This window comes from Prunus mume, linkage group LG5 (assembly GCF_029339155.1).
Source record: "Prunus mume cultivar Tortuosa linkage group LG5, ASM2933915v1, whole genome shotgun sequence".
NCBI lineage: Eukaryota > Viridiplantae > Streptophyta > Magnoliopsida > Rosales > Rosaceae > Prunus > Prunus mume.
In genome coordinates this window covers 22,677,850-22,949,884 of record NC_142702.1, presented here as the reverse complement: position 1 = coordinate 22,949,884, position 272,035 = coordinate 22,677,850, and the positions used below count along the sequence as shown (strand labels likewise).

At 37.2% G+C, this 272,035-nt stretch overlaps 34 protein-coding genes, 3 long non-coding RNA genes, 1 other non-coding gene and 7 pseudogenes across 68 annotated transcripts; 23 read left to right on the top strand and 22 right to left on the bottom strand.

The window, feature by feature from the left end:
* Window positions 1–4,963: 4,963 nt before the first annotated feature.
* LOC103332161 (cytochrome b5) lies at window positions 4,964–7,561 on the bottom strand. 2 transcript variants are annotated; one of them, XM_008234863.3, is made up of 4 exons: window positions 7,277–7,561; window positions 6,998–7,098; window positions 5,636–5,702; window positions 4,964–5,520 (listed from the first exon to the last, which is right to left on the bottom strand). In XM_008234863.3, the coding sequence occupies exons 2-4, from the start codon at window positions 7,082–7,084 to the stop codon at window positions 5,270–5,272; spliced, it is 405 nt and encodes a 134-aa protein (XP_008233085.1). In that variant the 5' UTR covers window positions 7,085–7,098; window positions 7,277–7,561; the 3' UTR covers window positions 4,964–5,269. The 2 variants fall into 2 exon arrangements, with proteins under 2 accessions (XP_008233085.1, XP_008233086.1); XM_008234864.3 differs by having other exon boundaries at window positions 7,211–7,343.
* A 1,006-nt stretch (window positions 7,562–8,567) lies between these two features.
* On the bottom strand, window positions 8,568–11,563 carry LOC103332162 (NAD-dependent protein deacetylase HST1-like protein). Its single transcript, XM_008234865.3, has 5 exons — window positions 11,422–11,563; window positions 11,291–11,336; window positions 10,430–11,124; window positions 9,908–10,061; window positions 8,568–8,799 (listed from the first exon to the last, which is right to left on the bottom strand). The coding sequence occupies exons 1-5, from the start codon at window positions 11,425–11,427 to the stop codon at window positions 8,780–8,782; spliced, it is 921 nt and encodes a 306-aa protein (XP_008233087.2). The 5' UTR covers window positions 11,428–11,563; the 3' UTR covers window positions 8,568–8,779.
* A 5,506-nt stretch (window positions 11,564–17,069) lies between these two features.
* LOC103332163 (uncharacterized) lies at window positions 17,070–19,197 on the bottom strand. The gene is given in 2 exon segments (XM_008234867.3): window positions 17,070–18,572; window positions 18,575–19,197. Coding segments are annotated over 2 exon segments (1,641 nt in total). The 5' UTR covers window positions 19,039–19,197; the 3' UTR covers window positions 17,070–17,395.
* Window positions 19,198–20,815: 1,618 nt separating this feature from the next.
* Window positions 20,816–23,510, bottom strand: LOC103332164 (plant/protein). Of its 3 annotated transcripts, none has more exons than XM_089052649.1 (5): window positions 23,187–23,510; window positions 22,773–23,033; window positions 22,229–22,388; window positions 21,914–22,111; window positions 20,816–21,062 (listed from the first exon to the last, which is right to left on the bottom strand). In XM_089052649.1, the coding sequence occupies exons 1-4, from the start codon at window positions 23,400–23,402 to the stop codon at window positions 21,933–21,935; spliced, it is 816 nt and encodes a 271-aa protein (XP_088908775.1). In that variant the 5' UTR covers window positions 23,403–23,510; the 3' UTR covers window positions 20,816–21,062; window positions 21,914–21,932. The 3 variants fall into 3 exon arrangements, with proteins under 3 accessions (XP_088908775.1, XP_088908774.1, XP_008233090.2); XM_089052648.1 differs by lacking the exon at window positions 20,816–21,062 and adding an exon at window positions 21,693–21,824; XM_008234868.2 differs by lacking the exon at window positions 20,816–21,062 and having other exon boundaries at window positions 21,693–22,111.
* A 10,713-nt stretch (window positions 23,511–34,223) lies between these two features.
* On the top strand, window positions 34,224–35,209 carry LOC148917366 (putative F-box protein At5g60060; annotated as a pseudogene).
* A 4,007-nt stretch (window positions 35,210–39,216) lies between these two features.
* On the bottom strand, window positions 39,217–40,817 carry LOC148917365 (uncharacterized; annotated as a pseudogene).
* A 2-nt stretch (window positions 40,818–40,819) lies between these two features.
* On the top strand, window positions 40,820–41,467 carry LOC148917364 (putative F-box protein At5g60060; the record flags this gene model as incomplete). Its single annotated transcript, XM_089053467.1, has 1 exon — window positions 40,820–41,467. A coding segment is annotated over one exon (648 nt), but the record flags the coding sequence as incomplete, so codon positions are not given.
* A 4,930-nt stretch (window positions 41,468–46,397) lies between these two features.
* LOC103332165 (P-loop containing nucleoside triphosphate hydrolases superfamily protein) lies at window positions 46,398–48,557 on the top strand. The gene has a single exon (XM_008234869.3). It carries the CDS (start codon window positions 46,796–46,798, stop codon window positions 48,242–48,244), a length of 1,449 nt encoding a protein of 482 aa, XP_008233091.2. The 5' UTR covers window positions 46,398–46,795; the 3' UTR covers window positions 48,245–48,557.
* A 4,893-nt stretch (window positions 48,558–53,450) lies between these two features.
* Window positions 53,451–55,670, bottom strand: RABA3 (RAB GTPase homolog A3). The gene is made up of 2 exons (XM_008234870.2): window positions 55,156–55,670; window positions 53,451–54,183 (listed from the first exon to the last, which is right to left on the bottom strand). The coding sequence occupies exons 1-2, from the start codon at window positions 55,422–55,424 to the stop codon at window positions 53,736–53,738; spliced, it is 717 nt and encodes a 238-aa protein (XP_008233092.2). The 5' UTR covers window positions 55,425–55,670; the 3' UTR covers window positions 53,451–53,735.
* Window positions 55,671–59,434: 3,764 nt separating this feature from the next.
* Window positions 59,435–60,348, top strand: LOC103332167 (ATPase, F1 complex, OSCP/delta subunit protein). The gene has a single exon (XM_008234871.3). The coding sequence runs from the start codon at window positions 59,526–59,528 to the stop codon at window positions 60,162–60,164; it is 639 nt and encodes a 212-aa protein (XP_008233093.2). The 5' UTR covers window positions 59,435–59,525; the 3' UTR covers window positions 60,165–60,348.
* A 1,144-nt stretch (window positions 60,349–61,492) lies between these two features.
* Window positions 61,493–68,382, top strand: LOC103332168 (U-box domain-containing protein 44-like). 5 transcript variants are annotated; one of them, XM_089052645.1, is made up of 8 exons: window positions 61,493–61,683; window positions 61,817–61,961; window positions 62,068–62,127; window positions 62,623–62,682; window positions 62,994–64,376; window positions 64,636–64,939; window positions 65,498–65,985; window positions 66,715–68,382. In XM_089052645.1, the coding sequence occupies exons 5-8, from the start codon at window positions 63,141–63,143 to the stop codon at window positions 67,711–67,713; spliced, it is 3,027 nt and encodes a 1,008-aa protein (XP_088908771.1). In that variant the 5' UTR covers window positions 61,493–61,683; window positions 61,817–61,961; window positions 62,068–62,127; window positions 62,623–62,682; window positions 62,994–63,140; the 3' UTR covers window positions 67,714–68,382. The 5 variants fall into 5 exon arrangements, with proteins under 5 accessions (XP_088908771.1, XP_088908772.1, XP_008233094.2 ...); XM_089052646.1 differs by having other exon boundaries at window positions 61,493–61,961; window positions 62,623–62,662; XM_008234872.3 differs by having other exon boundaries at window positions 61,493–61,961.
* ECA2 (ER-type Ca2+-ATPase 2) lies at window positions 68,362–73,306 on the bottom strand. Of its 5 annotated transcripts, none has more exons than XM_089052643.1 (9): window positions 73,009–73,306; window positions 72,517–72,716; window positions 70,850–72,410; window positions 70,645–70,766; window positions 70,248–70,526; window positions 69,777–70,160; window positions 69,556–69,665; window positions 69,224–69,452; window positions 68,362–69,150 (listed from the first exon to the last, which is right to left on the bottom strand). In XM_089052643.1, exons 3-9 carry the CDS (start codon window positions 72,315–72,317, stop codon window positions 68,587–68,589), a joined length of 3,156 nt encoding a protein of 1,051 aa, XP_088908769.1. In that variant the 5' UTR covers window positions 72,318–72,410; window positions 72,517–72,716; window positions 73,009–73,306; the 3' UTR covers window positions 68,362–68,586. The 5 variants fall into 5 exon arrangements, with proteins under 5 accessions (XP_088908769.1, XP_088908768.1, XP_008233098.1 ...); XM_089052642.1 differs by having other exon boundaries at window positions 72,669–72,716; XM_008234876.3 differs by lacking the exon at window positions 72,517–72,716.
* A 2,150-nt stretch (window positions 73,307–75,456) lies between these two features.
* On the top strand, window positions 75,457–78,240 carry LOC103332171 (serine/arginine-rich splicing factor RS31). The gene is made up of 6 exons (XM_008234877.3): window positions 75,457–75,596; window positions 75,751–75,895; window positions 77,063–77,175; window positions 77,312–77,541; window positions 77,626–77,904; window positions 77,999–78,240. Exons 2-6 carry the CDS (start codon window positions 75,790–75,792, stop codon window positions 78,027–78,029), a joined length of 759 nt encoding a protein of 252 aa, XP_008233099.2. The 5' UTR covers window positions 75,457–75,596; window positions 75,751–75,789; the 3' UTR covers window positions 78,030–78,240.
* Window positions 78,241–78,821: 581 nt separating this feature from the next.
* LOC103332172 (calcium-binding protein KIC) lies at window positions 78,822–79,532 on the bottom strand. Its single transcript, XM_008234879.3, is given in 2 exon segments — window positions 78,822–79,278; window positions 79,281–79,532. Coding segments are annotated over 2 exon segments (378 nt in total). The 5' UTR covers window positions 79,417–79,532; the 3' UTR covers window positions 78,822–79,036.
* A 2,377-nt stretch (window positions 79,533–81,909) lies between these two features.
* LOC103332173 (protein yippee-like At4g27745) lies at window positions 81,910–82,864 on the bottom strand. Its single transcript, XM_008234880.3, has 2 exons — window positions 82,525–82,864; window positions 81,910–82,243 (listed from the first exon to the last, which is right to left on the bottom strand). Exons 1-2 carry the CDS (start codon window positions 82,615–82,617, stop codon window positions 82,016–82,018), a joined length of 321 nt encoding a protein of 106 aa, XP_008233102.2. The 5' UTR covers window positions 82,618–82,864; the 3' UTR covers window positions 81,910–82,015.
* Window positions 82,865–83,471: 607 nt separating this feature from the next.
* Window positions 83,472–85,861, top strand: LOC103332174 (uncharacterized). 4 transcript variants are annotated; one of them, XM_008234882.3, is made up of 4 exons: window positions 83,472–83,630; window positions 84,065–84,205; window positions 84,298–84,388; window positions 85,603–85,861. In XM_008234882.3, the coding sequence occupies exons 2-4, from the start codon at window positions 84,095–84,097 to the stop codon at window positions 85,734–85,736; spliced, it is 336 nt and encodes a 111-aa protein (XP_008233104.1). In that variant the 5' UTR covers window positions 83,472–83,630; window positions 84,065–84,094; the 3' UTR covers window positions 85,737–85,861. The 4 variants fall into 4 exon arrangements, with proteins under 4 accessions (XP_008233104.1, XP_008233103.1, XP_008233106.1 ...); XM_008234881.3 differs by having other exon boundaries at window positions 84,057–84,205; XM_008234884.3 differs by having other exon boundaries at window positions 83,475–83,630; window positions 84,092–84,205.
* A 195-nt stretch (window positions 85,862–86,056) lies between these two features.
* LOC103332175 (serine/threonine-protein kinase WNK8-like) lies at window positions 86,057–89,875 on the bottom strand. 2 transcript variants are annotated; one of them, XM_008234885.3, is made up of 7 exons: window positions 89,154–89,875; window positions 88,582–88,619; window positions 88,154–88,381; window positions 87,842–88,062; window positions 87,601–87,758; window positions 87,094–87,490; window positions 86,057–86,997 (listed from the first exon to the last, which is right to left on the bottom strand). In XM_008234885.3, exons 1-7 carry the CDS (start codon window positions 89,268–89,270, stop codon window positions 86,207–86,209), a joined length of 1,950 nt encoding a protein of 649 aa, XP_008233107.2. In that variant the 5' UTR covers window positions 89,271–89,875; the 3' UTR covers window positions 86,057–86,206. The 2 variants fall into 2 exon arrangements, with proteins under 2 accessions (XP_008233107.2, XP_088908766.1); XM_089052640.1 differs by lacking the exon at window positions 88,582–88,619.
* Window positions 89,876–90,396: 521 nt separating this feature from the next.
* TRNAV-AAC (transfer RNA valine (anticodon AAC)) lies at window positions 90,397–90,470 on the top strand. The gene has a single exon. It is a non-coding gene; the product is annotated as a tRNA-Val (tRNA).
* Window positions 90,471–90,690: 220 nt separating this feature from the next.
* Window positions 90,691–95,547, top strand: FKGP (L-fucokinase/GDP-L-fucose pyrophosphorylase). 2 transcript variants are annotated; one of them, XM_089052639.1, is made up of 8 exons: window positions 90,691–91,056; window positions 91,383–91,674; window positions 91,824–92,188; window positions 92,380–92,506; window positions 92,611–93,624; window positions 93,900–94,633; window positions 94,893–95,294; window positions 95,421–95,547. In XM_089052639.1, the coding sequence occupies exons 1-7, from the start codon at window positions 90,727–90,729 to the stop codon at window positions 95,289–95,291; spliced, it is 3,261 nt and encodes a 1,086-aa protein (XP_088908765.1). In that variant the 5' UTR covers window positions 90,691–90,726; the 3' UTR covers window positions 95,292–95,294; window positions 95,421–95,547. The 2 variants fall into 2 exon arrangements, with proteins under 2 accessions (XP_088908765.1, XP_088908764.1); XM_089052638.1 differs by having other exon boundaries at window positions 94,893–95,425.
* A 568-nt stretch (window positions 95,548–96,115) lies between these two features.
* LOC103332176 (protein LEAD-SENSITIVE 1) lies at window positions 96,116–98,852 on the top strand. Of its 2 annotated transcripts, none has more exons than XM_008234887.3 (3): window positions 96,116–96,336; window positions 96,516–96,664; window positions 97,902–98,852. In XM_008234887.3, the coding sequence occupies exons 2-3, from the start codon at window positions 96,571–96,573 to the stop codon at window positions 98,579–98,581; spliced, it is 774 nt and encodes a 257-aa protein (XP_008233109.2). In that variant the 5' UTR covers window positions 96,116–96,336; window positions 96,516–96,570; the 3' UTR covers window positions 98,582–98,852. The 2 variants fall into 2 exon arrangements, with proteins under 2 accessions (XP_008233109.2, XP_008233108.2); XM_008234886.3 differs by having other exon boundaries at window positions 96,477–96,664.
* A 531-nt stretch (window positions 98,853–99,383) lies between these two features.
* On the bottom strand, window positions 99,384–101,983 carry LOC103332229 (aluminum-activated malate transporter 10). Its single transcript, XM_089053061.1, is given in 6 exon segments — window positions 99,384–100,503; window positions 100,595–100,738; window positions 100,844–100,959; window positions 101,064–101,336; window positions 101,406–101,546; window positions 101,644–101,983. Coding segments are annotated over 6 exon segments (1,419 nt in total). The 3' UTR covers window positions 99,384–100,098.
* A 15,768-nt stretch (window positions 101,984–117,751) lies between these two features.
* LOC103332178 (ORMDL family protein) lies at window positions 117,752–121,207 on the top strand. The gene is made up of 3 exons (XM_008234888.3): window positions 117,752–118,124; window positions 119,309–119,457; window positions 120,810–121,207. Exons 1-3 carry the CDS (start codon window positions 117,939–117,941, stop codon window positions 120,946–120,948), a joined length of 474 nt encoding a protein of 157 aa, XP_008233110.1. The 5' UTR covers window positions 117,752–117,938; the 3' UTR covers window positions 120,949–121,207.
* Window positions 121,208–123,588: 2,381 nt separating this feature from the next.
* Window positions 123,589–125,715, bottom strand: LOC103332179 (dof zinc finger protein DOF2.5). 3 transcript variants are annotated; one of them, XM_008234891.3, is made up of 2 exons: window positions 125,561–125,715; window positions 123,589–124,854 (listed from the first exon to the last, which is right to left on the bottom strand). In XM_008234891.3, the coding sequence occupies exon 2, from the start codon at window positions 124,828–124,830 to the stop codon at window positions 124,042–124,044; it is 789 nt and encodes a 262-aa protein (XP_008233113.1). In that variant the 5' UTR covers window positions 124,831–124,854; window positions 125,561–125,715; the 3' UTR covers window positions 123,589–124,041. The 3 variants fall into 3 exon arrangements, with proteins under 3 accessions (XP_008233113.1, XP_008233111.1, XP_008233114.1); XM_008234889.3 differs by having other exon boundaries at window positions 125,433–125,567; XM_008234892.3 differs by lacking the exon at window positions 125,561–125,715 and adding an exon at window positions 125,205–125,399.
* Window positions 125,716–138,678: 12,963 nt separating this feature from the next.
* On the top strand, window positions 138,679–140,236 carry LOC103332180 (uncharacterized). The gene is made up of 2 exons (XM_008234893.2): window positions 138,679–139,036; window positions 139,202–140,236. Exons 1-2 carry the CDS (start codon window positions 138,904–138,906, stop codon window positions 139,942–139,944), a joined length of 876 nt encoding a protein of 291 aa, XP_008233115.1. The 5' UTR covers window positions 138,679–138,903; the 3' UTR covers window positions 139,945–140,236.
* A 2,773-nt stretch (window positions 140,237–143,009) lies between these two features.
* On the top strand, window positions 143,010–145,476 carry LOC103332181 (Pyridoxamine 5'-phosphate oxidase family protein). Of its 2 annotated transcripts, XM_008234894.3 has the most exons (7): window positions 143,029–143,371; window positions 143,452–143,501; window positions 143,583–143,640; window positions 143,749–143,781; window positions 143,940–144,035; window positions 144,962–145,129; window positions 145,219–145,476. In XM_008234894.3, the coding sequence occupies exons 1-7, from the start codon at window positions 143,276–143,278 to the stop codon at window positions 145,318–145,320; spliced, it is 603 nt and encodes a 200-aa protein (XP_008233116.2). In that variant the 5' UTR covers window positions 143,029–143,275; the 3' UTR covers window positions 145,321–145,476. The 2 variants fall into 2 exon arrangements, with proteins under 2 accessions (XP_088908763.1, XP_008233116.2); XM_089052637.1 differs by lacking the exon at window positions 143,940–144,035 and having other exon boundaries at window positions 143,010–143,371.
* A 287-nt stretch (window positions 145,477–145,763) lies between these two features.
* Window positions 145,764–148,565, bottom strand: LAC6 (laccase 6). The gene is made up of 6 exons (XM_008234895.3): window positions 148,291–148,565; window positions 148,042–148,193; window positions 147,709–147,953; window positions 147,405–147,533; window positions 146,282–147,223; window positions 145,764–146,099 (listed from the first exon to the last, which is right to left on the bottom strand). Exons 1-6 carry the CDS (start codon window positions 148,414–148,416, stop codon window positions 145,969–145,971), a joined length of 1,725 nt encoding a protein of 574 aa, XP_008233117.3. The 5' UTR covers window positions 148,417–148,565; the 3' UTR covers window positions 145,764–145,968.
* Window positions 148,566–149,880: 1,315 nt separating this feature from the next.
* On the bottom strand, window positions 149,881–153,318 carry LOC148917363 (uncharacterized). 3 transcript variants are annotated; one of them, XR_016127465.1, is made up of 3 exons: window positions 151,034–153,318; window positions 150,286–150,902; window positions 149,881–150,190 (listed from the first exon to the last, which is right to left on the bottom strand). It is a non-coding gene; the product is annotated as an uncharacterized LOC148917363 (long non-coding RNA). The 3 variants fall into 3 exon arrangements; XR_016127464.1 differs by lacking the exon at window positions 149,881–150,190 and having other exon boundaries at window positions 150,215–150,902; XR_016127466.1 differs by lacking the exon at window positions 149,881–150,190 and having other exon boundaries at window positions 150,215–150,847.
* Window positions 153,319–156,501: 3,183 nt separating this feature from the next.
* LOC148917362 (uncharacterized) lies at window positions 156,502–157,941 on the bottom strand. Its single transcript, XR_016127357.1, has 3 exons — window positions 157,875–157,941; window positions 157,199–157,268; window positions 156,502–157,106 (listed from the first exon to the last, which is right to left on the bottom strand). It is a non-coding gene; the product is annotated as an uncharacterized LOC148917362 (long non-coding RNA).
* Window positions 157,942–164,336: 6,395 nt separating this feature from the next.
* LOC148917361 (protein DJ-1 homolog D pseudogene) lies at window positions 164,337–164,645 on the top strand (annotated as a pseudogene).
* Window positions 164,646–165,556: 911 nt separating this feature from the next.
* LOC103332230 (putative alkaline/neutral invertase F) lies at window positions 165,557–171,106 on the bottom strand. Its single transcript, XM_008234951.3, is given in 7 exon segments — window positions 165,557–165,910; window positions 167,292–167,622; window positions 168,249–168,807; window positions 169,131–169,568; window positions 170,080–170,478; window positions 170,480–170,848; window positions 170,959–171,106. Coding segments are annotated over 5 exon segments (2,055 nt in total). The 5' UTR covers window positions 170,846–170,848; window positions 170,959–171,106; the 3' UTR covers window positions 165,557–165,910; window positions 167,292–167,329.
* Window positions 171,107–178,740: 7,634 nt separating this feature from the next.
* Window positions 178,741–181,918, top strand: LOC103332184 (protein KINESIN LIGHT CHAIN-RELATED 1-like; annotated as a pseudogene). Its single transcript, XR_016127054.1, has 3 exons — window positions 178,741–179,826; window positions 180,346–181,260; window positions 181,496–181,918. The product of XR_016127054.1 is annotated as a protein KINESIN LIGHT CHAIN-RELATED 1-like (transcript).
* Window positions 181,919–182,085: 167 nt separating this feature from the next.
* LOC103332185 (LOB domain-containing protein 1-like) lies at window positions 182,086–183,463 on the top strand (annotated as a pseudogene). Its single transcript, XR_016127055.1, has 2 exons — window positions 182,086–182,939; window positions 183,041–183,463. The product of XR_016127055.1 is annotated as an LOB domain-containing protein 1-like (transcript).
* Window positions 183,464–185,907: 2,444 nt separating this feature from the next.
* LOC148917360 (uncharacterized) lies at window positions 185,908–187,823 on the top strand. The gene is made up of 4 exons (XM_089052411.1): window positions 185,908–186,865; window positions 187,393–187,527; window positions 187,603–187,665; window positions 187,767–187,823. The coding sequence occupies exons 1-4, from the start codon at window positions 185,954–185,956 to the stop codon at window positions 187,821–187,823; spliced, it is 1,167 nt and encodes a 388-aa protein (XP_088908537.1). The 5' UTR covers window positions 185,908–185,953.
* A 348-nt stretch (window positions 187,824–188,171) lies between these two features.
* LOC148917359 (uncharacterized) lies at window positions 188,172–190,176 on the top strand. Its single transcript, XM_089052410.1, has 6 exons — window positions 188,172–188,807; window positions 188,959–189,191; window positions 189,285–189,372; window positions 189,481–189,567; window positions 189,665–189,895; window positions 190,057–190,176. The coding sequence occupies exons 1-6, from the start codon at window positions 188,187–188,189 to the stop codon at window positions 190,174–190,176; spliced, it is 1,380 nt and encodes a 459-aa protein (XP_088908536.1). The 5' UTR covers window positions 188,172–188,186.
* A 1,577-nt stretch (window positions 190,177–191,753) lies between these two features.
* On the bottom strand, window positions 191,754–193,431 carry LOC148917358 (uncharacterized; annotated as a pseudogene).
* Window positions 192,790–194,189, bottom strand: LOC148917357 (uncharacterized). The gene is made up of 3 exons (XM_089052409.1): window positions 194,047–194,189; window positions 193,078–193,813; window positions 192,790–192,804 (listed from the first exon to the last, which is right to left on the bottom strand). The coding sequence occupies exons 1-3, from the start codon at window positions 194,187–194,189 to the stop codon at window positions 192,790–192,792; spliced, it is 894 nt and encodes a 297-aa protein (XP_088908535.1).
* A 3,948-nt stretch (window positions 194,190–198,137) lies between these two features.
* Window positions 198,138–204,910, top strand: LOC148917356 (uncharacterized). Its single transcript, XR_016127521.1, has 6 exons — window positions 198,138–198,227; window positions 200,431–201,065; window positions 201,328–201,677; window positions 202,961–203,605; window positions 203,702–203,881; window positions 203,969–204,910. It is a non-coding gene; the product is annotated as an uncharacterized LOC148917356 (long non-coding RNA).
* A 5,427-nt stretch (window positions 204,911–210,337) lies between these two features.
* LOC107881158 (exportin-2 pseudogene) lies at window positions 210,338–212,074 on the top strand (annotated as a pseudogene).
* Window positions 212,075–212,787: 713 nt separating this feature from the next.
* Window positions 212,788–227,178, top strand: LOC103332187 (transducin family protein / WD-40 repeat family protein). Of its 6 annotated transcripts, none has more exons than XR_514143.2 (17): window positions 212,788–213,266; window positions 213,698–216,382; window positions 216,684–217,143; window positions 218,321–218,549; window positions 219,011–219,175; window positions 219,389–219,661; window positions 219,783–220,028; window positions 220,771–221,163; window positions 221,268–222,668; window positions 222,837–222,893; window positions 223,471–223,899; window positions 224,539–224,762; window positions 225,249–225,382; window positions 225,594–225,863; window positions 225,960–226,138; window positions 226,281–226,486; window positions 226,564–227,178. XR_514143.2 is itself a non-coding variant. In XM_008234899.2 (16 exons), the coding sequence occupies exons 1-16, from the start codon at window positions 212,882–212,884 to the stop codon at window positions 226,383–226,385; spliced, it is 7,635 nt and encodes a 2,544-aa protein (XP_008233121.2). In that variant the 5' UTR covers window positions 212,788–212,881; the 3' UTR covers window positions 226,386–227,178. The 6 variants fall into 6 exon arrangements, 4 of the variants coding, with proteins under 4 accessions (XP_008233121.2, XP_088907892.1, XP_088907894.1 ...); XR_514142.2 differs by having other exon boundaries at window positions 226,552–227,178; XM_008234899.2 differs by having other exon boundaries at window positions 226,281–227,178.
* Window positions 227,179–228,443: 1,265 nt separating this feature from the next.
* On the top strand, window positions 228,444–232,235 carry LOC103332188 (uncharacterized). 2 transcript variants are annotated; one of them, XM_089051769.1, is made up of 3 exons: window positions 228,444–228,684; window positions 230,350–231,246; window positions 231,520–232,235. In XM_089051769.1, exons 2-3 carry the CDS (start codon window positions 230,357–230,359, stop codon window positions 231,983–231,985), a joined length of 1,356 nt encoding a protein of 451 aa, XP_088907895.1. In that variant the 5' UTR covers window positions 228,444–228,684; window positions 230,350–230,356; the 3' UTR covers window positions 231,986–232,235. The 2 variants fall into 2 exon arrangements, with proteins under 2 accessions (XP_088907895.1, XP_008233124.2); XM_008234902.2 differs by having other exon boundaries at window positions 230,310–231,246.
* Window positions 232,236–233,036: 801 nt separating this feature from the next.
* LOC103332189 (fiber) lies at window positions 233,037–235,294 on the top strand. The gene is made up of 3 exons (XM_008234903.2): window positions 233,037–233,201; window positions 234,145–234,227; window positions 235,021–235,294. The coding sequence occupies exons 1-3, from the start codon at window positions 233,123–233,125 to the stop codon at window positions 235,048–235,050; spliced, it is 192 nt and encodes a 63-aa protein (XP_008233125.1). The 5' UTR covers window positions 233,037–233,122; the 3' UTR covers window positions 235,051–235,294.
* Window positions 235,295–235,690: 396 nt separating this feature from the next.
* LOC103332190 (uncharacterized protein At4g00950) lies at window positions 235,691–237,589 on the bottom strand. Its single transcript, XM_008234904.2, has 2 exons — window positions 236,596–237,589; window positions 235,691–235,975 (listed from the first exon to the last, which is right to left on the bottom strand). The coding sequence occupies exons 1-2, from the start codon at window positions 237,253–237,255 to the stop codon at window positions 235,898–235,900; spliced, it is 738 nt and encodes a 245-aa protein (XP_008233126.2). The 5' UTR covers window positions 237,256–237,589; the 3' UTR covers window positions 235,691–235,897.
* Window positions 237,590–241,053: 3,464 nt separating this feature from the next.
* Window positions 241,054–245,611, bottom strand: LOC103332191 (auxin response factor 18-like). The gene is made up of 15 exons (XM_089051877.1): window positions 245,469–245,611; window positions 245,278–245,390; window positions 244,795–244,910; window positions 244,586–244,681; window positions 244,413–244,469; window positions 243,925–244,077; window positions 243,737–243,821; window positions 243,448–243,538; window positions 243,188–243,352; window positions 242,976–243,089; window positions 242,822–242,894; window positions 242,590–242,737; window positions 241,865–242,487; window positions 241,583–241,770; window positions 241,054–241,490 (listed from the first exon to the last, which is right to left on the bottom strand). The coding sequence occupies exons 2-15, from the start codon at window positions 245,321–245,323 to the stop codon at window positions 241,349–241,351; spliced, it is 2,097 nt and encodes a 698-aa protein (XP_088908003.1). The 5' UTR covers window positions 245,324–245,390; window positions 245,469–245,611; the 3' UTR covers window positions 241,054–241,348.
* An 8,937-nt stretch (window positions 245,612–254,548) lies between these two features.
* Window positions 254,549–259,825, bottom strand: LOC103332192 (exportin-2). Its single transcript, XM_008234907.3, has 2 exons — window positions 256,672–259,825; window positions 254,549–254,987 (listed from the first exon to the last, which is right to left on the bottom strand). Exon 1 carries the CDS (start codon window positions 259,588–259,590, stop codon window positions 256,672–256,674), a length of 2,919 nt encoding a protein of 972 aa, XP_008233129.2. The 5' UTR covers window positions 259,591–259,825; the 3' UTR covers window positions 254,549–254,987.
* A 5,217-nt stretch (window positions 259,826–265,042) lies between these two features.
* On the bottom strand, window positions 265,043–265,809 carry LOC103332193 (Integrase-type DNA-binding superfamily protein). The gene is given in 2 exon segments (XM_008234908.2): window positions 265,043–265,757; window positions 265,759–265,809. Coding segments are annotated over 2 exon segments (612 nt in total). The 5' UTR covers window positions 265,798–265,809; the 3' UTR covers window positions 265,043–265,184.
* Window positions 265,810–272,035: the final 6,226 nt, after the last annotated feature.

Here is a 272,035-nt window from a genome sequence, read left to right as displayed (position 1 = left end):
ATAAGCTTATCAGAGGGACACTCTTGTAGGGCCTCCTCTAAATTGTATTTCACTAATCCAAACAATATATTTTGTAGATATTTATTCAAAGATCATCTCTACAAAAAATTACTTGAATCCGATATCATTTGATCACTTAATTAAATTATTGAATGTTAGTACTTTTTTAAAGAATTGTGTTCATTTATTTTATAAAACACAATTAGATGTCTAAACAATTTCTGATTTGTCTAATTTTTTGCAAGGATGATCTATGAATGAAGACCTAAAAAATAGATAGTTTGGATCACTGAAAAAAAAATAATCGTATAATACCCTAAATGGCGCATCTCAAATAAAATTATTTAAGAGATTCCCTTATATATATATATATATATATTAGTACATTTTGGTTTTCTTCCACATGCATGTGGAATTGTGACCTATTAATTAGTGTGACATGTTAGGACTCTCATGGGGTTAGAAATTAATCAGACCATATAGTCTATATAGACCAGATCGTACAGAGTACCAGACCTTGCTCTCTCTCTACCACAAGCAGCAAGCTTTACCTGTTATGAGCAAACAATTTCTCTCCCTGGCCTGAAATTATATGTGCCCCTTGAAAATTAATGCATTTCGTGTCGTCATGAACGAGATTTGCTTTCGATCATAAATACAATCTTCAGCCCTCTATTGGAAGGAGACAAGTTGATTGTTCGCCTTTGTCTATGTTCATCAAAATCGTGATGTGTGGACTAGGGCCCACCCATGGTTGCTACACTCACACAACACTCCAAACCCCCTTGAATCTAATTGTTCCCACTTATTTGGAAAAAAACCATCAACACTTATTGGACTAAGGATAGTGAATGATGATCTATTATTGTGGAGATAAATTCTTAAGTGAGACTGCCTTACGCTGCGACCGAAAGTGAGATTCAAATACGAATTCCAATGTCGATTATGGACAACCCTACACTATGATGGTGCCTGGTTTGAGCAAACAATGCGGGGAGGTTTTGGATAGGTGATTCGGGACTTTATAGGTTGGATGGTGCTAGAGGGTGGTCAAGGAGATATGCTTTATGGGTCGGCTCTCATGGTAGAGATGGATGCTATAAGGGTAATTTTGTTTGCTTGTCAACAAGGGAGTTTCTCTCGGATGGTGGTGGAGTCTGATTCCTAAGTTGCCATCAAGATGGTGAGGGGGAGAGGGCAGTGGCTGTGGAGGTAGATAGTATTCTCTTTGACATCTAGATTGCGATTCAAGAATTCCAGGAAGTAATTTTTATTTTTGCACCTCGCAGTTGCAACAAAGCTGCTCATGAGGTTGCAACTTTTACGTGTAGGGTAGGTGGCAGTTACTATTTGGATTTTGTACCTCCAGATTGATTGTTTAATACTTTAGCTGGAGATGCTAATGTTTGTGTTCGCCTTTAATAAAAGTATTCAATTCTTGAGAAAAAAAATAAGGACAGCTCTACACTAGACTCTCTCGAATTATGTAATAATTTAATGAATGCTTTAATAAGAATAAGTTGAATTGAATTCAACTACTGTAATTTGTCGGGCACATCGATGGTGAACAAATATCGCTCCCTTGAGTAATATCATACATGCATTTTCACACTTGACCTAGACCTTTAGACCTATCAATTTGGCATAATTTGAGCAACATAGTCCGGTTCATTACATATTAACATTTTTATATTAATAACAAGGTATTGACCTCGAGATTACTACCCTAATGTTATATTGAAATCAATCATGGACCGGGAGACTAATCAAAAGGCGTGGCCTAATGTGAAACGGACAAGTTTATTGATCACGTCAACTATGTGTCAAATTGATTTAATTAAGCCTGATTAATTAGTATTATTATTGAAAATGTGGCTAAACTAATACATTCTTTATTCATATAGAGCATCTGCTGCTGGACAGCCATAGGTTAAGCAAGCGTCACTAATAAATTGACTGCTAATTAATGTTGATAACTTATATGCAAAATGAAACTGGTCGCTTTCAGGTACTGTTACGCTGAAATTTCTTTGAAAATAGAATCTTAATAAAATAATTATTTTAATATAGCGGATTAATTGATTTTCCTGCGTCAAACCATTCTACGGTCTTCACACACACAATATGTTGCTTGATACTTAAAATATCCCCATTAAAAAAGTTTTTAAGTTAATTAATTCACACATATCATAACTGCTAGCACTCAACCACATGGCTAAAAAGTTATATGTGCTGACAAATTTTTGTACGTGCCGGTTATATATGATAAATTTTTCTCGTTAGGTGCATGTATATTCTACCGATTATATACGACTCATTATATAACGATGAGATCGTACATATTGTGATAGAGTGAGGATATATGATCGGAGCATAAAAAAGTTTTGAGTATTTGATTATATTAGGGAATTTTGAAGGATTCAAAAATGTTCAAATTATTACAGCATTGATCCAAAAAGTGGGCGTCATGATATATGCTAGGCAAATGGAGCGAGATCTACCCCATATATAAAAAGATATCAATCATGCAGCTGTATGCTTTGATGCCAAAGATATGCCATCAACAGTTTGAGAAGCAATTCGCCTTCGCCTAATCAACCTAAATTTTAAAGCTGGTCGGGGCCTTGAACCCAGGAAAATGTCGAGAGCAAAAGAAAATTAAACAGTGACACCTTACGTTTGCGATGATGTCGTTCATTTGGCTCATGCAATTAAGACAGTTGATGAGAACATATAGAGCCAACGACCATGATCTATCAAACAGTGTTTTGGAGCCTTTCTTTTCCACATAAATTGATAAGGACCACCCTATCCACTGCATTAACTAATTATAATCAACAGATAATTAGGCTAATTAATTGGTTTAAGCATAGCCGCAAGAATCTCCCACTAATGTTTGCTTTGAATTCCCAGACAGAGATATTGACTGGAAAAGAAAGATAAACATATGAAACAAAATGGCTTGGGTTGTGCGAAAACAAAAACACAAAACAACTTGGATGCCTTCTAAGTTTGGATGAGGAAGAACAATCGTATGTGCAAATTAAATAAAATGCGTGTGATGTGTTTTCTTGGCTTAATTCATGTTTTAATCCAATAACTGTTTTGGATGGGATGGGATGGAAGGATGCTTGTTTGACTTGTCACTTCTTCTGGGTACTTATAAATTACCATTCCTTAATCAAATAATTAATGCCCCACTTGCCAATAATTGAGAGATAAAACAGAAAAGAACGTAGGTTTATGTGCATATTATTATGTCGAAATTTTAATTTATAAGTTAAAGGTTGGGTTTAAATTAATCATCGTTGTTAATTAGTTTTGGATTTTTAGGGTGAGTATGGACCACCTTTAGGTATATGGGAATATGTGTGTTCCAATGATTGAGATGCTTGTGATATAATTTCGCAAGTGCTTTTTGGTGTGTCGCTTTATACCATACTCAAATAGAAAGTTTATATCAAAAGGAAGGACAAAACTTGTGTCACGAGGATTTTCCAAATAATTTAAACTTCGCTTTCTGTTAAAATCAAATCAACTCATAATGCACATGATTAGTTGCATGAGGTTCAAAACAATGGATAATAAATATGTGATGATCCTCCTCATGTGCTTTGCAAAGCAATGCGTAAGACAAATGTAAAGGGTAGTACTAGTACTAGCATGCATGTGATTAATTTGATCTATGAGCTGAATTATGATTAGGACTTGTGATCAGTACCTAAATCAATCGATAATCTGTACGAACTAATATAATTCTTGCGTAATTATTGAGTACGGCACCGGTTTGGATTTATGGTTGAGAGGCTTTAGTCACTAACCGCCATGCTAATTAGGATGCAGGACAATGTTAGACGCGGTGGCGAATAATTTGTTGGCTAATTGCTCAGTTGGTGAACTTGCTTATTCATGATATCAAATCCACCCTGATCATGAAGCATATCCAACAAATCTTGCATACAAATCATACGGAAAAGTGCTTGTAATTTTCCAGTGTTGGCATTGTACAATTTGAACAGAAAGATTCTACTCTTCTCCATTGATTTGATAATATATGGCTGGGCTGTCTTATTGCGATGGTGAAGGTTGATAGATAAGCATGGTTTTTAGTTTTACGAATATAATCATTCAATCATGCTTTAGATCGAGTCTTTTTTTTAAAACAGTGAGCACTAATTAAAATCTTTTCTGAGAAAAAGAAAAATCTTTGTTCTCTGTTACTATACACACAAAATATCCCTGGCATTGTTAAAGGCATGATATGCTAACCAACTAGCTCTGAGCTAGTGATTACTCTACTCTCAAGTTCGAATCCCTCTCCCACGACTCACGACTGATTAAAAATAAAAAGGCAGAATCTGTTAAAACTTATTTGAACAAGAACTTCCCATATAAGAGGCATCCAAGCCACCTATGCCATAAATCCCACTATGGTAAGACAAATGTGTAGCGAATTTGCTTTATGTAATCTTTCAACTTTGATAAGCCCTATTTTTGTTTTTAATTGGTACACAACCAAGGGCTGCTGAGGCCCAAAGCCCTAAAGAAAATTTAGGACTGGAAATTCCCTAACAGTCTGAAAGCCCATAAATGTTCAGTTCATCAGCAGTAGATAACACTATTTCTCTTTTCTTGGTAAGAAGCAAAACAATTCCAAGATCCAAGGCCCTTTTTCTTTTCTTGGTAAATTCCAAGATCCAATACTTTAGCGAATGAGAGGTTATACATTCCAGATATAACTCAAATCTTGAGTTCTGATTTTATGGTTGTTTCCATGTGGTTGCAAAGATCAGAGATGGAAGGCAAAAGGAGAGGTAAAATTAGAATTACCAAGGCCATTTAACATTTTTATTAGTACTTTGGCTATTTTACCATAGCCTTGCTATCTAAGAATAGCAAAAAAAAAAAAATTTGAGGGAAAAAACAGTACCAGAAATTTAAACTGTGGACACAAGAACAAGAATGAGGCAAATTATTCCATTAACCCAAATGACCACACCTAAGATCTATTTGTTTAATCAAAGTATAGGAAACAACAACTAAATTAAAGGTGAAGAGGTAAATGCTTTTACAAAGGTCACCGCAATAGGATGAAGCAATGCTTTGGCAAGTCGATAAATTCCAAGCACACACAAGAAATACAGATATGTAAAAAGGGCAGTACAACATATTCAAAAAAGAAAAGTAATAACTTAAATTCCATTATTACCACTTGAGTGATAGAATGTCTACGTCTCAGTTTAAAGTTCCATACGGATGGATGATTGAACTACTTCTTCTTCCCGTAGTATTGCAGAGCAAATGCAGCCCCCAAGATCAACAAGGGCAGCAGAAACTGTAAAAGCTTTACCACAAATCCAGAAGATTGCCCAGATGGAGGAGTTGTTTGAGCAGGAAGCTTGTAATTTGGCTGTTCTGGTATGGTGGATGTGTCAACCTTGCCTACATAAAAATTTTCCATCTGCTCCTTCGCAGAATCACTGTGGCCCACATCATTAAAATCATCTGTTGCATCTTTCTCTGCAAGATGTTCAACCAAAGTTCTATTCACCGCACATAATGTTCTCCTACTCTAGAACCAGTAACAATCACAAAGATAAAAGATAGATTGCTAAGCTGAAGTGCACAATCTTACCGACTGCTAATAGCAACACTTCATCGCCCCCAGGGTGATCCTCCAAAAAAGGGGTGACATCATAAACCTGTGGAAAATTGTTCAAGATACATTAGTCAGCAATGCTGCTAAATAAATGTGGTAGATGAACGGATCTGAGTAAAAAAGGAACCATTTAAGTTACCAGATAGAAGACTTTACTAAAATATCTGTCGAATTTGTGTAGGATCAACAGAGCAATAAAGAGAGGGACCTTCTAGGTGGGAAGCAAATTAATAGGCTTATATAACATAGGTCAGTAGATTCACTACCAGGAACAGGTTTTCTTATCCTTTTATAATCTTTTTTTGGTGTAAAACAAATTTAGGAAAGAGAGCAGAGAAATTCAACAGAAATCCCAACGACCTGCGTTACTGTTCTCTGAATACAATTGTGATGGCAGATACTATTTTATTTCATTGTTCTGCAGTCGTGAAAGTTGCTTTGTAGTGTAACAATTATTTATATACCGTTGGAGATTACAATTGTCTACTTTAATTAGTGAGTCAATGGTTATTTCAAATAGAAAAAAAACCTTCATAATTAAACGCCTTAAGTCCAACTACTTTCCCTAATGGCACATTGAGCACCATGCTAAAGTAAACAACATATTTCAACACTTGCTTAGTCTCCACTACCTTAGGACCAGCAGACATAGAGAGACCCCAATTAACAAACTTAAGCACTTTTCAAAATGTTTCGTGTTCATAAGTCGAAGAAACTAATTGATTCTGCATTTATCTGTGGTCATGCATTGAATATGTCTATCACACACAACACTTAATCGGTACAAATTAGTATTGTAGCCCTTCTCCTCCATTCCATCCTACTTATGTTGCCGATGATTAAATTATATTAACACCAAAAAACAGAGCAACAATCATACACACACAAACTGCACAGAAAACGCAAGGTGCAACTCAATCCTTCAAACAACATTACCATTTAACAACCTATGATTAAAGTTAAACCTATCAAACATAACAGCATATTGCAAGTGTTCAGCAGCAGGCATCCTTTGCACTGATATGTTAATTCACTATAGCTTTTAAAGATATGTGTTCCCTTTTCCTCCCTCCTTTTTGTTTCAATTCCCCTTTACACTTTCAATTAGATCTATAAACTCCTCTACTCAATGCTAAAGTAACTCTCACACATAGCAAAACGGGTGGCAGCAAAAGACTTTGCCTTTAACCAACAGATAAATCATAAATCATATATCACAAATCACAAATCAACCCAGAAACTGAATTAATTCAGATACATACACAGGTATTAATACATTTACAATAAAAGGAGAATCAAAGGGGAAAAGAAAACAAAGAAAAAGACTACAAATCTGACCTTTCCAGAGATTATGATCCAGCAATCTTTCTTGTGGTTGTGCTTGGCCACCTCATCGAAATGATAAACTTGAGAATCTGAAGCCATTCCTGCAGCTGCCTCTGTTCATCACAAAGTCAAACCCCATCAACACCAAACCAAAAAATGATGAAAACCCAACAAAAATAATTAAAAAGACAGAAACTTTAAAGCTAGATTTGATCCATAAGTTACCAAAGTAAAAAGCTTGATGAGGAAATCAACAAAAAAGTGATAGAGAAGTCATGCTTCTTTTCTTACATAGGAGAGAAGAAGAAGAAGATGTTGGGCTTGAAGCACAGCTCCTCTTTGAGTTGAGTAACTTGTCTTACTCTTGACCTGTCCTCAATATGCTGACCTTTTATTATATGAGTAGCTAGTTGAGTAACTATATATAATATTTTCTGTACCTAAAAAAAAACCATATATAATATTTTGCCTCAACCCAGATTTATACTTAGTATTAAATTGACCCACCAACCAAGTTCTTTAATTTACTCTCTAATTCCCTGTGTTGTTGTATTGCTACTGTCAAACTTTCACACCCCTCTCCCTCTGTCTCTCTCTTTGGTCCAAGTTGGCTCCTAATTTTAAAATGTTTTTTTTCCCAAACTTTTTCATATCATTCAATAAAATACACTCATGGAGTTATTTTCCTTGCAATATAGATTAATCAGCTGTTTGTCCACCACAGGCATAATTCTTTGATTTTAGCATAAATTTAGTGTGAGCCTGCCAATTTTTTTGCTTTTTTTTTTTTTGGGTCAAAGAGCCTGCCTTTATGATTGGGGGCTGCTATGCTATATATGCAGCTAAAATCAATTGATCAAAAGAGTAATTTTTTGGTTTTTTGTTTGTTTGAAAATTGGTGTATTAATTAGTCAATCTTTGGATGCACTTTAATTTAAACCCCCATATTCTTGGAGGAAAAAGAAGGCTCCCTCCCCTCATATTATTTTTGGATTCACTATTTTCTTAAAAGGATTGTCAGTTGAACAGAATCTAATGGTTACTTTTCTTCTAATTTAAACTGCCTGTTTTCTCAACCAAAGAAAATGATAGCTGATGGTGGGGTTTTTCTAAATTTTCTAGTACTATGGGCTTTCGGTGGAATTAATCCCTTGAGGATGGGCCAAAGTTGCCAAACTGGTCTGCCTCATCCTAGATCCAACTAGAGGGTGCTTAGAGTGAAAATTAATGCTGATTTTATAGGTAATCGAATATGAAAATTAATCCTTTCAATTATCCACATCAAAAGCGTTTGATGTGAAACAAAACCAAACCATTAATTCATGCCGCGAAAGGAGGAAAAAAAATTGGGAAAGTAGATAATCAGATATGATTGATGAGACAAGAAACCAAAAAAAAAGGAAAAAAAAAAAGAGAAAAAAACATAACATGATTATTAATAATTGTTACAAAAACAAGTGGTTTATTCTAAACAAATTGAGCCAAAGTTTGTTGTTGCAAAGTACGTGCTAATGTTGGGATAATTTTGGTAATTAAAATAGATAATGCATCAAAATGCCAAGACACAATCATAGCCTATATATCCGACAAAATAACTTTGCATCATGTTGATTAAAACTAAAGCCAAAAACAATTAACAAAATGACAGATGATCAAAGCCAGAATCACATGGTTCAACAACAGTTACATACACGTAAAAAAAACCCTAATTAATCAACATATTGTCCTTGAAATAGTTATTTTTATAGCAATCACAAAAACCCTTTAATTCCCAGGAGACCTCCAGGCCATGATTCAGTGCACACAAGGGGCACCTGCAAAAAGATGAGAGCAAACAAATACTTGTGAGGTTGTTTTCACATTCCCATACATGAGAAAACCCAAGACATATGGTTTTGACTTGATCGAACTACAACCGTCGGATGACCACCTTATGATAAAAAGTGATCGGGAACATGTGATGTAGAATGAACACTTTCCTAATTGGACTTATCCTTGATGTAATTTTGTACAAGAGGACCCATTACCAGTACGAAATGATTACATGGAAAGTGCATGACACTGGTATAGCTTGCTTGCTGTGTGCGAAACCTGACTGGACCATGCACATCACGGAGTAAAGTTCTCTTATGAGACCTATATTGTTTTTATATATATGTTTATATTATCAGACTGTGAATTCAGATTACGAATTTAAGCAATCTAATCAGTAGTTCATATTCATAATTTAGCAACGTATGATCTTGATAGAGTGTCCCTTTTTCTTTCTTGGACAATGAAGTTTTCAAAATGCAGAAATCCAAGTTTAGTAAGTGCATCTAGGAGTGTATATCTCTAAAATATATCTCATATGGCATTGCAGGTATGCACATAAAAAAAAAATAATAATAATAAAAAAAAAAAAACAGGTGGGGCACATGAAGAGAACTTGACATACTACTGTTAAGTGCATTATTTGGCCATCCACAGTTTGTTATGAGGTCGCACATCAAAGGACATGCAATATGTAGTGCTGGAAGATCAAAGTACTATTGGGTCCAAAATGTTAAAGCACTCTGAAACAATATTTTACATGCATGGTCATGCTGATGGGTTAGGATAATTGCCCAATGATTGGATCAAGATTTGACAAATTAGCTCCGCTATGGCATTTGAGCTTTATAATGAAAAAGATAATTAGACCCTTTTATATTATCCACTATTCCTTCTCTTTTCAATGTTCTGCTCTGTTAACGTCTCTCGTGCTTTTAGACTTTAATATTATGTCAAATTATAAGATGAAAGGTTAAAACATAAAATTTAACCCACAAAAAAGTATATATCTAGTCTAGTTTTAGTATTGAGGGTCATTATCTAATTAATGCTGGATTTTATTAGTGTGGAAACATATGCCGTCTTTGAATGATAGAGAGTGGTATGTACCTTGAATTGGAAGCAAAGAAACCGATTCATAAGCATCATTTTCGACATTGGAGATGAGCTCTACTGCACTGGGCTGCTTCTGGCCATCTGATTTGTGAATCTTGACTTCAAGCTCAGCTGGATGGATCTTCCTCTTCAACATCCTCCTCATCAGCTACGACATTACAGATTAGGTACTCATTCAGTGAACTATGAAAAACAAGACCATGACAGTGATATGACTCTCTCCACAGTAATTATACCTCGCAAAAACTACAAAAATGTACCGTTATTAAATTACTAGCTAATAAGTGCGTGCCCTTCCTAAATTAATTAGGAAAAGAAATGTGCATCACACGCGATATCAACCCTAATCACATATGATACTGTAAATTTAGATTGCTCATTTAGACAATGATTAGACTTCAAAGTGTTCATATGTTGCCAGTTTAATAACATAACATGTTCCGATATGATATGCTTATGGAGGAAGGTGACTTGGGGATGAATAAAAGATAGAAAATAAAGCATTTAACTACTCACTCGTTGCATATTTTTGATTGGACTTGAATCATCTTTGACGCGAGGGATGAGTTTCTTGGCAAATGCTAGGCCACTCCTTGTTCTGGCATTCATTTTTTTCTCCATTTCTGGCCGGACCTTGCCAGAGTCAAGCTTCAGTTGACCAACATCAGGAACATCAGCCTGGAACAAGTCAGCCAGTGTAATTCTCTGGCCTTTCTTATTCTTGTTCTGATCATTAGCACTCTGATCAGGTTTAGTACTGATTTCACTGGACCCCTCAAATGGAGTAAGAGGAACACCATCAACGGTCAGGATCACATCAGCTGGTTTCTCAACAATGGCATCAAAATTTGACCCAATATCCTCAAAGCTGTGTTCAAATGTTGTAAACATTAAAGGGTTCAGTTCTTCATCTTCAACACTATGATCATAATGTTCATCATCATCATCATCATCATCATCATCATCATCATTACCACTGTGTGAAAATCCATGGCTTTCCTGATCGTCTTCTTCGCTCTCCAGAACGAAATATTCGTTTTGGTGGGTAAAGGGTTTTAGGGGGTCGAAACCAAAGGTGCCTATAGTTAAAATGCCATCCCTCCAACCATCAAGCCCATCCACATTAACAAGGCCAACTTGTTTGAGAAATGCTTGTGTGTCCTTGTCATTGGTTTCCAGTTCACTCTTTTTCACATTCCCAGCAAACCCATCTGAGGAAACCAATAAAAAAATAAATTAAAGAAATTCATGAATAAAAAAGTGACAAATATTTGGTACATTCAACTTGGAATAAATAATCAAAATAATCTCAAATTAAAAGGTGAAAATTTTATAATTTGATGTATGAAGAGAGAGAGAGAGTTCAGAAAATAAGACCCTTGACGACCCTTTGATGAAGCCTCTTATGAACCCAGTTGAAGATCTATGTGGAGAATGAAATAAGATCAATTAGTGACTACAATATAAAATAAAATAAAAACCCTAAATATAATGTGCATGGTTCTAACCTTCATATTTTGTGAGCAATTGCGAATTATCAAAGAACTGGTGGTACAAGTAGAAAGCAATGAGGAATAGCAAAGCTAGCCCCAGTGAGTGAAACACTGAAACTCAAGGGGATGATTATGGAGTTGAAGACACTAAAAGGAGGGGGCCAAGTGGGTTGGAGAATCAGATCATGACATGTGTCCAGGGTAGGGCCCTAAGATATAGCTATTTTTTTGGGTGCATGGCGTGTTTGACGAGCCACGGTGTTGGGTCTTTGTGGCATGATCGATGTGCCGAAATTCTTGATATGATGTTTTTACCTTCCCAGCTCTACCAGCTCCCATGTTGCTTTAGGTAAAAACACAAAGATACTTGGGCCTCTTTGGTATCTTATTTGAATCCAATTTTATAAATTCGAAAATAAATTTTAAGTTCAAACCACAAAAACTCGTTTGGTAGACCTATTTTTAAAAACTCAAACCAAAAAATAACTCCAAAACACCCCATTTTTAAAAACAAAAAAAAAGTGAGATGTTATATTTCTCTCTCTCTCTCTCTCCCATCTCTTTCTCTCTCCTTCCACTATCATCTCGCCCTCCTCCCTCTCTCGTCTCTATCTCTCCTCACTCTCCCGTCTCTCTCTCTCTCTCTCTCTCTCTCTCTCTCTCTCTCTCTCTCTTCTGTTAATTTCAATTTGGGAATTTAGGTCTTCTAATTTTCTGATTTTAATTTCAATTTTTTTAGATCATAAAAATATAATACCAAACAAGTTTTTAGATATTAAAACACTATTTGAAAACTCATGTTTTAAAAATAAATCATAATTTGTGAATTTGCTTTTTTGAGTATGATACCAAATAGAGCCTTATTTGTCTTCTGATAATAAAAGGAAAAAAAAAATACAAATTTATAAATAAACCTCATGTATTTATAAAAACCAAATACTATTTAAACATAGAAATACACCCAAAATTAACCCCAAAATCAACAATTGTATATTTTGGGTGTGTTTATAAATAGGTTTTGAGTGTGTGTAATGATGTTTTGTGTGTTTATAAAGTGTTTTGGGTGTTGGTTTTTATAATTTCAGCTCCCATTTTGGGTGTTTTAGTGAAACTCCCAAAAAAAAACTTATGTATTTTCATCTATACTCTATTTATATCTATCTATAATATATATTTCGATGAGCTTCGATTATTAAATGGGTGATATGGGTTGCGTTGTTGTTATTAAAATGTCATGTTTGTGTTAGGATTTCAACACAATTAACTAAACGGGTCATATTTGTTTCGACCCACTTAATGTAATATCCATAACTCAACATCACACGATCCACCAATATAAATTAGCACTCCTATACATATAATACAAGTCATGAAAGATACTAGGAAAAGAGAAGGAGGAGATGTGGAAGAGCCAAAAGTGAAATTGTATAATTTTTTCTTCAAAGATATATGATAGACCAAAATGCTAGAGTGAATGAGATAACACCTGTAATTACCAATGATGTGTTAGTTGAATTGGCTCAGGTCTTTGGTGTGTTCTCAAGGGGTCATAAATTGGATGATGAGGAACTAGGATAAGGTGCTTGCTTGCATCACATAATTAGCAACCTATTCGTGTGTATTTTTGTCATACAAAAGTTTTCAATTTTGTTATTCATTACTTTAATTTAAAAACCTAAAGAACCATTTCACAGCATTAATGGTTCCATATAGCTACTATACATCTCATCTTTTCTCACATAATATTTTTCGGCTTCAATTTTGTCTGGTCTCGCCATGCATCAAGAGAAAAGAACCATTAATGCTATAAAAAAAAAAAAAAAAGAAAGAGAAAAGAACCACGACAGTTATGTGAAAATTCCATTAATATATTTATCAGAAGCTTTCCATTTAAACCAGAAACAATTAATTAAAGTTTCAATCAAATAATGTGATCAGATCGATTATAATCAAGTTCAAGGTACCAAACACTAGCCAGCACACATTGCTAGGAAAACGACCTATGCATGCATATGGCAGGATATACTAATACTAAAGCCATAAAATTTGGGCTTTGGTTGGGATAGAGGAACATTCATTAAGCTCTCAAAGATGAAAGACTTACGCCAAACCAAGCTTTTTTCTCTTTCTTCAGTCTCATGATCGATCATATCATCTCGTAGGAGACTTTTGTGGTATGGCATTGGCAACTAAAATTCCTATGGCCATGTGAGACTTCTATGATTGGTGGGGTGCTAGCTACCATTATTCGTTTTTTCTTTTTCTTTTTTCCTTTTCTTTTTTCTGACCTTTCTTTTTCTGACCAAATTTGTTGGAGAAAGTCACTTCCCTCCCATCTCACCTTGGACAAAGGAAGAAGGTGAATATATCCTCAGGTTGGTTCAGGTGTGTTGCTTTTGCCAATACAGGTTCCACCATGAGGCTAACTTTTCAGGTGGGTTACTTTCTGTACTGCTTGCATGCCTGCCTTCATGTTTGCCTTTGTGGCTTGAAAGTTCCCTTTGTTTTTGCATTTTAGTGGTCTCAAAAGTCTCCCTTTTGAGAACTCCAGTTGATGGGACTGCCTAGCCATTTTGGATTTGACCAACTGTGCCTTTTATTTGCTCTAACATCAAGTATAATCCCAGCCTTAATCAAAGTTAAATTAAGATTAGGTTTAAAGTTAACTTGTAAAAACTACCTCTGGATCATATAATTAATGAAACTCATGGTTATTATTGAATTGGTGGTATCTTGCTCATGTGGAAGGAAATGCATATGGAAATTTGCAAGTTGGCCAGCTAACTCATTCTCTGGACAAATCAGACATTCAAAATTGGAATGTTCTATGAGTGTGAAAGCTAATTAGCTGGAACATAACAGGCCTGGTCTGGTTGCACACCAAAAGGGTCTAGCCAAAGGGAAACAGAGACATAGAAGAATTAGATGAGTTCTACTGATAGCAGTCTTATTTGGGGCTTAGCAACTTGTCTGGTTGCACCAAAGGCTACAAGCCTAAAACCATTTTCGGATGGTAGCAAAGAGTAGCATTGGCTTTCTTGGTCGTTGAGTGCTCCTTAAAGCCACTTAAATTGCTTCGGATTCTTCCTCAAGCAAGCCCGTGATTTTATCTTTCAAATGCGGGGTTGGGACAGCTTTGGTCCTACTCTTTCTACCTGATTACAAAATGACATCTTTTCTCATAACAAAGGAAACTGAAAAAATGTGGCTCATCTTCAGATTGTATATACATCCATTAATGCATGACGAGGCACATCCATTAATCGCAGACATGGCCAAGTTGGCTCGAGCAGATATGCTCCTCACTCTGCACCCTAGTTCGAATCCCCCTCCCCATAGTTTAGATAAGTTTAAAGTAAAATATTGATGGTTGAAAAAAAAAAACATTTATGTTGCACTCAAAATCAATCTAACCTTTTCATTATAAGTCATCCTATTAAAAATATAATTGACTTACCAGCTCATAAATATTTAAGATGATACTGGGGGATGATTAGCCCCCAAGCTCTTCTGGTCACATGGTTAATTTGAACAACCATGTTAATCCATGCATGACTGGCCAAACCCATCACTACTTTAACTTATTTGGGACAACATGGGCATCCATTTTAGGTGTCCTATTTCTAGCCTCTAGTTGTGCCTCTTAGAAGGTCCCTTTCTGATCGATAGAACATTTAGACTAGGAAAAAGCCAGTGGGTGTTTACCTCAGTGGTTGAGGTCTTTGTTTGCAAACAGGGGCGGTCTGGTTGTTTTTGTTATATTTACTTGTTTGCAAACAGGGCCGGTCTGGTTGTTTTTGTTATATTTACTTGTATATATTGTTTTTCCTTCCAAGCTGGGTGTTAAAAAAGAGTAAAAATGTAAAAATACAACTATTGAATGACATAATCCATACTCAAACACAAGGTACTTAAATTGAGGTGCTGAAAACCAACTCAACTAAATACATTTTTGTGTTATTATTTTGCACTCTCAAGTATATATATATAATATACACGTTAAAAAATTTCAGAGTCTTTAAAAATTAGGGGCCCTGTGCGGTGACACCATTTGCGCACCCTTAGGGCTGCTCCTGTTTGCGAACCCCATGACACCAATTCAAATCCCCTTGTGGGTGCCCCCCTCCCCTTAGAATAGAATATCGGTCGAATACAAAAATTAAAAAAATAAATAAAAAGGAGTGAAAAATCTGCTTAATTTTAATACTTTTCTTTTTCATGGTGCTCTCTCAAAAGTGCTTTTCCATGATTAATATTTAAGTCGGACCATGAATGGTCAAAAAGATTGTCCATCATATTCTCATTATTGCAGTTCGGTGTTTGAGGTTACTTGGCAAATCCTGCCCCTGTTTATCTCCAAGATGATTTTTGCTTTACAGAAGAGGAATAGGACATGGCCACTAGCCCGGCCAGAACTGAATCAGAACCAGAAATTGTGGTTAGCTAGGCCCATCAAATTGATGCCTCGTATCTGTCATCCAATGCCACATGCAAGCATGCAAGGCTTTACACAGCACACAGACCCACTGAACTGAAAGAACTTTGGAGACTATAGTATAGTTTGCAGGCTAAGTACATGAATGTATAGAGCAAGTATACAAACATATTGGCTTATTTCTGTTGGCTTATCTATGCATGGAGAATTTAGTGGGATCCATGCAAGTATAAAATGAAAAAGGAAATATAGATTTGTAGGATCAATGTTCTGTACAATTATACTTTATACATGTAAGTGGTGCCTTCGTGGTCTCCTTATCACCTCATATGTACTCCCATCTCATTTTAATATGATAAAGTAAATTCAACAAATATCTACTTATTTGGACTGTGTTGAATGACAGAAAAATTTGTGTGAAATGTGGATAATAATAGTGCTATTCCCAGCAATCATGATATGTTATGTGGAAAAGTTATCACCCGTGACATAGTGTGATTGGTTAGAAATAGCAAAACAGTGTTATTTCCATTCCATACATTCTCGAGGACAAACATAAATATATGGCCCAAATCTTCACTTAGATTGATGGGAGCATTTATAATGAGGGTTAACAATCCACTAGCCCAATAAGAACTATACACTAGATCGGACGGCTGTTAAGGACCCCTCATTATAAGCCCTTACTTTTACCTATCATTCTAGCTTCCCTGTAGATTTGGAATACCTAACATAAACACAAGAAGATTGCCCAAGATGAAGCCCAACTATTTTGCTAACTGGGCTTTTTAAGTTACAATGCTAAGCTAGTCTTTGCAATGTCCAATCTCAGCTACAACTTTGGTTTGGGATGCAAGTCTTCAGCCTCTCAACCCTTGCTATCAAGAATCCAGTCTTTCCTTTCCTTTGGGATGATGTTGTAGGGTTCACTAGACCACTTTGCTTGTTGTGCCTGATTCTCTGTTTTGAGCCTTGGCCCCATCGGAGCCCAAAACAAAAAAGTAAATAACTTTTGAATTCTCAATCCACAGCCCACATTCATATGTTTTTTTTCCTTCTTCTGGGTTTCTTGTTCTCCTCCCTTGAACACCAAGATCAAATCAAGCAACTACATTGCCACTCAAAACATGTTCACAAAATTTCATTTACCTAAATAATACTGAAATCTCATCAAATAATCAATGACAGGAGATGGTCAAAATTTGTACTACTGCAATTAAAAAACTGATTGATAGGAAATGATAGAATGCATAGAAAGTGAATGTGGTAGGAAATTATACAAATTTCTTTTACACTGGTAGTAATAGGGCCACAGCCCCTTTTATTATCAAACAAAGGCATTAACAATCTTCAGTCACACCCCTACAAAGAGTGGAAGCTGACCATGAAGAATCAGAACCCAATGCCCTCTTTTCCAACACTCACATTCACCACTCCGATTTTATTTTTATGATCACAAATTATATAGTATGCCTAATATATTCAAAACACAACAAAAGTAATGTCTTGACACTTGAATTTTAGTTTCCTTTTTATCTCTGATCATTTCTCTGCCTAACTGTGGCGGCCATTGACAAGGCTCTTGGCCTCAAATCCATCCCCACTGGGCTTCCTAGAGAAAGCAAGGTGGACCCCAGGATCATGGTGAGTGAGGGAAGTGTTGTAGACAATGGAGTTGTTGATGCCTTGAACATTGCTGTTCATGAATGCCCTTGTAGGCTGTGCTGATGCTGAGTTCCCTGCAGCCTTCCCTGCTTTGAGACTTTTGTCCTTACTTTTGCTCTTGCCTTTGCCTTCCTCACCACTGCTGCTGCTGCTGCTGCTATTGTTCTGATCAGATTGACTCCCAGTCACCGTTTTTCCATTGCCTTTCTTGCAAAGATACTGAGATTGCTCCCCAAGTCCATGTTTCTGAGGAGATTGTTTGAGTTCCATGAAAGCTCCTCTGTTTTCCCCTGCAATGGTTATGACCCTCATGCCTCCTGCCTCATGATCAGAGGTGTCTGATGCAGGCTTCTTGCGAGCTATAGCTCTCTCTTTGGTTTCTCCTTCATGCTTTGAACTGTGGGCATTGATGCTTGGCTTGGGAGACTCGCGTAAGTCAGTGCCTTTCGAGTTGCCAAAGCCGAACCATGAACTGGGTTTTGGATGATCAATGGTCTTTTGTTGGACCAGCACTGTTTTCTGCTCTGCCTCCATGGGAATCCTGGCTTGCTCAGTTTGGTCTGAAGTGCTGGGCTTTAGCTGAGAGGGTGGGAGGGTGAAAGGAGAGGGTGGTGGGGCAATTGGCTTGATCTTTGGCGACTGAGGTGGGGTCTTATTGGCAGCTGGCCTAATGGTTCTGGGAGATGGGGCAATATAAGTAGGCTCCCTAGCAGTGGCTGAAATGGTGGTGGCTGTCGGTTTTGGTGGAGAATAAATTTGTGGTGGCTGTGGTTTAGATTCTGGAGGAGACTTTGCAGGGGCTGAAAAGATGGTGGGTTTTGGTGGAGAAGTAGTAGTAGTTTGTGGTTTATAGGCTGGAGAACTTGGCACTGAATCAGTAGTATAAGTTAAAGCATTAGTGACCTTGTTCCTATCAGGAGATGGTGCCACTGAAGAAGATGGGGCCATACCAACCTTGATTCCAGGAGATGATGGCACTGAAGAAGATGCTGCTTTTGGTGATGGTGGAACTGATGCAGTAGTACTAGTCGCAGGAGGAGGTGGTGCTGGAGTTACTGCAGGTGGTGGTGGCCGACGCATAAGAACGGCAGTAGGAGGCGGTGGAGCAGCAGCGGCAGTAGGAGGCGGTGGAGCAGCAGCGGCAAGAGGCGGTGGAGCAGCAGCGGCAGAGGCGGTGGAGCAGCAGCGGCAGGAGGCGGTGGAGCAGCAGCGGCAGGAGGTGGTGGTGGCTGAGCAGCGACGGCGGGACGTGGTGGTGGCGGAGCAGCGACAGCAGGAGGTGGTGGTGGCGGAGCAGCGACAGCAGGAGGTGGTGGTGGCGGAGCAGTGGCGGCAGGAGGTGGTGGCGGAGCTGTGGTGGTGGGTGGTGAAGTTGGGGTTGGAGCTGGTGGTGGAGTTGGGGTTGGTTCAGGAGTAGGAGTCAATGGCCTGAATGCAGGTCTAACCACGGGTGCCGGGGCAGGGGCAGGGGTGGTGGCCGGACGGACCATGGAGCCTAGCCGAAACCATGGACGGGCAGGTTGGGTTGCCATAGGTAATCACAAGGAGAATAAAGTTGGAGAGGGTTTTTAGCTCTAGTATGGTATGCGACACAACCAAAATTAGAACTAGAGGTAACGAAGAAACATAGAAATTGGACAATGAGAATGAGGTGAAGTGTGGATTGTTATTTATAGGTGTTTCAAATTTATGCAAAAGCAACTTAAGATTTGACAGAAATATTAGGGGGGGACATTAAAAAGAGAAAGAAAAACAATGAGAAACACGCTGAGAGAAGAAAGATGGAGAGAAGAAAGAAAGGCATCAGATGCAGCAGAGCACTTGAAGTTCAGCTCTTTAGAGAATGAAAAAAGCACACCAAAATTAATTTGACGATGCAAGATTGGTATCAAATGGAGTCATATTGAAGAGTCGTGTGTTGCTGAGCCTTTGATGGGATGACCTTGTTTTCTCATTTGGGGTGTTCTTTGAACCAAAGACAATATCTGCAACATGGGCATTTGCATGCAGTAACTTTCACTTTTTAGAGCACCAATCGTTTACAATATTTGAAAAATATTGGACAGCTAATTGGGAAGAATAGCATCCCTCTTTGCGGTGAATCATTATTTTTCAACCCACTGTAAAAATTGACAACTTTAACTCTTGCAAGGATACCATATCTATAGCAGTCTGTAAATTTGGAATTCCCAAATGGCTCGTGGACTACTCTAAGAGAGTGCAAATAGTATTGTCATGCGAAGTGCGTATGTGAAGTTAATGCGCTCCGATTTTTAATATTAAGCATTGCATATTGAAGTACTATACTCACTCCTCATTCGCGACTGAATATATCATTAGTAGCTTCCTAATTTGTATAACAAGGGTTTCACTAGAGACAGTCGCCGGGCGCCATTCGACTCCTCAGCTTTCCTCTTAACATCTAAACATCTAAGCTCTTGATGTCACGTTCACCTGTCATTTTCACAATTTTCTTAGATGCAGTTTGTCGAGTGTGCAAATGGCGGCTCTCTTGGAACATTTCACAGTGCCCATCAGAGTTGTTTACAACGTTAAATGGGCTGGCTAGCAATTCCAATAGATAAAGCATATGCGTACTCATGCTTTAAGGATCACAAAACAAACTACATGTAAACTAATTACTAGTCACTGTAATGGGATTCTTCAAATCTTCTAAGGAATTCAATCCCACTAATTAATGTCTGTCTGCGTCTTCCTCTTGACTTTGCTTGTGATACGCTAGCTGCTGCTGCTGCTGCTGCTTTCACTTTTCCCCTTTCATGTCACTCTGAGATTCTTACTTTGTTCTTCTGAGTTCATCAAGGGCCTTCCATCAACGTACGGATGGTCATTTTTGGATGATTTCCTAGAACCAAAAAGTAAGGGCGTCTTATTTTTCTCAATTATACGAACTGTGGAGTATGGAGGGCAGATGAAGAACCACACAGACTTCTTCTATTTGCTTGAAAAGCAAAAAATCAATGTACCGATGGCTGATTCCCAAGAGACCCATAAGCCACTATTGAAAAAGAAGGCAGGAAACAAAATCAAAAAAGAAAAGTTGAGATGGGGTCCTTAGAATATCTGCCTTTTTCTTTCCCTTTTCTTTTTAACGGTTTAAGGAGGAAGGTTGAGATTTTGTTCATCATTAATGCCACTTTGGCAGACAATTTTTTTCAAACTTGGCGGGACCCTTTGATAACATGAGAAAAACTCCTATGAGACTGTCACAATGCACCAGGCTTTCATAGAGATGGTGGCTAAAATTTGATCATATTTTGGCATTCTAAAGCCTTCACTATGGGCAGCTGCAGGATAAGTTATTTCTGAGGACTATATAGAAGTGGTAATAGAATTAGGCAAGTTATTAGAGACTTTTGAAGCGACATTCTTTACGAACTTCTCCCATACTACATTATTCAGGAATGAAACCTAATATCCTTGCCTTTGATCTGAAGGAAAGTACAAACAGCATCTGCATGCTAGGAATACCCTTAATACGTTATACCTCCGAGAACACATACCTTTAGCCTTCTCATTTGTGTATCCTGTAACCCTGCTTGAAGAAACGTCGTAGTTCAGATCTCATCATCCATCTCTCTAGCTAGTTGTTCTTACATTGCGAGATGATAAACTTTCATTTATAACATTTATGTACCACTATCATGTTATACGAACTGACAGTAAGGCTAGGAAAGAGCATTTGAAATTGAAAAAGATAACTTAAAGCAACAAAAGTGAAAATGAGTAGACTTTCAAAGCATGTGTCTATGTCTATGCTCTTGGTTATGACACTAGAGAATGATAGTGCACTCATTAGATAAGCAGATTCAATTGTACTAACTATTTGTGGCTCTTGTTTGATTGGCGTACATTGATATTTTCTTATGTGATTCAACTAAAACAAGAAGCGTGTCTGGACGGATGCAATGCAGTGAGGTGTGAACATCAAAACAGAAAAATTCATTGGTTCCGCAGTTTCTTTGGAGAAGGGAAACAAGGTAAGCAGTTGCAATTCAAAGATCAGAGTTTAAGCCTTGCCCAATGATGCAGTATCAGGGGAAACTGCACCTTTATTTGATTGTTGTTGATTTAGCATACGGGTTGAACATAAGGGTAATAGTAGGAAAGAAGAAAAATGTCATTATGGTAATCGATAAGGACTCTGCTGTCAAACATAAATTGCTACCTAGGGAAAGGAAATATATCTTATTATGTATGTTGTGGCTTTTTATTTTTATACAAAACATTCTGACTGGAATAGACAACAGCATCCAATGCTTAAAAGTAACTCTTAGCACCCTACTGAAGATTGTTTCTGGTACAAGGCAATGAAAATTAGCAGGGGAAAAGGGGGAAAGAACATAAGTTTGAAATTATAGATGGTAGCTGAACTGATGAACTCACCCTTTGGAATTCTTGTAATTCAAGGCCATTTAGTGAATTCAAACACTTTCAAAACTATCTCCCATCCAGTAGGTATTTGCCACATGAAAAGCAGAACATTTATCACATTCAACGTAATATGTAGGTTTCTGGCTGTCTCACTACCTTTTTGCATTGCAGGTGTAAGAGCTGCCGCCGCTGCCCATAGCACCGTGATAGCTGTTGACAAGAAGAAACACCAACTCAGTTCAATTAAGCTTTTACTACTCAGATTTGGCAAATGATTTCTTTTATGTTATTTTATTTTGATTTTCCTAACAGATATCCAAATTTTACCTGCTCCTGCAAACAAATGGGGACCTGGAAATAGTTTTCCTGTCCTAAACCATGTGTTAACTCCTCCACCAATGGACTCGAAAACTCCGAAAGCCAACAATATTGAACCAGCATTGAAGTGTCTATCCCGGTAAGACCCTTTCACCAACTCCTTCCTTTCCTGATAAGGAAATGCCAACACATCATACACTCTCATGAAGTAAACATTCAAGAGATAAAACACTAGTTTATGCAGAAATGCCAATTTTTGCTTAACAGCAGAAAAAAGCATTGCACAAAATTTAATGTCAAATACATAAATGAAACTAATTTACAATAATACTAAAGTTACTTTGGCCATCTATTTTTTCCAAATTTAGCACATCAAATTCATCCTATGAAGGGTTTATATATACATGACCAAAACATGAAGTGCATTGTTTCTCAACCCACCAGAAGGAAGTTAATTCCATGGAAATTAAAATGCATACTTGGCATTAAGCATGCATTTCAATTGTTATACATTGCATTCAGCATATAATAATCCTGACCGTCAAATGCCTACCTCACTGAGCTGCTGAATTTTGAGTGCAAAAGGAGATGGTGGTTCTTCCACTGGTGTCCCCTCTGGCGTAACTGGGGTAGGCTTAACTTGCTTCTTGAGCTCATTAATTTCATTCTGGATTGTCCTGACTCTCCTCCATTGCCAACCCAAGTACCCTGCCCACAATGTGAATACAAACAGACTACCCATCGCAATGGGGTGTATCAAAGCAAATGTCCTTCCCTCCAATATTCCAAACTCCCCACCAACAGCAAGTGCATCCTAATCCACACCGACAAATTGAAAAAATAAAAAAAATAAAAAACCCAAATTTGAAATGGAAGAAGAACATATAAACATGGGTAAAGTTCTGATTTTGAAATGCACGTAGAAACTAGAAAATGAGAGTGAAATGAATTACTAAATTGTACTTGCCTTCGTGTCCAGTAAAAATGGCAATGCGGCAGCTGTGAGTGGGAGAGAAGTTGACTTCAGGTGGTGAATGGTGGTTGTGATGAGCTTTTGAGTACTAGCTGAGTCCTTGGCAATACTGGGTTTTTTTGGGATCGAAGAATGTTGAAGTTTTGAGAGACATTGCTTGGGTTTTGGGGGAAGAATAGGGAGTTTGAGGAGGCTGAGTGTGGCTGACATGCTCTCTTCCTCTGTTCGCGGGGTAGAGAGGGAGACAGCAGATTTCTAAATGTACGGGGAAAAGATAAGGAAAGGGAGATTGAAAGATGAGATTTGTGTCCATTTGGTTTGCTGTGGTTTGTTGATGTTGGCATATAATCTTTCACTGTTATGGAAGGAACGAGGCTGATCCACAGCCTCAGGATTAAAAATTGAACTGGGATGTGTTCTTGGCTTCATTAACTCTCAAATTATGTTGTCGGTTTTTATTTTAGTAAATTTAGGTTTTAGCTATAAAAAAAAAAATTACTTTTGGATAAAAAAAGATAGAAAAACTTCTCAATTTTCAAATTAAATACATACAAATATAAAGGATTCCTTAGGAAATCCAAAAATAAATAAGGGTAATTTTGTCTAATTTTGCTTATTTTACAAAATTTCTCTCTCCTTTGTATTTTTCCAAAGTCTCATTTTTTATTTTTTACCTTGTGGTTAGAGTCTACTCTCACATTTATTTTGTCTTCTAACTAAAAAAAAACTTTGAATTTGATAGCGGGTAATTTAGTAAAAAAGAGTATTGACACTTATATTAGTGGTCTCCTGTTCAAACCGTAAGAACACATTGATTGTGCGTGTATGTGAGAAATTATATTTCCTTAATTTAAATTATTTCTTAAACAAAAAAATTGAAAATAAACTTTGAATTTCCCAATGTGGGTTAAATCCCACATCTATTATACATTGTAGTTTAATGATATAAACAAGGGAGTTTCACTAAAACACCCAAAATGGAGGTTGAAATTATAAAAAAACCCAACACCTAAAACACTTTATAAACACACCCAAAACCCATCATTACACACACTCAAAACCCATTTATAAACACACCCAAAAAGTTGACTTTGGGGTTGATTTTGGGTGTGTTTCTATGTTTAAATAGTGCTTGGGTTTTTTTATAAATACATGTCTAGGATTGGGTTTATTTATAAATTTGTATATAAGGAATCTAATTTTTAAGTCCTCAAAATTATGCCATGTTACAAAAACATTGATAAATCGAGAGTCATTTAACCGTTTTTAAAATCGTGATTATTTTAACCAAATGGAGAACACCAATAATATTTGTTTGTCTATTTGAAAACAATTAGATGTGTGAATTGTTAGAAAAATTTCTCAGCTAAAGTATATTTGTGCATAATAACAGTTTCTCAACATACATATGTTAGACTAATTAGCCTGTAAACTCAAATTCGAAAAGTTTCTCACTTAATGAGGTGCTTTCATTTTCGATTATGCAAGAATCAATACCAACAACACTTTTAACAAAAAGTTTATCAAACGCCAAACTGCTTTTTTACAATTGATTTCTCTCACAAAGAATCTGACAACGATAATTTTTACAACACAGTAATGCCAAACTAGCCCTACGTAGTTTAGACTATGAATTGTTTAAAAATTAAAATATATATACATAGAAATTGAAGACACATAGCTTTAGAGTGCTGCTAAATGAACCTTAAAATTAATTGGCTACACCTTACGATCTAAGTACACCCTAATGTTTAAATCAAAATGTAAAATTAACTAAGTACACCTTATTTAACTACCAAAAATACTCATAGTACACCCTCTTTAATTTTTAATCTTTTAAAGGATTTAAAATAATATTTTAACAACTCTCTCTCCCCCTTCTTCTTCTTCTTCTTCTTCATTTTTTTATCTCTCCCTGTGCAACCACCACCACCTGGTTTGTGTTATTGGTTGTTTAAGTTGTATGCATACAAAAATCAACTTGGATCAGTACACTTCTCCTGGATTCCGTGTTGTTTGTTAAAAATTAAGTCAATTTGTTTGAAGGCATGGATTCAAAAGCCCAAGCAGTGAAACAAAAATTTTAATTCTTAATTAAATATATTGTCTTTAATCTTTCGAGAGAAGATGTGGGTTTCAATCTAACATAGGGAGATTTGGTAGTTTGGGAATTTGGGGACAACATTTCTCAACTCGTCTCAGAGTGGGGTGGGTCGGGATTCGGGAAGGGGAGAGAGCTTTTTTTCTCTTTTTGAAATTTTATTTTATTTTTTGGTTTTAAATACTTTAAAAGATTAAAATTAAAGAGTTGACCACTCGTTATAATAATGGACATGTGTAAAGTCATAAGGAATGTGTATATATTGGGATAGATAATTTAATATATTATTTTTAATTAATATCAGTAAATTAGAATACATTTTAAAAAAATCAGGTATATATATATTATATATATATATCAATTCATAAAGTTAATGTTGAAAATGTCTCCGGCCCAATGAGATTTAGAAAGCTGAACTGGACAAGCCCGGGCATCTCCTTGATGGGTCAAAAGCCTCATGCAAAGTACCTTTTTTTTTGTTTTTGGTCGTACTTGGAAACCAAGAAAATCTACTGACCCAAAGAAACATCATGAATATCCAGAAAAAAGAAGGAAAACTTCTTACGACCGAAAAAAAGAAAGGAAAACTTCCAATGGTAAGATAATAAGTGCATATATAGCTATATCAAAACCGTGCATGCGAAGTAACGCCACAATTTTTTGTTACCAAATTTGTTTTAAAAAAGGAAATTTTTTTTGAAAAAGAGTTCAACGCCTTTGGATCAATGGAAGAATTTCAATTCAACTGCTTGGGACATGTTTCAATTTTTTAACGAATATTCATCTTAGGAAAGTTGTGAAATTACAATTCAACTGAAAAAAGATTTGTTTTCTGTTTAGTTTCCTTCGTGGTTTTAGATTCTTCTTGCAATTCCCACTTGGTTTAGGATTTTTTTTTTTATTTTAATCATATTTTCTACCCATGTAACCCTAGGTCGTATGCATTATCGTGGTTTTAGATTCCTATTCAATTCCTACTTGGTTTAGGATTTTTTTTTTTTTTTTAATCATATTTTCTACCCATGTAATCCTAGGTCATATGCATTATTGTGGTTTTAGATTCCTATTTTAATTCCTACTTGGTTTAGGATTTTTTTTTTTAAATCATATTTTCTACCCATGTAACCCCAGGTCATATGCATTATAAGGGAGTCATATTATTTGTTTGTGAGAGTGTGCTACAAGCCAAATTTCGAGTGAGTGTGAGAAAAACATATACTTACGATCTTCAATCTTCAATCTTCTTCTTCTGGGTTCTCACCAAAACAACAAAATCTTCTTCTTAAGTGTTTGAACGTATGGCTTCAGGTATGTTTTCTTAAAATCAAATTACTATTATGTTCATGTCAGTATTTGGTATTATGATATCTTACTTATGCATACATCAAATTATGTACATCTTTTTTAGGTCAACTGTTCAAACTTGATCTTTATTTTGCATACTTCACTTAGATGCATGACATGACATGCCATGTTATCTCCAGATCTCATACTATTATTTACTTAAATGTATATTTAATTATGCATGACATGAATAGAGATACATGGTGGTTTTTTTATTTTTTTATTTTTTTATTTTTGGCGTTTGAAAATATGCATTCAATACTTTTTTTTTTGGGTTTGTTTCATGCATAAAAACTGTTCATTTGTTATATAACTAAGGGAAAATTGTATAGAAAATTGGAAAGTAGAGAAAGACAATAGAAATTGTTCAATCAACTTGTATATCTCATCTTGATAAGACCTCTTATTTATAGACTTACAATAGTAAGAAGACATTAACAACTTATAAGTTACAAGCTCATAACTATGATATTTAGTGTATAGGTTACATAGAATTAAAAAGGGTAAATGCTAAGAGGTATGGTGGTCATCCACCAAATCATGCATTTACAACACTCCCCCTTGGATGTCCACCATACAATGACATAGTTGCCTCATTAAAAACCTTGTCGGAAAACCTAGTGGGACAAAATCTAAGCAAAGGAAAAAGAGTGCAACATTTTTCTGGATCATTGATATGGTGTTGGACGTGTTTATGCTGCCTCGTTAAAACCTTGATAGGAAAAACCCGGTGGGACAAAAACCTAGTCCAAGGAAAAAGAGTACAAGCGCATATGTCATATATGTAGAAAATTGTTGAATATCCTCCCATTGATGAATTACTCCCCCTGATGAGGACAAACTTGAATTGTTTGAAAATACAACATGAATGATATTTCTTCTAGCAGAGCAAACTTTGGTAATGCTTTATATAAACATTTCTTCAATATCATCATTGGAGGATGTATGTGTATCATTCTTTTGAATCCTTGTCGAGGTTAGAGCAATACCAAAAATATCTAGACTATTTTCACAAATCCTTTCACATTAACAATTCTTAAAATAACATCATATTCTATAATATCATCAAAATAATAATATAAGCAAACTCATACGTTACCGTTACAAGGATAAGAGTATAAATTGCATGATGTAATATGCTATTCATATAAAATTGTGTATATTATGCTAGCATGTCATAGGGTCTTCAAGAGAACTAAATATTTTGATAATTTCTTTAAAAAAAAATTGAATACGTTGCAACGATTTTGAACTTGAACTCGAATTCATAACTCAGTCAATACCCTCACTTGAGGCAATTAGATCATTTTCATTACATGAAAATTGAGTATAGACATTAAGCTTCGGGCTCCTTAACTTCTTAGAGATTTTCTTCCAATAATTTATATAATGTATGACATTTTACATCTCTTAGAATTTATTCCTATGTATTTCTTCAAAAGATCACTTTTGGCGATATGTTTAACTTCATAATCTTTTTAGATTTTTCATCTCCAATTCATTTATTAAATCAGGGGAATCCTTTGTGAACTCTTCAAGAGTTCTAACAAAATTCTTCATATATATACTGCAATGATGGTAAAATCATTTTCAAATTATTTATATATCCCTTTTGTAATAGATATTCATTAAGACGATTATACCATATTCTTCCAAAAATACTTTAATCCATATAAGGATCATTACAAGCCATCATATTTTAATCATTTGCTTCAGGCATTCTGAATCCTTCAGGAATTTTTATACACATGAATTTTCCATAAATATGCATAACATAACTGCATATGTACCATCATAATCCCGTATCATTATTGGGAAACATTATGCCATATCATCAAGTGATTTATTTCACTTCATCTCAAACACCTATTTGTAACATATACATTTTTATATCTTTTTGGTGTTTTAACTATAGGTTCAATCATTGCACTTTTTTCGGAAATATCCAACTATACTTGACTGCCTCTTCCAATTGGCCAATCTTTAGTTACATTTGTCGACAATTATAACAAGTGATGCAATATCATCATGTACTAGCCCTTAATAACTTTAGTACGTACTACAAACCAATATATCATCAATTCATGATCCCATGATTCTCATGTGCATGCACATGCATAATTTATAAGCATCTCATTGCTTTCATTATTTTCTAGTGCCGATGCCACTTCAGAGGCATTCATTGTCACTTCATGGACAAATATTTTTTCTAAGATCTATAATTTATAGAATGTGGATCATAACCTCTTCTAGAGCGTTGTTTGGAACATGGCTTAAACTTTGCAATTAATCTCATCTTCTGAGCAGTTAAGTCTTTTGAATCTATAGATCTGTCATGCTTCAGGCATCTAACAACTTTTATGGGGAGTTCCGTTTTTGCAATCTATAAATATGTCATACTTCAAGTATGCAACAAATTGGTTATTAGTAGTCACTTATTTTGTGTCTGTATATGCTTTTTGTCATTTGACTTACATCCTTTTTGTGTTTGAATATGCTTCTAGCATTTATTTTCTATACCAATTTGTTTGATGAGACAATAATAAATACATTTCATAATCATTCATGGCGTTCTTTGTTCTTTCAGGAACAACTAAATATCCCCCTAACGACGAGAATTGTGGTCTCATCAAATAATACCAAGAATGTCATAAGTATTGTCCTTTGGGGACCTTAATTCATGTCATAAGTATTGTCCTTCAAGAACCTTAATGCATTCGGCGTGCATCATATTAATATTGACATGTTAATGGGTTGTCCTTCTAGGACTTTAATCTATACAGTGTATTACCAATGTATTCAATTTGCAATCTTCAGAATTTGCACTGTATTTAATCATTTAGAAATATATACATATCATAATGATTCAAGCCTTTCCTCTAGAATGGTCTTTTATATGTAATCCAAATCATTCTTCTATAATGATATTTTGTACATAATGCAAGTCGTTCTTCTGGAACACTCTTTTGTACATAAAACATGTTGTTCTTATGGAATGATTTCTCACATGTCATTCTTCCAGAATGGTTTTATCTTCTCATTTTGTGCTTTGAACTACAAATTCAAATTACATATAAAAATAATTAAAATTAAAAACCAATGAACTCGAAAGTTCCAATTAGAATTTGGTTACAATATTTTGATTCCATTGTGGAAAACATGATAAATATATAATTTTTCAAAAAAATTTGATTCTGAACTTTAGGTTCAATTAAAATATCATATATGTTATGCCAGAACTGCAAGTTTTTGACAATGTATGAGCTGCAGGTTCTTGATAAGGTATAAATTTCAGGTTCATATTAATATCAATCTCAATAAAAATGATGAACTTCGGATATATATATTTGCATATATTTGGAATTTCAAGTTCGAATACATATATCAAATTTAAAAAGGATATTTGGTTTTGAACTTCAGGTCCAAATTTGTATTAATATGATATTTTTCAAGGTAATAAAATAAAACGATGATAATAATAATAATAATAAATTAGAGAATCTGAAATCCAAACAATGTCGAAACTTCAAGTTCTTAACATGATGTATATTTTTCAACCCAAAATCATAATACATATGCACTTGTTGAAATATCAATTTGAAGGTTGACACAATTAGAACTTCAGGTTCTAGAATTTCCCTTTTTTTAATTTAAAGCATATGCAGCCGAAACTTACAGTTTGGATTAGACATAATTAGAACTTCGGGTTCTAAGATTTTTGAACTTCATGTCATATTAGGAAACTTCATATCTTAATTATAAATTATTCAAATGAAAACAAAGAACTGAATATAACAAGAAATATAAAATAATAATAATAAAGTTACTGTAATAAAATAAATTATTGAAACTTCTGGTTCTTGTTAAAGAAAATCAAAGAACTCCAAGTTTTGTTTTGGTTTCTAAGAATTGCATAACTCCAAGTCCTTGTATAGATATTATATGAATTGAGAACTAAGAGACTTCGGGTCTTTATTTAATTATATAATAATAATTTAGGGACTTTGGGTCCTTGCATAAAATAAAAATAGAACCAAAGAAAAGAACTAATTAAAAATAAAATACAACAAAAAAAAAATTACAATAAAATAAATTGTTGAAACTTCTGGTTCCAATGAAAAATGAATCAAAGAGCTTTAGGTCTTCATTTGTCTTTTAAGAATTGGGGAACTTCAAGTCCACAAATATTTATATTATAAAGATTGAAATCTAAGGATCTTCTGACCCTTACTTGATTAAATAAGAATTAAGAAACTTCTAGTCATCCATTAATATTTATATTATAAGGATTGAAATCTAAGGATCCTCTAGCCCTTATATGATTGAATAAGAAATGAGGAACTTTATGCCCATATACAATTATATTATAAGGGTTGAGAATTTAGGATCTTCTAGTCCTAATTAATTGAAAATGAATTGAGGAACTTACAACCCTCAAAACTGTAATATGATAGTGCACTCCACTAAAATCATTAGAACTTCTGATTCTATAATTATTACATTTGCTCAATGTTAAACTCCAGGTTTAGCTCATTAGGATGTGAACTTCAGGGTCACATATATTTGTACAAAGATATAGACTTTTAACCTATATTTCATTATACATGAATTGAGATCTTCATACCCTTTTTAGATGTATAGGAATTTAGGATCTTCAGGCCTTTTCCTTTAATTGTATAAAATTTAGAATCTTCAAGTCCTTCATTAAATATATTGAGAATCAAGATCTTCGGGTCTTAATTCCCCCCTTTATTTTCAGCTTCACCATAATACACATAGTATAGAGTGGAACGAATATTATCTTTTCGTATAAATGTGAACCATTTATAATAAATGGACATTAATTTCTTCTGACAATCATGATTTTAGTTATATATATAATACAAGACCATAAGTATCAATATTATATGCATACAAATATACATATAGTAAAATAATTTATATCACGATATACATAAAGTTATAAGCCAAACCCATGAACTAACTATATATATATGTATAGGTTATATAACATATTATATTACCATTGTAAAACGAAATTAACTAATAACTCAAAATAAAATAAAATAAAATAAAATGAGTAAAGTGGTATAAACCAATTAAAGACTATGAAATTTCAAGATAATCTAATATTAATGTAGATTCAATATGTAGATAAAACTATAGTTTAAGAATTGGATTTCCAACCACTTCAAGTTCATATAGGCACAAATAAGTAATGAACTTCAGGTTCATATATAGTATTAAGATCCATGAAAAACTATGAACTTCAGGTTCATATCAACATATATTCGAAACTTCATGTTTGAATACGTAGATCTAAATAAATTGAATTAATAGTTGTGCTTTGAACTTCATATTCAAATTGATGTATATGCACTCGAAACTTCTGGTCCGGGTTCTTGACATATGTAGGTCTTATGGAATTCTGATTTTGATTAATACAAAATCAAGGAGTTTCATGTCCTTATGTGCTTTTTAAATTCACGGAACTTCACACCCTCAATTATTTAGAATCAAAGAACTTCAGGTTTTGATTCAATCAAAATGACTCTATGTCCTAATCAAGTTATATGATGAGGATCGAGGAACTTCAAGCCCTGATCTTTTGTAGAATACAAACTCATTATAATAATTTAGATTATGCGTAAAATTAAATATTTATAAATAAAAAAAACATGGCATCATGTGTAATAATAATAAGAATTTTTTTTTTCCTTAAACGAACATGATGAAGTTTGATTGTGAATACAAAGAAACTCTATACCATGTGATGACTCTAGCTCATTATTGAGGCCCAAAAAAGTCACGGGAAGCCCAAAGACATTTAAAGCCCAATATAACATATATTGTCAGTCATACGTTAATCTAAGCTGTATTTTGGGATTTAATTCATTAAATAAATATAGAAATAGAGTACATGCCATGCCAAACTAATAATACATTTTTCTCATGTCAATCACCTATCAAGCTCAAATGAACCCAAGTCATGTGGTTTACGGGGCTTGCATGAGGGATTGTGGTGTGAAAGGTTACGGAAGTCCACAAGGCCCACAGAAGCTCTTGGATAATGGAGATTTTGGGCTACCTACTTGGGAGCACCAAAGTTCAAGCCCATTACTTAGAGTTCTTCAATGTGGGTGAGCAAATGAGATATTTTTCAAGCACTTCCTTTTACCCATAGGAAATAGTCATTTTCCGAATACCTAGCTTTACCCATTGGAAACAAGCATTTTTCAGCACTTCCTATTACCCACTAGAAACAAGCAGTTTCCAGTGCTTCCTTTTACCCATAGGAAATAATCAGTTTATGGTACCTAGTTTTACATGCTGGAAAATAGTATGCCCCAATGCTCTCTTTTAACCACTGGAAATATGCTAGTTCCAACACCTCCCTTTACCTATCAGAAATAAAGGAAAACCCTCACCCTCTATAAATTGGCATTCATGGCTCAAGCAAAGGGAACCAATTTTTCTTCAGCCAACACTTCTTACTCGGCTGCTGCAAGCATCCCAGTAGCCATCAACCCCTCTTGGTTGTTGCAAGCTTCTCAGCAACCATGAGAACTCACCTTTCCTTAGTTGTTGCTAGTATTCTAGTAGTCTTCATAGTCATTCCTTAGCCATCACAACCATGTCTTCTACTTTCTCACCCTTGAAATCCATCATCTTCTCCATAAAGCCTCACCAAGCATAACTCCAAGCTCTTCTTTCGTTCCAAGCTTTAAACACCATAACCTTCAAACCTCAAGCTTTTCCTTACATCCTCCTTTTCTTGAAACTCTTAAATCCTCATAGCTATAGTCACACACAACAAATTATCAACACCAAACTCAAATATATCAAACACCAAGCTGAGCACATGCATTCTCATTTGCTAAACTTGTGGGTCTTTAGCTCCCACACTCCAAGCTTTCATGTCAAGCTCATATAATCTTATATCAACATCAGCAAGTCATCTTCAACTCATCATCAAGTTGCCGGAAACATCAACACAAAACACGCAGTTGCTAGAAGAAGAACAAAGTACTCCCCTAGGACTTGCTTCTCCCTCGGGGTACTTTGGGCCTAGTTCTTGCTAACTCAGAAAAAGGGGCATTGAAGGCTTGATTCATCACTCTATGGCGGTCCAAGAATCAATAAGCCCGGATGAGCCTTCCGACGAAAAAGACCACAACACTCATATAATAAGAAATAAAATTCAGAGAAAGAAAATATACCAAGAGCAATGTCGTGCTGATAACATGTTATATAACTAAGGGAAAATTGTAGAGAGAATTGGAAAGTAGAGAAAGACAATAGAAATTGTTCAATTAACTTGTATATCTCATCTTGATAAGACCTCTTATTTATAGACTTACAATAGTAAAAAGACATTAACAACTCATAAGTTACAAGCTCATAACTATGGTATTTAATGTATAGGTTACATAAAATTAGAAAGGGTAAATGCTAAGAGGTATAGTGGTCATCTACAAACTCATGCATTTACAACATTATTAATATTGTATCTGTAATTTATATATGTTTTTACATAACTATGATTTCTCTAATTTATTTATTTTTCCATCTTCTCATATTGTCCTCATTCTCCAATACTCTTGATTCAGAGTGCCAAGAAAGGTACATGGAATTTATACAATCCCATGATTGACAATGTCTTTGATGTGCAATTCAAATTGCCAAAGAAGCGATTTTGTAGTTTTGCAAAAGGATGGTTAATAGCTATGAACATGAATTTGGTAGTAACCCTAACAAATCCATTTTATAGGGTTAAAGGGAAGAAAAAGAGAGAAGATTCCATCATCAATCTTTCTCTACTAGACCGTAATTATGGTAATTTTTTGCATGAACAAGTGATTGCCGCATTTGTCATCAAGGCTACAATATCAGCGGATCCAATATTAAATCTCAACAATTGCATTGTCGTTGTCACATATGAGGGAATGGGTAAATTGGCTTTCATCAGACTCAATAAAGACACGACATGAATTTACGTTGATGACAGGTTGTCCTTTATTCAAGATGTTGTTCATGTTGAAGATAAGTTTTATGTTGTTGAAGAAGGGGGTACATTTTTTTCTTTTGATATTACTAGTCAGTGTATCTCTAATAAACAATTGGTTGCACATGACATTGAATCTGATGAGGTGCAAAAGACATATTTCGTGGTTTTAAATGATAAAGAATTATTTATGGTTCTAAGGTATATTACATTTAAAGATAGATGTCGTGTGACGACAAAAGTTGAAATATTCTAATTGAATTTCGACAAGTATGAGTGGGTTGAGAAAACCCCTTAGGAGATGTTGCTCTTTTTTTGGGTGATAATTTTTCAATATCTATAGTAGTTTCGAATTCTTCAGGATGTCGACCGAATTGCATCTACTTCAACCATGATTATGAACGTATAGAAGAAGGTTATGACAAAAAGCCTTTGCGTCGTGATTTTGGTGTTTATAACATTGAACGTCAAAGGTTTTCACTACCTTACACCTCATATGCTAACACTCTTATGGAGAAGGCCATGCAACCTCCATATTGGGTAGATGTACCAACTTTTCTTTCGTAAGAAAATTTATTGATGCTCCAATGTGTTGCGGTTCTATTATTTAGTGACTAATGTAATTGTTTTTTTCCCTCTATTGTTAAGCATGTGTACTTGCTCAAATGTAATTGTTATGTTTGTTTGCAACTTACTCTACTGTTTGTATAATTTTTTCTGTGCTGTAAAAGAAAATCTAAGGAATTAAATCAATAGCCAAACTTGGCCAATGGGGTCTTCCTACTTCAACAACAAAAAAATAAAATCCAAATCAATAGCCAAACTTGCTCGTGGTCCACAGCCGCAAGAACAAAAATTGAACTAGGTTGTGTTCTTGGCTTTATTAACTCTCAAGTTCTATTGTCCGTGTTTTTTTCTTTTTACACATGTGGTTAGAGTTGTACCTCATATTTTTTCTTCTTCTAAATAAAAAAATTTCATGGGATTCAAATCCCATCAATGGGTTCTAAATCCCATAACACTTGGTGAGGAGGTCATTAGTTTAATGATGTAAACAATCTAAATTTTAAGTCTCCATGTTACGAAATATTGACCAATTAATTGTAATTTAACCGAGCCAACGGGTCTTTACCATAATAGTAAGGTGGTTGGCCTCCAGCCAAAGGCCTGAGATTCGAACTCCCCAAAGCACCACTTTATAGTTTGTTATAATCCCCCCTACTTTATCAAGCGATTGACCCAAAAAAATAAATATATATATTTAACCTTAGTTTAAATTATCTTTAATTTAACCAAATGGAAAACACCATTATATTCGAAATTTGGACATCGGGTCGAGTGAAGGGGTAAATAAAAATTGAAGATATATATTGCACATTAGTAATGCGTGTATGAGAAACCCCAATTTCATATAGTTTAGATATCGCTTGTTTTTTTTTTTTTAAAGACTCTTACTTGGTTCGTCCGACCCATTGTCTACTCACATGTCATCCATGGACAAAATCTGGAGCCAATAAGATTTACCAAGCTAAACTGGCAAGACAAAAACAAACAAAAATTAATTAAAAGAATTAAAATTAGTATTGAAGAAAAACCCATAGGGAGCCATCTTTGCTTGCAACAACTCTAAATGTTGTTTGTGCAATTTTTTTTTAGAGTAATGCTACACTTACCACATTATTATCCCACTTTTCTATACCATATGATGTGGCATGTCTATATCATATGTCATATCAATTAAATTAATGAAGTGTATTTTAATAAAGAAAATTAGAAAAACAGAAACTAGTATTTTGTATGATGTGGTATGTACACATTAGCCGCCACATCATGTGGTATAAAATTGCGGTATAAAAAATGTGGTAAGACTAGTATTACTCTCTTTTTTATACTGTAAAAGAAAATCCAAGGAACTAAATCAATAGCCAAACTTGGCCGATGGGGTGCTTGTGATCCAACCAACAAGAGAAAATTAGAATTTCATATCAAGATGATAAAATATAAAACACCACAAATATATAATGTCATTATTACAAATAACCCTCACAACAAAACAACACCACTACAACCACATGAAATACCTAAACACACTTAAAACTGAAATTTAAGAAAACATATCATCAAGATGATAAAATATAAAACACCACCAATATCTAATGCCATTATTACAAATTACACTCACAACAAAACAACACTACTACAACCATACCTCAACACACTTAAAACTGAAATTTAAGAAAATATATCAGCCACTACGGCGTTCACGGTTGCCATGGCATGAATGCTCCCCCTTGTCAGCCTGTGTGAAATACACTTTCCAGCGTGATGGGCACATAAACTACCCGTCATACTCATTTCAGTGTACTTTCTCACCATGCTCCACAAATTCATTCTTTTTTTTTTATTTCCCTATGACAAAGGTAGCATCGGTAGATATCGTTGTCGGTGTGCTTTAATTCCACATGCTTATTGAGATTATCTTTGTTAACAGACTGATAGTCACAAAGGTTGCAGTCTCCCATCTACAATCAATAAAAAATATAACATTAAGTTTTAACGTCTCCAAATTACATTTCACTGAATGACTGCAATGCATTATATTAGGGACGTAACAAAATTTAAATGACTATAAAGTTATAAAATAAGCAAAGTTGGCTTAGCATTTGTATGAAGAAACTCAAATCTGACCATACGTATGTAGAGAGAGAGAGAGAGAGAGAGATGATGGGAAACGAAATTAAATAAAAAAGTAGAATACAAATTATCCACTCAATTCAAATTAGAAATGAAGGCTTGCAAAACACTATTTCATTTCATAAAATAAGCAGTAAAGAATACATTTAAAAAAATCAGGTATATATATATATATATATATAATTCATAAAGTTAATAGGCAGTATAAAAAAACTAGGAGGTTGGCTTGAACAAAGGTTTTACCTTTCCAGCGAAGAAGAAGCACACACTTGGTTGGCGAAGTATCAGAAGATTTGTGTTGTTAAAACTACCACTCAGCAGTGCTAATACTTCCTCTTATGAGACTTAAGCCTCTTGGTCGATGCAGTCCTTTTAAAGTGATTTGGTGGGGTGAAATAAATTATGAAAGGGAGAGGTTTCTTCATTCCTCTCGGTAATTAATTATTACATGTGGTGGCCACTACGTTTCTCCAAAACTATAACTCAACTGGTATAAATCAAACCACAGAGAGAGAGAGAGAGAGAGAGAGAGAGAGCTACTGGAGTGGACAGTGGCCTATGTAAAAGATTGATATTCATAGCTAATTAAAACCATCAACATAGTAATTATTAATTTGTAAGAGACTTTAAATAAAAAACAACTCATAGTTGAAGTAGCAGCAGCATAGCTATTAGCTATAGTTAGCATGCTGTCATGTAACTCCTCCATAAGTTAAGTCCATAACTGGAAAGCTCATTGAGGTCAAAGTGAGCAGTCCAGCATCCTATAAATGTGTGAGAGAGAGAGAGACTTACCATTTGATCTCTAAGATATAATATCCTCATGATTAAGGTGGGCTTTACCTTTTCTTTGGGCAATCTTTGTAGCGTAGGAGAATAGAGGGATATACATTATACATCCATGTCACTATCTGGGTTGTATTGTGTATATATTGGTTTCATTTCTTAGCACTAGAGAGAGAGTGATCCTCGTTGTGAGATTTTTGCCATTATCGCATGCAAATGCAGTCAGTGTACGTATAGGTGAGCATCAGAGCGGGTGTGGATCATAAATATATACTTTGTTTTTCAGCTAGCATCATGTCAGATAAGATGAGTAAAACATTTGTTGACCAAATCGAAATCAAATTACATAAGGCCATAAACTCATAAACATATATCTCCTTGTCAGTCGATCATAAATAGACTAGTTGGCATCAATGTTTTCAAAGGCGAGGCATATAGGCGAGGTGTTTTTAGTAGTGTTATGCGAGACGTAAGTCTTGAAGCGTTGAAGCGTAAGCCTTTTGAACATTAATTTATTTTAATAAGAAAAATTTATGAATAATACAATACAATTAAATTGTACAACTAATTCTTATTCAACTATAACAGTCTTTTAAATATAATCAAATATAAGTACTAATTGTCATTCAAAGCATAATGATCAATCCCAAAACATAAAATATTTATTCAACATCAAAACAAAAATATAATTCACTCATCCCACTCCTCAACACTAATATCATTCAAACTAGCATCATTATCATATTGATCAACTGTATCAATATGAAAAGGATATTTCCCATTATCAAATGTTGAATGATCTTTATCTATCTCATCATCTTCATCCATTAGCATCACTCTTATGGACTTGCTTTTGACTTTCCTCTTATCTGTACATATGAACAATGAATTAAAATTATAAAATTTAGTGGTAATGAATTAAACACTAATTGTAACTTTACATACTTACTTGAGGTTTCACCATCTTTTCTCTTTTTTGAAGCTAACGAGGAAAGAAGAACATCATCGTCAAGAATAAGATCATCATCAATAATAGGATCTTGAGTTCTAGAATTGACAATAGGCTCTTGAGTCCTAACATGAATATTCCCTCGCTATTGAGTCCTAGGATCAAAAATAGGCTCCACATAAATAGGAACTCGAGTATGTAGATCAGTTTCATAAGGTTTAATGGGCATATTTCTGATGACCTCAACATCATATAATTCTTGAGAATTAAGCCAAGTAAGATCAGTTGGTAGAATTGGTTCTTCAACCTCAGCTATCTATTCATCATCGGACTCAATTTCATTCACCAATATTGGATCAATCTTTGACCTCCTTCTAATACTTCTCTCTCTTAATGTCGTATTATACTTCACATATACTAGAGCATTGAGCTTTTGATGTTCAAGTCCATTTCTTTTCTTTGAATGAATCTAAAATAATATAAACATACAAAATTAGATTTAGAAGCATCAAAATTTGAACAATAAATTAACCAATGAATTTTACATTCTCAAATGTTCTCTAATTCCTTTTACACCCAAATGCATTACAAGTAAGGCTAAGCACCCGAATAGTAAACTTCGTCAACTCAGGTATGTCCCTTCCAAAACCAATTGCTATAAAAACAAAAACAAAACAAATCCATCTAATTAAGTTTAACATTTATTTCAAGTGTTCATTATACTTGAATGAAAATGAAAAAGTAAAGATTATAACCTGGAGTTCGTAGTTTCCTTAAATTCACAGCAAGATGACTTCCAAACTTTCATTTTGCCTCATCATACAAGTCCAATTGGACATCAACAACCATATGATCCTCAAAAGACAACATCCTAGTCATGCAATCTTCCAATCTCTTCCTCACTTCATCAGCATTAGAAAAGATTTCTTCATAATACAATTGAGGGTTCAAATAATAACCAGCAGCATGTAAAGTTTGATGAAGTTGTAGGCCCCATCTTTCGTCTATTCTTCTCCAAATTGGTTTATACTTTCCTTCAACTTTTCCACAATCAAAAGCAATCTTCTCTTTTGCAACATCCATTAAACCATAAATAAATCCCACAACGTGTCTCTCCTCTAAATCAACTTCTCTCAAAATCAATACTAATGGAATAACACTTTTGATGCAAAAAGCAACATGGGACCAAAAATTAACATCATATAGTATAGTTGAATGAACCCTAATAACTTCATTATGTTGGACAAATGGTCTATTGTGTCATTCTCTAGAAGAAAACATAGCTTGAAAAGGTTGTTTTTGCTTATAGATGTTTTGAAGAGTAAGATATGAAGTGGCAAACCGTGTGATTGTAGGGCGAATTATCTCTTTGTTTTTTGTGAAAGATCTCATCAAAACAAGAACCCATGTATGCCCATAAATAAACTTCACTACTTGCTTGGCTAGTCTAATTGTATCTTCAAAAACTTTCATTTTGCTAATATCTTCTAACATCAAATCAATGCAGTGGGCAGCACATGGAGTCCACCATAACTTCTTCCTCTTCTCCATAAGTTTCATTCCAACATTCTTATAATTTGAAGCATTATCTGTTATTACTTGAATGACATGCTCCTCCCCAACTTCTTTGACAACATCATCTAAATATTTGAACAATAACGTTCCATTTTTTAAGGAATCATATGCATCAATAGAACATAAAGCCACAAACTCACAAACATATATGTTTTCTTCCCAACCATTGCATTGTTGTTGTCACATATGAGGGAATGGGTAAATTGGCTTTCATCAGACTCAATAAAGACACAACATGGACTTACGTTGATGAAAGCTTGTCCTTTATTCAAGATGTTGTTCATGTTGAAGATAAGTTTTATGTTGTTGAAGAAGGGGGTACATTTTTTTCTTTTGATATTACTAGTCAGTGTATCTCTAATAAACAATTGGTTGCACAGGGCATTGAATCTGATAAGGTGCAGAAGACATATCTCGTGGTTTTAAATGATAAAGAATTATTGATGGTTCTAAGATATATTACATTTAAAGATAGATGTCGTGTGACGACAAAAGTTGAAATATTCGAATTGAATTTCAACAAGTATGAGTGGGTTGAGAAAAACAGCTTAGGAGATGTTGCTCTCTTTTTGGGTGATAATTTTTCAATATATGTAGTAGCTTTGAATTTTTCAAGATGTCGACCGAATTGCATCTACTTCAACAATGATTATGAACATATAGAAGGAGGTTATGACAAAAAGCCTTTGCGTCGTGATTTTGGTGTTTATGACATTGAACGTCAAAGCTTTTCACAACCTTACACCTCAGATGCTAACGCTCTTATGGAGAAGACCATGCAACCTCCATATTGGATAGATGTACCAACTTTTCTTTTGTAACAAAATTTATGGATGCTCCGATGTGTTGCAGTTCTATTATTTAGTAACTAATGTAATTGTTATTTTCCGCTCTAATGTTAAGCATGTACACTTGTAACAAAATTTATGGATGCTCCGATGTGTCGCAGTTCTATTATTTAGTGACTAATGTAATTGTTATTTTCCGCTCTAATGTTAAGCATGTACACTTGCTCAATTGTAATTGTTGTTATGTTTCTTTACAACTTACTTTAATGTTTGTGTAATTTTTTCTGTGTCGTAAAAGAAAATCTAAGGAACTAAATCAATAGCCAAACTTGGCATGGTCTTCCTACTTTTGACCAAAAAAAAGAAGTCAAAATCAAAATCAATAGCCAAACTTGCTCGTGATGTAGCCGTAGGAAAAAAGAATTGAATTGGAATGTGTTCTTTACTTTATTAACTGTCAAGTTATGTTGTCCCATAACCAATGGCGGACCCAATACATGCCTATTGTGGGTAGCTGCCCACACTTAGGTAGTTTCTTCACCCATCTAACCAATAAAAATTAGACACTAGGCTAATATTTTGCATGCAAAATTCCCACTCAGCACCCTAAATAAGTAAAGTCTTCAAGGTTTTAGCCCAAAACCTCTTATATATTGAAAATATCAAGGCCCAAGACTTAATAAACATATGGTCCAATATATAAAGTCTTAGATTTTGGGCCAAAATCATGTATTAAAAATTTATTGAAATAGATTATGTGTTATAATATATATCGTATTACTATGAAGACCTAGACTTTGTAAGAGTCAGCTATGAAATTTTTTTTTATGCTCCCAGATGGAAAAAAGTCTGAGTCCGCCACTGCCCATAACACTTGATGAGGTCAATAGTTTAATGATGCAAACAATCTAATTTTTAAGTCTCCAATTTATGTCATGTTACGAAATATTCACCAAACAAAAGTAATTTAACCAAGTCAATGGGTCTTTACCACAATAGTATGGTGGTTGGGAGGTTTCAACCCCTAAGACACCATTTAGTTTATTATAATTCCCCCTTCTCTATCCATCGACTAGCCTTTTTTTTGTTTTTTTTTTTCTTCAAAGCTTAGTTTAAATCATGGTTAATTTAACCAAATGGAGAACACCAGTAATTCGAAATTAGGACATTGGGTCATTTGAAGGGGTAAATAAAAATTGAAGCTACATGGTAGTCTTTAGCTTTATGATCCAATCTCAAATCTAAATCAAGCAATATCAATTTCTTAGCTTTCTGGGAAAAAAAAATTATCAAATTTTTAGCTCATTATGTTTTTAAAAAATTGCACATTGGCACTGTGAGTGAGAAGCCCCCATCTCACGTAGTTTTTGCTATCGCTTATATTTTAAAAAAATAAACATGATCTTTTGACAAAAAAGGCTCTTACTTGTGTTTTATTTGTTCCGACCCAATGTCTACTCACATGTTTGGAATCCTGTCATCCATGGACAGAATCTGGACCAAATGAGATTTAGCAAGTTGAACTGGGCCAGCCCTTCCACCTTGATGGATCGAATGGCTCAGGCAAAGTCCCATCTCATTTTCCAATTGTAAGCCACATTCGCCAGGAAAATCTATGGACCCAAATAAACATTGCCAGAAAAATAAAAAAAGTTTCCAAATTGATTTAGGACCGCGCATAATCGAGAACGTCAGAAAATAAAAAATTTCAGACGAATACAAAATGGAATTTTCATTCAAGAAGAAACAGATGGCTGTCAATAATAACTTTTCAACTGTTGATGGAGTTTTCACGAAAAAATATGTTGAAACCCTGCAACACACAACTGCCACAAAATACATACACGAAACCTTAACCCATCAAATTGTGTGTTCCAAAATACATACACGTCGTAGTTACAACCTAATTACAAACAGAATCATTGTCTTATTGATTTTGCTTCTTTTTGTTTTATACCTAAAAATTCTAATTGGTAGAAAGTTTTTGGTGATCATCTACAGCCACAACCACTGCAAATGTGACAACTCTCCCTTACCCCACCTCAAATTCCCCTTTCAGCACAAGACGATGCCAAGTTTAGAATGACTTGTTTTTTCATGGAGTGTGTGTTTAACTAACTAGTTATCGACTTAATTAATAATAATTAGCTTGAATTAGTCCCATAATGCATATGCAAGACGCTTTAAAAGTCCATATTCAACCTAACACACAAGACTAAATCACAACAACTAGTTAGTGGCTACCCTAGTTGACACAACTAACTGGGTTTTTCTTAACAAAGGGTGAAATATGCGACGAAAGTCGTCCATGCACAAATGAGAATGAGGGCAATGTCCGCGACTGTCCCGAGCACTCTTCAAAAGAATTGGTATACAATATTTATTTTAATTAGGAAGTTATACATGTGAAGGTGACTTAGTCGTCACGCATACTAATGCTGTCTGTATTAGCACCAACATTTACAAGAAAGAAGTCCAAAAACAGACAACTAAAGTAGGGGAATCGTAGGGTTGAAAATTAAGGCTAAACAAAAGTGTTTAAAGCTAATAGGAAGTGACAATATTAATGGGGCTATGAATATAAAATAACATTCAAAACCAAATGGCGTAGGCAGAAAGGAGTTTGCAATTTTTGCATAAAGTGCCAGTGCCTTGTTTTTATCTTCTCATGGATATTCAAAAGTCTCTCTCAAGTGACCCAAACAATATCTGCTCCACCCAAACCCGTGTTTAAGCCGCGTCTAATAAGATAAAAATTAAGCCTTAAATATTATTTAAACATAGCATTGTAAATAATATATTTCGTTAATCATATGCCACATAATTTGCGTTATTTTTTATTAAGATATGAAAAAAATCCTAAGAGTCAAATTTTTGTGGTGAGTGTACGGACGAAAAGTATTGTTACATGACGTAGTTATAAGACTCAGCTCAATTAGTAACAAGTTGATGTGCAAATTAAATTAAGTTTATTTATAAATTTGTAATTAAATTATCAGTGGTAATTAACATGACCTAGTGTTTTAACAAACAAACTCAAAAAAAAAAAAAAAAGTGACCTAGTCAAACTCAAACTCAATCAACTATTTAATCCAGTTTCTAAAATATTCATTTTATTTTATGAACTTTTCACACGTAAAAAGTTCAACGTGGAGTCTCTATCAACAGCAACATGCCAAAAGCTTCTATAATAATCTTTGATCGCAATCAACTTTCAATGGCCTTACAAACTTGCACCGACTTTCAGTCATTTCGGGGCCAAAATATTCTACAAGGAATCAAAGAATAATCTCGTGTTGATTAATCCAAAAAAAACAAAATTCACAAGGAAAACCTTTTTTTTTTGATCGAATTCAAGGAAAACCTTTTGATCGTCTAAAATCCGCCAAAATCAAAAGGAAAAGTTGATGATAAACGACATCATACACAAGTTGGGATGAATTGGCCTTTTCAAAGTGTGCAAGCGCTGATGCTCGTTCAACTTTGAAAGTTGATGAATGAGTAGTGTAGAATTCTAAAAGGAAAAAAGAAAAAGAAAAATGAGCCTTTTTCTGCCTTCATTTTTGTTCGTATTTGTCGCACTTAGGCTACATACACGTATTGACCAAAAGAAAAAAGACTGCGTACACATAAGAATTTCAAAAAAAATTGAATTTAGCGTTGAATATTCGGCCATAAAATTGACAAAACCTTAGCTAAGCTGGTTGGTCTCCTTCCATATGGAGACTAGGGCAAACTATTATTGGTTGTTGTTTCTTGGTATGTCACAGCTACAAGTAGAACGTCATAACATATTCATTAAATTCGGATCTTACAAATGACATAAGAAGCTCCATAGATCATAGAGGTTGGTATCTTCAACCAGCTAGCGAGGGACACTTGGATCAATGATGATTGCATGGAAGGGGTCCATATGTATAGCCCCAAAAGAAACAAAAATGGAGAGGTGGCAAATTTAAATAATGCGGGCAGTTGATATGAGAACAAGGAAAGAATATACGAATACATATACTAGTAGGATACGTGTAGCTAAAACTTGAATGAATTTTGTTCAAATAAAGCGGTTTTGTATTTATTTATATTTTTCAATTTTTAGAGAGTAGCGATAACCCTACTCCCCCATTTATTCACCGTATTCACCTATTATGTGCTATAAATTTTTTATCTCTTTTTGTTTATTTTGAACTATGACGGCCATTACCGCATGCATATTAGTGCTTCATTATCTTGGCATCTTTGGTTGAAGAAGAATACTATTAGATTAAGAGTAATTATAGTGTGATATGGTAGTACGGTCATATGATCCTAGTTAGATTAGCTGGTTGTCCTAATTTAAAGCTTATCCTTTCATGTAATTTTACTATAAAATGAAATCGAGTTTTTATTTTAATGTTTAGTAGGCCTCACACTTTGTTAAGTAGCAATAATTCGCTCTTTTTAAAGTAAAGATGAATACGGGAGATAAGAAAAGGTAAAGATGTGATAGAATATACAAAGCCAAAAAAAAAAACAAAAAACCTAATTATTGGAATCAATTTTCTAGAAGGTGAGAACAAATTATTATAATCCGTTTTCTTTTGTGGGGATTAGCATCAAAAATCAAATTTAAATTGGCCATTTGGTAGACCAACAATTATTATTACAAAACCGAATCAGAATATGATTTTCCACACACTCTGAGTTGGAAACTTCATAAATCTGTGAGTTGAGAAAAATAATTATACCATATATGCTGAGAATATGATTGGATTATTGGTACTATATGGTAAAGAAATATTATAATTATTAGAGAGATTCAAAATTAAAAGAAAAAAAGTCTTGCATTTAAATTTAATCTAATAAAGAAAGGCCCATAAAACACATCATCAATGGGCTGGACAGCAGCTAGCAAATGAAGGACAATTTGATATCTCTCATTAATCTTTTTTATATTAATAGTTTCAATCCAAACACAGCTTTAGCCTTTACTTTCGCTTAATTCGCTTGCTCTCTCTCTCTCTCTCTCTCTCTCACTTCGCCTTTGACCCATCGAAACTTGCCGGCAGGTAGCCGTCTTCCAATTAAATACTCTACCTTCAAATTTCAATCCCTTCCCCATTTAACATTCCTCATCTTCTCTCATCTGTATATAAATTTCCCTTTTTTTCCTCCATATTTCCATTTACTCATCTTCTTCTTCCGAACCCAAGTGTATTCGTAACTCTCTCTGTACCCACCATGATTTTCCCTTCAAAAAGAAGGAAAAGACTTATGAAAATTCCCTTTTCACCACAAAAAGCTCTGCTATAGATCACCAAATTTCCCAACTTTTTGGTTTTGGGAACTGGGTTTTTGCCCCAAAATTTCAAAAGAAGAAAAAGAATGATTCTTTCCAACCCATTCTTTCTTGTACTTGTAACCGTCTGTATATTTGTAGCAATCCGTGTGGCTCTGTACAAAACTGGGTTGGTTTTTCTTGTGAAGAAATGGTGGAGACGATTCGAAGATTGCTTCCATGTCTACCAATCTTTCAAAGTCCCAGAATTCAACGAAAGCATGCAGGAAAATCACCTTTATGGCAAAGTCACCGACTATCTCAACTCTCTCACCTCCATTGAAGAATCGGATTTCACCAATCTCGTCACGGGCAAAAAACCCAATGAAATTGTACTCAAGCTCGACCGAAACCAGACCATCGAAGACGACTTCCTCGGCGCCAAGGTGCTATGGGAAACAGGGGCCAGTACAGACAGTACGAGCAGAAGCTTAGTGTTGAAGATTCGAAAAGCCGATAAGCGTCGGATTCTCAGGCCTTATTTGCAGCACATCCATGTCGTCGCTGATGAGCTGGAGCAGAAAAAACGGGACTTGAGGCTTTTCATGAACGTTGAAGCACCCAATCGAGCATGGAGAGCCGTCCCGTTCACGCACCCATCGACCTTGGAGACCATAACCATGGAAGCCGATCTCAAATCCAAGGTAAAATCCGATTTGGAGTCGTTTCTCAAGGCCAGGCAGTATTACCACAGACTGGGTCGGGTTTGGAAACGGAGCTTTTTGCTATACGGGCCATCAGGCACTGGAAAATCAAGCTTTGTGGCCGCCATGGCCAATTTCCTCAACTACGATGTGTACGATCTCGATCTATCGAGAGTCAAAGACGATTCACAGCTGAAGACGCTACTGTTGCAGACGACGACCAAGTCGGTAATTGTGATAGAGGATTTGGACCGATATCTCGCCGAGAAATCGACGGGTTTGAGCTTTTCGGGGATATCGAATTTCATGGACGGGTTGTTGAACTCGTGCTGCGCGGAGGAGCGGGTCATGGTGTTCACGATGAACTCGAAGGACCACGTTGACCCGGCCTTTCTGCGGCCGGGTCGGATCGACGTCCATATCCATTTTCCGCTCTGCGATTTCGGAGCCTTCAAAAATCTAGCGACGAGTTATTTGGGGGTGAAAGAGCACAAGCTTTTTTCTCAGGTGGAGGAGATTTTTCTGAATGGGTCAAGTTTGAGCCCGGCCGAGATCGGCGAGTTAATGATCGCGAACCGGAACTCGCCGAGTCGGGCCATTAAATCGGTCATCACGGCTCTGCAAACGGACGGCGATGGGAGGGGGATCGGCATGTTCGGGCGGCGGGTGGGGTTTGATGTCGGGTCGAGAAAGTCCGGGGACGAAATGGTTGAACCCGGCGGGGTGTTTTGCGGGGAAGGCGCTCATACCGTTAGGGACTTTAGGAAGTTGTATGGGTTCTTGAGGATGAAGAGCAACAGGAGCTCTCATTCTCAGTCGTTCGATGCTGGCTCGGCGAACAGGGATGGCTGATCGGACGGCTTGGAAATTGCGATGGTTTGAAGGGGCATGTTCGATGCAACGTGTCGAGTTGTAATTGGGGGGACATTGCCCTTGGGTCTCTGGAAGAACAGAGAATCAATATAGAGGGAAATGCAGCAGAATACAGCTTAATTTAATTAGAACCAAAAACCAACAATTTGTTTTGATATTTGTTTGATATTTGGATATTTGGTAGTTGGGATTGGATGCTTTGTGGAAAGATTAATTGACACAATTGGGAATGTGATTCTGTCTTTCTCCTCTTCTTCTTCCCTTTGTTGGAATGCACTGCCTTTTGTTGATACACTGAACATGTAAATGACATTGTTTTAATTTTCTGAAAAAAAAAATATTAGCTATTCATAAATTACAGAAAGGGAAATGGAATTCATTATGAATTCAGGAATATGGATAGTTCTTCTTAACCACTTACTTAAATTACAAGTCCGTGTTGTACGATTGTTAAATTCATTGTATACCAGACATTACGGTTAGTTTAGTCCTATCATGTCGAGTTTCAAACAACAAAAGGCCAATTTGGAGTCCCATCTAAAGAAGTTTTATTACCATACAAGCATACACCAACCAAGATGCAAAATTAGTAATGTATCACACCAACAAATCAGCAATCAAATTATGCTTAACAAAGTCAATGTATTCACAAATGGATGCTCTGTTTATTTTTTAACCTTAAATCTTATATGACAAATGGCAATTACTATAATATTTACAAATTAGTAATACAATACAGAAGAATCAAAGAAAAATAGATTAAGCTACTGCAAGTGAGCAAACAACAATGTCTTAGTGATGTCACTGCATTTGACTATTTTGTGCAAAATGATATTCCTTTTTCTTTGTTGCTAATTTTAAAGGTTGTTTTTTTCTGCTCTCATCATTGGTCATGATGGTATATGATCCTGCTTCCTTTTCAAGTCATTTTTGTCTTTAATCGCAGAATCAGCCAAATTTTTTAAAGCAAAAAAATTGAAATCAGAATTAATATATGATATTTATTTATATGACAATAATAAGAAAAGGAAATGGATTGGTTCATCGTCTTCATTTGTTTCCTCAAATAATGGTAAGTTAATACTCGTTTGCTAGTCAATTCTCAAAATGATTCTCCAAATCATTGAGAAGTAGTTGTGGGAGATTCAAGCCTTTTTTTTTTCTTCTTCTTCTTTTATATAAAATGAGGATTGTAAATATATTGGGAAATTGTGTCTGTCAAATGCTTATTGTTAAGTTGTTTGTACCATATATGACCGGACCCTCTTAACAAGAACACGTTGAACAAATGGCCCACATGACCCAGCTCAATCACTAGAACTCACAATGACCATCGACAAGGGATAGCCCCAGGCAACTTCACCTATCGATCCGGCTCAACAAAGGCACCGGCCGTGCTACTTTCATGTAAGGACACGTGACAGCCCCTCGAACAATGTCCACAAGTCCCACATCGAAACTATAACTCATGGTGCTCCAACTCTCTCCTCTATAAATTGAGCGCTTACCCCAAAGTACCAGGTAGCAGTAACTTGTCACTAGTACTCTTACATTGTCTAATTATTTATTCACTCAATCCTTCAACTAACTTAAGTATCGAGAGTCTTCGGCCAATACTACATCGGTGCCTAGAGCCTTACCGTTGTTCTATCTCTCTTTTACATATCCACCGACTGAAGGTGGATCACTTCGAAGTTGGTTCCATTTTTGAACATCAACATAAGTCGTTTTCATTTTGCTATTTCATTTTAGATACACAAAGGTGTGAAAGGACTGTATTCCTACTTCTTGCAAATCACAGTTTAACCCATATGCAAAAATAATTCATGAAAATCACAAAAAGAAAAATCTCAATACATGTCAAAATATAATTGACAAGAAAATACGAGTTCCTACTTCTAGAAAAGGAAGCAAGTATTTTCCTTTTAAAATTATGTATGAAATTGTGATTGTTACCATTTACCTAACATACTACATATACACTACATATATGACAAAAGATTAGTCATCTCTTTATGTAGTTTAATGTGCTTCACACCAGTCATGAATTTTTTTAATTTTCTTGAGAAGCTGATTTATGCGATGCGTCTAAAAGCAAAAGTCCTGTTATGAACATGTATGAAAGTTGGCCAAATCGTCCTTGACCAACAATTTAAGCAACTTTCTAAATTATGATAAATAAATAAATAGGATGTTAACTCTACAAAAATAAATAGGATGATGAAAAAGCAAAATAGAAAGACATCTTCTTTCTTTTTTTATAATCAAATTAGAAAGACAACTTTTGGTAATATGTACTTTACAAGAATGAACTTCGGAGCTCGATCATCTCCATTCATGTATATATGTCTGACTATAATTTGCACCAACAATACAAAATTTATTTGCAAAATGTTGTCTCATGATTGATTTTTTATTTATTGAATTTATAATATACATCTTATGTTGATTTTACTCACTTTTCGACCTCCTCATCATTATATGACAAGAATCTGGCAAATATATATATATATATATATATATGTATGTACATTGCAATTATAAAGGGGTATTAGTTCAGGTATGTTCTGAGACAGGCCAGCTTTATTCATCAATTAAAAGTTCAATGCCTCGATGTTATGCCGATAAGGACGTGGACCAAATTGCTCCAGACAGCATGATCAAGCCTACTCCTTTTGCCACCCTATACATGTCCCACAACAACCAATTCAACGAATTTTTTTAGGCTTAATCGTAGCAAACTATATCTGTAGTTATATTTTCATTCCTCAACTCCAAAAACAGTTGTATAGGTCCCCTAATTATGCATCCCCAATTATGTATCGTATTGCATAATTGGTTCTTCCGTTAAATTTTGTTAAATTTTCTGTAAAAAAATGAGAGTAAATTCGGAAATTTATTCACAACCCTCCCCTTCCTTCATTGCCGCAACCCACGCCTTCTTCCTCCTCCAATTCCTCCCAACCCCAATCCCTCTATCTGTCACGCTTGGCTCCCATCCCCAGCCCGTATTCCTCAAAATACTCCAGCCCCAATTCTCGCCATAACCCTCCCCCTTCCTCCTCCCCCACCCTTCTTATCCCACAAAATCTTAAAAAACCTATAATTTAAAATCAAACAAAGTTTTAAAAAATGGAGATCTCCAATGAGCTCACATGAGAAGGCATGAAGTGCTCTCTCTCTCTCTCTCTCTCTCTCTCTCTGGGTAATTACTATGATTTTACATTTATGGATGTTTATGGTTGATGGTTTACAATGCTAGGTTGGGGTGGGAGGAAGGATTGGGTGGCGAGTTTGGTACAAGGGAGGAGAAACAGTTGAATTGTCTTTCTTTTTTCCTTTTTCTTTATTTTAGTTTTAGTATTATTTAATTATTTTTTATTATTTTGTTTGTATAAATATTTGGAATGAATTTCCAAATTTACCCATGTATTTAACGGAAAAATAGACATACTTAATAGAAAGGATCAGTAGTGCAACAAAATACATAATTGAGGGACCTCTACAACTATTTTTGGAGTTGAGGGATGAAAATGTAACTACGGGTATAGTTCAGGACCATTACTACAATTAAGCCATTTTTTATAAATATTATTAAGATATGGTAATAGAAAAGGGTTTATGTGTAACTCAAATGATTAAGAGTGTTTATCAAATTCCACTCTTTCAATACTACTTGTATTTAAAAGAAGTGTGATCATTTCTCTAAGTGAAAATTATTTGAATATATAATTCACATTCTAAAAATATCATCATACACTCCTTATAATTCACGGGCACAATTTTAAGGTGGTAAATTGTAAAATTATTGTTAGCTTCAAATAAATCAAACATCACCATGCCTTTTAGCCATAAATATATCATCGATGATAACAACTAATCATGCCACATTAGTTCATGAAAACATACATTTTCCAGTGAGATGTCATACCAATTAAAGCTTATAAGTAAATAAATAAGTTACATGAACTTGATGTTAAACTTTACACCAAAAGGTAATGCATCATTATTGCTAAAGCCTAAGTGGTTGGGATATAATGAGTGCTTAAGCTAAGCAAGGGTTATATCATAAATGTTATGCAAGATACTTCAAAAGGAAAATGATTTCCTTCCAATTTTATAACCTTGTTTTATATGATATGTTGTTCTGCTTTTGAGTTTGCTACCCATAACCTAACTCATGATTGTGTTTGATGCTCTTTTGGAGATTGATAGATGGGCTAGCTCAACAAACTTCTTCAACTTTGCCAGCAAAAAAAAAAAAGAAAGAGAAAGAAAGGAAATTTGATAGAAAATGATGTTTTTGGGTGATGCTTGTAGATTTTTCTGTACCTACACTACCTTGGTGAATACAGATCCCTAATTTGTTGCCCAAAAAGACAAAAGGAGACGAAAAAGAAAGAAGATGTTGGGGCACTATTGTTTTCAAGCTCTGTAAATTAGGTTGTTTTAGCCTCTTTGGTGGGTAATTTGTTGCTTGACAGCCTCAGGTGAGGTAGATTGACACCCTTTAAGCGGCATGTAATAGTGTTGGGTCGGAGAAAATTTTGGCAAAAGCGCTTCCCACTAAGTAAATAAATTTAGTGCTTGAGTGACATGTATGATTCATTTAAATATATTGCATATTACAAGTTTATTTATTTATTCGTTGCTTTTGGGAAGGCAAAATCTCAAACTTATGGAGTTCGTATTTTCTTAAGTAAATGCCATGCAAACCCCAAACATGGAAAAATACCATTCAGCATTCGTGCAATGTGCTCAAATAAACAGAAGGACGACTTGTCGTTTTACACACCTTGAGCCACTTCAAAACGCATCGTTTCATTGCTCCTCCAACCTTTTATAAAAAGTGAGTTACTTGACCAGGGCCCAGCTTTTGATAAGAAAGAAAGGAAGGCCCAATAGTTCGGGCCCTGCCACCCAATGCCAAGGTCCACATTTGACAGTTCACCTACAAAACATCTCTTTTGTACTGAGGTGGGTCGCCCGACCCAACCAATCAAGTACCGTATGCCATGCGCGGTGTATACTAAATTAAATACGTATCTCTGCCATACGCAATAGGTGTTCATTTGTTAAGCTCTTAATTGAAATTCAAATGGAAGAAGCTTGTAGCTTAAGTGATTAAGAATAATTATTCATGCACTTGAGATTTTGTGTTTGAGTCCCCCTCTCTCAATATCGCTTGTGTATATAAAGAAAAATTAAATTCAAATACCAATCATGATAATTACAAGCGAAAAGACTTATAAATCCAGTGATAAATTACTTGCCCACATTCCGCAAATCGGAATGAGAATTTGACACTTACTTTTACCCTTCCAAGGCCTTTAGCCTCTTTTTTACTTGTTACCCAAAACCAAACAAATTCAAAGAAGAAAGAAAAGAAAACATAAATGGCTCATCCTTGATGTGGCAGTAAATAAGTTGAAAAATTATACCACCGGCCCCCTCACCTAATACAATTAGATCAACAAGAGCAAGCAGATAATTTCTTCATCTCACTAATTTCCAACTCAGACCCAGAAATAACATCAATTTTAGCTCCTTTAAGATCAACCCCATTGGATTTGTTTCCATTGCCACATTCCAATGCCTTCTTAGACACCACCCCATATATCTTCTCTAGGACACTAAAGAATGCAGTGTCCACATTTTCACCACTGAAGGCTGATGTCTCAGAGAAAAACAGCCCTTGATCCTCAGCAAACTCAACTGCATCTTCTGTGGGCACATCTCTCTGCTCCCCAAGATCAGCTTTGTTCCCAACCAGCATGATCACGATCGAATTGTCGGCGTGAGCCCGGAGTTCTTCCACCCACCTAGCAACATGATCAAAGGTCTGCCTCTTGGTAATGTCATACACCAGCATTGCCCCTAATGCACCTCTATAGTATGCACTTGTTACTGCTCTATACCTACAAGGACCACCAACAAACATGCTTTTCTTTAAGTATATTCGTCTTTAAATTTTCTCAATTCTTGTCCAAATCTAATAATACGATGAACCTACACTTTGTCCCAGAGATTTAATTTTGAGATTGGTTCTATAGCAGCAAGTTTGGAATGCACTTGTGCAGTACATTTAATGTTGTTGCTGAAATTGCTAATATGCACAGAGAGAGAGAGAGAGAGAGAGAGAGAGAGAGCTCAGTACATAACAACAGTACCAGCATAAAATCAGTTTGTTTAACATTTATACAGATCCCTGTGCACTTTCATGTCTGTCATCTAGAGAAAAGTAGAAAGAAAAAAGAAGAAGAAGCCTGTATGTCTGTAAGTATGGGCTCATACTAATGAACTTATTTTTGTCATGTTGCAAAACTACATTGAGAGCTAAAGCACAAAAGCTGGGAAGCTGGTCTTATCTTCATTTGGCACAGTGTCACTAGCTAGACCTAGATCCCAAATCCACCAATAGGGAAGGCTCCTTTTTAATTTATTTATTGCACATTTTGATCAGAAACAAATGTTGATTATGTCACATATACACTGCATTAAAACCTCTAATCATATATTCATAATTCATGTTTCATATACCCTATACAGAGCACAAGTTTTAAACCAAAAAGTATTATATTAATGTGCTTGAACAGTTACATCTGCTTCCATATTAATGTGGATTATTGTTTAGATAGTAATGTTCTCTTCACATACTTACTTAAATTGCGGGACAAATGATTATGTTGTCAGATTGTGAATTTGAACCACACATTCTGAATAAAATTAAAATAGTTCGGATTCAGAGACTAACAACGCAATCATTTTATATTGTCAGATAGTCTGGGAAGGCAACATTCTCCATGCATTACATACAATAATGCTGAAGCTTCAATCACCATTCAAATTCAAGTAAAAAAAGTTGAGAGAGAGCTAGAGATTTATAAAACCTTTCTTGTCCAGCAGTATCCCAGATCTGGGCTTTGATGAGTTTGCCTTTAATGGTGACAGTCCTAGTCTGGAACTCAACCCCAATTGTGGACTTGGAGTCAAAGCAGAACTCATTCCTAGTAAACCTGGACAGAATCTGAGTCTTCCCAACTGCTGAGTCTCCAATAACCACCACCTTGAACACATAGTCTATCTTTTCTTGCCCATTAATCTCCTGAGCTACCCTCTGAACCTGATCAGCCTCAACCCCATTCATTTCTTGGTTCATTTTCTCAGCACAACTTAACAATCAATTATCAAAAAGATGGTATATAGTGCTCTTTCTCTCTCTCTCTTTGTTTTTCTTTTGAAATTGGACTTGGAAGACTTAGTCTTTTATTTAGTCTAGGATGTCAGTGGGAGCAAGTAAAACAACAGGAAAAAGATTGAGAAAAAGAGGAGAAGACAAGACAGGGTTGTCGTTAACAGGTGGAGGGAGAGAGAGAGAGCTAGAAATGAAAATAATGGCTGTCCCTCTCTCTCTCTCTCTCTCTTTTAAATGCTTTAAGCATAGTGCATTATTAAATCATACAGTATATTGTACTGTGCATAATTTGGGCTAACTCTGTCAGTCAAAAGCTGTACAAGTTTTGTTTAATGGTTCTGAAATTGGGGTTTGGGAGTTATTAATTAAAGTAATCCAATTAAATTAAGCGGCATATTTACTTACAAATGAGTCAATTGGGGTTTTGATTAAAGTTGATTTCATCATTACAAAACAAGCAAAAATGGATTGGTCTTTGATAATAAACTCACTCATTTGAAGCCAGTCTAGGTGCCTAATGGGTTGGTCTTGTTCATGAACCAGCTCATTTGAAGCCCTTCAAAAATACTTTCTCATCATAAAATCCGATATGACATGTTACATTATGTATATTCCTCTTATCTTCTCAAAAGGGTAGTTGGGTAGCTAGACATGCAGTTGTACGTTTGTCTCTTAAAATCAATGCTATACATAATAAAAGTACACAGGTAGCTGTGTTTATTAAATTTATTTGGTTAAGGTCTGTCTCTGCCAAATAATTTAGAGCCAAGATCTCACTTCAAGAATTCTTCAAATAAGTTTATTTGAGAATATCTTCGTACCATCTTTTACCTTATTGAATTTGATCACGAAAAGAAACTCTTTCTACCATGAAGATTTGAACTCATCACATCTTTACAACAATGTACTTTCATAATAACACTGAAATTCCAACATGTGGAACTTCTTTATGCTTTTCTCTGCCTGCAGAACAATACAACCTTTGTGATGTTTGCACCGACAAAATGTTTGGTGCTGTGACATTTGTAAGAAATATGAATGATGATGAGGGCAATTTTTAGAGGAATATAAAGCAGGGGCGACCCTAGGGTGGTGCACTATATAAACCCTGATTCTTGAGGGCCTCTAAATTTTTTTTAAAAAAATACTATATATATTAATTTATAAAAATTGTATATATACTATAGTGTGCTAAATATTTCCACAAAAGTGTACGTAGTGGAGTTGGCTTTCCAGTGCGTCTCCACTTAACAGAGGTGCCCAAAGTCTTTCTACTCCTCCCCTATCATTCTTTTAAAATAAAATAAAAAATAAAAGTTTTCTCCTCATAGAAAAGTACTTTCTTCATTTATAAAAAAAAAAACTTCATGGCTTCTTCTTTCTCTTAAACTCTGATTTTGTGGTAAGTAATCATCATCATTCATCAATCTCTCTTTGATTTCAATTAAAAGTGAACTTTTGGAAAAACTTTATTATGAACATTTGATTGATCATTTCTCTTCTAAAAATTCAACAAGATCAATTTTCAGACGTTAGTATTGTACTAGTTGTGTTTTTTTTCTTTTAAGGAAAAAGCTCTCATAATAGTTTTAATTATTCAAATAAAGACATCAAATACAACGTGAATGATTTTGGATAGTTAGGAATGTTTTTGTTGTTGGTTTTGTGTTTAATGCAATATAATCTATTTTGTTAATGACATTTGTGTGAAACTACTCTTTAATTTGTGATTGCCATTTTTTTTCCTATTAAACACATATTGCTTATTGGAGGTAGTAAAGGACTTTATAGGGGCACACGGAGCTTATTTTTGTACTAAACATACTAATATTTAACTTTATCAAATGGAAACATTTAAATTTTTATGAATTTGATTTCTGATTGTCATTACATGTTTATTGATGGTGACTTTTAGTTATAAAAAAATTGTTTATGACATTAAGTTATGGAAAATTTTTATTTATAGTATTTTCGTATTAGATTATGTGAGGCCTCAATTTAAGTTTCGTACAGGGCCCTCAAAATCTTAAGGATGATCCTAATATAAAGTTTTGAGTAGGGTGTTGGGACATACCCTTTTGGAATTCTTTAGTATCTATAAATAGAGTAGTCTTCCTGCAATTAAAAAATTGAATTGATTCAGTTAATGTTTATCCATTTGAATACGAAGAGTCTTAGTATAGTCATTGACTATGTTGCACGGACACGGGTACAGGGATACGGGAACGCGACACAGCTACACGGCGACACGAAAAATCTCAAAAAATTAGGACACGAACACAGCTAGGACACGGTAATTAAAATAATAATTAATTCTCAATAGTTCAATGTCACATAATTCCATAAAACAAAACAAATAACTCATATAAAATACCAACACACAAAAAAAAAAAAAACACACACACACACACACATCAAAACATAGAAACAAAAAAACATAGGACTTTTATTATTTGTTGTGTTTCTCTTAAAAAAAAAATATAAGAAAAGAATCTTCACCTCACCACCAAGTCCAACTCTTCTATTGTTATGGAGGGAAATAAGATAAAAAATAGAAAACATAAATAAAAGCATTTGAAAACAAAGGAAAAAAAATTGCAAAAACACTCACCTTTGCAAAAGCTGGAGAAGAGGAGAAAAGCTACTGCAACGGAAGAAATGAAGTGAAGTGGCTGCTACTTTCGTGAGATTCATTTAGGTTTAAAAAAGTCTTTTTCCACTTTCAACCCATCTTTTTTAAAATATTTCAAATTAGTCCACTAAAGTTTCAAAAATCACGTTTAGACCCATATTTTTATTTTTAAAATTTCAATCTGGTCCCTGCCGTGTCTTGACTGTGTCAGAGCCGTGTCTTGACCGTGTCAGAGCCGTGTCTTGACTGTGTCCCAGCCGTTAACCGTGTTGGAGGAGTGTCGGGAGCATGTCGGAGCCGTGTCGGAGTGTCGGCGTGTCGACACTCCGACACTCCAGCATTTTGGAGTGTCCGTGCAACATAAGGTCACTGATTATTGTATGTGAGAGAGTTTACTACATAATTTGGTTCAAAGAGTCCTTATGAACTGTAGTGCTTCTTTCACAAGGACATGATAGGAGGCGAGTGCCAGTCACCATAAGTACCTGTGTGGGGCGTAATTTGTTTTAAAGTCAGAGTGTCCAACACTTGCCTCGACTCAATTATTCAAATTCTTCTAATCCATATTATGTGAATTTTTTTTTTCCATATTATATAAGCATGCATTAATTTTTAAGTTTGAATTTAATGATTATTTCTGAATTTCTATATGATTAAAATATAGCAATTAGACCCTCTTTTTTTTCAACAGAGGGGACACCAACCAATGCTTATAGTTATTGCTACATACATGAGCATTGCTTTAATATTATGTTTGGGAAGGCCTACCTACAAGTTAACAATGTGGAACTTGTTTGTATGGCATTGATCCATCAAGGATATGGCCAAATCCAGGATCAAAATAGTGGATTGAAAACTGAGTGATTGAAGAATGATCCACATTTTCATAGATTGACTAAAACAAGAAAAATTCACATATAATAGTAAGATTTATGTGCTTCACTTTTAACTATAATTGAGTACGTACTTCTGAAACGATCTTTTAATGTCAAAAAATATATATTTTGGGATAATTTCGCTACCACTCAAGGGATTAGCGGCAGTTTTCCTATTTTTCTCCTCACCATGCTAAATTAGCATAGCATCCACCATTTTTCCAGCACATTTTGCAAAATATTACTTACAAGTTTACCCAAATATGAAATTACATGTAAGAATAACTGTTCCACGAGCACCGATGTACCACTTGATTTATGGGCTGGAATGGGCTGGGTTTAATGGTATTACTTAATGGCCTATTTGTGAGTGGCCCCTCACAGCTTACCAACTGCCAAAGTTTTACTCTGCGGCTTGCAAGCCTGCAACGTTCAAGTCAATTTGAATCACAAATAATAATTCAGAGAAATTGCTTTCAAGGCAATTCATCTCCATTTGTTGACATTTATTAGTGGCTGACCTGAAAGCCTGAAACTTATCCTCTTCCTCTCTCCTCCATGGATACCCTGTCAAGCTCTGTCTCAACCCTCAAAGTCCCTACCCTTCTTTCATCAACATCATCTCGTGAGCTCCATCAATTCAATCCTCAAAGTCCCAGAACACACAAACTTCCTCCACAATCCCACCTTCACTCCACCACCAAACCCAACTTAATCTCCAACAAAACCCCCTCTTTCTCTCACAAGCTTGTCTCTTTATCTTCAACCCCCTCATTCTTGAACTCCTCTGCAACCCTCTCTCTCAATTCTTCATCATCCTCTGGTCTCCATAGAAAACCAGCAACTGGGTATGCCGCTGCTCTGCTAGACATAGCTCAATGCAACAGTTCTGTTCATTTGGTTGAGAAGGACATTCAGAGGTTCTTGAAATTGCTCCACAATAAGCAAGTCCAAGCTGCCTTGGCCAACCCTTTTGTGGGTGAGAAAGAAAAGGGCCAAGTAGTGAACTTGGTGGCTGAGAAAGGGGGATTCAATAGGCATTTGGTGGGTTTGGTGAAAATGCTGGTTAGGAAAAATAAGGTGGGGATTGTGAAAGAAGTGTTGGAGGAGTTCCAGAGGATTTACAATGAGTTGTCTGGGACTGCTAAGAAGGTAAAGAATTTGGTTCATGAAAGCTTACTTTCATTTGCTGTATGATGCCATAGGCAATCCAAAGATGTAAAGATTGCAACTTTACAATCTATGACCAATGCAAAACTAGTTGTGCTGTATGAATGCATAATATGGCTGTCCAACATTCAAATTGGATATCCAAATAAGTATGTAAGCTCATCAACGCTCATATTTTTCATAATGTTCTGGATATTCTTGGTGATGATCACTCTCAGTTTTCCCACAATTGCAGAAATGCCCAAATTTTTTTCAATACTAGAATGGATCATTTGGGGCAGGAGGAGAACAACATTTTACTTGTTGGTCGTTTTTGAACACATCATATAATGCTTAACCAATTCAGTGAAATTTGTTAATCCTCCCGGAAAGAACACGATAATGGATTGTGTTGGTATAAAATTTTAGATTTTGTTGAAAGAGAGACAATGATCATCCAAGTACCTAAAAGAAAAAATTGGGATGAGTAGATTTTCTGTAATCTGTTGCACATTACAAATTTTACTCTTTATTTTGTAAATCCATTTGAATTCTTCTCTTTAGCTTTGAATTCTTCATCCATGGACCTTTCTTTGCTTTCCACTTTTCACCATATGCTGCTTCTTGAAAATGTCAAAGGTTCATGACCAGGCATTCAGCTGGGTGTACAATATGATGGTGGGTGGAGATAATCATGATAGTCCTGGGGATTCGTCAGTGCATTATAATGCAGCAAAAAGTTGATGTACTTTCTTCATTGTATTTTACTGCACTTCAGTAAATCATATATACGATTAGTGGGGGCAAATAATGTCTTAAAAACGACTCAGCACAATGTGCCTTAAAACATACCAATGGTAATTTTGTATTAATGCACAAAAGAATTCAGTTCATGAGAGAGCTTATTTCTTTTTGCTGCATGAACCCCCGTTATTTTGTACAACCATTGAAGTATCACCACGCCACAATTTTGTATGTGAAATGACAATAAGTGAGAATAGATTTCTAGTTTAAAGGATTAAAAAAGTGAAAATAGATGTGAATTCTCTCCGGATCGTTTAAGCTTTTCCAATGAATTAGGTCACGTGAGAAGTTTTACTCATGTTTGTCATATTGTTACTAGAATGACTCCTTTAATACTATTACTTCTATTAATCTAATAAAATTTTATCGCCTGATGTGGATAAAATAATAAGAAAGTTAAGAAACAAATCATTAAATAGAAATTCAGTTTTTAATGAAAAAGATGAAGGGAAACGTTAAAATTATTCGAAAACTATATGGTTAAAACGACATATGAATTGAATGAATCGAACGAGAAAAAACAAATGCAATGGACAGCAGGTGCGTTTTAAAGTTCAAAAGCTTTTTTTTCTCTTTCTGTGGAAAAAGGAAAAACGTGATTGACCAGTGAGATGGCAACGGGCCCTCTCTTTTTTTTTTTTTGGTCGAAAACGTGTTTAAGCACTTCTTCATACTTTTCAAAGAGGGACGGCAGTGGCATGGTGATGAGTTTTCCAGAGGCTGGATAAGCTGCGAGCTATTTTTGTTTTACCTCTGGAACAAAGTTGGGTATTTTTTATTATTTTTTTGGTCTCATCTAATCTTCAAGTTTGATATAGTATTTCAGTCAACGGTCACATGAGCAAAGACCCAGAAAGATAATTTCTCCATTTTACTTCTGTGAAAATTTTACTCAGAAAAATCCTTCAAGGAAAAAGTCAAGACTTGGGACTTGGGGGAGAGAGTCTCCACTTGGAGGCAACAAACTTAAAGACAATTTATTTTTCAGATTGCAACTTTCCTAAATTACCCAAATACAGAAAAGAAGAGAAAAGAGAAAAGGTATTTCTTTTAGTCCTAGTTTTCAAATTTCTTTTCCATTTTTAAAAGGCCTCTGTGGTGAGTTGATTGATAATTTTCCCGGGAAATTTGGGTGCATTTTCTGCAGAAATTGTGTGGAAAAGATTGATGGTGCTGTGAATTTTGATGGGCATAAACTCTTTCCCAGGTCTGTCTCTTAAACTTTTTCTTTTTGAATCAGTGAAGACTTTGTTGTTGACTAAAAGGGTCTTGGCCTTCTGCTTTATTGTATGCTTGCTGTTTAATGGGGTCCTTCTGAATTGCAATTTGAGCCTAAATTTGAAGAAATAAGCTGGAAATTGAAGCATTATTGATTTCAGTATATTGAATTAGGACTAGAACTTACTAGTATTTGTTTTAAGTGCATGATATTTGTTGGCTTCGCTGCTCGTTTCTTCTGGGAATTTAGTGCGTTCAAGTTCTCTGACCAGAAAAAGAAAAAAAAACAGTAGCTTTCTAGAATGGTTATGTTTGTTAACTCTGTTTGGTTGCTGAGAGAAAGTAGCAAAGAATGAAAGGGTTTTTTTGGGTACAAAATTTCTTTATTTTTTTAATGAAGCAAGGGAATTAGACTGAGTAGACTTATTGCCAGTACAAACTTATAGCTGAGCTTAATTTCAGTCTTTCCTTTGTTGATAAACAGAACAAAACGATTTTCCCTTTGATGGCAGAGGAAACTGAAGGTTAGAGAAGAAAATGACAGGTTCAGTGTTACTCATGTCTTTTGGTTTCTGTACAATAGTGGAGACTAATGGTTGGATTAGGGACATTGAGCGGAACTCTCCATATCTCAAAATTACGAAAGAATACAAGACTTAATTGTAAATTCTCGGTTATTCTCAGCAACCAAACCGAGAATTTGTATGTGAGTTTTAATTTTGTGTGATTTTCATTTCTGCCTGGTGCTCCACGACTGAATGGGGAGTTGGTCCAGATGTATATGAGTAAATAAATTCAAGTATAATCAATGTAGTGTAGCAAGACTAAGACTAAGCAAATACTCTGATATTTCAGATTGAAACTGAATGCATGGACATGAAAACTATTTTGGATCAAAAGCTTCTGGTTGTTGTCCTGCAAGAGGGCTTCTGCCACTTTTTGTCAATTGTGCAGTCAAATGGGAAATGAGGATCTCACTTGCTAGTTTCAGTGAGTTGCAAAATGTTGGCAGTGGACTTGGTTTCAAGTGCTGTATCTGCTCCGACTTCAGAAGTCATTTCTCAAACAATAGAGGCCATTTTCGAAACTGTAGCTGCTGCCAATGATGTCCTTGTTAAGAAGGATACTTTCAAGGAGCTTGCAACTTATGTGGTAAGGGTAGTTCCCATCTTAAGAGAGTTGAACAAGAAAACTGTTGTTCATTCTGAGAGCTTGAACAATGTTATGGAGATTCTTAACCGAGAAATCAGAGCTGCAAAGCAACTGACTCTTGAGTGCAGCAAGAGAAACAAAGTGTTTCTCTTAATGAATTGCCGTCATATAGTTAAGCGCCTAGAGGACATAATGAGAGAGATCAGTCGGGCTTTAAGTCTTCTTCCCCTGAGTTCTCTAGATCTTTCATCTGGCATAATTGAAGAAATTGAAAAGCTTTGTGACAATATGCAGAGGGCTGAGTTCAGGGCAGCAATAGCAGAAGAAGAGATTTTGGACAAAATTGAGTCTGGAATCCAGGAGAGAAATATGGATCGTTCTTATGCCAATAATTTGCTGGTTCTCATTGCAGAGGCAGTTGGAATCTCAACTGAGAGGTCAGTGTTAAAGAAGGAATTAGAGGAATTCAGGAGCGAGATAGAAAATGCCCGGCTGAGGAAAGACCAGGCTGAAGCTATACAGATGGAACAGATAATTGCTTTATTAGAAAGGGCTGATGCAGCTTCATCTCCTAGGGAGAAAGAAATGAAGTATATCATTAAGCGGAAATCTTTGGGTGGTCAACCATTGGAACCGCTTCAATCATTTATTTGCCCAATCACCAGGGAAGTTATGGTGGACCCTGTGGAAACTTCTTCCGGACAGACATTTGAGAGAAGTGCTATAGAAAAGTGGTTTGCTGATGGGAACAGATCGTGCCCCCTGACAATGACTTCTTTAGACACATCAATTTTACGGCCAAATAAAACTCTGCGGCAATCAATAGAAGAATGGAAGGATAGGAATACCATGATTATGATTGCTTCCTTGAAATCAAAACTCCAGTCTGAAGAAGACGAAGAAGTGCTTCATTGCCTCGGTGAACTACTAGATCTCTGTAAAGAAAGAGATCTGCACAAGGAATGGGTCATACTGGAGAACTACATACCTATTCTCATTCAACTTCTTGGTGTTAAAAATCCTGAGATAAGGAACCATGCTCTTGTCAACCTGTGCATTTTGGTGAAGGATAGTGATGATGCAAAGGTAATACTTTGCTTACCTTAACTGCATCGTGTACTCTCTCTCTCTCTATCTCTCCTAGCAACAGATGCACAAGGCTGTAAAATGCCCCTTGTGCGGTAATATTCTTTTAATGAACAATGATGTTCTTCATTTGCCTACACAAAAAGAAAGAAGAAAAACATGTGCTTATTGTTTGTAGTAATAAATACATTTTATTTTTCTACGTTATCTTTTCTTAATTCCCTCATGTATGGCTATAACCTTATAGTTAATGTTGCAGGAAAGAATTAACAAAGCTGATAATGGCATTGAATCTATTGTTCGTTCACTTGGCCGCCGTGTTGAGGAAAGGAAGTTAGCAGTGGCGTTACTTTTGGAATTATCCAAAAGCAATCTGATAAGAGAGCAAATAGGGAAGGTTCAAGGTTCCATACTCCTATTAGTTACCATGTCCAACAGTGATGATAATCGGGCTGCCAGAGACGCACGAGAGCTATTGGAGAATCTATCATTCTCTGATCAGAACGTTATACAGATGGCAAAGGCAAATTATTTTACACATTTGCTGCAGCGTCTCTCTGCAGGTTCTCTTATCCTCTTTCATAATAATTTCTTATAAATGGCTTGTACGGGATCTTTCTTCTTTTTTTAGGTTGTATAATAAGAAGCCCCTCATGCAGATTGTAAAATAGATCTTTCTAAAATAATGTTGCAACCTTTACTAAAATAACCCTACAAGGTCTGGGTTCAAATTCATTGTTGCAACCTTTAGCATGATATGTAATGGTTCCTTCTGAATTTTAGCATTGTATGTAGTAAAAAAGGTTAGCAATCTTAGTTTTATCACTACAATATGTTCATCAGTGATCCAAGTTTACGCTTGATTCAATAGAATTCCAATAGTTTACATGTTTGCTTCCTTGAATATGATTATGTTAAATTTAATTGGTATGTTAAGAGATCTTTTGGTGTGGTTTATGAAAGCTTAAATGTATTTTATGTTTATATTTATCGAAAAATTTAGCCTTAGGTATGGCAATGTGATTTTTAGTTTGTATGTTTGCTACAGTTTATGTGTCAACAGTTCATTTTATGAGTAATGAAGGTTTGTTGCTATAAAATTGTCAATTTTTTATATTCAGGACCAGAAGATGTGAAAATGGCCATGGCATCAAATTTGGCAGAGATGGAGTTGACTGACCACAATAAAGAATCTTTGATAGAAGGAGGAGTACTGAGTCCACTTCTGTATTTGGTCTCACATGGTGACATTCCAATTAAAACTGTGGCTGTCAAAGCTCTTAGAAACCTCTCAAGCTTACCTAAAAATGGTCTGCAGATGATTCGAGAAGGTGCAGAGCGCCCATTACTTGACCTTCTTTTCAATCTTAGCTTGTCATTGTCAAGTTTGCGTGAATATTTAGCAGCCACAATTATGCATCTCGCCATGTCAGTGTCTCTAGAATCCAGCCAGACACCCGTTTCATTTTTGGAATCGGATGAAGATATTTTAAAGCTTTTCTCTTTGATTAACTTGATGGGGCCTAATGTACAGAAAAGCATTATTCGCACCTTCCACACCTTGTGTCAATCCCCTTCTGCTATAAGTATCAAGACCAAGTTGATACAGGTGTGTGTTTTATTCTAGAAGACATTTTTATTTCAATAAAAATTGGTTTCCTGTCTACATAAGTCTACTAGTAGAATGTTAATGGGATCTCAAATTTGAATGGAGTGAGAATATCCAAGGGTGGCTAGTCTCATAAGAAATTGGGAGGTAGTGCAAAGTCCTGCAAGCTGAAGCTTCACTTAATGTTATTTCTTAACAGAAAAGACCTGGAAGGGATATCAAACTGAAATAACATTAAGTGAAGCTTCAACTTGCAGGCCTTTTTCTGTTAAGAAACTGCATTCGGATTCATGTTTTGCAATTAGTAGCCAACATCAATCAACTTTCCTAAATCACACTCGTGAAAACTTTAACAACTAGGATAGTGTTTGCCCAATTTGGATTAATGATGCACATTTGAAATTCCCATAATAATGAAAAAGAAACTCATTGAAGGTTTATTAAGAGAAGGTCGTGTTAATAACATTTTATGACATCTTTTTTAGTTCTTGTCTCCTCCTCATGGGTTTACACCATGTTGAGGTTGATTATTTTCAACCCTTACGCTGTTACACTATGAAGTTAGAAAATGTAAACTCAGGTGCAGCCTATTGAATTTTAGAGTTTAAATTCCTAGTTCCATTTTTACAACTATCTCATTACTTGGAATAATAACATCTTTACCAGACGCTAACTTGATTTACTTAGCTTCTGGTAGATAAGCTTTAACTGATTTGGTTACTTTTACAGTCCTCCGCAATACAAGTATTGGTTCAGTTGTGTGAGAATGATGACCTAAACCTACGAGCAAATGCTGTAAAGCTGTTCTCTTGCTTAGTAGAAGGTGGCAGTGAATCCACCACCATCCTGGAGCATGTGAATCAGAAGTGCATTGAGACTATACTCAAGATCATCAAAGCTTCTGACGATGAAGAAGAGATTGCTTCTGCAATGGGCATTATCTCTAACCTTCCAGAAATCCCTGTAATCACACAGTGGCTTGTGGATGCTGGGACACTACCTGCCGTATTCAGTTTTCTCCAGAATGGCAAGCAGAATGGTCCCCATAAGAATCAGTTGATAGAGAATGCCGTTGGAGCCATTTGTCGTTTCACTGTTTCAACAAACTTGGAATGGCAAAAGAGTGCAGCTGAAGCTGGCATTATACCCTTGTTCGTACAGTTGCTGGAGTCTGGAACCTCCTTGACAAAAAAACGCGCAGCCATATCTCTCTCTCGATTTTCAGAGAGTTCACCACAGTTGAGCAGGTCTCTACCTAACCGCAAAGGATTCTGCTGCTTCTCGGCCCCGCCAGAAACTGGATGCCCTGTTCATGGAGGAATATGTAGCATTGTTTCATCATTTTGCCTGGTGGAGGCTGATGCAGTGGGACCACTAGTTAGGATTCTGGGAGAACCTGATCCTGGAGCGTGTGAAGCTTCTTTAGATGCACTATTAACTTTAATTGAAGGTGAGAGACTGCAGACCGGTAGCAAGGTGCTTACAGACGCAAATGCCATCCCACCTATAATAAAATTTCTTGTTCAACCCTACCCTAGGTTGCAGGAGAAGGCTCTACATGCTCTAGAAAGAATGTTCCGGCTGCTGGAGTTTAAACAGAAGTTTGGATCGTTAGCTCAGATGCCTTTAGTTGACTTAACTCAGCGTGGAAGTGGTAGTGTGAAATCTATGGCAGCTAGAATACTTGCTCACTTGAATGTGCTTCATGATCAGTCTTCCTATTTCTGAAGGAACTTCATGGTTACAGCTACATATGTCAATGATTTAGAGATCAAGCATAAATTCACTTTTATGCTTTAAACTACAGAACGATCACTAAAAGTTACCGGAGGACTTGCCATGCAAAGCTATAGACATGGGAGCCCGTCGTATTTTTATAAGCATGGCTCTCTGGTCAGTATGTCATTATCTGGTTTCAGTAAAGTGTGATTGGACGGACGCAATTTCATTTTTCGAGTGGCAGCGTCAAGATCCAAATGAGAATTTAAATTCTGCTGCTGTTGGACCAGGGGGAAGTTTGTTTGCGGCTCATACATGTGGTGCCGCAGGAAGTTGGTTTGTCTCTGTATTTGAAGCTTGATTTGTGTATAATGGTGTAAGGAGAAGATAAATCAGTGTAAGCCATCACTGGTGGACTGGTAAGGGAAGCTGAGGTCATTTTTTCAACCACGATTAAATTCTTTTCTAATATAGGATCTGGATTCTTTCTTGTGTATACATAGGAAAAGAAGTTCAAAAATTCAAAATAAATTTTCAGGTTAATTTGTGTCCTTTAGAATAAGTTATGCTGTCTATGCAGTATATGCTGAATGTTTCATTGAAGCAGCTGCTGAAAAACATATCTGTCATTTAGGACTTGGAAGATGTTTGAATCAATTGCCTTTAACAACCCAGAGATTAAATATTTTTCATTTCTATTTTAATTAATGAACAAATGTGTTTAATGCCTTTACTTTCACACAAAAAACAAAACAAATTGAAAGTGAAAGTGAACAGATAAAAAAAGTTATCAGAAAATTCTAATTAACTACATGGTTTCTTTACTCTGTCACATCCAGAATGAATCTGCTTTCCTACTGATCATAATAACCTGAGATTTTATCATGCTGTTTTCTCCTTCTTTGCTCTCCAACTTCTCCTCCTTCCTACTAATTTAAGAACCTCGTCAATAAGTATCACCGGCACCGAGATCAAAATTACCAGGAGCCATTCATTCAGACTCAATGGAACAACGCCAAACACGTCTGCTAAAAAGGGAATGTAGAGAATGAGGCAATGAAGTCCAAATGAGACTGACATGGCAACCAAGAGCCAAGGGTTCCTCCAAGGTGGCATTTTGACCAAGCTAATATCTTCAGAAAGAGCATTGAGGGAATTGAACATCTCAATGGCCACCAAGACAGAGAGTGACAAAGTCATTGCCTTCACTTTACCAACAGAGAAATAGTCACAAGGGTCAGAGAAACTGATAGTCCGACCTCCGCTAACTGTGAACGGAGCCACGGTAAAATTCGACCATGACGGACACTCTCCCCAATTTCGAAGCTGAGATAGTTCAACAAGTGTATGTCCATCACTCACAAGATTGATGCCCATAAAGGAAGCCTGAGTATACCACAAGATGAAAATGCCAACAGTTGCAATGCCCACATAAGAACCAATTACCTGCAGTCGTGAACATGTAAAGTTTATGACTTTTGCATGGCATGCTGAAGCTCAATTAAAAGTACATACTAACCAGGTAACGGAAAAGAACCCAAGGACTCATAAGAGCATCGTCACTTTTGCGGGGCGGTTTCTTCATAATATGCATGTCAGCTGGGTTAAATCCAAGAGCTGTTGCAGGTGGTCCGTCGGTGACCAGATTTACCCACAGAAGCTGCACAGGTATCATACATTCGGGTATTCCCAATGCCGCGGTCAAGAATATGGATATTACCTCTCCAACATTTGAAGAAATCATGTACCTGCAGAATGAGAGATTGAAAAGTTCTTACTCAAAGGAAGAAAAGGGTAAGAGAGGGAGGGAACATATTATGCTTATGATGATGAACAAAGAGAGAGATATGCCTGATAAAAGCTTTCATGTTAGTGTAAATGGCACGGCCTTCGGCAACAGCTGAAACAATAGTACTGAAATTATCATCTGCCAAAATCATATCTGAAGCTTCTTTTGCAACCTGGGATATAAAACATGAAGGGTTAGAAGTCACATTGCAAGGCTCCAAGTTAATGATAACTGTAAGTGGCAGAGGGCATCATCCTATGTTCCAAGAGAGTGTGAATGCCACCTCAGTTCCTGTGATGCCCATGGCAATCCCAATGTCAGCAAGTTTAAGTGCTGGTGCATCGTTCACTCCATCTCCGGTCATTGCAACAATCTCCCCTATCTCTTTCAGCATCCTTACTATCTCTTGCTTATGCCTAGGCTCCGCACGAGAGAAAACCTTCCCTCCTGGTTTTGCTAAAAATTCCATTTGTTGTGGCTGGGGTAGAAACATGAACTCTTTTCCAGTAAAACTTCTCCCTTTCAGATCCTCTTCTTTAGAGAACAACTTGATTTCTTGACAGATAGCCTCAGCTGTGGACTTGTTATCTCCAGTTATTACCATAACTCTAATTCCAGCTTCTCTGCAATCTTCAATTGCTTTTCCAACTTCATCACGAGGAGGGTCCTGTGCAAAATAGTTATCAAATGAAATATTTGAAATTTTGAACCTTGAAAATCATCAAGTAGCAAAACATTTGTGGCATATACATACTCTTAACCCAACAATGCCTACAAAAACTAAGTCACTTTCAATGGAGGAGTAGCAGGCTGGATCAAGCAACTTCTTGTGAGCAGGATGGCTTTCAGAATGATAATCTGAAAACTCTCCCAACTCCTCCTTATATGCAAAACCCAAGCACCGCAATCCCTTTGAGCTCATGTCCAAGAGTCTCAAGAGCAATGATTGTTTACAAGGTTCGTCTATTGGAACAAGGGATCCATCAGCAAGTTGTACATGCAAAGTGCGCTCCAGTAAACTCTCAACAGCACCCTGCAAATTGCAACCGTTAAATTATACAAGCACCAGACAGTGCATCAAGCATAAAAACATGCTGTAACAGCAAACTCAAACCCAGTCGTAGACAGCAATGAGACAAAAAATGAGTCACCTTGACAAGAAGTCGGTTACGCCCAGTTGGCTCCCGGACAATAACACTCATAGACTTTCGAACACGATCAAATTCTAGTGTGGCAACCCTTTTCGATCTTTTTGTCCACCACTCACAACAGCCTGTACTTGAAAAATTGACCATTAGAAAGCTTCCCCATTGTCAACAGCTTAGATCATATGAAAAAAGAATAGTTTTGGCTAACCTAATTTCACTGTTGTGGTGTCAATTAAGTAGCTTGCAGCAAGCTGTGTGTCACGAATTTTGTTTCTCGCCTTGATGTCTGGAACTCCCATCTTTTCAACCAAAACCTTAAGAGCTGCCTCAGTTGGCAAACCTGTAGCCCTGAAGAGCTGGCCATCAAAATAAATCCCAGCATCATTGCAAATAGCACAGATTTCTGCAATGGCTTGCATGTTAGCATCCATATTATAGCAAGTCCAATCAACAATTCCCCCATCCTTGGGATCATAAGTTGTGCCTTCAACACGAATTGTTCGAGAAGCTGTGGTTTTTCCACCCAAAGTGAAGAATTCTGTCACAGACATCTGGTTTGTTGTCAAAGTCCCAGTTTTGTCTGAACAAATCACAGTTGTGCATCCTAAGGTTTCTACACTTGGAAGCTTCCTCACAATTGCATTCTTTTGTGCCATTTTCCTTGTACCAAGAGCTAAGCAAGTTGTAATAACAGCAGGAAGACCTTCTGGGATTGCAGCCACGGCAAGTGCAACAGCTATCTTAAAATAGTATGTGCATCTCTCAAACGAAAACCTAACATTCGTTGGCCATCCATCAACAAGATCCCAAGAGAGGAAGTTTTTGTAGTTCATAACCCAAACAATAAGGCAAACAAACCCAATAGCAGTAGTGAACCTGCTGCCAAATTCATCCAGCTTCTTCTTCAAAGGGGTGTCATCTTCTTCCAAAGAAGCCTCATGTATTTGCTTTTGTATTTTGCCAATCTCAGTGTTCATCCCAGTGCTGACAACAACACAAAGACAGCTACCATTGACAACAGTTGTGCCTGAGAAAACCATATTCTCTTTCGCCTGCAAGTCACAATCATCCATAAATATAGGACCAGTGCTTTTCAGAACAGGCATTGCCTCACCAGTCAATGAGCTCTGCTCCACTCGCAAAGTTGAAGTCTTTAAAACTGCAACTCTCATGTCAGCCGGGACTTTGTCTCCCACTCGCAATTCGACGATATCACCAGGAACAAGTTCTCTTGCAGGCAAATCTGGCACCAGATAGCCATCTCTTAAAACCTTTCCAGATTCACTCTGCATCTGCTTAAGGGCTTCAAGTGCTTTTTCAGCATTGCTCTCTTGCCAAACTCCAACAATGGCGTTAAGGATTAAAATCAATACTATCACAAATGGTTCTACATAGGCTTCAAACCCTGACTCCCCTGACTCACCTCCACCCAGGAAAGCTAGAACAAAAGATATGAAGGCTGCAACTAGAAGTATTTTTACAAGCGTGTCATCAAATTGCTCTAACACAAGCCTCCATAAAGGCTTGCCCTTCTCTTTGGAAAGCTCATTCCAGCCATACCTTTCACGCCGCTTCTCGGCCTCATAAGTGCTCAGGCCCTTGTCTAGTTTCACATGGTACTCTTTCAAACACTGCTCAACCGGCCATGACCATGCTGGGACTGGCTTTTCTTCCATTGATGCTTCAATTTTGGTGCTCAAATTTCACCCCAAATGAAAGCGAAAGAAAAACTACCTTACCTGAAATTCTCTTAAACCCATGTCAGGTACCTGCATAATAATTCAAAAACATGTAAGGAATTTCAACAGAGCATGAATTAACCATATATCCTCAAAATATAAATATGTTTAAAACCTGTAAAACAATTTCACGAACCAGATTTGAAAAACTCATCGAGAAAATTTACTGTTCAAGACAAATTGAGAACTTTTACACTCTTTTTCTCCTCTACAAACCCAAAAATGTCTTCTTCTTTTTTTCTTATACTAATTCTTCAAAGTAAACCAGAGGATAAGTCAGTGACATACAGCATAGTTTCAACTCATTCACAGCAGAGCCATAATATAAAGACCAGGCTGCAACAGAAAAGAGTAGTTTCAACTTTCAACTCATTTAAAGCCCGGCAAGAGAGAGAGAGAGAGAGAGAGAGAGAGAGAGAGAGAGTGAACAGAACTAGTCTGCAAACAGATTAAGCAGAGAATATGAACTGAAACTGAAGTGTATGTGAGACAAATGTTAGCAGCAAAAGAAAACCATACAAAAATAAGGCAGTTAAAAAGCACAGCACCCCAACAACATATGTCATTTATCTGCAAAACCCAGAAAACAACAAAAGCAAAAACAAAATTTGAACTGTGTGGAGCTTACTTGAACTAAAAATAACTGACCCTTCAACAAGAACATGAAGAAGACATGAAAGATACCGAAGCTGGCTGACTGGCTGGCTTGGACACAAAGCAATTCAAAGTTCAAAGTACACAAAAACTTGTCAAAGAAATGAATGGTTTTGTTTTGAACTTTTAATGAGTGGACTGGCTCCTGTTGATCTTTCTTTTTCTTTGGCTTTTACTTTTTTATTTATTTTTTATTTCCTCCTGGGAAGAATTTTGGGATCTTTAAAGCTTTAAACTTTCAAAATTCGCGTCTTCTTGTGGGTGGGTGAGTTGAGCTTAAAAAATTTTGAAGGAGAGGAGATCGTGCAGCACGAATATGAGATCGTGTTGACGATTATGACCTCGTGGGTTTGGATTATTTACGCGTGGAGCCCCTCAGATTGACTTGTTACCTGCATTTTTTATTGGTGACTTGTTTGCCGTACGCGTATGGCCGTAGGAAGGAATCTATGCTTCCATTTCCATCCTTTTTGTGTGTTCAAGAAAAAACCACAAATAAACAAAAATGAACTGTTAATTCAAAGCAGAATAATTATTATTTTTAATTAATCTCTTAACTAGAATAGAACTTGATGCTCCTTTCATATTCTTGTCTAACTTGTGCCGATGGTTTGGAATTATATTTTACATGCTTTTTGGATTTTCACGAATCTCGTACGCATGCATACCTGTAAATGCACACGTCAAAATTATTATTATAAATTACAAACCTTACGCCATGAATCAAATTTATTAAGTACATATGAGCCTTCGTACTTTTGTGAGAACTTTATTCGAAACTACTTAAGTTTACAACTTGTCTCATATTCATCTCTTTGTCCGTGGAAACTTGTGTATCCCTGTTTTACGATTTTAATTACAATTATTTTAACACCCGTAAACTATAGAATTACAACCTAACTATTTAATTTACAACAGTTGATTTGGCTCTTATTTATAAACAACAATTGATTAAAAGCTGTGGCGCTGGCTGCCAACATATATAAACATTAAACACCAATTGGCTGTTCTAGCCAGGATTGAACCGACGTCGTACACGACGGAGACGTATACTCATAAATTAACGTCGTACTCATGTGTATGTTAAACACGCCCAAAAGACACCGTCGTATGATCGTATCATTGTTAAAATTTCATCCGTACCCCCACAGAAAAGAGAAAATGACAGCCAGACAGACAGGTAAAAAGAAGAGAATTTTTAAGGTGGTGTGGTTTGGGGACAGGGCTGCTGCTAGGCTGGTAAGAACTGAAGACCAAATGATAATAATAATCAATGATGGCATTTGTTTGTGCGGCTAAAAACCCTGCTTAATCATCATTACCATTAATCAAATTGTTTAATGTTAATGGGGTGGGAAATCCCATTCAAACCAAAGTTCCTGGTAGTTTCTTCTTTTACCTGCCATAACCACTACCTCATTAAACTAGGGTTTGTTATCAGTTTGGGATCATAAGACAGTGACTTTATTTCTATTTCCTTCTCAATGGCTTCGATCCAAAAATGCAATTTGCTTGCTTACTCATTAGTTTAGTTTTAATTTTTAAGAAAAATAAGAATTTTGCCTCAACTTCGAGTGGTAAAGAAAGGAATGGTTTGACAAATAAATAAAGGAATAATGTTGCCTCAAGGGGCTTGTAGCCCGAGTGTTTACAAATATTTATCCTTTTATTTGAGATCCTAAATTTGATTCCCTCATCTCCCGATATTCCTTGTATATTTTTTTAAAGAAAAGAGGAAAGGAAGGGTACTGCCTAAGCTAAATTATAAATGAAGTTGTTGTTCAAGTTGCACTCTATCATTTCTTTGTTTGGTTGGTTTAGCATAGCTGTTTTTAATGGAAATAATTCCACTTGTGTTTTGTAGGTACATTTGTCAATGGGAGGAATCTCCGAAATATCTTCCAAAGCTTGGAGGAGTTGCGATTAAGTACTAAAAGAACTTAAAACTATATATAAATAGTGAAGTGCAAAATCATAATTTCGAAAATTTCTTTAAAATCCCCAACACAAATCTCACAAAAGTAGTCAACTTTATAGGTGTCAAACTAGTGGGCCCATTTTGTGTTCGTGTCGTGCTTAGCTCATTTTGTTCTTGTGCCGTGCCTGTCTAATGGGTTAAAAACTTCGGCATATCCTGGTACATCGCAAAAAGGCTATAATGAGGAGTTTAGAGTGATGAGCTTATTTGAGGGGTTTAATCTCACTATCAATAAATGTGAGAAAATCAATGGACTTAAACATTTTAAATAGTTTGACCCAGCGTGTATCATGCTCGTACTGTGCATATTATAATAATGTCGGTCCATGGGCCGACCAGTCCTTTAGTCCTACTCATCATCATGTAGGCCCCTAGCTTAAGATACGCCCAACGAGTAGTCCAAATAAACCTCAGCAGCCCATTATCCTAACACGAAAACTCGGACAATCGGACGGTCGATATGATAAGTCCCCGGCCGATTAAGATACGGTTGGATATAAAATGCCCAAACCTTACCCTTTCCCCGCTCTCTAATTATTCCCCGCTCTAGGGTTTGCTTGTTTCTCTCTGCTTCGGCCTTTCAGGTATGATTTCTCTAAATTTTTACTATCCTCTACCTTCCCTTTAATTTTTCTTAATCTTCAATTGATCTTTCTCTGTCTTTTTCTATGTTCATCTGTTTGTTCCTCTGTTTTTCTCTTATTCTCAGTCGTTTGCTCTCTTATTTGGGGTTTTCAGATTGTTTATTTTGCTGTAATTTGCGGGATAGTAGCTACAATGAGGCCGGTTTTCGTCGGAAACTTCGAGTACGAAACTCGGCAATCGGAGCTGGAACGCTTGTTCTCCAAACACGGGAGGGTCGATCGTGTGGACATGAAGTCTGGTACGACATTATCGATTGATTTTGATTCATTAATCTCTTTCACAATATAAACTTGAATGATTTGCACAGAAAATTCTATCTTCTGATTGTTGGAGTTGCTAAATTTACGTTCATCATAGTTATATTAGTATATTTCAGTATGGTTTTCCTCTGTAATTCACTTTATTATCTGGGCGTTTGACAAGTTCATGCTTTTGGCATATAGGAGTGTGTGTATGCCTGCTGCCTTTTGAATTTGTGATAAGTTCAATTGCATCGTATTTGTTTTTTTTCCTCTGGTTTATCGAATCATTGTTGAGAATGTTCAGTGATTTCAGTTGCCAGTGCTCCCTCTACCTGCCACACGTCGGTTAAATTATTTTATTTGTGATAAAGTAAGAGTCCTAGTATTAATATAAGTTTTTTGGTTATGGATATACTACTACTTTTCTAGTGCGCATATCCAATGCCTCTTTCCCGGAGGAAAGGAAGCGGCCACCACAAATTTGCAATATTTTTGGAGAAAATCTCCGCATTTTAAGTGTTTCTTTTGTCGCAGGAACTTGTCTACTAAAGGAAAATGAACTGAGCTTCTATCTGGGCTCGCCAACATCACTGCCATAATTTTAATTTGGAAAAGGAAACCAACCTGGTTGCCTGCTTCTCTACACTCCATTTACAGATAGCAACATTCCGCATTTTCTTCACTCGGTCTTCCGTCACTCACCCACTTCATCGCATAAAGTTGCCATTTCACAAGAATGGTCATAGTGGGATCAATCATTTGTTATGCCATGCCTGTCACAAGTCTACTACTGTTCATAGGAGATTAATGAAATCTGGCCATGCCTACAATCACTGATAATAGGAGGATCTTTGATTCTATCATGCCATGCCTTCCATTTCTGAACTCGTGCTCTCTGAATGGCGAAGCATGCTTAGCAATGATTTCTCAGACCTGAAACTATGGATTAAAACCTTTAGTATGCTACCATCATGATTTAGTGCATCATGCAACGCCTCTACAGTCTTATGTGCATCAGCCCCTCACATAAATGCAGGTGTTGTATTTACTTTAGTTTGTGCCAGGGGAAAGATATATGAGGCTGATGTACTCCCTGATGAGTGGGTTATATGCTGATGCTTCCTTTGTTCTTATCTGTTTCTGATTTTTCCTCTCTGTTTCAGGTTTTGCCTTTGTCTATTTTGAGGATGAGCGGGATGCTGAAGATGCTATCCAGAACCTCGACAATAAGCCATTTGGTTATGACAGGCGCAGGCTATCTGTGGAGTGGGCTAAGGTACAATCTAGTTTTCTATTTATAATCATTCTCCTTGAAGTCCAACAGTAATTTTTTTTGAGGTATGCTCAGTTCCGGGAGTGTTTAAAGACATCACTATATCTGGTTTTTAACCCCTAATAATTTGACTTGTCAGGGTGAACGTGGTCGCCATCATGATGGTTCTAAATCAGTAGCAAACCAGAGGCCAACTAAAACTTTGTTTGTCATTAACTTTGATCCCCTCCGAACCAAGGTTCGTGATATCGAAAGACACTTTGAACCTTATGGGAAGGTGCTTCATGTCAGAATTCGTCGGAACTTTGCATTTGTGCAATTTGACACACAGGAAGAAGCTACCAAAGCTCTTGAGGCTACTCACGCAAGGTCAGTAATTTGTTTCTTTTCTTACTTGGTTAACTCTTTTGACTAAAAGGCTGACAAGCTGAAGCAAAATTTTATCATTTGCAGCAAGATACTGGACAGGGTTGTGTCTGTTGAGTATGCTTTGAGGGATGACGGTGAGAGAGGTGATCGATATCATGATAGTCCCAAAAGAGGCAGTTATGGTAGGCGTGGAGATAGTCCTTATGGGAGGTCACCAAGTCCTGTGTATCGCAGGCGTCCAAGTCCTGATTATGGTCGGCCCCGTAGTCCAGCATATGACAGGTACAACGGTCCAGTGTATGACAGGCACAGGAGTCCTGATTACGGAAGGAATGAGAGTCCTGAATATGGCAGATACCGCAGGTGAGCTGTTGGGAGTAGAGTTCATTTGCTTGTTAGCTGTTGAAGGCAATACTATTTCATTTCCTGATCCGTTTTCTTGAATCTCTGCTTACAGTCGCTCGCCTGTTCGAAGATCAAGAACCTGAAGTCATGGGATGCAGAGTAGTGGGTTAAACATGTTAGTTCTTGTGGTTTTGCTGTAGCTTTAGGTAAATTTGTAGAGGATGAACGTATTATGATAGTGCTTAGGTTCCTTACATTGTATTGTTGACTATGTGTTCCGAAGTTTGCTGTTATCAAACTAGTGTTCTACCGTTGAAGTAATCAATGGATGTGGCTAGATTCGCTTGCTGGAAACATATTGGCTTCTTACGGCTGTAGTGTTTACTTTTGACCTATTGTTTGAGTTGGCAATGAAATTGAAATGTTGGGTTTCTAGGTTGCAGGATTGATTTTATTTCTTACAAACTAATCAAAGTGGTGATTTAGAATGTGGGGTGATGCCAACCTACTTTTTTAAGTTGTTGGGATGATATGGGCCTGTCGAGTGAGAACGACAGCTCTTTGTTTTATCACAGTTTTGTGGCTTGTTCATGGCTTTGATTAAAGATTGCCTAAAGCAGCAAGCAACTTGCCATTCTTCTTGAATGAAGTTCATGCGGAGGAAGCTTCGTTGCATTCTGGGCAGCTCTTCCACCATATGCCATTTCAGTCACGCAATTTCTAAGCTTAATTACCGGGGAATATGCTTTTAGCACTTTCGGTTCAACGTGGCTCCTACTGGTTATGAAATGGTAGCTTCAGAAGGCAACAATTTTTCATTTTATTTTATTCTCACGTTTCTCAAAATCACTTTAAAAATTCGATCCCATAAGCATCCTCATAATTATCAGCAATTTCTTTATTGATTACCACCTGTTCCTTGTGATTAAGCCAAATTAACACAAGTTTCAATGGATGCTCATTTGGGGGGTGAAGGGGGCAAATGGGACAACAAACCCTTAATCATTGATCTTCTCCTCTTAATTACACCATGACATCCAATCCAACAATTTAATAACATCATTAACCGTAGCCTGCAGCAACCAAGTTGCAAAAAACAGATTGAGATCATAAATATTTTTTCGTTTTCTCAGCTACTGCAATTCAAGAATCAAGTGCTTGAGGACTTTTGAGTTTCTTGATCAAGAGCCTTCTCAAGCCATGTCTCAGCATCTTCCATCATCTCAGGACTCAGCCTCACCATCAGGATACAAAACTCAGTCTCATTGAGTGCACCATCTCCATCAAGATCTCCTTCCCCAACCATCGCCTCCGCGTCCTCTTTGCTCATTCCCTCCATGCCGAGATACGCCGAATTCTTCTTCAGGCTCTCCGGGGTGATCAAACCTTTCCGGGGTCTGCCAGAAGCCGAAAACCCCCGCATAACTCGGACACAAAGCTCTCCACGTCCAGCTTCTCTGCCATAACTGGCAACAAGTCCTGGTATTCTGTTGTTGATGTGGTCTTCCTTGTGGAGCCATTGGTTTCCATGGTCAGCTTGCTGCTGTTGCTCAAAGACAATATTCTATTTCTAATGTGGTTTGCTAGGGTGGAAACTTTGATACAAAAACAAATACCACAAGGACTTTGCACAACTATGAAGAATATATATATAATGGTTGGCTTAGGCCTTTATAAGCATATGGAAAGTCACTTGCTTTTTATGTAGAAGCTATACATCAATACAAAATACATCATTTTTGTTAGGGTACAAGCGATAGTCTAAATAATAAGAGAGAGGGATTTCTCACATACACACAATTATGATACCATTGATTCGAATATAATACATTTGATATTAATTGGCCACATGCCTGACAGGCTTTGAGTTCTCCTTCAATCTTAGCCCTCCCATTTTGGGTTGTTAGAACTTAAAAGCCTTGATGCCCCACTACCCACAAATTGCCTAAAGCAATCCACTCATCATTGAAGGGAATTTACACATATGTGATGTTGAAAGTCGATCAAATGGACGGTTGGTTCATCAAGGAAGAAGACACGTGGATGGCCTAAAAATGTTTGAAATTCCAAGTCCTCCTGACATATAATGTGACCAATCTGATATTTATTTATTTTGGTTCTAATCTGATATTGAATTTTATTCCAATTAATTTGAACGGTTTCTAGGAAGGTTCTTTTTAGTGGGGGAATAGGGACCCTTGTGGCCAAACGTAATCTTCAGAGAGAGAAAAGCTGAAGTTGTCCGTGAGCTTTGGCTTCTATGAAGCTTCCTTTCTCTCTTATCAATTTGGTTGTTTGGATTCTTCTACTTTGTAGTTCTGTCATGGATCTCTGCCGTCCGATTTTATTGTTTTCTTTTCTCACTAATAAGTCCCCAACCAATCCTTTGGAGCATTTGCCACCACCCACACCTGTAGGTCAGTGCTGATGATAAACGTGGGACGGAAGGAGATGGCCAGTTTTTCTTAAATTTATTTATTGAAGGAAGAAGAGAGCGAAAGTCGAATTCTTATTCCAAATAATTAAGTGCTCTACCACTCAGATTATTAATTTATTTTGTGCCTAACTCGTTCACAAGAACTACATTTAGTTGATCTAACATGCCTAAAGTTAGTTACCAATCTGACTGTGAACATGACGTCTGTGACTTAAGGATCGAATCAGAATCATAGAGCCTTCACATAAAAGCTTAGTGTTTGTGGTATGTAATGATTCTGATTCTCTTATGGCATCACATTTCATTTTGGGAGATTCATTATTATACACAATATAGGGAGTCCAAATGACATAAAAACTCTACATAAAATAAACTTTAGAAACATACTCAAATTCCATTACAATATAACAAAAAGGCTTCGAACTTTCTATAAATTACAAAACTACCATCAATTTATTAAAACAAACCAAACCCCAAAACCTCATAAAAAAAACTCAAAAAACTCAATAGGTTATTAAAGAAATTTAATAATCAAAATTAAATTCAATAGAGTCAGCTGTCATTTTTTAGGTTTGTTTATAAAAATTAAATGGTGTAAAGTTTATCTATATTACTAATGCTAAGAATGGATATATATATATATAAAACTAAATATCTCATTCTTTTTTCATTGACATCTCCTTTTCTAGTTTTTGGAATTTATATCTCATAATTGAGAAAGTTATGCATATTCTCGTCACATTCATCTGACCTATGTCCTGGCCGAAATAACAAAATTATGGGCAATGAAAACAAAATTCATCAAGAAAGTATTAGTCACGACGAGTAAAGCAAACAAAGATGTCGACCAAAAAACAAAGATAAATGGTATCATAGGAACCAGTTAAATCATCATTCGTCGTTATATCGACAAAAATACAAAAGAAGTCGGTAAGAATGCAATGATCACTTAATTAGAATATACTTTATTTTAACAACTACTCCATTAGACCAAGTTAATAGATATTTTGCCTTTAATTAACATCAATCCACCGAAAGTCCTTTATTTTCATATGCATCCAAACAACCTGCACAACAATGCACCAATGCCTAAAAAGAGGGAGAAAGTTAACAAGTGGACAATCTAAAAGGAATTTGTGAAGCCCTACAACAAGAAAAAGGCTAAGGCCCAAATTTCCCATCCCTATCAAGGATCAACAATGCACCTTCTCCATTTGATCAGTAAGGCAACATGAACTTCCAAATTTTCTTCTTGTCAACTTCTCATGTATCAAGTCCTCGGCAATACCAACTTCTCCAATTCACAATGGTTACTACCACCTAATTCAGGGATATGGTAACGTTCTACTGTCAGATATTTAATATGTTATGTTTTTTTTTTTAAATTCGACAATCTATTGTCAAATTGTTTAATTTTTAGTCTTTTTAGTTCGGTAAACTAATATCAATTATTTGACACATAGTTAGGGTTATGTTCTATATTGTCATATATCTAACATATTATGTTGTCTGACAACCGAATGTGAAACTGTCTCATAAACTAAAATGTTCCTTCGTGCATTTGTTTACTTTTGCAAGATCATTACTAACAAAGGACACCACAAAGCCAGTTGAATAGACTTCTTTTGTACACGATGAATAGAAACTTACGAAAAATCAAACCAAACGAATTCCGCAATCCATTTCAGTATGCTACCAATTCACCTTGACAATCTTAAATTTTTCAAGAACAAACTTTCCTTCTTTGTACTTTTGCAATTCCTCATAGGCTTTTACATATTTCCAGCCCAACACCTCCTTACAATCACAGCAGTGTACATCTGCAACTGCGTGCAGGCCGGTGATGAGATATCGGCCCTCTGTAGGCCCTACAACCACATTCATTGCATGGGAGAACAGAAACGCTCTGCCCCGGCTTGCCTATCAAAGCAAAGCAAATAAGAATTCACTAATGAATGATATACATACGTTTATATAAGAATTTATCTGATCATTGATTGTGTGATAACATAACATGTCAGACTGTAAAATCAAATTCATTTAAACATCGACAATGGAAAAGTGTGACATATTAAATCGATAAAGAAAGATATCTACAGACTGAAATATCAATTTTGTAGTAAATTATAACACACACCAGAGAGCAGAGTTTCAATGCATGATGCATCATAGTGTTTATGGAGAGATCAAACATGGTTCACCTGAAAATCTTTGGAGACAATATCATCATGACAGCAAACATGGTTCTGGCACTTGTAGCAGCCATACAGCCTTGGCCCAGCTAAATCCTCCATTGATTAGGATCTTTGCTTAATATCAATATCTCTTTTCTGCTGTACACAAATTACAAAGAGAAAGAAATAGTCAAATACAAATTAATTGCAAATCTTGATGTTAGCCATCAAGCCAAAGTCTTCTTCTCCATATAACTGAATAGCAATCACCCAATTGAAGAACACCATTTTGGGGACCAATTATTGAGATAAGAGTCTAACAAAAGGATAAAATTAACAAAGATGATTGATGAGAGAATCCAAACAATATATGTTGGATAAAGAAATGGGGTTGATTAAGACAGGATTGTTGATTAGTACTCTAATCTTTCCAAAGTTTGGAAGACAATGATAATTTAATAGCATTTAATATATGTTGAAGGTGTTGTGTCACAATTCATCCTTAATTAAATGAAAAACCTAAAGCATTGTTGTTTCTTACTTGGAGACTATCCTTCTTTTCAATACCTACCTAACCACCCATCAGAGAGAGAGAGAGAGAGAGAGAGAGAGAGAGGTTTTACTGTATTTTATTGTACCTTTCTTAAAAGCTGAGGGTTTTTGAGGGTTTTGGGTTTTTGACTTTCTGAGTAATAGATTATGAAGAGAGTAAAGAGAGTTAAAATATGCCTAAACAAGGTAACTTAAAAATCTATAAAAAAAAGTGACAAAAACAAGAAAGAAATTTATAAATAAAAAACGAAGACAAAAAAATGGCAAAAAAGATAGAAATTCTCTAAAAAGCTTCATCAATTAATATTAATATGATAAAATTATTAAAATTAATTTACCATACAAACTGTTTTTTTTCCTGTGGAAAACAAAATTACCACACAAATTTTTACAAATTATTAAGAAAACTATCGACTTTCTTTTTCATCACAAAATTTACTAAAATTAAACCTCAAGGCACCGTCTCTTCATCAAATTAAAGGACGACCCTCACCTCACTGACTGAGACTCTGATTAGGGTTTCACGCAAAGCCCTGCCAAGTTCACTGGGTGGAACCGATTTCCTCTGAATCCGTGGAAAGGTATGTAATTTAGTGCCGCAGAATTCATTTTATGCATGTTTTTGCGGACTTTTGTTATTTTGATGAGTTTTTAGTGTCTATGGTGCATAAAGATTTAATCTTTTGCTGAGAATAAATAAATATACTATCTCTGCCTCTTGTGTGGGTTTTTCATTTTCTGGATAATGTTTACGGTTGGTTAGTAATTGAAATTTTCTCATTAGGCTATTGATTGTTATTGGTTCTTGTCAAACGGGTACCTGAACACTCATAGTTAGGAGTTAGCTCAACTCTTTTGCAATTTTGCTTTATTTTTCTTGTTCTTAAGTCAAATTGTGTAATGGGATTTTTTATTTTTAGTTTCCTGTACGTGGTTAGTATTGGTGTGAATTGTTCTTGGTAGTTGTATAAGTAAATACAGTATAATGACATCTCGAAATCCAAAAGAATTGCAGAGAGTGACTTCTTGTTTGAAGCTTTAGGACATGGAATTCTGCCCGAGTTGTGCAAACATGCTGCAGTATGAGCTGCCGAACATGCACGATGCAAGATTCTTCTGTCCAACTTGTCCCTATGTGGCATACGTCGATAGGAAGGTGTAGCTAACGATTCATATTCAAAGTTCTCTTGTTATGGCTTTTTAAGGGTGTACAAAATGTGATTGCTGGTTTACTTTTTGCACTTGCAGGTTAAGATCAAGAGAAGGCAACATCTAGTTAAAAAAGAGATCCAACCCATCTTTACCCTGGATGACTATAAGAATGCGCCCAAAATTGAAGGTTTGTTTCATTTTTCCTGCCCTAGAGGTTTCTTGTTTTTCTCTTTCTTTTGGTTCAAATCATAATTTCTTCATCAGAGTAGGAATGTTTGTTAAAACTGGTCAGAAACATGCTGTTTTGAGCTCATTTCTTGAAAAGCAGTTCAGTACTTTTGATGTGGTTGCTGAAGTAAAGAAAATTATTTAAATTTTAAGTTCTGAGTTGGGTTGTTAGAGTAATCTGTTAGCTTTTGGTTGGACGAGGTTCATCATCTGAGGGAATTCAGGCTCTTTAGAGGTTATCTGTGAGGGTTGTTCTTGTCTCGTAAAAGGATTAGGTATCTTATTACACACAAGAGGACTTTTTCCACATCTTGAGTTCCCCTTGATCTGTTCTTAACAAAGTTACTAGTTTATGGGGAAGATGGCAGGTGATAAGCATTGATGACTATAAGAATCCTTACAAAATATTATCCAGTTTGGGAACTAAAGGGAAGTAGCTTTCATGCCTTGAGATTAAAGAAGTTTTTAGAATTCTCCACTTGTTTCATCGTCAAATTAAATGAAAATTCAACTTTAATCTGATTGGTTATGGGCCCAATTCTTGAAGATTTGGACTCCATTTAAATGGCAAGAAAAGAGAGAAATCCTAAATAAATGCTTCTACAGAAAGGAAAAACCCTTGGTTGAGGATACGATAGATGAGAGTTAGTTAGCATGGTGTGGTCAGGGTGAAAATCAGTCATTCCAATGGACCAGAATATGGTCAGAAAGCATGTCACACACAGATGTGGAGGAATATCCAGTGTTATGGAATTTACAATATTGATAGATGACTTGTGTGGAATTGATGCTGTGAAAATGTTTCTGAAATTGTTTTACTAAGGTTTAGGTTATCTTGAGCTTTGCATGGTATAGCTAAAACTCTTTTCTCTAATTGGTATGAGATATTGCTCTTGGTTCTACTCTTACACATCTGCAGTAGTTGTCTGTAATGTATCAATCTCAACTGAATCATAAAACTTGATGAATGTCCAACTGAAATTACATACAGCCAAGCATTTGGTGCTTGAATATGAATGTCAAAGCATAGGACACTGTCTTATTCTTGAATTCATTTTGTTGTTCTCCTGTTGATGCTAATGCCCTGTAAAATTTTGTTGTACAATTGCGAATTTTTCAAGAGATGAGGTCTGACTTGTTTCTGTGCTTTCTTGTTCTTCTCTTCTCTGGCAGAACCATGCCCAAGATGTGGATTTCCTGAGGCAGCTTACAGGACACAGCAAACGCGATCTGCTGATGAAGCAGAAACAAGATTTTTCAGGTGTATGAACAACAACTGTGGACACACGTGGGTTGATTACTCTTAGAAGGAGATCTTTGTGTTCGTAGAGTTGTGATCCGTTTTACTTGCTCCAGTTTTGAGTTTTGGCAGAACTGTGAGGTGACATTGTGGACTGCCTCAACAAAGGGAAATAATACTTAATTATTCATACATTGTGTTGTTTTATCTTTTGCTGCAATGACCATTCTTTCATCATCGCTTCATGAATTTATCAAAGTTATAATCAAATCTGCAATAAAAAAGGCGGCTGAGCGTTTATCAACAAATCTGGTAAACTATTTATACTCATCAAACAAAAGCAAACAGGAAATCAGCACAAAATTTAGTCCAGAGAAGGATCACGACTTCTGAAAAAAGTGAGCCGCATCCAATACAAAGGTTAAACATCTTGTCGACCGTTAAATAGAAATACCAGTGAACATTATAAACGCAGATAAAAGTGGTCAAACAGGGGGGAAATTTTTTAGAGAAAATATGGGTTCAGTATGATCTAAATTAGTGAACAGGCACTTTCTTCTTTTCTATCCATCTCTTTCTAGTCACTTCCAATGCTTTCTCCCTCATCCTAGAGAGTTCTTGGAACCAGCGCTGGTACTGTGATTCAATGGTATCAAGTACCGACTTCAACTCAGCATCCAGATCATTATCTGCCAAAGACAGTGAAGAACAGCTGCTTGTCAAGCTCATAACCTTTGGTGCTTCAATTTCAAGCAACGGAAACACCAACTTCTCTGTGATCCCATTCACCAGAGAGCATTCCTCTGCATTACTAGCATAGTTGCTTTGAAATTTGATGTCATAAAAAAATGAGCACATGCAGCTTCCAGCAGTATTGCTGCAATCAACAGATTCAGCTACTTTGTCGTTTTTGGTGGAAGCATCATCAACCAGTACAGCAGACTCAACTGATACTTTCGAATGTTCATCAGCAAAATCAGCAAAGCTTGGATAAGAGGTAATGCCACCATTACAATTAACTGTTTCAGGGTTATCACAGCAACTACCATCTTGCTCAACCCCGGAACTAGCAGGAATACCAGATAGCGCTGAACCCCACAGGCTGGACATTGAGGGTTGGCCACCATAAGGACTTACTGGTCCGCTTGAGGAATAATCAGATGAAGGCTTCCAACCGGGTAGAAGTTTCATTATCAAGTAATCAATAAACTCAGCAATGAAGGCTACATCATGATCTGTTAACTCCAGTTGTTCAACCATCTCACTCGCCACAGACACCGCGGTATCAGTAGCAAGGTAAAAGAGAAAATGTATGTTCCTCACCTTACCTGTAAGGTACAAAAAGAGTCATGTTATTAAATTCCTGCACTGGAACCACACTACAAAAATTTGGATATCCACTCTCTCCCAGTTTCCGTACTCACCACATGCATCAGCAATACGCAAGGTCAATGAGACTGAATCATCGTCAATTTTCATCCCATTTAACCTGAACTGGTTGTTTTTATTTGTCCTTAGAAATTCCAGAACCTGTGGACTTCCATTGTTGCTTCCTGCACATGTGCTTATAGATAGCTGCTTATAATCAGTATCTATGTCCATGGAAAGAGGCCCCGACTTGGGTAAATTTATTACTTTCAAACTTTGGTTAGGTAACTGTAAGGGATCACGGATTGGTTCCATCGGGTTGTCAACTTGAAGGAATGGGTCTTTGAGCAGCTCTTTTGCAGAAAGCCTCTCGGATGCTTGAACCAGACATTTCTCAATGAACTCTTTAATTTGGGGGTCATTCACCTTACCAAGGGATGCAGGTTTAATGCCCTGCAATATAACATACCAGAAATTAGATACCTAGGCTGCCTAATGATTCTACTTCAAACAGCCAACAGAAAGAATAATGATGATAATTCTGATGATTTTCGGCAACTTACAGAGGTAACCTTCTTAAATATTTGAGCAGGACTTTTGCATTCACTATATGGATACTCAAAAGTAACCATCTCTAACATGCACATCCCGAAAGAGTATATGTCGACGAGTTCGTTATACTCCTCTTCATAGAGCTCTGGAGCCATAAACTCAGGAGTCCCTTACGTAGAAAAAGGAAAAATTTCAGTACTAATTTGGTCAGTTAAAATTAAGAGATGGCATCTGATGACATAGATTTCTCACCAATCACACTTCGAGCAGTAGGTTGTTGCATAACAGTTGCCAATCCCAGGTCTCCGATTTTAACTTCTCCATGATTTCCATTGATGAAAATATTGTCACATTTTAAGTCTCTGTGAATGATAGGCGGGTTGTGACTGTGGAGAAAGACTAAACCTCGGAGAATCTGCCTCGCCCAATTCCTTATTGCCTTAGTATCGACATTTTTATACTTCTTCCGGTACCTGATAACCAAAAGGTGCATCATCAGTTTAATGGCATATAGTGCAGCCAAGCAATACAAAGACATAATGAGAAACAATTAATAGAACATACTGCCTTAGACTTCCAGATGTGAAGAGCTCAGTAATCATGTTAATAGTATTTTTGTGGTCATCCACCCAGGAATTATAAAACTTAATAATATTTTCATGATTCAGTGATTTCAGCAGATGAACTTCAGAGTACAATTTTTCCAAATCTTCTGGTGATCGCGAGACAGCATCAATCTTCACTTGGTTCCAAGCGACTTCTATTCCATCAACTTCATCAAATGCCTTGTAGCTGCAGAACGAAATGACAAATCCAAGCGAAAAGCCAGAAAAATTGCCTCAAGTTAACAAAATATAACTTCCTAAATGTAATGGCTTTCAAACCAAAGAAAGAAAAGAAGGGCAATGACTTTCCGAAAGAAATAGCAGCACAATAAACCTGAAGGAGGAAGAAAGAAAAAAATTAAAGAGAAAAAGGTCTCAGAACCATACACAGTCTTGAAGGCACCCTTGCCCAAGATTTCATTGTGCTGTTACCAAGAAAAAGAGAATAAATGAATCAAAGAAGAAATAATGACTGAGAAAACAAAAACAATTTTCTCATTTCTAACAAGCAATAACATGGGCAAGCTAGAAGCAATAAATTATCTATATAGTCAGCCAAATTGGCTTGAAAGTTAGCTCAATCTGATAATAAATAATACAAAGGACATGCAAAATTAAAAACAAAAACCAGATTCAGGGAATGACGGATAACAATTCATGTCAAGAAATTATATGAAGCAGAAAAGATACTGATTATGCAGTAAATAAGTCAACAATGAACAATCAATACTAACTTAGATTAAATCATTGGCTTGAGCAATATATTTGCATCAAATGTGACCAATTACAACATGAATGTCAATACACCAAAACCATACAAACATATCGACAAGGAACAAAAAACAAGATTGCAGATTGAAAACCAGCATTCACCAATAAGTAAAATCTAAATTTCAATAAGATATCAAATTCCATTTAACATTTCCAATCCAAAATGCAATTCAAGTTGTGACAAATACCCGAACATATCGATTGCTCGGGTCTCTCTCTACATAATCGGCCTCTTCATTGGGAGGCTTCACCTTCGAAAGCATTCCATTACTTGATGGTGGAACCAAACTAACCCCTGTATCCATTTCCTGTGAAGAACCAAACAGCTACCAGAAAGACAAGGACTTTTTATATAATTTGTTTTTGCTTTATTAAATAGTTTTGTGGGTTAAATTTTATTCTTTAAAAAGTGTGTTCTCTCATTCAGCTAATGGGAGCAATCGCGGTTGATCGGGTCAACAACCGACGACGCTCATAGAAGGCTTCGGAGGCAATGCAGAAGGGATCGAATGCCGATTGGAAGCGAAATCGGCATTCGATGTCAATGGAGTGAGGCAATGAGCCGAGAAAGTTCAAGACCCCAAGTTCCATACAAATCGATTTTCTCATTCTTTACACCAAGCCCATCACAACCCACTTGAGGAAATCCATCTCTTAAGCAAACCCAAGTCGCAGAAAAGGCTCTCAAAAGTGCTGGAAGTTGAACATTGGGATGACCCAGATGAGAGAGAGAGAGAGAGAGAGGGGTGTGCAATTCGACCGTTTGAGATTGAGAGAGGACCAAAAATCTGAACCAAGAAACAAAAGCAAGGGAAAGAGTGTGAACAAAAATGGGTTTTGGAATTTGAGAGAGAAGGTGGAGAGGAGGAGAGAGCGGGTATGCTGGATTTTGATTTCGGAGACGTGCGAAAATGAAGGTCACAACAGACATTTGTGTGGTCGTTTGTCTTTTATTTATTTATTTAATTTTCAAGGAACAAAAAAATTGGTTAATTGTATTTTGTGGGGTCCAAGTGCAAGTAATTCTTTCCATCACTAATTCTAAACAACCGGTGATGATATTAAGGAAGAAAATTTTAACCCCCTCAAAGGAAGCATAATGGTCTTGCATTTTTCACTATTTATTTTCACATCACTTTCGAATCAAAATCAGTAACTTAAATTGTAGACGTGAGTTAAGTCAGTTGATCGTAATAATGAGTCTGACACCTTATATTCAAGTTTGAGTTCCCCTCATTCAAGATTAATTTAGATATAGTTTGTACATTAAAAAAAAAAAAAATCAGTCAATAACTTTGAATTATATTTTTCATGTCATAAATTTTATATGAATTCTTTCATCACAAGGTATTTAGATACATGCAAGTTGCAACGCATGAACCAGAGACCAATATGTTATAAATAGAAGCAAGAGAGTACCAACAGCACAAAGGTTTCGTGGTGTAGTTGGTTATCACGTCAGTCTAACACACTGAAGGTCTCCGGTTCGAACCCGGGCGAAGCCATTGCATTTTTATGAACCCCATATACATTTTTGCCCTTTTAGACTTGAGTTATACGACGAGTCGTATGCTTTCAATTATTAGACAACGACAATTTAATTATCACAGCCCAGTACTATTACGCCACGTGTACAATTTTATGTTAAATCATTGGTCGGTCCATCTGCGAAGAGTGCAGTGACAGCACTGGCACTAATTTCTCCATTTTATGAAAGTCTCTCCTTTTTTTATTTTTTCCTCCTCTGCACGCTCGCAGAAAATGGAAACCAGTAGAGTCTCTCGATCCCGACAGAAGGCTGACGTGGCAGGCGTGCTCCGGAAATCATGGTACCATCTACGGCTGTCGGTGAGGCACCCGACCAGAGTTCCCACGTGGGACGCCATCGTCTTGACGGCGGCCAGTCCCGAGCAAGCCCAGCTCTACGAGTGGCAGCTCACGCGCGCCAAGCGGGTGGGCCGCATAGCCGCCTCCACGATCACTCTGGCCGTGCCCGACCCCGACGGCCAGCGCATCGGCTCCGGCGCCGCCACCCTCCACGCCATTCACGCCCTCGCCAAGCATTACCGTACAGCAGCCCCACACTCCGAGGTAAGCATTGTTCTGAGCTTGGCATTGGCTGCATTAGTGATGTATGTGATCAAATTTATGAACTTTGTAAAATTGTGACGTGGGGAGCAAAATTCTGACTCTACAGACCAAAGAGTAGTTGCAAGTTGCAATTTTTAGTGTGGATTGTTCAGTTTTCACACAACAGCTTAAAAGGGTGCTTAAATCTATCAATTTTACAATAAATTGAAGAATAAAGTTGCCGACTTTACTATACTGTCATTAGTAAGTAGGAACTTTGAGTGCTGCCCATGTTTTTTTTATAATAGTTTCTGTGTGGTAATCTGTTTCATTTCAAACACTAACAGGTGGCAACTACAAGCAATGGTAGTTCTGGATTCTCTGAGTCTCATCAATGTCCAGAGGATGAAGTGGATGATGATGATCTCTCGCAAATGGTTAGCTTCATTGCCAAAAGGCATATATTATTGCTACATGCTGGAGGTGATTCTAAAAGGGTCCCCTGGGCAAACCCCATGGGGAAAGTTTTCCTGCCACTTCCGTATCTGGCAGCTGATGACCCTGATGGGCCAGTCCCGCTGCTTTTTGATCATATACTTGCAATTGCTTCTTGTGCAAGACAAGCTTTTAAAAATGAAGGTTATTTGTTTCGTCTACTGCATTTTAAGTGAAATTGAACATGAGTTAGATATATCAATGACACTCACATTGTGGCTTTTGGTAATGTTACTGAGTCATCTCTCACAGCTTCATATATCTTCGCGCTAATGATGTTTCTATCTTCTCAGGTGGAATATTTACTATGACTGGAGATGTACTTCCATGTTTTGATGCCTCTAACATGGTGCTTCCAGAGGACACATCCTGTATCATCACTGTTCCCATCACTCTTGATATCGCGTCTAACCATGGTGTTGTTGTGGCATCTAAGAGTAGAAATGTAGAAAGAAGTTATACTGTCAGCTTAGTTGATAATCTCTTACAGAAACCTAGCTTAGAGGAACTTGTTAAGAAGAATGCAATTCTCGATGATGGTAGAACACTTCTTGACACTGGAATAATAGCAGTTAGAGGTAAAGGGTGGGAGGAGCTTGCTGCACTTGCTTGTTCCTGCCAACCAATGATTTCAGAACTTTTAAAGAGCGGAAAAGAGGCAAGTTACTATTGCTAGAGGAGCTTTCTGTTCATGCCGTCCTGCTAATGTATAGTTTACAATAAAGTCAACTGGACTATTATTGCAGGCTTTGTTGTTATATAATGTGCATAGATTTCTTTTAGTGTGTGATTTCCTAGTATTTTTGGAGAGCTTTTAAAGCTTTAATAATATCCATATATTTTTTGCAGATGAGTTTATATGAAGATCTTGTAGCAGCTTGGGTACCTGCAAAACATGACTGGTTGCGGCTACGCCCCTCAGGCGAAGAACTCGTCAGTAGATTAGGAAAACAGAAGATGTTCAGCTATTGTGCTTGTATGTGTATCCTTGATGCCAGTATCCAAATCTTATTGTTTTCATCTATTTTCTATCTGATTTATTATTTTCTATATCATTTCTGCTTCTTGATTTCCCTGCAGATGATTTGTCATTCTTACATTTTGGAACCTCAAGTGAAGTTTTGGATCATCTAAGTGGAGCTAGTTCGGTACTGGTCGGTCGAAGACACCAGTGTTCTATACCAGCAACCAATCTATCTGATATTGCAGCATCTGCTGTTCTTCTTTCTAGCAAAATTGCACCTGCTGTCTCCATTGGGGAAGATTCTCTTATATATGATTCAACCATTTCTAGTGGAATACAAATTGGTTCCCTGTCTATAGTTGTTGGTATTAATGTTCCATCAGTGAATGGTACTGCTGCTGAAAATTCATTTAGGTTCATACTTCCGGATCGTCATTGTCTTTGGGAGGTTCCGCTAGTAGGACGCACCGGAAGAGTCATAGTGTATTGTGGCCTTCATGATAACCCCAAAAATTCAGTCTCTAAGGATGGAACTTTTTGTGGGAAGCCCTGGAGGAAGGTTTTGCATGATTTAGGAATTCAAGAAAATGATCTATGGAGCTCTACTGGTACTCATGAAAAGTGTTTATGGAATGCAAAAATATTCCCTATTCTTTCTTACTTTGAGATGCTAAATTTGGCATCATGGTTGATGGGCTTGAGTGATCAAAACTCGAAGCATTTTCTTTCATTGTGGAGAAGTTCACCACGTGTCAGTTTGGAGGAGTTGCATAGATCAATTGATTTTTCAAAAATGTGTCAAGGTTCCGTTGATCATCAAGCAGACCTTGCAGCTGGAATTGCTAAAGCGTGCATTAAATATGGGATGCTTGGCTGCAACTTGTATCAATTGTGTGAAGAAATTCTGCAAAAGGAAGATTTAGGAGTCAAAATATGTGAGGACTTTCTAGGTCTTTGTCCCGGACTCTTGGAGCAGAACTCTAAGATTCTTCCCAAAAGCCGAGCTTACCAGCTTCAGGTTGACCTTCTTCGAGCATGCAGGAATGAAACAACAGCTTGTAAGTTGGATCACAAAGTTTGGGATGCAGTTGCTGATGAAACTGCTTCAGCTGTAAAATATGGTTTTAAAGGTAGAGTAAGTTATTCATATCTCAATAATAGCATGATTGTATAAAATTCGATGGGAAAGGACAAAAAAGATAAGATAAGATAAGCTTTCCCCATCCATACAACAATGACCTTGAATATTCATTCATTTTTGTCATCCTTTCTTTCTAAGTAATCTCTTCCTCATTTTTAAACGTAGATACTATTCTTTTGGCATCTCATGTTTGATGTTTAATAGTCCTTAATCTTTAAAGGACCAGAAATTTACAAAACACTTGTTTTAATCCATGGTCTGTAGAGTATCTATTTGAGGCACCCAGCGATATCCCTACTCCAGTTTATAAGAACAATGATTTTGATGGCTCTGCGGATCATTCTTTCCACCCTAGAAGGGTGAAGGTTGAATTACCAGTTCGTGTGGATTTTGTTGGGGGTTGGAGTGACACGCCTCCATGGAGCTTGGAGCGTGCTGGTTCTGTTCTGAATATGGCAATAAGTTTGGAAGGTTCTCTTCCCATTGGAGCCATCATAGAGACGGCAGAAACAACTGGTGTCTTTATTAAAGATGATGCTGGAAATGAGATACACATTGAAGACCTAACCTCAATTGCTACTCCATTTGACGGCAATGATCCCTTTCGGCTTGTCAAATCTGCACTGCTTGTGACTGGCATTATTCATGAAAGTGTTGTTGCATCCATGGGCTTGCAGATCAGGACATGGGCCCATGTTCCTCGTGGCAGTGGCTTGGGGACTTCTAGTATCTTAGCAGCTGCCGTTGTGAAGGGACTTCTCCAGATTACCGATGGAGATGAAAATAATGAAAATGTTGCAAGACTTGTTCTTGTATTAGAGCAGCTCATGGGAACAGGTGGTGGTTGGCAGGATCAGATTGGGGGTCTCTATCCTGGTATTAAATTTACTGCAAGTTTTCCTGGAATCCCATTGCGACTACAAGTCGTCCCACTTTTGGCTTCTCCTGAGTTAATTTCAGAGTTGCAGCAACGCTTGCTTGTGGTTTTTACTGGTCAAGTATGTGGCCCCTTTCCATTTCCACTGTAAATATGCATGATAAGGCTTTTCTCGCATAAAATAAGTAAATAAATGAAACACAGCATTACATAATTGCATATTCAGTGGTGAAAAGCATCAAGGTGAAAATTAAGAATTTTGTTTGACACACACACTTTTGACTATTGTGCCTTAATATGTTGCTTTATTCTGTATGTCCACGTTTACAAAGAAAACATCTCTTTATCTGCATGTATAATGTAATGTGACTTTTGTGCAGGTTCGACTTGCACACCAAGTCTTGCAAAAGGTGGTAATCCGATATCTTCGAAGGGACAACCTTCTTGTATCCAGCATCAAGCGGCTCGCTGAGCTGGCTAAGATTGGGCGAGAAGCTTTGATGAATTGTGACATAGATGACCTTGGGGAGATAATGTTAGAGGCTTGGAGGCTGCATCAAGAACTCGATCCTTACTGCAGTAACGAATTTGTTGATAGACTTTTCGGATTTGCACACCCCTATTGTTGTGGCTACAAGCTTGTTGGAGCTGGGGGTGGAGGCTTTGCCTTGTTGCTTGCCAAGGATACTAGGCACGCAAAGGAACTAAGACATTTGCTGGAAGAAGATTCAAGTTTTGACGTCAAAGTATACAACTGGAACATCTTCTTACATAATTAGGAGGTATTATTCTTTAGATTGCTTCTTAGCTTTTGTACATTCTTTAATATATATATATATATATATATATATATATATATGATATTGATATTGATATTGATATTGATATGCTCACTCTATTTGTTGTAGTTTCATTTATTGAAGTCCATTGAATAATTTCTGGAGAGAAGTATCGTGGTGTGTAGTATTTGCAAATTATTCAAATTTGTATTTGCACTGAAATAATAAATAGAAGAAATGTATGAATTTCAAGTCATTAATCGTTTCGAATTCATAATATCACATTGCATTTAATAATTTTATATACATTGTATCTAGTAAATATCTTTATAATTTTTTCATTCAATGCAAGCTTATTATCAAAATCCAAATTCATTTTTTCTCACATACACAACCAAGATGCCATGAGAATTCGACATGAGGCCTCTTGTTGTCTGCAAGTCAATGGTCTATTTCTACCTTCTCGGAACCTTTTGCATAAAAAAAGAAAAAAGGAAAAAACCGATAAAGAAAAAGGTAGAGCCATCAACCAAGTGGCAAAGGCAAACAATCATAAACGTGAACATGCATAACGTGGAAGTGGAACCAAGGCAAAGAATCCAAAGCGTTTCAGAATTCCTTGCCTTCTGAACAGAAAAAAGCAAATCTTTTCCCACAAATTGTGTTGTTGCTAATGGAACAAAACAAACATCGCCATATTAAAAGAGTTTGATTAGTGATAGGCTACAAAAGAAAAAGAAAAAGGAAAAGAAAAAGAAAAAGGAGAAGAAAATGACCTCCATATAATTATCATGCGGAGCCACCATCCGGTCCTTTTTCTCGACTGCAATGCCTACCTGTCCATCCAAGACTTAAAGACCCAAGTCAAAAGGCAGAGAAAAACCAAAAAAACACACAGAGAAAAGAGAAGGGTCATCTCATCATCATCACCACCCATGACCCATCATCAAATTTGGTCATGATTGATGACCCATGAAATGAAAATCCAAGAAATGAATGATGCAGATACATTTTTTTTGGTGAAGGTCGTTTAACTGCTTCTTTGGTGAGCCAATTGTTTTCTACCGATGCCATATTTATTTACTTAATTTTATTTTGTTGGTGTTGGAGAGTCCCAAATGTTCTAACTTTTTAGCGGTTATTCTATTCTGTGGGTCACTCGGTCTATTTAAATTTTTTGTACAGTCATTTTTATACATGCAAGCGGTTGCTTATGGTGTATAGAGTGGTATAGCGGAGAAGAGGCAGAGAGAGCCAGTCAACAGAGATAAGGGGAGAGATGGGTCTGCTCACGAATAGGGTTGAGAGAAACGAGATCAAGCTTGGAGACCACATCTACACCTACAGAGCTGTCTTCACCTACTCTCACCATGGTCTCTCTCTCCCTCTCTTTCTCTCTCTTACTCATTTTGTTGTTTTATTTTCTGGCTATTTAATTGTGTATATATTTTCCAAGAATTACACAATGTGGGTTTATGGCGTAATGCGATTTCTGGGGTTTTCCATTTTTTTGGGTTTCAATTGTCTTGAACTTGAATAGCATTGACTTGTGTTTCATCCAGAGACTTTTTTTTTTTTTGGTTCGTCTTTCCGAATTTATGTCTTTCTGTAGCTGAATTGTGGTATCTTGATACCTTGATTAAGGCCTCTAACTAGTCCAAGGAATTGATGCTTATTGGATAACTTTGTTATGTTATTCTTTCAAATCATGGTGATTGGATAATTGTTGTGTGATATGACTGAATCTTGTATAATGTTTTTGTAATTCTCCATTTAATTGCTGGTGAATGCAAGGCTCTTCGATTTCTACTGGTTGATTTAGGTGTGCCATGATGAAAGCTGATTGCTTGCCTTCAAAATTGATAACTTTTTTGTTATTTTGCCTTATTGTTAGGTTAACTGATAACCTTAAGACTAATGCAATAATTCTTATGCTGCTATTTCTCTTGGCATGACTCTATAGCCACCATGAAGCTTGAAATTTTCCTTTTTTTTTTTTACTCTGACCTCATCAAATTTGTTGCAGAAAGGATTCTAAGCAGTAACTGCTATTTGAAAGGGTATTTGTTCGATGGTTTGTATGGCTCAACAAAAGAAAAACAGAATTAGATACTAGTCTTGTTGAGGGATTATAATTGTTTCTCCTTCCTTTCTTCTGTTGTCCAACATTCAATTGTCATTCGGGCTCAAAACAGAAACCTCAGTCGATATTGTCACATACGTTCCCAGATCACTAGGTAGCGAAGTAGATCTTATATAAATTCTTCTGAATGTATTAAGATGACTTCTTACAAGGTACACCATACTATGAATTTGCAAAGTTTACTTGGACATATAATGTGGAGCATATGTCTGAGTTTGTGCAGCATAAGTCACTCTCCAGATAGTAAAACACGATGACTATTTCAATTATTTGTGCCATCTACCATGGTACAATTTATAATATCATTTCCAGCTCTTTTTTTTCTCTTTGCAAGCATTCATTTTGCATTGTCCTTTACAAAACTTAATCATCCAATGTCTAGGCATTTGAACTTGTTGCTGTCTTGTGTTATTCTTATGCTTGGATAAAGTTTAATCATGAGCTGTATGGAATATCATACCATGCAGGTATATATCTTGGGGGAAGCAAGGTTGTCCATTTTAGGCCTGAGAGAAATTTGAACTTAAGCACTGAAGCATCATCTGACGTTTATGATTCAATGTCCTGTCCCACCTTTCCCGACTGTGGATTCAGGCAACCCAACAGCGGCGTTGTCCTCTCATGCCTCGACTGCTTTCTCAAAAATGGATCCCTTTACTGCTTCGAATATGGTGTTAGCCCTTCAGTTTTCCTCGCAAAAGTACGGGGTGGTACATGCACCACTGCAGCATCTGACTCCCCAGAAACGGTTGTCCACCGTGCAATGTATCTTCTTCAAAATGGATTTGGCAACTATGACGTGTTTCAGAACAACTGTGAAGACTTTGCTATGTATTGCAAAACTGGTCTCTTGATAGTAGACAAGCAGGGCGTTGGTAGAAGTGGTCAAGCTTCTTCAATCATCGGTGCCCCATTGGCAGCCATTCTTTCTTCTCCTCTGAAGTTGTTGATGCCAAGCCCAGTTGGAGTGGCTACCATGACAGCTGGTATGTACTGTATGAGCAGGTATGCAACCGACATTGGTGTTCGAACCGATGTGATCAAGGTGGCGGTGGAGGATTTGGCTGTGAACTTGGGTTGGGCAGACGACAATGAGGAGGAGGTGGCTCACGTTGAGGAGTCTTCTATGACACAGATTACCAGATGATGTGAACATGGCCCTTGTGCAGGTGAAGTGCCGTGAATTTGCGTATAAATTGGTAGTCAGTATTGAATAAAGCATTTGTCGACAATAATGGCCGAAGTTCTGATGTGGGTTTACAAACTCATTTGTAATTGTCACATAATAGCTTTCTAGTTATGCATGAAATGAATGAAAACAGTGATTATATGGTTGTCCTAATTGCTTTATCGTTGTTGTGTTGTATATGATATTTATTTATTTTTTCAATTCAGCAGATTCCAAGATTTTTATTTCAGGTCCGGGAGGATATTTGTTGCCATGCTTGCCACAAAAATTACATATGGAGTAGAACCATAAACCAGAGTAGGGTGCATTGCATAGAGTCATGCAATTTCCATAACGAAATCAACACGAGATTTTTCTTTCTTAACCCCAGATTTAAAAAGAAATTAGATAAGAAATTTTGAAGCAACTGAAAACTTTTTAAATTAGGTCTGCAGTGTTCTTCAATTCTTTTTTTTTTTTTTTTATAGGCTTTTTATCATGAAATATCCCTGACGTTTGCGAAACTACTGGATTGCATCCTTAAATTTTTTTGTATCACTCGTGGTCCCTTCATTTCTTGTTGGAATTGGCGGGCAACTAAAGCTGTAGTTCAATTTTGACATGCTAAAATAATGTCTTACTTTGGACGAGGAACAAGCGCTGAAAATGGAACATGACCAAATTGAACTATAAACAACACACGTTGAACAAATTGAATAAACTAAACTACCAACCACTGTGAACATATTGAACCAACTGCATACATCAAAAACCACTTCCATATATAAAAAAATCACTTTCAATTACATCATCAACCACATTCAGTTTCATCACATTAACCCCTACATGACTTCTATCAAAAATCACTTCCATACATACAAAAATCCTAGACCACTTCCATCAAAAACCACTTTCAGTTCCATCTCTTTAACCCCTAGAAAGCTTCCATAAAAAAACAATATCATACATCAAAAACCTTAGACCACTTCCAATTACAGTTACATCAAACATCATCTCAAACTCTACATGGCCTTCCTTTCTTTGCTGGAGACTTTAATTTCCTTCTTTGGACAGTTTGTGATGTTGAGGCTTGTTGGCATGAAGAATTGTGCGCAGTAGGAGGTTGTGATGCCACTTGAGGTGCTGGAGAGGGTTGTGAAAACCTGACAATTGCTAGAGAAGGTGGGGAGGTAAAAAGGAGTTGATCTGACGATTATATCCCTCATAAAATTGGGGATTTAACGATTTTTTTTGACAGATAGACTATTTAAGAGCACCTATATTAACATTAGGGACCACAAGTGATACAAAAAAATTTAAATGATGCAATCTGATAGTTTCACAAACGTCAGGGACGTTTTGTGATAAAAAGCCTTATGTTCACATAGGCTTATTTACTGTACATACAAGTTTTACAGCGACAGAAAACTCTGCAACTATAATCATGTATGAAATCAAATAGACACATGCTAATGTGGGGTATCCGAGGAGGGCTTCTATTGCTTGGAATTTTCTTGCGGCGCAGGTTTCATATCTACCTGGCCTGCTAGCTCATTAACTGCATCAACAATTCCGTTAATTCTTGCTGCATTTTCAATCAGCAAAGATACTAATGTGGTCACTGGAAGAACCTCCACCACTGGTGTTATGAAGGATTCTCCTCTGCCATCATCAGTGTCTTCTGGTGTCGGTGCAATGAGGCCGATGGGTACAGATTTCAAGGAATTTTGAAGTTCCTGCACTGCATTGTTCATCTCCCAAACCAAAGAGCCCATGTCAGATGATTTTGTCATTGTTTTAATTGTTTTTGCCAATTCTCTCAAGATACCTGAAGAATATTTGTTTGTTGTCTTGCAGGCATTGCTGAGATGCTTCTTTAGCTGTCCAATTGCAGCTGGTGTCTGGCCATAATAATATGTAACTTACAAGTTAGAAGCTAATGATATAAAACAATCTTAGTAGAGATGATTTGTTTTGAGGTAAAAGACCAGCCTGGGTTTCTGACTCCATGCAACTGCTGAGAGCCTCAATGCAATAAGCACAACTACGCATCGATGCCCCGATCTTAAGGTACTGTTTCCATTGATGTTTAAAGTTGAAGCTGCCATGTGCAGGCTCCCATCTTGCAAGTTTAGCCTGCAAAATTGTTCCCCCCAGCGGAAAAATAAAAATGAGCAATGTCTATGTAGGCAACAAATCAATATTTAGTAACTGAGTGAGCCACTTCACTCAGTCACTTACCCAATTGTCTTCTGTTGCCTTTGAATCAAGCACACATTTATACCCTTTGATTTCCTCTGTAGGAAAATTGTCTTCAGTCACAGCTTCATTATCTTTGAAGTACTCCAAGACATGTCCTGTATTTTTGAAGCTAACAAATTAAGTATTGTCATTACTAATAATATATCCTTTTCTGCAGGTGGTAAGGGAAAATGAAATTTGGTATTGTAATTAGAGATACCATCCAAGGAATCAGCCAGTTTCTCCAGGTTACGGTAGATCAATCTGTGAAGCTCATCACCAGCCCAAGTGTGGTATTAAAGCATGCTAATTAGAATGCAAAAGGAGGTCCCAATGCCAATGGTGGACAATCTGTCGTAAGCCAACTCAGATAATTCACCAACACGATATCCGGAAACTGAAACTAAGCTGAAGGTGAGGATGAAGATCAGAGCACCATAATCAAATCGGGATTTGACAGACGGGATGAATCAAGAGAAGGTTGCTGCTGAAGGTGCAAGGATGAGCAATATTGCATAAGTACAGTTTGTTATGAGTCAGAAACTTGAACGGTTTCACTTACCGAAGAAGAAAACTGAGATTCCAATAATTATGGGCTCAAACTTTTCTCCTGACTTATAAGCAATCCAGTGGACACCCAAACCAAGTGATCCAGCAAGAAAAGTTCCTGCTGCTCTATTTATGCTTTTATAGAGTGTGGCACCTGCAATGACAATGACATGTCCAATTGTGCATTTTACTTTACAATGAAATTTGGAATTTGAAAACTAGTTAGAAAGGCACACCAATTGCATACTCACCCACAGTGGATTCAAAAACTTCTACAACAGTCATAACTGTCCACATTGCATTCCCTCCAAAACTTTCATACAAAGACCTCATATAGTAAAAAAGTGACACAATTGAAAGAGCCAACCCTACTTTGAGAGCATGGATGGCCTTTTTGGGCTCAGCAACTCCTAAATCCCATGCCTTCAGTAAAAACCTCCATACTTTCAATCTCAACCCTCCAAGCACACCCTTCAACTCGAGCCAGACCTTATCGACTATCCCGGATTCTGGGACTAATACGTTTGTTGTCCCATCAGGTACATTGATCATCCAGTGCAAATTCCCTGACACATCCTTTTCATTCACCATTTTGGGCAGGACTCACAAGAACAATGGAATTTGGGTTGAGGGTTGTTGATGCTCTTTTTCGGAGAGGGTCAACTTAGAGAAAAGGGATTTGCCTTGCAGGGAAAGGGTCCGGGCCTTCAATAAGGGCTAGCCTGCAGAAGACAAAATAGGGAAGCAATCGTCAAGCTCCGCACCGTGTGGTGCCGGCCGAAGGCTCTCCGATGCTTAAGTCAGCTAAGAAGGGTAACTTTGCGAGTAATAGTAAAAGGCAGAAAAGTAGTTACCCTCTTACTAGGTACTGTTCCCTTTTTATAGGGAAGTGAAAGTGGGAGGTTGGTGTAGATTTCCGATGTGGGACTCTGTGCAAGTCGCCGCGGTGGTGACACGTGTCATGAGAATTAGGTTTAACAGTTTGTGAGCTTTGGCAGTCGGGAGTTTCGGCAGGTGCTTGGCACCTCGGAAGAGTGTCTTCCTTCGGCAGAGAGAAGGCGTGTCGCTTGGTGCTGGTTGTTTTGAGACTGGATATGCTCGGTTGATTATGGTGTAAACAGTAGTCCCCCAAGTTCGCGGTCAAGAAGTGACTTCTGGGTTGGGAACTTGTAAGCTTTGTGTGATCATGACCGAGCATTCCAGGTTCAGTGGGAGCCGTAGGGCAGTCCCTAGTCCCCCAAGTTGTCAAGCTAGAAGTGGCGTTAACACTTGGAAGGTATAAGAAAAGATGTGTTAGCCTCAGTGTCTGTTGGTAGCTGGGTACCTTTAAAAGAAAAGTAGACTTGAGTTTTTGAAGCTTTAGTAAGAAAATCGGTGGGTCTCAGTGATTGTTGACTCAGGTCTTGCCGTTTGATAACCAAGTGATGGTTTTGAGTAGAAAAGGCCTGGGTCCCAAAAGATTGGGCTGAAGCTTGAAGGAGAGAAGAATATGGGCTTCCATTTTTCCATTTTCCTAGCCCCCTAGCCATTCGGGGCCCTTTTTTTTTTTGTCTTTTCGAATGGCCAAGTGGTATGGGCTTGGGTAATTGAGGTTGGGCCATTGAGGGATCTGAAATTAGGGGCTGCCATGTAAAAGTGGCCCAGTGAGCTGGGCTTGCAAAAAGAGGAAAAGGTAACAAGGGGCTGAGCCCGTGAGTTTAGTTGTGAGGCCTTGGCTATAGTAGGGTGCTAGGTTGAGATGAGGATTGGTGTGCCTCCTGTATTTAGTTTTTATGAAACCTGCCGTTCGGCAAGCAGTAGCTAGGACTTTTGTGGAGCAAAAGGGCTAGGCAAAAAGGTGGGCTGTTTTGTTGGCTTAGGTAAGTGAAACGCTAGGTTTAGATTTTGTGGGGAAAGTATAAATGAGTTTCACTAGCCCTTGCCGTTCGGCAAGAGGTAGCTGGGACTTTTGTGGAGCAAAAGGGGCTAGGCAAAAGGTCGGGCAGCTCACGGTTTCAAGGGGATTTTGAGCAAATCTTGGAGCATCCATTTTTAGTCCCCATTTTCCTTCCACACAGCCCTTGCCGTTCGGCAAGGGTGTGTTTTGTTCTTGAGCCGGCTCTTGAGAGTTGAGTCTTGGGAGGAAGAGATCGGGCTGGGCCCTTGGCAAGTTGACGCTACACGAGCTGGATCTCTTCGAGTCTCTGGTCTTTAGCAAGTGCTTAGGTAGGTTCTGTTGAATTCACCTCTTGATTTGCTGAACCCTTGCCGAACGGCAAGGGTGGTGTGAGTGGGTTTTGTGGTGGTCCTCAAAAGTTGGGTGGGCCGAGTCACATGAGCTGGTCGTGACTTGGAGCTAGGCATCTTGGCAAGAGGGCCGGTCCAATTTCGCTCAGAGTTAGCGAGGCTGCGGCCACCTTGGCTCTGGGTCGAGGTGAATATTTTAGTGAGTTTGTGAGCCTCCAAAATCTGTTCACTGAGGCTGCCGTTGTGAGTTCCTTTTGGTTTGGCTCCTAGAAGGAGGATTGGGGCTGGTCTTTCGAAATAGAGCTGGGTTTGTTGGGGTGGGTGTCTCTGAGCATGTTTCTTCTTTGAACTTCTCTTTCTTTTTGTTGTTTTTGTTTTTGAATCCTTGTTGGAATCAATTGGTGTTTTCTTTGGCAGATTTGTCGTGACTTTGGAGTGAAACTTAGAGCCGGTCTTTTTGCAGCTGGGTGTCTTGATCGCTTTGGGTGGGACCGTTGCAACCTTTGGGTGTCTAGAGCAAATCAGAGCAGGGTGGGTGATTAAGCTTAGTCGGGACCTCTTTGTGCACCTGGGTATGTAGCTTGGGTCACGTTCGATAGGTGAGCTCTTGGGCTTGGCCTTTGGTGAGCTTAGGAATTTGCGGTTGTCTTTTGTTTTTAAGCTTAGCCGGATCCGCTTGGTGCCGGAGCATTCGCAAGCAGAGATTTGAAGGTGCCTTGAGCACTTTGGTTGAGGCACTCGGGTCTCTTGAAGTCATTTTTACAAATTTGGAGCTAGGCTCCTTGAGAGTTTAAGTTACTGATCTATGGGTCCTTGCACCGGGTTTGGGCAGATTTGGCTAGCGGGTGCCTTGAGCAGCTTCGAGGTGAGATTTTGTTCATTTTGGCCTCCATTTTGTTGCTACATAACCCTTGCCGCTTCGCAAGGGTGCTTGGAAATGTTTTGAAGTTTTTGTTGGTGGCCCGATTAGAGCTGGTCTTTGGTTTGGAGTAGGCATTCCTTGTGACACAGGTGTCTAGATCAAATCATGGCTCCTCCGCTTTGTCAAGGAAAGAGGGTCCTTGTGAGAATTTCGTTTTGTTTTTTTTTTTTTTTTTGTTTTTTTTTGGGAGTTAGACCTCCCAGTTCAAAAAGACTGTGGGCTCATGAGGACCTAGGTCTGCCTGAACTGTGGATGAGCTTTAGGAATGGTGGGCAAGGAAGTGGAGGTGAAGAGAGGGGGTCCAAAAGAGTCAAGATGACCCTTGCCGTTCGCAAGGGTAAGTTGGGAAAAGTGTTGGGGCTGACCTAAATTGCACTTGAGTCTCTGCATGTCCGAGACCTCTTCTGTCGTGGAGTGGGCCAAGGCCAAGACCATCCTTTGGTTTTGTTTATTTGTGCTTGTAGAGGCAGGTTCGAGTCGGGCCACCTTGGGTTTTTCGGCAAGAAGTGAGAGCCTAGAGCTGGACCTTTGGTAGGTGTCCAAAGGGTTTGGCCAACATTGAGCTGGTCCCGTTTTGGCTAGGGGTTAGCTAGGATTTGGAGCTGGGCTCCGTGAGGTTTGGTTGGTCTTTGACTTGGGACCATGGTTGGCATCCTCCGTAGCCGGGCTTGCCTTAGAGCTAGGCTTTTGTGAATTTTCACTTAGCTGGGCCATTTGAGGTTGGGCCAATTTGGCAAGGCTTGGTGATTTGAGGCTGGGCAAAATTGAATTGTGAGGCCACCCACTTTGCATTTCCACTTCAACTTCTTCCTTCGTTTTTTTTTTTTTTTGACTAACTTGAAATTGCAAATGCTGTGTAGGTACTCTTGTAACCCTAGGGCCTAGGGTTTGGGAGGGAAGGTGGAAGGGTGCTAGGGTTTCTCTTGTAACCCTAGGGCCTTATAAATAGGAACTTGGAGTGACGTAGGCATCATACTTGGAGATTTTTTGAGAAAGATTGTCAGAAAGTGAGAAGGAGAAAAAGATTTGTGGTGAGATTTTGGTGGTGGTGCAAACAAGGTTAGACCTCATTTCCCTTGAATTCTTGAAATGAAATCCAACTTTTTGTATGAACATGTTGAAGAGTATGATGAACACTTTGAGCATGAGTATGAACATGTTGAATGTGTGCATCTAGATCAAAAAGCATGTAGAGGCTGTCCAATTTTGTGTTTTTGTGCTTAGATCCTCTTTGCATGTGCATTAGTTCCTATTTCTTGTTTCTGCATGTTGTAGATGTCTGAGAGTGAAGAGGCCAGTGAGTATGTTTGTTCTGAAGAGGAGAGTTCCCAGACATGATAGTTTTGTAGAAGGGCTTATAGAAGCTAGGATGGGAGTTCATGAGGAGAGATGGTCGGGCCATCGCAGAGTCCGGGTCCGAGGCATATAGGAAGATGCAGAAGAAGTATAAAGTGTTAGAAGCCAGTGTTGATCGGGTTCTAGCCTTGGCACATACACCGGAGGTGGGCTCGAGCAATCGACATCACCATCAGAGTCTGTGGGTATAGCCATGGTTTCAGCTTCAGAGGGGGTGGACATCCGTTGGTGTCCCGCTTGGGGAATCGGAATACACTCACCGAAGGCCAAGTTGGTTGAGCTTCGGACAGATTATAGTGTGCCATCCTATGTGGGCCTGAGGTTACCTAGTGCCGCGGATGTAGTGAGATATCCTCCGGAGGGTTCAGTGATGATATTCACCGATATGTACCAGCATGGTCTCGACTTCACCGTTTCATCCTTGGGTACAGATGATGTTGGCTAAGTTGGGGTATGCGCCGGGGCAATACAATCCCAACTTTTGGCTACTTCTGCATGGAGTTTACATTGCTTGGTGGTTGGTTGGGTTGGGGGAGCCAACATTTGAGCAGTTTATGTACTTGTATTCGATCTCCAAGCAACAGGGGACCTTTGGTGGGTACAAGCCAATTGCCGGAAGGCAAAGGAGAGAGGTTACTTTATTGGGCATAAGCCGAGTACGCAGGTCTTGGCGGAACAGTGGTGCTTGGCCTATGGTGATTGGGAGTGTCCTCCAGGGAAGACCGTCTCGGACATATTCCAACCCACTTCCAATCGATAGGTCCTTAGCCCCATCCCTTAAGACTAGTTGTGTTGTAGTGTTTTGATGCTTGGGTCTTTATTTATGTGTTTATTGTTTTGCTTGTGCAAGCATAAATGGCTAAGTTGATATCTGAATCGTAGTGCAGGCTCGGTGAAGTGGGGACCGATCTCCAAGGAGCGAGAAGACGAGGTGGAGAGAGTGAGGTCATGTTGTCGGAGACCCAGCGTGAGCGTAGAAACTTAGTCACCCAAGAACTCAGACGAGTCCGGACTCTTGCAAGGGAGTAAGTACACTGGTCATTGTTGTTGTTTGTCTTATGATTCATTGCGTAGTTGAAACGACTTAGCTTTTGATGTGTAGTGGCAGGGATCATAAGGGGGAGCACTGGGTGGCCATGGATCCGGATGATCCCGAGATGCAGAAACGGCCGAGGAGTCTCGGGCCAAGAAGGCAGAGAAGGAGGTGCCCAACAGGCTCTGGGAGGCGTCCCGAGATGATGAGGCCTAGTCTCGATGTCTTTGGGAAAGAAGAGAGCGCTGGAGGAAGCTCACCGGGCGTGATGGGGACAGGGCCGAGGCTTCCTCCCTTGACCCGCAGCACCGCCGGCTTCCCTTTGGTATGGATGATGTTTACGCCGATGGGGTAGAGAAGGTGGACTTCTGCGGGCTGCGTCGGCAGAAGAAGGTGAACCCGCCATGCATCGGCAGGAGGTTCCTTGGTGAACGCCTTCTGGAAGGCGTGAATAGTGACCCGCAGGTTCGGCGAGGACCCCGGCTACCTCCTATGCGGATCGGGCCCAAGACGCTCTGACCGGCATATGTAAGTTGGCTTGCCTTAAGATGTTCATATAATTCGAATTTGCCTTTAACTGATCATGCTTTGTGTTGCAGGCCTACGGCGAGATGTACGTGAATATGGCTAAGGCGGATAAGGAGATCCAGAGGTTGAAGAGGCGCAATGAGATGGCCAAGGATAAGATAGCGGAGGCCCAGGAGGCCATCCAAGAGAAGAACACCCTGGTGCTGCGAAAGCGGCGATGGCCAAGGAGGTGGAAGAGCTGGCGGTCGAGGACCGAGGAGGTAGCTGCTGCCGGGTCGAAGCGATCGAGTCGCTTTGGGCTCGGATGAGCCGAGGAGCTACATCATGGATCGGATGGTGGCGGCAGCTGGCCGGGAGGAGAGGGTGGCGATGTTCAACCCTTCAGGTGGAGATTAACTTTGACACGAGTGGCGAGCCTCCCTCATCTAGTCGTACCACCGATGCCGTTCGAGCGAGCCGAGCCAGCCATTACGGATGCTCCATCGATCGAGTCCTGAAGGCGTTGCCTTCTTTATGTATTCTAGCTTTTTAGTTTAAACACTTGATGTTTATTTTGGTTATGTATGAACATTTTGCCTTGCCTGGGGCAAGGTTATATTGATGTGCTATGATATGAGACTTGTTGTCATTTGATATCAATTGTGCTTGGCAAAATGGGAACCATGTGATTGATGAAAATGAGCCAGGGTCGGGCGTTCATTAAATATGTGCCGGAAGGCAAAAAGTACAAGAGTTGGTTGAGTCAAGGCTCGAGACCAAAGTATAAGAAAACATAATAGCCTAGAGTCTAGGTAGTTTTACTTATAGTAGTACTTGAGGTGATCAGCATTCCAAGGATGAGGCAAGGTCTTGCCCTTGGTGTCACGGTGATAAGTGGCGGCAGACTTTGGTAACCTCATAGGGACCTTCCCATGTTGGGCCCAAGGTACCTTCATGGGATTCTTGGTGGCCAAGGAAACCTTGCGCATGACCCAGTCCCCAAGTTTGAAAGCACGGGCTTTGACTCGAGTCGTAGTACCTAGCGATGCGCTGTTTGTACGCGACATTGCGCATGTTGGATTGGTCACGGAGCTCGTCAATGAAGTCGAGGTTCAGGGCTAGCTGCTCGTCATTGGCCTTGGCCTCATAAGTGGAGGTGCGGTATGTGGGCTGGCCAATCTCCACTGGTGCCACTGCTTGGTACCAAAGGAGAGAGAGAAAGGTGTTTCTCCTGTTGAGGTCGGAAGGTGGTGCGATAAGACCAGAGAACCTCGGGAGTAGCTCCGCCAGCAACCCTTAGGTTTGTCAAGCTTAGTTTTTAGAGTTTTCTTGATGATCTTGTTCACAGCTTCCACCTGGCCATTAGATTGAGGATAGGCTGGGGAGGCGAAGCAAAGCTTTATCTTGAGGTTAGAACAAAATTGTTTGAACCTGGCGTTGTCAAATTGCCGGCCATTGTCTGTGATGATGGTGTTGGGGATGCCAAAGCGACAGATGATGTTTTGCCAAACAAAAGTTTCGATGCGGGCTGCAGTGATGGTGGCTAAAGCCTCACTTCAGCCCACTTTGTGAAGTAGTCCACAGGCTACAACTGCATACTTGACTTGGCCCTTGCCCTCGGCATAGGTCCAATGAGGTCAAGTCCCCATTGGGCGAATGGCCAAGGACTGACCATGGTTGTCAATGGCTTAGCTGGAAGTTGTGGGATGTTGGCAAATCACTAACACTTATCGCACTTCGGGTGAAGGCACCGCATCGCAGTGTGAAGTGATGGCCAAAAGTATCCTCGCCAATGATCTTGTGTGCTAGGGAGCGAGCGCTGAGTGGTTGCCACAGATACCTCATGAATCTCCTCGGGACATATGTACCTTCCTGGGGTCAAGCACCGAAGGTAGGGAGGCTGAAGCCGCGCTTGTATAGGGCACCATTGATGATTAAGTATCGGGCGAACGATAGCGAACACGCCGTGCTTGAGGATCGCAGGTAGTGTCCGGTTCTGCAAGAACGAGTGATAGGGTCCATCCATGTAGGGCTTTGATCGATGACACAGATGAGTGGTGCCCGTGTCTTGGGCTGGTCCAAGAACTCAATGTGGATGTTTGACCTATGCCTGCTCCATCGCCGAGGCTAGCCTTGCTAATGCATCAGCATGGTGTTCTCGAGCGTGGCACCGCCTATGAGATAAGCATTGAAAGTTGTAAGCGGTGGCGGGCATGTTGGAGGTAAGTGTCATGGAGATGTCCTTGGCCGTGAAGTCCTGGTTGACTTGGTGGACAACAAGCTGCGAGTCGCTGAATATTTGGATTTGCTTGGCGCCCATCTCCTTGGCTAGGCGAAGGCCGGCTAAGAGTGCTTCGTATTCGGCCTCATTGTTGGAGGCGTGGAATTTGAAGCGGAGGGCGACTCAAGGGCAACCTTGTCGGGGATATGAGAACGAGGCCACTCCACATCCAGGTATTGGAAGAGCCATCCACATACAAAGTCCATAAGGGCTGAGTTAAGTCTAGAGAGCCGTTCTTGGCGACGCGGACTGGTTCGAGGTAGGAGTAGGCGTGATTGCAATCGAGGACCGCGGAGTATGGGGTTTGGTGAACTCGGATATGAAATCAGCCACGGCTTGGCCCTTTGCAGCTTGGCGGGGTTTGTAGTGGATATCAAACTCACCAAGTTCAATGGCCCACTTGACTAACCTCCCGAAGTCTCGGCCGCAACACTTGCCTGAGTGGTTGGTTGGTTAGGACATGGATGGTGTGAGCACGAAAGTATGGCGAGGCGTCTAGCCGAAACCACCGTGCGAAAGCAAGTTTCTCAATGTCTGGGTATCGAATCTCGCATCTTGCAATCCTTTGCTCACATAGTGCACCGGATGCTCAGCACCTTCATGTGGTCGAATGAGCAGAGCTAACCGAGCCGAGGCAGAGGTAGATGGTGAGGATGTCCCATTCGGGGTTGACAATAAAGGGCTCGGCTCATGTATGCCTTGAGCTCGCCGAACGCCTGGTCACATTCTGCATCCAGGTGATGTTGCGCTTGCTACCCTTAAGTGCCTTGAAGAATGGGGCGCAACGATCGGTGGCCTTAGAGATAAATCTGGTCGAGGCTGCGACACGTCCGTAAGGCTCAATGTCCTTGACCGTCTTGGGTATCGTCATGTCCAAGATAGCCTGGATCTTCTCTGGGTTGGCCTCAATACCTCTTTGGCTGATCATGAAGCCAAGGAATTTGCCGGAGGCCACCCCAAATGCACACTTGGTGGGGTTGAGCCGCATCCTATACTGTTTCAAAATGGTGAACGTGGCAGAGAGGTTGGGGATGTGCTGGTCAGCAGTGCGACTCTTGACCAGCATGTCATCAACATAAACCTCCATGGTGTTGCCAATGAGTGGAGCGAAGATGCTTCACCAGACGCTGATATGTAGCCCCGGCGTTCTTGAGGCCGAATGGCATTACTTTGTAGCAGTAAAGGCCACGGTCGGTGATGAAGGATGTATGAGCTTGGTCCTCAGGATGCATGAAGATCTGGTTGTACCCTGAGTAAGCATCCATGAAGCTGAGAAGGCGTGGCCGGTGTGGCGTCAACTAGCTGGTCAATGCGGGTAGGGAAAACTATCCTTTGGGCAGGCCCGGTTGAGATTTGTGCAGTCGCACATGCGCCAACCCTTCCTTGGTTTACGTACCATTACCACATTGGCTAGCCAGGTGGGATAATCCACCTCCTTGATGAATCCAATGGTGTTCACTTATCCACCTCCGCCTTCATGGCCTCATACCGCTCTGGATCATAAGCACGACGCTTACCGAGCGGGTCGGACGGCAGGATTAATGCTTAGCCTATGGGAGATGACGTCAGGGTGATATGCCCGGCATATCGTTGTAAGACCAAGCAAAGACTTGAGTTGAGGCGGAGGAAAGCACATAGATCGAGCGAAGCTCTTGTGAGAGGGAGGTGTCGATCCGACCGCGATCCGGGATATTCTCATGGAGAGTGACCAATTCGAGGTCCTCCACAGTGTTCGGCCTGTTTTGTGGCGATTCCTCCAGGGTCCTCTGGGCGCTCGGTGCGGCTCGAGGTGGGGCTAGGGCCTGGGTGACCGCTAGGGCCTCACCTATGTTGGCGATTAGTAGACTTTCTTGCCGAAGCATAGCAACCGGGCGCCAAGTTGATCACCGCGACAGGTGCCGTACCATGAGGGGTAGGAAATTTCAACAAAGATAACATATGTGTGGAAATGAAAACCTTCATCCGGCCATGGCGGGCGTCGAGGATAACGTTGTAGGTCAGGGCGTCAATGATAAGGAAGGGTGGTGACCGTCTTCCTCCGGTGCCGCTCCAATAGAGATAGGGAGGTGAATGCTCCCGATAGGCTGGACCACATCACAGAAAAGCTCACGAGGTGTGACGCCTGGTCAAGCAAATGAGACGGGACCTGAGCTCATTGAAGGCATCGACAAACATCACACTGACCGAGCTGCCGGTGTCTACCAATATGCGCCCAACGTCAAAGTTAGATATGTCGGCGCGGATAATGATTGGGTCATCATGAGGAGGATAACGCCGCGCTCCTCCTCCTCGCAAGGTAATGGAGTCCCACCTGTTTTTGTGTCTTCGCAAGCGTCCCCCGTCTTGAAGACCAGTGCGCATAGGTAGAGCGGACATAATGTTTGATGGAGTTGTTGGAGGTGCCACCATGGTTGGGCCACCACTAATGGTTGAGATCATGTTGATCCGCCGTTGGTGAGGGTTAGGTGGGAGGTTGCGCACGTATTTATCCAGCTTCCCTCGCGAATAAGTCCTCAATAATGTTGCGCAAGGCAACACAAGATTCGTATCATGGCCACCGAATGATGAAAGTGAAAGACTCTGTGTTAGGCATAGGCTTGCTGCCTGGTCTCCGGGGTGGAGGCTGAGGTATGATAGGTGCCTCGTGTACTAGGACATTCTCATAGGTAGTGTTGAGGGTGGTGAAGACCTCGAACCTGGGTTTGGGTGAAAATGGGAGTGGGGCCCGGTCACTTGTCCTGGAAGGGTTGCTTCCACTAGATCGTGGTGGTTCCATGTTTGCCCCGCTTGTTATTGTTGAAGGTATGCTTTGGTAGCTATCCTTCCTCTTGGGGTCTTGGGCATCTGGGTGCTTGGTGCAGGGCGAGAATGTTGGGGTGGAGCTGGGATGGGTACAAAGCGGTGGAGGATCGACAAAAGGATTATGTGGGATGGTGGGCTACGCTTGGAGTTGAAGTACTCACCTTGGCATGAATCGCTGCTTCATCACCGGCGTATGTGTTCCAAGGGTTGCTGTGGACCAGTACACGGAAGTTAGACTCTCGAGGCCACTCTTGAAAGCACCAAGAAGGCGGCACGATCATCGATGTCCGGCAGCGGAGTATTCGTGGCGTGAACACGGCGACTCGAAGGGTTCGTCTTCACCTGTCTAAGCATGTATAGGTCGTCCGCGGAGTAGAGCGATCGGTTTGGATCATGAAATGGTCCGGAAGGCTCTGCTTGATCAAATGTGTTGATGGTGCGAGGTTCACTTGTAAAACTTCAGGCGCGCCCGAGTGGAAGGAAGATGAGACACATGCCTTCGTCGGTGAGGCCCTTGCACCCCAGTGCGACTGGAAAGAATGTATGTGGGTGAGAGGATCCTCCGTGCCAGTGTAGAAGGCGTCTGCGAGTGGCTGGATGTCCTTCTCCGGTGGTAATTAAGGATGCGTTGGTAAGGGCCCAGTCGTGGCTTTGCCTGCAGAGGTTGGTGGTTGCGCGATGTTCGCTCTCCGACGCCGAACTTTCTCGAAGAGAAGCCTCATTGCCGGGTCGGTATGAGGGAGAATCTCGAGTCTGGAGGTCCGGTGTGTGGGTGGCTATGGGCGGGTAGAATTCTTGAACGCGTCTCAGGTGTGATAAGACTCGTAGTCGTCGAGTAATCCTGTCCCCAATTCTCCGAGTCCCCTATACCTTCTCCAAGAGGTAGTTGGGTAGGCTTTGGCGGAGGGCCCAGGTGTTTCATCTTTGGGTCTTGGAGATTAACAGAGATAAGATGGGGTTCCGTTTGACGATCCAGGATACGGTCCCTACAATCCCTGTAGACCTTTGTTGGTTCATGAGGCCGGTTCCTTGGTGGGGAAATGCGGAGAAGTCGCGACTTGGTCGTTTCGGATGAGGGCCCTACCCTTGGGGCCTAGGTGGGTTGGGACATTGTGGTGGGAGTGCTCGGTGATTTGTGTACGCTCGGTACTGGTAGGGCTGCGTTGGGAGCCTTGGGTCCGATTCATCTCGATTACTCTTGGTGCGGTAGTCATGTTCGAGCTCGACGTTCTTAGCATGAAGATGGTCATATTTCTCGACATCCTGTGACATCTGGCGGAGGCTCTCGATTCTGCACGGAGATTGGCATCCGAAGGTCTTCTCTGGGAGGTACCCATGGGGATATGGTGCTTGAGTCCCCAGCTATCCTCGATAGGCATAGGTGAGTGTGGAGTGAAGAAGAGGCGACGGGCGGATAGGAGAAGGAGGCACCGGGTAGTAGAAAAAATGGGATTCAAGTATCGCTTCCTGACGGCGCCAATGTTGATGCTCTTTTGAGAGGGTCAACTTAGAGAAAAGGGATTTGCCTTCAGCAGGAAAGGGTCCGGCCTTCAATAAGGGCTAGCTGCGAAAACAAAAATAGGAAGCGATGTCAAGCTCCGGCACCGTGTGGTGCCGGCCGAAGGCTCTCCGATGCTTAAGTCCTAAGAAGGGTAACTTTTGCAGAGTAATAGTAAAAGGCGAAAAGTAGTTACCCTCTTACTAGGTACTGTTCCCTTTTTATAGGGAAGTGAAAGTGGGAGGTTGGTGTAGATTTCCGATGTGGGACTCTGTGCAAGTCGCAGCGGTGGTGACACGTGTCATGAGAATTAGGTTTAACAGTTTGTGAGCTTTGGCAATCGGGAGTTTCGGCAGGTGCTTGGCACCTCGGAAGAGTGTCTTCCTTCGGCAGGAGAGAAGGCGTGTCTGCCTTGGTGCTGGTTGTTTTGAGACTGGATATGCTCGGTTGATTATGGTGTAAACAAGGGTAAAATTTCCACTAAGATAGTTGTTTAGTGGAAGGCTTAAGCTTTCTTGGTTTCAGTTTGTTGGTAGGCTTTTAGGGTCTAGTCAGTAGTCATTGCTTATATATTGCAGAGTCAGAGTGGAAATTTGGACACATTATTTGCCAGAATTTTCAATTCCTTAAGCACAATGCTCTTAGACAATATGGCCAAAACTTGATAGACATTTGCTAATTAGCGTCATCTCCATTATGTGTTAACTTAATGGTTTTGAATTAACAATATTTTGGTGCTGTTATCTTGTTAGACAAGTGGATAATATGTAATTAGTACACAGATCACACATGTATAATTAACCCAAAATTCCATGAAAAACATGACCTAATTTATTCACACTTGTTTGTTGACATCAATGGAAATGAATATATATGATTTGAAAAACAACTGCAACTAAGTTTTTATCTCTCTTAAAGGACAGATATTTTAGTGGATCTATTACATCATAAAATGCATTATCAAAAGAAGGTACATACTACTAGGTTTTATATCTTCAGCTTTTAGATTCTTAAGATACAGAGGCTGAGAGCAATCCATGTCATCTTTGATAGAATTGGGTTGATATGAAGTACTTTGTATAGCATTTTCTATGTGTTAGTGCTACATCAGCGTGCCAAAATGTCATGGCATTCAACTTTGGTTCCACTAGCCAAAATCAATCCCCATGAAATTATTATTAGGCATCCCGAGCCTCTACATTTAACATGTAACTTTCTCCTCTTTCTTTAATCTGGTAGATAAATTATTTCATTCATCAAATTACTTACAGATCTTTAGGGAGTGAAAGTTCAAATTATTACTTGTTGATTAAGAAATTAATCAATGAATTAGAATCAATTCCAAAACAATCTTATCCTCCCAAAACATGTCCTACCTACTTATACCAAGAGAAATTATGAACTCCTCTGTACACCCTCTGCATAACTCCTTCAACGTGAGTACTTGATTGCTTAAGTATTCCTATTGTTATGCAAATCATAATTTATTCTCATGTGGGATGGGACTAATAAAGGAGAATTATACATTGTGAAATGGGGATGAAATCAAGGGACTATAAAGCGAACATATAATGGTTGTTGGTCATGAGTTCCAAATTAAACTTTGGGACATGGACGATGACAATGCGAACCTGGTTTTTTTTTTTTTTTTTTTTTTTCTTGCGCATCTTTCCCTGCAGATAGCATTAATTCTGTGATGGAAAAGCATAGTTCTATAGTTCCATGTCATCCAACATTTATTGAGCTAGCGACATCAGGTATGTCAAGCCCTCACAAAAAGGACATTCGAAAGAAGAGGTGGTCATGGTGTTCTAGGGCTGATTTTCATATATGATCACCATAAGATCATACTAGGGCACAACCACAGTAAGTTTGTAAGGCCTCGGTTTCTGCCATCACCATAAGATTATGATCTACATCACTTCTTGAACGCTTCTTTTATTTTATTTATAAAATTTTATTTTTTAATAATTATTTTTAGTTACTGTTAATGAATGAAAATTCTTTAAATTTAACGGAGTTATACGTAGGTGGTGGATTGCAACACTTTATAAAGTTTAGGTGGATAAAAATAAAAAATAAATAATAAAATTCATGTGATAATACGCACATGCCTAAAAGTTTAGATGGTATTTATGCAAATTTCCCTAATAATAACTTCTTTTTTTAATGTTAAGAGAGCTTGTGGCTTGTTGCTAGAAATGAAATAGATCTACGGGCTAGTTTGGCATTGTTGTACTATGAAAAGAATCACTATTAGATTTGCTGTGAGAGAAAGTAGTTTGGTGTTTAGTAAACTTTTTGTTAAAAATGTTGTTGGTATTGATTCCCGCATAATCAGAAAATGATTGCCGTATAATTATTAAACCCAAAGCCTCTTCGAAACTGATTCCAACATAATCATTAATGAAAGCACCTCATTAGCTGTTTTCCCTTATAGCTTTCTCTCACAACAATTTTTAACAATAAGTGATTTTATCATAGTTTACCAAATGGGTTAGGCTTCCCAATTTTTTAAAAAAATCACTTATCACCCGAAATAAGCAATGTCAAACAGGCACGTAGTATTTTTGCCCAGCCAAAAAAGCAGAAGAAAAGTTAGACCACATAGACAAAAAAGTTGAGCCAACCACCGCCGATCCATGCCCATTAATATCTACTTTGAGTCGAATAATTAGTTAAGTACTTTTAAATTTGGGACCATCTAAAATTTATTTGGACAACACTTTCATGATTTTGATTGTGACATAGACTTCACACCCAAGTTATTAATTTTGCAGTCAATTTATTGGTTCTTCCTTTTTTAGGGTTCCGGGAGGAAGGGCTTTTTCTTCCTTCCAATTTTCCTCCATTAATGGCTGGCTCTCCACTTCCAACAACTGAGCTGATTATTATGAAATTATGGGGTCGGTTTAGTGTATTGAGCATGCAATGTGTATGATATAGGATGCGTGTGAGGATCATAACACATACATATTTCCTTCAAGATCGTTGTATTTTTGCATTACATTCTGGTGTCATGCATAAACTAAATTGATAAATAAACTAGTTTATATTATTTTATCTTGCAACCATATAGAATTTTGTCATCTCTTGAATTACGAAAGAAATTTTGGAAGTTTCCTACAAGGGAATCAAATGCAGAATTGCAGATTAAATTGGAGAGCAATTAGCACACCCCTAAACTTGCTAATTCTTACCCAAATGAAATTGAAAACTAGCACAGAAAATTATCATCGCTACATTGAGTAATTCTTTAGTGAGATGATTATACTGTTTCATGGTGTTATAATTCACTCATACTATAATATATGGATTAATAATATCATTTTACAGTGTCACCGTCACACTCAATAATTTTCCGACTTTGGCTATGACATTGATATTAGCAATTAAAGAATCATATCCATCAATACTTCCATTGATCTTGAACCTACTGAAAATAGACGGTCTAATTTAGTTAAGAAATTTACATGTATTGATTTGGCTGCATAAAATAAAATAATTATAAAAGTCAACTTAAGTTGTAAAAGGATTTACAGGAGGGGTCCCAATACCACTAGATTGTTTTACTTATTTATCACATACAAACAAATCAAGTAGCTGCCTTATACAGTAGGGAATGCACCAACCAATAACAACTAAACGACGTCGCTTTTTCCTGTCGATATCAATATTCACCTCCATTTTGTTTGTAATAAGCCTCCATCGTTAACCCCACAGAGAAATAATAGACTATATAAAGAAAAACAGAGTGATCTGCCTTTGGGTTTTGGATTTCGAAACCATTAAATACCCAAAACGACTAAATTACAATCCAATACACAGATTCAAGCTTATCCCAATCAAAACCCACAAATACTTCAAATTTTCGAAACCAGAAGAGTCGCTGAATCAAAACCCAGAAACGGGAATTTTTGGATGGCGAGTCTGTATGTGAAAGCTGTGCCACCTGCGGATCTGAATAGGAACACAGAGTGGTTCATGTACCCTGGTGTTTGGACCACCTATATTCTCATCCTCTTCTTCTCTTGGCTTCTTGTGCTCTCAATCTTTGGCTGCTCTCCTGGCATGGCTTGGACCATAGTTAATCTCTCTCATTTTTTGGTATGTTTCTGTCTCTATATATATATATATCTGCCTCTTTATGTAATTGATTGTTTGTAGGTGTGGTTTTCAGGTTTGGCTTACTGGCTTTGATTGATTGTTGTGTTTAATTGGGTTTGCAAAATTTTATATATTTGTTTATTAGAGCCTGTTTGATTTGATGCTTTGCATAATCCAAGTAATAACGTGTAGTTAAATTTTCAATAAAACCCATGTAATTATTTAGCTCAATGATACTTTGTGTTTCCATATATGTAATTAGGTGCAGCTTTGATAATTCTAGATGGGTTATGCATTTGGATGTTGAATGGGGGCGTTTCAATGTTTTAGCTATTTGTTTCATGTGAGGTTTTGTAACCTAGTTCGTAAAATTCTTGATTTAAAGTAGAATTTGCTTAATTTTCTATCTTGTAAGCATGAGTTGGATGTTGGATTGTTGCATCTGAGCTGAACAATTTGGGTTTAAGGAAAGTAGAAATTTACATTTGAATATTGCGTTTTGTTCTCAATTGGAGTTAAAAATGCAAATTTTACCTTATCTGAGCTAACCAGTGTTATGAGCCTCAGTTAGGAGTTTAGTTTTAGAAGACAAGCATGAAAGAATTCCAATCTTTGCCTAGTTATCTGCTCCGTCATATTTCCTTGTCCAAAATTTTGTTTACTGGTTGTGGCGTTGACAAGCTTGCTCTTATGGGATACTGTTCTTGTTCCCTTTTCAGACAGTACTCATTACATCCTCTTTTCTGGGACTTGGGAGTTCAGGAATGAGGCAAGTTTTAGATGTCCTCATAGGAATCCTCTAATTTTGTGGTATTATGTTATCACAGTTCTTCTAATATAAATGGGGATTGGATTGGATGAGACATCCTTGTTCCATATCCAATTACTGCACAAGACTGCACGTTTATTTAGAATTGTATACTTTGTTATAAACTACTTTGAGGTCTCTTTTTCTTTCCCTAGTTTTCATATTATTATTCTGTGTATAGCCTTTGAACAGTCTTTCCCTAATTGTCCTTTATTCTTTGATCTGAGGCTTTGGGCCAAGTAGCCTTTGCTTATATAATGTTTGAATCTTAAGTATTGTATTCAGTCGTATGCTTTGTAAGTTTTAACTTTTAACTCTAGGTTAGTTCCATTCACAATTCCATCTGCCATATTTGAGGAGTCTGATTCTTCTTTAGGTCACTTATCACTTCTTCCACTGGAAGAAAGGAACTCCCTTCGCTGAAGATCAGGGGATCTACAATGGACTTACTTGGTGGGAGCAGATGGATAGTGGAAAGCAGCTCACCCGCAACAGGAAGTTCTTAACTGTTGTTCCTGTGGTGCTGTAAGTTAATTTATGTGCTATGAAAAATAAAAATAAAAGGCATTTCTTAGTTTTGTCACTAAATTTAAATATAATTGAACCTTTTGGCTGTTCATGATTTTATTTATCTTAACCTGCCCACCTCTGATCTCTGTGTGTGTGTGTCCACAAGCCCTTTGTCAAACTTTTACAAGCATGTATTTATTGCATACACGCATATTTGTTCAACATTCCAAAACATTCTACACCAAAAAGGTTTGGAGGCTTGTTCAGCTTACTCAAAAAAGGTCCAGTTTAAAACTAAGTCTGAACTCTGTATCAGATTCATTTAGGTGTCAGATTCATTTAGGTGGCCAGTGGCAACAACGAGGACACCTGGTTACCTACTCAATTTTTAAAAATATGATAAATTTATGATAGATTATTAGTATATTTAGAAATTTAAAATTTTCTGATTCTGGTTATTGCTTTGGTTGAGTTTCTCTAGTTTACAACAATCTACTACCAGTTCAGGCAATATTTTTCTCTCTCTAAATATCACAGTTTGTTTTTTTTGTGGTTGCCATAGTGGACACCTCATATCAGTGTTCCATGTTAATGCCTGCAATGCACACCCAGATTTTAGTAGAATATCTTATATTTATTTGTTTAGATAAGAGTATGATACCTCAATTTTAGATGCATGGATGCCCATGGAGCAGTTTATTTACTCAGAATCCTTAGTATGAGTTCCATTGTATCCTCTTGTCTTGATATCAACTTTCAACCTGTACTATGCTCTATGTGAATGCTTCAGAATGAGCTTAGTGCCTGTTTTCACATCAAATATTTTTGTATTCATGCTGAACACATCATGAATTTGGTATGGCTTTGAGATGTGTTGGATTTTTCTACTACTAGCATGTCCTTGATTGGCTACCCAACTAAATTATGAGGATGGAGTTTGTTAGAACCCCAACTTGGGGTGTGAACCAGGAATGAGGCTTCTTTATTGGACATGGATGGATGGCATGGAATGAGCAGTCATCCCACAGTTGAGAAAACAATGCCAGATTAGATCTACATAGTTTATTGTATGAGGGGGTCAATTGTTCTTGTTCTATGTTTTTGTTGAATAAATTGTTACATAAGACATTGGTAATATCTCAAAACTTCTGAAGCAGTACTGTCTTTGTTGACAGTGCTGCTTATGATATGATTTGTATGAACTTGCTTTGCAAACTCAGGCCATGCTAGGTGAAGTGCATATATGGTTTTGTCAGCTGAGCAATACCAGTCCTGAAAATGATAATTCTGCGACGATCTTGTTTTGAAAAGTTATGTGGAACGAAAAACCATGTTGTTCTGATTTCCTTTTCCTTCTTTCCTGTCAGGTACTTGATAGCCTCACACACAACTGACTACCAGCACCCGATGCTCTTTTTCAACAGTCTTGCAGTCATTGTGCTAGTTATTGCCAAATTCCCCAATATGCACAAAGTCCGGATCTTCGGAATCAATGGAGATAAGTGAGTTGGGCTTAAGGTTGACATGTTCAGAAATCACATATCATTCTCATGTTTGGATGAAGAGCTATATCCTTGTATAGAAGTTGGAACGTGAGGGATATTCAAAAATATAATGTGTTTTTGTTCTTACGGCTTTTCAAGCTGCCTCCCAGTAAAGAATAATTGTATTGAGTTATCTTTGTACAGTAGAGAAATTTTATGTATCTTGAGAATCACGGTGCTATATGAGCATATGCCCCATATTTTGATGTCTCTTTTCCAAATTCCCATCGGTTTGATTATCTTTTCCACCCTGGAAACAGAGTTTATGCCTGAAACAGAACAATATTGTGTGGATACAGATTCGACGGCATGACCGCAATAATGCACTGTATAGGTTTGTGTCATCATTTTGGGTTTATTCATTTCTTATGTTGTGTAGGATACGCCAAGTACAACTGCGCAGCTCAATGACGTCTTTCATCTGTGTAATGACTATGATCGGAAAGTTCATGTTTGGATCAGGGCCTTTATTTTTCTTTTCCGAGCGTTGCATTGCATGTATTAGCATTTAGCTGGTTGTTTTCCTACCTACATACATACAAGAATCTAATCTTCCAGATCCCGAAAATGAAAAGTTACAAGTTTTCAGAACTGAAGAGGCAAAACTTAATAATGTGAACTTGTAAAGCTGATCTCGGAGAGCAGCTGTCAACATGGTTATGCAGGCTAAGTACGTACTTTAAAAGTTATTAAAGGGTTAATAGATTATAATAAACCAGAAAGAAATGAGTGATACAATGATCAATCAGAGTCAATCGATCTTTGATTTCTTGAGTACGGTAGTCCTGAGCAGTAATCGATCGATCTTATATCAACTGTCAAAAAACGTTATCGACTCAGTCCAAAATGATTACAGTATTTGGTGTTGTCGATACATAGATTGGTACTCGACAATCACTCGGCTTTATCTAACTCTACGTAGTACTAGTAGTAACAATAACAGCTCAAGAAGGAAGAGTATCATTGTCGACTTTATGAAGCAGCAAGTGTGTGTGGTTTGCCTAAGCCGTATGGCTAGACTAGTTATAAATTAAAGAGATACATACATATTAGTTCAACCACTGCAATTCCTTGTTGCTCAATATTAATGTGTTTCTAACTTGGAATTCTAGGTCAAGCTAAGGTTGCGCAGCCCCTATAAGCCGTCGTTGTTGTTCATTACAATTGGTAAAATGAATGCAACTAATATTTTATGTGCTCCATACACCACACCTCCATATATATATTATAAAGCTATTCAATGGACAGGAGCCTAATGAGAGAGAGAGAGAGAGAGAGAGAGAGAGAGAGAGAGCCCTTAAAACCTAAGCTTCTTCATGTCATAGGGTGAGTGGATTGACTTAATGCATCATTTAGGGTCATAGGGTGGTGAACCTTCTTTCTCTACTTAGTCTACTATGAAACACAATTATCACTAAAACCAATGTTTACCTAAAAAAGAATTCAAAACCCGTCAAAATTACATAAGAAAATGCCAAATAAGAGACGGACACAGCATAATATCTATCTAATCTATATGTGAAATGTGAAATAGATTGAGTTGGTGGAGAAAATAGTTTATCAACACGCTTTCCCCCGGACCCCACTCAACAAGAGGAATGTTTGGTGGGTCCCATTCACGTACCCCAAAGCCAAAACCAAACAGAGGAGGGTAGGGTCCTCGTGGAATTTTCCTGGTGATTTCATCAGTAGGGTATTTATATTATTTTTATGTAAAAGAAGGCATGCAAGTTAATTATGATCTTTCATGGAAGGAGTCTTCTAAAACTGATCAGCAAACGGGTGTCGAAAATTATTAGGTTTGCTTTTGGTTGGGGCAGGTAATTAATTGTTAATTTTACAGTATATATAATAATTGCTTGTTAGTTTGGTGGTGTTATGTGTAAAAGAATGTGCATTGGGTCTACCACCACTAGTGCGCCCTTCTAATACTTTTTTAATAATCTTTTATTAGTGATTTTGATTGTTAATGGAACAAGTATTGAAACCATAATTATTTAATGTGTGTCATATTTAATTACTAATTATTTTTAATTTTTAATTTGTTAAGAGTTTAAGACCATATTTAAAGGTGGGGGCCTTCATCATTTTGGTGCCCAATTTGTTCTATAACGAAATGCTTTTCATAGCTGGAAGAATCTCAGTTTTGTAACAGATAAGACGTCAACCCCGACATGTCAAGTTCATACCTGCTTTATTTTTTGTGTATTCGAGGAGAAAGACTTCCAAGGCACGGTGATAGAACTATTTTACTATTTTCGATTAATAATGTTCTAATACGCGTGATAATACTTTCACGTGACATAACATTATTGGCCATACGTGTACAATAAAACAGTGTTATCTTCTTTGCAACTAAGTTTTTCTTGTACTGGAGAAGTGCTTGTTTTTGTCACTTGGTAATTAGACAGAAAATAATCGAGTTAAAACATAATATGTGTTTAAGAAATAAAAGATGTTATTGATTTTGGTTATATATCATGCTGTTAACTAGGTTATTTTGTCGTTCAACACTAAAAGACAACACGTTACTATAATAAGTCTCAAACGAGTTTTTCTTGTGTGAATGGGAGAGAGATATAGAGAGGAAAATCAGAGCAAGTATAATTCAATCTAGTTTATTGACAAAAAAAAGGACAAGAGCAAGTGAGCAACTAATCCGCTAATACATTCACTAAGATCCACACACAAATGAGATCATCACCAAGTCTATAAAAACATACAACAAGTGCATTTATCAGATGCATATGCCCTAGATTTGATAGAAGAATGTATGAATGCAGGCCATGTTGCATGCCTTACATTCATTTCTTCTTCTAATCCCTACTAGATCAAATACTGGATTTACAAAACCCTCTTCTAAAGCCAAGCCCAAATAAGTAAATAGAGGAATATATATAACAAAAGAAACCATATCTGTTAGTCTGCAAAATAAGTAAGCCAACTTAAAAGAAAAACAAAGAAATCAAAAGTGAAAAATACACTTTAATTCTTTCTTACTTTCTTTCTGTCTTGTCTTTTTCTCTCCTCTGATCATTAACTTATTTAATCACCATCACCACGAGCCTCCACCCAATAAACCATTCCAATAACCAGTTGGATTGCCTTGCCCCTTATTCTGATGATGATCAAGTTCATGATGGGCTGTAGAGCTTGAAATCTGTTTCAAGTCCCCAAATGGAAACAAGAGCCTCCCACCATTAATCTCATGATCGCCATACCTATTTCCAAGCCCATCAACACAGAAACCAAGGTTTGGTTTGAATTCTTGCAAGGAGAACCCAGGTGATGATGCATAGAGAGTATTTGAATGATCAGCCATATTCTGGGTTGGTATAAATGAATTCACACCTCTGGATGCAATGCCAGTCCTTAGCAGCTCCATGGCTGAAAGAGGAGCTGATGAGGAAGTGCTAGCTCCAGCTGCTGGGTTTTGTTGGTAATGCTCCATGGCATTGAAAGCCAGATTAAGATCTTGGCCTTCATGGGTGCTCCTAGGGTTTTGATGAGCTGAAAAGTGTGAGAGGCTACTTGGTGGGTTGAGATCAGGAATATTATTCTTTGATAATAGTGAAGCCGATGATGATGCAGATGATGATGTGGATTTCTTGTTCTTTCTTGAACCTCCTCCAACTGGGACATTTCTGAGAGTTCCACCTTCAGTCCAATACCTTCTGCATGTCTTGCAAAAGTACCTTGGTTGAGTGAGGCTGTAGTTGTTGTAGTAACAAAACTTGGTGTTGGTTGAATTGCACCTTGGACAATTCAATTGCTCCTGAGGCCTTGCCCTTTTCTCTAAAGCTGACCTTGGGCATGCATTAGACCCCATCTCATGATCTTCCATGGGCTTGTCCAGTTCTCCACTCTCCTAATTAATTGGCAATTAACCCCAAAAATTCAGGGAAAACACAAAATATTAATATCCCTAATTCTGATTAAAGATTAAACAAACTGCACACAGATCTAGAAATCTAAGACATAGTAAAGATATCATAACAAGTGGACAAAGAAATTCAGGAAAGCTAGCTAGCTAGCTCAGCTTTTTTAGTACTTGGGAGAATCATACTGAAAAAGAAACACTAAAGGAATAAATTAAAGAAGAAAAAAGAAGAAGAAATAATAGTAACAAGTAATGCCTTTTTCCATCCCCCCCTTTATCAGTTATCACATGTGAAGAAAGAAAAAGGTTGAGCTTTCATGTATAAAGAACAAAATAACCTTTTATCCTTGAACAAATGAAATCCAGGTAACTTTCAGTTGCCCTGATGAACATAATCTCAGATAGCTACAAGTAACAGATGAAAAGAAAATACCCCACAGTAATTTTGTTTCAAAAACTTTGGAGCTTGATCTATGCTTGACCTAGATTAATAAAATTTTGGCTCAGAGAATTAATGCACAATAAAGAAAGGAAAAGGAGTAGAGATGAATTATAAATCCACCAACCTGTGGCCATTGAGCAGTGTCCATGAATTCAGAAGAGAGAAAAAGGGGAGAAAGGAAGCTGATGACTTCAGAGAGAGAGAGAGAGAGAGAGAGAGAGAAAGAGAAGGAGAAAGGGAGAAAGTGTTCACCTTCTTTGTCTGCAGCTGCTCTGAGTGGAAGAAAGAATGTTTTAGATTGTCTTTTAGATTGTGTGTGCTTGAATTGCTTTATGCTTTGGCTTACTTTATGAGTGATGATGAAAGGGAAAAATAAAGAAACGTCTTCAGTTTTGACTATACCTCTTAAAATGGCACTACATTAATGCTGTTTTGTGTTATTCTATGTGGGAGTTTTGTCTGGTTTTGCTAAGAAAATTCATTTTTATTGTTTTTCTATTCATCTTTTGTGGAATCATGAGTGTGTGTAGTGTGGTGGGTTTCTCTTTATTGACCTCATAATGCAAAAGTCTTGATTCTTGTTCTTCATAGATGTTTTCTAAGGACCATACATGGATAGGGATTAGGGATTCTTTTGGTTCATCGAATATGTGAAGATTTTCTCAGTCTGGCAATATGTGGTGCCCTCTAACACTAAAATTAGAAGCCTTAACTAGTAACTTAAATCATTACTTTTTTGGTTTTTTCAATAAGAAACAAAATTAATTTGTATCGCTAAGTTGAGACTTCTCAAATTTCAAATAAGATTTGAAATCTACAATAGTACGTACTAGTTAGAGACACCAACTTGTGACAAAATTACAGATTATCCTTGTGGTATATGGGTCATATATTAGTATTATTCATGTTGTAAATTCTGAACACTATCCCTGTGGTTATGTTCCTTATTACTCTCAATCCAAATCCAACTTTCCATCTAAATTCTCTTTGATTCGGACCAATGTGTGCATCATTTTGCAAGGGTCAACGGTCCTTTCAAGCCTGATTTAAGGTGAAATAAGCTCAAATACTCTTTAAATGACATGTTCACTCTTGAGCATGATGATTTGCACATGGGCAAAAATAGATGGAATTTGAATGAAAAGTTTAATTTGGACTGAGATTGATAACGGGAGAAACTACAATATTATTAAGAGATGTTTTTTTCCACTACAAACATTGATACATGACCCACACCACAATTGATTTGTGTAAAAAAATTACCACATTAATTAGAAACTAAATGTTGTAATAAAGTGTGTCTAATATTCTCATCTCACACTAACGTTGGTCTTTGTGTGGTGTGGATCACTACACATACTTAAGTAATACAAGTTGCTATGGTTCTTACAACTTTGGAAACTAATTAAAAATGGAAAAATGAAAATTTGAAAGAGTAAGGAGGAAGGCAACGAGAGATAAGAAGAGAAGGAGGAGGAAATTAGGAGAGCCGACAATAGGCGACAAAAGGGCAATGGCGGGACCCAAATAATGCGCGGTAGAAAAAGAAGAGATAGAGAAGGAGAGAGAAAGGAAAAGAAAAGATAATAGAGAAGTCTTGGTGTTGGTGTTGGGCTGTCTTTTATGTGATAGGGACAGTGACATGCTTGGTGATTTGAATTTGTTCGAAACAGCCAAACCCGAAGGACTCAAATTCCCACTGCCTCTCTATCTTCAGAATCTCACATTTCAGATTGTGTGGGTGCTCTCTCTCTCTCTCTCTCTCCAATCCAACCCAACTCTACCCAACCCAAGTTTAGAGTTATTTAAATATCGCCCTCATTAGGTTTAGCCGTTTGGTGTTTTTTTTATTAATTATGAACAAAGTAATGATTAAGGAGGCTTTGTATAAACTTGTGCATATGACTTTTTACCTCCTATATGTTGTAACATAATCTTTCATGTATATGTATAACAATGTTGAAAAATCCGGAGCTATGTACAGGTCTGAAGTAGATGCATATAGAGTATGATCATTAGCGGCAAAGGGAAATACCAAATGTTTAAGCTTGTGACTACCCCAGCTAAAATCGATGCATGGTTTTTGAGCTGAAGATTAGGGTTCTTGACTCTATATAAGGGGTAAATATTTAGTGTAAATTTACAGGAGAAAGATGACTATACTGCATACTAAACGATACTATCAATACAAAGCGATCCTCTGTTTATATATAACTAATTGTGTATTGAGTGAGATGTCTTACATATTGGGGTGGATTGTTTTGGTTACACAAAACAAAATTAGCTTCGTTTTTTGTTATTTTGTTGTTTCTCTATAAACAAAACAAAGTTAGCGTCAAACATCATTATTGAATCGGAACCCACCTTTCTTACTTTTTAGTTTTAAAACGAGATGCAATTATGAGCAAGAATAGTGTTATGGCAAATCCAACATTAATACATTTTATGCCTTTTGTAAAGTTTTTAGGGGCGTTTGATTACCATTTTAATTTTAGTTTTTATTTTTTGTATTAGAGTATAGAGAAGAACGATAGTAAGAATGAGAGTGAGGATGAGATTGAGAGAGAAGATGAGAGGAAGGAGTAACAAAAGTGAAAACAGAAACTTGAAATAGATTTTAGCTTTTAGTTTTTGTTTTCACTGTTGTTACTCATCCATCCAATCCTTTTCTCTCATCTTTTCTCTCAATCTCATCTTCACTTTCATTCTCACTATCATTCTTCCTATTTTTCCTTCTATACTATAGCACAAAAAATAAAAAATAAAATTGAAATAATTATTAAATAGGTCCTTAATTTTAAAGTAGAAAATGGGGTATGTCCCATTGATGGGATCTATAGTCAATAACATCGGGATCAATTTCAATATATATATAAAATATAAACCAACATTTTGTTTTTCTACGTTAAAAAGGAGGTTTTTTTTTGTTTGTCAGAAAAGGGAATTTTCTTTTAGTAATTAAAAAAAAAAGAGAAAAAAGAAGAGTTGCACATAAAATATTCCAAGAAAATCTAAAAGAAGTTGATACGACTACTCATTTCTCATATTTTATTCTTTTATCTGTTTCAAATATCTCGATTACATAGCATTCAAAATAAATGATATATTCTCTTATGATCGTATGCGCATAGGGCGAAACCATACTAAAGGCTACAGTGGGCTATAGCCTAGTGTGAGTTTTTAAGAAAAAAAAAATAAAACCTATATATTTAACTTATTTTCAATATTAGCCCAGTTAGTGGCGCTGTACATATTACTTTATTTCCATTTTCAACATTTAAGTAAATGTATTTGTCATTTTGCTTTTATTTATTTTTATATTATTCCATTTACTTAAGTTTACAATGTAAATAAAGAAGTACCCCCCATTTGGATTAAAATAAAAATACTAGAAAATTAAATTCTCACAAAGTCAAAATATGAAAAATCGGTTTTAGTACAAAATACAATTTAAGCTAAAAATAATGGCTCATTAAGTCAATATATATTTCATACTAAAATCCCATAAAATCAAGTTTTCTTATTTGATGTGTGAGGAATAAAAGCCGCCAAAAATTATCTTGAGAAAATAATTATTCCGAAAACTCATTTTTCATACTTAGTCAATATTTTTACATAAAACAACTTTTCATGTATGATATGAATGCATGAAGGAACCTAAGGTCAATCTAGGTAAAAAGCCTTAGATGTTCAATCAACTATGGTGTTAAACCCTATTTAGTTTATGTTAAAACAAATTAGTCTATGGAGCTATGAACTAGCTTGGTATATATGATTTAATGTTTACTTTTATTTCTAGAAAGGCTATAGAAATTTGAAGTACCAAAAAAAATAATCATTAAATTTTAAACTAATAACTTTAGCTAGCTCACCTATTGAAAAATTCATGATTCCGCCCTTGTGTATGCGTATCCATATGCATCATTGGATTCCTAAGTTTTCGCTCTTTTAACTTTAAAAACTTGTCCAACGGTGCATATGCATGTACGCATACATTAATACTCATATTGGTTTCATGATTGAGGAAGCTTATTTAGGTCTCCGTTATAATGTCATTGGATTTGATTTGTGGTCAATTTCTACCTTGTTGATGTAACCAAGTAGCTAGCTAGGTTGCTTGATGCCATCATTTATACTTGCCATCATGCAAAAGGAAAAAGGAAAAACGACAAAGTTCATCCTTTGCCCTATTTGATAAAGAAAGGGGGGGAAAAGAAAAAGAACAGAAGCACATCGATCCATGCGTTTGAATGTGATTATTATGAGTCAGTTTTTCATGCATGGATGGATATATCTTCAACTACATTCCAAACAAGAGAGGGAGAGAGAGTTGCATGATTTGGTTTGGTGTGGCCAAAGACAAATTTAGGTCATTGTATTAATTAAATTAAAGTTGGTGGATTAATTTCAACGTGAAAAGCATGGAATGGAACTGGTGGGGCATGCAATATAAGCCCTGTCTGACCGTCCATTTATCCACCAAGTGAAAAATAACAAATTGACCAAAAACATTTGTAGCAAATAAGTCATTTTTATGGTGGTAGAATTCTATAATGAGGTATATCTACGGTCCTTAGATGAGGCGCCCTATCTCTTAAACGTTAAATCAAATTAATTTGATTCAATTATGAAGAGAGAGAACTCAAGGCGGAATCATGAATTTTTCGACCGGTGGACTAGCTAAATTTTTAGCTTAAACTTTGATGATCTTTTATATATAACAAAAACTTACAATTTCTATAGTTTTCTATAAATATAATATACATTAAATCATACAAACCAAAAAAATAAATACATTTAACATAAAACAAATACATATTAAATACAACCACAAAATACATATATCAAAGTAAATATTTATTCAACAACATAATTAAAAGCTCCTAAAAAACAATATAATTGAAAATGTACATATTCAAGTTGTATCCTATGATTCTTGAGATAATTAAAATCATTTGTTATCGTATCTAAATCGATATTGTAAGCAACTTCTTTTTCAATATATACAATCATAGAATAATATTTTCCTAATGTGTTGTAGTTTATGGTAGACCATATAAGTTTTTTTTTTTTTTTTTTATTTTTAAAGCTGCAATAAACAACAGCCAGACTTCATAGCTGGCTATGTGAATTTTGTGATGTAAATTCTGTGGTGTTGGAGGCCCGGGGATCAAACTCTTTGTTGCACCATTGAGAATTGTCGTTATGTTTGAATGCCATTTGTTTAATCTCTATCCCCTTATCATTTTAGACCATTAGCTTCACGTTTCCCAAGAAAAATTGAAATCTAGCCATAGAAGACCGAATTAATCTTGGCCATTGGAGAGTAAAAGAGCATGCGAACACAACCATCGTGTGGGTCCCATCACAAAGTTCCCTTATTTGCTGGAGGGCTATATATGTAGGTTTTTAACTTCTTCAAAAAGCTACCTGGGCTACAGCCCAGTGTAGTCTTGTGAGCGGTTTCGATCGCGATAGGACCTCATTTAAAGGTCATATATAAGACACTCATTATAGAATGACTCTTTTATCGTGAAGCACTTTCTTTCATCCCATGACATTGATTTTTATTTTTTTTTGTGGTTTCCCCAAGCCCACCCCAGTTGCTTTGCTGTAGTTGTAACCTGACTCAATTTAAAGCCCAACTCAATGTTTCGAACATCAGCCTAAAAAAGAAGAAAAAAACTCTCTTGGGCTGGTCAGAAGCCATTAGCTGATTTTAAAAAACAAAGTCATAATAATACAAATACTCTCATCAAAGAGAGGTGGAAAACTCTCACAAAAGCCTGAGTTCAATGCTTGGTCTTCTCTTCTTCGTTATTTATAACCGAAAACCAAAAAAGAAGAAGCCCGGTTTGAAGGTTTGCTGTTGACTGGCTGGCAGGTATGGAGGTGGATCTGGATTTGTGCTGTTGGACCTTGAGCTACCTCTGGTACCCTACAAATTAATTATTGCTGAAGATTAGGCTGTTTTGCTGCTACTTCGTAGCTTTGGGCCCCCATCCATGCTGCTTCTTTTTAAGCCGACTGAAAGAAGAATTCGCTTTCTTTTTTTTTGGGCAAAATGTTAGAAGAATTTAACCTCTCAAAACCGAATATTTGTTCGAAAATTTCAGAGTATTAAGGAATTTCAAAATGATAAAATTTAAAATTCTAGACATTGCAAAGTTTTTTATTTTATTTCTTTGTGTGGATGAACAATGCATATAAGATTTAAAATGAAATGCATTTAAAAAATTTCTGTACAGACTGCGATAATGGTTGCAGTGAAAACGACGGTGATTGTCGTGGTGGTGCCGCTAGTAATAAAGTGAGGGTTGGGGGTGGGGTTGCTTAGAATTTTAGAAACGAGACATGTTTCATATTGTTTTTCATGCAAACATAATGTGATTGACTCCATCAGAAGCACCGCTATACAAAAGCACTTCTTATAAGGGTCCCAACCCAAACAATACCTTCCGAGAGTACATTAGTATCGCACACCATACAAAAGAAGAAGAGAAAAAAAACAATTATCGAAGATTTGATTCATTGGAAACCCTTTTACCACCTAGCCCACTTGATGTTGTATTGATCAATTATCAATATCGTCCACCTAGCCCACTTGATGTTGTATTGATCAATTATCAATATCGTCCACCTAGCCCACTTGATGTTGTATTGATCAATTATCAATATCGTACGTTGGGTTGGTCCCCAATTCGACAAGGGAAGGTGAAGGACTTGTCTCATTGTAAGAGATTTTTCTGGGTCCAATTGTATTATTGATGCCAATATGGAATTGCATTAAATGTACGTTGTATTAATTCCTCGAAGAGAAAGGCATGTAACATGGAATTGCATTAAATGTACCTGATGATGGCAACGGGTTGAATCGGGGCTAGGTATGCAATTCCTATCCCCATCTCCGTTAAGCTTTTTTTCCCCATCTCCACTTTCATACCTGCAATATTTATATCGGGGATTCTCCATTCCTACTTTCGTTGGGGAATGGGTTCCCTGACCCACTCCATTATGGAAGAAAAAATCAATATATAACTACTTTGTTGAAAGAAAAAAAGTACTAAGGCAAGATAATAAATATATGTATAATATATACTTATAAGACAATATAAGAATGTTTATATATGTACTGAAAATTAACTAAATAAATAAGTAGTGTGGCTTAAGATTTGTATAAATTATATAAGTATATAATATAATAATAAAAAATATAAAACTTAGTCGGTACAATCACTTTAATAGCATATTTATATATACTATAAAATATATATATATATATATATACCCCATCAAAAAATTAATATATATATATATATATATATATTCTAAATGGGGAGGGTTAATTAAAATACCATCCCCGCCCCTCCCCAAACACCATACCAAAAAAATTCCTATACCCATCCTCATGCCCGTTTTATGTCCTTCATACTCGACCCATTAGGGTCGAATCCTGAAGACACAGGGAAAATTTTCATCTCTAAACGTACCTCTACTACTTATATTATTCTTAAGGGTTTTTAGCATAAATGGCCCCTGAGGTTGATGAAATTATCACATTTGGTCTTTTATGTTTTTTTCTTTTTCTAACGTTATTGGTCATTTATGTTAAACCGCACACATCAAATTAGTCATGCCATTAGTTTCCATCAAAATTTCTGTTAAATTGTTGATGTGGCATGTATGCGGTGCCCATATATCCAATGAGATAATGTCATGTGGCTTTAAATAACATAATGATATATTTTAAAACTTAAAATCCTTTTTAAAAAGACAACTAAGTATTTTTATAAATAAAAAATATTAAAACTAAAAGAAAAAGAAAAATACTTGCAAGCATCCCCCATCTGTGTTCTCCCTCTGCTAACGCCCTCCACCGTTGGCAACCCACTCTTTGTCTATCTTTTCTTTTTTCTTTTCTTTATTTTTGATTTTTGATTTTTTAGGATTTTCAATGTTAAATCATTTTTGTTTAAAAATAATTTTTTTTATTTAGATCCACTTGGCATTATCTCATTGGATATGTGGGCACTACATACCTACCACATCATCAATTTAATATAAATTTTGACCCGATTTTTGTAGAAGTGTCACATGAACTTTTACCTCAGGTTCAATTTGTCACCTTAAAGAAAAATTTAAGAAAAATGACACCTTAATTTTTCAAAATCCATGATTTATCATTTGACTTTAATATCATTCATTTTCAAGGGTATATTAAAAATGAAAATATCATTATAAAATCCTTGTACACCACCGGCGGCTCCAACCAACCAGCCCACTTGCCCTTCCTCCATTCCTGTTTCCCTCTTCCTCTTCCTCCTTCTCTCTCGACCATGGAACACCTACCCTCCACACACATATTCCCTCAGCCCACCCAAACCAGTCCACCTTTTTCTTCTTCTTTTTTATTTTTCGTATTTTTCCGTTTGCATATTGAAAATTTGTAGAGAGAGAGAGAGTGAGGGAGGGGGTCATGTGCGATAGGTTTTTTTGGGGGCGGGGAGGGGGTGTTTGGGTGGGAGAGAAAGGGAGAGAGAGGTCTCTTTTCTCTCTCTTTTTTTTCCTTGAAAATGGAAATACTAAAATACTCTTAAAAATAGATGAAAAATTGAATAGTGTTAAAGTCAGATGACAAATCATGAATTTTAAAAATTAAGTTGACATTTCTCTTAAATTTTTCTTTGATGTGACAAATTGAACTGGAGTATAAATTCAAGTGATATTTCTTAAAAAATCTCAATTTTGACATAACCTAAATAGTAGTACCAAATTGATGTGTGACGTGTAACATAAATGACCAATAATGTCAAAAACAAACATAAAAGTCTAAAGATGATAATTTCATTAACCTCAATAATTTATAATAAAAACCCTATTCTTAAATGTCAACCCTAATCCCTCGGATCCATGAGAATTGTCCGTCCACTAGCATAGAAATTATAAGAGCCATATCGAGCAGAAAAGCACTGGTACTTGTTGTTTTCTTTTCAAAAAAGAAAAAAAAAAAACATCAGAGCATTGGATCTCACAAACTGATTGATATGATTTGATTTGCAAATCAACTTTCGATTTCTCCCTACGTGCATAATATCTCACCAAAAACATTATCATTGCATGCCACATTATATTAATCATGTTATAACAGAGATGGAACCAACCGACGTGTGTAATTAACACATGAAGCATGTTCCAATATGGGGTCTCAAAGAGAACAAAGAAAAAAGAGAGTAAAGAGGAAGCATCTCATGCCGCCATTAGTGAAAATTTTACATATGTTCAGGGTACACTACGTAGTTAGTGTACCATTCAATATACATGGGGTATGTGGAAATATTTTTTTTTATTTTTATGTCCTATATGTATTAGAGAATATTTCCACATGGTTCATGTTATTGGCAGTGGCGGAGGTACTGTATGGCCTGAGGTGGCCCTGGCCCCTCCACAATTTGTTCTCAATGCAGTAAAGCTTGGGTTTTAGTTCATATATTTAACAATGCAAACCATATAACCAATATATTTAACAATACTGTATAACCATTCTAATTCCCCCCCCCCCCAATTGCAATCCATAAATAACTTCATTTATCATTATATGTAAATTGTTTGTAGGCCCATTGCGCAACTAACATAAAAAAAGGAAGTATTAATCCTCTAATAATCAAACCGATGAGCCAAGGGAATAGAAAATAGTTTGACAAAAAAAGGGGAATAGAAAATAAATAGTTTAAAGGGAAATGAGATTTTATCAGTAGACTTTTCCGTTTTGATACATGAAATTAAGTACAAAGTTCTAAAAAATATCAATTTTTCTTATATATATATTATTGATGTAAGATTGAATTTTTTTCTATACTTGTATTAACTCATTATTGGATAGTACATTACAAAATTACTCTTCATTAGTCTTGGTTAATTTTAGAGTTATTTATATTAACACCCCCTAATATTTTTGATTTTTTCACAAAATCCCCCGAAGATTCAAAATTACACAAACACCCTTGAGGTTTTAAATTGTTTTCACAAAACTACTTTCGTTGATTTTTCGTCCAAAGATTGATGATTTTATATAAAAGGTTTCTCTAATGACAAAGTTAGCAGTTGAAATTAGATTGCACATATATTCATTGAGGTTAATTTTGTCGTTTGCATAAGTTTTTATATATTTTGAAATCATCAAATTTTGAACAAACAATTAATGAAAAGGGGTTTTGTGAAATTAATTTAAAACCTCTAAGAGTGTGTTTTTGTGTAATTTTGAAATCTAAAAGGATGAAAACACCAAAAATCTCATGAGGTGTTAATGTAAATAACTCTTAAATTTATTAACATACATGAGTTTCACATTTTTTACTATTAATAATTTTATGTGGGATGAACCCATATTCTGCCTTCGAAGTTAGAAAATATGTGTAATGAATGATGAGTGCAAGGTAATTATATATTGTAGAGCTATAGATTTTTTTAAAATCTTTCTTGAAATAGTTGATCTATTTTATTCCAATGAAGTAATTTCATCACCGCTAACAGCTTTTGGTCCCAAATCTTTGGGTTTGCTCTTTTCAATAAATGTTGGTCACATTTCTTTATGTTATTTGTACCAGTAACCGGTTTGTGGCCATTACTTGTGCAAAATGATTATTAATCTATTGTAGAAAATGCTATAATCCGTATAATATTTTGGTAAAGTCATTGTTTTATTTTAGTTATTAAGTAATCAATTAATTTTTAGTGCAGTAATATTTATCTTCTTTCCAATATTCAAAGAGGCTCTAAATTCGAATCTTGTCTTGGTAGTTGAGAAAAAGAGTTGCACCGTGAAGTAGGATGATTTTTATGAATGTAATGTTAATCCACAATCTATGGAAGGGATGACATTTTTTTTGTTTTGTTTTTTTTTTTTGTGAGACAAGCGATATTGGAAAAAGGGGATTCTCATACACACTGTCAAGATGCCATGAGAGTTCGAATATGAAACTACTAGCTAATCTGTAAGTCAAGATCCTTTCTACTGAAATAGACCCATTGTCATGGAAGGAATGCCATAAGAACATGGTAGGGCCATATATTTTCCATCTCCATTGAAGAAAGTTTCCAACCCACATGGAAGTAGACATATGCATGGCCGGCCACAAACCTATTTTAATTTCAAATGGAGCCTGCAGACAATTTGCATAGATATTTAACACATGTTCACCAATCATAAAAGTACTTCAACCTATTGGAAGCTTCCAAATACAGCATACAATACTCCAAATTCCAATTCCCCTTATAAAGTTGTGGAACAAATTAAGATTTTGTCAATAATTCACTTCATTTGAGTCAATAATTCACTTCCTACCTTTTAATTCTTCTTGAGCATTATTATTTATTTTTACCTTAATTCATAATTGGGGTTTCAATGTCAGGGCATCAATTATGTGCCAAACTAAAGCAATATTCTAAGTTGACGATCTGCTGGTTTGGCAGCCTTGACTTAATTGTATTTGTAAGAACCAGGATGTATGGTGTCTCATTAGGAAACACTTTAATCAAGATCAACAACTATATATATTTATTTCTTTATTTTATTTAGCCAACCTCATTGGTGTACATATGTTATACAGTGGTGGAGTCATTAAGGGACCAGTGTAGTTCCAGGCCCCACTCCATTTTTACCAATTTTATTTATATATTATATACTATATTATGATATTGTAATATATTAATTTAGTTTTATGATATTTATACTAAAATAGACAATATATTAGGTTCTTATTGTCTACAAATTAACCATACAACTATGCAGCTAAAATCTTCTTTCTTTCTTTCTTTCTTTTTTGATTTTTATTTTTCGGTTTTTTGGGTGCTAAGTGAAGATATAACATATAGCACATACAAATCAAATTCAGCCTAAGGCAATTTTGTTGAGAAAGGTCCTTAAATTGGATTTGGCAAAGTTTAGTCAATTAATTAATAAGCAGTCTACATACCTAATCATGAACTGGTGTAGACTGTAGTTGTTTGCTCAAAATCATTCAACCTTTTTTTTCTTCGTTTATGTTTGTATCGTGACAAACCAAGCAACCAGTTATTCGCGAGTCGATAGGGGTTCGTAAGAGTTTAATTTGATTTCAAATAATTATATAATTAACTTTGATTTGACACTCTAGAAATATCCAACCAAATGGAGAAAATGAAATGCTAAAGGCTAGCTACTTGGGAATCGATGATTTTGGTTCATAATTAATCTCCCCTGATTTTATTTTATTTTCAAAACTTTTGATGTTCATGACTGTTTATATATGTACATATACTTTGAAAATTAAACACAATCTTATTCGTTACTCGTTATGGAAAAAAATGCATGCAGCATATGCTCGAGAAGGGCAGATAGCAAAGAAGGGCCGTTGAGTTACGTGCACAAACTTAAATTGGCCAAATGACCATCACGTAGCATTTCATAAATAATTATTGGCTGCTATATTATATTATATAATATACATACATTATAATATACTAAAAATAAATAAATAAAGTTCATATTTTTTTTTTGGTTTTTTCGAAAAAAGAGTTCTTAAAACAAAAATATGAATATAGTCTAATAAGCCACTTGATAAGATAGAATGGTTAAGTTAATGTTTAATTTTATTTTTTGGAATCCCCAGGACATTATAGTTGTGTGTGTGTGAGAAATTTTCCTACCATGTAATTTAGACTATCGCTTTATACTTTTTTTTTGTCATTCAATATATGTGGAAGTATATATTTATAATTTATATATCAATATATATATATACATACATATATAAGTATACAGAGAGCTTCCATTGAGGGATCCTCAAATAAGCTTATTTGAGGGACACCCCTTGTAGGCCCCACTATGGATTGTATTTTACTAATCCAAACGTCTATTTTGTAGATACTCATTCAAAGATCATCTCTACAAAAAATCACTTGAATTCGATATCATTTGACCATTCAATTGAGTTATTGAAATTTTAGTACTTTCTTGAAGCACCGTGTTCATTGATTTTGTAAGACACAATTGGATGTCGAAACGATTTCCGAGTTGTCTAATTTTTTGTAAGAATGATCTATGAATGAAGACCTAAAAAATATATGGTTTGGATCATTGGAAAAAAAATTATAGAGTACCTTAAAGGGCGTCCCTCAAATAAAATTATATATATATATATATATACATATATATGAATTTTAAACCACACATGAATCAGACAAGAGAGTCAATTTGAGCAATGGTATGTGACACCACCATATGCCTTAAAGATCTTATGTATTCAAGTAGGTAAGAAAACGCTTTCCGATAAATAATTTTAAAATTACATAATTATATATATTAAAGAAATTAGCAGGTTTTTATTTAACGCACGTTAGCAAGTTCGTCCTCCCTATAACATTAAAAGGGAGCACAAGCTGTGAGAATCCTCTGTGCTTAGAGAGCATCAGTCCTCTTCTTTCCTTTTCTCTTTAGCTCCCTCTTATTCTCTCTCACTATAGCTCTCTCGGGCAAATTTATATTCTTGAGAAAGAGAAAGAGATCTAGCTAGAGAGAGAGAGAGAGAGAGAGAGAGAGAGAGAGAGAGAGAGTAAATATGGGAAGGGCTCCTTGTTGTTCTAAGGTTGGTTTGCATAGAGGTCCATGGACTCCTAGAGAAGACACATTGCTCACCAAGTATATTGAAGCTCATGGGGAAGGCCATTGGAGATCCATGCCCAAAAAAGCTGGTAGCTAAAGGATTTTATGAGCTTTTTTTTGTTTGTTATTGTTCAGTTTCCACATTTCTAGATGAATTATATTGTCCTACATAGCTAGCTAGCTACTATTTATTTTTGTAAATTTAGTGGTCAAATTTCTCACAATTTAATTTGTGACTGTCCTTGTCCATGAAGGCCTCCTTAGGTGTGGGAAGAGTTGCAGGCTGAGATGGATGAACTATTTAAGACCAGACATAAAGAGAGGCAACATAACCCCAGATGAAGATGACCTAATTGTCAGACTACATTCACTTCTGGGCAACCGTTGGTCTCTCATCGCCGGTAGGCTTCCGGGTCGAACCGATAACGAGATCAAGAACTACTGGAACACCCATCTTAGCAAAAAACTCAGAAGCCAAGGCACCGACCCAAGCACCCACAAGAAATTATCTGATCCTGTGGTCAAAGAAAATAAAAGGAGAAAGAACCAAAAAACCAAGAACAACATGAACAAGAAGGAGATGGTGGTGAAAAACAAGAACAAAACAGGTCAACATGTGGAGCCACTAAAGCCTAAAGTTCACCTCCCAAAACCCACTAGGGTAACTTCCTTTTTATCCCTGCAAAGAAATGACAGTTTTACTAGTAGCACCACCACCACTACTACAACCACTTCAAGCCAAGACTTAAAAGCAGGAGGAGGAGGAGCTTTTGGGTTCAACGAAAACGATCAAGTTTTAGTTAATACTCGGGCCAATGGGGTTGTGTTTTGTGTTGGTGATGATCAAGATCAAGTACCCAATTCAGCTGATGATCATGATCATACGCTTGAAAATCTTTATGAAGAATATCTGCAGGCGCTGCTGAAGACAGATCATCACCATGATCATCAGAACCAACTTGAATTAGACTCATTTGCTGAGTCACTGCTGATCTAAAAAATTAAGATAAAATAATAATAATTAAAGTAGTGTATGAAAGATTAGTGGGTTGTCGCGCGAAAGCGTTTAAGATTGGTTTGTTTGAACTTTAGGTTTTCACGTGCTTACCTTCTAGTTTCTAGCCAACCGTGTAGTCATATTGGACCTTTAATTATGTAATTTTTTTATAAATATTTGTGAATCTGTGTGATGGTTACGTGTTAATGTAAATTAGTAGAATTTACGATGATGATGATGTCAATTTAGCTAGTAATAACAAGCAAATCGAAGTCTTTTTACCTTTTGGTTACATCACTCTACTACTTTATATAGGCAAGCATGAGTTTTTTTTTTTCTTCTCACTCTACTTCTCATATTTGTTTTCAAATTTGTGTGACAATGCCGCGTGCTCTAGTATGTACTACACTGCACTTCCTTGTACATCCTACTGTAAATAAAGAATCTCATCATACATCTGACATAAGTAAAAGTTCATTTGAAAGTGAGGATCAATTTAGGGTCGCAAGACATAAATGTTTTGCATTCTTAGTTATAAATAAAGAATCATTTATTCTTTACCATTCGAAATGAATGTGTAAATCATAAATCTGTATGAATGTATTTGTTTGTCAAAAGAAGAATGACTGCTTGGCAAGCTCCAACAGGTTGTTTTTCTAGCTACTCCCCGTCAGTGCAATAAGGCAGCGCATGAGGTTGCAGCCTTTGTGTCTAGAGTAGGCGGTAACCACGTTTGGGACCAAGTGTGGCCTGAGTGGATCTTTGATATTTTTGCTAGTGATGTAAACCTTGCTATTCGTTTTTAATAAAACTCTCTTCGTTTGGGAAAAAAAAAAAAAAAAAAAAGAAAAAGAGGATGACTGCTGAATTATAGGGGGGAAAAAAAAAAAAACCAAGTGGAGTCCTAATGTACTTATCACAGCTAGCTCTGACAGTTGATCAATAAATCCCTATTCCAGTAATTCTGGAACCTCACCTCAGACTCATACGCCTGGCATCTGGTTGACAGCTGAATTATTTTGCAGTGAAAAACATACAATTGATTTCTTTGCAGTGTGTTCTAGCCTCTAGCTAGTATCTTCACTTCACCAGTGTCGAAAGCATAAATTTATTGAATTGATACTTCATCTAAGGAAAACAGTCAAGCCCGGAAAGTGTAAATTAATGCTTCTTTATTTGTTTTTTCTTTTTTTTTGCCATGTTTTTCTTTTCTCGTGATGAATCGCATCAATTTCTACCATGGATGAATCGCATTTGAAGATTACTGCATTGATTAAACAACCAAAAGGCATTGATGTGCCTCAACTGCCTTTTGCTACCTCTCGCCCCATCGATTTTTTTTTGAATAAGTAGTAGGACCAATTTCTGTCATGTCATCGCAAGATCATATACATATGTGTAAACATTGGTTGCCTCCTTTATGATACCCTCCGCATGCAGACGGACTATGCATCCCATCAAAACATAGCGACAAAAATCAACCGAACAACTTGGAAAGGAGGAAGGAATCTAATAGTAATGAATTAAATTTTGCCTAATGGTGTTAGGTTTTGTTGTTATAACTTACCCCGAAATATTTAATCCCTTTTTCTGGAATCTAATTCGTTATCAATTATGTGGCACGTAAATTATAAGGATTAAATTAAAATATGTACGTGTGAGAATTAATAGAATATAGATACATGGACCACTACGATTGAAAATCCCAGGCCGTGGGTTGTCTCAACAAAAAAAACGTTTCGATTTTGTATAATTTGTTTGTTGTGCTAGTTTGTCCCTTGTTGGACAATAAACTTTTGGGAATAGTGCATGGTAGATGGGCTCGTGATCAACTTCTGTTCTCAGATAGGTAGATGGAAATAGAATTTCTCCGTGGAATATTTTAGTTTGACAAGGTTTATGACAAAATCAAATGAACGGTCGTCAATTACCATGGCCATGATAGAGGGTCCCACCTTGACTGATTACTTTAATCTCCTCGCATTATTTTCCATTATTTGCTATCTAAGAGACTTTTTGCCTTATGTTATGGAACTGCAACCCACTTGGGTCCTGGTACGCACACAAAAAAAAAGAAGGAAAAAACACATTTGGATGTCGACACAATATGAACATCAATCACAAACTGTCACTACAAAATTAATGTCAAATGACTTGCCGCTGCCTTGCAAGTTGCAAACCCACGTATCTTTCTTTTTTTACGAAAAAAGGTGAAGAGAAAATATCAATGGAAAGAGAAAGACAAGAAAAACAAGACACGGAATGTCTGATTATTTATTATATGCAAAAGGCTTTTCTTTTTATTTTGATGGAGAATTTTGAGGTCAAAAATCGAACTTGTGTTGTATGGGAACTAGCTACAAGCTCCCATTTGTGTTAATTAAAAGTTTTTTTTTTTTTTTTTTAACTTCCTTTTTACAAGAATAGTGTGAAAGTTGAAATGTTTTAACCATAATTACTAAGCCCTAACCTATGTTAGAACATTTTATTTAGGGGTTGAGTTGTAAGCAATGAAAATCCTATAGAGAAAACCGAACATTTTAATGTGGATGCACCGTGACTATTGATATGGAACACAATAATTTATGTCTGTTATATCAAAGAGCACAAATAAAAAATATGTCTAAATTCAAGTATTATAGTACTATTTTATTGGGAGACCCCATAAATAAAAGTGATTTATCTTTTAGATTATGATAAATAAAATTTATTTTTAATTTTTATGAACTAATCAGGATTAAACATCCAACTCCTTGTTATCGTATTCATGTAAACAAAATACGAGACTTCCTCCAACTTACTAGAGACAACTAGTGTTAGAGAAAATGAATTGAGGATCTACCTCCTCATCTCACCCCACCACAAGTATCATGGAGGCTTTTAATGGTTAGATTAAATACAAATAATTGACATCGTAGTCACTTTACATCTTTCAATATATACACTGATTAAACAGTTGAAATATGTCTATATTTAATCATGTTATTTATAAATTTTATTGGGAAGAACTAACTTATATTACTGAGACATGAGATTGCAATTTAGCTAGCCTACACCATTTTTGTTATAGAATTTCTATCTCGAATTAAGGACCCCATTTATCTTCTGGTAAATATTCTTGGTAACAAAAACCAACGACATCAAATAGTCTGTCGTTCATGCTGGCTCGCATCGCACTGGCGCCGAACACACGATTCTGCCTCGCGCTTTTGGGGTTTGGAAAAACAAAAAAGTCGATCAGAAACCGCTGGTTATGGTGGCGAGACGAAAAATGTTCAGAAGCTGAAATCAACAAATCGAGGAACACGAAGAAGCAGAGATTAACAGAGCAATGGGAGCAGTAACAGCACCAGCGCCATGGAAGCAGCTCCTTCTCAACGCAATGGAATCCAATTCCCACCTCAGGCACTCTTCCTACATTCAGCTTGTACGCCTCTCTCTCTCTCTAGTAATCAATCTTTTGGTTTGTTAAAGTTTGAATCTTTGATGGTTGATTGGGAATTGTAGGCAACGATTGGTTGTAATGGGAGACCTTCAAATCGTACTGTTGTTTTCAGGTAATGATCTCTCTCTCTCTCTCTCTCTCTCTCTCTCTCTCTAAAAGAAATTAAAGTTGATGACTTTGTTGGTACCCTCAGGGGATTTCAAGAGGATAGTGATAAGATTCAAATCAATACTGATGGCAGAAGTCGTAAGGTCATTCTTGTTCGACCCATTCTGTATTTGTGTTTAATTTGTTGTTTTCAGCTCAGCTGATATGATGTGTGTGTTGATGAAATTGACATTCGTCATAAAAAATTTCAGATTGAGGAGCTTAAGCATTGCCCTTTTGCTGAGGTAATTTATCTTTGAGGTACATTTCCTGAGTTTGTTGAGAAACTATCTGCTTTGTATCTATTTGCACTAGAATTAAAGGTTCTTTTAGAGTTTGATGATAATAGTTTTCTGCCCCCTTTTTATTCTTTTGTTCTTAGACTTAATTTTCCATGTTCTAGATATGTTGGTACTTTACTGACTCTTGGGAGCAATTTCGGATCAATGGAACAGTTGATATTATTGATGGATCAAATCCCGACCCCATAAAACTTCAGGTGAGGTCAGGACCCTTTCTATAATAGAGGGAAAGGAAAATGCATATATTATAATCTGAATTCATACTTTAAATATGTTGGAATTTGTTGCAGCAACTGCTAAATCTAAATTTTGAGTCAGCAGATACTAGAATGTAAATGGTACTTCGGATTCGAAGTCCTAGTTTCCATGTTCGATTGTATGTTTGAGATAAGTTTCTGGATGAAATGGTAATTATGACCAAAATGTTGTTGAAGGAATCAAAGATCATGACTGGAAAAAGGCTTTAACAGTTCGAAATTGATAATTCTTTTGATACTCGGTTGACAAATAGATAGTATCAGGGGTAGATTTTAGCAGTTCTAAATTGCCATTGCATAGACTCGGTGTTAAACATAAATTTTCTAAATTCAGTTGTCTATGGATAGAAACTTCTAAATCCAGTTTGAAACACACAACATAATCTTCTCTCCCAACAAAGGAAAGAAGATATTATCAAGGGCCTACCTTATTGCTAACATGATGCATTGGTGTTTGCTTATAAGATTTCCACTGGACTTTGGATAATGATTTATCATGAAACTTCTAGAGAGGGACATGTTCTAGGCCAAAGACAGTAAAATTGGGCTAAGCGTGGTGCTGGAGTGATTTGATTTTTGGCCACATTGTTGACCCTTGCATAGCAAGGATGAACAATGTTTGTCAAAAAGAGATGTCACAGTTGAACATGTTCCTGAGATGCGGGGATGGAAGGTGTATATATATTAGAAGATTGATTGCTGTTGGAGATCAGATAGTTTGGAAACATAATTAATTAAATATTTAACGAATTGAAGTAACCTTGCCATGATCTTTGACCTCAAGTGGATGTTTAAAAAATGTAATACAGCATCTATTTTGCTATTATTCATGCTGTAATGTTCTCCTCTCAAATTGCCTGCTGCAGCAAAGAGAGAAATCGTGGGCTTCCAGTTCTCTGAAATCAAGACTGCAGTATTTGGGGCCTCAGCCAGGTCTTCCCAATCTAAGTGAAGAACCACCCAAGGACGTCTCCATAGATCCTTCTACAGGCCCGGTTGGTGCATTTTGTGTTCTTGTTCTAGACCCGCAACAGGTTTGCTTCTCTAGTCTTACATTCATGATTCATCTCACAATGTGTTTAATTTCCCTGCTAAATTTTCTTGAGTTTTATCATGTTCACAGGTTGATTACTTGAACCTGAAGAGTAACCAGAGGCTAACGTTTGCATCCACTGGAAGTCCCAATGAAGAGAAGTGCTGGACTTCAGAAAGGGTTAACCCCTAAATTTCTGCTCTAGGGTTTAACCAGAGGCGAACATGAAACATGTCGTTGTTTACTGATGATTTATTCTGTCAAGTCGACAATATAAAAAGGAAGATATATTTGTATATTGATGATTGTATGAAGTTAATCTTTAATAATTAATTACATTACAACTTAGATTCCTGCTTGGCTGCTCGTACAACTAGAAGCTTACCTCTAACCTGAAGAAAGAAGTTGCCAACAAAACTAGTGAATACATTTGACCCGTTTGTTTGGCTGCTGTGATACTTGTATCACATTAAAAAGATCTCTATAAAAAAAGAGCCTAAATGAAGTGCATGGAGCAATTATCTCATGTATTGGGTAAGAATATTTGCAGGTTTATGACAAGAAAAACATTTGCTTACCAAGACTGAGGAAGAATTGAGTCCGGAAGTTAGGAACACGAGGAGAATCCAAACAAATGAAGAAAATTAAAAATTGCCTTTCTATTAAATTTTTTTTAAAAAATCCCCTTTTTAATTTGATTATGCTCTCGTTTACAACCCCACCCCAATTTCAAGTTTTAAACAAAGAAATGGACCAAAAAAAATCCTCGATTGGAAACAAAAGGTTACAACTTAACTTACAACGATCTTTCTATGTCAGCTATCAAAATCCAGAGGCACCCTAGCACTGAGGCAAGTCTGCAGGAGGGTGAGGAAGGATCTCAAGGTCTCCTTTTCCGTTCTTGACAACAAGCACTGTGCCTAATCCCCAAGACTGGTGTATGTCGAGGTGACAATGCATAAACCAAACCCCTGCAATTAATAAAAAATGTCATTGGTGATGCCATTTTCTCCTGTGCGTTAGTCGTGTGCGGACGTGTGATGCTTGCACATCTGTTCTCCGAACAGGTCAACGAATATGATGGCTTCACGTGCCCACACGCAACTGACAATAGCATTAACCATTAGTATTAATGTAGAAATACAACACTTACCAGGATTGTCAGCAACAAAACGTATAGCAGCCCATCCACCCACAGGGACTCCAATTGTGTTCATGTAAGGTGGATCCTCCAAGTTGAAGTTTGCAGTTTTCGGGTTGTAGTTCCCAGTGCCATACCCAACAACATAGAAGCTATAGCCATGAAGATGAATTGGGTGGTTCTCAGTTGTGACTGTTCCAGTGTCCTGCATGATGAGTTGCACTCTAGCACCATATTCAAGGACCAAGGCCTTAGTCCCATTCAATGCCTGTGTATTGTTAGGAGCATTATTAGGCGCCCCATTGACAAAGTCATAGAACTTAAGGGGTACCCCAGGGAAGTCCTCTGTGAAAGAGCCATTAATCTTCTTATAATAAGCTTCTAAAAGTGAAATTTTTGGCTTAACAAAACTTATATTGTTCATTGATGCTGCCATAACCCCATTATTAAGGCCTTGGCAATTTTGTTTTGGTGTCTTGGAGTGACACTTTTGAACATTCAATCCAATGGTGACAAAAAGGTCAGTGTCAATCTGTCTTGAAAGATTAACAGGGTTTAGGCTCTTTAATCCATCCATGACCGTCTTAACGGCTAGATTATCGTTGAAGCAGGGCAGTTTAGCAGGTAAAGATAGGCTATTAGGGACAGCACCCGAGTATTGGAAATAAGCAATGGATGAAATGTTTTGGAATTTGACACCCTTGGCTGACATGTAAGGTCCCATGGCCATGGAGTATTTTCCTGGAGACTGATCAGCTGTGACTAAGACACCCATGGTCTGGCCTGGTCCAAGCATCACACGGTCTGTGGTGAATGGCTTTGTATACTCTGCATCGGCTTCCACAATTGTCAATTTGTGATTAGCAATGGCAAAGAAGTTCTCCATGTTTAAGCCTGCATGTATTAGCCTTAGCAAGTATGTCTTCCCTGAGACCACATCAATCTGATACACATCTGAAACAATCACAACATCACATAGGAAGCAAGCAAAACAATTAATGACAAAAGCAGCCAGACTAATGAACCATCTGTACTACATTTATTAATCACATTGTTGGCCATTAAAAAGTTTCACGTCTAGGAGAAATGTGGTAAATATTGTACATATAACATTGTTTTAGATTTTCTTTATTACCATTGTTGGAGCAGTTGTAGTTTGGCCCTGGATGGCCATTGATTGTATAGGCGTTTGTTGGTGTAGGAGGTCCTCCACTTGCTGCAGTGGCTCTTTCAAGTTGTACAACATCCTGCAGCCAATACTCCCCTAATACAATTGTCTAAGTAATCAAAATTAATCCAAACTTCCATAATATAATTAATTTGTAGACATCACTCAGAACCCAACAATTACTTTTCAAACGATTATCACTTCCCCAGATGAAAATCATATATATATATATGTGTGTGTGTGTGTGTGTGTGTGTGTGTGTGTTAAGTACCTAGTATTAAGGTGTGCTCTTCATAAGGGGCTTTGAATGGGTAAGGAACCCCAGCTTTTGGATACACAATAAGGGCACCATAAACAGTTGCCCTTAGCCAGGAAACATGAGCATGCCAAAAGAAGGTGCCTTTCTGCTTCACCATTGTAAATTCATATGTAAAACTCTGGCCAGCTTGAATTGGACATTGGGTTATGTATGAAGGTCCATCAAACCAGCATGATAGCTTTTGTCTGACACCATGCCTTGATTTGAAAAATAAGAAGAAAAGAAATAATTAGTAAGAAAATAAGCAATCAAGTTATGAACAAATATATAAGCTCATTGGTTTACCAGTGAATTGTGATATTGAAAGGTGTCTCATTAGTTACATTGACAATGATTCTATCATCTTCTTGAGCATAAACAGATGGCCCTGGGAACTTCCCATTGATGGTCACCATGTCCTTGGTGCTGCACAGTTTGGTAACTCTTTTGGTTTGTACCTAAAAATTGGCATCAAATTGACCTTCATTAACCAGAAAAATCAGGAGAAATCAATAGAGAAATAAAAACACATAAAAGAAGTATGTTAAAAGAGACCTTGAAATCATAGAACCTGGTTGATCCTCCACTAGGCCATTGTGCCATAACATGCACATTGTAATTGTAACCATAGATGAACAAAAAGCTTAGAACTATTGTAAATGAGGTGTGCAAGTTTGCCATTTACACAGACACTCACTCGCACACAGAGTCTGAACTTGGTGGCTAGATGGGGGTGGTGGAAGGGGTGCTTAATAGAGTGAATCCAAGAAACCCTTTTTTTTCTTTTTCTTTTTTTTTTCTCCCTGTTTTCTGCTTTTTTCCTTTTTTTTTGTAATACATATTTTTGATTGGAAGAGAAAGAAAAAAAGAAGAAGGAAAAAGCAGGGTTCTTGTAGGTGTATCATGTTTGTCAGCTTTCATGATACCTCTAACATGCATTGGTGATAATAAGTTGTTGGGAGTGTGTGATTATTCAATGTGACCCAATGTGGGGAATGGTTTAAACCTCTTTTTTTCTCAACCCAAAAGAGATTTTACTTTTCTTTTCTCTCAATAGCTTCTTTGTCATGAAATCATGTCAATTGACTGAGAAAAATAGACACACCTGCTACTGGCTAGATACCAATACCTGAACAGCTCCCCTGCCCTGTTCTCTGGGTTTAGAATCCATCATTTCACTCCATCAGAAACTTTCTTAATTTCTCTCTGAATGACCTTTTGAACTCTCCAATTGTAACTTGTAAAAGTTCATGTGCTTTAGGGAAAGCTTTCAAACAAAGGGTTCAGCTGGCTCTGCCTCTACATGCTTTAATTCAGTACTTTGATTCATGGCATTGCAGCTTGTATTGCTCACAGTAAAAATATACAGCTACCATTTCTAATGGTAGCGTCAGTAATTTGTGTATTTTATGTATCTGTGAACTTAGTGTATGAGACATTAGGCAAATAGAGTAAAAAAGGTGAGCAATGGATGGGATTGTTTGCTGTGCTTTTGATAGACAGGCTCTTCTACTCGATCATAAGCATAGTGGCTGCACGCCTTCACACCCCAACCCCACCTTTGTTAGAAACTTGAAGACACTAAGGCAAAGATTTTATTCCCAAAGCTTTATGGATATATTAACTTTTGGGATCATTATTTTATTTCTGGTACGTTTTTCAAACATATGGTATGGATCTTCATCAGATTGCAAACTAGCCGTTTTAGATTTTCATTACAATGTGGCTTGTGTTTTGCTCTTTCATATCAGATTGTAAACTTCATGGATCGAGAGCTAGCTCTTCTCAATGTCGGAAGAGGTCTCAACTTCGATTATACTAAATTATAACTCAACATTTTACCATTTATGATTTTGATTAAATATCATTTGGTGGGACATATTCCCATGTTGTAATTACTATATCATAGGCAGGGGATTTAATTACTAGAGTTTAGCATAATGAGTTACTTTCTAACATTGTTGTAAAAGAATGTTAAAATCGATCATTGCGCATGTAATTGGATCATTACCAAAATTTAGAATTTGCACCATACTGATTAAACAAACAAATGTATGTCAATGAGGTCTAGCTTAGTGGAAACGGGCATTGACTTGCACCTAATAGTCTCATGTTAGAACTGCCATGACACATTGGTAGTGTGTGTGTGTGTGTGTGTGTGTGAGAGAATACCCCCTCTCCTTATAGTTTAGAGCACTGCTTATATAAAAAAAAAAACATTGCATTTAACCCATGTCAATATTTGTTGGTCGAGGGTACAAACCACATCTCTATAGATTTGAAGATTTTAGCATATCATGTTCTAGCCTCATAATTGGAGATCCTTTAATTTTTTTATTATTGTCAAATTTTAGGACCACCCTCTATATTAATCTCCTAAACGAATCTTTCCCAACTCAAATTAGTATTTGCCCGTACTGAATCAATAGTTGAAAGGGATTGTGTTCTGTAGAAGCTGCAGATGAACAAAAAAGGGATATTGAGAAAAACAGAAAATAAATAAATAATTTTTTTAAAATAAAATAAACAAACGACAAAAATTGAGCAAACCATAATTGTGTCCAATGCATGCCACGATAGCTTCAAACCTACGCCGCATCACTTGGGGTGATGGCACTGCCAGGTTTCATGTAGTAACTCGAGCATGCACGTTTCTATTGCCTTCCTTTCCATATCCCATATTTCAGCTTCTCACATAATTCAAAATCACAAATCTTCTACATAAGTTTGCACAGAGAAGAAGAATCTCCAACTCTTCTGGGTGGCTTCAAAAATCATGTAATTAATAGACTGAAACTAAAAGCTATTAATTAAACTGAGTTTAGCAGGCCTAATCCCATATCAAAAGCATAAAAAGTGATATAAGTCATCAGTGAGCTGTTTCCCATAAACTAGCAAGAAGAGATGCATTAACTAAGCCCAGGAGTTACAAACACTTGGCTTAACTGGTTGGGTAGACAGCCTCGCAGAAACTCCTCTCCTCCATAGAAATGCCAGTGCTGATGAACTGGTTGAATCCAGAAAATTGGTTTTTGGCTCCTTGCGGAACTCCCCAGGGAAGCCACATGCTCCAAGCCTCAGACTTGCAACAAATTTACAGGAACATTCTGCACTGAAAGACAAAAATTTGGAACCAACTTTCTGTAACCGCCTCACACTATCCACTTCTAGAGAGAGAGAGAGAGAGAGAGAGAAGCGTTTTATTATCAGTAAAGTAAGAACAATCTCCAAAGGAGTTTAAGTGTTTTTTGATAGTTCTATCATCTTTTGTGGAGGTAACCAGAGGGGAGAAACTCACAGGGATGGGGTGCCTGTCTTTTTATTCGCGGACAGGATGCAAGGCTCTGGTTCCAAGAGGTAGAGTCTTGAAGAAGCAGCGAGCGAGGCTGTATATAATCCATCGTTGCATCTTGATGCTGATTTGCTGGAGAGACGAAGATAAGTGATTCGAATTTTGGACTGAGCAAATTTTAATGAATGTATTTCATTTTGTTGCCTTTGAGCTACCTGCAAATAAGTCTATGATGCAAAGTAAAGTAGTTTGATGAGCTGGATGCAAATTTTACCCATCCATGCTTTACAAAAGTGCCATGATGTGGAGATTCTGCATATCCATGCTGCTTAATTTTTCTTTCCCCTGTTCTTCTTTCAATGTTCTTTGCGAATGGTTCTTTCTTGACAATATGATGGAAAAGTAATTATCCCTAACCAAACATGCCAGCTTCTAATGCAGCATCTTTTTTTTCAACCAGACCATAAAATCATGCTTCTGAGAGCACCGATTTTGCAGACAACTTGACACAGGTGGACTTCCTTATATGATTGTTTTGGTACTCCTGAGATCTGATTCCCTTCCTATTTATGTTTTGGATGTTGATGTTTAGCAGGATTTGTTGTTCAATGATATCTGATTTGATTGGTTTGGGAACAGAGTAAATTCTTACTGTATCTGGTAATATTTTTATTTGAGTACCAAAGTGAAATTGTGAAGACTAAAATGTGTAAGAAAAACAGATCAAATACTACTAAAGGTATCTCTCACAAAGATTTCAATGTGGCTTCTAAGGAAACAATATGACAACATTCAAAAAGTTTAAACAGGTTTGTCATACATTGCGGTGAAGATCTTGCGTTAACGGAAAAGTGAAGACCACTGATGCAGTATCTTCTAGTTACAGAAGCAGACACCATATCAGACTGGTAATTCTAATCGACAATCAATTTTGTCGTATGTTGTGACACATCACACATCACACATCATTACTTTGGAAAAAAAACTTTGAATTTCGATACATATGATGCATCCTTATAATATGTCCTTACATAGGTTGGGGGAAAAGAAGAAAGGAAGAAAGAAAGAATTAAAGAGCCATTTATCTGTCAGTAATGTTGCACATTCAACAACATGGAAAAGTGCTCTCCTCTGGTCTTCTAGTCTCTAAATGCTAGCTAATCAACTATAGTCTTCAAAATGAACAAGACCTAAACACTGATCACCCAAAGGAAGTACACACTACCCTAATATATATTCCCTTTCATAAAATGAGAGCAGCATCCAACCACTCACAAATAGTGTCAATTACAATGCACATATATTATATACATCCATGAGATGTTTAGCTGGTGATGCAAATGCTTGGTTTAAATGACCAGAAACATAAGAAACCACTAAGACAAATGCCAAACCTTCCCAAGGTCCAAGCTAGACGATAGCGCTTTGACAAACTCAGAAGCAACCAATTATAACACAAAGGAAATTCAGTATGATTTGTATCAATTCAAACAATGAAAAAACACAAATTCTTCATCCAAATGCAGGTGACCAGTAAGATTTTCTTTCCTTTCTACATGCCTAGAGTATACCAAGTAGCAGGGTAACTCCAAACACCAGAGGCTTCAAGAAGCATTAAACAAGTGAGTACACTATGGAACAAAATCCACCGACTGCTGTGTGAGTGAAAGTGAGTTGTCAATCCCATTTTCAAGCTAAAGTGACGTAAACCAATACCAGGACTTGGACAATTGGCATTGACTGCACGAGATTGGTTCTTGCCTAGTCTCACCAAACTATACGTTACAGCAAAACCATAACTGAAATTTAGCATCAAAAGAAAAAGAAGAAAGAAAGAAAAAACTCATTTTAGCAGAAATGTAGCATCCAATGACTCTGCATATGATCAAATTATCAAAAAGAGTTTCAGAAATTTCATGAGCACTTTAAAACTACAATTAAAGTATAACAAGAAATGTGGAGCACTACATCTACATGCATAAGGTAGTTGTACGCTACGCAGTGAAGGTTGTACGTTGACACGAAAGCAAAATTTTCCCTTTTTCGAACTCTATCAACAGAATTTACAAAATTCCCAATTCATTTCACAATCAAAAAGTGGCCTACGAAATCCAATTACAATTTCAACGCGCATGGACACAAATTACAGATACAAACCAAGACCATACAATACACAAGCTAAACATAAAGCTAAAAAGCAGTGAAATTTCTATCTTCTTCTTGAGTTGAGTTGAGTGTATGGTAAAATCACCGTGAGCGGAGGCTGCGTGTGGACTGCAGCAACCAATCAAGCTGAAACGCCGTTGTTGAGGTGGTGGGTGGCGGCGGCGGCGGGCTTGTTGATGGGCTGATTGGGGTCGATGATGGGCTGGGCTTGGTGGGCAGCGGTGGGCCTGGAGGAGGTGAGGAAAAGAGGGCGGCCGTCGTCGTCGTTGATGACGTGATTGTCGTCGTCGAAATCGGTGGTGTTAAGGTTGATGCAGGAGCAGCGTTCCAGTGAGGCGAAGAAGGCTGAGGCGACGTTGGTGCCCACACACGACAGCACAGACATGCAGTTGTTGCTCTCCATCGTTGGATCAAGTTGTTTGGACGGCTCGGATTGATTGAATATTAGTCTCAGTGAGAGAGAGAGAGAGAGAAGAAAGACAATGGAGTTTGGAAGCTGGAAATTGGAGTTGGAATTGGAATATGGGAATAGATTCCCTTTTTTTTTTTTTTTTTTAATGCTAAGTTTATTGGTGGGATGTTGTTATTATTATTATTATTTTCTTCATAAAGAGGAGAGTCAAATTCAATTCATTTTCAGTAGGTCCATCTGGTGGGGTCTGTGGTGGCATCTAATCACTTTCATATTTGTTATTATTATTATTATTTTCTTCATAAAGAGGAGAGTCAAACTCAAGAAGAAATTAAAACAAATCCAAGAGAAATATGAAGACAAACCCAGGAGCAAAAATCCTAGCCAACCAACAAAACTAGCCATTTTAATATTCCTTATTTCTCATTTTTATGGTTATAGCATATGATTCATTTTAAATACAAAGAACATAGAAGACAAAGAAAATATCAAACAGAAAACTCTAAAAATAGGCAATCAGGCCAAACCAAATTGTTTGAGTTGGTTTGGTCTGACTTGTTATTATCTCTTTATTTAATTTCAGTATCAAACCAGACCGAATTGGCTGATTCGATCTGATTCATGGTTTGAAGTTTTCAAAGTGACCAATCTAAAAGAACCAAGCTTTAGAAATAGGCATTTGACGCATGTAGCTTAAATTTAGATTTGGCATGGTCTACAAGAAAATAGCACGTTGCCACATCCACATCAAATTTGTGTCTATAAAATTGGTGAGATTTGTAATATATATAACAAAAGGTAGAAAATGGTGAAACATTCAAACTTTTTATTAAATAAAAATTTTAATTTTTTTTGTTTTAAAAACTTTTCAGCATATAAAATTAGTTTCTTTACTCTTTATTTTGGGCCTACTTCTTTAATTTGTTATGTGTAATTAAGTAATATCTTATCCTTTTTGAATTACTTTAATTACTATTTAATAAGAAAAAAAATTAAGGATAGAGTGCACAACAAAATTAATTTCTACATACTAGTAGGCCTCGTCAATGGGCTGCCCGCCTTAATGGGCCTTACAAATATATAAAATTCATTTCATTCTTGCTAAAGTATGAAGCTTACAAAATGTCTTACAAATCTTATATCCTTCTAAAACAAAAAGGTCTTACAAAATCACAATCTAATCACAATCAAATTAGAGTCACTAACAATCTAATCAAAACTTCATTGCAAGGCAAACACTCAAAAGCATAATAAAGTCCGAAAGTCCATTACTACAACAAACATCCCATGCTTGCAAAATAAAATATAATCCTATTACATAACATTTCAACTTTGAATGGTCTCATTATTCACCAACAATCTCAACTTTTTGCCATCCAATCTGTCTTGATGCTCTTATGTTCATTAATTCTTCAGCTTGTTGCTCATCTACTGCTGCATCTTGCTTTCTTGAATCTGCCAAGGCCCAATCTTTCAAGCAAATTAAAGCTTCTATTGTACTCGGACTCAAACTGGCCCTTTTCTCTGATACAACTCTACCACCTGCACTAAAACATGATTCGATGCTACATTGGAACAGTTAGCAAATCTCTAGCCATGAGGGAAACAATAGGGTATGTTAATTTATTGTTTGTCCACCAATCCAAAAGACTAAATTGATTATCATCAACTACTTCTATTGTTGGTAAATCAAGATAAAACTGTAATTCAGAAGTGTTAGTGGAAGAAGAAGAAGAAGAAGATAGCCTTTTTCTTTTCAAGCCTTCAATCGAAAAATTTCTCATTATAGGGACAGATATAGGACCAGAAGTTTGACTCAAAGTAGTAGAAGTTGCAACATTTTGCACATTTTGAACCACATCAGGAATTACATTCTTCTTGTAGATATCAAATAACTGAAATAACAAAGTCTTTAAAGCTAAAATTTTTGAGTCAATGGTTAATTGATCAATACCTATCATGTTCAACCATTCAGCAATTGCAAATAATTTAAACCTAGGGTCCATAATAGTAGCTAAGCAAAAAACCATAGGAAACTCTTTCCAATATTTATCAAATTTTATTTTCATTGCAGTCAAAGCATCCTTAAGAACAGAAAATTCAGAATATGCAGCAAATGATCCATGAATATCTATTAAACAATTTATAACACGACTTGAAGTAGGATAATACACACCAGAAAATATCTTAGTTGAAGAATAAAAAATTTGTAAAAACCCACTAACAAGTTGTGCTATTGTCCAATCTTCTTCACTAGGCACATGTAAATGACAGAAACGTGATTCATTTACCTTTTGAACATACCTATGCAAAGGGGCTTTATATTTTATAGCAACATGTAAAAGCTCATATGTTGAATTCCATCTATGAGGCACATCAATATCTATATTTTTCTTTCCCATATGGAAATCACTACAACATTTAACCCAAATTTCATGTCTCTTGTTAGATGAATTCATGCTACGAACAATATCAGTAATTTTTTCAATAGAAGGAGATAAAACTTTAAGTCCATCTTGCACAATCAAATTCAATATATGACAACAACATCGTACATGAAACAACTTTTCATGCACAGAATCCAACAAAAGAGTTGATGGAAGTATACTTGCAGTTGAATCATTATTTGATGCATTATCTAATGATAAAGTAAATACTTTGTTGTGAATGTTCCAAGATAACAATTCATCAAATATATGAGTTGCAAGTGACTCTCCGGTGTGTGGGTACTCAATCATTTTAAAGCAAATTATCCTCTTATTCAAACACCAATCTTTATCGATAAAATGTGCAGTAAGTGACATATAACCCATTTTTTGTCGTGATGACCAAACATCAGAAGTGAAACAGATTTTTGAATCAAGCAAAACAGCAAGCAAATTAATCCTTTCTTTATCAAATTTTTTTAGCACATCCCTTTTACATGTAGAGGCTGAAATTCCTTTATATTGAGGACAAAATGCACGCTGAATCAAGCCTTTAAAATCATGACTTTCAACAAATTTAAATGGCAGCTCAGCTCTAATAATAAAATCCACAAGTTCTTTTCGAGCAATATCATGATCATAAACAAAATTAGTCAAATTTCCAGCAGCATCAACATTTAATAACATTTGACCTGGATTTACCCTAGCTTGTGCATCTTCATGTCTTTTTAAATGACGAGATAAATGACTAGTGCCACTACTAGAATTACCAACCAACAAAGTATTACAAATAACACACTTAGCCTTAATTACTGGTTTACCATTTTCAATTTTGTTAACCTTTTCAAAAAAAGACCAAACTTTACTTGTTAATCTAGATGCACTAGGTGACTCTGAAGGGGGATTGAAATCATTTGTACTTTCAATTTCAGTCAAAGGTGACGCACTAGAAGAATCCATTTTGATGATATTACGAAACTAAAGATAAAATGGAAGATGTTACTTGATTTTCCAGCAGAGCACAAGCTTTACTTTTGCAGCACAAGCACAAGCTTTACTTTTGCAGCACTAACTCCTGCAAAATAAACTAAGAACTCATTAATAATCAAAGTTCAGCACAAAAACAGAAAGATATATTAACAAACTAAAACAATTAATATTCCTTACCTTTTTCCACCAACAACCATAGAAAATGAAAAAAGGCCTTGCAATCTTCAAAAAAGCAAGACACAAACTCCTGCAATAAAAATGAAAATAAATATTTCATCAATAGTTATCTCAAACAAGCTAAATGTAGACGAAAACAAATAATACATAAATTTGATTTCATAAGAAAACAGATAATACATAAATTTAACAGAGATGAGAAATTAAAATGCTCTACAAAGAAAAGATATATTAAAATGCTCTGAAACTTGACTGAGATTGTGATCCATCAAAGCTACTTTACATTTTAGTGTTCTGAGATGGTTTTTTGGGAGGGCTTATTGCTATTGGGTTTCAGGCCTCAAATATATAAATATAATTTATATCTATACAAATCTGGAAAAGGAACCATATCATAACCAAATTAGAAACTTCAATTTACACACACAAGTAGAATTTCCAGATGCAATCAACAAAACCAAATTAAGCATAAAAAGTCATAAAGCCAAAGCAAATCATCACAAACTAAGAGCTAAACATAAAAACAATAACAATAAAAGAAATACATGAACTTCTATACAGCAAACAAATTTTAGCAAAAGGATAGAGATGAACTTCTCATAATCTCAGTTTCTCTTGCACTCAAATAAGATCAAAGAGAGAGATCTTAGCTACAAGAAGAAATTCAGATGGATACCTGAATTATTGGACTTGGATCGTTGTTTTCGATCTGCAATTTTAGTTTCTCTCAGACTTGGATCTACAAGATTGAATGAGGAGAGAGAGAGCCGAAGAGAAATGAAGAGGTTGAGAATCGAGAAAGCCAAAGAGAAATGAAGAGGAAGACTGAAGAGGAAGAGAGAGACTAAGAGTGTGGATGCGGCGCTAGGTTTAGAATTTGGAGAAATGAAGAGGAAGACAGAGCCGAAGAGGAAGAGAGAGACGCAGGCAAGGCAAGAGTGGGTGCGGCGCTAGGTTTAGAATTTGGAGAAATGAAAAGGAAGACAGAGCCGAAGAGGAAGAGAGCTGCAAGAGTGGGTGCGGCGCTAGGTTTAGAATTTGGAGAAATGAAGAGGAAGACAGAGCCGTGCAAGGCAAGAGTAGTAGTGGGTAGCTAGGTTTAGAATTTGGCTGATCTGAAAATTTTCTTTTTATATAGAGGTATTGTATTTACCTAAATGGCTATTGGGCCTTTTCCTCTTATTTATTTATTTTTTTCCAAAACAAGCACAACCTAGTAACAGCTATATTATATAAAGGCAATATATACGGGCCTTTACGGGCTGGGCTCTTTAAATATGAGCCGGGCCAAATGATGAGGCCTACATTACATGCTCACGCATAATTTTTCTTTACTTTTCTTTTATTTATAGAATTAAAAAAAGATAATGGGTAGTTATGTTCTATAAAAATAGGATCCATTATCTAATTTTTCTTTAAATTTTAAATTTTTTTTAATATGAAAAAGTGTGAATTTACTATATTATCCTCATTTAATTAATAATTTCAATTCTTAATGTTTGAATTAACCAAGGGCATTTTCAGGTATTTTGAATGTTTCACCATTCTCTTTTGCTTTATATATATATATATATATATATAGATGAAGTGTTTTGTGAAATCGTTTGGGTGTATTAATTAAATTTCTCATGTATTATATGTGTATTTTTTACAAACTTTCAATAAAGCACACAAAATTCACGCATTATATACATATTCTTACATATTATTGAATTAAAATAATACTTTAAATCAGTATAGCCGCACGGCTATATTCAGGTTTTCTTCATCGCTTTTAAAAATAGTATAGCCGTCCGGCTCTACTTATTGGACACGTGGCGCACAGCGCTGGGGCCGGTCTATACTCGTTTGACACGTGGGCCTATGCTCTGGGTCGGTCTTTTTTATATTATAAATCATATAGCCATGCGGGTATACTGTTTATTAAATAAAATTTTTAATTTTTTTTTGTTTTAAAAAATTTTCAACATATAAAATTAGTTTCTTTACTCTTTTTTTTGGGCCTACTTCTTTAACTTATTATGCATAATTAAGTAATGTCTTATCCTTTTTGAATTACTTTAATTACTATTTAATACGAAAAAAAAATTAAGGATAGAGTGCATATCATAATTAATTTCTACTTATTAAGTGTTTTGTGAAATCGTTTGGGTGTCTTAATTAAATTTCTCATGCATTATACGCTTATTTTTTACAAAAAATTCAATAAGGCACACAAAATTCACGTATTATATACATATTCTCACATATTGTTGAATCAAAAAAATACTTTAAAGCAGTATAGCCGAACGGCTGTATTTTTTCTTCATGCTTTTAAAAATAGTATAGCCGTTCGGCTCTACTTGTTTGACACGTGGCGCGCAGCGCTGGGCCCGGGCTATACTCGTTTGACACGTGGGCCTATGCTCTGGGCCGGTCTTTGTTATATTTATAAATCGTATAGCCGTTCGGCTATACTGTTTATTAAATAATTTTTTTTTTTTTTTGGTTTTAAAAAATTTTCAGCATACAAAATTAGTTTCTTTACTCTTTTTTTTAGGCCTACTTCTTTAACTTATTATGCGTAATTAAGTAATGTCTTAGCCTTTTTGAATTACTTTAATTACTATTTAATACGAAAAAATATTAAGGATAGAGTGCACAACATAATTAATTTCTACTTATTAAGTGTTTTGTGAAATCGTTTGGTGTCTTAATTAAATTTCTCATGCATTATACTCTTATTTTTGCATTATAAGGCACACAAAATGTATTATATACATATTTTGAATTAAAATAATACATTAAAGAAGTAATACTAGACTGCTTTTAAAAATAGGAAAAGCATACCCTTGCTAAGTTGCAGGCAAGTAATTGTGTGCCCATAGGGCTATTGTCACCAGTGAATCAGTGCTTTGTTTAAGCCAGCACCTCAAAAGGTAGGCCTAGAGAAATCAATTTTTATTGTTGGTGCAATGTGAAAATGGAATCTGTATAGTTTGCTGTCACTGCAATTCATAACTTCGTAATTGTTCAATAACACAGGTGATTTTGTGACAGGAAAAGTCCCTACAGGCATGGCGGGTCACCAGCAGCAAGCCAGCAAGCAATCGGCTCACAATTTTTCAATTGCTAACACAGAGTGAAGATAAAACAGGTAAAAGAGAAGAGAACAAGAAAATCCAGAAAAAAGACCATGACACAAAGCAACTAGCACATGTATGAGCATAACACATAAAAAAACAAAACTAAATACCAACCAGAGGATCAGCAGAGGCTGCATAAGCATATGTTAAAAGTTGAAGTAGCAGATTATTCATTTCCATAACAACCAAGACTCAAAAAGTAAGTAACCACAAATGACGAGAGGGGACCATACTTGAATGATTTGACAGACATACTTTCTAGTTTCTAGCAATCTATCTTGGTGAAGAGATGCATCAAATGAAAAACCATGGGTGAAAACCAGTGAACTCACTATAGGACTGTTCCATATTAGAAAGGAAATAGACTCTTGCTTTTTCCATATTAGAGAAGCTATTTTACAGAAAATTCAATCTGGTGAAGTGACAAAATGTGTTCCAGCACATACCTTCCCATGCACATCTGATGCCAAACCAGTGGCCAACGGTTCTGCTCTTATCAGAATGTCTGCTAGATTGAGCACGAATAAGGAACAACCCTGCGATAAGAAGTAACAAACATTTTAAGCCAACGAGATTATCAGCATACTTTAAAGTGCAAAACAAGTAACAAACAAGGTGAAGAGTAGTAAGGAAATCCACAAGGAAAAATATAGTAACAAGTTCTGCGAGTTCATACTTGAACTGCATCAAGTGGTATCAGAGCGTCTTTTCTGCATTTTGCATCCTTCCCTGAGTTTAAAGCAAAGAGCTCTCATAGCAGATGCTGCACGTGCCCTGGACAAAGCAAAAATGATGCCGCACGGCTATACTTTCTAATTGCATTCGAATATTTTAAAAGTACAGCCGATCGGCTATACTCTTTGAATATATTCCACCGAACCCGAAGCTTGCACTCGCAGAGGACGGAACTTTCTCTCCCAGTCACTGCTCCGTCCTTCGGGTTTCGGCACCCAAAAAAGACCCAACCCTCCTAGGGGCCCGCCTAGCCACCGCCTAGACGCCTAGCGACAGCCTAGCCGCCTAGCCACCTCCTAGCCGCCTGGCCACCGCCTAGCCGCCTAGCCACAGCCCAGCCACCGCCTAGCCTCCTAGCGCCCGCCCAGCCACCGCCTAGCCGCCTAGCACCCGCCTAGCCACCGCCTAGCACCCGCCTAGCCACCGCCTAGCACCTGCCTAGGCCGACTTTTCCGTTCTCGCTCTCCAGTATCCAAACGCATTCTCTCTCTCCCCTTGTCGTCAAGGTCTGTTGCCTCTGTTCATTCATTGTAAATTTTAGGGGTTTTAATTTGTTTAAACATGCTCTTGACAATTGCGGTATGAGGGCACCTGTCAATTGTCGTAAATCAGTAGAAAATGTGCTCTTGAATTTTGTTAAGATTATATTGAGACGCATTACGTTGGATTTTGAGATTGTAGTTTAGGAGAGCATTACGTGATTTTTCATGTAGGGAAGGGAAGTAGCATAATGACTTTAGGTTTTCGTGTTATGGCGCAACACCTGAAGTTCTTGAAAGGCTTTATAAGGTCATGCAGAGTCTAGCTAATCTAGTGCAACAGTATTTTAGGCTGGATGGGACCAGGCAGTTTTTATGAGTACATATGATAATGATAAGCCTCAAGGAAAGGTTTCATCGGAAATACTTCACAAGGGAAGTGTGGGACCACAAGGAATTGAAGTTCATGAAGTTGGTACAGTTGGTATAGAGGAGCTACGAAATGCATGCATAAATAATTATCTAGGTTTAATGAGTGCATTTTACTCCTTACTTGTGGACATAGCACAGATAATAGAAATGCACTGTGGGGGACAGTCATATATAGTATTTGTGAACAGAAAATAGCGATCTAAATTCCAACTCCCAAGTGAGAAGAAAATCTTGGAACTTAAGAGGTGAAGACCAAGAGTGATTGACAGTGGATCATTATCTAGAGATCTCTTTGATTTTGCCTACATTGCAGGCAGAAAATAAAAAGGCCAATCGTATTGGGAGAACCATGCATGCCTCAAGCCTGGCCAGGTGTCTCACATAATGAGTGATTGTCCTTTCCTTAGGGATGTTGATAGCTAAGACTTATCATCGTACATACCCTTATTTATTTTTAACTAGTCTTCCTTCGGTTATAGTTATAGGTACATTTGGTGGTCTATGTTGTACATGTTCCTATCACATTAACTTCTGTTAACTAATCACTAACAGGGTTCACTCCCAGTGTTTTTCTATATTGTATTGATTTTTAATTGTCCTTTTGAAGTCACTCCTACCATCCATATTAATATTTCATTCCCGCTACATGGTTGTGTTGCTCTTATGTGTGTCCAACACTTTGCCCCATAAAACTAGCTACTAAAAGAATTGAGAATTTATGATATGAGTCAGAAAGATTATAGAGTCTCCAAATCAGTTTTAACAGATGCCCTCCTTACCAGCTCCAAAACTGCATGAGTTCTCACAGATGACATTAAGCACCTCAATGGTAGTTAAGATTGTCATATATGATTTATTTGTGTTTATTACTAATATATTTGTATTAATTAAGGTGCATATCTACTATATGTAACTGGGAAATTATAATTTGTGGACCTCAGACATGCATGAATAATTTGTGGTCCCCCATATGGTATATAAGGAGTTATCTAAACGTACACCCGCACGGCTAAATTGAATACTTTCAATAATTTGCATTATAATATTTTAATTGTTTTAAGTGTAAGGAGAATGACACATGTGTCAAAGGAGAAGGTTGCAGCATTCGAGCGATATAAGCTATACTTTCTTTGCATTCTAACATATCCAAACGAACACGAAGCCTGCACTCGCAGAGGACGGAACTTTCTCTCGCAGCCATCGCCGTCCTCCGGGTTCGGCACCGAAAAAGACCCAACCCGCCTAGGCGCCCGCTTAGCCACCGCCTAGCCTCCGCCTAGCCGCCTAGCGCCCTCCTAGCCTCCGCCTTGCCGCCTAGTGCCCGCCTAGCCTCCGCCTAGCAGCCTAGCGCCAGCCTGCTGAGTTACTTAGGCTTTTTGCGGAGACACTAGGAGGTAACATAACTGGTTCAGATAGGAGGATCCTGTTTCTCTGTGGGGTAAGTTTTATTTTCCTTCGTAGTGCAATGAGAAATATGAAATTGTGATGCCGATCAATATTGAGTATATATAGTATCGAGATTTGCCCTTTTACAGATACTTCTGAAAGATGGTGAAAATAACCTGAATAGGCTTTACCAGATTTGCCACAATTCTGGTGTGATAAGGTTCCATCATTCATTCCTATGTGTTTTTTCAATGTTTTGGTGGTATGATTCATTGGTCTGCCCACCTGGGTCCGTTGCCCATTGGAATACTTGTTTGTCAAGTCATTTGTGTGAGTTGTGAACTTGTGAAAATAAATCCAAACCCGCGTACTGGTCATTTTTTCAAGTTGTTTGAATTATGGATTCTAAAGATGATACATAGACAAGTGCATCCTTTATGAATTTTAAAAGACTTCTTTACTTTAATATTCCGGAAAGTTGACTACTGAAGAATTTCAATTTCCCCCTTCCCCAAAACTGAATACCTCCAATACCCAAGCCAATTAGGTTTCCAAATTCGAAATGCTACTACTGCCCTAGACCCATAAATCAGTTGCTGTCAGATTTCAAAGAACCTGTTTTCTTGAAACCAGTTGTTTGTTTTCCCTTTAAAACCAAATCCTTTGAAGCATACCTAAATTTATCTACCTCCAGTGCCAAAAGTTATACAACTTGACAAACCTTAAAGCCCACCAAATTCAAAATATTATTTTACTTATCAACATCAATAGTGATAAGATGGTCCATAAATCAAGTTTGGCTACGTGTTATAATTCACTCTAAATCTGGTAAACCCCTTGACAAGAACGTTAAAGCCGCATGTTGTTTGTTTATGAACTAATTGTTATCTACGTATTATTCTAGTCAATGATCAAAATTTTATATTTCTCACAGTTACTAAGCATCATTCACTTTCTCTTCCTCAACACTTGTACAACTTCATGGAAGATTATGAGGTAATTGTGCCTTTTCAGTCTCTTCAAGCTCTAGGATGCCATGTTGATGCAGTTTGCCCCAAGAAGAAAGCTGGTGAAATCTGTGCAACTGCTGTCCATTATTTTGAAGGTGACCAAACATACAGTGAGAAGCCGGGCCATAATTTCACTTTAACAGCTTACTTTGAAGTTCTATATGTCTCAAGTTATGACGCTCTTGTAATCCCTGGAGGTCGAGCCCCAGAATATTTGGCATTGGATGAGAAAGTTATTGCATTAGTGAAGATTTTAGCTGCCACGGGCAGCAGATTTTAGCTGCTGCTGGTGTTCTACAGGTAAGTTTACCCCCTTTAAGCCAGGCTACGCCTTTGTTTCCAGAAATTGTATTCATATGCTATAGCCGCACGGCTATACCTTTAACATATTATATATAAAGTATAGCTATACTCCTGAATAATTCTATTTATGCCACACGGTTCAAAACAAGTCTATTTTTAAAATAAAAAAAATTAAAACACCGAGTATATATATACATAGTGGGATCCTTTTTTCCTTTAAATTTTTTCCCCATTTTCATTTATCGATAAGCGTAGTTTATAACATTATCCATTATTATCTGACTTGGATAAGTACTGATCTAGGTAGTTAATGACAGGGTATGGTATGAAAGGGTCAAGGTTGCAGACCAATATGCAAGAAGAGAGAAATTAATTGAAGAAACAGAGCTCACAAGTATTCTTTTTTCTATTTCATTTTTTTACCTGTAAAACAAGACAAATGGCTTATGTGGCAAAGAGATTTCGAGCAACTTAAGGAATTTTGTGAGGGCATGTGGTCAGATTCTAAGGCAAAGAGATTTTGAAGACCAAACTCATCCATTTTCTCTGCTTGGTATTGTGTTTCAAGTGAATTTGTTTATGAAGTCTGTGTACAAATAGAGGAGGTCAAGGAGAGGACATTGGAGATGTATGTCTTCACCTTCACTCCCCTCAGTAGTAGATAAAAAGAATATTTCTTTAAAAGATATTCCTAGTTGAAACCATCTATTTTCTATTTTTATATGTATAATCTCGTACCGCATGAGAAAAAAATACTAATTGATAGTTGTATTTGCTTATCTATGACAACATTCACATGTGTCGTTAATTTTTTGAATAGGACTTTCTGTGTACCGATCTAATAAGAATTTCTATCGTTATGTGACCATTTCCAAATATTGCAAAGGATTCCAAAATTATGAAACACTGCTCAAATGCCCAAGAATCATATCCATACTAAATTTGGTTTTATCTTGGCAGCAAGGTGAAGATCATACATGAAATGAAACAAAATATGAAATATCACCACATAAGGTCCAAATATCACCACATGAAACTAACAAGAACAGCAGAACCATTCTCAATACATTGTTAACTGCCTATTTAACTAAGGATGTTAATTTTTATTTTTTTTTTAAAGGACTAATGATATTCCTTTGCACTGTTAAGGTCCAGCTTTTCAATTTCTCTTTCAGGTTGCCTTTTTGATCCAAAGATGAAGTCTTTCACACAACCTTCAGCAGACTCTGTCGCCCTCTTAATCTGCCATCACAACTTTGTGCCATTAGCCTTTGAAACACTTAACGTACACCAAGTACAGAAATTATTCAACAAAACCGATATCTATCAAAAGAACCTATGACAATCCCCAATTACCAATGAAGAAATTGAAAGTTTTCTAAGACAGAGGAAAAAGGAACATGAACACACAGAATAATCTTAGCTCACCTAAAGGCATCCTGCCTTATGATATAGATGGAGAGACAAAACATGCTTCACGTTAAACAATCTAGTCTTTAACTACCTAATAATACCTCAGCACTAATCTTAGCCATAATCTGTTTCAAAGGCCAAGATGTTATCCTCACAGACAGAAACAACAAATTTTTAAAAAAGACAATCAACAGAACCTCTAGCAGGCAAGGTGCTTTGCAATAACGAATTCCTTTCATGTCTGCACCTATTTCTAAATTCTAACTCGGAAAATTTGTCACTATTCCATTGAGCATCATATGGTTCTAGTTTCATGAACACTCCTACAAGCAGTCCACTACACAAACTGGTTCACATTATCATTTTGATAATGAGATATGGCAACAGGAGAGACGTCGTATAACAAAATCAGTTCAAATCACATAACCCAAATTTGGTCCACAACTAGCAACTCAAGTTCAAGCCCAAAATCTAAAGACCCCAAAATTTTGAACTAAAAGTGCGAACAAGAAGAGAAAATTGTAACCCCAAGACTAATTTTCATTTTCTCCCTACCATTTCTTAACAAGATCCAGTAGTAATTTTACATAAATAAATCACCTGAAGAACAAAGAACATACAGGGTCCAGAGCATTGGGCTCAAAGCCATAATCAGCAGCCAAAGAGTATAAGTACAGACTTTGGACACTTGTTCAAATCTGAACTTGAGGGTCGAGGTTTTCTTAGAGTCATTATATATAGTTATTTTTGCCTCGTCTATATATTGAGAGGAAAATAAATATGAACTTGTCTTAACCACTTGAGCTACAAGCCTTTTGAATATATATTGTTTCTCCCATTACTTATTTCCCCAAATCACAATTTGGCACATTTGTAAAAATAATTTTATCAACAACACAAAGAAAAATATTTGCACACTATCAAACTAAATTTGGCAGGAAAATAGGAGGCAAATTCCTTCCATAAAAGCTTGAAATACTTAGCCAAATAATTGGTAAGCAGAACAGTGGCCATGTTGCATTACTTTCCAAAATGCCTATAGACCATTTACTATTCAAAACCAGATATTAAGAAACTGAAAAGGAAAATGCAGGGGCTGTATATCTCAGTAGCATACTAGCAAATCATGTTAATGAATCACAAAAATGCAACTCAACCAGTTTAATCAGCTAGTTTCCCTCCAGCATTCATGGGTAGAAATCTCATATACCTGTAATGCATCATGTATGCTGCTACCACTGGTTTGACTCAAAAGGAAGAGGAGCGGGTGAGCCTTGGCTTGGCTATCTTCTTGTCCTCTTCAAGAGAGATTAGTGAAAGATTGGCTGGGTTCTCAATCATCAGTTTAGCTAACAGATATCCGGAGATGCTCCAGGTCTGGTACTTCCTCGCTTGCTTCCCGATATATCTCCCTGCCTTGCCGTCATAGTATTCTGGCCACCCGTCTTTTGAGAGCCGCTGCTCCACCTGCTCAATTGCTCTCTTAGCAGTCTGAGGCCTCCCCGTCTTGATACATGCTGCAGTAAGCAACCATAGCAGTGCTACAAGACAAGATGCAACAACATTAACCAATTGTTTTTGAACAAACACATAAGTCAGAATTCTGTGAACAAGCATCAAAATATCATGAATAGCACAACCATTTGGCACGCTTTCCCAAATTACATTCAGAAATGTATCCCACAACATTTATATACCAGAAGATTTTGATTGGAAACGTGGTTACAATCAGCAAATAAATATGTTTAAAATAAAAGATACTATCTCAAGTAAGTAGTACTTGTAGCCTAGTTTACTAAATAAAAACAATAACTAGCCTACTCATATAAAGTGGGTACTAATGTTCATGAAATGTAATTGAAAGGTCTCAGTCAAATAGAACTAGCACCAGGCTTCAAGTAGAAAAATAGAACTGCAAATTGTAATATCAAGCAAATAGACACAGGGGACATTATCTGAAAGATTTACAAATCAACGAAAACTAACAAAACCAGCCTTGAGCCACCGATATTTAAGCAAAAACCTTTATACTTTAATGGTGAAAATGACTAATAAACATAGCACGTAACAGAGACAAATCAAAACAAGACATGAACAAAAAGAAGAGAAAAGATAAAGAGCTAATGCAAATAGCACATTGTGATAACACCATCTCCATGAGACTTACTTGGCCAAGAGCCACCATTGTGATAACTCCATCGTGTGTTCTTCGGATCAAACCCCGTGACAGTCCTCCATTCATGTCCCTCTAATGCTGGGTATACAATTTTCAGAGGCATCTCCCCGATCAAGTCCTCCCACCGCTCCTCAATCAAGTCCATAATAGCTGTAGCTTGCTCAGGTGTTGCTAGAGAACTAAGGATGGCAATACAATTCCCAACTAAAAACCACCTGAAGTCCATCCGAGCTGGGCTAACATTGCCAATCAAATACCCTCCTCTCAACGGCATGAAATCAAAAACCCAGTCAGGGATGGATTCTGGAATCACATTAAACTTGTTGACGGCAGTATGGGAATACTCCTCAGTTTTGTAGCGGTATATGTTGTTTAGCTGTGCAAAATCAAGCCAGTAATACTTCTGAATGTGAAAGCTTAGAGCTGTGATGCGCTTATCTATCCGCTTAAGAAGTTCCTTACCACCAAGCTCTGGCTTCAACAGTTGCCTTGCACACCTCAATGCAAAGTAGAAAAGTGACTGAATCTCAATTGGATAACCATAAATCCCCTGTTCAAAAAGCAAACAAAGTTGGTGAAATTCAATTCATTGGAGCCCCTAATTCTGTTATTCCTTGAAGTCAGGTATCAAGTAATCCTATAAACAATCTGTACGCCATGAAAGTGCAAAAATGATAATCTAGCTTTATCTAGCTGCCCAAATGGCGGTTGTGGCAATATTAAATCAAGCTTTCAACACATATATGCGTGTATTAGTACGTGTGTATATATGTTTTGTCATATACAATGCATATGGACTTTTGGATTATTTATCCATACTCATACTCATTATACTAAGCCAAGAATCCTAGAAACAAAAAAGAAAAGACTCACCATCCTCCTATCAATCATGCTACAGCCATCTGCACAGAGAAGTGTCGGGAATGTGTCAAAGCCATCTGACAAGCATAGGTTGAGAATTAGTTTCATTCCCTTCTGCACCTCAGGAAGCTCTGCCAGTGTATGGTCACGAGTGCATTTGGTGTATGATCTCAGTAAAATGATCCACCAGAACCCAGAATCGACAGGAGCAACTCTTCCAATTGCGCTGCCACCAAAATCTGCAACTAAAGTTTCCTTCCCACGATATTGATCAAAGAGAATCTTAAAACTTGCAGGCATAACACCTTCTCCAAGTGTAAAATTATCAATCCTCTTCTCCCAACCTTGGAGGTGGAGGGTCTTTAGGAGGAAATTCTTTACAATATCTAGTTCAGGGTCTTTTTGCATCAGGCAGGCCAAACCAGTAGGTACAAAATCTCTCACAAACACCTGCAGGTTCATATGATAATTAAATCTCTCACTACACATAAATTTCTCATCTTAGTCGCTATTTATTATGCTTAATGCCTAACAATTTAAGCAATATAAAGGACATTACTTACGACCAAGTGATCAAATCTACAACAACAACAACAACAAAAAGAAAAACATATCAATTACATGAATGCACTGGATCAAATTTAATTTATCAAATCTCTTTCACACTAACATGGGATTCATATACCAGTGCTTTACCTAGATCCAAATGGTTATTGATGTACACAGCGCTTCAATTGCCTACCCAATCTTTGATATATTATTTGTATAATGTCATCTATCAGCAGAGAAAGAAATAGGCTAATTTGTGCCACAAATTATTAAATGCATGACTCCAAACAGACACGAACACTAACAAGTACTCAAATTCCAGTAACTAAATTGCAATTCATACCAACAGAGATCAAAGAGATATGTGCAATATGAAAACTAATCAACAATTAACGAGAATCGTTTGGTATACCTGATTGTAGTTCAAATCTTCGGCCATTGGATCCATAGCTGCAAGAGTGCCCACTGGCTTGCCTTTGAAGTACACGTAGGACTTCTTGAGTCTCTCCCATGCCTCCTCCACCATCGCTGTACTCTCTGCCGTACTACCACCACCGTTGGATCGCATCTTCGGCGAACCTTCAACCTTCCAAAGTTCAAAGTTCTCAAGGCTCGCTCCCACACTTGGACACGGCTTCAGCACCCCTGGCTTCGCCACGCTCACACCATCCGAAACGTTGTCGTCGCACTGGAACTTCGCCGACTTCTTCGCCGGCTGCTTCTCACGCATTTCGTTCAGTCTCGGTGCATTGACATTTTCCAAAGATTCTGTACACTTCTCGGAGTTCGCCATTTCCGTCGGAATTGAATCAGAAGGTGATCGAACTTTCTTTCTCGCATGAATTAGAACTTTCAAACAGTAAGGAATCCGTTGAATTCACACTCGAATTTGCACCTTCATTCTTCAAATATTCGGAATCTTTCTCCGCCGTTTTTGTCTCAGGCGATTCTTCAGATACCGGAGCGACTTGTGGCTGAGGATCACCGGACGACGAGTCAGATTCCACAAAGAGCTGCGAGTTTTCAAGATTCTTTTCTTGTATCGGCGAACGGCTCAGCTTCTCCGGCGAGACGTCCTTGTCTGCGGAGTTCTCAATCACCGCCGGCACTGGAGCGAGAGGCTGAGCTTCCTCTGCTTTCTTTGTTTCGGTGAGGAGATCTTTGAGCGTTTTCGCCATTCTCTACAAAATGGAGAAAAAATTTGAAACAGAGCTAGAAAATCAGTGAACAGAAACGAAAATGCAGAAGATTTTAGAGGAAGAAGCTGACGCTTTGAGTGCGAGAGAGAGACCTTCTTCAATTAATCTCGCAGCGTAGAGAGAAAAAGTGTGTGTGTGTCCGTACAAAAGTAGAGAGAGAAAGATAGAGAGAGTGTTGAGTTGGTGTGTGAGTGAGGAAAGGATCATGGAGGGCGCTGGTTTCAGTTTGGCAGTTAGAAACGGAATTGAAGAGAGAATCTGCGAGGACTCGTCTGGGTGGTGGGAATATTTTCATTTCGATGGGGGCATTTTCGGAAATCAGCATTACTGACCGTTCGTCTACGCGGGAACGCTTCCACGAGCCCAACAAGGATCTCCTACAATTCTTCATTGCTCAATTTTGGGATGAAATGTGAACTTCAAAAGGCCACTTTTTATCCTGTAATTTGATGAGATTTTCACTTTCGTAGTTTTAATTCTGGAAATTTAACTCATGTAATTTTAATTTTAATTTTTTCTAATTTAAGAACATATTCAAATTTTCATGCGTGCATTTGGTATATGATATTAGTAAAATGATCCACCATAACCCATAATCGACAGCAGCAACTCTTTGCTATCACCAAAATATGCAGCTAATTGCAACTAAAGTTTCCTTCCCACAATATTGATCCAAGTGAACTTTAAAACTTGCAGGCTGAACACCTTCTCCTATTGTCAAATTCTCAATTGTCTTCGCCCACCCTTGGAGGTGGAGAGTCTTCAGGAGGAAATTCTTTACAATATCTAGTTCGGCCTCTTTTTTCATGAGGCATGCCAAACCACTAGGTATAAAATCTATCACAAACTCCTGCAGGTTCATACGACAGTCAAAGCTATCACAACACCAAAATATCTCATATTAGTCACTCTGTTTCATTCTATTTACAAAGGGTCCCCACTATCTTTCATTCAGTTATATGCATATGTATTCACCTTTAGCTAGTTTAGCATAAGTTGTTAGGTTGATAAATTTTTAATTCGATTAAATTGAAGTTGAATTTAGATTATATGTTACCCAATTCATGAGCCGATGTGAACCTGGCGTTAGCGTTGACGTCACAACTCACAAGCAGGAGCTCGGGCTAATCTTGCCCAGGTTGGTGGAGCCCATCTCTTGCCCTGGCAAGATTTGTGCTCTGGAAGCTGATTTTGAGGCCTAAAGGGCCTTTTGCCTCGGCTAGGCTACTGGGGTGGCTCTAATAGTGGTGTTAGGGGTGTACGTTGGTTCAAAATCAATACAATTTAGTCAATCCGCTTCTCATCAAATATAGATTGGATTGTGATTTTTTCAATTCAATCCAATCATATTAGATGTTCAAATCCAATTCGATCCAATCCAATTGATATTGGATTGGATTGGATGATTGATTTTGATAATAATTAAAAAAATAATGAAATATTAAACATTTAGCCTTATGTTTAATATAATCAAACATATCAATAAACATAAATGTAAAATATAAACGAAATATTAGAGAAAATTATTTTGATTATATAATATATTAAACATAACTCCATTAAATGACTTAAAATATTCATAACCCTTTCAACGACAAATACCTACAATAGCAAAATAAACATAAAACTAACTAGATTGGATTGTATTGGATTCTCATTAGTAAATCTATCATCCAATACAATTATGTCGGTTTTGAAAATTACAGATTCAATCCAATCCGCTAAATCTTCGAAATCAATTAAAATTGAATTGAATTGGTCGATTTAGGCGAATTGAATTGGATCTTGTATATCCCTAAGTGGGGTTATTAGGGTTTGCAGTGGTCTGGGCTGCTGCTAGTAAGCTTATTTCTTCATTTTTTTATTTCTGTTTGTTGTATTTGTTTTGCTTGTAATACTGTTGGGCCTTGTGTCTTTATCTTTGGGCCTAGTCTTTATCGGATGTAATGTTTTTCAAGTGACTATGGTGTCAACCCTCACACGTGGGTCATGTGCTCTCCTTGTGAACGCTCGCGCTTCGGAAAATTGCACAACACATTGAATTATTCATCACATAAAGGAACCATGCATGCCATGCCACGCATGCAACTTATACGTATACGTTGGTCGCTCATCTTTGTTTGTCGTAAAAGTTAGAAATACAAACTTTTGCCCTTCACTCGTTTTATAATAAGTTCACGGGTTATGTCGCACGGTCATATTTTAATATCATACAATTTCTATAATTGAATTATAAGAATTGTTATTTTTAAAGATAGGCACAATTTAGAGTAAACTCGACCAAATCGTCTAATATGGTCATAAGATGGTTGGGTTTGTTTGATTTGGCTTAATAATGAGTGGGTTTTAAATTCAATAAATCATAAACCAATATATATGGGGTGTGTTGTGATTGGAACCGAAACTTAAAAGTACGCTTAATTTTAAGTTAATTCGACCGAAACTACTATAATCAGATTGAATGTACTACGATCGGGTTGACCCAAAATTGTACCCACCCTTAAGTTGGGATGGCCTATTAATAAGAGGGTTCTGAATCCAAGAAATCATAAACCGCGCAATGTATAAATTGGGTTCTGATTAGGGCGAAATTGCCAAAACTAATAACCAAATTGATAGGACTCGCCCCGAATCTCCTTGAAACCGGGACGGACCCCGCTTAAATGCCGACATCACCCCGATGCCGGGTCCACTTATAAAGACCGAGACTTTCTACCAAAATTTGGCAGAGTCTCGTAAAATGAACATTCCCAAACTTCAACCTATTCATAATTACGTTATAAACAACTAATCTGAAGCATGCTTTACAAGCAATAAAACAATTTACAACAAAGGCGGCCTCACAATTTATACCTCAACGATACAGAGCATATCCAAGAAATTCAAAAAAATGTAAGTGCAGTTTAATCAAAGGAAAATGTAAAGGAGTCCCTACGAAAACTCAAGTTTCGAGAGCACCGGTCCGCTCGATCGTGGAGCTTAGTTGCTACTAATGGGGCTCAAAACAGAAAATTGTGACTGGACGAAAATTAAGTCAGTTCAATTAAATCAAAATAATATAACCCCCACCTTATAAAACACATGCAACGAAACCGAAGCATAATAAAACTGTCATTATAGCAGTATATAAACATATACTAAAAATCATACCGGATACCAAATCCGAAATCCGTGAATCACACTTCACAAAACCCATCATTCAAAACTTAGGAGTCCCGAGAGATTAAACTCTCAAAAACGTACCCAATGGTACAACCGGCGAGGAAGTATCCTTACCGAGAAATAAGAACGACCGATTACTCATATATATATATATATATATATATTAGTAATACAACATATAATAATAAGAATATATATATATAACCATAATTTAGTTGTACCGGGGAAACAATCCAACCGAGGGATTGTTTGACTAGTCCACATGGCAGAGCCATTCCTCAATGCACCATGTGTCTAGGGAACGAGCCGTCCAAGTGGGAACAAACTCTCACCAAAGACGCATAAACCGACACGGTCAAAGCATGTACGCTGAAATACTGGTTCTACGCGCAGACTACCCCAAATCCAGTGGTCCACAAAGAACATCCCTTCAAGGATGTCCTGAACTCAAATAATTCCAAGTGTATCCAGTGATGTCCTCGAACTCAAATAATTCCATGTATCCAGATCAGTAATCACGCTTTCGCATCCTGGGAGGGTACATAGGATAGTGCTTAAAGCACTCTAAACAATTATATCAAATAATCACACCTTTACATAAACTCATATCAACCTCCCAAGTACCCCACATATAACCATATGTGTATATCTTCTCAAAACTTAAACATATTATCAAAACTTTATGAAAACCACGAATTTCATATTCAAATATATACCAAAGTCAATAAACCAAATAAAGTAATATGTCATATTTTTCATAAATAAAGTCATGCTGAAGTTTGAAAGAAAAGTCCACTCACAAGTAGTCTCACACAGGTTGACCCTGAGAGGTCCCGCCTTACTACGTATGCTGGTCTGAGTACCGATTGAATACGAAATGTGATTAACAACAAGCGTTTCGAAACGGAATGTTAAAATAAAACCCTAACTTCCCGAGTTTTCAATGAATACGAGGAAAAATGTATTCTATGGTAACATACTGCAATTTGAAAACGATCCAACGGTCGGTACATATCGAACCCGGATTGCGCACAATATGCGATAATCCGTTCGATAGTCAAATGACCTCAAAATCGAGATCCGCGAAATCCTACGCGCTCGTGACAACCTAAGGATCACACTAGAACAATTTGCAGCTCCACCACACTTGTCCACGCGCCGCCACACGCGCTGGCAAAGAAGCGGTGTGCAAAGAAATTCCGACGACGGAAAAACTTCACACCACTGCTCACCCTTCCTACCCTAGATACTACTCGAGGCAAGGATCACTTCATTCAATTACGGGAAGGTCCAATTTGGACGGCAACTGGCCGGAATTTCACTTTGAAATCTGGCCAAAAACCTAGGTTTCAAATCTGTTTTCCAAACTCAAAATCGATCCAAACCTACCCCAAAAACAGCTAGAGCATACAGAGAGGGTTCGAAACATACCAAGCTCAAGGAAAATCTGGCCGGAAATCGCTGCGCCGTCGTGGTGAAAATTGGGAGAAAAACCAATGAACCTCGCTTACCGAATCGGTTTTTCAATGAGGAAAACCGTGGGTCTTGACCGACGTGAGACGGCTTTGGGACCGGCCTCGAGCGCCGAGGTGGCCAAGTGGTGGTAGGTGGATTTTTCCGCTCGGGTGAACAAAGTGACGGGGAGAGAGTTCATGGAGAGAGAGAAAAGACGCACGAGAAAGAGAGAGGGAAAAAAATGAAATGAAATTGAAAAATCTGATTTTTACAAATACCCTTTTCGAATTATTTACGATTTTGCCACCGAAAGTAATTTGATCGCCAAAACTTCGTCATAACTCTGATTCAAGCCTACCACATGTCCACGAATTCATCTCAAAACCACCTACGCAACCAAACCACTTGTGGTCCCAAAATCCATCCGGACAAGAAAATGACCGAAATATCCTACCCCAAGGGTAGTTTCGTAATTTCATAGTTAATTTAATTTTAACCTTTTGAATTGGAAAATTAAATAGAGTCAGAGTGTTACAACCGAGTTGATCGTGTTATGGTTGTTTCTCTTATATATATATATATATATATATATACAGTCCTCTTCTGTTGAGGGATCCATCAAATAATTTTATTAAGGGACGCCATTTAGGGTACCCTACAATTTTTTTTTTTCCAATGATCCAAGCCATTTATTTTTTAGGTCTTCATTCATAGATCATTTTTACAAAAAATTAGACAAATTGGAAATCGTTTCGACATCCAATTGTGTCTTACAAAATCAATGAATACAGTACTTAAAGAAAGTACTAAAATTTCAATAACTCAAATGAGTGGTCACATGATATCGGATTCAAGTAATTTTTTATAGAGATGATCTTTGAATGAGTATCTACAAAATAGACGGTTTGGATTAGTAAAATACAATCCGGAGTGGGACCTACAAGGGGTGTCCCTCAAATAAGTTTATTTGAGGGATCTCTCAATGGAAGCTCTCTGTGTGTGTATATATATATTATAGAAATTTAGCTATATACCCAATTTTAGACATAGTTTTATAAAGAAACCCTACACCATTTAAAAACTATGAACACACCCAAAAATTGACAGCTATCAATTTTTTTTAATACAAATTTATAAATAAACTCAATCCTAGACATGTATTTATAAAAAAACTCAAACACTATTTAAACATAGAAACACACCTAAAATCAACCCCAAAGTCAACAATTGTATATTTTTTGGGTGTGTTTATAAATGAGTTTTGAGTGTGTGTAATGATGAATTTTAGGGGTGTTTATAAAGAAGTGTTTTGGGTGTTGGGTTTTTTTTATAATTTCAGCTTCCATTTTGGGTGTTTTAGTGAAACTCTTTTTTTTTAAATTTAATAGTTGTTTTTTAGTTTATTTGTGTGTGTTAAATACCTATATTGTCCTTGTATTATGGATTTAAGAGAGGAAAATCAGTTATGCCAAAAAACCAGACCTGCCAACAAAAAAAAAAAATCTACCAAAAAACCAAATCAGATTTATTTTCTCCTTTCTCGCTAGTGTTTTCTCTGGTGTTGTAACAAGAGGAGCTTCCATTAAAGCTCACTCTCAGGTCCAACTATATTATTCATATTTAATCTACAATTTTCAATATTTCACATTCGATTTATTGTTCTAAAATCGTGCTTCTATTGATTTTTTCTTTTTTCGAATTGTTCAAGACCTTGAACAAACCTTGATCAGATGCTCTTAGCTCCACTCCTCATCTTCGAGCTCTACTCCTCTTTCGCCATATCGTCGTTGTTGTTATTGTCGTCGTTATTTGGTTTGGACTTGAGATTTTTGATCTTTTACTTCAATTATGTGTTTCTCTTCGGATTTTAGTTGATATTCAAAATGTATTTTAAGTTTTGATGATTGATTCAACATTTGTTACTATTTCAATTATGAATCTCATTTTTGTTTTACAATGTACTTCTGTGACAGAGTATTAACAATGTACTTTTATGACAGAGTATTAATAATATACTTATATGACATAATAATATTAACAATCTGGGCTTATCTTGTTTTGAGTTGGTCTGGTTTGTTCTTTCTTCATCTTTTCTTTGGTGGACATGTATTAGAAATAGCAACATGACAAGCATTAATCAACATGACAGTAAACTAGCAGTGTTATTACCCTAGACTGAACATTACAGGGGTAAACATGCATTAGAAAAATGATGTTATATGAAATAGCAGTGTTATTACCCTATACTAGAACATTACACGGGTAGATATGCATTAGAAATATAATGTCATAAGAAACTAGCAGTGTTATTACTCAAGACTGGAACATTACAAGAGTAGATATGCAATAGAAACAAGATGTCATATGAAACTAGTATTGTTATTACCATAAACTGGAACATTACAACCATTAATCAACATGACAATAAACTAGCAATATTATTATCCTAAATTGGAACATTAGAGCCATTAATCAACACGATAGTAAACTAGCAATGTTATTACCCTAGACTGGAACATTACATGGGTAGACATACATTAGAATTAGGATATCATTGGAAACTAGCAGTGTTATTACCATATACTAGAACATTACAAGAGTAAACATGCATTAGAAATAGGATGTTATAGGAAACTAGCAATGTTATTACCATACACTGGAACATTATAGTAATTAATCAACATGACATAGCAGTGTTATTATCCTAAACTGGAACATTACAACAATTAATCAACATGATAATAAAGGTGTAGAACATTACAATCATTAATTAACATGACATGTTAATTAAACTACGATTTTCAAGACCTTTTGTTTGTAATGAATTGTTTGAGTTTTTTTATAAAATTGGGTTGAGCTTGTTTTGGGTGCAATTTAAGTGTTTTGTGTTGGTCTTCTTTTTTAAGTTGATCAACGATCATGTAATTTATAAAAACTTAAACACTAATTTCTTATGTAATAAATGAGTTTTGGGTGTGTTAAACTAAAGATTCTATGTGGTTTTTTTATATATATAATTTCACTCCTATTTTCATGATATTAGTGTAAACTCCCTATATATTATACAAAATAAGACTTAAAAAGAAATTATTTAAAAATAAAAAAATATAAAAAATATAAAAAAAATATAAAAATACTTAGAAACGCAATTCAATTGGTGAAAATAAGATTTATTTACAGACGTGGCAAACCACCAAGTAGCATTTGTAACTTTTGACCTTTATATGTAAAAAAAACAAAGCAACCAAATCAGTTTTTCCAGCCTTCAACTCTTTCTTTCTCCAGTCTGTAGAGGGAACATTACAGACGAAGCAAAGCAAAGAAGGACAGCGTGTAAGGCAGTGGAAAAGAAGAAAAATACTGAAAAATGGATTTCGTATCTCTGCTGGTCCCCTTTTTCGTGTTGAAGCTTGTCATCAAGTTAAAGCACAATTCCTTCATCATTACGAGTCTCTTCCACGCAACCCTCCATCCCCACCACCACCACCACCATTAATTCCCTCCTCTACCCGACACGCACATTCTCTCTCTCTCTCATTACTCTCTCTCTCTCTCTCTCTCTGCAACACTGCACCTTTATCATGAGCTTCTCTGCAAAATATAGCAGAAAACCCAATTTAAATTGGTCATTGCCGTCGCTGATTTCTCACCACATTTGTTAAATTGCGCGGGTATTTGGTTCCGTTTTGCCAATTCTGTTGTGAGTTTTTTATATTATATCGAATTTTAGATTGAATTTAGCAGATTGAATTCTGGGTATCTGATTTCTCAGTCATGCCTGGCTTAGCCTCACCCAAAACACCATCCCAGACCATTTTCGTGCCCGACCCGACCCGTAAAATACAGCACTTCAATGGTACCAAAACCCCGTCACCTTCCACCTCACGACCGAAAGCCTCCAGAAAAACGCAACCCGTCGATGAGACTTCGCTCGACAACCCGGATCTGGGTCCGTTCTTGTTAAAGCTCGCCCGGGATACTTTCGGGTCCGGCGAGAGCCCGAACAAGGCGTTGGACTACGCCATTCGGGCTTCCAAGTCATTCGAGAGGTGTTCGGGTCCGGGTCTGAACCTCGCTATGAGCTTGCACGTTGTGGCCGCGATATACTGTAGTTTGGGCAGGTTTGAGGAGGCTGTTCGGGTTTTGGAGCGGGCAATTGAGGTCTCGGATCCGGAAAACGGGCCGGACCATGCGCTTGCTAAGTTCTCCGGGTACATGCAGCTGGGTGACACGTGTTCGATGCTAGGACAGCTTGAGCAGTCCATTTTATGTTACGAGTCGGGTTTGAAGATCCAAAGGGAGACTCTGGGCGGGTCGGATCCGAGAGTTGCAGAGACTTGCAGGTATGAGCTCTATTTTCTCAGCTCAATAGGCTCATTTTAATGCTAAAATGCGCCCTTTTTTTGGGTAGGAAAAATGATAGACTGGTACTGATGTTGGGGCCCACATGTTTCTCTGATTATTTGGGTTTGGGTGGATTTAGTTGTTGCATTGGGATGTGGGTTAAAAAATGTTAATTTAAAAATAATTAGCTAAAATTGTTAATTTAATAATACTAATTAAAAATGGATTTGGTTGATGAGGTTTGTTGAAAACAATGGCGGATTTTGAGCACACTTGATTAGTTACAAATTTTGATTATGAAACAAGTCATTTGTAATTTCTCATGTATTTTCAAACTACCGCATTTCTGGTTTGGTTGCTAAGTAACCGCATTTCATTCTTTGATCATTGAGGCTTCAAAAATATTTTGGTGAAAAATAATATGAGTGAAAATACCCGAAAAATTATAGAAGGGTGCTGGAAACACTAACGTAACTGCATTGCATTGTGTGTGAAATGGCATTGGAAATGAATGGCAGGTACCTAGCAGAGGCCCATGTCCAGGTAATGCAATTTGATGAGGCAGAGAACTACTGCAAGAAGACTCTTGAAATTCGAAGGGAGCATAGCTCACCTGCGTCTGTCGAAGAGGCTGCTGACCGGCGTCTCATGGCTCTCATCTATGAGGCAAAGGGAGATTATGAATCAGCACTCGAGCACCTTGTTCTTGCAAGCATGATTATGATTGCCAATGGGCAAGACAATGAGGTTGCTGCTATCGACATGGGCATTGGTGACATTTACTTGTCTCTTTGCCGCTTTGATGAGGCGGTTTTTTCCTACCAGAAAGCACTTACAGTGTTCAAATCCACAAGGGGTGAAAACCACCCTTCTGTAGCATCAGTTTTTATTCGCTTGGCTGACTTGTATTACAAAGACAGGCAAGCTAAGAGAGTCCAAATCCTACTGCGAGAACGCTGTTGAGGATATACACTCGAAACCTTTGCCTGGAATCATATCTGAGGAAATTGCTAAGCGGGTTGACTGAAATCTCAGCCATCTACGAAGCTTGTCAATGAGCCTGAGGAGGCGCTAAATCTCTTGCAGAAGGCAATGAAGTTATTAGAGGACACCCCTGCACAGCGGAGCACTATTGCGGGAATAGAAGCGCAGATGGGTGTTATGTTCTATATGGTTAGGAGGTATGGGGAGGCCTGGAGGTCCTTTAATAGTGCTATATCAAAGCTTCGGGCCAGTGGGGAGAGGAAATCAGCACATTTTGGTATTGTGCTGAACCAGATGGGATTGGCTAGTGTGCAGCTGTACAAATTAGATGAGGCTGCTCGGCTTTTTGAAGAAGCAAGGGAGATTCTGGAGGAGGAGTGTGGCCTTTGTCACGTGGATACTCTTGGAGTATATAGCAACCTTGCAGCAACTTATGATGCCATGGGAAGGTAACTGATCTTTGATATTCATGTGAGCTGTAAGGGTTTTGTTTGTGCTTTCTGCTATGTTGAAAGGAAATGAAATGTTAACTTTCTCTAGGGTTCTTCAATCTAGAAATTATAATTGAATCATTCTCGATTCTACGTAAATCCTGCTCTAGGGGGTCTTACTATTGCTGTTTAAGTTCTATAATTCTCTAGTTTAGTTCCTCCATTGAACATGAAATTCTGTTACTTATTACAGAGTAGAAGCTGCAATTGAGATGCTAGAGCACATTCTAAAGGTGAGGGAAGAGAAGCTTGGGACGGCACATCCAGATTTTGACGACGAGAAGAAAAGACTGGCTGATCTTTTGAAAGAAGCAGGAAGGGCTAGGAACAGAAAAGGAAAATCACTTGAAAATCTACTTGGTTCCAACTCCCACCAAAGGACGAAGAAGGAAGGAGTGAAGAGGTGGGCTGGCTTTGGACACAAAACTTGACCAAGAATATGACTCTCTCCCTCAGCTCTTTTTTCCCCTGCTGCAAGTTTTATTTATTTGGCAGATTTTGTAGATATCAATGGATTTCAATTTCCACTTGGTTTTCACTTTGCTGTCTTTGTTTAGTCACTCACTTGTTTCCTGGAATTGCTTCTCTTGTGAAATTTAACCTCTTTTCTCGGTTATGTCATGTGTTTGCACTTACTGTTCTTGGTATCCTGTTCGTCTCTCTGGAAATAAAGTATTGTGAAATTTAAACCTCATATCAAACTATTTGTCGAGAGTATTATCCCACATCGGAAATAGAAGCCTTGCATTCGTAATTTAAATGATTACGGGCCTCTAACGGTCACACATACTTCTACCTCACTCAATAATATATGTTGTCAACGTATTGGCTTGAGTGACGCTACACGTGTATCCGCGTAAATAGAAGCCTCAAAGTCACAGATAAATCCTTGCTCGGACACTTACCACGTGTGAAGTATGAAAGCTCACGGAACTTTCTTATGTGCTTGTAGTCTAGCTGCAGTCCAAAAACCACAATAGAAGTCATAAAAGCCTCCAAAACCACACGGAAATTGAGCTTTGGAAAATGGTAATCAAACTTGCTCCAAGCAAGTGCCAACACAATTTTCTACCACATGGTGCTGTCTTTGGTGTGGTTCCAGAATTTAATGAAAAGACAAACTGATCAGCAAAAAGTTGAACATCACCAAATATGAGTTTGATTTATTGGAAACTGACTTAATCTTCAAAACTGCAAGATCTGAAAAATCCACACTGGGGGTTCACTGTTAGGTCCACTGTCCCAACAGTGAGGTTTCACAATTTTCAACCCTCATATTATAGCTCAAAACTGTCCCCTCAGTGGCCGCATTCCTGCACTCAACCTTTGAATTTTGGCACCCCAACTAACAACCTATTATTCCTTTCAACATCTTGGCAAACTTTAGCTGCTCTTCTCTTATATATATACACAAACTGAGAGCTTCTTTTGAACCATCCTTGAACTAACAAAACATGGACACCCAAGTAGTACCAGTGCATAGTAGGGTTCATCAACCATGCGCAGCTTGCCGGATGCTACGCCGAAGATGTGACAGAAATTGCTCACTTGCACCATATTTCCCAGGTGAGGAGATTGAGAAGTTTGCTGGTGTGCATAAAGTTTTTGGTGCTAGCAATGTGATCAAAATGATTCAGGTGAGTTTCTGTGGTACTTGAATATGCTTAGAACAGAGTTCTGTTCGAATTATTATTAATTAAACATCAGCTAAGATATGGCAATTGTATTTTGGAATCAGATGGTGGAAGAGACAAGAAGGGAAGATGCAGTGAAAGCTCTAGTGTTGAAGCAAGAGCAAGGCTAAGAGACCCTGTTTATGGCAGCACTGAGCTATTTTCCATTTGCAGAAGATGATTGAAGAACTCAGATCCCAATTGGAATCAATAAGATCTCAAGTCTTGAGCTGCAACAACACAGAGATCAGTTGAGCATTCTCATGAACAATGTTCATTGCCTTGAAGATGATCTATTCTCCACCATGCAACATGACCCAATGTTTGGTGGTGACCTATAATCCTGTTAGATATTTTATATACTTATTCATGAACATATAAATGTGTCATATGTAATCAGTTTGAAGACTCCTTAATCTCCCTTTGCATAACTTGTTTTGGTTTGTAAATTAAGCCCCTTTTATAAAACACAATAAATGTTTGGGATTGATCCATATTTTTTATTTATCACAAATCACTTTCAGTTTTAATTCCTGAAGTAGAAATGAAGCGATATTTGGGAGAAGAGAGTCGAACCTAGAATGTAGGAACTCAATGACAAGAATAATGGTATTATTTGATCCAATTTTCTTGTGTTAACTAACTTGTTGACTTTAAAAATTAAAAAAAAAGCTCCAGTTGGCTTCCAGGCCATACATGTTGGTAATGTATTGGAAAAGGAATATACAAGGTTATGTCCATTTCGCTTCAAATAGGCCATGATGATATTTGAAAATTGCACTTGCCTAACTAACAATGCTAATCTACAAAGTTGATGGCTTTTGCACGCAATTTTCAAAACAGCACACATTGGTGCTCAATTTTCCAGTCAAAGTCTTCAAATAAGTCCAACTACAACAGGGAGTGAATCAAAGCAAAACTAACTTCTAGATACAAACTTTCCTTATCAGAAGCCACAATTAGTAAAAATAGGGAGCAGAAAAACACAAATAAAATATGTGCATTTATTATTCGACAAATTTTTTTTATATAAAATAATAGGGAGCTTTAGTTTTAAAGCATAATATAGTTTACTAATTTAGTAGAAAGAAATACAATTTAGTCTAATTAGCAAAAGGCAAAAAAACAAAATGTAACAAAAATACCATTACAAAATATGAAAATTACAACATATGCCATTTTCAGTATTTAGTTTTAAAACCAAAATTGAAAAACGACATCAAGCCAAAACTGAACCAAAACGACATCAACCGAAACCAAAATTGAATCCACAACCCTTTCGCGCGACGTTTCAACTTCTCTCCAGAAACCTCTGCAACTTCACCTCCAGAAACCTCCAGACCACCAACGATCATCGAAGACCACCAACGATCATCGAAGACCACCAACCCATTCGTGCGACCATCATCGAAGACCACCAACGATCGAAGCCGATTCTTCATTCTCTCTTTCAGCAGTTCCAACCTATTCCCCCAAAATCTGAAACGGCGATTTAGCGACGACCGACGCACCAAAGAACGACGACGATTGAAGGGTTTAGCACTCTCTTGGGGAAAAAATCGTAAGAAAATGACCCCTAACATAAATTTGCCTTCGATTCTAGGGTTCTGAAATTTTACTTACTGTTCATTCTTCATTCTGCAATGTAGTTTAGGTTTTGGGTTTAGTTTTGGTTTGAAAACCTCTAAAAACCGAAAAATTACAAAAGAAAGAAAAAGAGCATCAAACTGTTTTCTGATCAACAAAAGAAACTGCATTGTAGTTTCTGCTAAATTATTTATACTTCTTTCCATTTCACGTCATGTTGTTCTGTAGTTTTGTAGTTCTTGTTTTGAATCATTCTACCTGCAGTTTTGTAGTTCTTGTTTTGGCTATGCTGATCTTTCAATTTCATGTCAAGTTGATGCATATTTTCTGGTACATTTTGTTTTTTGCATTGCAGTGAAAGACAAACTGCATTGTAGTGAACCACAAACCGCATTGTAGCAGCTTTTGAATGTTGCTCATTTCGCGCCATGTTCTTCTGTAGTTTCTATTATGTTTTGCAGGTTCTTGTTTTTGGCTATGCTCTTCTTTCAATTTCATGTCAAGTTGATGCATATTTTCCGGTGTATTCTCTTTTTTGCATTTTAGTGAAAGACAAACAGCGCATTGCATTGCAGCTTTCTACCTACAAATCGTGTATTAGTGAACCACAAAGCGCATTGCGCTTCAGGTTTGCTTCTTGAATGTTGCTCATTTCGCGCCATGTTCTTCTTAGTAGTTTCGTTATGTTTTGCGATTTGTTTTGGCTATGCTCTTCTTTCAATTTCATGTCAAGTTGATGCATATTTTCAGTGTATTCTCTTTTTGCATTTTAGTGAAAGACAAACGCATTGCGCTTACCACAAACTGCATGACAGGCTTTACTACCACAAATCGACAGAAGCATTACCACAAATAGATTTCTAGTATCCTACAAATCATTGCACCAAACCAGGCCAGCTGTGTGGTTCTTGATATGTTGCTCATTTCACGCCATGTTCTTCAGTAGTTTCATTAGTGTTTTGCGCTTTTGTTTGGCTATGCTCTTCTTTCAATTTCATGTCAAGTTGATGCATATTTTCTGGTGTATTCTCTTTTGCATTTTAGTGAAAGACAAATCTGCACAGTTTCTACCACAAATCTGATTTAGCTTACCACAAACTGATTGACAGAGCTTACTACAAACTGTATTGCGCTTTCAGGTTTTTGAATGTTGCTCATTTCACGCCATGTTCTTCTGAGTTTCTGTTATGTTTTGCAGTTCTTGTTTTGGCTATGCTCTTCTTTCAATTTCATGTCAAGTTGATGCATATTTTCTGGTGTATTCTCTTTTTTGCATTTTAGTGAAAGACAAAGCAGCATTGCTTTCTACAAATCATTGACAGGCTGCTTGCTTGTAGTTTATCTCTACTTGTCCTAATAGTATTTTCATCCCTTCTTGTTGCAGATCACAAATGGCACAAGAAATGTCACCACAAAAGGAGGAAGCTCAAAACCAACCAAAGCGAAGATTCAAAATGATGGCTCAAAAGAGTAAACCAAAGCCAAAGTCAAAGCCAAACTATGATCGGAAAGCAAAGCACCCAGACTATGTCCAATTTCGGTGCAATTGCAACGCTTTCAACAGCATCATTACGGATGTAAAAGACAAGCTCAATGAAAGGCAGAAGAAGCTTCTCAAGAACACCCCATTTTGGAACTTGATTGAGGTGTTTTACAACCGAAGGATTGACATGAATAACATGAATAAGTCAGACCTTGACTTAGTTCAGCTGCTCAAGAAGTTTGATCCAGATACAAAGTCCTTCAACTTTGGCACCGAAGCATTCAAGATCACAGGCAATGCTGTGAGTCAGATTCTAGGACTGCCAAATGAAGGAAAATCCGTCCAACTTGTCAATGATAAGTACACTTCTACCTTCAGAATAAGGCACTTCGGATTAAAGGGAAAACCATCAAAAAATAAGGTAGAAGAAGAATTACTAAAGACAATTTCCTTGGCAAACCAACCGAAGAAAGAAAAGGCCAAGGCAGAGGAAAAGAAGAAAACAAAGAAAGGAAAAGAAAAGAAAGAAGCTGAAGAAGAAGAAGAAGAAGAAGAAGAAGAAGTTGACTACGACAAGGAGGTGGTCAGCCTAGTATTGGTTCACCTCTGCATGACATTCCTTTTTGCCAACGCTTCATCAACTTTGCATTGGAAAGTATTTGAGCATTGTGTGAATCTAGACACACTTTCATGCTATTCTTGGGCAAGAGCTGTTTCAGCCTACATGAATGAATCCTTGGTCGCAAAAGCAAAAGCAAAAGCAAAGAAGGGTGGAGAAGGCTCTATAGGAGCTGTTTCGGGTTGCATTATCCTAATATTGGTAAGTAAACAGTGGCTTATGCAATGCATTTTGAGTTTTAGGCAATGCAGTTTTCCTTTAGTTCAATGCGGTTTCTGTTTTATCCTAAGCAGTTTCCAACCTAATTTATGATATATCTTTCAATTTCATGTTTATGTTTTGCAGTTCTTGTTTTGGCTATGCTGATCTTTCAATTTCATGTCAAGTTGATGCATATTTTCTGGTGTATTCTCTTTTTTGCATTTTAGTGAAAGACAAACTGCATTGCAGTTACCACAAACTGCATTGCAGCTGTTTTCTTGAATATTTCTCATTTCACCCTATGTTCTTCTCAGAGTTTCTGTTATGTTTTGCAGTTCTTGTTTTGGCTATGCTGATCTTTCAATTTCATGTCAAGTTGATGCATATTTTCTGGTGTATTCTCTTTTTTGCATTTTAGTGAAAGACAAACTGCATTGCAGTTTCTGTGCTTCTTGAATGTTGCTCATTTCACGCCATGTTCTTCTGTAGTTTCTTTTTATGATATATCTTGTTTTTGAACTGTGCAGTTTCTACTGTGTGAGAGGACAAACATAATACAACCAATCCTGGGCAAGGAGAAAGAAACTCCTGCCATTCTTAAATGGAGTCTTGTGGAACTCCACACAAGATTCAACCAAATAAAGGACTTGAATGACATCGAGGTATGCAATTTATCGCATGTTCTACTTTAATGTATCTTGAATGTGAATCCATGCTAAATCATTCTCATTGTACAGGGTATTTTTAAAACTCCTAAAAAGCGAAAAACTACCAGGGAAGAGGAAGACACTGTTGACAAGGTAATTAAAATCTGTATACAGTGCATTGCAGTTGTGTTTTCTACATTGCAGTTTGTATTTTATCCAATGCAGTTTTTGAATCATTCAATCTCATTGTACAGGGTATTTTGAAAGCATATAAAAGGAGAAAAACTACTAGAGAAGAGGAGTCCTCTTGACAAGGTATAAGAATCTCTAAACAAAGAATTATGCATTGTTTCCATTTCCTCCAATGCAGTGCAGTTTCTAATTAGTTTCCTTCAATATGCAGAAAAAAAAAAAGAAGATGAAGGACAACAAAGAGAAGCAGAGGAAGGTAAGACCAAGGAAAACCTGATAATCTGATCAAACTCGAATTAAAGAGGATGGAAAGAAGAAAATGTTTGAGAATGAAGCTGGAAATGAACCTCTTGCAATTCAAGACCTCTTGGTGAAGTCCATGACAGACGAAATCAACTCGCCAACGTCAAGATCCTACCTTCATTTGCCCAGAAAGATTACAACTGTGGAAGGATGAAATAAATGAAGACAGTGAGAAGAAAATGAAGGAATTGTGGGATATATTTATCCAAGGAGAAAAGAGATCAAAGGATTTGGAAGCAAAGTTGGCAACATACGTAGAGAAATTAGATAATGAAGAATATTTGACTGCCACCATGACAGTGGAATCTACAGTTCAGCAGGAAATACAAAATCTAAAAAGGAGGATTGCAGAATTGGAAGGCAAGGAAACTTGTATTGACAAGGAGAAGATTGCCAAGAAAAAGGAGATTGAAGAAAAGTACAAGGTAGAAATTGAAAGCTTGTTCTCAGACCCAACAGTCTTTGAAATGGAGATGGATCTGCCTACAACACAACCAACACAACCAGTTGAAGAGCAAGAAGAAGAAGAGGAAGAGAAAGAAGAAGACAAGAAAGAAGAAGAGAAGCAACAAGAAGAGAAAGAAGAAGAGAAGAAGCAAGATGCTCCAAAACCTGATGTTCCTTCAAGAGTACTAAGGCTGAAGAATAGAGAAAGAAAGAGGTTTCAAGCATCTTGCTATGTGTACGAAAAAAATAAGAAACCAAAAAAGAAGGCAAAAAAGGATGATGAAGAACTACCACAATTCAAGATTATCTCTTCCGAGGAGCAATCAACACAAGAGGATCCTCAAAATCAGAAGGTGGTATGCAATTACTGCAGTTCAAGCTGCTGCTTTTTCATTGCAGCAAATAGAAATCGCATTGCATGCTTGGAAATCGCATTGCAGCGGAATCATTGCAGTTTCTGTTTTATCAAATGTAGTTTCTAATTAGTTTCCTTTCAATCTGCAGTTAACACAAGAGGCATCTCAGCCCGATGCCACAAATCCAATTCCTGATCCCCTAAAAGGAAGGAGCCTTCATGATTCAATACCTGTAGGTATGCAAGAATCAAATGATGAAGATGAAGGAAAAAAAAAGCCAACAAAGAAAAAACTAGGATGGGGTCAAAAGAGGGTTTGGCAGAAAATTCCAAAGGAGGACAGGGACATAATTCAAGAATACTACTTAAGTACTCAACCTAGGTAATATCTCTATTCCAAAAGAACAACTCTTTCATCTTTTAATTACAATAAACTAAAACTAATCTTGTGAATTTCATGTATTCAATCCGCAAGTGATAGCTTTTGGGCAGGACTCGATAATGAGAAAGTGACAAACCATGATATCAAAGATATTGTATGGGACCTGGAACTGTCACAAAACGTAAGTATAAAATACTAATTCTATAACACACACTGCACTGCATTTTTTATTTGTGCTACCTATATTACCCGTTAATAATTCCATTTTTCTCCAATCAATGTGAAACAGGTTATTGAGGCCTATATCCAAATAGAGGAGGAGAAAATAGGGCCCATGCAGACAGATAGTCCACAGTACATGTCTACATGGACTTGGGTAAGAATTATTTTGAAAATTCAAAGTTGTTTAAACAGACACGGCACTGCAGTTTTCGAAAAATATATACTAACAAATTGCCATTCAATGATGGCAGGCTTACATGCAAACCTTTCTAGAACCAAATTGGCATAGGGCCCTGTATGAACACTTACTTGAAAAACTCGGGAAATGCAATGTTCTCTTCTTCCCGATCATTTCAAGTTCTGAGTTCCACTTTACACTTCTCACATTTCACAAAATGGAACGAAAGTGGAGACACTACAATCCACTTAGATCGTTGGGATCTAGAAAAGAAGAAAGGTGTATTGACATTGCTCAAAATTTTGTAAGTGGAATGAAACTGTCTTAATTTCTCAAAGCACAAACACAAACAGAAGCATTGGCGCAATGCAGTCAGATATACGATCGCTTAATTTCAGACCAAAACTATAATATGCAATGCACTGATTACCATTTCTTTTTCTCTTTTTCTTCTTCTTTAAACAGGTTAATATTGTGGAAGGGTGGCTAGAATATATCAGACCACAAGCACAAGAGTTCTTAGAAACTAAAACAATACCAAAACTTGTGAAGCAAAAAGAAGGCCCCTACACCTGCACAGGTTGATTTGTCCCCAAATGAAGAACTCACTCTAAATTGGATTCTGCAAAATCCATATCAGTTTCCATTTGAGGATGACATGAATGTGCTCAACAAAATTCGTCTTCGTAAGAATTGTGTCTACTCAACCATTCATTACAATTTGAAATCATTCAAAACCAAAAGCTAATCTCGTATTCATTTGCAGGTTGGATTGCGGCATGTTCGTCATGTTCTACATGGATAAAATAGCACAAGGACAGCCCATTCCAAAAAATGTGGACAAGAATTTCATGAATGAATATCGAGCACAATATGTCACAAAACTCCTACACCACAAACACTGTGTAATTAATCGTCTCTAGTGATTTGCCTTTCGTTAACTCAAGACAATATGTATCTTAATTCTTGTGGATGTTTGTAAATATTTCTAGTTATGGTATATAAGAACATATTTCCTATACATATAAACTGTAATATAATCTTGGAACAGGATGCAACAAAACGAAAGGGAAACAACAAACTGCACTGAATTTTCTGGTCAAATATCGCAACAAATTAAAATCATGCGCTTCGGTCTCGAACAATTATTCTGAAATTGAAATATCGAACAAGAAACTGCGCTGCAGCTGTCTCGAACAAGAAATCGCGCTTCGTCAAATCTATCCGCTCAAAGGTAAAGGCATAATCAAAGTACTAAAACTAATATCAAATCACATTTAAGTAGGTCAGCAGTTGTAACATTCCAATATACTTGCAAAAATTATTCTGAAATTGAATTATCGAACAAGAAACTGCTGCGTTTCTGGTCTCAATAAGAAATCGCATTGCGCTGTCTCGAATAAGAAACTGCATGCAGTCGGTCAAAATCTATCACTGCTTTGCTCAAAAGGTAAAGGCATAATCAAAGTACTAAAACTAATATCAAATCACATTTAAGTAGGTCAGCAGTTGTAACATTCCAATATACTTGCAAAAATTATTCTGAAATTGAATTATCGAACAAGAAACTGCACTGCAGTTTCGGTCTCAACAAGAAACGCACCGCAGCTTTCGTCAAAATCTGCACTGCTGCTCGAAAGGTAAAGGCATAATCAAAGTACTAAAACTAATATCAAAACACATTTAAGTAGGTCAGCAGTTGTAACATTCCAATATACTTGCAAAAATTATTCTGAAATTGAAATATCGAACAAGAAACTGCGCTGCAGTTTCTGGTCAAAATCTGCACTGCTGCTCAAAAGGTAAAGGCATAATCAAAGTACTAAAACTAATATCAAATCACAACATAGACTAGCAAAAAATATTCTGAAATTGAATTATGGGACAAGTTCTGTTCAAAATCTGCAACAAATAAACAGAATCTGCAGCGCGCTTCGCAACAAAATCTGCTCAAATCTGAAAACAAGCATTCAATGGCAGTCAAAAACGAATATCCACTCATGAAACAATTGTATAATTTTCATTAACTTCAAAAAACAATCATAATATCCAATTAGAAGCTGTGTAGCCAATTAAAAGCAACTAAAACTGCAATGCAGAAACCGACTATACATTCACTAAACCATATCTAACGTAAGCAATCGTCAACTGAGAAGTAATGTTCATATCACAGCCTTGCAAGTCTTCCTATTATGCCCAGTAACACTACACCGACTGCATTTCAATGGCCTTTTAAATTCACCAAAAGCTTTGATCCTCTTTGTTGGTGGTCTTCCGGCTGGCCTCTTTGTAATTGGCGGAAGCACAAATCCAAATGCAAAACTGGTGCTGCCCAAGCCTTTCCCAATATCCGGAATAGGAAAAATAGGACTCTCATAGGCTTTTCGAAAGAAGTCAGTCCTATAGTAACACTCCACGTAATCATAAATTGAATCTTTCTTTGCTAGAATTGCAGCTACCGCATGCGTGCAAGGAAACCCGTCAATTTGCCAAAGACGGCAAGAACAAGTCCTTTGCTCAAGATCAACCATCACAGAATAATCAGCAAATACTTCAAAAACAGTGAAACTAGAACGACGAACTACCCAAGTCCTACCGGCCTCCGCATTTTCCCACAGCTAGTTTCCATCTCCGGACACAAAATTGTTGTCCACTTCTCCGCTTCAATTCGTCGTTGAGAATTCAATACCATCAATTTCTGTCGAATCCCTTCTATCAAAGGTAGCACCGGCAAATCTCGAAACACACCAACCCAATTATTAAATGACTCCGCTAAACTATTTGCCATCTCCCCATACCGCATTCCTTTGAAATATGCGTTCGCATAGTGATCTCTAGACAAATCAGATATAAATGTCTTCACTTTCGAACTCCCAACAATCACCAACTCCTCCATTGCTACCGTAAACTCTTCCTCTGTAACAGTATATGCGCACCTACTAAATAAATTGATAACACGATCCTGGAGCAATTTCCCATAACCTGACTTCGGGTACTTCGATATCAAATTCTGTTTGAGGTGATAGTAACAGTAAGAATGAGGCCATCCAGGAAACACAAACCCCGTTGCATTTAACAAACCTTGATTGCGATCCGAAAAAAAGGTCACCACTCTCCCCATCGGTAGCAAAATAGAAGCCAAATGTTGAAGAAACCAAGTCCAATTCTCCTCTGTCTCAGAATCAACAACTCCAAAAGCTAGAGGATAAAACCCTGCAAAACAAAACCAAGAGCACAAGTATAAGCAAAAAAGGGAAATTGCAGTGCAGTTTTTGAAAACAAATCTGCTCAAATTTGAAAGGAAACCAAAAGGCAAAACCATGATCCAAGTACTAAAACTAAATTTAAAACACATTTAAGTTCATGAGCAGTTGCAACATTCCCACAGACATAAAAAAATTACTAAGAAAATCGAATTATGAAACAAGAAACTGCAATGCAGTTTCTGCTAAAAAATTGCAACAAATGGAATCTGCAATACATTACAGTAACCATACCTTGATTTCCATTCTTTCCGGAAGCACAGAGAAGCTGCCCCTTGTACTTGCTCTTCAAAAACGTAGCATCAACGAACAACAAGGGTATGCAATATTGAAATCCAGCAATGCAACCGCCAAACGACACAAAAAACCGTCTAAAGCGATTAATTCCAGCTTCACATTCAAGAGTGCAGAGAGAACCAGGGTTAGTTTCCTTTACGGCGTCCGCATACCACACTAACTCGTTGAAGGACTTCGACTCATCACCGTGAACGTTCAATTTAGCTAACTCTTTGCCAAACCATGCATGGTAGTATGAAATGTCTATACCATAATAATCTTTGAACTCGTGTATAATCTCAACTGGCTTCACTGTTTTGCACGAATTCTGTCCACAATGAGGGAGGACACCACGAGACTTCATCATCTTACTCTTTGATTCCCGTATCCGACCCACACATGTATGCACATTATTTAATGTCCGAATTACAAAACAGCCAGTAGCTTCACAACGAGAAGCATAAACACGCCAGCTACAACCCTCCAATTTCTTATTCGAACAAATAGCAACCACCCGCTTCTTGTCATTGCCGGCATATAAAAAATTAAATCCTACTTCAAGAGCGTACTTGCACAATTTCAAACGGAACTCCTCTGCACCACCGTCAAACTTCTGCCCTACATGATGTATGTACGTCTCCCACTCATTCGACAACAAAGGCTTAGCACTTGCTCTCTTCGACCTGCCCAAAAATTCATTTCTGTCTTCGACAGTATAGAACACGACGACTCGCCCTTTTCACATGCTATCAACTCCTTATTTGCACAAAAATCACCACTATATTCACTGCTCCCGCATAAATCCTTCACTAAAATATCAACACTCTTCTCATTTGATACAAACAAAAATGACCTCATCATGTCCAAATCGCTATCCGTTTCTAGAAAACAACTCGGATAACTGGGCAGCGAATACCGTAACGTAAAACAACCCAACTGCAAACCCTTAAACCTTAGACACAAAGTCTTCAAAATATCAACCATGGATGACTCTGATGAAACTGAAAACATAATGGTTTCCGACTTATATGTGCACTTGGCAATGACACACACCTCCATTAGCCTTGAAAATGCAAACAAAACAACAAACAAAAACAGAAAACAATTTAAATCAGTAAATAATGTACATGAGCAGTTGTAAAATTCCAATAGACTTCCAAATATTAGTCTGAAATCGAATTATGAAACAAGAAACTGCAATGCAGTTTCTGCCAAAGTACTAAAACTAATATCAAAACACATTTAAGTAGGTCAGCAGTTGTAACATTCCAATATACTTGCAAAAATTATTCTGAAATTGAATTATCGAACAAGAAACTACTGCTTTCGTCTCAACAAGAAACGCACCGCAGTTTCTGTCAAAATCTGCACTGCTGCTCAAAAGGTAAAGGCATAATCAAAGTACTAAAACTAATATCAAATCACATTTAAGTAGGTCAGCAGTTGTAACATTCCAATATACTTGCAAAAATTATTCTGAAATTGAATTATCGAACAAGAAACGTGACCGCAGCTGGTCTCAACAAGAAATCTGCAGCTTTCTGGTCAAAATCTGCACTGCTGCTCAAAAGGTAAAGGCATAATCAAAGTACTAAAACTAATATCAAATCACATTTAAGTAGGTCAGCAGTTGTAACATTCCAATATACTTGCAAAAATTATTCTAAAATTGAATTATCGAACAAGAAACTGCACTGCAGTTTCGTCTCAACAAGAAACTGCAGACAGATGTAGTTTATGACAGAAAATCAAAACAATTCGAATAGAAACCAAAAGGAAACCACGATAAAAGTACTAAAACTAAATTCCATAAACATACAAGTCGACATAATCGAAAACAGGTTCTAAAGTACTCATACCTCAAAACTTAGGATCTGCCAAAAATCTCCACAACCAAACAAAGAATTTTAAAATCAAATCGATCACGAAACGAAGAATATAGGGTTTAGCATTGAACGCTACAAGATCGCGCCGCAAAATCGAGCCACAAACCGAGCTCAAAACCCAACTAAAGAGAACGAAATCACCCAAAACCGATAATATTCAAAGATGAAAATCGAACGAAACGTGCAGAAAAAGGAAGACAGAAAAACGAAGAAAATAAAAGCAAAACCTACAAGAAAATTGAGCTCCAATGGCAGAACCAGCTCTGAAACGAAGAAGAAAACGAACGAAAGAGAAGAACTCGCGCGTCGTTTAAACGTTGAGAGGCAAAAGCGTCATTTAATTTGTAGGTTTACAGATGGGCCAGGCTTTTTAAGAGAAAAGGGTAGAATTGTCTTTTTATTTGACATTTTTAAGCTGGCCCAACGAATCTGGGCCAGCCTTGGGCCTAATCTAAAATAGCTATTTTTTATTGAGTATTAAAACCCAAACTAAAATACCTAATATCTCACTTCCTAATTAGTAAACTTAATTATGTCTAATACCTAATTTTCCTAAAATAATACGGTTAAAAATTTGGTCATTGTAAAGTATTTTCATATAAACTAGCCTTTCCGGAGAGGTTTTTTTTAAAAAAAAAAAATTTAAAATTTATTTTAGAATTGAAAAATGATAATAGTAGTTGTGTTCCATAAAAATAGGACCTATTATCTAATTTTGTTTTAATATGAAGAAAAAAAATAAATATGAATTTACCATATTATCCTTATATAATTAATAATTTCAATTCTTAATATTTGAATTAACCAATGTCATTTTCTGATATAATACGTGTATAATATATTGATTTTTAAAAACATATTTTTTGTCATATATTTAAAAAGTGTATGAAAAATAAGTAATAAAAAAATGTATATATGCATCCTACCTGAATTTATTTCATATTTCACATTTTTTTTCTTTAAAGACTAATAATTACAAAAATTGACAACGGAGTTTTTTTTTTTTTTTGGGGGGGTCAAGAAAATGCAAAATTAAAAACCAGCCCAACACTAATAGGTACAAGGCCTCAGCCCAACATAAATTAAAAAAAGCCACATAAAAAAAACCTAAAACAAACATCTAGCCCAATACAAACACAAAGGAAGAATCCTAAATTTGAAAAAACCTTGACAGTGTGTGTGAGAGAATCCCTCCCCCAATATCGCAACTACATATTAATACCCAAATTTTAAAAGTCGTTACAAATATCGCTTGTATTAAAATAAAATAAAATCAAACCCTACACATATCCTTAAAAATTAACTGATCCACAACAGCAGGAGCATCATCCCAAATATGAACACCCAAAGGCTTGGTGACCTCAATAGAAGCAAGCATATCAGCAACGGTATGCTTTCTCTAACGATATGATGAATTCGGAAAACACCACCAGTTATGATAGCTTTACATTTTACAGCTAAAGACAAGAGTGAACAACAGGTGAAGAGGATCACAACTAGGCGTATTCAAAATATCCACCGCCAAACGAGAATCGGACTCCACAATAAGGGGAAAATAGCGCAAGCCATAGAGGGTGGCCCACAATGTTAGCAGAGAATCCACCAACCCCCAGTCCCCATTGACATTTCTGATTAAACCACCAGCACCAATAATCCCTTCCTCACCTTTCCTGCAGCCATTAGTATTTAGTTTCCACCAACCAACAGGAGGAAAATTCTTGTCTGTTTCTCCCCTTTGTTGTCTTTCTTTTGTTTGAATGAAAGCTTCTATTGACCCAAAAAAAAAAAAAAAAAAAAAAAGGAGGAAAATTCCAAGTAAGAAGGACCTCAATCTTAGCGGCCTTACTATTAGTTATCAACTTGGCACATATCCAATCATTGGCAGCTTGATAGACGTTCCATTGCAAGTGATTCACTAAGACCCAAGAAAGGCATTCATTGTTGAACCTTCAGGTCCATACTTCTTCTTTGGGCTTGGAATTCGTGCTAGGGGCTTTACTTGTGAATGGGCCTCGGCATTGAAAGCTTCAATGGCGTGCCTTGTGTTCATTACCCTCTCTGTACGTCTCTCAGCTTCACATTGCTTCACAAAGGTAAACAGGTAAGTTCATATTTACCAAACTTGTCGTCAACAAAAAAAAACTCCAGCTTTTATCCTTGAGCTGCTGAAACAATCTTAGAAAACTTGGGATTTGAAAGCAGGAGTGGGAAAATGCTTCAGGAACAGGTTTTCTTCTTCAATCTCTTTTCTCAATTGCCCGTTATGCTTACTGCTATACTTGGATATAAAAAAAGAAAAGCAACTCTAAAAAGTGTTCTTGTAACCAATAAGCAATATTTATGCCAAACATCTCAACAACGCTTTTGATTGTCATGCATTGCATTTTGACATGTCAATAGCATTACTAAACAGACCCTAAATATAGTTGATCCCCTATTTTACTTTGCATAAGTTGTCAACTAAAGGACTAGAATAATAACAAGACAAGTTAAAACTACATATGAGTGCATGGGTGTTAAACTTAGGGTCCAAATTTTAGAATTCGATGTGTTTCTATGTAAGTGATATTAGGGAAGGATAATTCGAAACAAGACCTTAAATGAAGGGGAAACTACTCTTAACATTTGATTTACATTCCCCTTATTAAATCTAGTGTTTAAGACATGAGATATGAGTTATACTTAAGTTGCAGTTGATTTAATCTTTTACGTGAACAAAATATGACACAATATTGAAATTATTCTACGCGGTCAAAAGGAAGGAAGGATGGACAAAAACTAATTTATATTCAAGGATTTACAAAGTACATCGAACAACATGTACATAAAAAGAGTGACAAAATACACAGTTGTGATTATTGAAAAACTAAGACATCCCTCCCGCAATTGAAAATTAGGTTTTATAAAACTTTTTATATAAAATGAAACTTAGGTGCGGATGGGCCGAATCTTGGGCCTGGACGCTTGAGGACCAAGCTTGGCTATATTTTATGAGCCGAATATTGGGCCTTATTCTTTTGTAATTTTGGGCTGGACTTCATTGATGGACCTAGGTGAAGATGAAAAAACGACGACATTGTCTAGCGGACCAGGAGGACGCCCCAATAACACTACCAGTATCATTGTTCCAAACTCTTCGCGAATCTCTGCCTCCCTCTCACTCTGATTCTGACTGAGGAGTTACCAGCTTAAGCTCTACGGCCTCATTCAGGTATATTCAGTTTTCCCTCTCTAAATTATCTGTTTGGATGCCTAGAAAATCACAGAAGAAAATGCAAAAATCAACTTGTCATAAAAGTGAGATGGATATGATGGTGAAATAGTAATAGGTTTGAGCAGGAATTTTGTGATGGCAGTGAAAAAACCGAAGAGGGCCCTAGTCCTTGTTAAAGCTTTTGCATTGCGACTTTCGCAACCTCTTCTAAATCAAACAGCACTGGGGTTTGATCTATAAGCCTCAAATCTTTCTGCTGATCCATCTCCATGATATGATTGCCATTCTTCTTCTGTGGATTTAGCTTTCGATTGAGCTATATAAGTCATGGAAAACACTTGATAACCCACATTTTTCTTTTTCTTTTTTTCCAAGTTCTGTCGTATGGGTCGAAACCCATATATATTAGGTTGTCTTTTGATTGTGGGTAACTATTATGTTAGTAAATTTAGGAAGTTTTTGCGGTTTTGGTTGCTGGGTAGTGGCTTTTCATGTTACTAGTGTTTTAAATATAAGGATTAATTACAGTTTAGTAACCTGTAGTTACGAGCTTAAGATATGTTAATCTCTATCTTTTCAATTTTAACAATCACATATTCCAGTATTTTAAATTTGTTACAATATAATTCTAGTTAGGGTTTCAGTCTGATATCTCTGTTAGTTGCTTATGTGGCACTGTGAGTTCCACATTTTTTACATCTTTTAATTTTAAATTAATTAAAATATGAATAAAATATTAAAAACCAATAAAAATAAAAATAAAAATTTCTCTCTCTCTCTCTCTGTGCATTCTCCCGATCAAGCCTCTCTCCTCCTCACTGTTTGTCAACAACCACAAACACCAATCCCTACACCCCGATCCCCAGCCACCACCTCCATCACAACCACCCTCATCCCCAGCAAACCTCTCTCTCATATCTGCCATATATTTGAATGGGCCTCCGATTGGAAAAACTCTCTCTCTCTCTCTCTCTCACCCGATTTCTTCACACCCCCCCCACCTTCCATGACCACCACTCGTAAGCTCCAACCTCCAAACTCATCCCACAACCATCCTCTACCTCAGCCCGCAACCACCACCCCAAGAACCTAGAACCCCAGCTCGCAACCACTCAGACCTCCTCCCCTCCTTTCTTCCAATTTCTTCCCCCTCCTCATTCCTCCCGATTTCTCCCCCCTTCCAGATACCAACAAAGATCTGATCAAACAACCATTGTTGAAATCACAGTAGCCAATTTCTTCTCCAGTAAAGTGATTTTTTCCTCTGTTTTGATTGTGGCTTGGATGTTGATTTTTTTATGGGCAGAAGAAATCAGAGGATAGGGGGAGAAGAAATCTGGGTGAGGGAAGAAATTCGGGGGGAGGGAGAAATCTGGGTGAGGGAAAGAAATCGGGGTAGGGGAAGAATTCCCGAGCCCCAAACCCCAAACCCAATTTCTTCCGTTTATTCATTTTTGAAAGTCAGTGTTTGGTTGGTGAGAAAGTGAAGGAAAATGGGTGGGGGAAGAAGAAAATCGCAGGGGGGATGAGTTCTGTGGCTTTAGGGTTTAGGGTGAACCTTCCTGAACCACATTGCTTGGAATTTTCTAATATTTTAGGCCATCCATTGGATCAACAAGACTAGCTGATTGATAGTAAGGTGGATATTCTTCATTCGGCACTGTTTGAGCTCCCTGAGCCTGGGCAAAAACAAGAGAGAGGCCAGTGAAATAGTAGAAGAACATCAAAAGGGTTGACATGTTTGTCGTTCTTCTACCTGGTATATTCGTAGCTCTTAACAGAATGGTGGAATTTTCTGGGCTTTTGGAACACAGAGAGAGAGAGAGAGAGATGTTTTTTTAAAGGTTTTTAATATTTAATTTTAATCAATTTAAAATTAACAAAAATTGAAAAATGTGGGACTCACAATGCCACGTAGGCAACTAACGGAGAGATCTGACGGAAACCTAATGGCGGAACCACATTGTAACAAATTTTAAAAACCAGGGTACGTGCTTGTTAAAATTGAAAAGATAGGGACTAACAAGGGTGTAACCACAGGGTACTAAATTGTAATTAACCCTAAATATAATGTTCATGGATGCCAGCTTTTCATTTTTGTGACAGGTTTTGGCCTTAATTTTGGGCTTGAATTGATTGTTAATTTGTTCTGTTCTTGGTTATGTTGTGCATCTATTTTGTTGATGTGTTCATATGCCAGTGCTGATGGGCTTGCCCTGGTTGATGAGTTGCGCGCAGCTGTGTGCAAGGCTGCTAACCTTTGTACTTAGAAGGAGGGGAAAAACTTTCAAACCTCGTGGAATGATTTTGCTACTGAAGTGTGGAAATTATAGTTGAATGTATCATAACAACTGATGTCATAAAGAAATTCTCCAGGGTACCAATTTTTGGCAAATCAGTATGATGACCCTCTTTATTAAAAGTTGGTCCAGCCAAGCACACACACTCCATCTTGTTCCAATACACAAAGGGGTCTGAGTTATAACAGTTTGTCAAGGTTCGTATCTGTTCAGAAACAATATCATTAACCTGTTGTTCATAATTAATAGCTATCCCGTTCATTAACCTGCATGTAAGTTTCTTAAAAGGATAGCTACCAATTATGAACGGCAGGTTAATGATGTTGTTTATGAACAGATACAGACCTTGACAAACTGTTATAACTCAGACCCCTTTGTATATTGGAACAAGATGGAGTGTGCTTTGTGCTTGGCTGGACCAATTTTTAATAAAGAGGGTCATCATACTGATTTGCCAAAAATTGGTACCCTGGTGAATGAGTTTCCAATGCTCAAGGCTGGCGCACTGAAATTCTTCACAATGTTCCAGTAGTATGTGAGTACTTTACTTATTTTGGTGAATCAGGATATCATTTTTAAATTCATATGTTCAACTGAGTTATGTAATACTGGTTAAAATCTTCCATCGACCGCTCCCTCTCTCTCTGTTTTTGTCTATGTTAGTAGTTTCCAAATATTGCGTTTAACAAGTAAATGCTGATGTTTGGACTTTTTAGATCACTGTTTTTTTTCTTTCAAGTAAGTGTGTTTGTAATATTTAATTGTGTTAATAAACATGGAATCTGTATTGTGTCTAGGAAATTGGAAGCGCACATACATCGCTCTTAGGCATCTTAATGAGTTTCTCTCGTCTAATTCTTCTCCTGAGAGGAAGTATAGCCCTGCAGAGTATAGTATTTGGGTTCCACAAATTCCTCTGTCAAGGTTTATTTTATGCACTTGTCTCAATATATTCAAATGACAGAGGATTTCATTGGAGTGGTGATGCTTCTCTAACTACTTCATCTTCCCAGTTTCAAAGAAACTTGGGCCAAGTTACATACGGTTTGGACCCTATGCTTCCAGTAATCCGTTGCATTCATCCTCAACAAAATCTTAACTTAGTGACTTTGTTGAGCCTTTTGAGAAGTTATGCAAGTCAGCAGCTGTAAGTGACATTTCCTATTATTCCTGATGTGTATGAATCATATAGTTATTACAATTTGCATTGTCTGACAATGGTTTGTTGAATAAGCATATGAAACACAATGGGGATTAAAGTTGAGCCCGTTGGTAGACTGTGAATATGTTTCTAAAGGGTTGTTTATCATTATTTTATACTAATTAGAAACTGATTATGTGCACTGACCATCAACAATGATTTTAACTTGCAGTTTGATGGATGTTTATACCATAGTCTCTCTTTTCCATTATATGCTCTCCTTCCCCTCTCTGATATGAAACCACAGTTGCTTCTTAGAAAATACGTATCTGGCTCTTTATATCATTGCTATTACCTTCATAGAGTATTCTTCTTCTTCAATCATAATTTATTTTTAAGAAATAAATAGTTTGTTTAATCCAAACCATATTTCTTAGTAATGTACTCATAAGAATTTTTTGTGTGTATCTTATTGATATATCGTCTATTGGCTAAGAACATATGTGCATTGGACCCTACAGTTACACATTGCATAAAAATCCAGGAATATATTTTGTTTAGGCAAGTGTTGTGAGCATATTTGATTCATGTTGCAAATGTGGCCACGAAGAAACTACATATTTCAAGTTGGATGATGATAAAAATTACCACTTGCGTGGAAACGTTTATTGATTAGAAGTGTAAACGAAAGTTAGTTGAAAACAAATGGTGAATCTGGGGTATTAACAATGACCGCAGCCATGCATCGTATGTGTGATATGATTTTTAAAATTCTTGACACAATTCCAATTATTAAGTTCTTAAATATGTTTGTTAATAAAGTGTAGTATCAGGAATTAATTTGAGCATTGCTTCAATATGTGGCTATAGATAAATCCTTCAAGATGAAGTGACTGTAATATTTGCTCCAAGCTTTTTCCTTTATGGGATGGCTACTTCCCTCTTTATGATAAAATGCAATTACTCAGAAACCTGAAATTATTGGAATAATACCCTAGTCCTGTAGTTCCCAACTTCCTGTTGTTTAACTTCAACAGTTAGTTGTCAATGTAAACTTTAGCTGCTTAGGTGGATTGTTATCCATAACACATGACCATTCATATTGTCTATCGCCCCTGATATACTCTTGGGTAACCTTTTGCATCATGTTTGCTTTATTAATGTGCATCATTTGGCTGTCTTGAATTGTTTGACTGGATGTGTGTGATTATGTTGTGGAACTGTGGCTGTTAATGCTCAATTTCAATCGGGAAATTTCTTATTGTTTCCAACTGTAATTTCATCTGCAGCGATGTTGCTTATGTTAGTTCAAGTGGATCAATCATTGCTGTTGCTGGATATAACTCCAATAATGTTAATGTTGTTATATGGGATACATATACTTTGGCTCCACATGCCACCTACCACCTACCACCTTACCACCTACCACCTCACGGGCTTCTATCCTTTGTCATGAAGCTCTCTCTCTCTCTCTCTCTCTCTCTAAAACACACACACTCGCCTTGCAATTGCTATTTTGGAACTAAGGTAAAACTGGATGCATGCGATATTCTAGTCTCCAACATTCTAAAATCTTACCTGTGCTCTGGTAGATTGCTTTTTCAGCCGTAGTTATTAATTTTTTCTGTTCAGTTAATAATTTTTCTTCATCTTGTATATGCCTTGTCCTTTTTGTGTGAATGTTGTGCATGCTCTCTTTTTGTGTTTGATAATGACATAGGAAGTGGCTCTATCTTCCCCCTTATTGTGACTGGCGGAAAAGGTGGTGATGTTGGACTTCATGATTTCTGGTACATTGCTACTAGAAGAGTCTGATATAGGTGAACAAGTCATGAAGACATCATTGAATATTGATATGCATCCTGGGAATGCTACCAAGCTTGGGGAACAGAATCAAAATGGAATTCTTTGGTATATACCAAAGGCTCCCTCAGGTATAACCTGACAAATTTTCATGCAACATTAACTCTGAAATATCAATTCTTTGTCCAATTATCATTTAACCTTTTGATGAATTAATCTGAATGAAGGGAGAGTCACCAAGAAATCTATAATCCCAAAATACCAGTTTGTTCTTAACGGGAAGCAAAGATGGAGATGTTAAGCTTTGGGACACCAAGAGAGCTAAGTTGGTATATCACTGGCCGAAATTGCATGAAAGGCACACAATTTTGCAACCAAGCACTCGAGGCTTTGGTGGAATAGTCCAGGTAAGTCCTTTGTTCATGCAATAATGTGATGACTTAAAGTCTTATATCTGTAGTTAGACATGTTAAATGATTTCCCTTATGTCGAAGGTTTTGCATATTGTACATTTTGTGGGAGGAGGTTTAGCCATAATCAGCTCATGCGCCTATTCAATCGTTTTATGACCAAGGTATATACAGTCTGGTATAAGGAGAAAACACAATATTGTTTGGATAAATTTGAGTATTCTCAGCTCTGGCAACATCTTTGACTTGCTCTTAATTGTGTAGATAGAAAAGAATGTCATTTTATCTGGCTGCAGGTAGAATTGCATATTAGCAACGCACCTAGATTGTAGATAAAAAAGGGAAAGATTGTATTGGTTACTGAAAATGTATAAGATAATGGCAATGCATTACTTAAAAAAAGGCAATGTATTCAATTATTATTATCCTTCTTCTCTCTCTCTCTCTCTCTCTCTCTCTCTCTCTCTCTCTCAATATTGCTTTTGTCCTTGATAACAATGAAATCATTGAAATGCATAGGAAAAGTGGAGCAATGAAATTGTGGACTAGGGTATTCTAGGGAAGGGATAGATCAAAACGAGGTTGTGACGGGATGGCTGGATGGGGAATAAGTTTCAGCATAGCTGCCAGAGTATTCTTGAGAGGATTAGGAATTTAAAGATGAAGTTTCTGTCAGCCGAGAGTCGTGGGTTTTGAGTTGCAGGGTTTTGAAGCTTGAAAGAAAAAGGTTGCCTGATCTTTTTTCAGGTGATTGTTGTCTGAGAGTATTGTGAGAAAGGATGATCTCTTAGCTCAAATGGAGTATTGAAGCTCAGTATGGAGAGGGGATTTGAGGGTTTATGTCATTCTCTTATTTTATCAAGAGAAAGTGATGCTGAGCAGACCTAGACAGACTCACACAAAGCTCACAAAAGAATGGGACTGTGCTTGGTCACTTATTGGTTTCCCAACAAAAAAATATGTTTGGCTTGTTTTTACCAATCCCCTATTTGCATTGCGATAAATTTGAGATACACTTTGCACCAATGATATTGCTTGTGTTGGTGCATAATTGTAAAAAACACTGGGCTATTTAAAACTGGTTGACAAATCCCTTAAAAAAGAACTTATAATCCAAAAGGTGTGTTCTTTTTTCAAAAAAGTGCGCACACAATGTAATTACCGCCCCACTCAATTTGTTCAAGTGGCTAATTGAACAGTGGCAACTAGTTCACCTAACGTTAAAAATTGGTCTAGTTTGAGTGGGTTCTACTGCCCGCATCTAGTAACGACTTGCAGCTATATGCAAGCGCATCATCATTTCCACTGGGCTCTGCAATAATGCTAAAAGGAAAATACTTGCCTCTTTTTTTGTAAGTGGGAATTCCTATTTTCTTGTTAATCAAAGTTTGATCGTGTAGAGATTTATTGTTTTATATTTTTTTGAATTATTTTTGCATATGTATCATACTGTGATTTGCAAGAATTAGGAATACCTCTTTCAAGGGAACGAGGGAACTAGGGATACAATGTCTATCTTAAAATAAAAGAAGACATAGAAGTAAATAAATTCCAAAATTATGCATATATGCTTATATGTGTCACATATTATCATATGCATGTGTAAGGCAATTGATGGAATCAATGTCGTGGGAGAACAAAAAAGCAACTAAAACCTGAGATATCTTAGCAAATAATATCTTAAGACTGTACAAAAACTTAACCATTAAATTATTTTACGTGAATAATTACCCTATATATATATGTAGATAAACAATAAGCTCAAAAAAATTGCAAATATTTCCTAAAATTTGTTAGAAAAAAAATATGTCCAATCTTATGATAACAACATATAATTGGTGGAAAATTAAGAACCGGGTAAACAATGAAGAAAATTTGCTCAAGTGAAACAGGAAGGGAAACGTGTCAGGCAAAGCAACAAACAAGCAACAGCAATTCAATCCTTTTTTCATCTGTGGATCGCCACCAAACTTTGTTTGCTTCATCTGCCAAAAAAAATATATATATTAATTATAATGATTTTTTTCTTAAAAAAATTAAAATTATATAACTGTATTAATAATGCAGTGAAACTATCTTTGTATGTACATATATTAGATGTTTTAAACAATATTACCATATTAATTAACAATCTAGTTTGTTGGGAAAGACCAAAAGAGGTACATTCAAAACAAAGGAATTAAATTAAGAGATATTTAGTCATATACCAATTCTTAGTACTAATAATATAAATAAATCCTATTAAATTACTTTGATGCCCTATTGAGTGTTTTGGGTATTTTTATGAGGTTTTGGTTTTAGTGTTGGGATTGTTTTAAGAAATTGATGGTAGTTTTGTAATTTATATGAAGTTAAAAGCCTCTTTGTTATGTTGTAAATAGGCTTTGAGTGTGTTTTTAAAGTTCATTATATATATATATATATGTATTATAATTTGAGCTCCTATAATAGGTATCATAATGAATCTCCCTAAAATTAAAAGGAGCCAAAAAATTCATAGGTCTGTGTCAGAGTTATCAAACAAAACATCAGTCTCAGGGACTATACACGTTGGAGTGGTGATTTATCCATCCGCATATAGATTTTTTCTAATTTGAGCTCCAATAATTATTGAAGAAGTGGAACTATGGACTTGACAAGTTTACATTAGCAATAATGAAATGATTTATACCAAATTACTATTTGTTCATGCATGAATTTATTGCCCTGAAATGTGTAACAACTATATATAAATTTATTTGATTTTGACCAATCACCAACAAAACAAATGCGTGCATGAGATTCTTGACTATAATTTCAAAAAGAAAGATTTCATATATGAAATATTGAACAAATAAAATTAATTAGCAATGATGGAGTAGCCAAATTCTCCGAATTTTCTGAAATGGAATTGGATATGGATTATAATTAATTTGATCCGATAATAATCTGATTTGACTTATTATTAGTATAATTTAGTTTTTCTAGGCTTTATATTAATATTTTATATGTGTAAATGAGTAATATTAGTTTTATATGCACTAATACTACACTTACAACTAATTTTTATGATAAAATATCAAAAATTGATATAAAAAGTAGAAAAATACGATAAAAGAATGAGGCTACTAATGAAATTTTAATTTTTTATACATCACAAAATAAATTAGATAATAATCCAATCTGATCCGAATTCGACGCATAACGGATATGGATTGATAGGTGCAATCCGATAGTTCAAATACAATCCGAATTTGACAATCCAATTATAAATGAATTCAGATTTGGATTGAGGGATATCTAGCCCGAATTCGACCAGTTTACAAGTCTACAACCAATGTTTCTTTTATCCAAAAAAAAAAAAAAAAAAAAACTGTGTTTCTTTTATTTAAAAATATATATACAAATTTGCTCATTATAAATTTTCAGTATTATATTATTTTTTTTTATTTAAAAAAAGTGAAAAAAAAAAAAAAGAAGGGAAAACCACAACACCATGGGACCGTGAACAGTGCAGTGGTGTTATATTTGTTTGTCTTAAGTTCTTTTAGTTTTTTTTCATTATTCTATACCCAACAAATTTGTACTTTTTATGGTTATTGGTTACAAGTTACGAAAAAAAAACAACAACTTGGTTAATTGGATTTATATAAAGTTTTAAAACTTGATTTGGTTAGTTGGGTTGAGATTATTTTACCTAAAAATTAAATAAGACATTTTGACCCAAAAAACAATGAATAAGACAAAGTTTCTTTTTTCCAAAAAGACAAAGATTGAATATGAACTCCAACAAAAAGAGAAAAAGCAATTCGAACTAGAGTTGGGATTAAGGGTCATCATTAGGCTCGCAAGCCTATGCCCATCAGGCCCATCGAGAAAAAGCCCGACCCGCCTGTTATGGGCCACCATTGTTGAGTGGGCGGGTTTGGGTTTGGTGTCTAAAGCTTGGCCCATTTAAGCCCAAGAAATTTGGCCCACCTACTCATAAAAGCTGGCCCACGAGCTCACATACATATAAATACATATATATAAAAAAACCCAAGTTAAATGAAATATGGAGAAAATCATTATCTATTATCATTGTAAGAATTAAAAAAAATGAATAAAATATGATTTTATTAATATGGGGTTCTATAATTATATCTTTATATTTATGGGGAAAAAAGAACTATGAAGTTATGAACAAAGAAAAAAATGGAGACATAAACATATAGACAAATTTAAATAGAGAACTATGAAAAAAGAGGAAACATAGAAACACACCAAAACATAGAAAATAAATAAATAAAGAACTGACAAAAAAATACATATCAAAAATAAAAAAGACAAAAAAAAGTTGGCCCATTTAGGCCCAGCCCGATGGCCTTTTCCAAGCTTGGCCCATAGGCTAGGCTTAGGCTTTAAATTTTCAAAAAAACCTTGCCCAGCCTAGCACGTTATTTTCTCTCTCTCTTTAAAGCTGACTGCTCGACCCAAGCCCATTAAATTTGGGTCGGGCTAGTTGGCCTAGCCCATTGACGAGGCCTAGTTGGGATAAGACTAGATATTTTGGGAGGTTTTAATGTCGCCAATCTCTTCTAGGGTTCAGGTGTTTGTTTCTTCGGGGTTCGTTGTTACTTTCTTGAAAGGTTCAACTTCAAAAAACCCAGAGTTGAACATTAAAGAATTGCACCGCCTCTATCTGGACTTACACGCCTCTTTGTCTCAAGAATAGGACCCTTCCCGTCAGGCCGAAGCTTCAGTCTCTAAGACATCTCAATGCCCTAACTACTCCTTTGCCCTCTTCAACATCGTCGCCGAGCTTGTGTAAGATGAAAAGATTCGACAGGAGGCTAAGGGCCATAGGCCGGCCCGATGGGCTTTTTCAAGCTTGGCCTATGGGCTTGGGCTTTGAATTTTCAAAAACCCCGCCCAGCTCAGCCTGTTATTTTCTCTCTCTTCTTTAAAGACCGGCCGACCCAAGTCAATTAAATTTGGGGCGGGCTAGCTGGCCCGACCCATTAATGAGGCCTAGTTGGGATAGGACTAGATATTTTAGAATGTGTCAATTTCATCGATCTCTTCTAGGGTTCATGTGTCTGTTTCTTCTTGGGGTTCATTATTAGTTTCTTCGAAAGGTTCAACTTCAAACAACCCATAGTGGAACATAAAAGAATGCAACGCCTTTGTCTGGACTAACACGCCTCTCAGTCTCAAGAATAGGACCTTTCCCATCAGGCCGAAGCTTCACTCTCTGAGACGTCTCAATGCCCTAACTACTCCTTTGTCCTCTTCAACATCGTCGCCCAGCCCATGTATGATGAAAAGATCCAACATGAGGCTAGGGGCCATAGGCCCCGCCTGATGGTCTTTTTCAAGCTTGGCCTATGGGCTAGGCTTGGGCTTTGAATTTTCAAAAAAACCCAGCCCAGCCCGTTATTTTCTCTCTACTCTTTAAAGCCCGGCCAAACTCAGCCAAAGCCCATTAAATTTGGGCCGGGCAGCTGTCCCGAACCATTAACGAGGCCTAGTTAGGATAGGTCTAGATATTTTGGGAGGTTTCAATGTCGTTGATCTCTTCTAGGGTTCAGGTGTCTATTTCTTCTAGGGGTTCATTGTTACTTTCTTCGAAAGGTTCAACTTCAAACAACCCAAAATGGAACGTAAAAGAATTGCACCACCTCTGTGTAGACTTACACGCCTTTCTGTCTCAAGAATAGGACCCTTCCCGTCAAGCGAAGCTTCAGTCTCCAAGACGTCTCAATGCCCCAACTACTCATTTACCCTCTTCAACATCGTCGCCAGCCCGTGTACGATGAAAAGATCCGACAGGATGCTAAGGGCCATATGCCCGGCCTGATGGGCTTTTTCAAGCTTGGCCTATGGGCTAGGCTTAGGCTTTGAATTTTCAAAAAAACTCAGCCCAACCCAGCCCATTATTTTCTCTTTCCTCTTTAAAGCCCGGCCGGCTCGACCCAAGCCCATTAAATTTGGGTCGGGCTAGCTAACCCAGACCATTAACGAGGCCTAGTTGGGATAGGACTAGATATTTTGGGAGGTTTCAATTTCGTCGATCTCTTCTAGGGAGGTGTCTATTTCTTATAGGGGTTCATTGTTAGTTTCTTCGAAAGGTTCAACTTCAAACAACCCAGAGTGGAACATAAAAGAATTGCACCGTCTCTGCATCGGACTTACACGCCTCTGTCTCAAAAACAGAGTCTCGCCGTCATGCAAGCTTCACCTTCCCAGCGTCTCAATGCCCCAACTACTCCCTTCCCAGGCGTCTCAATGCCCCAACTACTCCCTTGCCCTCTTCAACATTGTCGCTCAGCCCGTGTACGATGAGAAGATCCTACAGACGTTAGGGCCATAAGCTGGCCCAGCCCAGCCCATTATTTTCTCTCACCTCTTTAAAGCCCGGCCCAGCTTGGTCCAAGCCCATTAAATTTGTGTCGGGCCAGGTTGGGATATGACTAGATATTTTGGGAGGTTTCAATGTCGTCGATCTCTTCTAGGGTTCGGGTGTCTATTTCTTCTGGGGGTTCATTGTTAGTTTCTTCAAAAGGTTCAACTTCAAACAACCCATAGTGGAACGTAAAAGAATTGCACCGCTTATGTCTGGACTTACACGCCTATTTGTCTCAAGAACATGAGCCTCGCCGTCAAGCCAAAACTTCAATCTCCGAGGCGTCTCAATGCCCCAACTACTCCATTGCACTTTTCAACATCGTCGCCCAGCCTGTTTACCATGAAAAGATTCGACATGCGGCCTCCTTCAACTTCAAAAACCAACTCAAGGCTCGATGGGCCCTCGATTCCTCCTCGGATGACGAGCCCACCATCTCCGAAGTAGAGAAGGAGAAGATTAAAGCCGGTATCGTCTCCCTCATGCTCTCCGCCACGCACAAAATCCGAAGCCAACTCACTGAAGCAGTAGTCCTCATATGCAAGCACGATTGGCTAGATGGGTGGCTCGATTTGCTCTCCGACCTCATTTCCCGCCTTTAGAAAGCTAAGAGCGATAAAGACTACGCCGATATTCTCGGCATTGCGAACTCTATATTTAAGAGTTTTCGGTATGAGTGCAATTATTTGAAATACTTTTGGAGCGTTTTGCCACACCCCTTTCGAACATTTTCATTGAAACTGTGCACTTGATTGAACATGTCAATTCCTGTGGTGAGTCCCTTAAGCAGTTGTTCAAGTCACAGATATTGTGGTGTGTGATTTTTTACTCATTGAATTTTCAAGATTTTCCTCAGTTTTTTGAAGGCACTATAAATGTTTAGATTGAGGAGATGAAACCGTGTTTAGCCACGTATTATCCTGCGATTAAGAGTAGTGCTGATGGGCTTGTCCTGGTTGATGGGTTGCATGCAGCCGTGTGCATGGCTACTAACCTTTGTATTCAGAATGAGGGGAAAAACTTACAAACCTCATGGAATGATTTTGCTATTGATGTGTGGAAATTGTTGTTGAATGTGTTTAAGGTGTCTAGCGTGATCGTGTAGCTCTTACTGCTATTAATTTTTTGACCACCCTTAGCACGAGCGTGGATCATAATCTTTTTGCTGGACATTTGATGATAACATAGATATGTTAGGACATTGTGATCCCAATTGTGAGGTTGAGGGATAAGGATGAAGAACTGTTTAAGGTGAACTATATTGAGTTTATTAAGAGGGATATAGAAGGTGATATTCATACTAGGCAGAGGATTGCATGTGAGTTTCTTAAAGGGATAACTACCAATTATGAACAATAGGTTACTGATGTTGTTTCTGAATAGATACGGACCTTGACAAATTGTCATAACTCAGACCCCTTTGTGTATTGGAACAAGATGGAGTGCGCTTTTGTGCTTGGCTGGACCAATTTTTAATAAAGAGGACGGTCATACTGATTTGCCAAAAATTGGTACCCTGGAGAATTTCTTTATGACATCAATTGTTCTGATATTGCAGAGTAAGGATGTGAATGAGTTTCCAATGCTCAAGGCTGGCACACTGAAATTCTTCACAATGTTCGGAAGGATTTACGAAAGCATGTGGCATTATTTTTCCACTTTTGAGTCGGTTCCTTCGTCTTGAGTCAAATGTTGTTCACTCTTATGCTGCAAGTTATATTCAGAAACTTTTGCTTGTGAAGGATGAGGGTGGAAGAGCAAGATGTACTTCAACATATGTTTTTGCTTTGATGCCACAACTGTTTGTGGGGCTATGTGGAGATTGAGGGTTGCGAAGAAGAAATTCGAAGGTCTGGGGGAAGGGGGGGTGGAGGAGGAGGGTGGAGGGATGGGTATGGGTTTGTGATGGGGGGAGAAAAAATCGCAAGAAATCATCTTAAGGGGAGAGGAAGGGGAGCGGGTTTGTGATGGGTTCTGCAGATTAGTTGAAAGAGAGATGGGGAGGGTCTTCGTGGTTGGTATAATAGTGGGTGGAGGCTGATCGGGATAGGATGGGAGAAGAAAATAGGGAGGAGGGTGTGGTGGTCATGGGGAAAGGGGGAGAAGAACTAAGATAATATTTTAAAAATTTTGGTCTTCCATATAAACCCTGGTAACATAAACTAAGATTTTTTTCTCCTCTTTTTCTTCAATTTTTCCAAAAAAAAATTATATTTTATTCATACATTAATCAATTAATTTTTTTTTAAAAAAAAAAATTGGGACTCATAAATACCATGTAGGCAACTAACGGAGAGATTTGTGAAGCCCTAATGGCGGAACCACATTATAACAAATTTAAAAGATCGGGGTATGTAATTGTAAAAATTAAAAAGATAGGGACTAACATGTCTTAAGAGTGTAACTATAGGGTACTAAACTGTAATTAACCCTTTTATTTTTTTGGTTGGAGGATAAAATTTTCTTTGTGTCGTTTGATGCAGACGACGTCGTTATCTTCGCGCAACAAATACACGCACGCGCACATTTTACCGTGTGCTCTGCTCTGCTCTGGTCCTTCAACCTCTGCGTTCTTCCTTCTTCCTTCTTCTTCTGTTCTTCACTCACTTTGTCCTCTGAAACCCAAAAACCCAATGCCAGACGTAGACCTACCATCGGCTGTGGACCCCACTCACCACCTTCCTCTCCAATTCCTTCCATCCGACCCAACTCCTCCCGCCCCGACCCGATCCGATCCACCCGGATGCACCCTCGACTGGCTGCCGGACTTTCTAGACCTCTCATGGGTCGCCTACGGAGCCTCCTCGCTCCTAGTGATCTCCCACTTCCCCTCCCCACTCTCCGATGCCGAAACTGTAATAGGACCCATTTTCCGTCAAATCTTCGAGCTCTCCGGCGACCCCTCGTCGGCAGTCGAAGCCGTCTCTTGGTCCCCGTCCACGCCCTCGATCGGTGAGCTAGCTGCCGCGGCTGAGAATTGCGTTTGGGTGTTCTCGCATGATTCGGCCAGGTCCAAAGGTGCGTGAGGGTTGGAGGTTGTTTTAGTTTGGTTACTGAGAAATGGGGTGAAATGTTAAAGGTTTTGAATTGACAGCAGGACTTGAGTGAATGTCTAGTAACAGCAGGTGTGTAACTGTTTGCAGTAAAAGTTCCATGTTTCCTGATTGGTAGTTAAGAAAATTGAGATAGAAAATGAGGTGAAATGTTGAGATTCTGAATTGGCAGCTGGAATTTGCATGTATAGTAAGGAGGATAAATGTTATAATTTTCAGTTTGGTTTATGAGAAAACAAATGAGGGAAAAAAAAAAAAAGTGAACTTTTGATAACAACTAGTTGGCATTATTATGGTTTTCTGCATTCCTTAAGTAATTTATATGCAGTGCATCTGGATTCTGTTCTTAATTTGGCTTGTGTGTCTTAAATTTCAAATCTGTTTACTCATATTCAGGTTCTTTTTGTTGGAGCCAGAATGCAGTACTCGTACATTCTACAAAGGTCGAGGCAATGAGATGGACTGGCTCAGGGGATGGAATTATTGCCGGTGGAATTGATGTGGTTTTGTGGAAAAGAAATGGCAGGTCTTGGGAAATTGCTTGGAAGTTTAAAGCAGACATGCCACAAAGTATGGTCTCTGCAACTTGGTCTGTTGAAGGACCTTTTGCAACTGCAGCTTATCAGACTGAAGGATTGTTGACCAGTACGGCTAGCAAATGTGTGCTAGTATGCCAAAGTGTTGGAAAATCTGGTTTTTTGAAATCCGAGCTACATCATCCTCATCCTATCTCAATGATTCAGTGGAGGCCATTAACAGGAAGTTTAAATAGAGATGCAAAACATCCACCGAGGCAAGTGTTACTCACATGTAGCGCAGATGGAACTGCAAGGTTATGGTGCGAGGTTGATGATGGAAGGGGAAGAAAAGTTGGTAAGGACGTTAATGACCACAAAACAATGAGGTGTTCATTTTCTGTAGCCGCTGTAATTGAGATAAATCAGGCACTGAATGGGATTCTAGGCACTGATATATATCTGATGTGGGCCACAGAAATTGGGGGTGTACATAAAACTAGTGAGGGAGCTAAACAAATTTTCTTTGGAAAAGGTTATGAGCAAGATCAACCTGGTAACTGTGAGTGGTTAATTGGGTCTGGCCCTGGAATGTTGGTCAATTTCTGGGCTATACACTGTCTTGATGATGTCTCCCCAATAAGATTTCCGCGGGTCACCTTATGGAAGACACAAAAACTACAAGGGCTAAATGGGGGACTTTCTAATTATAAAGATGGAATACCTCTTAATAAAGTTGTTATCTCGAGGAACTGCTCGTCTGGTCCACCAACATTATGTTCTTTTGTTCAGTTATTACCTTGTAATTCCTTGGTTTGGTCACAATTATATACTCAAACTTCAAATAATGCCGAGGATATATCCCTTAATAAATCTGGTACTGAGAACATCTTAGCATGTTCAGCTGGTGGACTCTTGAATTTGGATGGTCATGCTGGAAGAATCTTACAAGTAGCTGTGCATCCTTATAGCTGCGAAGTTGAATTGGCTGTCTCTCTAGATTCTTGTGGACTACTTCTATTTTGGTTTTTTTCTACCATTTCCAACTGCATTTTGGGCCGTCCAACACTAATTCCAACATGGGAGCTTTGTGGGAAACTTGTAACACAAGGATCATGTTCCAAATATACAAGCTTGAGGTGGGCACCGTCAATAGTAAATGAAGCAGTTGTTCTTCTTATGGGACATGCTGGAGGCGTTGATTGCTTTGTTGTAAAATTCCATCATAATGAGGAAGAAAGTATAGAATGTCACTACTTATGCACAATACCTTTTACAGGTCATGGTCCGTATGAGAATGGTCCCACTAGTATCTTTTCAATTCCTTTGCCTTCGACTTGTCATAAAACCCTAAAATCTAATAAATTTATGCTTTTGGGTGTATGGATGAATGGGTTTCAGGCTCTTTCTTGGGAAATCATCTTGCATTCTTTTGATTTATCAAGAAGCTACTGTGAGTGTCAATTTGATGCTGGAAGTGCTCCTGAAGGCAGTATGTGGCGATTTGAAACTACTTTTGCTAATGAAAGATATTGTCTTAATGTAAAACCTTGCTCGTCAAAGATACCAGATCCTCACACGCATGATGATGTTTCAAGTTTTGCTGTGGTCTGTCCGGGTAGATTGATCTGTGTAGAAAAAAGTTTGGCTTCTACTATTGATCGATGCTGCCCTCCATATATACTGGCTACAGGCTGCTCTGATGGTAGCTTGAAATTGTGGAGGAGTAACATGGATAAGCCATCAACACCTCAAATTTCATGGGAACTTGTGGGTATGTTAGTGGCACATCAAGGACCCATTAGCTCTATATGCTTATCGGATTGTGGTCGTAAGATAGCAACCATCTGCAAGGAGCTTCCTTCAAATACTGTTAGCACTCTTCGTATATGGGACCCTGTACTCCTTGCAGATGCAGGGACTTTTATGTTAGAGGATACATTATCCTTTGGTCAAGATCTTGTTGCTTTAAATTGGCTATACTGTGGAAATGGTCAGTTACTGCTTGGAGCCTGCACACAGAATCAGTTGCAAGTATATTCTCAGCAGCGTTGTGGTGGTCAGACTTTATTAAACTCTGGAAAATTATTGAAAAAGGACATCTGGGTTTGCATTGCGTCTACTCGTACTTTCCCTCCCATTTATGACTTCTTTTGGGGCCCCAGAGCAACGGCTATATTTGTTCACAATAGTTACTTTTGTGTAAATAGTCAGTGGCTGTTCCCTATAAATAAGAAACATCTTGCTAATGCCGATCCAAATTGCCCGGATTATTTGGGAAGAATGGAAGAAGATATTGATTCTACGGTGTTCATTGATTGTGGACTTGATCAATTCAAGAAAATATTACTTGGTGACAGTAGAAGAGATAGCAAGTCCGGTATACCATTGGAGATTGATTTGAAAAAGGATTATCTGTCCAGCAGCTTGTTTTTAGCAAGGGCTCAACTGAAGTGTGGTTCGGCTACCAAGCTAGGTTTATGGAACATGGATGAAGTGATCGAGAAGTTAAATGGATCTCTGCCAGTTTATCACCCAGAGGCCCTCTTTATGAATATCTATTCAGGTATTATTTCAGTAGTTTACTTATTTTGGTGAAGTAGCATATCGTGTTACAAACCAAGAACTAGAATATCATTTTTAAATTCAGATGTTCAACTGAGTTATGTAATACTGGTTAAAATCTTCCATCCACTGCCCCCTCTCTCTCCTCCCTCCCTATCTCTCTGCGTGTCTGTTTTTTCTCTGTTAGCAGTTTCCTAATGTTGCCTTTTTGGACTTCTTAGATCACTTTTTTTTGCTTTTCAAGTAAGCGTGTTTCTAATATTTAATTATGTTAATACACATGGAATCTGTAATGTGTCTAGGAAATTGGAAGCGTGCTTACACTGCTCTGAGGCATCTTAATGAGTTTCTTTCCTCTAATTCTTCTCCTGAGAGGAAGTATAGCCCTGCAAAATATAGCATTTGTGTTCCACAAATTCCTTTGTCAAGTTTTTTTGATGCGCGTATCTCAGTATATTCAAATGACAGAGGATTTCAATGGAGCGGTGATGCTTCTCTAGTTACTTCATCTTCTCAGTTTCAAAGAAACTTGGACCAATTTACATACAGTTTGGACTCCTATGCTTCCAGTAATCAGTTGAATTCATCCTCAACAAAAACTGAACTTAGTGACTTTGTTGAGCCTCTTGAGAATTTATACAAGTCAGCGGCTATAAGTGACATGGAGAAGATTCAAATTCTTTCTATTATAGATCTTCTTATTGAAATGACTAATTCACACTCTGGTTCTGCATATGAAAGTCTTGATGAACCTGGACGGAGGTAACTCTGACTTTTGTTGACTACATCCTTTCTGTATTTTCTATGTGAATCATTTTTTCAAATATATTCACAGTGGACAAGCTGTCCACTGAAAACAAAACAGGGAACAAACTCTGATTTCTAGCTAAAATACAGTATAATTACATTACATCAAAACAAGCAAAACTGGATTTTAAGTAACAACAGCCTTCCAATTTGCATACCTAGACAAAATGGTATGTCCCAAAACCCTAAAGAAACCAAAACGGATAACTATCCCACAATACCTCTGCACCCTCCCCTCTATACTTTTTAGAGACCCTTATATTTTGTTCCATACACACCCTACAAAACTCAGCCAATACAAACAATTTGTTAAAGCTTCTGCCTTCCTTCCCCACCAAATGCCCTATGCTTCTCAAAAAGCAGTGAATGCATGTTACTGGAATTACGGATACTTTCCGAAGTATTTGTGAGATTTTGTGATTCTTAAAGAAGATCTGCTGAAAGATTTTACGTACTAGGTTCATGTTGTTTTATGTTCTGGTATTTTTCCTTAGAATGAAATGTTTAGTGAATTAAACTTTTGATTAGATAACGTGTTGACTACTGAAGACTATGCATTCCCAGTCCTGTTTTGCTAGAAAGGGTGGAATGGAACTAAGATAAAAGGTATATCCCGTTGTTTTATTCTGCTCCTGTCCTGTGTAGGATGCACACTAAGGAAGATATCCAAATGTAAGATGCAGTTTGTAAAGAATTCCAAGGATTTGTTAACCTTGATTAGCTTGTGGTTTACATGAATCTCATGTTTATTTTTATTTTCATTATAGAAATAGTCTTGCATCACTGTTTGCCCTTAAAAACTGTAATTCAAACCTTTATATTCTTGGGGTGGTTACATGCCACAAATCTGACATTTGGGGATATTGTAGTCCCTTACAGGTTTTGGTAAAATTTGAAAGATCTCTTTGTTTAAATTAGGTAAAATTATCCACCTATAAACATTTGAGCTATGGCAAACTATTTTCATCTAATAGTGTTGCATATAACTATACTATTTGCCCATAATTTTCTTTAAATTGTTTAATTTACTGTACTTTTGATATCATTATTCTTGAGAATGATTCTAACTTTGTTTTAACTTCTTTTTTTCTCCATTTCTGTTATTTTATTCTTATGTATTCATTCTTTGTAGGTTTTGGGTTGCATTGAGGTTTCAGCAACTACATTCTTTCAGACAGCATGGTAGATTGGCATCTGTGGAGGAGTTGGTTGTTGACTCCAAGTTGATTGGATGGGCCTACCACTCTGATTGCCAGGAAAACTTATTTGGGTCTTTCCTACCTAATGATCCATCTTGGCCAGAAATGCGGAATCTGGGTATTGGATTTTGGTTTACAAATACAGCACAATTGCGTTCAAGGGTAATACTTTAATCTATTATTCTTAATATTTCTTAATGCACTAAACTAGGAAAATAGCACTCTTTTTATGTCACCAGAAGAGTTGGTTCTTTCTTTCCAATTTCCGAAGCTGTTATCTGACCCCCAAAAAAAAAAAAAAAAAAAGAAAAAAAAAATGCATAGTAGCTAAACCTGTTTGGTGTCCATTCATTTTCGTAGGATACATATGCATGGTGTTGACCAGTGTACCAAGAGAAAAGAAATTGATTTCCCATAAGCAATGATGAGTTTCAAAAGGCAGTTATTTTGTTTAATCTTTATTTTTGTGCAGTATTTTTGGTTATCTACTTATCATTATGTTTAAGATCTCTGAAGACTTTATGCGGCCTCATTATTTGTGCTAGAAATATAAAGATTAAAATTCTCTTCATGATGTTATGCAGCTTTGACTGACTCGAGGGTTTTTTTTTTCCTCAATGTAGATGGAGAAACTGGCAAGATTTCAGTATCTAAAAAGGAAAGATCCTAAAGATTGTGCATTACTATACATAGCACTGAATAGAATTCAAGTTTTGTCTAGCCTTTTCAAAATTAGCAAGGATGAGAAGGATAAGCCCCTTGTTGGATTTCTTTCACGTAATTTTCAGGTAAAGTTATAGTCTGGTTATGTATGTATACATTTATTTACAAGAATATGGAGAAGAAAACTTTAGAAATATTTCTTCTTGAGGTCCTTGTCCTTGGTGTGACTTTTCTTGTCTTCATTTCTTGGTGCGAGTCTGATATATATCTCTCTCTTTGTCAAGCTAATCATTTGATGGTAGGTTGTCTTAACATGCATCCACATTTTATTCTTACAGGAGGAGAAAAATAAGGCAGCTGCTTTGAAGAATGCATATGTCTTAATGGGGAGACACCAACTGGAATTAGCTATTGCTTTCTTTCTGCTTGGAGGTGATACTTCTTCTGCTGTCAATATTTGTGCAAAGAACCTTGGCGATGAACAGCTTGCGTTAGTGATTTGTCGGCTTGTTGAGGGGCGTGGTGGACCACTAGAGAGACACTTAATTACAAAGTTTATGCTACCATTTGCAATTGAGAAGGACGATTATTGGTTAGCAAGCCTTTTGGAGGTGCCTTGATTTTAAATAGTTTAACATAAGAATTTTTATTAAGAAGACACTACCACGGTATATGTCGTATCCATGGTTTTTCAGATGTCATACCTTACAAATGACTCTCCTTGATTTGCAGTGGGAGCTGGGGAATTACTCTCAATCTTTAATACGCATGCTTGGTTTCCAAATAAATTCGGCAACTGAGAAGCATGCACTCTCGTCCAATGGTGTTGCTTTCTCAGACCCAAACGTTGGTCTGTATTGTCTAATGCTAGCAACCAATAATTGCATGAGGAATGCTGTTGGGGAGCGAAATATTGCAATCCTTAGCAGGTGGGCAATATTGACGACAGCTACCGCGTTAAACAGATGTGGGCTTCCTGTAAGTTTACATTTTGATTCATGCTGTTATCATGTGGGATGATATTTGGTGGATGTGAATGTAGTGTTTTAGGTGAGTTTGCCATTTATAAAAGGTTCAATGACATTCTGAAATGTTGGCCTATATTATTGTCTCATATTAACCTATTCGTGAACTCCATAATTTATAATGCATGACCTTTCCCTATCAAATTAATGCCTGACTTTGACCTATTCATGAACTCCATAAATAGATTCAATGCCCAGTTTATACATTGAGATGCTATAAACTGTACTATTCAAAATGGTTTCTTGTTTTTGTACTGGAATATTTGGATCTTGTGATCTATAGTGAGTGCAATAGGTGCCATACAATGTGTCCCATATGGTACTTGAGGATCTTTATGATGAAATTGTCCAAATCCGTAGAAGCCTCCCACCAACTTCACATAATGCTCTTTGGCGAGGATGGCTTTCCATACCAGTTTACATATACTGAAGGGGTGTGGTGCTGGGAATCCTTATAGAGCCTCCTAAAGGCATGCCAATTGGTTGTGCATTTTGCAGCTTTTGTTAGCTTTTATCTTTAGACTACCTCTACTCTCCTAGGGTTCATACTGCACTGTGTTTTCTTAAAGCTTGTGAGGTGTCTTTGGATTTTCATGTATAGGTGACTGATAGGACAATTCTCATGTTTTGTATATGTGAATGAAAGCCCTGGATTTATTGTTTCCCCTGGATTTATTGTTTCTTGTTGCTGATAGCTTGAAGCTTTGGAGTACCTTTCATCTCTACCAACCATTCGTGGGGATACAGATGAAAGGGGTATGTCAGATCTTGGGCATTCTGAAAATCTACATGCAATTCTAAATCCTTCTTCAATAAATTCTTTCAATTGGTTATCAAGTTATGTGGCTTTCGATCTGGAGTTTCAAGGCAAATTAGATTTGACACTTCAATACTTATCAAAGTTGGTAAGAGAGCATCCAAGCTGGGTAGATATTGCTTTTGGATCTTCTGAAGCTAGTACATGTGTAAAGGAATACGAAAATCATGAATATTTAAAAGTTCGTGAATCTTTCCAACAGAAGTTATACATGGCAGTTCATCTGTTTGAGCAGAAGTTTTCAGTGGTTCCCTTCCATCTTATTAGCCTGGTACATTTTTAGACTCTGCCTTGATCACACCTGAGTAGTTTGTCTGGCATGAAATGATACATTTTTAGACTCTCTGATCATATTTTTCCCCTTCCTTTCTACAGATTTTAATATTGCTGCAAGATCATGGGCTATGGTTCGTTGGATTTGATATATTACATGGATACACTTCTCAACATCAAGAGATAGATAAAACCCAAACAGTTGACAGATTCTTATCATATGCTCTTATGCATAAGCCACTTTTGAAGGCCACCAGAGAAACTTCCCTTTTGTTTTCACGCGTTATTGCTGCCTGTGGTATAACTTGCTCTATACTGAAGTCACATTATATTGAAAACAATGTGTCTGGCGATAGTAGATCTATGAGGTCAGATTCGTTGGGGTATTACTTTCAAGGTCTTACACTGTCATTGCAGAGTTTAAGGGCTGCTTTGAGATTTGCCTTTTTCTCCTCAACTGAAGATCTCACCATGAAACCCCTTGAAGTCATTGATTTGATTGAGTATTATGTACAGCTTGCATGTGCTTGGCATCGTAAAAACTCAAAAGTTCTCTTACTATTGGTGCAACCCCTTGTGATCACATTTACTAATGGGCATACACCTTATGAAGTTGATATGATGACTCTCAAGAAACTCCTTCCCCAGATTCGAGAGGTTGTGGCTCAAAATGTTTCTACTGATAGTGTAGGTCTTCAGGTTTCTCAAGATAGAAATATAACACATTCAATTCCAGAAGATGAAAGATGGCAAATCATAGGGGCTTGTTTATGGCAACACATATCCAGACTCATGAAACATAAGTTGAATTTGTTGTCCTATAAACTTGATGATGGTTGTTTTTCTGGTATACCCGATAGAAAACATTTTTCACGCTTACCTAGCTCTGCAAGTTTACAGTCTGATAGCAATAGTAAAAATGAACTGATAGAACTGGTGTCCTTGAGCTTGCTTAAGTTATTGAAGCCCACACTTGCACATGTTTCTTCTTATTATGTAAAACAGCTAGCATCACTTCTGCAGCATAAAATGGATTATGGGTTGCATGTAAGGACTCTTGTTTGGTTAGAAGAATCTAACCAGTCTCAAACCAGAGCCCTCAATCAGCATCTAAATCAAGATATTGTCAAATTGGACACAATAGATGAAAGACATGAATCTGACATGTTATGGGTTACCTGTGCTGATCCTAAAATGATATCTGAAAGTTTTGCTGAGGAAAAAATAAACTGGCCTCACTCTCTTGATCGTAAACCCTCTAAAGGATGGAGTAACATATGTAGAGGCATTACAACTGTAGGTGAAACTGAGGAAATTCCCAATCATGAAGTTTCACTTAACAGTAGTTCTGCCAGTACAGAAGCGGGATCACCTGCTAAAAGTATATTTCGGGGTGGCCATTCTTTCCTTGGTACCTGGCAGAAAGACACAACCCTTACAAAGGAGGTTACACATTTTCTAAACCCAAAAGAGATATATAAGAGAAACGGGGAGCTTTTGGAGGTAAGCTTTTATTCATTTCTTTCCTCTGTAACTTCTGGCAATCACAAAATATCAATTGATCATTGCATTGGAAAGCTTTGGTATTGAATTAGGGTTCTAAATCTCAAAAGAGAACATTTTTGGAGCTTTTGATAATATTTGACAGTAATTATTTTTTATCTGGATCAGGCATTGTGTCTCAACTCCATTGATCAGGGACAAGCTGCACTTGCAAGCAACCGAAAGGTAAGGCCCTGAACTTGAGCTCCATCTGGTGAGAATCCTTCAATTATTTTCAGATGACTTACCATATTTTTTGTCGTATACTCAAAGTGCTTGATTGTATTAGCTTGTGCTGTGCACGAGATATGTACCCTCCTATATTTAGGTCACTAGAAAGCGTTAAAGACAAGGGGAAAAAAAATTTACTTGGATACATGCAATATAACCAACTGTTAGGTTCAGAGTGTTGTTAAATCATTGCATACATACTTCTTACTACCGAAAAATGTGTCCTACGTATAATAAATTGTTTAGTTTTGATCTTAAACTGAAGTTGAAAGTTCAGCTTAGGAAAAAGAAATTCAAGCATGCATTAGCTGTGTGAAAATCACTAAAATTGAACATAAACTTTTTATTTTATGCTAGCTCTTACGATCAGTTTGCTAATTTCTCTATTGTAAAATCAACTCTTCCAGAAATGCACATCATGTGTATGGTTTCAACTGATTTTTCAATGGTATTGTCATTGTTTGTGTAGTCTGCATCCAGTATGGTAGCACATGCTGAGACAGTATTTAATGTCAACATCTTTCTGATTCAGGGAATATTATTTTTTAATTGGAAAGATGATATGTCTTTCGGAGATCATTCAGACGATATATGGTCAGAAGCCGATTGGCCACTGAATGGATGGGCTGGTTCTGAATCAACCCCCGCTCCTACATGTGTTTCTCCGGGTGTTGGTCTTGGAAGCAAGAAAGGTGCACACCTTGGACTGGGTGGAGCAACTGTTGGTGTGGGCTCTTTGACAAGGCCGGGAAGAGATTTGACGGGTGGTGGAGCATTTGGGATTCCAGGTTATGCTGGTATTGGTGCGTCTGGTTTAGGTTGGGAAACTCAGGAGGACTTTGAGGAGCTTGTTGATCCACCAGCTACTGTGGAGAATGCAAATACGAGGGCTTTTTCCAGTCACCCGTCTAGACCTTTCTTCTTAGTTGGTTCTAGCAATACACACATTTACTTATGGGAGGTATGAAACTTTGACAATCTTTTAGATACTATTTGTTTAAATTTCAAGAACTTGTAGATACTATTTGCAATCTTTTATCTGATATCTGTATTGGGTTTCCTTAACTTGTTTTGTATAAATTTTTTATAGATCTTAATAGAGCACGATAGAGTCTCTATGATATTTTGAATTGTATTGTCATATGGTATTTTGCTTGATTAGGCTTTTGGCTGAGTCAAAAGTTTTTGGTCTGGTCACAGTTAACTAGTCTCTAATAATTTGTTGCTAGGGTGCATTTGTGTATTAATTTTGTTTTTGAAGGCATCCATAATCTCCTCAGAAAACATTTTACACCCCTTGTACTTGTGATTCATCTCTCAACAGATTGAGCACCTTCTTTGGGATACAAGAACTAAGCATGGTTTTATGGCAACCTATAATTTCATGGAAGACTTATATGTTATTTTGCACTGAGCTCCAATCTATCCTGTGCTTCTTTGTTAATTATTCATTCCTAAATATTACAATGCAGTATGAAGAAACTGTCTTCAAATACAATCATAATAAGTACTGTAAAGTGCACTTTTGTGAATGTTTTGCTGTCTTCTTATTGTTACCTTTGAGGACATATAACTAAAAATAAATTTTTTTTTAGTGCAGTTTGGTAAGGACAAAACTACTGCAACTTATGGAGTGCTGCCTGCTGCAAATGTCCCTCCACCTTATGCTCTTGCATCTATATCAGCTTTGCAGTTTGACCACTGTGGACATAGATTTGCTACTGCTGCCTTGGATGGAACTGTATGCACATGGCAGCTGGAGGTGGGAGGAAGGAGTAACATTGGTCCCACAGAGTCATCTCTATGCTTTAACAGCCATGCATCGTATGTGTTATATGATTTTTAAAATTTTCAACACAATTTTAATTATTAAGTTCTTAAATATGTTTGGGAATATGTGGCTATAGATAAATCCTCCAAGATGCAGTGGCTGTAATTTTTGCTCCAAGCTTTTTCCTTTATGGGATGGCTACTTCCCTCTTATGATAAAATGAAATTACTCAGAAACCTGAAATTTTTGGAATACCCTAGTCCTATAGTTCCTAACGTCCTGTTTAACTTCAACAGTTAGCTGTCAATGTAAACTTTAGCTGCTTAGGTGGATTGTGGTCCATAACAAAGGACCATTGTCTGTTGACTTTGATTAGTTGGGTAACCTTGTGCATCATGTTTGCTTAATTAATGTGCATCATTTGGCTGTCTAGAATTGTTTGACTGGATGTGTGTGATTATGTTGTGGAACTGTGGTTGTTTACGCCCAATTTCAATCGGGAAATTTCTTATTGTTTCCAACTGTAATTTCATTTGCAGCGATGTTGCTTATGTTACTTCAAGTGGATCAATCATTGCTGTTGCTGGATTTAGCTCCAATAATGTTAATGTGGTTATATGGGATACATTGGCTCCACCTACCACCTCACGGGCTTCTATCCTTTGTCATGAAGGTCTCTCTCTCTCTCTCTCTCTCTCTCTCTCTCTCTCTCTCTCAAACACACGCACACACACACACACTCGCCTTGCAATTGCTATTTCCCACATTCTAAGAATCTTACCCGTGCTCTGGTTGATTGCTTTTTCAGCCATAGTTATTAACTTTTTCTGTTCAGTTAATAATTTTTCTTCATCTTGTATATGCCTTGTCCTTTTTGTGTGAAGGTGGTGCACGCTCTCTTTCTGTGTTTGATAATGACATAGGAAGTGGCTCTATCTCCCCCCTTATTGTGACTGGTGGAAAAGGTGGTGATGTTGGACTTCATGATTTCCGGTACATTGCTACTGGAAGAAGTAAAAGGCATAGGCATTCTGATAAAGGTGAACAAGTCATGAAGACATCATCGAATATTGATATGCATCCTGGGAATGGTACCAAGCTTGGGGAACAAAATCAAAATGGAATGCTTTGGTATATACCAAAGGCTCACTCAGGTATAACCTGACAAATTTTCATGCAAGATTAACTCTGTATTATCATTTCCTTGTCCAATTATCATTTAACTTTTTGATGAATGAATCGGAATGAAGGGAGTGTCACCAAGATATCTATAATCCCAAATACCAGTTTGTTCTTAACGGGAAGCAAAGATGGAGATGTTAAGCTTTGGGACGCCAAGAGAGCTAAGTTGGTATATCACTGGCCGAATTTGCATGAAAGGCACACATTTTTGCAACCAAGCACTCGAGGCTTTGGTGGAGTAGTCCAGGTAGGCCCTTTGTTCATGCAATAATGTTATGACTTAAAAGTCTTATATCTGTAGTTAGACATGGTAAATGATTTCCGTTATGTCATAGACAAAATGTCATTTGGCCACCTGTACTAAGGTGACACCACATTCCATGTCACAGGCTGCTGTCACGGATATAAAAGTTGTCTCACATGGTTTTCTCTCCTGTGGTGGAGATGGAACTGTAAAGCTTGTTCAACTGAAAGACCACCAACATCAGACATGATGAAATTGATTATAAGTTACATATGAAGTCTTGGAAAATCATTCGTGCATAGTTTGACTGCGGAAAGCACTGAATATTGCTAAACTGCCCAACTGTTCAAGGTTGGTGAGAATGAGAGATACTCCCACATTGCTTGATTGTTGCTTGACACTAACATATACTATAGTCAACTCTGCAGACATTTTGGATACCTATCACTGGTAATCAAAGCGACTTCTGAGGCTCAACGCTTCCAAACTTTGTACCTATTTTGATTAGTGACAACGGAGTGTAAACAATACACTGCCTCTGCTTGAAGGTAGACAGGACCATACAACAGAAAAGAAATCTGATAGGAAGCGTTTTGGTATGTTTACTATAACTCTTATCGAGCAACATTGTTTGGAAGGCTGGCATGATCGAGCCTTTTCGATGAAGACCGTTTGGTGTGTTTTCAATCTCGTTCTTCTGCTCTCCTGGATCTTGTGTGAAGCTAAAGCACAGGGAAGAGTTTCAAGTTTCCTGTACAATTTTTTTTTTTTTTTCTTATACTTAAATTTTCATGTGTATATAATTCTGGAAGAGCCAAGTTTACCCCTTTGTACTTGTAGCATCCTGGATTCTTTGAAATTGTGTCAAAGTTATTGTATATTAGGGTTGATGTAGGGAATTTTTAAAAACATAATGAGATTTGGATTTCCTCTCTCAGCAGTAAATAGTAGGGTGCACACTTTCTTCCATCTGAAGCATCTGGTTTATGTATTTAAGCCATGGGCTGATAGAAGGAATTGTTGTCGCATCCAGCTTTTTAATCTCCCCTAGATTTATTTGTGAGGTTATTCTCATGGCATTCAAATTGAAAGCTCCATTTGACATCAACCCTAATAGAGATATCTAAAGGGACATGCTAAATGGTCAGTCTTCAACATTGACTTTTACCATTTGTTCTTCATTAGCTGTTTGAAAGTGTTTATGCTGAAAGCATACTCCCATTTAAGCCCACGGATAAAATGCAGAACGAAAATGAAAATGTGTCAAGTCTATGGGCAGAGCACAAAAAATGAAGAACGCAAAATAAACGCGTGGCACTAAAAGAGCTCTGTATGTGTGTGTGGCATATCAAAACTGGGCTTAGTTTGAATGGCCTAACTGCAAAAGTCAAAAAGAACGGAATTTTCAAGGATTGTGGTCTCTCTCTCTCTCTCTCTCTCTCTCTCTCTCTCTCTCTAGTAGCTTTTAGTAGCAGAATGCTTCCATTTTGATCCACCTACTGGAAGCTTGAATTTTCATCAATCAGACTCTTACACGTCACAAATTACTTAGGCAGCCATACACTTGGCCTTAAAACAATGGGCTCACACACTGAAAACTCCCTCCATCTGCCTTGTTATTCACTTCATTTAGGTGAAAACAGGATCATATACAAAACAAAACACAGTACTGTACACATCTGACAGGCCCATTTGATCAAAATATTTTATCACTAATTCAAGTTAAAATCTTGGCCTTCACAAACATGGGGTCCACCTCATATGCTCCAATATGTAGTCTTTCATTCATGGGGTCCACTGTAGATGCCAATTTTCGTTCATATTTATCTGTTTCATAGGAGAAGCCGAAATGGTTGGTTGGTCGATCGATTTACCCCTCCACCTCCTTACTTACTTGCCCTTAACACTGTTCCCTCTAAAAATGCTAAAATAATCATACAAGAAATCTGTAATTTAAGTGATTAATAATAAGTATTCTTGCATTCGAGATTGTGCGTTTGAATATCTTTTATTTTAATATCGTTAAAATATAAATATAAATAAAATAAAAAAGGATAAGTGTCCAATCCTATCCTATGGTACATGCTGGGTCCATCACCGCCCTTGGATCTCCCATCAGTGCCACGTGTCACTAACCCACCAGCGGATCCAAGCTACTAGCAACTTACATGCTAGTATTCAAACCCAAATTATGAAACATGGGGCCCCATGTGATATTGGAAAATGCTGGTGTCAGCAAAACGGTGTCGTGCTGTTGTAAGCTTGAAGCTTTTTGATAGTTGCTGAATTGGAGGGCAAGCGTGGCTGTACTGCAAACCGACAACGTAGAAGTATGAAATGATAACTGAAAAACAAAAGCACTCCTCCCCTCCCTCGTGGCCTTCTCTGACATGGGTCATATTCTTCTTGCTTGGTTTTAGATTCTTTGTCTACCTTGCATCTTAGAACCACAACGGTTCCTTCTGTATATGCTAAAGCTTTTTCAATTCAATGAATCAGATCTAACAAGGACCCCACTTTCCCATATTCTCCCACTTCATTCAGTGCAGGTCTGTTTGTTTCTCTGTTTTCTTAGTTCTTTTTGGGCAATTGAATTGCTGGGGTGCTTGTATTTTTAGGTGGTTTTTTAGTTATGTTTTGGAATTGGTTGTGTTTTCCTTCATGTTTGCTCAACTGGGTTTGTCTGATAATGGTGAAAATATCATTTTGATTTCTGTTTAGACACATATCTGAAGAGTATATTAGTCAGCTAAGTCTTATTTGACAGCTTTCATTGTTAGTGAATATGAGGCTTTGATTTGTTATTGACTTTTCTTCCTTTGAATTTTTTATTAGTTAATGGGATTTGGTGCTTAAATTCGGTCGGATTATAGCAAGTATTATTTGGTGGCAACCCTTTAGCATTTGCATTGGGGTGTATCTTATAGAAAGAAGGTTGGTCTTTGGTGACAATTGAAAGAACATTCAGTTTCTTTATGTTTAAAGGGTTGGTCTTTGGTAACTCATATATGGCTCAGGGGCCAATTAGTTTGTTTAGCATTTGCATAGTGTCTATTCTTAAATTACTTCTCTGGCATACCTTCAATGGTCAAGCCTTAACCTCCAGTGGAGGTAATGGTTCTCAGCTTCTTTACCTTCAATCAGTCTTTTTTAAAACCTTCTAATGCTTTGTGTTTTCAAATCTTCGTACAATTGCTAATGTAATACCATTGGTTTTTGTTGTTCTTCTTTTGATTCATTTGAAGTTCTGTTTGATATTTGTTTTGAGTGGTATGGAGTATGATTCCTCATTCACTTAGCAAGTGACTGGTTTACTGCCAGTGTTAGTAGAGAAAAAATGATGGTGATTGGATTTCTTAAATCACATTTATTGTGCTTTCGAAAGTCAAGCATGCAGATATAAAGGGAATTAGGCTGTGAAGTTGGAAGTTAGGAATTTGCACCTAATCATATTTCTGTATGGTCGTAAGGAGATTTGAGATTTGAATGAAGATCCTCGTTATTATTATACAAGAATTTGGCACTGGTCAAAGTGGCTGGTTTGACCATTGTGGAAAAAACCAGCTTCATCATGGTAATAAAGCATAGCAACAGCTTTATAATCTCAGGAGCAACTTTTATCTGTTGAGGTAATGAAGAGCTAGCTCTGGTGTGTAAGTTATGATATTCTGTGGATTAATTGAAATAAGAGCAAAGAATTTTGCTTGAGGGTAATTTTCACTTAGTAATATGTGATTAAGTAAATGATGCATGGATAGATAGATCAAGTTATAACTGTGGTTGAGGCTGATAAAGAGATTTTAGACATATTCCAGCTTCCTAGTACATAACTTCGACTGGCACCATGGACCTTTAATAGCTCTGAGAACTGTCTCTCAGAACAGGTGATAATTTTATCATTCAAACCAAGTGAATGGTGAATTTATCAAATATGTTGAAATAATGATAAACACCGTCCAAAGAATCTAAGGAAGGTCATATCTGTAAATTGTTCTTTTTAGCTTGCTAAACCTGCATAATCTTGATTTGAAACCTATCTTGGTTTCTTCTGCAGAATAATTGTTTTGTTTCTTCTCTTGTTTCCTTCCTTAATGGGTTTTGGGTGTTAAAAGAGTAGGATCCTTTCTGTTGGATTAAATTCTAATATTTTTCTTCTTTTGCAAACAATATGTAGCATATTCTCATATTACAGAGTAAAATGTGCAAAAGTATAGGAAGTTGATGGCAGCAGCAGAAGCAAGGGCCGTGTGGCAGAGAGCAGCTAATCGTTGTTTTGTTCAAGAAGATGCCAAAAGAGCTCCCAAATTAGCTTGCTGCCAGTCCTCATCTTCAACAACTAAGCAGGTTGATGCAGGGCCTGCAACTGCAGCAGAAGGGCCAGATCATCCTGCTGCTGGTTTCATGCCTCTTAACAGGAATCCTTCTTATTCCAGTCTACCCCTCGATGCAAGATGGTGGCTGCAAATGCAACCTAGCTATGGGTACCAAAAGGATTTTACATATGAACAGTTAAATGCGTTGGAGGCCGACATGGAAACACTGAGAGCTGGGTTTGTAAAATCAACACCTAAAACTAGCGAGGTCCGCCAACAGAAAGGAGAATGTACTGATGCTGATGGTCGCAAGAACAGCAAAGTCCAAAAGCAAGATGTAAATGCCCAATATGGTAAGGACATGAAGGAACTTGTTCAGTACAAGGATATAAGAGAAAAATATGAAATTATGGGCTTGGATACCATTGATTACCCCTTTTCCAAACAACCCGAGGAATTTTGTTGTGACTATCCTTGGATTGGAGGGGGGAGGGCTGAACCATGGTGGCGGACGACTGATAGAGATGAATTGGCCTCCTTGGTTGCGCAGAAGTCGCTTAACCATATTGAGAACTGTGATCTTCCCCCACCTCAGAAAATGTATCATAATAGACATCCGTATGCTGATATTGGATGTTCTGACCACAATGTAATATTGGGGACATCTTTAGATGGGAAAGCCCAAACTGGTGGTCTTTCCGATTTGACCAGTCATGCACAGTGCTATTCTGATCCTGCAATAACACATGAAAGAAAGGGAAATGCAGCTGAAGAAGGGCACTCTGACAAATCATTCAGGTAGTTTTTACATATTTTCAGTGGATGTTTCAGGGCCCATGGTTATTTTCTTGAATTGTTTCATCTTTTTTATATCCTGAAATAGATAAGTTGATTTCCCAAAAGGTATTTAGTTAAAAGAAACTGATGAAATTATTCCATAGATGAAAATTATATGACCGTTTTGATATCCAAATCTTATGATCTTGTCAAATTTGAGTTAGTCGAGTTCATTTTTTACGTTCATATGTATGCAACATAACACACATGATACTCAAATCTTAAATTTCGCAGGGATGTCACAGAGATACAACAACTTTCTGAGGGAGAACCTACCAAAGCTCAGCTTATGGAAGCGCTCTGCCATTCTCAAACACGTGCAAGGGAAGCCGAGAAGGCAGCAAAGCAAGCTTATGCTGAGAAGGAGCACATTTTTAAGCTCTTCTTCAGACAAGCCACTCAACTCTTTGCCTATAAGCAGTGGTTCCAATTGCTGCAGCTGGAAACCCTTTGCATCCAGATTAAGAACAATGACCAGCCAGGCTCCGCTGTTGTCCCAGTGGTCCTTCCATGGATGCCATTCAAAGGTAGGAAACCGCGGAGGAACTGGCGTAAGGGTCCCAAGAGTAAAAGAGGCAGGCGGGCAGAACCCAGGCACGACATTACCAAGTATGCTGTTGCTTTTGCATTAGGATTCAGTCTTGTTGGTGCTGGCTTGCTCCTGGGATGGACTGTGGGGTGGATGTTACCCCATTTATAGACTGTCTAGTAGTTCTGAGTTCTGAGTTCTAACCATTTCACGGGTCTTGTAATGATTGTTTAAAAGGAAATGTGTTTTGGGTTAATTTATTTCTCTGTGTATTCCATTAGATTTTCTTAATTTCTTTTGTGAATATACCCCTATGTATTTGTATACATGTGATGACGGATGAGATTGTGTGTATATTGTCTGGTTATTCTTCCACTTTGTGTATATAACAAGTCTTGCTTCTTGTTTCCTTTTTCCCTCACCCTGCAGACTATGTTTGGGGTTCAAAACTCGTGTTTTTGAGTTTGACGGTATGATTTATGGGGACTTATATAGTATCTACCGGTCCCTTGTAACATTATTGACTTTGGATTGGTGGTACAAGTAAAGGGTAGAGCTTTTGAATTCGACCGGCACCGTAAGATCAATGTAGCATAGTATGATACTAGAATATAGCCACGCGGTGTAATCTGCTTAAATGTTTACAATATCATTGGAAGACGAGATTAAAATTTTCCACTTTCACCTTGATTTTATATTTTGTCAAAACGATATTGGGATGGGGGGAATTGAATATATGACCTAATATGCAAGTGTAAATGCTCTTATTATATAGTATTGCAATATGAAGCGTATGTGTTATAATACCCGTGGAAGGCAAGATTAAGATTTGCCACTTTTACTAGACATGAGATGCGATGTTGTGGTATCTGTCTATAAATTTATTTCTTTATATAAAGTATTGCAATATGAAGCGTATGTGTTATAATACCCGTGGAAGGCAAGATTAAGATTTGCCACTTTTACTAGACATGAGATGCGATGTTGTGGTATCTGTCTATAAATTTATTTCTTTATATAAAAAAAAAGGAAAAAAGTACAGTTTAATGCTTTGGGCCCAAATTATCATTCCACCTAAGCCCATAACCAAGTTTCAGCCCGGGCCATGGTTAGAACTTAAGTGAAGTTAGCAAGTTCATGCTTGAGCCCAAATATTAATTGCTGAATCCGACCCGTTAAGATCCGAATCATTTTGCCAAGCAGATCCGTTTTCGCTTCCATTTTCAGCTCTCTAGGTTCTAGCTGAGAGGTACAGAGACAAAGAAGAAGAGTCACTCACACAAATACACAGGCACGCATTTAAGAGAGATGGCAGTGATGGAGAAGCTGAGGATGTTCGTAGCACAAGAGCCTGTGGTCGCAGCTTCTTGCCTCATCGCTGGCTTTGGTACTCTCTCCCTCTCTCTGAGCTCTCGCAAAAACCCTATTTGATTTGGGATCAAATGGATCAAATGGATGGGATTTGAATGCCAAAATTGAGGCACTAGTGCAATTTTTTATCAACTGGGTTTTTGTTTCATGTGCAAAGCTTACAGAATTCGGGGCTTTTGTTCTCAGATTGGATATTTGCCAATCTCTTTTCTTTTGAGTGGTTTAGTTGTGAAGGTGTAATTTTGTGCATGTATGTGTGTGTGTGTGTGTGTGTGTGTAAGGAATGTGATGTGAGTCTTGGTTTTTTGCCCTATGAAGTTGTTTCATTTTTAAATAAGGAATTAAATACACGGTTTAAGGCAAAGTTTGAATATTTTGGCTGAATTTTCGAAGATTTAGTTATCTAATTCCTCTCTTATGAATCACATTTTTGGATTACACTTACTGAATTCCATGTTTTGGAGCTGTTTGTATCAGTATTTATTTATCTGCGAAGAGAAATATAGGACTTGGTTTCGGTGCTTTTTATTCAATAACTTCACCTAGGAGAGTAAAAATATGCTTCCATGGCTGGAAAAACATTGCCTGAAACCAGATATTTGAGCTCTATACTCATTTTGATATCCAAGTTGAACTTTGATATATATATATATATATATATATATATATATATATATATATATATATATATATATACGTTCTCAGCCTAAGAAACCTTCTTTAATGGATTAGAATTGCATTTTCCAATTACGAAATTATCTCTATGAACGAGGAAGTGATCAATTGTGAAACTATTTTCAATTTGCTCTTTGACACAGAGGTCAATTTTGGTTCCTGATATATTCAGTTTAATAGATCAAACATTTTAAGAAGTATCAGTATCTATTAAGGATTGAAGGGCATCCCTGTTGGGGTTATGGCTAACTGTGACTGATTGGTTATTGTGGATGAAATTTCAGGTCTCTTCCTTCCAGCTGTCGTAAGGCCAATTCTAGACTCCTTTGAAGCTTCTAAGCAAGTCCCTCAGCCTGCTTTAAGCGATGTGAGTGTTGAATGATGCATGTTTTAAATCTTTCATTCATAGTTCACCTAATTATGCATTTTACCCCATTGGAGTACTTGGATATTATGATGTTCATAGTGAATATGTTCATGTTCCTTCCTTGCGGGATTAGAACCTAAATTTAACTTGAATTTAATTAGTACTCAAAAGATGTAGAATTAATAAATAAAGCCTTATTGTTGTCATTGGTTCCAACATAGAGCATATCAGTACTGATACTGAGCTTCTTCAAGGAACCTTGTTTCCAATAAGTACGCCTTATTATTATGTTGGTATTGTCCTGGCTGTACTTCATCTTATAGTTAGATTGGTGGTCTACATGGAATGCAATGGACCTTTTCACCCTGCTCCCCATCTCTTAAAATAGGTCGACTTGGTTAGGTTATGTGCTCTTACACATCCATGAGCATCTAAGTTGAAAAGGATAGGAAAAGAGGGACATAGTACAACTTGATCCTATCAACTTGCTCCATCCCATGCATGATTTGGTTATGTTCTCTTATACAGCCATTAGCATCTAAGTTCTAAAGAATAGGAAAATAGGGCTTGGTCATGTGATGGATGGTGCTTGCTAAAAATCAGCTAAATATTATTCACTTTGATCTGTGTTAGCAGCCAGAGAGGAACCGAGTCTATTTTAATATAAATTTCACACCCTCCTCTTTTTTGGCCAGATATTTCATATGCCCCTACAACATTTTAACAAGATCCTTTTCACTTTAATGTTTCTTTATTATCACTCTTTTTCTGAATAACTGGACATTTTTTGCAGGTTGTTGCAGGTATGACAGGTAAAAAGTAGAGGTGATATGATTCATTGATACAGGCGACACAATTCGAACAATCCCCCCTCCTCTTTTCTTTTATTTCCATTTTCATCAGCAATGAAATAAGCCTGACAATCTTGTATGGAGAACCAAGTGATACTGCATATTGAATATTATCCTTCTAAGTTGTAAGCTTATGAATCGTTTCGTTGTTGTCTTAACTTTATGTAGCTGAGCTTCAATTGAAGCCTGATTAATGCATTCCTTCTTTTGCCAAAAGTTTTTGTTATTCATTTCTTCTGCTACATGGTTGAAGACCATAACGCGTTCGTATACAATTGTTGTGAGCATTTCTATTAATGTGCTTCGTGCTGAAATCGCTGCTTTAGAATTCTGGCAGCAAATTGTAGCTATGTATTAATGGGTAGCAACCAGGGGATTTCTAGATACAAATTTACACATAGCTAAACGGATCTTGCAAAAGTAGTGCTCGGATTCTTTTTTCCTTTATTCATTTGTCTTGTATAAACATTCTTTTGCCCCAATATACAAATGTAAATTTACTGAAATCTTCCCATTTCATTTGCATTTTATATATAAACAATGCAAAGTGTGATCCCAACCAAGAAATTTACTAGTGATATGTTGCAGCTGATGGAGAAGAAAGCAAAACAGTAAAATAAGGTCTACATTTTACATAAACACAATTACAAGCCATTTTCATTTCGCATAACGACGTCCACTTTTCCGGATTTCAGCATGAAATCCTTAGATTGTGTAGAAAAGAAAATGTCATTTTCAATGCACATAGAATATTACTGGACTGCAACAGTTGACAGGTAATTTTGATTTGGACCTACTCTAAGTTGCACAGAGATGAGTCTAGATCACAATCCCATCTTTCTTCAATTTTCTACTCTTCCATGGAACTGCCTGCTTCAAGCCCTGGTAAATTGTTGTCTGCAAATCAAAGTAATTTTACATCAAATACATAAAAACAAAAATTAAAAAACTTCAAAATTACCAAAATGAAATTCTAAAAACTTAGAAAGACTTTTCCCAAGTACAAAGCCTTGGCCCCAACCTGCCAACATAACATGTTCTCTCACCCTCATACCCTTTCCCAGCCTACCCTACACAACCCAATTTATGTTGTTGTACTTAGAGACCTGCTTAGTTGGGTACACTTTGATGTAGGGGACCTCCTCCTTTTGCAAAAAGCTAGGGGACCTCTAATGGCTTTGGACCAGTTTCTCAATAACTAACCAGAGTTCATTTCTACTCCACCAAATTTATAATTACAAATTTATAAATAAATCCAATCCTAGACATGTATTTATAAAAAAACTCAAACACTATTTAAACATAGAAACACACCCAAAATCAACAATTGTATATTTTTTAGTATAAATGAGTTTTGAAATGTGCATAATTTCAGCCCCCATTTTGGGTGTTTTAGTGAAACTCTCATTTATAATGTCATATGATAACGGGTAGAGGAAAGTGCAAGCCAGAATGTGAGGCAACTAAAACTAAAACCAAATGATTAGACAAAAGAAATAAAAGAAAGAAATATTTACCCAGAAATCAGGTCTGGCATGAGAGAGACTAGAAAGGCTCCCAGCTCTTCTAATCCTTGTGGTCTTCACCTTCCTACTGCTGCTGCTCTCTCCCACACTGCTGCCATCACTCTCTCCATCCACAGATGATGGAAAGACATAACTAGCCCCACCAACCTCTCTTTTACCCTTCAAGATCCTCCTCCCCCATGAATCAAACCACCCTTTTTCTTTAAGCCCTCTCTTGCTCAGAACCACAGCACCAAGCTGGCCTCTCTCAGGGCTAAAAGCCCCATAACACTCCATGCCCATCCTAAATGAAGAAGACTGAAACTTTGACCTGCCCACATAAGGACCCTCCAGGACTGTGGTGGGTGAAGGTTGTTTGGTTTCCAAAAGCAGCCTTGGAGGGAGTTCTAAGCACTTTTGAGAAAAGTCAGTTGGGTTTGGAAGGGTGATGAGGGCAGTGCAAGGCCTTGGCTTGCCAGGCTCTTCTTCCCAGCGAAATGGAACTGAAACTGAGGTGTAGAGTGGTGGGGTTAAACTCCCAGAAGGCTCAAGTGACTGAATTTGAGGGACAGAAAACAAGGGTAGCTGTAGTGTCTCTTCCTCTACCTCTGCCTCAGATCCCATGGCCTCTAGTGATCTCTCTGTGGCTGATCTTTGGTGATTGAATCTCATAAAAGAGTTGAAGAGTTTTTTGAGTGACTAAAAGAGATGAGAGACAAAAGGAAAGAGAAAGGAAAGTCTTAAAAGGAAAAAGCCACCACTTTGAGTCACATCTGTCTTAATGGAGCCTTGCTATGTTTGCTTTGCTGAACGCATAAGCTCTCATATAATTGTGACTTTGACAGGAAAAAAACCCAACATGTGGTAATTGGTGGAGTGCACTAATATCCATTACACCTGCTCCTTTCTTTTAAAATAGAATTACTATCGAAGAAAGATTTTCATGAAATAGAAATAGCATTATTTTACTATCTCGACCGATGGCGCTACGACACAACACACATGATAACTCTGGTATTCTCATTGCAACTAAGTTTTTCTCTTGGCTTGAGAATGTGGTAATAAAAGCAAAGCAGCTTTATATCTTATCTCCTCTGTTACTGGGGAAATTTTGACAATGACTTGACTTCACTGTACACTGAGGTAGTCTTACTCTGCCAATCACATGAGGGCTTGTGGCATATTTCAACTAATTCTCAAGCCCACATGGTAGCACAATGGTGCACATGAGCATACCTTACTGCAATTGTGAAGCATAGGATGCCAACCTGTGATGGAGAACAAAACCCTTTTCAGTAGTAGTACACTGAGCCTTTCTTGGACTTTAGTTAGTCAATCAACGCCCTTCCAAAAAACAAGTCATTCTCCATTGTCACTAAAAACCATCCCAATCTCTCAAGGCAACAACAGATGTGCATGAGCGTGTCCCTTAGAATCTATAAAGGTTCTTTTTTCTTTATCGAAATCTATAAAAGGTTCAAGCACGAGAAAAAAATTAATGCAAAAGAGTTGAATTTAGAGAGGCTGGCACTAAGAGGACACCAGCTGGTTTTTGAAAGTCTAAACAACCTGCCTCCAAATTGACCATAGATGTTATTAACGATCAAAGTAATAAATCCCTGCCTGCATTGTTGAAAATTGGCTCTACTTCTATATACCCCAAATACTTGAAAAGAACCATACGAATGCGAGCTGATGGTCTCATAATGCATCAACAGCTTGCAATCATTTACAAGCGCATAGATAATTAATATTAACATGATTCTATTTAGTCTGCATGAATTGTAGAAAATTGGGCGCTACAAGCAATGAAAATAAGCTTATGACCTCGCAATGCATCAATAACTCGTAATTACTTGCAGACTCAGAAACAATGGATACTAACATGATTCTATTGGCAACATTTAGTTGATTTTGGAACACACTACAAGTCTACTAAGCCTGATATGACATACGGCAAGAAGTAATATCATAATAAAAGCAAGATTTTCCTATTACTACAAGAGGAAAATGACAAATTAGCAAATGCCCAAACAATGATCTCATGATATGCGTTATTAGGAGTACTTATGTGGCTAAACGGTGTTCTAGCTAGCGTGGTAGCTGCGGCATGCCACCCAGATGCAAAAGTCAAGGGGAAAAGTAGAAAGCGTCAAGTCATTTTCATAATCAAACAACCCCTTGCTCAAAGCAGATTTGTGATCTCACAAAGATCAAAGTGCTTTATTTATCTCTCCTTTGACTGCAGAGTTTAGACCTCATTGCGACACCTTAACCTCAAAAAAATTACCTCTTTCTTTCCCTGTGGTTGAAGTAAGAGGAGGGCTGAATGAAAATTGAAACACATATTATCATATATCCTGAATCTAGATATCAGATGAGCAGCAAAGCACTCACTAGTGTTGTGATTTGGAGTATTTACTCCATCAAGTAAAGTCCTGGGTTTGATTCCCAGATCCATGTAGTGTGTGTGAATTTAGTATGTTATCGTACCTCGCAATAGAAAAGGTTCTCAAAAAAAAATCAGATGAGCCTAATGGATGTTGATATAATTTGGTTTGTTTTGTTTGGCAAAAATGCTGACACTTACTAAATCCATAATCATTTGCCAAATTTCAACTAGTACATAAACTAGGTAAACCAATGATTAAAGTGTATTAAAGTGTAATTATGTCATACAGCTCGAAAAAGTAGAAAGCAACAAAAGTAAAGAAACAAAACACGTTTTTTTTCCCAGTGGAAAGAGAGTTTGGTGGTGGTGGCAAACAATCATGCTTACGACAGAAAACCCCCAACCCAAATGAAGCCCATTAATCAGTTCAGGGCTGCTTATTAAAACCCATGAAACTGAAATTCTGTAGCTGATGAGGTGAAGCTGTAAGAGCCTGAAATTTTCTGGGCTTCTTCCGTTGAGTTATGAGAACCCAGGCTTAGAAGACAGAGACATTAAGATTAAGCGCTCGTGTGGTGTCTAAGTTTGGATTAGTGATTTATCTAATCCAATCCAATCTTAAACACGAAACGAGTCCTAGGGGACTAAATCAGACCAACTCATTGAATGGTAGAGTGAATTTACAGGTATATTTTTACCCAACTTCCACCATTAAAAATTTACAGCTCTATGAAAAATGGTCTGAAAAAGTTCGTGTGTTTTAAGTAAAGGTAGCCCAATTAAGAATTTGCACTCTCGTGCTCTTTTGCCAGAGTGCAAGAGGTGTTTGGAGAATGCAAATAGCACCTCCCTCTGGTAAAACTAAAAATAAACGTAGAACAAAAGCAATGGACAAATTTTCTTCCACTGTCCTGTCTTGTACAATTTTTGGTGAAATATTTTATATGCTTTTAACGTGAAAGACAAGAGAATGTGTCTTTCATTATTGTTTTAAAATAAACAAACCAGAGCTTTCACACAATCTTTCCCGGCTCCATTTCCCCTAAAATCAAGCGTATATAATATGCTCTTCTATATTGAACAATTGACTTCTACTTCTTACGTCTTATCTTATCATACAAATTGCCAATTTCTGTCATGCATTAAAAAAGAATTTATGTTTTTTTTTTCAATGATTTAAATTAACAGTGTGTGACACTACATATATACAGAAATTCTTTTTTGTGGACGTCCGGACGTTATTATGCAGACGCTATGTATTTTCTATTACCCTCCTGCTTCCTTCCATGTTTACAATGGTATCCGCACGATAATAACATGCAGATATCCGGATGAGAGAATAACATAATGGAGCACAGAAAAATTCAAAGAGCATGGCAAGGGTTCTATTTATAAAAATTTAAATAGAAAAAAAGGGCATGGCAAGGGCTCTCTGCCTGTCTTCTTTTTATTCTGAAGTTGTTTGATAGCAATTTTTCAAGAAACCTAAAAGAAGCCAACTCCGGAAATGTCTGCAAAACACTAGGAAAAAAGGCACGAAAGCCACATCTTTTAACAACAATTGAGCCTTTTTTGTGTTTATAATATAATAATACATAGTTTCTTTTTCCCATGATATCAAGGCAAAAAATTTCTGAGCCTGGTGCAAATTTGCCTCCAGTATGATATTTTTAAGTTCATGCATAGCACATGCCTTTTCAAACATGGGCAATAGATTTCATATTGTTTGTTTCAGTATCTTATTCTTACATTTGACTGGGAAGAAGATTGCCCTTCTACATGTTCAATTGAAATTTTCCCTTTTTCTTAAAATGATTTTTAAAATGAATAAATGAAAGAGTTGGTGAGTTGAATTTGTCATTACAGACAATGATAATGCTCTCATATCTTCTGTCGTTGTCAAATGGATTTTAGACCTTTTGATACTTCCTTTTCACCCTTTCTCCACCACACCTCCTTTCCAAGACGTTATCTTTGTGAAAACAACACACCTGCCTCCACATTTTAGACAACTTAAAGCAAAAGTTGCCAATTGTTATCAAAAATAAGAGAAACAAGCAAAAAGCAAAAGTTGCCAATTGTGACCAAAAGGACTAAATTGAAACCAAATACCAAACATATATATGTATTTTTACAGGCCGACTGAACTTAACCACAACCACACCAAGTATTGACAGATTCCATTTCTAATCCTGATCAAGAGTAGCTGCTCTGCTTCTGGCATGAAAGTCTGCTAACCCAAATCCCAACCTAGTCTTCTGCTTGCTTAGTACATGCTCCAAAAATATGAGCAAAACAACTACCAACTAACTTCTCCCAGATGAATAGGGAGATAAAATAAACCCACAACAAGAAGGAAGGAAATTTGAACTATCATGTTTCACATCTATGCTCAGAATCCACGCTAACCGTCCCTTCACAATCTAAAGATGAATTCTGAAGCTTACATCTATTCATCTTCTGTACTTCGTCACTTGAATATATAAATATCTTCTTCACCAACTTACAGAAGTCCCTGCATTTGTAAGAAGTTGAATATTCTCAGAACCTTAGTTCATTTTGTATTGAAATGAAATGGTGCAATAGACAAAATCTTAAGTTACTTACAGCCACTGATCATCGCCCATAAGCATCATGTCATTTTCATCATCGGTAAAAACAACTGCCCATTTGTTCTGTGGACGAAGCTCTCCTTTGATCTCAAACATTTTCTCTAGCTCATCAATTAGATTATCGTAGCCTTTCAATGAAGTCAAGTCCACAGCACGACCAACAGCAACCCCTTGCATTTGCACCTTCTCAAGAGACAATAACAATTGCTCATAAGAAACAACTGCTTTTTTAAGTAGTGGTGTGAAACAATAGAACTAGCAAGACTCCGCATTTTACCTTAGTACGAGTTCTTGTTGAGAGAGTCAATCCTTGCTTGCCCTGTGTCTCTCCTGGTGATGCCTCTGAGATTACTTGTTTCTGCTCCTTTGAGAGCTTTGAGACATCCAGATCCTGATCAACTTCAAATGCAGCAGCTGTAATGGATCCTTTACCACCACACGACATTGCTTTACACACTGGCTCACTCTCTGGGGGAGAGGCAGTTTTAGAGTTGTTTGTCAAGTTATATCCAAACAACCATAAATCTGAACTGTCAGATTTTTTCTCTTTTCCCACCTGGCCAGGTATTGGGGTATTACTTGGCTTTGATGATGCCTTTGATGAAACTGGGGAAGCAACGCTAGAGAGAACAGAACCCGTAGTTACATTTTTGTTGCCCTCCTTCGAGTCTGGAAAAAGGCTTAAGGAGACATTCACGCATGGAGAAGAAGGCCAGATGCCCTCTGAGTAGACCCTCGAGCTAGAGTAACTGCTGCTATTGCTTTCTTTCTGCCTTAGAGGCCAGACAACCTGACTACCAGAGCTTTGGACTTCAGGAACACCACCTAATTGGTTTAACTCCACGGTCTGGGTTGAGCCATGATACCAGAAAGCAGAAGCAGGTGAATTGGTGGTAATTTCTACATTCCAATTGATACATAGAAGTCAAGACACTAAGACCCGCCCAAGAGTCCAACAAGAATATTAATCAATAAAAAATCCACAGCAGTAAATTTTCATACCAGATGAAGAAATTTCTACAGGTCGAGGTCTTTTGCTCTTTACTACTGGTTGAGCAAGATGTATAGGAGCAGAAGCTACAAAAGGCTCTATCTCCCAAGGGGAAACCCTCTCTGGCCTTTGAACTGCAGCATGTTCATCCCATTGAATCTGTAAGAATAAGATTGAAAAATAAGTACACAAATGGGAGCAAATAAAATAGTATTCTGATCTGTAACTCAATGACATCTCAACCTTCAATGACCGCCATTTAGATTCAGACCACTGAGATGATAAATCCCCAACACCAACTATAGTGCCTGTGAACCTGGCCAAATAAATTATGTAGAAATTTACAATAGAGTTCAATTTAAGAAAACATTAATGACCAAAAATCCATTATAGACACCTTCTTTCAGGAGACTCTTCTCCTTCAAATCTCATCTTGAAGCGCATCCCAACCGAAAACTTATTGTTAATGGCCTCCAGATATTTGTTTAAGCCAATAATGAACTGGCTTGTCCTGGAAGAAAAAAAGAAACAAATGTGCTGGAATAAATGGATTTCCCAACTAACAGAAAAACCTTAAATTACAGAAAAAAATAAAAGCATCCCCCAAACCTGGGCTTGTAGTACACAACAAAGAGGGTTCGTGTCATAAGAGCATGAGAAGCAGTTGCAAGCACTCCAAGATGCATGCTCTGGCTTGATATCACAGATGAAGGCATGTGACTTTGTTGACGAGCTAGACGCCGAACCCCAACCCGTAATTCCCCATTATCACCCCTACAAATAGGTTCTTGTTAACTAAAAGCCAAGCTATGAAGGGTGCATTCACCTTAATTATAAAAATAAAATAGGTCTTAAACTTCAAAAGTTACCTCAAAAACACAAAGGCATCACCAGCAACCAATCTTTTTGAAGTGACGAATGTACTCCATCCTGTTGTAAGTAAATGCCTCCGGGGTTGACCTTGACATTTGAAATTAAAGTGAAACATAAGCCCAGTAATCATATGCAGAAACAGAACAGTTCCTAACATTCAACATGGCTAAATACTATATTAGTGCTTCTGATTAGTTTACTTCAGAATCGAATAATTGCAGTTTTTACAATAAATAAAAACCCATATTCACATTCTATACAAAGCAAACTTTTGGCTGCACATACCTCTAAATATATGCTTAAATTTCCACTCATACCCATGAAGATCTTTGGCGTTCAACTCCTGAGTTGGAGTTGCTTGGATCATGTCCTAATGAAATAGAAACAGCAGTGCATATGAAAATATGAAAAGAAAACGGTGATTAACCACTGGCATAAAAACAACAGAAATGCATGGAAATGAGAGAAAATACCAATGGAGGTAAGCACTCAGTGGCATGCTTTCGAAGAACTGAGAACCCTCCATGGGTGCTTGTATCGGAAGCGGTCAAAATCTTGCAAAAGCTGTGAACTGTTGGCTTTGAAGGTTCAGGGATGCATGGATCAGGACTGGTAGGTTCACTTTGCTGTAGTACCAGCAGAAAGAAGATGAGTAGAAAGAAAAGGGGAAAAAATTATACTTCTTTCAGAGCTGGAACTTATAATTCTATACACACACTTTTGGTTACTACAAAACCTGTGGAAAAGAGCTAAAAAACATGAAATCTTCAGTATTGGTTATTAAGAAAATAACTCAATTGAATTGAAACGATTTTAACATTAATTTCTGGAAGCAAAACATTCACAGCTTTGGGTTGTACATTTTGATTTTATATCTTTTTTCTCCTTCTTCTTAGTAATCAAACAGAGCAAGTTGACACAAAACAATAAATAAGACAAAAAAGAAAAACATGTTTCTCACATCTGCTTCTGGGTGCAAAGTGATCTGAGCATAAACCTCATCTGTCTCTTGTTCTGCCTGTAAGTTTAAAGAAACTCTCATTTCAACAAAAATCAATTTTCCAGATAACAAAATACAAAAAATTGCACAAAACCATAGATATACATGGAAAACTACGATCTGAAGCACAATACCAGTAAATGAATATGAACCACACGACAAAGGATCTTAAAAGGAAGATTAAAGAGAGGGATTTGCTGATTTAGTTCCTGATTTGTTGATGCTTCCAACTGCAAAAACCAGAAATCATCAGAAACCCAGAAAAGGAAACAAATGTAACCAAAAAAAAAAGATTTTGATCCACTAAGAAACGACGAAAACAAGTGGATAGAAAGGATTGTACTTGTTCCAAATGACCCTGAGGGAAGTAGAACACCCTCTCCCCAGGCCTTGGCACATCCACCAGAGGTCCTGCACATAACTTCCATAGCTCTGTGTACAGATCACCACCTCCAAAGCCTATCAAACGAAATGTATACCATAAATATTAGAAAAATGATAAATAAACATAAAGGGTATAAACTAATCCTGTGCCTGGTTTCTGAAGAAACCCAGAAATGAAAACAAGCTCAAAATATTAAAGATGGAAACTTTATCATAGTCTGCAAGCTGAAATATTAGAATCCTCCCCTCCTCCACTGAGACAGAAAACAACTTTTTAGGCCACCACCCAACACAGAAAACAAACTGGAGACTTCAATGAAGGTTTTTTCGTGTTTTCTCAGTACCCAAATAGAAAACACATAGAAAGGCAAAATCTTTAACATTTCCATTTCATTTTCCTATGCATCCAACTCTGCTCAACTTACCAAGCAAACCAACCCACCTGTTTCCGCCCGAGAAATCGAGGAGTCACACTCAAGGTGTGCCATTCAAACGCTCAAACCAACCCAGCAACGACGTCGTTAGTGGCGTGCACGAGCAGAGAACCCAAGAGAACTGAAACAAAGCAAAGAAAAGCTCAAACAGCAGCCTCTTCAGTCTTCACGCACTATGGTAAATACCATAATATCCTACCCCATTTACGAACAAGAAGACCCGGAAGAGCAAAAAGGCTAAGCAGACAGGACGGTTATGCTAGCAGCCATAATTGCTAGTGCTAGTACTAGTTTCTTTTATTTATTTTTATTTCTCTCTCTTTTTCTCTCTTTTGGGTCTGTAACGACTGTGGTTTTTAATAGTCTGGTGGCCTCCCTCTCTCTCTCTCTCTCTCTCTCTCTCTCTGAAATGTGTTTCAGTTACAAACCCGCTTTTTGCTTTGTCTTCTCGGCACAGCCAAAACAGGTTCTCTTTTGGTTTCCTTGTGATTGTGAAGCTTTAGCTCTCTCTCTCTCTCTCTTTCTGAGTCTTTGTGGTTTTCTAATTCTGCTGGGTTTTTCTTGACCTGAATCGACGTTACCAAATCCCCAAAAAAGCTTCTTTTTTTTTTCTCTCTCTCTCTCTTAAATCATATTATAATTGCAAATTCTTAAAAGCCCAATTATTTTTATTTATTTTTTTCTCAATTCTCTTGCAATTGGGTGGGAATGGGATCTATCCATCATAGGCCAAATTCCTTTTTTTCTATTTCTCTTATAATTGAGTGGGATCTATAATATTATAACAGTCATCCCACTGGAAAGAACTAGAAGAATTAATTAAATAATTGTACTTGCTATTGCTAATATTTTTCCTTTCCCATTATGAATTTAGTGCTTGGTCTTTGAGTCTTAGCTCAAATCCTGACATCCTGTTTCAGTCTCTGCAGATGATGGTACACGGTAGGTGACTAATCATCATAATGAAGGTTTGGACCTTACAACAAATATTTTATACCAAAAAATAATTTCAATTTGTATATTCAAACATAAACCGATACAATTCTTATCATCTAACAAAAAAAATTAAAATTTTCTTGACCAATAATTGGGACCACCCCCACTGTTTGTGTGGATATTGGGACTCCAATGTTTTAATTAATTATCAGTAGAAGTGTGGGATCCTGACCTAATGATAAAGAAAAAAAAAATAACCTCAAAATAATTATAACAATGTCAATGAGCACAAAGATGACAATCGTGATGTTAAAAAATTAATTATATATGACAATTACAATTGTATTTATAATGTTTGAGTATTCTTTTGTTTGATATTTGATATGTTATGAACACATTTAACGCTTATGATCAAATATCGATAATTTAGCGACATAACATGCTAAATTGTTTGACAAAAGAAACTATTAGTATGGAAATAGGGGATGCAGTATAACTTCAAAAAGAAAAACCCTTTCCTTGAATTAACAATCTAAAATCCACAATTTAGAAATAGAACATGCCATGATGATAAGGAAGAAATTTTTTTCCAAATTTTAAAAAAAACAACCACTGAGGTTTTAAAAAAACAATAATTTAGAATGAAACACTTAATTTTAAATCTCTCTTCTTGTATAAAATAATATTTTTAATGCCAATATAAAAAGCTTATATTTCTTGATTAATTAAGAAAACTCGAATATAATTTATGTTTTGTTTTTTTTTTAATTTATTTTTCTATTCATTTTGCTAGTGCTAGTTAATTAAGCTAACTATGTATGTAGGGCTCACGGGAAATTGAATCTGAACCGTCTAATAACGGCGGCGGAACAATTAATGCCTCCCGTAATCATCACATTGCTGAAATGCGCCGAATGCGTCTGACGGCGCCTTAGAAAAGCTTCGACGGACTTCAGGAGTAACGTAACGGCGTATGGGATTTCGTTATGTTTTGACGGCCTCCGTTTCGGGTTTTCCTCCATTGCCGTCTTTTTCTCTGTCTGCGTCGTGGCAGGCAATGGTATTGGCTCGTGTAAACCCGGCAGAGATTTTTTTTCTTTTTCTTTTTCCATTTTCAATTTCAATTTATGGTCTTCAGACTTTTTAGTCGTTGGCTTTTGCCCTCATAAATGCCTCTTATTACGCACGTTGCCACTGGGGGTGGGACCCTTTCTGTTCGCTCTCTAGCATTCTTGTTAGGATTTGGATTCCGCGGGCTTTTGGAAACTGGAAGGCACGCGCTGATGTTGCTATAGTCCATCGATCTCAACAACTTTAAATACATGATTAAATGTTCATATTAAATTTATTCAGATTTTCAAGAAGAAATTGTTTCATCATGTTCTAATGGTAAAAGGAGTTGCATTCTCCTCTAAATATTATATTTTTCTGATTAAAAGAAAAAAAAAAGGTCAAGATGGCATATAAATTTTAATAAATTTGGAATGTAAATGCTAGATGAAGCCAAAGAGTTTGTAACATCATTTTTTTTAACTTTAAAAAAAGAAATATATAAAATATATATACATCAACTTCTGACTCAAAAGGTACAATTCAAAATTAGATTAAATAATCATTGTCACCAAATTAATTTATCTACTTATTCACTACATGAAGTTGAAAGCACATCTCATCTGTCATAGATTTACCATAAAGCCCTACATCACACGCAAATTTTAAAAATTCTTTGACAATTTATGAATGGACTATGAAGTAATAGAAAAAATACTACGTATTCCTTTTTCTTATGAGAAATGGAATTCATTCAAAATAATCATAGTACAATAACATCATAATTTTTTAAACTTGTGTATTTTGTGTGACAAAGAAGGCCAAAATAACAAGTATAAATGCTAATTGTTGAAGCAATAAATAGTTTTTAACGTTGGCGGGGTCTAACCCATTAGAGAAGTGTATTTACTTGCATATCAGTGGTCTTAATTTCGAACTCCATCACAACTTGGTAATGTGTGTAAGAAACCCTTCATCCCTTATAGTATTTTTAAGTATTACTTTGTATCTTGATTTTACAATATGACTTTTTAATTAAAAAATACATTATTTTTTCTCATACTTTTGTCTGCCTTGGTCAATAACATATCTCTAGTTCCACCATTGTGAAAACAACCTCCTTTAAGCATCCTCAACATGAACTTAACATCTTCAATCAATTGTGCTTCCATGCTTAAATTCTTATTTTGTGTATAGTTTCTCAAATATCATAAAGTGCATCACCTCTCAATGTCTAGGCTAGAAATGCCTTTCTCTCTTGCAAAATGAAGTCCCGCATTCAAATCCATAATTTTAGTAGCTCGAAGGCAAAAAATTATTGAATAGGAATTGCCAAGCCAAGCATGAAAATCACGCATCCATTCCTTAACAACTTCGAGACCATGTTTTCCACCATTTTAAGTCACATGCTCTATCAAATTCAACTTGAATTATTGTTTTCCCAACTTATACATGATACCCACATATATTATTATTTTTAAAAATTTTAAAATGTTGTCAAACCCAACATCAAAATGTATAACATTGTCTTGAAATGATATACTCTTTTTTGATTTACTTCATTTTTCATAAAATAAAAATAAAATTTATTTATTTATAATTTGGTTTAAATTTAAGATGAGCGTGAAATGCACTTTCTTACAAAGATGGGGTTGGGGTTGGCTTTTGCCACTTCACCACACATATATATCTATTGACCACTCCGATCTGTTTGGTGGTCCTGCTCCCGAAGATGAAATAATAAATAAATAAATAGAAAAACCTTGTGTGTGGTCCCACCGTACACGTCATAATGCCTAGCTCATTAAGCTTAGCCACGTGGTTTGGTCGTTTCCGTACCCACGTGTCATGAGCCCACTAGTTTTTCCTCTCCGATGCAGGACATTCTGTTTCCAAGTCATTGGACAAAGCATAACCCAATGGATTATTTATAAAATAATTTCATAGAATATAAATAAAAAGAACAATAGTTGGTTGTTCTAAGAACAGGGTTTTTTCTTATTTTCCAACAACAACAAAAATAGAACAAGGTTTTCCACGTTATTTTGTTGCTGAAAAAATTACAAGCACACGTCATTATTACAATTTCCGAGAAGATATTTTCGCCAAACCTTTGTAAGAATTGGTTTATTCTTTATACAAAGTCAGTTAGTTACCTACACATAATAAATGAAGAAAATATATATATTATAGCCAAGTTCCGTGAAAATTCCTAACTCCGTCCTTGAGAATGTTGACAAATACATGTTAACATTCGCGATAAGTAATTTAATTAATAATCTGCCTATTATGTTGTCCCAAATCGTCGGACATGGCGATCCTCATTTTCATTCATCTAACATTTTTATTACCTTATCTTCGTTACAAATCAATTGAATAGTCAACTGAAGTTGATCCTGATAAATCACAGCTCTCTTGCAGTGGACCACACTTTTATTTTTCTATTTTCCTCTTTGTATATTCTTTTGGCACCTTCAACAAGATGAGAACATTGATTGAGATAACAGAAACAAAGTAACAACATAAATCAATGATACTGCAGAATAGAATATCTTATAGAGAAGGGGAAAAAAATAGAAGAAAATAACAGAGAGCATTAAAACGAAATGCAATTGCCAAAAGAAGCACGAGGAAAGTTGAATTCCTTATTATACTAGAGCTTTTTTCATCTGACTTGTGGGAGCATTTTATCTTAAGGAATATTAGTCATAATTCTTTTTCTTTTCATATGCAGATTAGCGTAATTCGTTTTGTCAGTGCATCTAATCCTTTGCACTCGAGTTCGATTCATCTCCTCTGTAAATTAGTGTATTAAAAATGTGTAAATCAAAGAAGATATAGATTGGTATAGTAGATTTTTCTTTTCTTCAACTTTATTGAAAACCTCAAGTTCGAATATTTCATCAATTGTATTTGAAGTAAATCACACATATTATACGCAAATTTATAATATAACAATTCTACTACTTCTCAAAACAAAAATTAATAACATGCTTATTATTAAGCATACAAAACGAAGCAAAAGTTGGCCACATTCCCACATCGTTGACCACGAAATGAAGGAAACATTGGAAAGTACAATTCCCACTTGATTGCTTCCTGAAAATTTAAATTGAACAGGTTTGCCATCTAAAATTCTTTAATGACGTGTTTATTAATCTGTAATCGAAATCAATTATATATAATCATATTTTGGTTAGTGAGGAAATTGTTTTGTGACTTCCAATTTCGAACTTAGAATTTTTAAGTTTATAACTTCACATGTACAATCATATTTTTCAGCCAAATAGGTATTTGAAACTATTATGAAATGAATTATTATTTAATTTTGTGATTAGACGGTTTAGCAAGAAATCTTACTTTGGATATATGTACATATAATAATAATAATTATTATTATTTACAACAAATGGTGGTGCTGCGGTTTTGAAGTTTGAAAATAAAATTTGATTAATTATTTATTAAAACATGTTATTGGTTCAATTACATGAGTTGTGGTTGAATGTGTATGCATGCATGCACACGTGTGATTTATTTTTATTTTTGGCCTTGAGTCTTTGACCAGACATAGGTGGGGGAATGGAGCTGCGGAAAGAGCTTCTTAATTATTATTAATTAGAGGTAGTTTTGAAGCTTAATGAGAACCATTGCTTCCAAAGCAACCACTAACTATGCACAAAATAATATTCTATTGTATAATGAAAGCACACGGATAGGGATATTTTTGCACATATTAAGAAAAGCTTAGTGGTGGAGTAGGATCCAATATATAGTCTATACTCTACATTATGATTTATTTTATATATACCACCTAATTAATGACTCTTTATATATAATGCTAATATGTTTCACTGCCTAATTAAAGGCCTAATCAAAGATTAGTGAAGATTTTGTGCCTCAATTATAAATGCAATGTATCGTCTGTTTCATCTTTATTTATTTTTTAAAATATTTGCTTAAGCCATGAAACGTAGGGCTTTTAGCTTCATATATAGGTAAGAGTTTGAGTTTATTTTTTAAGGAAAAATCTCCCTTAAAATTAAGTAAAAAAAGAAAAAAAAATTATTTTTGTGTGCCCTTTCGTTTATTTATTTATTTTTGTTTCTTTGTTTTTATATGATTAAATTGGCAAATGAATGTGAATCGTGGACTCATGGGAATGCATCTAGGTGGATAAGAGGCTTATTTAGTTTATCTCCTTTTTAGAGAATAATTAGATGATAACGAGAGGGTATGTTTTAATAAACAAATTTAAATTAAGGGTAAAGAGGAGGATTTGATTCTTGCTTTGCATCTTTTCCAACATTAAGCAAGCTTTTTGACTCATAATCTTTCCTCCCTATTCCCACTAACCACCCACCCAAAAAAAAAAAAGAAGCTTTGACATGAGGCCAATGGCTAACAATGCTCCAGCTAGAGCTAACCCTAATTATTTAGAGTATTAATATTCAGATTAGAAATTATATTTTAAGCTTAAAATAAGGAAAAATTGACTCTTCCCACCTCTTAAGGGTTAAGATCTCCATCACTTATAATTACTACTCAAATAAAAAAAAGAAAAAAAGTTGAATTAACCCTATCGTATAATCATATTCTTATCTATGTGTGATCTGTAGATTCCATTTGGATTGGAGATTAGATCCCTCAAAATTGACAAAGAAGAAAATTATAACATCATTAAGGATCATGCTAATAGAAAGATGGCTTCTTTTGTCTTCTTGACCTGACCTTAGCATCTCCTTTGCTTCTATTTGTCACAAATTTGTATAAAAAGAGTTGGTATATTGGCAGAATATTCTGAAACTACTGTACCCGTTACTTTGGGCTGTAAATAAATGTTTTCTTATTGAGAGAGAGAGAGAGAGAGAGAGAGAGAGAGGTGACCTCCGCATATAGGGTATGTGCCCTACTTGTGTGACATTAAAATATTTTGAAAAAAAAGCATGATTGTTGGTGGGACTATAGATTTTGAATCCAAACCCCACGTGGAGACCAATTCAGTTTGTGTTTCTTGGCTGCCCTAATCCTTAACACATCATTAAGAAGGAGCTTGAGACTGGGGTACCTTAGTCCTTTACCCTTCTTTTCCGCTAAGGTTTTAGTATTATTTGATGTGGGTACCCTACCATACCCTACCCTACCTAAATTTAATGAAACAAATAAGAATTAGAGGTTAGAAACTCATGCTAACACATGTGAAAACAATCATTAGTAGAATTATGGTGCAACAAATAATATAGTTTCAATCAATTTAGCATCCTAAATTGAATTTTGATTTTTGTTTTTTGTTTTCATACAATTTCAATCGATTTTTCATAACCATGAAGTAAATTAACGTTGCTCTTTTCAAAACTAGGTCTTCAATTCACGAGTTATGAATAAGATATTAGCTGCATTGTCAATATCATATTTATTTATACATTTTCCTATAGAAAGTCAATAATGCAGAGTTGTTTAATGCAAATCAATGAAAAATTAATTATGCAAGAATGATTTTTCTACTTTTGTAATTCCAGCCTGATAATAACTTTGATGGTCCATAACATTTTAAAACTACACAAGGGAGGCTGAGTGAGATATTGGTCCAGGATCATGACCCACTTTTGACCAAGTTTGAAACTCTCTAAGCCGTTGGATCCATTTATTTGGCTCAGAATCTTTGAGATCCACTGGACCTCAAATGCTTCTCTGCCCTTTCCTTTCCACCTTCTTTTATCTACTTTTGGGTAAGAAACCTCATTTCATTTCGCCTTTACATACGTACAGGAAAAGGAGGTGAGGCCTCTGTGGAAATCGCCACTAGAAACAAACATGTGGGGTCATTTTCCTTAGTTTTCTTCACTTTATTTCTGAAACCCTAATGGGAAATGGTTTTATTGGAATTTAAATGTGTCCCCAATGTAGTTTTCATACCTTTGAAATTCTTGAATTTGTTGTTTACATATGACTAATAGCAGTTGATGCAATCAACTATGTGATCACCAATAAAGTTAGTTTAGAGTTCATTTGGAATTGCTCGTATAACAATTACATTTGTTCACACACTATTTTGTTTCAAAAACCTTTTTCATTAGAAGAACGTTGAAATTTTAGTACAAAATTCAACCATAAAGAGCTTTTTTGTATGTTAAACCCAATTACAAGCACTTTTGGTTGTCAATAAACGTTTTTAACACGGTTAGAAACGCTCCCAAACAGACCGTCAATAACTTTGTCAATAATGTTGGTCTAAATAGTATGCATATAGTTTTTAATAATATTCCTATTTGTTAAATTGACGCGAATTCTTATTGCTCTCTTTCCCAATGACTTAAAATTTTGAGATCTAATGATCTTCTAATATGAAAGTATCTTAGCTTAGAAATATATATACGCATTGGTGTGTTGGTCTAATGTCTGCTTTCCACCAAACAACAGAAAATGCTTGCTTGGAACAATTGTTTTCAATGAAACACAGAATACAAGCCATACACATATAGATGGCAAAGAATTGGTCAAAGGGATTAGGTGCAGTCACACCACTACCACTATAAGTAGATTAACAAAAGTACTAAAATAGGGTGTGGCTTGTTAATTATGTAGGTCATAGAATGGCCTTTGGACCATCAACTTGGTGATGATGATGGTAGGTTATGAGGGCATAGATGTGGGGACCACTGGCCATCCCTTGGACCATTTGGTGGGGTCCCCAAAAGACATGAACAATCATAGTTTTTCTTTGGTATCAGTATTTGGATTGGAGAAGGCTTGCTGGTAAGAAACATGATATCATGCACTTCAAAAGATGTAGTTATGTTATGTCAACCATACACTAATTAATCCTCCAAGAAAAGATTGCCAAAAAGAGAAGAAGAAGAACCTTTTTTGGTTTTTTTGTTACATCAAAGGAAGAACCTTTCGGGCCTGGTCCTACGAGACGATGGCCATTTATTTGTTATCTCAAGAGTCATGGTATAAAGCTGATAGCAAAGATGGTTGGGAACCACAGATTGCAGGGTGCTCGAGAATGCAGTGCACTAACACAATATGCACATTATTTGCACAAGTGCTGCAAGTATGCTTCCACTAAAACTTCCTTTTCTTCGGCATCGACAAACTTCCTTTTCTTCGGCATCGACAAAGTTGAAAGTAAAGCTTTCTTTTCTTTTCTTATCTTCCTCAGACCTAAAGGCTTCCAGTTCTCCATGGTTTGGCAAAATTATGTTATGTTTCATTTCGCAAAAACGCAAGGCAAAATGATTACTTAATTTTTGGTCTCTGCACACACTTGCTAAACAAGAAAAATGACAAACCTTCTTAACTTAAAATGATGCAATAACTTTCTTTTATATAAATCTTTTTGAGAAGACGGTGGTGAAATAATGCATACATGCAATATTACTGAACAAAAACAAACTTACATGATAACAATACAGATCTACCATTTTTAGACAAACACATGCTGAGAAAGGGCAGGAAGCCGCAAAGAAATAACCCATGATGATGTATGATTTAAAACCCAAAATCCAATTAACCAGCAGCTCCTTGCTATGCACGGTAGATCCACTCAGAGAAGTGTAACCAAAAATCCCGCATCATTTCTGCTGAAGATCTTATAAGTTGCAGAGATGAAGAGAATCGTCCAAACCAATAGACTGCAAGATGGTATACGTTTGCTCACACATGCATGCTGACCAAGACTTGTTGAAACTTCAAACAAAAATAGTCCACATCTTCATCGCCACATAAAATTCTGGAAGTTCACAAAAGAAGTTTAGATGATTTCTTGAAGTGGTGGCACGAATTAAATTTCGATTGAACAGAAACTAAAATAGAACATAAAACAAAGATTTAAAGGGGGTAAAACTGTACAAAAGAGGAGCAGTAACTTGACTGGTTTATGCACTTATCTACACACAGATAGACAGAACAAATTTTCGCATATCATACATGCCATTAACAAGCTAGTACATGAAGACATATACATTACCAACAAAAAAGGTTACAATAACATGTTATGCATGGCATACTGGGATAACTTCAACAACTATATTGAAAATATAGACAAACGTGCCTAATCATATTTACCACAATAGAGGAAGAAATGGCATCAAAGACAAAGGAAAATTTGTCATACATAACTTTAACATACGCAAACAGGAACGCAGGGAAATTCATAGGTAACACACTCACTCGTGGGCTGACTAACATTGCTAGATTGAGAAATGAAGACAAATACAGCCAGAGCTTAAAAAAGGTTTGAGCAGGTTTCAGAAGTTTCAAAGACCTACAGGACCAACTAATCCATCATTACCAATATTTCCAGGTAAAATTTCACTGTGACTTGGGGAAACCCCTTGAGCATTGAACCAACAAGGCTAAATATCAGCCATGAAGACCCCTCCTCTAGTGCAGAAATGAAACCAAGACATACATCATTATTTCACATACTCACAAAACTGGCCAAGGAAGCACAACTAATAGTCATTTCATCAGCAAGGCTGTTGCTTTCCTCATGTCACAACCATGAGCAAACCAATTTCTGGCAATACTCAAACCTCAAACCAGTCCCATTCAACCTAAAAAAGTTTTTGCAAAGTACAAAAACACTCACCATAAAAATGTACCTACAAATCACAAAACACCGAAGTCTAATGCTCACAGGCCACTGTTAATACCCCCGACTCACCATCTATTTTCAACTAACTTTTGTTTACACTTTAATCAATGAATATTTCCAAGCAAGTGATACTTTTCATTCTCATCCTACTTTAAATCTGTAGTTTCTTGGTGGCAGTATTTGCAACATGAATCAAAGATGCTCACAACACTTGCCTAAACAAGATGTATTCCCGGATTTTTATGCAATGGGTAACTTTAGGGTCCAATGCACATATGTTCTTAGCCAATGGACAATATATCAATAATATATGCACAAAAATTCTTATGAGTACACATCACTGAGAAATATGATGTGGATGATTGAAAAAGAATAACACTCTATGAAGGTAAAAGCAATGACATAAAGAGACGGATACATATTTTCTAAAAAGCAACTCTGGTTACATATCAGAGAGGGGAAGGAGAGCATATCATGGAAAAGAGAGACTAAGGTTAGAACATTCATCAAACTGCAAGTTAAAATCATTGCTGACGGTCAGTGCACAGAATCAGCTTCTAATTAGTATAAGATAATGAGAAACAAATAACAAGGAAACAACCTTTTATAAATATAATTCAGTCTAGCACTGACTCAACTTTAATCCTCATTGTGTTTCACATGCTTATTCAACAAACTATTGCCAGAGACTCAGAATATAAATATATCACAAACAATTCCAAATTGTAATAACGACATGATTCATACACATCAGGACTAATAGAAAACGGTCCATAATTAATAAAGCAAGAAAATTTAACTTCAGATGCATACTCACTCAAACAATTGCGCAATTATAAGAGCTGCAGAGACGAAGTAGTTCTGCCTGATTGGTTTGGTCAAGATATTGATTGATGATTTGAGGGTATCTGCCAGGGGAAAGTGCAGAAAGCCTAGCCAAAGAAGTCACCAAAAATTCCTTCGGATCCCTTATATCTTTCAGAGGGTCATCCTCTGTCTTCCCAGCATTGTGAAGACGAACAAAGGTGGCAGAATAACCCACATTTTCTGCAATATCAGGCATTTCTGGTTCTTCTTCAACCCTATCCTGCTCAGGCCGTGAAAGAAGGGTCACAATACTGTCCAGCATTTTCCCCCAATGTTCAACAGCTGCAGCATCCAGAAGGGCTGGAGATTCACATAGAAGTCTAGTTGATGCAACTGCAGTCAACTTAGTCTCAATGACTCCTGTAATAAGCTTAAGATTGGATATCCAAAACTGCACCAAGATCACCTGAAATATGTTGGCCTGAATAGCATTCATTGTATCCACAAGGTTTTTAGAGCCGTGCTTGACCAGAAAGAGTGACATATAAATCAAGAGAGACTTGATGAACCTTCCTGTTTGTTTGCCTTGGAGCACGGTGAAAAGGGCACTCCAAATTTGGCCAAAGTAAGGCGCAATCACACTATAATCAAGGCTTTCAATAATAGTATTTAGCACATAGAAACCCTGTTCATCTGTGTTACGAGCTGAAACAAGTTTATAGGATATCCCAAGCACCTGTGTCAACCTCCCCTCTTGATTGAGTTCATGTGGTACCTTATGAAGGAATGCTTGAAGCAATCGCACAAGAGCAGGAACATTAGAAGCCTTTCTCCATAAGTCAGGAGTCAAAAGTATCTCAAAAATCTGAATGTATGCAGATGAAATTGGTGGCCTATTCAACTCAACTAGTTGAGCTAGCAACTGAAATGCATAAGGAAAGAACTCAGTCACATCTTCACCCAATATCTTCTGGAGGCTGGGAAATAGGCTTCTCTCAAAAATTGATATTAGAGAGGCATCCTTCCCACATGCACGCTTCAGAAGAACAGCAAGCGACTCAAAAATATAGTGGTTAAATACTGGATTCTTGGGATTTTCACAAGCTTTGTTGAGAATTAATATCAACCCAGTAATGCAAGGATCAGCAATCTCACGAGAGATGTCTGCAACCCCGAGAACTCGCATAATACACTTCATTACATATTGGTTTTCTTCAGATTCTGGAACCTTCAAGGCCTCAAAGAGGTTGGTCATCAGTTGTGGCAGCACAGGAGAAACATCTGCTGAAGTATATCTTGCTCTTCCACCCTCATCCTTTACAAGCAAAAGTTTCTCAATACAACTTGCAGCATAAGAATGAACAACATTTGACTCGGCACGAAGGAACCGAATCAAATCCGGAAAAAACTGTAATGCCATAGGCTTTGGTATATGGTTCCGGAACATTGTGAAAAATTTCAGTGCACCAGCCTTGAGCATTGGAAACCCATTCACATCCTGACTCTGCAATTCTGGAACAATTACAGTCAAAAAGAAGTTCTGAACATCAACAAGATCAGTCGAAACAGAAGTACCACCGGCCTTCTTAATAGCAAGTGATACAACCAAGTATATAGCACAGTCCTTATCCTTCCAATTCCCAACTGGGTTTGCAGCAAAAGAGCTTAGCAAATTCTGTATCTGTACAGAAACCAAATTGGTAACCTGTGGTTTATAATTGGTAGCAATCCCTTTAAGAAGCTCACATGCAATCCTCCTCCTAGTATCAAGATCACTACCTTCCATATCCCTTCTAATGAACTCAATATAGTTCATCTCAAACAGTTCTTCATCCTCATCCCTCAACCTCACATTAGGGATCACAATGCCCTGACAAATCTGTGGTATCACTCCCTCTCCAGCAAAAAGATTATGATGCACACTTGTGCTAACAGTGGTCAAAAACTTTATAGCTGTAACAGCAAGATGATCACGGCTCGACACCTGAGACACATTCGACAATAAATTCCACACAGAAAGAGCAAAACCATTCAAGAAATTTTGAAACTCTTCCTCATTCTGCTCCATATAAAGGTTAATATTCTCGCACACGGCTGCGCGCAACTCATCAACCACGGCAAGCCCATCAGCACTACTCTCAAGCGCTGGATAATTAGTGGTTAAATACTTTTGCATCTCAGTCATCCACTCATTCATATGGTCCTCAAAAAATTCAGGCAAATCTTGAAAATTCAATGAGTAGAAAATCCTACAACACAATCTCTGCGACTCGAACCACGGCTTAAGCACAACAGCGGACCCACCACTGGAATTGGCAGACTCAATCATATTCGCGGTTTTAATAAAAATTTCCAAAAGGGGTGCGGCAAAATGGTCCAAACAGTATTTCAAATCAAGCAAAAGATCATTGGTCTTGAACTGATACCGAAATTTCTTAAATATAGAGTTAGCAGTGCCGAGAATACCGTTAATGGCAGCGTAGTCGCCAGCACTCGAAGCGTTCTGGAGGCGGGAAATGAGCTCGGGGAGCAAAGCGGGCCACCGCTTTGGGAAATCGTGCTTGCCGATGAGGACTAGTGCTTCACTGAGTTGGCCCTGGATTTTGGGCGCGGCAGAGAGCATGAGGGAGACGATAAGGGCTTTGATCTGCTCCTTCTCGCCTTCCGTGATAGTGTGCTCGTCGTCTGAAGAGGAATCAGGGGCCCATCGGGCCTTGAGGTGGTTTTTGAAGTTGACGGAGGCGGCCTGCCTGATCTGGTCATCGACGGTGGGTTCGGCGACGAGGCGGAGGACGGCGAGGCCGTAATTGGCTTGTTGAGAGGCCTCGGAGAGCGAAGCCTCGGCGCGGCGGCGAGGCTCCGGGGCTGGAGAGAGAGTGTGGAGGAAGCACTGAGAGAGGAACTGTAAGTTTTCGGCGTTCCACTCCATTGATGGGTTTTTGAAGCTCTGTCGTTTCCCTAGGGTTTTGTCTGCAGGGAGACTGCTACGGGACTAGGGCTTATGCGAGATGTGGAGATTTTGAATGTGAGCCAAAGGTGTTTGCGTAGGTAACTGAAAGAGAAGAGGGTTTGGCGAGAGGGAAAAACGAACAAATTTCGGGGATTTTAATTTTGGGGTTTTGGTCTGTGAACTGAGTACTGCTGACCAAGAAAAGTTGGGATGCTTTCTTCGGCCTGGTTCTAAACGATGTCGTATTTAGGTTGTGAAGGTGAAAGTTTTATGCGGAAATTTATTTAGAGTAGGTGATTTCCCACTCTTTTTTCTCCTATTTTATCCACTTACACTCCTTTTATAACTAAAAAGTAGTGTAAGTGGATAAAATAGGAGTAAATCATTGCCATTTCTTTATTCTTTATACAAGTACAAATTAACCCTAACTATAAAAGGGAATTTTTATACCCAAATAAACCTAATTAAAATTTAATTAAAAAAATTTAAAATATAATTTTGTTATTGGTTGTCCTAATTAAGAATTTGGATCAAGTGAATGATATTTAGAAGGTTTAACTGTTGATTTGCCTCTTAAACTTCTACATAATTTTCAATTTACCCCATATACTTTTTTTTAGAAAATTAAAGATATGAACTTCTTTTTAAGCCAATTTCCCCTCGCCATCTAAATCCACAAGATTTCATTTAATTTGCCATTAAATATGAGGGCAAAATGGTCATTTCATATGTTAAAATAAAATAAAAACTTCTACAAATTGAAATAATATTTTCTCTCTCTGTTTTTGCGTGCTAGGTTATGTGGGTGGGTGGTGGGAACATGGATCAGGGGGGAGGGGAGGGAAGGGATGGGTCTGAGGGTAGATCTCCGGGAGAAAAGGGCAAGGGATGGGGGATGGGTCTAGGTCGGGGCTGGGGCTGGGGCTGGGGCTGGGGCTGGATCTCGCTTGGGGATGGTGGTAGTTGTATGATGGCATTGGGCTTGGGGGTGGTCTGGGTAGAAAGAAAAACAGAGGGTGAGAGAGGAAGATAGGGAGGAAGCAGGTCAGGGAAGGCTGGATTGGGGGTTGGGTAGAGGAAGTGGGGTCTATGATGTTGAGTTGGTGAGGGGGTGCATCGAGATAGGGTCTATGGTCGATGGGGTTGCATGAGAGAGAGAGAGAGAGAGAGAGCGTTGAGGGTGGTGACAGAGAGATTAGAGGGGAGGGTGGGGAGATGGAAGAGGAGGATGAGGAGGAGGGGAAGGGATGGGGAGACAAAAGAGGAAGGAGGTGTAGGTTCTTTGGGTTGGGGGGGAAGGGGGGGTTGGCGCGAGGTTTGGTTCAGTGGGTCCCAAGGATTTGTTTTCCTCTTTTTCTTCAAATTCCAAAAAAAATTATTATTTTTTAAATGATTTAACAAAAATTGGATGAAATGTTTAGAATTCACACAAGAAGGGGGAAATTGGCAAAAAAAAGAAGTTGATATCCTTAATTTTCTTTTAAAAAAAAGTATAAGAAGTAAAACGAAAATTAGCTACAAGTTCGGGGTCAAATCAACAATTAAGCCTATTTAGAAAGCCATATGAGTGATCATTTGGTTATACTAATCTTGAATTTGTGATTCATGAGATATATCATATATATGTCTAGATAATTAACTAATAAATAAATAGATTCTGTTTTATTTCATAATAGGAGAATTTTGAACTTTAAAATCTCTTCTAGAGATGCCAAAATAACTCTTGCACTTAAAAAGGTTCTCTATGCTTTGCAGCCCTAAAAGCCCAATGGACCTAAATAAATGCACAAAACCCCTTCTTCTTTTGCATGTTTGAATTGACAAATCTGAAACAAACCATATATACAAGAGTAGAATTCTATAGTGTGGGCACCTTTAGACGAGGTCTTATCTCTTAATCATTGGATCAAATTAGTTTGTGTAATTCAACGATTAAGAGATAGGGCTTCATCTAAGGGATTTAGATAAAACCCTTGAGTTGCAAGATTGGTTTGGTCCTAATTATAACATCCAGGCATTACACAAGGCTCATAACTTTTGATCCTCCTGAATGGGCTAATTTCTTTACATTGTGGTTGTGGCTGAGCTTTGGATTCATGGAAGCAAACAAGCCGTGCCTGAGATTGGGCTCATTATTTGGCTCTTTTGAAATGACCCAAAAATCTTTCCTGCCCGCCAACTTGACAGAGGAGTGATTCCATGAACACACAATCATCTATGGTGCTCTCTAGACACCCTACCTCCATTTCTCTTCTCTGAAATTTCCAATTTTGTACCTATCATCACAAAACCTAAGGTAAAAAACTAAAAAAGAAAACTATAGGTTGCCAGCCAACCCTGGGTGGTTTTGTGCAAAATTTAGGGGTTGAGTATCCGTAAAATAGTAACTCCAGAGTTAGAGTATTGTTTAACTTCCATTTTTATTTGAAAACACGATTATAACTTTAGTGGTAAAGTACTTACTCTTTGCATTCTCGATAAAGAGTTTCGCTTTCGCTTCCTCTCTTATAAAACCTCCTTAAAATACTGAAAAATGAAATAGAAAACAATCCTCTACTGATGCATCAAAATGATATTGACAGTAGCTTCTTCTAAGCAATAGCATCCTTCACAGAGAGATCTCAATGATTTCACTTGATTGAAATGCTAATAACCAATGAAGTAACAACACTTAACATGCTGCTATCCTATTCAACAAAAATACGGGACAGGCACAATATACCTTTCCTTTTCCCTCTGGCCATGCTTAGAATTGAAACTTTGACAAGACCCCCTGAATTAGTGAGTGAATTTCCCTCCACATCTTTCTTTGAATTTTTTTCTCACGTGTTACATTTGGTATCTGCTTCTGTGGTCTGAAATAGCAAAACAACAAACTGGAGCTACCCAACAGAACAAAGTGATTAATTTAGTACCATCCCCCCCCCCCCCCACCCAACCCCAGCTTCTGTTTTAACATGTTCTTGGGATTTTATTTCTTTTTCTTTTTTATCTCTTCATTTAAGCCTAATCACTACTAGACAACATCAAAAAGGGCCACGAAAGATCTGTGGCAAGCAATACCAAAAGCCACTATATAACCGTGGCCAATAGGGATTGGCCACCGGAGAACCATGGATAAGCCACAGATCACAATACTGCGTCACAAATTTATACCTAAAATAAGGCCAAAACTAAAGCGTTATTCTACAGCAGTTCTATTCTAAGCATATGATTCTTACAGACACAGTGGTTCAACACAACGGTTGATTGTTGTTTCTCATGGTTGAGCCAAAAAAAAGTTACTGTTTCCTGTGGTCAAACTGTCACTGCTGTAAAAAGAAATGCAAATTCTAAATCAAATATCTCTGCATTTTGGTCATATGCTGCAGCAGTAAAATAGGATGAGGTGATTGGTGACACGTTGTTCATATGTTATCATAGGACGGCTCCACAAATTGCATAGCAACTTGTGATTTTTATTTGTTTTGATTCAGAGCCGTGCATGGTGTTTTCAAATATCTTTGTAGTTGTATGCAACAGTGATATTCTGCCTGCAACGGTCCCACCACTGAAAGAACTGTCCCGTATAATTCATGGGAGAAATCCCGAAGTTCCAATTCATGCATATGCCAAAAATCTCCCCAAGTGGCCTTTTGATCTCATCTGCAATATTTGTTGCTTCCATGGCTCTTTAATGATATGGGATTGTGTATGTACATGTAGCAGACCAGACTTACTGGAAATTTGGAAATGAACCCAATTTGAGCTTCAAATTATAAGCTCCAAAAGGAGAAAAAACCAGAGAGAAATTGACACTACAGAACAAAGCTTGCACACATTGCGGGCAAGATATAACAAAAGCTTGGTGGTCCAAATTTGGACTCGTCATATATGCAATTTACAGTAAAGGGTAATTGAAGAATCAAATTATTGACTTTTAGTTCTCTTTTTACAGGGCTGGTGACACCTCATTGGTGTATATATATATATATATACAAACGTCCGGATGTTATTACTGTGTGGACGTCATGTAGTTTCTATTTTTCTATTTGTTTACACCGACGTCCGAACAATAATAACGTATTTTCTTCTTCTTCTTTATTGCATTCATATGCAGGTGCATTGATAATGGCCTCAAAGTGCTAGTTTTATCTCTCTTTGTCTTCTCTATTTCACCTAAAATATCTACTTTAGTCTTTGTCTCTCAAGTAGGCATGCATGGCACTGGCGCTTCATCACAGCCAATGCTAGGTAGTTGAAGAAGGTTCCAATATGAATGTTACATTCAATTGGCAGCCTTGAACTGTTGGTATGATCAATTTGAGCTTGATGTGTTCTAGATTGATAGTTTGAATTTGGTCATAGTTATTTTTTTCTTCTTAAGAAAGGTCAAATTTAAGAGGCCTACTTTAACATTTCCCCTGATATATATGTGTTTGATCAAAATCCTCATCTGCAAGTAACCATCAATCAGCTAAAATTACGGGCCTAATTTAGAACGGAAGCTATATGGTGAGTTTGGAAAATATCCAAAATTTGGTATATTTAAACAAGAACAATATCAATCCATGCCTTGAATTATTCAATCAACTTCCAAAATCCTAATGCTTTGTTGACCAATTCTTTTCCTCAGCCCTTACACTCAGAGTGGCTTCCTGCTCTATATTTGGACCGGTAAGAGCACTTACATTCATTGTGTCATGGCAAATAAGGCAGCATACACTATTCACATGAATAGTGTCTTTTAAATTTTGTTTTCTCAACAATTGTCATGACAAGTAAAGGCAAACATTATTCATGAGATATGAGAAGAGAATTTGTATGGAGTCTTTTTAAATTGGTCGATGATGTCACGCTGATGTCAGCAAACCAAAACAACAGCCCGGACAATTCTTGCCTTTGAACTGGCCCGGGTAAATGGGGCCCGTTCTTGCCCAGTCTAACCTTTGATGTTGTGGGCATTAATTCAAGATTGGACTTGTCTTTTGCAAGAGCAAAAGGCAACCAGTGAAGTGGAAGTGCTCTAAGCATAGAAAAAACATATGCTTATGATTTGTTGACCAATATTCTTTTCCTCGTTAATTAGCATGTGTTTTTCCATAATGTCAATTTGATTTGATGAGCTTTAAGTTATGACTTAATTCATTTAAGTCAAACTTCACGGATCACTTAAAATCTCTTCATGATTGTGATGATGGAAAGCTTTTTGTGATAGCCAACTCGTTGAAAGTTGAAACTCATCAAAAACCAACTAATTAATAGCTGAGATGCATGCATAAGAGTTTGTCATGTATATATCTGATAATTACGTTTGATAAATTATTTATTTTTTTTAAACGTTAGTCTAACTAAACTACTGTAATAAAAGGGGGATTGAATTCGAGTAGGAGAAGCAAAATGCGATGATCAACTCCTAATTCACGTCTGCAAATCCACATATTGAAAGTAATTAAGTTCAAATTTAAGCGTGGATTTATTGGAACTTGAGGAACTACACAACAAATAAGCACAAGATAGAGTGAATCACACAAAGCTATCTACCTAACTCAATTGATACACATAAATGGACCATACCAACCACAACACAATTCTTAATCAGAGACAAGCACCATCCCTATAAATTGTTGTGGAGCCTCTCCTTCTGGCCATGCTGCTGCGTCGCCTGAAGACGCAGTCGTATTCCAACCACATGATGAATTCCAGTGGCACCCACTATTCATCAGCTCAGGCAGCTCAATCTCACCCCAAAAATCATCATCACCGTCCAATCCATCATGATCATGGTGATGATGATGATGATGATCGTTTTCCTTGGGAGTAGTACTATTTGACTTCATTGTATGTGCTGCTTTAGCTGCTGCTGCCTGAATGTCCCTAGCCGTACACGTGGAGGGCCTAGGCAAGTGCTCAACGTCTTCGGGGAAATTCAGCTGCGCTTTCTGGCCTTTCAAGCAGTAGGCGGCGACGTCGTAGGCCTTGGCTGCCATCTCAGGCACAGGGAAAGACCCTAGCCAAATGCGTGATTTCTTTCGTGGCTCCCTAATTTCAGACACCCATTTGCCCCACCGTCGCTTCCGCACGCCTCTGTACACTGGGTGGCGGGTGGCGGCGTGTTGCGAGTCAGATTTCTGGGTAGTGGTTGTGGTGGAGGTGGAGGTGGTGCCTCCTGTCATCCTCAGTGTATGGTGTTTGCTCCATCTCCATGTACACTTTGGATGGGAGTGTCACATTTATAATTTAGTTTGTCTTAAGCCTTGGCCTTAGATTACAAGTTTATAGTGGCCCATGAAATGACTGTTGTGCCCTTGCCTTACAAGTTAAAAGTGCATTTAATTTACAGTGCCCTGTGCACCAAGTGATTGTGATGTTGTGGGATGGGGCCATCGGTACTAACTAGATGCATGATTAATTGGATATAACAAATCAAAACGCCCCCAGGGCCAAGAAAAGTGAAAATTATGATAAGAAAAATAACCCCCCCGGCCCTCCTTTTGCATCGTTTTAATTCTTCTACTGTATATGTTGAGTATGTATGTCGTACATATATACTCACCAAACAAAGAAAGATCTCAATTGTCACGTAAACGCAAACAAAAAAAATAATAATAATAGTGAAATATTTTATTGTCAAACAGTTTGATATGTCATTATATGTTTTTGAAAGTGAATATGAATGCGACTGTGGAAAAAGAAATCCTTTTAGGGTTCCAAAAACATCATTAACTACCAAAAGGTGAGGCTTTAGCCTTGTAATTACACCTATGCTGGTCCCAAATGAAATACGGTTGTGATTTCTACATCCACCACCGTGGTTCTTCCAATTTTATCTGCCTTTCTTACAAGGAGTGGTGGAGGACGATTGTCACAAGGGCAGCAGCAACATACAATGACCAACCTGCCCTTTGAAGCAATATCATTATCAAATACTCAAAGGGGGCTAGCTAGCTATTGCTTTGCTTTTAGTTTTAGTTCCTGTGGGTTTTGGCAGGTTCACTCATCACATGGTCCATAATGAAATGAGCACGGGATTTTGATGATTTTTTTTTTTTCTTCTCCTAGCTTTTGTCCGTTCTTTCTCTTATGGGCCTTTTGGTGGGGGGTTTTTGGTTCATGATATGTTGGTGGGTTCGTAGCTTTGATGTGTACTTGACAAAGACAGAAGGCCCATGTAAAGTTTTGCTCCTCCCTCCCTATCATCTCGAGTCGTTTTATAGTGAATGTGTCATATATAGATCACAGAATGTTGACCTTTATATTAGTCACACGATTCATCTTAATAGTAACTTCACTTAAGTTTAATAAAATGATCATGTGACTAATATGAAGGTCCATATATGACACCCTTACGATTCATCATGTGAAAAAATACAACTTCAACCATGCCCTTATTCACATCCTAAAACAAATATACTTCTAAGAGCTCCTAAATCTGAGGAAAAAAAAAGAACTCCTAGTGGCTCCCTATGATTTAATGTTGCTTTGTTTTATGCATATTTTAAACTTTAATTCATGCAAACTATTTTTTATTTTTTTGGTATAGAGATGGACCAATTATATTGAATTAAAAAATAATTATAGTATTTATGACTCTTTAAACTAAAAAATATTATTAGAGTTCAAATTTTATAAAGAGCTCCTAAAATAACTTTTGTGTACTTTTAACTAAACTTTAACTAGAAAACACGAAGCATAATTGAACTATAAAACTTAGAAACTACTAGCTCCGCCACTACATCCATCCATGAAGGACGGCTCCTCTAATTGGCCTCTCTCTTTGCTGCATGGATAATGAGTTTGATAAGGACCACAAATTTGCATCCGTACTTTGAGACTTCTAATCACCATTGGAATTTGGATTACTAATTCATGCAATCATTATTATGATAATGATGCATGTATTGTCATAAAAGGAACAAAGATAATTCAACATTCATTACGATAATGAACGATTTATCTTTACTGATAATACTAGTTTGCCATTAATTCAAAGGGCAAAAGGGAAAAAAGAAGAGGTTATAGGGTCAAATAATTCAAAATGGATAAAGGCCATTATCCCTTTTACATGGATTGAGATAAGGATAAAGTAGTCTTTTTCTCCATAAAATAAGAACACCGTAAAATCATATATATATATATATATATGTTTTCATATTTAGTTGGGTATCATAATTAGCTTTGTGACAATAATCAAGGGTGATGGTAATTTTTTTATGCAGATGAGAGCAGCATTCTGACTAGTGAGTCTTCTAGAGAGAGTGTAACAAAGTAGCTTATGCTCTTGTCCTTCTTAATTTACATGAACACAGTCTTTTTTATTGATTAGAAGAAGGTCAAAGTGGCTATGAATTGGATTATTAATGACTTTGTTGTAACGATTGCTTCCGATTGATGAGATTTTTCCTTCTTTCTATATTAAAAAAGGTGATGAGAATGGAAAGGTGCTTAATTAATCAAGTAACTTTCACTTTATTTTATAGGGTACGATAAGAGAGGGTAGTTAGAAGTTGTGTATTAATAATGATGTTGCCATAACCATTGCTTCCAATTATAAGAAGGTCAAAGTGGCTATGAATTGGATTATTAATGACTTTGTTGTAACCATTGCTTTCGATTGATGAGATTTTTCCTTCTTTCTATAGAAAAAGAGTGATAAGAATGGAAAATGCGCTTAAGTACTGAAGTAACTTTCACTTCATTTTATAGAGAAAGACAAGAGAGTGATAGCTAAAAATTGTGTTATTTGTTGACTTTGTTGTAACAATTACTTCCGATTAATTGACCAAAAACATAAAGAGATTTCCTTTCTTTCTATAAAAAAAACAAGGGTGATGATAAAGGCGGTTAATAATCAAGCGACTTTCACTTCATTTTGTACGGGAAGATAGATTAGCAAACAAAGAAAGAAAATGAAAGATGGATTGGAAGGAAGTGCACTTCTGTGGACAGCACCACCATCACCCAACATTTAAAACCAAAAAAAAATTAAGAATCTTTAGAAAAAGATAAAGAGATTCATATTTGTACATTTGCGGGGAAAGATCATAATATTATTAATGCACATGGATGTTAGAATCCTTTCATTGGCAATGAAAGACCTCAAGGCTTTTGGCTTTTGGCTTTTGGCTTGGACTGTGGCTGGCCACAATCTCTGCCAGGAAAATCTTATCAGTTCACTGAAAAGGAATATGCAAAGAAAGCAGTGGTACCATCACCATTAATCTCAATTAGAGAACTAAGCCAGAGCTGCTCTCATATATATCCACTAATTTAATTCTTTTTATTTTTTATTTTATATTGGGCAGCAAGAGAGCAAGAGAAGCTAGGGAGGACAATTATATATGACGTAATTAATTAAACAAACTACTAATTTAATTATGAGTTAGTAACCACATAATATGAACATTGCACCTATTAAGTAAAGGACAGAGGGTAGCTAGAACAATAATAATTATTAATTAGAAAGGCCAAGACAATTAATAAAGAGGACGAAAGTAGGCATCTTCAAATCTGGTTAATTGATAATTATTTAAGTAAATGTGTCGCTTCTAACGGTAACCATCAAATGGTCCTCTCCGTTGTTGAAATAACTCTTCAAATGCACAAAAACTTATATGAAATGGGAATAACGTTAATATTATATAAAAATAAATAAATAAAGAGGTGTCAATAAAATGTCCGATATATTCCAACTACTCTGGCAAAAGTATTTTATAGATAGAAAGAATCGAGGATAGTATGGTCATTGTACATTACTCCACATCCTTAGATTTCAAGGTATATTTGTAGTAGATATTGTCCACTTTAGGATTAATAAACTTGTTGAAGAGATTAAATATAATCAATGTATATCTCTTTTTTTTTTTTTCATCAGAAGTTGAATTGATCATCATCAGAAGAATTATGCCAAAAATTATGAGACATTTTGGGAAAATATAACTTATATAAAAAAGAAGCAAATGAAAGGTGTGCCATAATAATTATCATAGAATTGAGAATGAAGTTTTCATTCTGTACATGTTAATCATGAATTAGTAACTGCATCTATTCTTCAAAAAAATTTCTTATGCACAGATGTATTCTTGGGCCCTTAAGCTTAAAATGTGGGTTAAGTTAATTTGGTTAGGGTAGTGAGTCTGCCTATTTTGTATTCAAGTTGAATACATCTTCCATAAATTAGATTAATTTAGAGTAATTTATTGATCGTATTAAAAAAAAAGTATTTTATATTGGACAAATGTTGTTGTGTATCTACATGCGCATGGAAAATTCGAGAAGCATCCTTATCAGATTCTTAAATTCCGTAAATCATAACGGATTTTACAAGTTATTGAAGAAGGAAAATTTGGGAACCGAAGACAAGCATGAGGCTGTTGAGTATGTCCCATGCTGATGCCGAATTGTTGATCCACACCGCTAGACGATAAAATCACAATTGCCCTGTCGCGCCTACATAGACACGAATTTGAGTGGTTTACCCATAATGAGGTTACATCCACTGTGTTTGTTTTTGTATATGATGAAGTACGGTTTACAGAGAGAGATAGATAGATAGATAGGTTTACAGAGAGAGATAGAGCAGGGATAGAGCAGTGAAAGCTGAGCAGCCTCCCATTCCCAGAAAGAAAACAATAAAAATGATGGACCTTAAGGCTGCCTCTTATTCAGCCCAGCCAAAAAGAGAGGGCTGAGTTCGATCTAATGCAACCCAGAGGCCTATGAGGCCGGTTCAAAAGGCCCATAATCACACCTTCTTTTTAGGTTTTTTTTTCTTTTCAAGAGAAGAATAAAAGTAAAAATATAATGAAAAAGCTTGGCTCCTTACGATTGAGGAGGAGCTCCTTCTCACAATTAATGTGATTTTGAAATGTGCTAAATAATTTTAATATTCTTTTTACTTTTTTGTTGAAACTTTGTTAATGTTACTGAAATTTGACAAACGTTAAAACCGAACGTATAATAAGATAAAATGGATAAGGTCTAAATAGGATATACACCACCAGAAACAGCTGAGCTTTGATGCGTCAAACTAGGTTGTGTTTTAATGGCTAGTGGATGATGGATTTATTTATTACAAATTTATAAATAAACTCAATTTTAGACATGTATTTATAAAAAAACCCAAGCATTATTTAAACATAGAAACACACCCAAAATCAACCATAAAGTCAACTTTTTGGGTGTGTTTATAAATGGATTTTGAGTGTGTGTAATGATAGATTTTGGGTGTGTTTATATGTTTAAATAGTGTTTGGGTTTTTTTTATAATTTAAACCCCCATTTTGGATGTTTTAGTGAAACTCCCTTTATTTATCTGCTCACTCAGAGTTTTGGTTTTTGGGAAGAAACCAAAAAAAAAAAAGCGACCGTCCTCTCCAACTCCAGCATTCTCTTATTACTCAATCGGATTTAGGGTTCATAGATATAATTGTTTTCAACAGACAAAACATGAGAAACTCCAAAGACAAATTTTGGCTTCAAGGATGAGAAATTGATGAACTGAGACAAAAACAGACATTGTGAAACTAGTTCATATCAAAATCCAGCGTCAAATACAAATTATATATAAACTCTGTGTGCTTTAGTCTTTGATTATAACAATTGGCAACATATATGGCCTGGTGCAAATTATTGGGAGACAACATGCCAAACATTTTTCTAGTATATTAATAGTTGGGGTAGCTGGATCTAGATGTCACATGTAATGATAGGAAATAGTCTCGTGACCTAATCAAACTCAATAAACAAAATATTTAAATGGCAGCATGTTCCTCGAACCCCGATACAAACTCAAAAAGCATATGAAACAAAAGTTAATATTTTTTCACAAACTCAAATTCGAATGCAATAAAATGAGCGTTCTGCTTCAACTGATCTAACTCACGTATGCGTATCCGGTTCAAAATAATAAAACGATTTTAATTGGGACGGCATATCGATCTAAAGCTAGATAGATGGAGAGTAGGCAGACTCAAGCAGAACGTGCGAAGTTAAATGCGTGCATGTTGTACACATGCAGAGCTTTCAATTTCGTTATGATCTCAGACACCACACAGCCATGGCCAATTCCTATTCAATCAACCCACGTGCTTTGCACCTTCACCTTTCGTTGCCTTTTTATTAGGTGCGAGAGACGGGACCAAGCAAGCTAGCCTTTGACCATGTCCACGACAATGGCTTACAATATTCTTCATATAAAAAAAAAAATTATTAACCTCACTTCGTATAATTGTAACTGTGTAATAATATGATTAGCAAAACTTATATTGATTAGTGATCTTAAACAATTTTCTTAACCTCGTTTTGGTAAGTTGTTATGAGCATAACGAAAGTGGCACAAGGATTTCACAAGGCAATGAAAATGAATCAAATACTACTATTAGAAGAAAAGAATATTGACTCACTTAATCTTTGGGTGTCTATAATGAAATAACAATTTTACAGT

What these genes read in the sequence shown, in the direction of transcription:
- LOC103332161 (XM_008234863.3), bottom strand. Translation starts at nt 7,084, where the DNA reads ATGGCTTCAGATTCTCAAGTTTATCATTTCGATGAGGTGGCCAAGCAC. An exon ending in GGATCATAATCTCTGGAAAG is followed by an intron (nt 5,703 to 6,997) that starts GTCAGATTTGTA and finishes AATTTTCCACAG; the next exon opens with GTTTATGATGTCACCCCTTT. An exon ending in AGTGTTGCTATTAGCAGTCG is followed by an intron (nt 5,521 to 5,635) that starts GTAAGATTGTGC and finishes AACATCTTGCAG; the next exon opens with AGAAAGATGCAACAGATGAT.
- LOC103332162 (XM_008234865.3), bottom strand. An exon ending in TCATCAAAGGGTCGTCAAGG is followed by an intron (nt 11,125 to 11,290) that starts GTCTTATTTTCT and finishes TGGTTTCCTCAG; the next exon opens with ATGGGTTTGCTGGGAATGTG. An exon ending in CAATCAAAAATATGCAACGA is followed by an intron (nt 10,062 to 10,429) that starts GTGAGTAGTTAA and finishes GTAATGTCGTAG; the next exon opens with CTGATGAGGAGGATGTTGAA.
- LOC103332164 (XM_089052649.1), bottom strand. Translation starts at nt 23,402, where the DNA reads ATGTCAGCCACACTCAGCCTCCTCAAACTCCCTATTCTTCCCCCAAAA. An exon ending in CATTTTTACTGGACACGAAG is followed by an intron (nt 23,034 to 23,186) that starts GCAAGTACAATT and finishes GGTGTGGATTAG; the next exon opens with GATGCACTTGCTGTTGGTGG. An exon ending in CCATTTGTTTGCAGGAGCAG is followed by an intron (nt 22,112 to 22,228) that starts GTAAAATTTGGA and finishes TCTTGTCAACAG; the next exon opens with CTATCACGGTGCTATGGGCA.
- LOC103332165 (XM_008234869.3), top strand. Translation starts at nt 46,796, where the DNA reads ATGATTCTTTCCAACCCATTCTTTCTTGTACTTGTAACCGTCTGTATA.
- RABA3 (XM_008234870.2), bottom strand. Translation starts at nt 55,424, where the DNA reads ATGAACCAAGAAATGAATGGGGTTGAGGCTGATCAGGTTCAGAGGGTA. An exon ending in GATACTGCTGGACAAGAAAG is followed by an intron (nt 54,184 to 55,155) that starts GTTTTATAAATC and finishes TGGTCCTTGTAG; the next exon opens with GTATAGAGCAGTAACAAGTG.
- LOC103332167 (XM_008234871.3), top strand. Translation starts at nt 59,526, where the DNA reads ATGGATACCCTGTCAAGCTCTGTCTCAACCCTCAAAGTCCCTACCCTT.
- LOC103332168 (XM_089052645.1), top strand. Translation starts at nt 63,141, where the DNA reads ATGTTGGCAGTGGACTTGGTTTCAAGTGCTGTATCTGCTCCGACTTCA. An exon ending in GCTGCAGCGTCTCTCTGCAG is followed by an intron (nt 64,940 to 65,497) that starts GTTCTCTTATCC and finishes TTTTATATTCAG; the next exon opens with GACCAGAAGATGTGAAAATG. An exon ending in TCAAGACCAAGTTGATACAG is followed by an intron (nt 65,986 to 66,714) that starts GTGTGTGTTTTA and finishes TTACTTTTACAG; the next exon opens with TCCTCCGCAATACAAGTATT.
- ECA2 (XM_089052643.1), bottom strand. Translation starts at nt 72,317, where the DNA reads ATGGAAGAAAAGCCAGTCCCAGCATGGTCATGGCCGGTTGAGCAGTGT. An exon ending in GTAACCGACTTCTTGTCAAG is followed by an intron (nt 70,527 to 70,644) that starts GTGACTCATTTT and finishes TGCAATTTGCAG; the next exon opens with GGTGCTGTTGAGAGTTTACT. An exon ending in TGGGCATCACAGGAACTGAG is followed by an intron (nt 69,666 to 69,776) that starts GTGGCATTCACA and finishes TTTATATCCCAG; the next exon opens with GTTGCAAAAGAAGCTTCAGA.
- LOC103332171 (XM_008234877.3), top strand. Translation starts at nt 75,790, where the DNA reads ATGAGGCCGGTTTTCGTCGGAAACTTCGAGTACGAAACTCGGCAATCG. An exon ending in CTTGAGGCTACTCACGCAAG is followed by an intron (nt 77,542 to 77,625) that starts GTCAGTAATTTG and finishes TATCATTTGCAG; the next exon opens with CAAGATACTGGACAGGGTTG. An exon ending in GAATATGGCAGATACCGCAG is followed by an intron (nt 77,905 to 77,998) that starts GTGAGCTGTTGG and finishes CTCTGCTTACAG; the next exon opens with TCGCTCGCCTGTTCGAAGAT.
- LOC103332173 (XM_008234880.3), bottom strand. Translation starts at nt 82,617, where the DNA reads ATGGAGGATTTAGCTGGGCCAAGGCTGTATGGCTGCTACAAGTGCCAG. An exon ending in TTGTCTCCAAAGATTTTCAG is followed by an intron (nt 82,244 to 82,524) that starts GTGAACCATGTT and finishes TTGCTTTGATAG; the next exon opens with GCAAGCCGGGGCAGAGCGTT.
- LOC103332174 (XM_008234882.3), top strand. Translation starts at nt 84,095, where the DNA reads ATGGAATTCTGCCCGAGTTGTGCAAACATGCTGCAGTATGAGCTGCCG. An exon ending in TGGCATACGTCGATAGGAAG is followed by an intron (nt 84,206 to 84,297) that starts GTGTAGCTAACG and finishes TTGCACTTGCAG; the next exon opens with GTTAAGATCAAGAGAAGGCA. An exon ending in GAATGCGCCCAAAATTGAAG is followed by an intron (nt 84,389 to 85,602) that starts GTTTGTTTCATT and finishes CTTCTCTGGCAG; the next exon opens with AACCATGCCCAAGATGTGGA.
- LOC103332175 (XM_008234885.3), bottom strand. Translation starts at nt 89,270, where the DNA reads ATGGATACAGGGGTTAGTTTGGTTCCACCATCAAGTAATGGAATGCTT. An exon ending in CGAGCAATCGATATGTTCGG is followed by an intron (nt 88,620 to 89,153) that starts GTATTTGTCACA and finishes TCTTGGTAACAG; the next exon opens with CACAATGAAATCTTGGGCAA. An exon ending in TACTGCTCGAAGTGTGATTG is followed by an intron (nt 87,759 to 87,841) that starts GTGAGAAATCTA and finishes TTTCTACGTAAG; the next exon opens with GGACTCCTGAGTTTATGGCT.
- FKGP (XM_089052639.1), top strand. Translation starts at nt 90,727, where the DNA reads ATGGAAACCAGTAGAGTCTCTCGATCCCGACAGAAGGCTGACGTGGCA. An exon ending in ACAAGCTTTTAAAAATGAAG is followed by an intron (nt 91,675 to 91,823) that starts GTTATTTGTTTC and finishes CTATCTTCTCAG; the next exon opens with GTGGAATATTTACTATGACT. An exon ending in TTTTAAAGAGCGGAAAAGAG is followed by an intron (nt 92,189 to 92,379) that starts GCAAGTTACTAT and finishes TATTTTTTGCAG; the next exon opens with ATGAGTTTATATGAAGATCT.
- LOC103332176 (XM_008234887.3), top strand. Translation starts at nt 96,571, where the DNA reads ATGGGTCTGCTCACGAATAGGGTTGAGAGAAACGAGATCAAGCTTGGA. An exon ending in CTTCACCTACTCTCACCATG is followed by an intron (nt 96,665 to 97,901) that starts GTCTCTCTCTCC and finishes CATACCATGCAG; the next exon opens with GTATATATCTTGGGGGAAGC.
- LOC103332178 (XM_008234888.3), top strand. Translation starts at nt 117,939, where the DNA reads ATGGCGAGTCTGTATGTGAAAGCTGTGCCACCTGCGGATCTGAATAGG. An exon ending in TTAATCTCTCTCATTTTTTG is followed by an intron (nt 118,125 to 119,308) that starts GTATGTTTCTGT and finishes ATTCTTCTTTAG; the next exon opens with GTCACTTATCACTTCTTCCA. An exon ending in ACTGTTGTTCCTGTGGTGCT is followed by an intron (nt 119,458 to 120,809) that starts GTAAGTTAATTT and finishes CTTTCCTGTCAG; the next exon opens with GTACTTGATAGCCTCACACA.
- LOC103332179 (XM_008234889.3), bottom strand. Translation starts at nt 125,456, where the DNA reads ATGGACACTGCTCAATGGCCACAG. An exon ending in ACACTGCTCAATGGCCACAG is followed by an intron (nt 124,855 to 125,432) that starts GTTGGTGGATTT and finishes CCAATTAATTAG; the next exon opens with GAGAGTGGAGAACTGGACAA.
- LOC103332180 (XM_008234893.2), top strand. Translation starts at nt 138,904, where the DNA reads ATGGGAAGGGCTCCTTGTTGTTCTAAGGTTGGTTTGCATAGAGGTCCA. An exon ending in ATCCATGCCCAAAAAAGCTG is followed by an intron (nt 139,037 to 139,201) that starts GTAGCTAAAGGA and finishes TTGTCCATGAAG; the next exon opens with GCCTCCTTAGGTGTGGGAAG.
- LOC103332181 (XM_008234894.3), top strand. Translation starts at nt 143,276, where the DNA reads ATGGGAGCAGTAACAGCACCAGCGCCATGGAAGCAGCTCCTTCTCAAC. An exon ending in ACTCTTCCTACATTCAGCTT is followed by an intron (nt 143,372 to 143,451) that starts GTACGCCTCTCT and finishes TGGGAATTGTAG; the next exon opens with GCAACGATTGGTTGTAATGG. An exon ending in AGCATTGCCCTTTTGCTGAG is followed by an intron (nt 143,782 to 143,939) that starts GTAATTTATCTT and finishes TCCATGTTCTAG; the next exon opens with ATATGTTGGTACTTTACTGA.
- LAC6 (XM_008234895.3), bottom strand. Translation starts at nt 148,416, where the DNA reads ATGGCAAACTTGCACACCTCATTTACAATAGTTCTAAGCTTTTTGTTC. An exon ending in CCAGGTTCTATGATTTCAAG is followed by an intron (nt 148,194 to 148,290) that starts GTCTCTTTTAAC and finishes GCCAATTTTTAG; the next exon opens with GTACAAACCAAAAGAGTTAC. An exon ending in TTTTGTTGCTGACAATCCTG is followed by an intron (nt 146,100 to 146,281) that starts GTAAGTGTTGTA and finishes TATTAATTGCAG; the next exon opens with GGGTTTGGTTTATGCATTGT.
- LOC148917360 (XM_089052411.1), top strand. Translation starts at nt 185,954, where the DNA reads ATGGCACAAGAAATGTCACCACAAAAGGAGGAAGCTCAAAACCAACCA. An exon ending in GTTGCATTATCCTAATATTG is followed by an intron (nt 186,866 to 187,392) that starts GTAAGTAAACAG and finishes TGAACTGTGCAG; the next exon opens with TTTCTACTGTGTGAGAGGAC. An exon ending in AGGACTTGAATGACATCGAG is followed by an intron (nt 187,528 to 187,602) that starts GTATGCAATTTA and finishes CTCATTGTACAG; the next exon opens with GGTATTTTTAAAACTCCTAA.
- LOC148917359 (XM_089052410.1), top strand. Translation starts at nt 188,187, where the DNA reads ATGAAGGAATTGTGGGATATATTTATCCAAGGAGAAAAGAGATCAAAG. An exon ending in TACTTAAGTACTCAACCTAG is followed by an intron (nt 189,192 to 189,284) that starts GTAATATCTCTA and finishes TCAATCCGCAAG; the next exon opens with TGATAGCTTTTGGGCAGGAC. An exon ending in ACCTGGAACTGTCACAAAAC is followed by an intron (nt 189,373 to 189,480) that starts GTAAGTATAAAA and finishes AATGTGAAACAG; the next exon opens with GTTATTGAGGCCTATATCCA.
- LOC148917357 (XM_089052409.1), bottom strand. Translation starts at nt 194,189, where the DNA reads ATGGAGGTGTGTGTCATTGCCAAGTGCACATATAAGTCGGAAACCATT. An exon ending in TTGGGTTGTTTTACGTTACG is followed by an intron (nt 193,814 to 194,046) that starts GTATTCGCTGCC and finishes ATTTTTGGGCAG; the next exon opens with GTCGAAGAGAGCAAGTGCTA.
- LOC103332187 (XM_008234899.2), top strand. Translation starts at nt 212,882, where the DNA reads ATGCCAGACGTAGACCTACCATCGGCTGTGGACCCCACTCACCACCTT. An exon ending in CTTGATGAACCTGGACGGAG is followed by an intron (nt 217,144 to 218,320) that starts GTAACTCTGACT and finishes CATTCTTTGTAG; the next exon opens with GTTTTGGGTTGCATTGAGGT. An exon ending in GGTTAGCAAGCCTTTTGGAG is followed by an intron (nt 219,662 to 219,782) that starts GTGCCTTGATTT and finishes CTTGATTTGCAG; the next exon opens with TGGGAGCTGGGGAATTACTC.
- LOC103332188 (XM_089051769.1), top strand. Translation starts at nt 230,357, where the DNA reads ATGGCAGCAGCAGAAGCAAGGGCCGTGTGGCAGAGAGCAGCTAATCGT. An exon ending in CACTCTGACAAATCATTCAG is followed by an intron (nt 231,247 to 231,519) that starts GTAGTTTTTACA and finishes TAAATTTCGCAG; the next exon opens with GGATGTCACAGAGATACAAC.
- LOC103332189 (XM_008234903.2), top strand. Translation starts at nt 233,123, where the DNA reads ATGGCAGTGATGGAGAAGCTGAGGATGTTCGTAGCACAAGAGCCTGTG. An exon ending in TTGCCTCATCGCTGGCTTTG is followed by an intron (nt 233,202 to 234,144) that starts GTACTCTCTCCC and finishes ATGAAATTTCAG; the next exon opens with GTCTCTTCCTTCCAGCTGTC. An exon ending in CTCAGCCTGCTTTAAGCGAT is followed by an intron (nt 234,228 to 235,020) that starts GTGAGTGTTGAA and finishes CATTTTTTGCAG; the next exon opens with GTTGTTGCAGGTATGACAGG.
- LOC103332190 (XM_008234904.2), bottom strand. Translation starts at nt 237,255, where the DNA reads ATGAGATTCAATCACCAAAGATCAGCCACAGAGAGATCACTAGAGGCC. An exon ending in ATGCCAGACCTGATTTCTGG is followed by an intron (nt 235,976 to 236,595) that starts GTAAATATTTCT and finishes TTTGATTTGCAG; the next exon opens with ACAACAATTTACCAGGGCTT.
- LOC103332191 (XM_089051877.1), bottom strand. Translation starts at nt 245,323, where the DNA reads ATGGCACACCTTGAGTGTGACTCCTCGATTTCTCGGGCGGAAACAG. An exon ending in TGTAGAAATTTCTTCATCTG is followed by an intron (nt 242,488 to 242,589) that starts GTATGAAAATTT and finishes ATTGGAATGTAG; the next exon opens with AAATTACCACCAATTCACCT. An exon ending in CAACAAGAACTCGTACTAAG is followed by an intron (nt 241,771 to 241,864) that starts GTAAAATGCGGA and finishes TCTCTTGAGAAG; the next exon opens with GTGCAAATGCAAGGGGTTGC.
- LOC103332192 (XM_008234907.3), bottom strand. Translation starts at nt 259,590, where the DNA reads ATGGAGTGGAACGCCGAAAACTTACAGTTCCTCTCTCAGTGCTTCCTC.